The 255,075-nt window shown below is 42.4% G+C and overlaps 3 protein-coding genes, 2 non-coding genes and 1 pseudogene across 8 annotated transcripts; 2 read left to right on the top strand and 4 right to left on the bottom strand.

The window, feature by feature from the left end:
- Positions 1 to 17,959: 17,959 nt before the first annotated feature.
- On the bottom strand, positions 17,960 to 18,066 carry LOC120365620 (U6 spliceosomal RNA). The gene has a single exon (XR_005580513.1). It is a non-coding gene; the product is annotated as a U6 spliceosomal RNA (small nuclear RNA).
- An 18,955-nt stretch (positions 18,067 to 37,021) lies between these two features.
- On the bottom strand, positions 37,022 to 66,874 carry ATOX1 (antioxidant 1 copper chaperone). Of its 2 annotated transcripts, none has more exons than XM_039472170.2 (4): positions 66,746 to 66,874; positions 59,045 to 59,120; positions 53,052 to 53,222; positions 37,022 to 51,161 (listed from the first exon to the last, which is right to left on the bottom strand). In XM_039472170.2, the coding sequence occupies exons 1-3, from the start codon at positions 66,749 to 66,751 to the stop codon at positions 53,098 to 53,100; spliced, it is 207 nt and encodes a 68-aa protein (XP_039328104.1). In that variant the 5' UTR covers positions 66,752 to 66,874; the 3' UTR covers positions 37,022 to 51,161; positions 53,052 to 53,097. The 2 variants fall into 2 exon arrangements, with proteins under 2 accessions (XP_039328104.1, XP_039328112.1); XM_039472178.2 differs by having other exon boundaries at positions 53,056 to 53,222.
- On the bottom strand, positions 41,638 to 41,744 carry LOC120365584 (U6 spliceosomal RNA). Its single transcript, XR_005580475.1, has one exon. It is a non-coding gene; the product is annotated as a U6 spliceosomal RNA (small nuclear RNA).
- Positions 66,875 to 81,896: 15,022 nt separating the features above from the next.
- Positions 81,897 to 114,623, top strand: G3BP1 (G3BP stress granule assembly factor 1). 3 transcript variants are annotated; one of them, XM_039469493.2, is made up of 12 exons: positions 81,897 to 82,003; positions 95,787 to 95,899; positions 99,525 to 99,606; positions 100,077 to 100,250; positions 103,297 to 103,387; positions 104,642 to 104,738; positions 106,380 to 106,581; positions 108,550 to 108,651; positions 109,182 to 109,293; positions 109,512 to 109,640; positions 110,044 to 110,153; positions 113,105 to 114,623. In XM_039469493.2, the coding sequence occupies exons 2-12, from the start codon at positions 95,805 to 95,807 to the stop codon at positions 113,309 to 113,311; spliced, it is 1,401 nt and encodes a 466-aa protein (XP_039325427.1). In that variant the 5' UTR covers positions 81,897 to 82,003; positions 95,787 to 95,804; the 3' UTR covers positions 113,312 to 114,623. The 3 variants fall into 3 exon arrangements, with proteins under 3 accessions (XP_039325427.1, XP_039325425.1, XP_074235015.1); XM_039469491.2 differs by having other exon boundaries at positions 81,898 to 82,003; positions 95,756 to 95,899; XM_074378914.1 differs by lacking the exon at positions 81,897 to 82,003 and adding an exon at positions 82,360 to 82,628.
- A 5,988-nt stretch (positions 114,624 to 120,611) lies between these two features.
- LOC101054197 (glutamine synthetase-like) lies at positions 120,612 to 160,708 on the top strand (annotated as a pseudogene).
- GLRA1 (glycine receptor alpha 1) lies at positions 132,009 to 238,520 on the bottom strand. The gene is made up of 9 exons (XM_003934049.3): positions 238,330 to 238,520; positions 202,926 to 203,053; positions 197,051 to 197,118; positions 169,640 to 169,863; positions 165,664 to 165,746; positions 164,457 to 164,594; positions 160,696 to 160,910; positions 139,098 to 139,244; positions 132,009 to 132,495 (listed from the first exon to the last, which is right to left on the bottom strand). Exons 1-9 carry the CDS (start codon positions 238,383 to 238,385, stop codon positions 132,181 to 132,183), a joined length of 1,374 nt encoding a protein of 457 aa, XP_003934098.2. The 5' UTR covers positions 238,386 to 238,520; the 3' UTR covers positions 132,009 to 132,180.
- Positions 238,521 to 255,075: the final 16,555 nt, after the last annotated feature.

Raw genomic sequence — 255,075 nt, 5'->3', positions numbered from 1 at the left:
CGGGGCTGTGCAGGCCTGGAGGGATCACCCAGAACAGCCTCTTTCTTGTTCAAAGGGCAAATGAGGCCTGGAGTGCAAGGAATTACTCAATGGCCCCCAGGGGCAGAACCAAGCCCAAGTGTCTTGATTTTCTAAACCAGTGAGCTTTGCGGGAGTCCTCCCTAACATTAGGCAATGCTGAGAAGGGCTAAGCAATTCAAGGGGGTAGTATCTGCCACAAAGGCAAGGCCAGGACTTGCCACTGTGCAGACAAGACAAGCGGCTGCTAGTGGTAACATCCTTAATGATTTGGAACGTCTTCTCTAAAAAAAAAAAAAAAAAAAAAAAAAAAATCTCTGGATGCAGTAGTTTATGCCTGTTATCCCAGCACTTTGAGAGGCTGAGGCGGGCGAATCACAAGGTCAGGAGCTCGAGACCAGCCTGGTCAACATGGTGAAACATGGTCTCTACTAAAAATACAAAAAATGAGCTGGGCGTGGTGGCAGGTGCCTGTAATCCCAGCTACTTGGGAGGCTGAGGCAGGAGAATCGCTCGAACCCAGGAGGCAGAGGTTGCAGTGAGCCGAGATGGTGCCACTGCACTCCAGCCCAGGTGACGATGACAGACTCCGTCTCAAAAAAAAAAAAAAAAAATCCCACTCAAACTCCACTTGTACCACTGATAGACACATAAGGGATTAGACATCTAGCTGGTGGAACTGTGCCACCAATATTGAACAGATAAGGTAATTGATGATATTAATGATAATCATTTAATCATAGTAGTAACAACAGCTAAGGTTTACTGAGGACTTAAAAATCTTCATAGCAACCCCTTATCTTAGACATTGTAATTATGACCATTTTATTAATAAGAAAACATAGAGGCTATGTAACTTGCCTATGATCACCTGGTAAAAAGTGGTATGAGCGGGCTGGTTCTACATTTCAACTTGGGTCACTCCTGTTGCATATGAACTGCTCAGTGTAACAAGTCTTGGCTGAATATTTATTTAGTGCCTAACACTCAGAAAGGTGTAAGAATTAATACCTCGTCCTTTTCCTCAAAAAGATTTGTGGTTTCTGGGTGTTCTTTTTTTTTTTTTTTTTTTTTTTTGAGACAGAGTCTCATTCTCTCATTCTGTTGCCCAGGCTGGAGTGCAGTGGCATGATGTCGGCTCACAACCTCTACCTCCCGTTCAAGCTATTCTAGTGCCTCAGCTTCCAGAGTAGCAGGGATTACAGGAGCACACACCACCACACCCAGCTAATTTTTTGTATTTTAATAGAAGCAGGATTTCACCATGTTGCCCAGGCTGGCCTCGAACTCCTGAGCTCAGGCAATCTGCATGCCTCGGCCACCCAAAATGGTAGGATTACAGGCATGAGCCACCTCTCCCAGCTTGGCTTTGTGGTTTCTTAAATTGTTTTTTAATTTTTTATTTTTTTAGATTAGTTTTTTAATATATATAAAGATGGGGTTTCACCATGTTGGCCAGGCTGGTCTCGAACTCCTGACCACAAGTGATCCACCCACCTTGTCCTGCCAAAGTGCTGGGATTACAGGCATGAGCCGCCACGCCCGGTCACACCCCAGGATCTTTGCACCTGCTTTTACCTCTGCTGGAGACACTCTTCTACCTGATTTTCCTGTGCCTATTCTAATGTCACCTCCTCAGAGAGGCCCTCCCTGGTTACTCAGACAGTCTGCTTGCCTCTCTCACAGGCACAGTTCAACACCTTATACTGTTTTATTTCCTTCTCATCACCTGTCATTCTCAAAAACCATTTGTTCCCCCCACTAGACAGAAGCTCAGTGAGAGCAAGGACTTCACGTGTGTTGTTCACTGCTTTGTGCCAAACATGTTGAGCAGTGCTCCACAGAAAGCTGGCTCACAGTGTTTCATTCAATAAATGAGTGAACTTCCACTTGCCCATCTGAAAAAAGAGGGGGTTGTCTTTTACAAGAGTTCCAGCCTGGAATAGTGCCCCACACCCGAGACCCTCAGACTACTGAAATGAAATAAAAAAGTTTGGGTGTTTTGTCCTTTTGAGAACCTTAAGGAAGCCATGAACTTTCTTTGCAGAAAAATCCACAAACACCCAGGAAGGAATCTGCTCCAGGTGACCCCCAAGGGCCAGGCACAGTGGTATGTTCCCGGAGTCCCAGCTACTCCGAGGCTGAGGCAGGAGGATTGCCACCTGAGACTAGCCTGGGTGACAGAGCAAGATACTGTCTCTAATAATAATGAAATAATCATCATCATAATAATGACCCCCAAGGCCTCTTGCCCTGGTTCAAAAGTCAAGAGCTTTTGGCTGCTGAATGCAGAGTGCTGGTGGACTCTCCATATATATGTTTTGCCATCTGGACAGATGTACATTTTTATAGGATTGGTTACTATAGCTCCCAGGCATCATGGCACTAAAATTAGCCAAAGCTTCGTGTTTTTATTCATAAACTATGATGATTATTTTGATGAGGATGATCCAGTGGAACTCTTCCCAGTTTTCGGCTGGGGTTCCCATGTGGCTTTTGGTTCAGGTATTGGAAATCTGGTTGGGGCTGGACTGAAGCTGTGGGACAGAGATCCCTCCTGAGGGCCACTCCCAGGTCTCTGGGGACACCCTGAGCAAGGATCACTCCCAGAAGGAAGACTTGGTCAGTTTTATATCTAGGGATGGGGCATACAGCTGGGCACAGTGGCTCATGCCTGTAATCCCAGCACTTTGGGAGGCCGAGGTGGGTGGATCACCTGAGGTCAGGAGTTTGAGACCAGCCTGACCAACATAGTGAAACTCTGTCTCTACTAAAAATACAAAATTAGCCAGGCACGGGGGCTCATGCCTGTAATCCCAGCTACTTGGGAGGCTGAGGCAGGAGAATTGCTTAAACCCAGGAGGCAAAGGTTGCAGTGAGCCAAGATCACACCATTGCACTCCAGCCTGGGCAACAAGAATGAAACTCTGTCTCAAAAAGAAAAAAAAGAAAGCCGCATACTGGGGTAGCAGGAGCCTCTGAAGCAAGGATGACCCTGACCTAGAAAGGAAGACCACTAGGACTAAGGCTGGTCCTCCTGCTACCAGCCAAGGGCTTTATAGGAAGGGAGAGAATCACAACCCAGCCAAGTGGGATAGACCTGGGTGTGAGTCCCCTCTCTGTTATTGAGTCACTGAGTGACTTTGGGCTCATTCCTGCCCCTCTCTGAGCTACACCTTTTCTTTATTTCTCTTTAATTGTGTTAGTAGAGACAAGGTCTTATTAGGTTGCCCAGGCTGGCCTTGAACTCCTGGTCTCAAGCAATCCTCCTGCCTTGGCCTCCCAATATGCTAAGATTACAAGCATGAGCTACCATGCCTGACGCTACACCTTTTCATTTATAAAATAGTTTGGACAGCAGAATAGTAATAATAAGAGCCAGCATTTATTAAACACCTACTATGTGCCAAGCACCAGCTAAGCTCTTTGCATATATTGTCTGATTTAACCCTTATAAATCTGGAACTATCATTATTCCCATTTTATAAATGTGGAAAATGAAGTTCATAGTAATAATTTGCCCAAGCTTACCCACCAACGATACATAAGCTTATGGTAAACTGGAGATTCAAATCAGGTTTAAGGGACACCAGAGCCCAAGTGCTGGACTACTTCATGCTACTTCCCCCTCAACTCCTCTCCAGCTCTGACACATGTGGACTCCAGACCGTACAGATCTCTCCTGAGTCAAGTATGTTGCTGATCCAACATTAGGCTGAATCAGCTTTTCATCTTGTAAAGCAAAGGGTCAGTATATTGGGGTCCCTGCTGCCTACCCACTGCCCTGTCCAACCTCTCTCCAGCTGTGCTCTCTAGGCACTTCCCACTTTACCCTGATCCTGCCCTCCTGACCTAGCACCCCAGCCACAGCCCTAGAACTCAAGGGACTGCCTGGGTAATGTCCACATATGCCTGCCATCCAGGATCCCTACACCCCAATACATCAGCTGCCTCATTTGATCATTCAATCTTTTTTTTTTTTTTTTTTTTTTTTTTTGAGACGGAATCTGTCCCCAGGCTGGAGTGCAGTGGCACAATCTTGGCTTACTGCAACCTCTGCCTCCTGGGTTCAGGGGATTCTTCCGCCTCAGCCTTCCGAGTAGCTAGGACCACAGGTGTGTGCCACCACGCCCGAGTAATTTTTGCATTTTTAGGAGAAACGGGGTTTCACCATGTTGGCCAGGATGGTCTCGATCTCTTGGTCTCGTGATCCGCCCACCTCGGTCTCCCAAAGTGCTGAGATTACAGGCGTGAGCCACCATGCACAGCCTGATCATTCAATCTTTACTGTACCTTGCATCAGGCAGTAGGGATATAGCAATAAATAGGACAGATAAGTCTCTGCCCTCGTGCACTTTACATTCCAATAGGTGGAGGCTCATTTCAGATTGTGATCAGTTCTGTGGAAGAAATAAGGAGGATTAAATGAGAAAGCAGTGGAGGATGACTTTAGACAGGGGCATTAGCATAGGCCTCTTGGAGGAGGCAAGATGAGAGAGATGTTGAAGGATGAGTCAGTGAGAAGGGCTGGGAGAAGAGTGCTCCAGGAGAGGGGAGCACAAGCACCCAGACCCAGATGTGAGGAGAACTTGGCTTTTTCAAGTAACTCAAAGTGTGGCTAGAATTACCTATGGGGGGAAATTTCCCTTCTCTTCCTGTTCTTCCTCGTCCTTTTCTCCTCCATCTTCCTCTTGTTCCTTCCTACCCTTTTTACACCCTTTTAGCCATTCCAACATACTTTCTTGTTCACTATCTCAGTGAATGACACAGCAGTTCTGTGAAAGAGTTAGGGTAGGGATTAGAACCTATAGTGTAGGTGTAGTGGGGAAACTGAGGCCTCTATCACTCAGGGAAGCTGGGACCCAAAACCAGGTCTCCTGACCCCTGGCTAAAAATCAGTTTCTATTTTTTTTTTTTTTTTTTTTTTTTTGAGACACAGTTTTGCTCTTGTTGCCCAGGCTGGAGTGCAGTGGCGTGATCTCAGCTGACCGCAACCTCTCCCTCTCAGGTTCAAGTGATTCTTTTGCCTCAGCCTCCTGAGTAGCTGGGATTACAAGCATGCGCCACCATACCTGGCTAATTTTTTTTTATTTTTAATAGAGACGGGGTTTCACCATGTTAGTCAGGCTGGATTTGAACTTCTGACTTCGTGATCTGCCTACCTCGGCCTCCCAAAGTGCTGGGATTACAGGCATCAGCCATGGTGCCTGGACTTAAAAACCAGATTTTTTTACCTTTTTTTTTAATTTTTTTTTTTTTTAAAGATGGGGTTTCACCATGATGGCCAGGCTGGTCTTGAACTCCCGACCTCAGCTGATCCACCCACCTTGGCCTCCCAAAGTGCTAGGATTACAGGCATGAGCCACCGTGCCCAGCCATAAAAACCAGATTCTTAACCACACCAAATACCTGCTTGTCTTTCTGTTCAGTGACTCCAGAGACTCTGTCACTAGCTCTGAGACCAGCCTCCGGACAACCTGATGAACTATCTCTGGGAGCTGGACTGGGGCCAGGTAAACTGTTCTTACAGGGACAGGAATACCTGGACAGGGAGCAAGAGGTCTGAACCCTGGAAATAGATCAGAAAGGCTCTGTGGATTTGGCTTCTGGGAAGGAGGAAAGCAACCAAGCATAAAATTAAACAAATAAAAGCAGGGCCAAGAAACATCTCCTAAGGCGATGCATTAAAAACAGCATCAGGATCTCAGCAGTTCAGATCTCCAGGTCGAAACTCCTCAGTGAGCCTTTCAGTTAAAAAAAAACTCAACAAAACTTACATATGAGAACTTGAGGGCCCATGGGGGACCCGGTTTCACTGGAGCAATTGTTACTAAACTGAGAAGAGAGACAACCATATTCAATATAACAAAGCAGGCCTGTTGCAGTGGCTCACACCTATAATCCCAGCACTTTGGGAGGCTGAGGCAGGCAGATCACCTGACATCAGGAGTTCAAGACCAGCCTGACCAACATGGAGAAACCCCATCTTTACTAAAAATACAAAATTAGCCAGGCGTGGTGTAGCATGCCTCTAATCCCAGCTACTCGGGAGGATGAGGCGGGAGAATCACTTGAATCTGGGAGGCAGAGGTTGCAGTGAGCCGAGATCCGGCCACTGCACTCCAGCCTGGGTAACAGAGTGAGACTCTGTCTCAAAAAAAAAAAAAGGATATATATATATATGTATATATACATACATATCTATAATACAGAGCAGACATAGGGCAAAACACTTTATGTTCATTATTTCATTTAACACAACAACACTTAGACAGAATATTTGCTTTCAATCATTACTATAGTAAATTACCACAAACTTGATGACTTAAAAACACATATTATCTTGTAGTTCTGAAGGTCAAAAGTCCTAAAATCAAGGTGTCATTGGGCTGCGTTCCTTTCAGAGGCTTGAGGGAAGAATCTGTTTTCTTACCTGTTTTCAGCTTCTAGAGGGCACCCACATTCCTTGGCTTGTGAACCCTCACTCTGTCTTTTTTTTTTTTTTTGAGGCGGAGTTTTCGCTCTTGTTACCCAGGCTGGAGTGCAATGGCGCGATCTTGGCTCACCGCAACCTCCGCCTCCTGGGTTCAGGCAATTCTCCTGCCTCAGCCTCCTGAGTAGCTGGGATTACAGGCACGTGCCACCATGCCCAGCTAATTTTTTTGTATTTTTAGTAGAGACGGGGTTTCACCATGTTGACCAGGATGGTCTCGATCTCTCGACCTCGTGATCCACCCGCCTCGGCCTCCCAAAGTGCTGGGATTACAGGCTTGAGCCACCGTGCCCGGCTCACTCTGTCTTCTAAGCACATCACTCCAACTCTGCTTCTGCCTTGACATCTTTTCCTGACTTAGACGCTTTGGTCTTCAATTTTTAAGAATGCTTGTGATTACAATGGGCCCACCCAAATAATCTAAGATAATCTTCCCACGTTGAAATCCTTAAAGTAATCTGCAAAGCCCCCTTTGCCATGTAAGATAACCTAGGTTCTGAGGATTAAGGCATGTCCATCTTTGGAGGGGCCACTACTTTGTCTATCATAGGTGGGTACAATTACCATTCCCATTTTAAAGATGAGTAAAGAAAAGTTCAGAGAACTAAATCACTTGGTCAAGATCCCACAGTGGAGAAGTCAGGAATGCACACAAGTAGTTCCACTCCAGACCCCTTTCTCCGTGGCTTCCCCATGCACACCACTGCCTGTTCCACCTTCTGACCAGGGCTGCCTCCCTTCCCCCACTGGCCCCAAATCCAAACCCAATTATTCAAGCTCAGATTGGATCTCTCCTATTCTTTCAAAGCTTAGAGCTGATAGGGCCCTTTGGCCCTATCCATTCCCAGTTTTTCTATGTGTGGCTGCGAAAATTGAGGTTCAAAAAGCCCAAGGTTACAGTGTGGACAGCTAGGCCTGGGGCCTTTGTCTCCCAGGCTGAAGCCAGCTCTGGCCTGTTCCAAATCTCTGGAGGCAGAGACTGGGCAGGCTGACCCCTTTGAGATGAGGATTATGTATCAGAACTCTCAAATGTACCCTTTGTGAGGCTGGCTGAACGTCAAGGCTGCCAAGCTAAGAAGGTTCAAGCACATTGGAGGCTGACTCAGCCTGTTGCCCTGTTACTGTATCTTTCTTCAGGCAGGCTTTCCCATTGTCTGATAATGGGCACAAAGAACCCATTGTCATCTGGCCCTGGGTCCCTGAAGCAGAGCATCCACCAACCAGGCCAAGGCCAAACAGAGGAAGATGAAATTTAACCTCAGCACTTACCACTTGCAGCACACCCACTGAGCAGTTGAAGGTTTCTCCTTTAGCTATTTGCAGCTCACAAAGACTTTTTTTTTTTTCTTTGAGATGGAGTCTCGCTCAGGCTGGTGTACAAGGGCGTGATCTCAGCTCACTGCATCCTCTGCCTCCTGCGTTCAAGCAATTCTCCTGCCTCAGGCTCCTGAGTAGCTAAGGATTATAGGCGTGTGCCACCATGCCCAGCTACTTTTTGTATTTTTTAATAGAGACAGGGTTTCACCATGTTGGCCAGGCTGGTCTTGAACTCCTGACCTAGTAATCTAGGCCTCCCAAAGTGCTAGGGTTACAGGCGTGAGCCACCGTGCCTGACCCACAAAGGACTTTTATCCCCCTAATTTTATTGAGTGGCACATTTAGTCTACAAAGTAGAAAAGTCAGTATTCATTAAGCCCATTTTGGGATTGGGAAGACAGAGAGACTTGCCCAAGGTCACACAGTTGGCCCATGGGGGAGCTGAAATGAAAGCTCTCAAATACTTAACACTCAGTCAAGACTCTTTCCCCTGCACCCACTGCCCACTCCCCACAACCAGGGTCCCGATGAGAGTTTGCCAAGACACTCATTCTCACAGAGGCTCCCTCTCCACTGAGGTGACAAATGTTCACAATGCGTTGGCTGTGATTTCTCATGTTGACACAAACCCACTGGTCTTTGTTTTGTGTTGTTATAACAGAATACTTGGAACTGGGTGATTTATAATAAACATAAATTTATTGGCTCATGATTCTGGAGCTGGCAAGTCCAAGCCTGAGGGGCTAGCATCTGGCAAAGGTCTTCATGCTGTATCATGTCAAGGTGGAAGAGCAAAGAGAGAGTGGGAACGAGAGCAAGAGACAGAACCTGCAGCCTCAAACCCTAACTGATGTTCATCAGCTCATTAGGGCAGGGCCCTCCGGATCTAAACATCTCCCAACAGACCCCACCTCCCGACACTGCTGCATTGAGGATTCAGTTTTCAACACATGCATTTAGGGGTACATGTTCAAACCATAGCATCACCCAAGAAGAAAGAAGCAGTCATTTAAGTTCTGATTTGGGTTCTTCCCTTAGTAGAACCTGTGCCCTGAGGCTCTGCTTATATTCTGACCTTAAGCAGCTCACTTTTCCTTTCCAAACCTGAGTCTTCTTATCTGTTAAATGGACATGATTAAGATACTTCACTCTCCTGGGTACAAAGTCAGTGTAAGATTCAAGTGAACATAGATTTTAGGAAGTCAGTAAATATAAGAGGATGCTTAGTAGTCTTATTTATTTGAGTCAGATCTCTGGGTTGGGGTCCTGGGCCAAAGTTATTTAACTCTAGAAGACTTGAGGCATGTTATTAACCTCCAGCCTCAGCTTCCTCCAGTGTAAAGTTCTCGTGAGGTGTTTGTGAGGATTAAATGAGATCATATCTGTAATGCGTTTGGTTCACTGTTGCATGTCTGAAGCACTTCATCAATGTCAGCTATCTTATAAGTAGATTATCTAATTCAACACTTTCCAAAGTCTGTTTCACAAAATATTAGTCCTGTAACACATTCCAGAAAGATAGGGGGACCGTGGATTCAAGTGCATTTGTGAAATGCAGCACTCACTACCTTCCTTGTGGATATTCCTGAGACGCATTGAAATCTTAAAGGCTCTGAAAATATCAGCAAGAAGACCTGTTGAACTCTATTAAAGCTATCACAGAGTCTTCTTTTTCATGAATTTCTTAATGCATTCCACAGAACTTTGTTTTCTAACAGACTCTTTGGGAAATGTTTTTATTTGCTCCAATACCCTCGTTTGAAGAAGAACTGAGGTTCAGAAAGATAAAGTGAACTGGCCTGGGTCTCCCAGCCAATAAATAGCAGAGCTGGGGCTTGACCCAAGCTAACTAACTCTTTGACTTATTGCTTTTTTTTTTAATTTTCTTTTTTTTATTTTTGAGACGGAGTCTCCCTCTCTCACCTGGGCTGGAGTGCAGTGGTGCCATCTTGGCTCACTGCAACCTCTGCCTCCCAGGTTCAAGCCATTCTCCTGTCTCAGCCTCCCAAGTAGCTGGGACTACAGGTGCATGTCACCACGCCCGGCTAGTTTTTGTGCTTTTAGTAAAGACAGGGTTTCGCCATATTGGTCAGGCTAGTTTCGAACTCCTGATCTCAGGTGATCCACCCACCTCAGCCTCCCAGAGTGTCAGGATTACAGGCCTGAGCCATCATGCCTAGCTGACCTATTGCTCTCTTTATTAAACCACACTGAGAAAACACCTTCTGCTGTTGATGTGGATGAGCACTCTCGAGGTTAAAGATTTGCATTATTGGTTTCATAGCCCTTCAGCCTTTTTCCAGGGCTCTGTATCCATGACTTTGAGGCTGCAGGGCTCCCTGCTGCTCTGGGGAGGGTTAGGAGCTCGGCAGCAGATTGGCTCAGTCTGCCCCAATCCCCAGGTCTGTAATATTGCTGCTGCTGGTCCAGGTCCAGGGAACACTCACATGCAGGCATCAATTTTCTTCTGAAACCCCGCATGCCTGGAAATCTTCTCTGAAGGAGGGGGAAAGCCCAATAACCCAACCCTGACAACGTGGCAGCTCTTACATGTTCCCTGACGTGGCCCACAAACCAAACCTCTCTTTAGTTCAGCTGCTGTGAAGCCAGGAATAACGACAGCCCCGCCAGCCCAGAGACGTGGCAGCCTATGCTGCGTTACTCAGCCAACCCGAGACGCAGCCTGAAGGGTCTGTCCTCTCTGGTCTCTGGGCTGGGGCAGATGGCTGATAAGGAAGGGTGATCTGGACTAAGCAGCTCAGCCCCATCCCTTCCCCCACCCGGTCTCTTCTCCTCCCCTACCTGAGATAAGGCAGGCCTCACTGTCATCTGAGGCTGATCCAGCACAGCCCACTTCATGTCATCTCTCCCCACTCCTGGCTCCCATACCTTTCCTCAGACGGGAGCGTCTTGTCATGATTCTTCGAGATTTCCCATGTCAGTTTCTGACTGCATTCTGTGGAGCTCTGGGAGTTCCATGCAGTAGTCAAGGGACATAGGGAAGGCCAAGGAGGTGGATCTCCAGTCCCCCCGTCCATCGCTGCTTCAACCAGAGCAGAACTGCTTTTGTCTGTTCGAAGTATCGGGCTTTTGTTTAAAATTTTCTTTCTGTTTTATTTGTATTTGTACTTTGTTTTTATTTTTAAATTTTATATGAAATTTTAATTTATGTTTCAGAGAAACTTCTCTAGTTACGAACTGTAGAAATAATCCCTGAAAGTATAGTCTTGTAAGATTTGATTTCCAAAAGTGGTTTCAGTAATTAAAAAAAAAAAAAAAAACTTTGCCAAAAAGAAAAAAAAAAGGTTTGAAAGGCACTGATTTATTTTCGGCCCAGTGGCTCTCCAGGTGAAGAAAAATGAGCCCTGGAGAGAAGGGTTGATCTGTCCAAAGACCCAGAGCATCACAAGCTCTCCAGGCCACTGTGGGAGGGGGAGGGTTCCAAGAACCAAGCAGGAACCACGGAAGACTTAAGCCTGCTTGCTGGAAGCTTGCAGTCTGGTCACTCTGAGCAGGCAGCCAGCTGATAGTCCCTATGTCCACCCAGAAGCAGGAGGAAGGGGCTCCATCTATTAGCCTAGTGTCTTCCTGAAAGGAAAAACCAGGGGTCAGGTGCTGTGGCTCACGCCTGTAATCCCAACACTTTGGGAGGCCAAGGCAGGTAAATCACTTGAGCTCAGGAGTTCAAGACCAGCCTGGGCAAAATAGGGACACCTGGCTCTACAAAAAATAGAAAAATTAGCTTGGTATGGTGGCATGCACCTGAGATCACAGCTACTCAGGAGGATGAGGTGTCAGGATCACCTGAGCCCAAGGAAGTCAAGGCTGCAGTGAGCTGTGATCCTGCCACTGCACTCCAGCCTGGGCAACAAATGAAACCCTATTTGAAAGAAGAAGAAGAAAAAAAGCCAGGTGTGGTAGCTCATGCCTGTAATTCCAGCCAAGGCAGAGGGATCACCTGAGGTCAGGAGTTCAATACCTGCCTGGCCAACATAGTGAAACTCCATCTCTACTGAAAATACAAAATCAGCTAGGTGTCGCGCTGCATGCCTGTAATCCCAGCTACTCGGGAGGCTGAGGCATGAGAATCACTTGAGCCCAGGAGATAGAGGTTGCAGTGAGCTGAGATCATGCCACTGTAGTCCAGTCTGGGTGACAGAGTGAAACCCTTTCTCAAAAATAAATAAATTAATTAAAATAAGCACTGGACAAGGATTCATGAGACCTGGGTTCCCCACCCAATCATTAAATTATGTGGGCAAATCATTTTCCTGCTCTGGACCTTTGCTCATTTTTTATTTGTTTTTGTCTTTTTTTTTTTCTTTTTGAGACGGAGTTTCGCTCTTGTTACCCAGGCTGGAGTGCAATGATGCGATCTCGGCTCACCGCAACCTCCGCCTCCTGGGTTCAGACAATTCTCCTGCCTCAGCCTCCTGAGTAGCTGGGATTACAGGCACGTGCCACCATGCCCAGCTAGTTTTTGTATTTTTAGTAGAGACGGGGTTTCACCATGTTTACCAGGATGGTTTCGATCTCTTGACCTCGTGATCCACCTGCCTCGGCCTCCCAAAGTGCTGGGATTACAGGCTTGAACCACCGCGCCCGGTCTGTTTTTGTCTTTTTGAGATGGTGTCTCATTCTGTTGCCCAGGCTGGAGTGCAATGGTGCGATCTCGGCTCACTCCAACCTCTGCCTCCTGGGTTCAAGCAATTCTCCTGTCTCAGCTTCCCAGGTAGCTGGGATTTCAGGCACCTGCCACCATGCCCAGCTGGCTAATTTTTGTACTTATAGTAGAGACAGAATTTCACCATGTTGGCCAGACTGGTCTCAAACTCCTGACCTCAAGTGATCCACCTGCCCCAGCCTCCCAAAGTGCTGGGATTGCAGGTGTGAGCCACTATGCCCAGCCAGTTTGCTCATTTGTAAAATGAAGCTATTGGGTTAAGTCACAGTTTCCAGACAGCGGGTGATGAGAACCAAGATGATGGGGTCCAGATCCTTCTGAGAAGCCCTCAGAGGCAGCTGTTGTTTTGCTATATTAATTGTAAATAAGGATTCTGCAGCTAATAAAATGCTTGAAAATCACAAGGCCATGTAACTTAAAGGCCTTTTGACCATTAAATTCAGTGTTTTCCTCCTCTATCGCCTGCTTCTCTTCCTCCCGTGAATTCCTTACTCAGATCCCTGAGTTTGCTGGCAGAGACTTTATGATTCTTCAGGGTTGCAACCCTAAGTTTGTCTTGCTAACTCTCTAGAGGCTGGATTCTGCCCTTTCACTTGCAGCATGGGAGAATTGTTTCTTTCCTAAGATCCCAGAACAATGAGGGAGACACAAGGGTCAGAACAGATCATAGCCAGCCACCCTATCTGGCCCAACACTGAGAGCTCCAGCTCCCCCACCTCCCACTGAACGGCTCACTTCCCAGCCCCATCCCAAGTTAGGTTATTCTCCTGAATCAGACATTTTTGTGGTGTGAAATCATCTCCGCCCAGCCAGCCGAAGCTGGGAGCTCACTCCAGCCCACTGCAGCTTGCTGGCCCTCCCTTTCCTTGCCACGTCCCCATACCCTCAGTTCCTCTCCTCCAAGCACTCAGAACTTCCATTTGATTTCCTTTCAATTCTGCAAAGAAACACAGTGTCAAGGGCATGTCGGATTCAGCTCTGTCCTCTCCCTGTAGCTCCTGGTGCAGGTCCTGGCTCATGATCAAGCCCTAAGGGAAGGAGATTAAAATAAGTTTGTTAAACCAAGACAGAGAAAGGAGACAAAGGAAGACAGACATAATCAGACAGTGGAAGGGAGCGACAGGCACTGAGAGTCTGCTGTGATCAAGAGAGAGACAGAGGCCGAGTGCAGTGGCTCCTTCCTGTAATCCTAGCACTTTGGGAGGCCAAGGTGGTGGGGAGGGGGTGGATCACCTGAGGTCAGAAGTTCGAGACCAGCCTGGCCAACATGGTACAACCCCATCTCTACTAAAAATGCCACAATTTTTTTTTTTTTTTGAGGCGGAGTTTCGCTCTTGTTACCCAGGCTGGAGTGCAATGGCGCGATCTCGGCTCACCGCAACCTCCGCCTCCTGGGTTCAGGCAATTCTCCTGCCTCAGCCTCCTGAGTAGCTGGGATTACAGGCACGTGCCACCATGCCCAGCTAATTTTTTGTATTTTTAGTAGAGACGGGGTTTCACCATGTTGACCAGGATGGTCTCGATCTCTCGACCTCGTGATCCACCCGCCTCGGCCTCCCAAAGTGCTGGGATTACAGGCTTGAGCCACCGCGCCCGGCTTTAAAAATACCACAATTAATTGGGCATAGTGGCACATGCCTGTAATCCCAGCTACTTAGGAGGAATCCCAGCTATTCAGTGAGCTAAGATGGCACCACTGTACTCCAGCCTGGGCAAAAGAGCGAGACTCCATCTTAAAAGAGAGAGAGAGAGAGAGAGAGAGAGAGAGAGGCGCAAGAAGACAGAGAGACAAGACAGACACAGAAACATATGTGAAGAAAACTGACCTGAAACTTAGCAACAAAACAAAAGGGTGAAACGGCATGTCCTCTCAGTGTTGGACTGGAACATGGTCTACAGGTCCATCCAGGGATCATCGTCTCTTGGGAATATATCTTTGTTTGGCTTGCTGCTCACTATTGATTAGGGCACTGACTTTGAAGTTACACGTTAACTTGCAAGTTTCTGCCCACTTAAAAAAAAAGAAAAGAAAAAAAAAAAAATCCCAGAGGTGACAGTGCAATTGCCTTGTAGGGCATTAACCAGTTTTGTATATTACCCAGTGGTCTTTTTCCAGCATTAGAAGAATGCTGTAGCTGTATAATCTGTTTTTGAATTCTCTTTGAACCAGCTTTACTATCCCGCGCATTCCCTCATTAATGGGTTAAATAAATCATTAACGTGCTCATTTTTTATTTGTTTTTGTTCATTTTTTATGAGAGTCATGTTTTTAACTTTTAAAAACTGTATTCTGATAAGAGAGGCAGAAACAGAATGAGACAGAGATGAAGAAAGAGAGAGAGTAAGAGGCAGAGGCAGAGATAGAAGGGAAAGAGACATAGTGACATTGAGAGAGTCCAGAGAAAGAGACACACAGAGAAACAGAAGAAACATAAGTAGAGAGACTGAGACCCAATGAACCCATGCACAGAGCCAGAGAGAGAGAGAGAGAAAGAAAGGGCCAGCAGCAGAGAGATCAAGATCAGCCATGCATGCATAAAACACCGTAAGTAATGTTAGCCTCGAGGAAGGGATACAGTGGAGTGAAAAAGATGAAGGGGAGAGACTTTTATATTTATTTCTTCATACTTCTATCTTGAATTTCTTTTTTTCTTTGTTTTAATTAGAGACAGAGTCTCTCTATATTGCCTAGGCTGGTCTTGAACTGCTGGTCTCAAGTGATCCTTCTGCTGCAACCTCCCAAAGTGCTGGGATGATAGGTGTGAGCCACTGTGCCTGGCCTTGAATTTGTACGAAAATATAATCATGTGTTATTTTATACTTTTGTGTTTTTTTTTTATTTTATTTTTAATTTTTTAAATTTTTTTGAGATGGAGTTTTGCTCTTGTTACCCAGGTTGGAGTGCAATGGCACGATCTCGGCTCACCGCAACCTCCGCCTCCTGGGTTCAGGCAATTCTCCTGCCTCAGCCTCCTGAGTAGCTGGGATTACAGGCACGCGCCACCATGCCCAGCTAATGTTTTGTATTTTTAGTAGAGATGGGGTTTCACCATGTTGATCAGGATGGCCTCGATCTCGTGACCTTGTGATCCACCCGCCTCGGCCTCCCAAAGTGCTGGTATTACAGGTGTGAGCCACCGTGCCCGGCTATGCTTTTGCTTTTTATTTTAATTTTCATCTTTTTGCGACAGAGTCTCACTCTGTCACCCTGGGTAGAGAGCAGTGGCGTGATCATGGCTCACTACAGCCTTAACTTCCCAGGCTCAAGTGATCCTCCTGCCTCAGCCTCCAGAGTAGCTGGGACTACAGGTGCATACCATCAGGCCCAGATATTGTTTTTCACTTTTATAGAGATGCGGGGGAGGGGGGTCTTACTATGTTGCTTAGGCTGCTCTTGAACTCATGATCTCAAGCAGTACCTCCCAACCTCTGCCCCCCAAAGTGCTGGGATTATAGGCATGAGCCACCATGCTCAGCCCATTTTACATTTTTTAAATAGGCATAGAGGGAAAGGCAAAGAAAGCCTGTGAGAGAAGCAAAAACCACTAGAGAGAGAAAACATCAAGAAAAGCAAGGACAGCTGTACTGGCTGGCACCTGTAATCCAAGCACTTTGGGAGTAAGTAAATTTCTTGAAAATAACTGTAACATTATTTCTTAAATTTTCTAATCTTTGTAACTATAAAGGCTGATTTTTAAAATTATGGTAAAACAAATATAAAATAATATGGTAAATTTTTGATAATGGAAACATCATCACTGTGAAATAAATACAGGCATTGTGTGAGGCACAAGGGCTACAGTGGTGACAAAGACAGACTAGGTCCCTGCTTTCATGGCACTTACATTCTGGGGAGAAGGCAACAGAGAATAGGCTCATAAATAAACACACAAGGCAATTTCATCTGTGGTAAGTGCTATAAAGACAGTACCCAGGGTGGTAAAATAGATCACAGGAGACTGCGGGGTAGCAATGACTCTTGTGATAGGAATTTGACTTGTTTTTTTTTTTGTTTTTTTGTTTTTTTGAGACGGAGTTTCGCTCTTGTTACCCAGGCTGGAGTGCAATGGCACGATCTCGGTTCACCGCAACCTCCACCTCCTGGGCTCAGGCAATTCTCCTGCCTCAGCCTCCTAAGTAGCTGGGATTACAGGCATGCACCACCACGCCCAGCTAGTTTTTTTGTATTTTTAGTAGAGACGGGGTTTCACCATGTTGACCAGGATGGTCTCGATCTTTCGACCTCGTGATCCACCCGCCTCGGCCTCCCAAAGTGCTGGGATTACAGGCTTGAGCCACCGCGCCCGGCCGACTTGTTTTTTAACTACTGCAAGGTCATGCAGAGCAATCTTTTCTTTTCTTTTCTTTTTTAATTGCACTTTAGGTTCTGGGGTACATGTGCAGATCATGCAGGATTGTTGCAGAGGTACCTACGTGGCCATGTGGTTTGCTGCCTCCATCCCCCCATCACCTACATCTGGCATTTCTTTCCATGTTATCCCACCCCAACCTCCCCACCCTCCCCTAGCCACCCCCAACAGACCTCAATGTGTGATGCTCCCCTCCCTGTGTCCATGTGTTCTCTTTGTTCAATACCCTCCTATGAGTGAGAACATGAGGAGTTTGATTTTCTGTTCTTGTGTCAGTTTGCTGAGAATGATGATTTCCAGATTCATCCATGTCCCTACAAAAGACATGAACTCATCGTTTTTTATGGCTTCATAGCATTCCATGGTTTATATGTGCCACATTTTCTTTGTCCAGTCTATCATCGGTGGGCATTTGAGTGGGTTCCAGGTCTTTGCTATTGTAAACAGTGACACAGTGAACAGACGTGTGCATATGTCTTTATAACAGAACGATTTATTTATTTATTTATTTTAAGACGAGGTTTCTGCATGTTAGTCAGGCTAGTCTCGAACTCCCAACTTCAGGTGATCCACCCGCCTAGGCCTCCCAAAGTGCTGGGATTACAGGCATGAGCCACCGCACCCGGCCAATAGAACGATTTATAATCCTTTGGGTATATAACCAGTAATAGGATTGCTGGGTCAAATGGAATTTCTATTTCTAGGTCCTTGAGGAATCACCACACTCTCTTCCACAATGGTTGAACTAATTTACATTCTCACCAACAAGTGTAAAAGTGTTCCTATTTCTCCACATCCTCTCCAGCATCTGTTGTCTCCAGATTTTTTAATGATCGCCATTCTAACTGGCATGAGATGGTATCTCGATGTGGTTTTGATTTACTTTTCTCTAATGACCACTGATGATGAGCATTTTTTGTATGTTTGCTGGCCTCATACGATACTTTGAAAAGTATCTGTTCATATCCTTTGCCCACTTTTGTATGGGTTTGTTTGTTTGTTTGTTTTTTCTTGTAAATCTGCTTTAGTTCTTTGTAGATTCTGGATATTAGCCCTTTGTCAGATTGTGAAAATTTTAAAAATATGGAACCCTTCATGAATTTGCGTGTCATCCTTGTGCAGGGGCCATGCTAACCTTCTCTGTATCGTTCCAATTTTGGTATCGGTGCTGCTGAAGTGAGCATGCGGAGCAATCTTTTCTAGGGACTATACACATTCAAACATGAATTGTGCCTATGGGTGGCTTATGGCTTTGTCGGTGAGAAAAGGCACATGCATAAAGACACAAAGAATGCCTAAAAGACATTATAGAAAGTAGGCCACCTAAATCTTGAAAACATTATGCTAAGTGAAAGAAAGCAACAACAGAAGACCATATATTGCATTATACCATTTATGTGAAATATCCTAGGCTGGGCATGTTTGCTCATGCTTATGATCCCATCACTTTGGGAGACCCAGGCAGAGGACTGCTTGAGACCAGGAGGTTGGGACCAGCCTGGGCAACATAACGAGACCCTGGTCAGGGGCAGTGACTCACACCTCTAATCCCAGCACTTTGGGAGGCCGAAGTGGGCAAATCATGTGAGGTCAGGAGTTTGAGACTAGCCTGGTCAACATGGTGAAACCCTGTCTCCACTAAAAATACAAAAATTAGCTGAGCATGGTGGCACACACCTGTTTAATTCCAGCTACTCAGGAGGCTGAGGCAGGAGAATCTCTTGAATCCCCGAGGTGGAAGTTGCAGTGAGCAGAGATCATGCCATTGCACTCCAGTCTGGGTGACAGAGTAAGACTCCATCTCAAAAACAGAACAAACAACCAAACAACAAAAAATATACATATATATAGAGAGAGACCCTATCTTATATGGTTTGTCTATGCCTCCACCCAAATCTCATCTTAAATTGTAGTTCCTATAATCCCCATATGTCATGGGAGGGACCTTGTGGGCAGTGATTAGATTATGGAGGCACTTTCCCCATGCTGTTCTCATGATAGTGAGTTCTCTCCAGATCTGATAGTTTTATAAGGAGCTTTCCCTGTTTCACCTTGCATTTCTTCCTGCCACCATGTAAAGAAGGATGTGTTTGCTTCCCCTCTCGCCATGACTGTAAGTTTCCTGAGGCCTTCCCGGTGATGCTGAATTGTAAGTCAATTAAACCTCTTTCCTTTATAAATTACCCAGTCTCGGCCGGGTGTGGTGGCTCAAGCCTGTAATCCCAGCATTTTGGGAGGCTGAGGCTGGCGGATCACCAGGTCGAGAGATCGAGACAATCCTGGCCAACATGGTGAAACTCCGTCTCTACTAAAAATACAAAAATTAGCTGGGCGTGGTGGCGTGCACTTGTAGTCTCAGCTACTCAGGAGGCTGAGGCAGGAGAATTGCTTGAACCCGGGTGGCGGAGGTTGCAGTGAGCCGAGATTGTGCCACTGCACTCCAGCCTGGCGCCTGGTGACAGAGTGAGACTCTGTCTCAAATAAATAAATTACCCAGTCTCTGGTATTTCTTTACGCAGCATGAGAACAGACTAATACATCATCTCTACAAAAAAATTTTAAGAATTAGCTGGGCATAGTGGCACATGCCTGTTATTCTAGCTTAGGTGGGAGGATCGCTTGAGCCCAGGAGTTGGAGGCTGTGGTGAGCTATGATTGCACCACTGCACTCCAGTCTGGGCAACAGAGAAGGAAAGATTCACTCAGAGCCATAGCATGCTAGGTGACTCAGTGGGGAGAACTTGCTACTGCAGCAGTCCAGGGAATGACAGTGAAGATAGAAATGTGGAGACAAATTCAAGAGCTGCCTCTAGTGTAGTATGAATAGTCTCTTAAGCACGAATCTGATGATGTCACTGTCTTGCCTAAACATTTCATTCCCTCCAGGATACCATTCAAGCTTCTTTTCTTTTCTTTTTTTTTTCTTTTTTTTTTTTTTTGAGACGGAGTTTCGCTCTTGTTTCCCAGGCTGGAGTGCAATGGCGCGATCTCGGCTCACCGCAACCTCCGCCTCCTGGGTTCAGGCAATTCTCCTGCCTCAGCCTCCTGAGTAGCTGGGATTACAGGCACGCGCCACCATGCCCAGCTAATTTTTGTATTTTTAGTAGAGATGGGGTTTCACTATGTTGATCAGGACGGTGTCGATCTCTTGACCTCGTGATCCACCCGCCTTGGCCTCCCAAAGTGCTGGGATTACAGGCTTGAGCCACCGCGCCCAGCCCATTCAAGCTTCTTAAGGTGGCTTACAAGTCCCTGCATATCCTGGCCCCTGCAGGCCCCTCCAGCCTCATCTCTCTACAAATCTTGCCCCTTTCACCCTCTCCACCTCCAATGCATTCTGATAAATTGGTCCACTTATAATTGCTGTCAGACGAGGATCTCAGCTGTGGTGGTATATACTTGTTCTCTCTACCCGGTAAAAACTCCCCTGTGGACATCAACTTCTCACTCTTACCATCCTTCAGTTCTCAGCTTACTCATCACTTTGTAAAGTGTCCTGACTCTCAAAGTCTGGGTTAGGTACCATTGCACTCTACAGGCTCCATCATAGCTGTTTTTCCTTTCTTTCTTTTTCTTTTTTTAAGAGACAGGGTCTCGCTATGTTGCCCAGGCTGGATTGCAGTGGCTATTCACAGGCACGATCCCACCACTCATCAGCACAGGAGTTTTGACCTGCTCTGTTTCCCACCTGGGCCGGTTCACCCCTCCTTAGGCAACCTGGTGGTCCCCTACTCCCGGGAGGTCACCATATTGATGCCAAACTTAGTGTGGACACCCGATCAGCATAGCGCACTACAGCCCAGAACTCCTGGGCTCAAGCGATCCTCCCACCTCAGCCTCCCGAGTAGCTGGGACTACAGGCACGCACCACTGCGCCCAGTCATCATAGCTGTTTACTCGTCTGTCTTCTTCACTGTCCTGTGAGTTCCACAAAGACAGAGACTAGTTGTTTTCCACTGTGTCCCTACCATTTTCTCATTGCCCCGCTCAGAGGAGAGGACTCACTTACATGAATGAGATAATACCTAGAGATGGAAGGCAAGGAAGAGGCAGGGGGGATGCCTCCTTTTAGAATCATCTTTTTGCCGAGCACAGTGGCTCACGCCTGTAATCCTAACACTTTGGGAGGCTGAGGCGGGTGGATCACCTGAGGTCAGGAGTTCAAGACCAGCCTGGCCATCATGGTGAAACCCCATCTTAAAAAAAAAAAAATAGAATCATCTTTTTTATCTCTCCCGTCTCCCAATCACATAGCTTTCTGTCTCCCAGCTCCTTGGAGAGAAGTCTCAGTTTCTCTGAGATCACTCTTACCCCCTCAGGCTATGGCTGACTTGAGGGCCAGGTGCATCTTGGATTGAATCCAGGCCTGGGACTTTCTACCCCTTAAGATCCTCTGCAGTTTCCAGCCCAGAGTTTTAGCCCCAAAGACAGGCAGCATCTAGCTTCCCTCAACTGCTCAACTGGCCAAGGAATAAGAAAGCCATCTTGTGCTCGTGGGAGGGCAGCCATGGGAGTGGGTCTGGGTGGGGCTCAGTGCCGTGGGATGCCCAGGGGCATATGGATCCATTTCAGAGCCTCGCCAGCTCCTTCACCCAGGGACTCTTCTGGGCCTCTCTTGTGCTTTACAATTAAAAATATCATTTCCCTAATGTTTCTTAGAGCCTCACAAAGGGCCACAGGAAGGACAGCCAGGGCGGGGGGCAAGAGGGAGAGGAGGACAGTGTCTAAAATACAAGGAGTATTTTATACTTTTAATTTTATAATTGTAATCCAAGTCCAGAGCAGGACTTCTGAGACTTCAGTCATCTGGTACCACTGTCACCTTTGTTGCCATATCCTCAGAACACCTATAGAATTATTTGCTTTTATTTCAACTTTTTTTTTTTTTTTTTTTTTTAAGAGACGGGGTCTCACTTGTTGCCCAGGCTGGAGTGCAGTGGCTATTCACAGGTGCGATCCCACTGCTGATCAGCATGGGAGTTTTGACCTGCTCCGTTTCTGACCTGGGCCGGTTCACCCCTCCTTAGGCAACCTGGTGGTCCCCTACTCCCAGGAGGTCACCATACTGATGCCGAACTTAGTGTGGACACCCGATCAGCATAGCGCACTGCAGCCCAGAACTCCTGGGCTCAAGAGATCCTCCAGCCTCAGCCTCCCGAGTAACTGGGACTACAGGCAGGCACCACCGCGCCTGGCTCGACTTATTTTTTTAAAACCAAAACACATTTAACTTAAAGAAAACCTTTTATCACAACACTAAAATAAGAGTATAATTTGCCAGGTGTGTCCAGTTATCCCCTCAGATCCACTCTCTGCCCCTCCCCATCTGCTCTAGGGCAGAGGGGCTGACCTTGTGGCCCACACCATGAGCTCTTGTGGCCTCTATTTCCATCTGGGATTGGCCTCAGTAGGAGACTGGGAACAAGGAGGAACAAGAGTGAAGTGAGAATCTTTCTTCCCCCAGCTCCTTGCCTAGGGATTCACAGCAGACTAGCTGTTTCCTTCAACCCAAGGTCTGAGCTCCTGTCCCTAGCCCTCTCTCTGGTTCTAATACCTACTCTTCCTTACCCCACAGGCACTTTGCTGCAGCTGTCCCTAGAGGACTGCATTGTCCTTGTGATTTATATGCACAGGGCCCACATCTTTATAAATAGTCCCTTGATGAAATTCTCACATTACCCGTTTTGAAAGTGCCATCTGTTTTCTGCCACGAACCCGGCTGATATACTTATCATAAAGAGAAAGTAATTGACAGTGATAATACAATTATGCTATTAAATTCCGAATAAATGTAAAAAGGGATGAAGAATTTTTATATAACGCTATAGAATGAGCTTCATGGCATATTAGCGAAAAGCGAACAAACCGTAAAAAGCAAAGTGTAGACCAATTTTTAGGCTGCAGGGGAGAGAAAAATAAAAACATGTGCAATATATGCATTTGCTCACATACCCAAAAAGAAGCAATTAAAAGGTAAAACTAGCCAGGTGTTGTGGCTCACACCTGTAATCTCAGCACTTTGGGAAGCCAACGTGAGCAGATCAGCAGAGGTCAGGAGTTCAAGATGAGCCTAACATAGAGAAACCCATCTCTGCTAAAAATACAAAATTAGCCAGGCATGGTGACACATACCTGTAATCCCAGCTACTTGGGAGGCTGAGGCAGGTGAATTGCTTGAACCTAGTGGGGCAGAGGTTGCAGTGAGCCGAGATCACACCATTGCACTCCAGCTTGGGCAACAAGAGCGAAACTCTGTCTCAAAAAAAAATGGTAAAACTAAAAATTGATAGAGATAGTTACCTCAGGGAGAGAGAAAATATTGTTGGTCGCCGGGCGCGGTGGCTCAAGCCTGTAATCCCAGCACTTTGGGAGGCCGAGGCAGGTGGATCACGAGGTCGAGAGATCGAGACCATCCTGGTTAACATGGTAAAACCCCCTCTCTACTAAAAATACAAAAAAAATTAGCTGGGCATGGTGGCTTGTGCCTGTAATCCCAGCTACTCAGGAGGCTGAGGCAGGAGAATTACCTGAACCCAGGAGGCGGAGGTTGCAGTGAGCCGAGATCGCGCCATTGCACTCCAGCCTGGGTAACAAGAGCGAAACTCTGCCTCAAAAAATATATATATATTGTTGATAAAAAGCTAGAGTACTCTGATTACTTTGTTATATAGTTTTAACTTTAGAATTATTAAGTGTTTTGTATAATTAAATTTATATTAAAATAGCATAAGCTATTACTTGGCTATACAATGTTCTTTTGCACCACAAATTCCAGGAACATGAAGATAATGGGTGAAGGTCACATAGTACAACTTGTGGTAATAGTTTAGGTAATTTATCAACTAGTCTGGAAGCTTCCTTGAAGGAAAGAAAGAAAAAAATGCCTTTAAACAATAGTCCCGCTGGGTGCGGTGGCTCAAGCCTGTAATCCCAGCACTTTGGGAGGCCAAGACGGGTGGATCACGAGGTCACGAGATCGAGGCCATCCTGGTCAACATGGTGAAACCCCGTCTCTACTAAAAATACAAAAAATTAGGTGGGCATGGTGGCACGTGCCTGTAATCCCAGCTACTCAGCAGGCTGAGGCAGGAGAATTGCCCGAATCCAGGAGGTGGAGGTTGCGGTGAGCCGAGATCGCGCCATCGCACTCCAGCCTGGGTAACAAGAGCGAAACTCCGTCTCAAAAAAAAAAAAAAAAAAAAAAGATAGCTTTGGCTATCCTGGGTCTTTTGTAGTTCCATATAAATTTTAGAACTTTTTTTTTTCTATTTCTGTGAAGAATGTCATTGGTATTTTGATAGGAATTGCATTAAATCTCTAGATTGCTTTGCATAATATGAACGTCTTAACAATATTGATTCTCCTAATCCACAAACATGGAATATCTTTCAATTTTTTTGGTGTTCTCTTTAATTTCTTGTATCAATGTTTTATGGTTTTCATTGTAGCAATTTTTTGCTTTATTGGTTAATTCCTAGGTATTTCATTTACTTGTAGCTATTGTAAATGGGATTACTTTCTTGATTTCATTTTCAGATTATTCATTGTTAGCATACAGAAATGCTGCTGATTTTTGTATGTTGATTTGTGTCCTGCAACTTTATTGAATTTGTTTATCAGTTTTAATAGTTTTTTTTGTGAAGTCTTTATGTTTTTCCAAATACAAGATCATATCATCTGCCAACAAGGATAATTTGAAGTCTTCCCTTCCAATTTGGATACCCTTTCTTTCTTTTGTCTGATTGCTCTAGCTAGGACTTCCAGCATTATGTTGAATAACAGTGGTGACAGTGGGCATTCTTGTTATGTTCCAAATCTTATAGGAAGGCTTTCAGTTTTTCCCCGTTCAGTATGATACTAGTTGTGGGTATGTCTTATATGGCTTTTGTTATTTTGAGGTGTGTTCCTTCTATACGATTTTTTAAGGATGTTTATCATAAAGAGATGTTGAAATTTGTAAAATGATTATATTGCTTTTGTTCTTTATTTTGTTGATATGATATATCACATTGATTGATTTGCATATGTTGAACCATCCTTGCCTCCCTGGGATAAATCTCTCTTGGTCATAATGAATGATCTTTTTAACGTGTTGTTGAATTTAGTTTTTATAGTATTTTTTTGAGGATTTTTGCATTAATATTCATCAGGAATATTTGGCTGTGCTTTTCTTCTTTGGTATGTCTTTGTCTGGTTTTGCTGTCAAGATCATGCTGGCCTCAGAATGAGTTTGAAAGTATTCCCTCCTCCTCTAATTTTTGGAATAGTTTGATTAGGATTGTTAGTTCTTTAAATGCTTGGTAGAATTTAGCAGTGAAGTCTTCAGGTCTTGGGCTTTTCTTTGTTGGAAGACTTTTTATTATGGTTTTGATCTCATTATTGTTATCGGTCTATTCAGGTTTTGGATTTCTTCATGGTTCAATCTTGGTAAGTTGTCTGTGTCTATAAATTTATCCATTTCTTCTAGATTTTCCAATTTATTCGTGTATAGTTGCTCATAATAACCACTAATGATCCTCTGAATTTCTGCAGTAATAGTTGTAATGTATCCTTTTTCATCTTTGATTTTATTTATTTGGGCCTTTTTTCTTTTTTGTTTATCTTTTCAAAAAGCCAACTTCTGGTTTTGTTGATGATTTGTATTGTTTTCTTAATTTCCATTTTATTTATTTATGTTCTGATCTTTATTATTGCTTTTCTTTTTCTTTTCTTTTTTTTTTCTTTTTTCTTTTTCTTTTCTTTTTTTTTTTTTTTTTTTTGGAGACAGAGTTACACTCTGTCACCCAGACTGGAGTGCAATGGTGTGATCTCTGCTCACTGCAGCCAGGTTCAAGTTATTCTTCTGCCTCAGCCTCTTGAGTAGCTGGGATTACAGGTGTACACTACCATATCTGGCTAATTTTTGTATTTTTCAGTAGAGACGGGGTTTCACCATGTTGGCCAGTCTGCTCTCAAACTCCTAGTCTCAAGTGATCCTCTCACCTTGGCCTCCCAACATGCTGAGATTACATGTGTGAGCCAGTGCACCTAGCCAAAAAATATGATCCAATTAAAGTGCATCAATTTTTGTGTGTGAGCAAAACAAATTTCTATATTGCTGAAGACATTGCTATTTTGTTTTCTGTCACTTACAGCTCAACCTGACTGATAGAAAAGAAAAACTGATGAAGCCTTCAGATACTTTTTTTTTTTTTTTCCAGAGTCTCACTCTCTTGCCCAGGCTGAAGTGCAGTGGTGATCATAGTTCATTGCAGCCTCGAACTCCTGGGCTTAAGCGATCCTCTTGCCTCAGCCTCCAGAGTAGCTAGGACTACAGGCTTGTGCTGCCACACCTACTTTTTTTTCCTTTTTTGTGGAGACAGGCTCTCACTATGTTGACCAGACTGGTCTTGAACTTCTGGCATGAAGTAATCCTCCTGTCTTGGCATCCCAAAGTGCTGGGATTACAGGCATGAGCCATCTAATCTAGCCGAATAAGTTAAAATTTGATAAATAACATTTATAAGTGTGTCTATTGATTCTTATTTAAGATTTCCAAGCAAACCTTGTATCTAAAACAGCCGTTCTCAAACTTTTGGTCTCAGGGCCCCTTTATTTCCTTAAAAATTATTATTAATTCCAATGAACTTTTATTTAGTAGATTTTATTTGTCAATATTTATTGAATTGGCAATTAAATAGAGAATAAGGCCGGGCATGGTGGCTCACATCTGTAACCCCAGCACCCTAGGAGGCTGAGGTGGGAGGATCACGAGATCAGGAGATTGAGAGCATCCTGGTCAACATGGTGAAACTCTGTCTCTACTAAAAATACACAAATTAGCTAGGCATGGTGACGCATGCCCATAATTCTAGCTACTCAGGAGGCTGAGGCAGGAGAATTGCTTGAACCAGGGAGTTGGAGGTTGCAGTGAGCCAAGATCACACCACTGCACTCCAGCCTGGAGACAGAGAAAGACTCCGAAGACTCAGTCTCAAAAAAAAAAAAAAAAAAAAAAAAAAAAAGAGAGAGAGAGAGAGAGAGAGAGAGAGAATAAAAGAGAAGCTTTATTCCAATGGGTACACAAAAATAAGTTAAGCTGATAGCACAAAGGTGACAGACTAGTTGACCTAAGGACTTTTGAGACTGGAGTGCAGTGGCATGCTCTCGTTTCACTGCAGCCTCCACCTCCTGGGTTCAAGTGATTCTCCTGCCTCAGCCTCCCAAGTAGCTGGGATTACAGGAGTGCACCATCATACCCAGCTAATTTTTTGTATTTTTTAGTAGAGATGAGGTTTCACCATGTTGGCCAGGCTGGTCTCAAACTCCTGACCTCAGGTGATCCACCTGCCTTGGCCTCCCAAAGTGCTGGGATAACAGGTGTGAGCCACCATGCCCGGCTGACCTAAGGACTTTTTAAAACCTAAGACTGCAGAAATTCCCATCTCATTAGTCATCAGAACAACTGTATCATTACATGTTAGGTAGCCATGGGTCATGTAACCTCTGGAAAACTCTACTGTGCACATATAAGAGAATGAGAATGATAAAAGTAAATAACACGTTATTTACTTTTAGTAATATTATGAAAATAGTTTAGGCCTACAAGACCCTTAAAGGGACCCCAGACTGCACCTGGGAACTGCTGATCTAAAACATGGATTTTGGCCAGGCACAGTGGCTCACATTGGTAATTCCAGCACTCTGGGAGCCCCAGGCGGGCAGATCACTTGAGGTCTGGAGTTCAAGACCAGCATGTCCAACACAGTGAAGTCTTGTCTCTATTAAAAATGCAAAAATTAGCTGGGTGTGGTGGTGTGCACCTGTGGTCCCAGCTACCTGGGAAGCTGAGGCAGGAGAATCACTGGCATATGGGAGTTGGAGGCTGCAGTGAGCCGAGATTGCACTTCATTCCAGACTGGGCAACAGAGTGAGCCTTCATCTCAAAACAAGGAGTGCGTGGGGTAGGGTGAGGCAGGAGAATCGCTTGAACATGGGAATTGGAGGTTGCAATGAGCCGAGATTGCAGCACTTCACTCTAGCCTAGGCAACAGAGTGAGCCTTCGTCTCAAAACAAGGAGTGGGGTGGGGGTGGGGGGTTGGTTCATGCTTGTAATCACAGCACTTTGGGAGGCGGAGGCAGGCAGATCACCTGAGGTCAGGTGTTCAAAACCATCCTGGCCAACATCGTGATACCCCGTCTCCACTAAAAATACAAAAAAAATTAGGCAGGCATGGTGGTGAGGACCTGTTATCCCACTACTCAGGAGGCTGAGGCAGGAAAATCGCTGGAACTCAGGAGGTGGAGGTTGCAGTGGGCCAAGATCTCACCATTGCACTCCAGCCTGGGCAACAAGAGCAAAACTCCGTCTCAAAAAACAAAAAAATAAAAACAAAACATGATTTTAATCAAATGTTTAAGGAAACTCTGACACACTTTCAGTGATTTAAAAAGTCTCTTAATAGGATGATGTCTAAGATTCTGCAGTAGAAGTTCATTTATGATTTATTGGGTTTGATTAGGGGCCACCAGCATCCATTTCCCTTTCTTGGGAACTATGCCTTGATTTTCCTCTTGGCTGATACCCTCTCCTGCACTGTTAGCCCCACTTAGAAAAAGGGCATGTGGGGGCCGGGCACCGTGGCTCACACCTGTAATCCCAGCACTTTGGGAGGCCGAGGCGGGTGGATCACGAGGTCAAGATATCGAGACCATCCTGGTCAACATGGTGAAACCCCATCTCTACTAAAAATACAAAAAATTAGCTGGGCATGGTGGCACGTGCCTGTAATCCCAGCTACTCAGGAGGCTGAGGCAGGAGAATTGCCTGAACCCAGGAGGCGGAGGTTGCGGTGAGCCGAGATCGCGCCATTGCACTCCAGCCTGGGTAACAAGAGCGAAACTCCATCTAAAAAATAAATAAATAAATAAAATAAAAAAGAAAAAGGGCATGTGACTAGGCTAAGCATGCCATTCCCCAGGGCCATAGTAACCCTTTCAGGGATGGATGTGAGATGGGGTACAGGACTGCAGCAGAGAATCTGGCCTTCTCCTGGGCTTGACTAGGAGTGCAAGTGAGATCCCGAGTGGCAGGAGCCTCCTCAAGGCCACAGAGGGAGGCTGCATAAATGTGAGGCCAACAGGAAAGACAGTAGAGTAGAGTAGAGAGAGAGAGAGAGACAGACACAGAGAGAAACAGAGACAGCAGACAAACACAGAAAGAGAGACACAGAGAAACAGAGCCAGACAGAAAAGGGCAGACAGAGAGAAAGAGACACTAAGAGAGACAGAGAGAAAGAAAGAAAAAGACAGAAACAGAGACACAGAAGAATCTCATCTTGGAACACTGGTCCAAGCCGCTAAACTAGCCTGGGGCAGACACCGTTATCTGTCTGCTCAACGTTCATTCTCCTCTTCTGCCTAATCAACAGACTCTCAATTCTGATAGGGAGCTCTGTGTCCAGCTCAAAATACTAATCTTTCTAGTCTCCTTTGCAGTGCAGAGAGGCCATGGGACATGCTTCTCACCAATGAACTTGTAAGCAGAAATCAGTGCATGGAGCTTCTGGGGAAGCTTGTGAAAGAGGGAGACTTTGCCCTTTGTCCCTCTTCTTCCTTCTTGGACGACATACACAATACAAAGTGGAGTCCCAGGAGAATGGAATCCAGAAGGAAAGGCTGACAGAAGGAACTGCAGCCTGATGACGGAACCCAACACCATCCTCACATGGCCAGATTGCTTGCAAAGTGAGGTAATAGCTGCTGGAATCAGGTGTCAGCAGAGTGTACTCCTATGTGGTATATAGCCCTGCTCCTGGGCTTCTCCTTTCCATGAGCCAATAAATCTCCTTTTTGCTTATACTGGTTTGAGTTGGTTTTCTATCACTGTCGACAGAAGAAATCCATTTCTGACTCGGAGGAGACATCCTGTTTACTCAACAGGTAAATGACATCTTCTCACATCTATGAGACAAGGTGAACAGTAATTGTCCCTTTCAGAGAAAGAAGATGATATTCCTTATGTGTGTGGCTGAGGGGGAATTTCAAAGCAGGAGGTAGAGAGAGGCAAGACATGTGATGGGGTGAAGAGGAGCCTTACAGGGAGCAGAAAGTTTCTTCTGGCTTCAGAAGGGAGCTGAAGCAGTGTCTGGTGCTGCTGTCTGGGTCATAAAAATAATTTTGATGACTCTATAGCCAAGCTATGTAGGGGAAGCTCCTCCAGCTTTCAGCAAACTGTAGTTGGCCCTTACTCTTCTGAAACATGTGAAGAACTACATTCTTCTGGGGGATGGGCCTCTTCAAGACTTTTTCTCTTTCCTGGAGAGGCCAGGGAGGCGAGTGGGGGAGAGATTAAGGATCACTGTGAGCATGAGCAAACTCTGGAGTTAGTAAGATCTAAGTGTTTTTTGAGACAGAGTCTTGCTCTATCACCCAGGCTGGAATGCAAAGGCACGATCATAGCTCACTATAACTTTGAATTCCTGGGCTTAAGTGATCCTCCCTTCTCAGCCTCCTAAGAAGGTGGGACCACAGGCACAAGTCACCATGCTCAGCTAATTTAAAAATTTTTTTATAGGGACAGGGTCTCACTATGCTGCCAGAGCTGGTTTTGAACTCCTGGGCACAAGCTATCCTCCTGCCTTGGCCTCCCAAACTGCTGAGATTACAGGTGTGAACCACAGTGTCTGGTCAAAATGGAGTTTTTGGTTTTGTTTTGTTTTTGAGGCAGAGGTTCTGTTCTGTTGCCCAGGCTGGAGTGCAGTGGCATGAACAGGGTCATTGCAGCCTCAACCTCCTCAGCTCCCCAACCCAAGTAGCTGGGACTATGAGTGTGCACCACCATGCCAGCTATTTTATGATTTTAAAAATAGAACCTGTTGTCTAGGCTGGTCTCTAACTCCTGGGCTCAAATAATCTTCCTGCCTTAGCCTCCCAAAGTGCTAGGATTATAGGCGTGAATCAGCACACCCCGCCTGAAATAGAGTTTTCTATGAATTATTAATTAGATCCCTTTTCATACTCTTAGAGATATAAAAAATGAAGATTGTAGAGCTTTTATTTATTTATTTTTTTTTTTTTCTGAGATGGAGTCTCGCCCCGTCATGCAGGCTGGAGTGCAATGGCGCAATCTCGGCTCACCGCAACCTCCGCCTCGTGGGTTCAAGCAGTTCTCCTGCTTCAACCTGTCAAGTAGCTGGGGTTACAGGCGCGCCACCATGCCCAGCTAATTTTTTTGTATTTTTAATGGAGATGGGGTTTCGCCATGCTGATCAGGCTGGTCTCGAACTCCTGACCTCATGATCCACTGGCCTCTGTCTTCCCAAAGTGCTGGGATTACAGGCATAAGCCACCGTGCCCAGCCAATTGTAGAGATTTTAAATGATTTGCAACTGCAACACTTGTGTTTTTCAGCGTGGCTCTACACAGACTGGGCCATGTGAAGCTTTGGGATTTCCCAGGGTCATGTTCTTTACAGAGGCAGGAGGTCAGCCCTACCGGTTCCCTCACATGATTCCAACTTCCCTGCCCTCTAAACAGACAGCACAGCATCCTCCAGCCCCAACTATCCTCTCAGAAGAGTTGTTGGAATAAGGACAAAAACACCCTTTGTCTCTAGGTCCTTCTGGAACGTCCTCTAAGATACAAAGTCTCCTCTCAGGTCCATTAGCCCATCCCGTCCTCCCTCTACCTCTGACTGGATTAAAAGCCTTCTGTACTGGAGGATAAGGAGAAGCCTGAAAAGCCGACCAGCTGGACCGCTAGAGTTGCTCCAGCGATTCTCCAAAGTGCCTCTCATCCTGAGACTTTCCTGTTGTCCATGAGGCCCCCTTCCTAGGGAAAAGTAAGTGACATTGGGCGGGAAGGCCCTGCTGCTGCAGTGCCACTGTGTGCACAACCTAGAAAGCTGTGGCAAACAGAGACTTGTTGCAGGTTGCTCAGGCATCTCCCAGAGATGGCACTGCTTTTCGGGGAAGTCGTGCCTCAGGTAGTGGCTATCTGGGACTGGTGCTATGCCAGTGAAGAATTTGCCAAGACAGTTGTAGTTAAGCAAAGCAGATTTGCTAGCAGAAGTATGAAAGTACGTTGCAGGGGTGCAACGAGCAAGTCAGCAAGAGAGGAGCTGACTGCAAGGAGACAGAGGCTTGCTGGGGAGTTTTTAGGATGGTGCTTGTGCTGTGTGCCGAAGAGCGCTTTGTACAGTACGGATAACACCAAGGCTGCAGTGAGCTAATGCACATTTTTCTTCCAGCCAAGGTGTCTGGTGATGGTTGAACACAGGAAGATGGTGAGTTATTTGCACAGGAGGGTTATGTGTCCTGGACTATGAAGAAAGGCAGACATACAGCTTATCTGCTTTTTCTTTTTTGTTTCTCCTGCTCCCATAAGCCCGACTCCTTTTCCCTACTTAGGACTCCACAGGTTGTGATCCCCACTACCTAGGGTTATCATATTTGTAGGTTTTGAAGCTGCATCTGATCAGTTTGCTGTGTTCGTGAATTGCTGCACAAAGAAAGACAGATGCTCCTGGAAAATACCAACGTGTCCCACCCCCACTCATCTGAAGGACGAGCTTTTGTACTAGCAGAAAGTTTGTTTTTACACTTAAACGCGTATTATTCCCTATGCCAAGGTGTTGAATTAGACATCAAGAGGTTGGTGAAGGAGCACAGAATTGGAACAAAGGGTGATCTGCAGGGATGTGACATCTAAGTGGTGTGACAAAGTGTCCCTGCTCCCATAGTAAAGTCTATCCTCACACAGTGGGAAGCATTAGTTCTTAGCAAAGAAGCTAAAGTGAAGCCTCTGCAGTGCATTGTCTACACTCAAATTCTGATCCATTTTGAATAACAATGTGGCCCTGTGCAAGCTACCTTTCTAGGTTGCTGTTTCATTTGTAAAATGACAGGAAAGAAAGCATCGGAACAAGTTAGTATTAGGCCCAGTCCTGCTATAAGTTGCTGGTCACATCAAGTAAATCTCTCAGCCTCTTTGGATCCCTGCTTCCTCCTCTGAAAAATGAAAAGGATTGAATCAAGGGTAGACTCTTCTACTATAACAATCTCTGAAACTCTGGAGAGAAAGTCTGAGCCACTCCCCACTAAGAAGCTGTTGCTGCTTGGATGCCTGAGTTTTCAATGCCTCAGTAAACTATATCACCTCTGGGGAACTCCCAGCCCAAGAGGGAAGACTGCTGAATGACAGAGCGCTTTTCATGATATTTGGCTAGGGCTGTGCTAACTTACACAATGAGCACAGTTCTCAGTCCTGAAGGCAGCAAGAACACCCCTGCCAGTCTCCAGAGAGAAAACCCTCTGTAAGCTCATATATGGGGGCACGACTTCCACGGAATTCTGGAATATCAAAGCTAGAAAAGCTCTTAGGGAGTTTCTGGTTCAGGGTTTTTAAAGTCACATTCTGTACTTCTGCAGTTCCACAAACTATTAAAATTCATCTTACTTTGTATATCAGAAACTGCATGTAAAATTGTGGCTGAACAACAACAAAGACACCTAAGTCCTTCATCTGTCAAATGTGAACAATCAGAGACCAAAATTCATTAACACATTGTGGCAGATTCTGCTAGTGGTGCCCTTTTCCCTTGCTGTAGAAACTACACTTGAATGAGGCCATACTTCCCTGATTAAACTTCCCATTAAATCTCCCAGCCTTCCCTGCACATAGGTAAGGCAGTGCAATTAAGCTTTAGTCAATGGGATGTAAGCAAAGGTTGTATGACTTCTAGGAGTTTTCTTCAAGGGAATGAGAATGCTCTTCTCATTCCTCTTCTAGCTAGCTCTAATATGGATATGAAGGCAGAACTCAATCAGTCATCTTGGACTTTGAATTGACAGAAGGAGGCTTGGTCCTGATAATCACTGAGTTATCTTACTGAGTCACTTTCTTATAGTGAGTGCACTGGACTGCTCACCCCCAGATTTCATTTACATAAAAGAGACATACAATTCTGTCGTATTGAGGCCACTTCTGTTGGGGTTTTGTGCCTTTTGCAGCTAAATGTAATTGACATATTTGTGTTCTCAGTGATTGACTGCATAATGCATTACTAATATAATATAAATATAAAAAGAGCTTACCGAATAACCCTAAGGAAAACCACTCAGGTCAAGAAAACCACTCAGGTCAAAAAATAACAGTTTGCAGTCACCCTAGAAGCACTCTGTGTGCTGTGTCCCAATCATAACCACCTCCTTGCTTCTAAAAGCAACCTCTGTCCCAAATTGTACAGTAAACATATCCTGTTATACAGTGATGGCATAACATTTTCTTAAAAAACATTTTGGCCAAAGACTACTTTTATCTGCTTTATTTGAGATGCTGCTTAAGACTTTGCTTGGAGAAGGGGGCAGGGGAAAAATAAATAAATAAAATTTTTTTAAAAAGACTTTGCTTGACAGAAGGCTTCTTCTAATAAAAAAGTTGGCCAATAACTGAAATAGTCTGACCCCCCTCATTTGACAGAGGAAGAACATGAAGTCAGAGAGGGGAAAGAACTTTCTTGTTTTAAAACTGACAAAACTTGTATATATTTATGGTGTACAACATGATGTTTTGATGCACGTATGTATGCAAAAGGACTTTTTAATGTCAACTAGCAAATTAGAGGTGAAGTGGAGTAGAACTCATGTTCTCCCTGACTTTTTTTTTTTTTTTTTTTTTTTTTTTGAGATGGAGTTTCGCTCTTGTTGCCCAGGCTGGAGTGCAATGGCGCGATCTCGGCTCACCGCAACCTCCGCCTCCTGGGTTCAGGCAATTCTCCTGCCTCAGCCTCCTGAGTAGCTGGGATTACAGGCACACGCCACCAGGCCCAGCTAATTTTTAGTACTTTTAGTAGAGACGGGGTTTCACCATGTTGACCAGGATGGTCTCGATCTCTTGACCTCGTGATCCACCCGCCTCGGCCTCCCAAAGTGCTGGGATTACAGGCTTGAGCCACCGCGCCCGGCCTCCCTGACTTTTTAACATTTCATTTTCCAATCTATTTTAGTGGAAGCAATCCTAGATACAAGGTACCAGCCATGTGCAATGACTCAAGGATGGAAAAGACTTGCAAATAAAGTCTCTAGTACAGGACATTCTATCTTCAACAAACACAAAACCTGCCTCTTTCCACCCAAATCTCAAGGGAAAGATGCTACCAAGGACCTTGACAATGGTTCTTCCCAGATGGCTTTGCATTTTAACACCAGCAAAGGTGGGGTCAGACACAGAGTGACACAGTGGGGATGCTGATTGGTGATTGGATGAAGTGATCTTCTTAGGCCGCCTCAGAACCCAGCACCAGGGCATCTCCCCCATAGGTACTGTGTGCACTGAGCCTGACACACAGAGGGCCTTGGAGATCCCTGTGGCTAAGGGTGATGCTGAGTCTCTGGAGATCAGAAGTGTGAAGTGCAGAGATGCAGGCAAGCTTCAGCTTTCTTGGCCATCTTTGCTAGACTGTTCTGACCAGCATGCGGCTGCTCCTAATTCAATTTCTGGAGAATCCTTCATGCTCATGAAAGCCAAATGATTTATTTATTTTTATTTTACTTATTTTTTTTTGAGACAGAGTTTCACTCTTGTTACCCAGGCTGGAGTGCAATGGTGCGATCTCGGCTCACTGCAACCTCTGCCTCCTTGGTTCAGGCAATTCTCCTGCCTCAACCTCCTGAGTAGCTGGGATTACAGCACGCACCACCATGCCCAGCTAATTTTTTGTATTTTTAGTAGGGACGGGGTTTCACCATGTTGACCAGGATGGTCTCGATCTCTTGACCTCGTGATCCACCCGCCTCGGCCTCCCAAAGTGCTGGGATTACAGGCTTGAGCCACCGTGCCTGGACCAAATTATTTATTTTTAAGATGGAGTCTTTCTCTGTCACCCAGGCTGGAGTGCATTGGCGCAATTTCGGCTCACTGCAACCTCCACCTCCTGGGTTTAAGTGATTCTCCTGCCTCATCCTCCTGAGTAGCTGGGATTACAGGCAGGCACCACCGTGAGTGGCCATTTTTTTTGTATTTTTAATAGAGACAGGGTTTGGCCATATTGGCCAGACTGATCTCAAACTCTGACCTTGTGATCCGCCTGCCTCGGCCTCCCAAAGTCCTGGGATTACAGGCATGAGCCACTGCGCTTGGCTAAAAGTCAATTATTTTATTTATGACAGACGCCCGTCATGCTTTTGTGTAGGAGATGGCAGTGTCCAATATAACTCACTGGCCAGATTTCACAGCCTTCTTTATCTCCGATTCTTGGAAGTTTCTGGGTCAGGCCTATTGGTTTCTGCCTTTCCCTATAGGTTAGAATTGTCAGACAACATTAGCAAAGATGTGACTACGTGTTCTGTGGGGGAGAAAAAGGGGTTCCAAGGACTAAAAGTTTGGGAAATGGGTGCATACTTTATCTCCTTTATGAAAAGTCTCAAGTACAGTATGTTGAAGGATCTGAAAATCTCTACAGTAAATAATTTTGCTTGATTTTGATGGGCGTGGCATTTTTCAAACGTGTTTTGGCTTTAGGACCTCATGTTTTACTAACAGCATTCTGCACATAACAGTTTGGCAAATGATACTGCCACCTCTTTGATGGATAAAGTATGTATTAATATACATAGGATAGACGACATGGCTGGAAAATCACCTTTCTGGCCCAGGTAACCATCCCTTTGGAAAAGTACCGAATTATCTCCGACTCTGTAAAAATCCATTTCTAATAGCCCCAAGAAGCCACTGCAGGGCTGATGTAAGCCAGTCTGAGGTGGGTTCCCGGGAGAGAGCTGGCTGGGCCCCACAGCCTGGCACCAGACTTATTGTACCATGATCCCTGGCCAGCCGGCAGCCACCCAGTGTGTGTCTTGACTTGTTTTTCCTTCCTTTCCCTCCTCCTTTTAGAACACAGCTGAATGGCTTCAGTCTCTTAGCCTTGCTCGAAGCCAACACTGGACCTCTCAAAGTCTGGCCAGCTCCTCTTCCAGCGCCTTGATAAACAACCCCCTCCATGCTGGGAAACACAGGAGTGGGCTGTTTTTCTCCCTCATGCACCCCAGGAAGCCTCTCTTCTTTGCCTGGGCTTTCTTCCCAGGGCCCTGGCTGCCAACCCATTTTACACCCATCCGAAGCCCAGTCAGTCACCTGAAGAAAAGGAGACTCACAGAAGGGCCGAGATGAAAGACTCTTTAATCCTGTGGCTTTTTGAGTTTTGTTTTTAGCAGGAAGACCTTATTTTCAAAACAAATTATTACGCAGAATTTGCCAGTTTACAGAACAGATGAATAAAGACATTGATGGCAGACTTGTTTATCGTAGCACAACACCGGAAAGACACAAAAAGTCCATCAGTAAGAAACAGATTTAATAAAGTTATGGTGAAGTCATACAATGGAATACTATTCTGCCATCTAAAAGCATGAGGCACCTCCCAACAATAATAACACTAGTTCTGAGAAAATCTTTATTTCACGTGGGCGGGGTTTGGTTAACAGTTCCATTTTAGGGCAAAGGCCAAGATTACTACCTGTCTTGTTAAAATTTACCATCTCCTATTCAAACTTGTCTAATGTTTATTTGGAACTCAAATATGGTGACCAAATATCCCAGTTTGCTTAGGTTTCCTGGGAAATAGGACTTTTAGGTGCTAAAACAGAAAATTCCAGACAAAGGAATGAGTTGGTCACCCTATACTTAACAGAAATCAACATGTTCTTTTAGAAAGAACAGGTAGATTATTACTAATTTTAGCCGCTGTTAACAAACCAGTATATTCATAAATAATAGTGAACCAGTATTTGCACTTTAAATATGAGGCAAAACCATATGAACTGATACGAAACATGAAACTTTCTCAAGATATGGTAAAAAGGAGGGGCAAAAGACAAGTATAGAAGAGTGAACTGAGTGTGCTCTCATTTTTAAAGTTATTTTCTCTCTCTTTTTTTATCCCCCTAAAGGTCAGAGCAGGGGAGAAGTGGGGGATCTGTCCACGTAATAAAATGAAGTCTGTGACATCTTGTCCATGTCTACTCCATCACAAGAAAATGGCTTGGCTGATTTTTACCAAACTTTGAGAATATGTTTGGGATAGTCTGACTTAATACAAATTGTTTGGCGTGTGAAACTTGATCCTAGTAACCCTGGAGAGGAAACGTGAAGAGATAAGCAGCCATTCCCCAAAGCTGACACTAGTTAAACAGACAAGGCCTATGAGATCACCAATCAGAAAAGACTAACCAGGCCAGTCATGGCAGCTCCTGTCTGTAATCCCAGTGGTTTGGGGAGGCTGAGGTGGGCAGATCATGAGGTCAGGAGTTCCAGACCAGCCTGGCCAGCATGGTGAAACCCTATCTCTACTAAAGATACAAAAAAATTTAGCTGGGCGTGGTGGCACAAATGCCTGTAATCCCTGAGGTCAGGAGTTTGAGACCAGTCTGGCCAATGTGGTGAACCCCCACCTCTATACAAAAGAAAAATACAAAAATTAGCCGAGTGTGGTAGCAGGCACCTGTAATCCCAGCTACTTGGGAGGCTGAGGCATGAGAATTGTTTGAACCGTGGAAGTGCATGTTGCAGTAAACCGAGATCATGCCATTGCACTCCAGCCTAAGTGGCAGAACAAGACTCCATCTCAAAAAAAGAAAAAAAAAGAAAGAAAAAGAAAAAGAAAAGAAAAGATTAACCAGATAGCTTCAGGTTTATTGACAGGGAAAACAAAGACGGGTTTCCAGTGAGTCTCCAAAATCAAAGCCCATATAAGTAGACTCCCCAAATGGAAGGCCTCAGTCTACAGGCTGCCTCCCACAGGGGTGAGTACAGTCAGATGTCCGTGTGTGTAAAGATGGCTCATGGTTTTCTGAATTAATTAGCTAGGCATGGTATGTACCTGTAGTCCCAAATACGCAGGAGGCTGAGGTGAGAGGACTGCTTGAGTCTAGGAGTTTGAGGCTGCAGTGATCTATGATCATATCACTGCACCTAGGCAATGGAGCAAGACCGAGTCTCGCTCTGTCACCTAGGCTGGAATGCAGCAGCACCATCTCAGCTCACTGCAACCTCCGCCTCCCAGGTCAAGCGATTCTCCTCCTGCCTCAGCCTCCTGAGTAGCTGGGATTACAGGAATGTACCACCAATAACTTTCATATTTTTAGTAGAGATGGGGTTTCACCATGTTGGTCAGGCTGGTCTTGAATTAAAAAAATTTTAAAGTAGTTCTGAGTGAAGTAGCTCTTTTGAGTATTAAGTCTTTCATTTGCATAGACAATTTCTGAAAGATGCATATAAATGTGTAATAATAAGTGTATCTGAGGAGGAGGACCATGGGTCTGAAACGAACAGAATGTATTTTTCATTATGCATCCTTTTGAGTTGGCAATATTTTCCATGTTTATAGATCAAGTCCTTTTTTAAAAATTAGAAGATATTTTAAGCATATAAACTGTAGAGATAACAAAGTTAACACCTTCTGGTTTTGACAAATCTTAACATTTTGCAATAAATAGTTCATACCGAACTCTTTCTCTCTCTTAATAAACAAAATACACATACATATATATAACTGAATTATATATATAATGGAAACCCCATCCTATTCCTCATTCTCCCATACAAAAAGAAGTAACCAATACCTTAAATTTGGAGTTTATCATCCTATACATATTTTTGTACTTTTAACACATATGTATGCCTCCCCAAATGATATATTTAGATTTTAAATTCTGACTGCTGTATTCCTTGATGTATAAATACGGTGTGATATAATTACTGCTTTTATCTTTTCAGTCTCCCTTAGATGGATATTTGGTGGGGTTTTTTTTTTCGTTTGTTTGTTTGTTTTGCAATTTACCATGTATAACATATTTTTATTTTATTTTATTTTATTTTTTAAGACAGAGTCTTGCTGTGTCACCCAGGTTGTGGTGCAATGGCACAATCTTGGCTCACTGCAGCCTCTGTCTCCCAGGTTCGACAGATTCTTGTGTCTCAGCCTCTTGAGTTGTTGGGATTACTGGTGTGTGCCACCACACTCGGCTAATTTTTTTTCTTTTTTTTTTTTGAGATGGTCTTGTTCTGTCACCGAGGCTGAAGTGCAGTGGTGCGATCTCAGCTCACTGCAACGTCCACCTCCCAGGTTTGAGCAATTCTCCTGCCTCAGCCTCCCAAGTAGCTGGGACTACAGGTGCCTGCCACCACACCAGGCTAATTTTTGTATTTTTAGTAGAGACACGGTTTCACCATATTGGCTAGGCTGGTCTCAAACTCCTGACCTTGTGATCCGCCCACCTTGAGCTCCCAAAGTGCTGGGATTACAAGCAAGAGCCACCGCACCCGGCCAATTTTTTGTATTTTTAGTAGAGTTCAGGTTTTGCCATGTTAACCAGTCTGGTCTCAAACTCCTGGCCTCAGGTGATCCCCACATCTCAGCCTCCCAAAGTGCTGGGATTACAAGTGTGAGCCACCATACCTGGCCTACATGTATGACTTTTATGATTAAAAAATAATGGAAACAACAATAATCATCAATCCCTGCTAAAACCATGAGTTGAAGAGCTGATGGGAAGTTTATAGGATGGACTAGTCTGATAACACCTGAATCCATCTCTCCATCTTGATTACACACAGAAAGACAAGTAGATGTTACATGCTGCCTGATATTATATAAGAGGATTTCACAGTACCATCTATGAAAGATTGTCAGCAAAAAAATCAAAGCTTAGGCTGGGTGCAGTGGCTCAAGCCTGTAATCCCAGCACTTTCGGAGGCCGAGGCGGGTGGATCATGAGGTCAAGAGATCGAGACCATCCTGGTCAACATGGTGAAACCCCGTCTCTACTAAAAGTACTAAAAATTATCTGGGCTTGGTGGCATGTGCCTGTAATCCCAGCTACTCAGGAGGCTGAGGCAGGAGAATTGCCTAAACCCAGGAGGCAGAGGTTGCGGTTAGCCGAGATCGTGCCATTGCACTCCAGCCTGGCTAACAAGAGTGAAACTCCATCTCAAAAAAAAAAAAAAAATCAAAGCTTGGTTTGATGAAGCATAAACCTAACCACCATTTTACAGGAACTTCAGGGGACTGAGGAGCGCATTGCACCATGGGATGCACTCAGTAAATCTAGAATTACAGAAGACCCTCTTACACAAAAGACCCAACTTCCTCAATAGATAATTTGCAAGGAGAAAAACAAAACAGGGCAGGAGTAAGGTTGCTACGGACCAAAAGACATAAGAAACGTCAACCCAATGCAATGGATGGACTTTGTTTGCATCCTGATTTGAGCAAAGGGCCTAAAGAAAGAATAAATAAATAACAATAGAGGAAATTTGAACACTGGATATTTTATTATATTAAGAAATCTGTATTAACTTTTAGGTGTCATGATGGATAGGTTTTTTTTTCTTAATCCTATCTCTTAGAAGAAATATAATAATACCAAAATTATTCAGGGGGTTGGCCACATCTGTAGTCCCAGCTATTCAGGAGGCTGAGGCAGGAGAATTGCTTGAACCTAGGAGGCAGAGGTTGCAATGAGCTGAGATTGTGCAGCTGCACTCCAGCCTAAGCAACAGAGCAAGACTCCGTTTAAGAAGTGGAAGAAGAGGAAGAAGATGAAGAAGGAGGAGGAGGAGGAGGAAAAGAAATACAATAATAAAATGAAATGATGCTGATATTTGTTTCAGAATAACCCTGTGGGCAAAGCAGGGTGAGGGCAGGCAGTGGGAGATGAAACAAAACTGGCTATGAGTTGGTAATTCTTTTTTTTTTTTTAATTTTTTTAATTAACAAAAAAATGTGGGATGCTTCACAAATTTGCATGTCATCCTTATGCAGGGGCCATGCTAATCTTCTCTGTATCGTTCCAATTTTAGTATGTGTGCTGCCGAAGCGAGCACGAGTTTGTAGTTCTTGAAGCTGGGAGATGAGTGTATGGGTTTCATGATATTATTCACTTTACTTTCAGATATTTTTGGAAACTTCCATAATAAAATGTTTAAATAAAATCCAACTAGTTAATTACAACAAAAAGATGTGTAGTCTTAGTAGGAAGATGGGTTGGAGCCCCACTCTCAGTTCCTCCCTTTTCCCTGAAGTACCTTCACAGAACCTTAGATCTCTGTAGAACAGTTTGAAATCACTGATCTAGACCATGGATAGACAATTTTCTTCTGAAAAGGGCAAGATAGTCTAGGCTATGTGGGCCACATGGTCTTCACTGCACTATCCAACTCAGCTGTTATAGTGTTAAAGCAGCCATAGATAATACATAAACGAATATGACTGTGTTTCAATAAAACTTTATTCACAAAAACAGATGGTGGCTGGATTTGGCCTGCAGGCTGTTGTGTGCCAGTCGTTGATCTAGATCAACCCCTTCCTTTTATTTGTTTTATTATTATTATAATATTATTATTATTATTATTGTTGAGACAGGGTGTCACTCTGTCACCCAGGCCGAAGTGCAGTGGTGTGAGCATAGCTTTCTGCAACCTCAATCTCCTGGATTTGAGCAATCCTCTCACCTCAGCCTCCTGAGTAGCTAGGACTACAGGCAGGTGCCACCACCTGGCTAATTTAAAAAATTTTTTTGTAGAGTTGGGTGGTCTCACTATGTTGCCCAGGCTGGTCTTGAACTCCTGACCTCAAGCAATCCTTCTGTATTGGCCTCCCAAAGTGCTGGGATGACAGGCATTAGCCACCATGTTCAGCCTAACCCCTTCCTTTTAAAGTTGTGGAAAATGAGACCCAGAGGGTTAAAATGGCTCAAGATCACACACACACACACACACACACACACACACACACACACACCACACACACACACACACACACCAGGACCTTGCAAGAGCAACTGCTGCAGATCCCAAGACTTGACTTTAGGCCTGCATATCTTTGGTGTTATGGGCAAATGAAAGCAAGCATATGGTAGGTGGGTGGAAAAAAATCAGGGAAGCACAAGCTTATGTATCAGTTAGTGTCAGGTTCAGCTGTATGTATATACCACTAGGCTGAAAATAACAGTAGCTGTCGCAAAAATGAAGGTTATTTCACTCTCACATAGAAACAAAGTCTGGAAATAGACAGTTTAAGTCTCATGTATAGAATTTATCATCTTCTAGCTGAGCACCATGGTGCAGGCCTGTAGTCTCAACTACTTTGAAGGCTGAGGCAGGAGGATCACTTGAGCCCAGAAGTTTAAGGCTGCAGTGAGCTACGCCCTTAGCACTGCACCTTGGCCTGGGCAACAGAGTGAGACCCTCATCTCTAAAAAATAATAGATTAATAATCATAATAACCTTTGGAGACCTACGTACTATCCTTAGCCCATGGCTTCTTAGCCCATGGCTTCAAGGGCTAAGGAAGGTGACGACATGGCCCGATATGATTGCTAGTCCCACCATTACATCCTTCTTTCAGGCAGAAGGAAGAATATAGAAGGGCGAGGGCTTCCTAACAGCATCAGCTCATTTTAAGAAGTCTTTCTGGAATGTCTTTGTATCTCATTAGCCAGAACTTAATTATTTATGTCACACTTAGGGGTAAAGGAACCTGGGGAATGTCGTCTTTATTTTAGGTCGCAATGTGCCCAGCCATAAATTGGGTTCTATTACCAAGGCAAAGAGGATGAAAGACTTTTGAATAGACAATTAGCAGTCTCTGCCACAAGTTATTTGAGTAACTGTGAGTTGGTCCTTTTCACCTGAAAAACTCCAGGCCTGGAGTGTTTAGTGACTATGACAAAGCAGCATGAATTAATGGAAAGAGCACCCCAAGCTGCTCCCACTTCCCTATATGAACTCAGATAAGTCTTGCTCTGTTGCCTAGGGTGGAATGCAGTTATCCTGTAATAGCATAGTAAATTGGGTATTTGCATTAATAACAACAAAAAATGAGGCAGTAGGACTTTTTATTTCAAAAGGACTGTCCAGTTCTAAAACTCCTCAATTCCCAAAGCCCCTGTCATCTCTGAGGCAGAGGCAGAGGCTTGAGGTGGCAGTAGGAGGGTTTCTCAGCTCTCAGGGTAGTGGTTGGTGGGGTGCAGTGAATTTATAGCTTTTAGTGACTCTGGGCTGTGCTTCCAGCCTTATCCTTCCACCTCCAGCCCTCCTTGCCATCCCAATGGCTTTAGTGGCTTCTCTAACTACTAGGAACACAGGGAGAAGCACAGCTTCTGTTTTCATAAAAAAAAAAAAAAAAAAAAAAAAAAAAAGAAATCACATACCCACAAACCAGTGCTTCCGTGAGGGTTGTTACCAAATTGGACTCTGGAAGGGGCAGAGACTGAGGAAAGTGCAGGGGCCAGGCTTGATGCTGGGAGTAACCTGATCTAGCAGGCTCAGTCCTTTTACAAAGTTGTAAGATCCAGGGACACGTTCTCAAAGGTGTAAAAGAGAGAAGCCAGGCCAGGTGCAGTAGCTGATGCTTTAATCCTAGCACTTTGGGAAGCTGAAGTGGGAGGATTGCTTGAGCCCAGGAGTTTGAGACCAGCCTGGATAAGATAAGTAAGACCCCATCTCTGTAAAAAGTTTTTAAAAAATTAGCCGGGTGTGATGGCAGGCACCTATGGTCCCAGCTATTTGAGAAGTTGAGGTAGGAAGATCACATGAGCCCAGGAGATCGAGGATGTAATGAGTGAGCTGTGATCACCACTGCACTCCAGCCTGGGTGGCAGAGTGGGGTCCTGTCTCAAAACAAAAAACACAACAGAGAAGCCAGGCTTTGCTGAGCCCCTACCACTCCGGGTACTTTAAGCGCGTTACCTCCAATGTAGGTTCCATCCAGAGCCACAACTCCCAGATAAGAACAGAGGGAGAAGCCCGCCTGGGTTCCCACTGTATGATTCCAGGCTGTGCTCCCAGCCTTAACCTTTCACCTCCAGCCCTCCTTCAGTAACTCTCTCTGCTGGCATAGGATCAGTGGAGGCCCAGAATGGTGTGGCTTTTCCATGTTTTCTCAGCTTCCATTCTCAAAAAGTAAGCAACAAAGGGTCTAGTGACCAGATGGTCATCATCATTCAAAACTCTGTTTCCAAGGAATGACTGAGGGAGGGAATTTGGGGTCTGCCTTGGGAGGTAGAGCAGAAAGGGAGTAGCAGGGAGGAGAAAGGGAAAGACTTCTGCCTCTGAGGAACCAACACAGGGAAGGGCTAGGCTGATGCCACATGTATCAGGACAAACCCAGCCCAAGTCCAGAGAACTGACAGGGATGTAAAGGTTCAACATCTGAACTTCCCCTGGCAGAGCCGTTCAGAGCAGAGCTTACAGTGCTCCCTTTCAGGGGCAGGGCTGGCGTGCAGGTGAAGGGAGGCTCACGGACCACCCATCAGAAGGAGGGCATGTGGACATCAAGCTGGGTGGCTAACTAGATCGTCTCTGTTCCCAAGATCCTATAATAATAACAATAGCGAAACTGAGCTCCTTCCATGTGCACATGTCATCTCACTTCACTCTAAGAAGGTATTACTCTCACCTAACAGGTGTGAAAACCGAGGTCCTGGACAGTTCTATTTATTTATTTTTCAGAGATGGCATCTTGCTCTGTCACACAGGCTGGAGTGCAGTGGCATGATCATAGCTCACTGCAGCCGTGACCTCCTGGGCTCAAGTGACCCTCCTGCCTCAGCCTCCCAAGCAACTGAGACTACAGGCACCTGCCACCTTGCCCAGCTAATTTGTCCTGGACAGTTAAGCTACTTGCTCAAGTTCACACATCTGGTAAACAGTCTGTTTATCCGCAGAGCCAGTGTTCTTATTCAAGATACAGCCTACTTCTAGGCATCCAGGGATCTGTGATTCTAAAAGGATTAAGATCCTTGGAACCCATGATAAACAGACCAATGGGAGGTGACATCCTTATTTTTACAGGCTTTGATTTTATTGCAAGGCCCTAGTCAGTAGTCATAGGATTTGCCGAGGGACATGAAGACTTTTCTCCGAAGAAGCAGATTAGAAAACTTGTCCTCTTAAACTAAGTGGCCCCAGCCCTTAAAGACATGGAAATCTAAAAGAAGCTGTGATGGGCACTCCCAAAAAATTACAGACTTGGGCTTTTTAAGACACTGGCACTAATTAAAGGAGAATGTCATGGAGAGGGCGGTGACCTGAACAACCATTCACCTCCCACACAGCACAATCTTGAGGTTCCATTTTGCTTTTCATAATATGCCAGGGGTAGAAAGAATCTAGATCTGAAAATTTTCAGACTTCAGTTTTCAAACTTCTAGTCATGTAATTGTGAAACTTTTTGGTCAAACAAAAAGTTTTATTTGTGGAATACCATTATTAAGAATTAGGCACATGAAGATTTTTAATTCTCACAATAGTCTTAGTACTGTTATGACCCCCGTTTTCCAGATAAGGAAATTGAGTTGCACAAAAGAATCAGTACCTTTCCCAAGGTCACAGTTTTGTTTTGTTTTTTTTTTTAGACGGCTCTGCTGCCAGACTGGAATGCAGTAGCACAATCTCGGCTCACTGCAACCTCTGCCTCCTGGGTTCAAATGATTCTTCTGCCTCAGACTCCTGAGTAGCTGGGACTACAGGGGAGCACCACCACACCCGGTTAATTTTTTGTATTTTAGTAGAGACAGAGTTTCACCATGTTGACCAGGATGGCCTCAATCTCCTGACCTCGTGATCTGCCCTCCTCGGCCTCCCACAGTGCTGAGATTACATGCGTGAGCCATCATGCCTGGCCCAAGTCACACAGTTTTTAAGTGGTGTAGGAATTTAAATCTGGATCTGAAGTCCAGAACATGGCTTTGTATCACTGAGCTGTAGGAGGAAGCCCATTAGATAAAATTGTAAGTTGGGCCAGGCACAGTGGCTCATGTCTGTAATTCTAGCACTTTGGGAGGTCAAGGCAGGATGATCACTTGAACCCAGGAGTTCGAGGGTGCAGTGAGCCGCAATTGCACCACCGCGTACCAGCCTGGCCACAGAGCAAGGCCCCATCTCTAAAAAATAAAAATAAATTAAAAGATAAAAAGTAAAATTATGAGTTGAGCTGGCTTGGCTTGGGTTTGGGTGTGTTGGGTTGGAAGAGTCCAGCTCACTGAGACTTTCCTTTGTGCCCTGCATGGCCCTTGGAAACCTTAATAGCACCAAAGCAGTTTAAAAAAACTGGAAACAAATGTCCTTCGATGGAGGAATGAATCACACCTTCTGGTATATTCATTCAATGGAATACTTAATACTCAGTGACAAAAAGATAAAATTTCAAAATATGCTGAATCAAAAAGCTAGACAAAAATGAGAGCATACTGTGTAACTGCTTTTATTATTATTATTATTATTATTATTATTTTCAAAGGTGGGGTTTCATCATGATGGCTAGGCTGGTCTTGAACTCCTGACCTCAGGTGATCCACCCACCTCGGTCTCCCAAAGTGCTAGGATTACAGGCGTGAGCCACAGCGCCCGGCCATAACTGCTTTTATATAAGACTCTAGAAAGTGCAAACTAATCAATAGTGACAGTATGCAGATTGTTGGTTACTTGGGGGTAAGGAGAGGGTGGGACAGATTACCAAGAAGTGCCAGGAAACTTTTTAGGTGATTAATATGGTCACTATCTTGATTGTGGTGATGGTTTCATGAGTCTCTGTGTGTGTGTGTGTGTGATATATGTATCTTCATTATATACTTTATCCTTTCAGTAGGCGTAGCAAAAAAAAAGTATACACTTCAAATATGTGCAGTTTATTGAATGAAATTATGTCTCAAAATAGCAGTTAAAAAAAACTTCAGCTGGGTGCAGTGGCTCATGCCTATAATCCTAATACTTTGGGAGGCTGAGGCAGACAGATCACTTGAGCCCAGGGGTTCCGGACCAGCCTGGGCAACTTAGTGAAACCTCGTCTCTACAAAAAAAAAATACAAAAATTAGTCGGGCATGGTGGTGTGTGCCTGTGGTCCCAGCTATTTGGGAGGCTAAGGTGGGAGGATTGCTTGAGCCCGGGAGGCAGAGGTTGCAGTGAGCCAAGATTGTGCCACTGAACTCCAGCCTGAGGGAGAGATCCCGTCTCAGAAAAGGAAAAACAACAATAACACATACACACACACCACTTCAAAATTCAAAAGACTTGCTCAAGCTCACTCAGCACACTGGTGGGGAGTCAGGCCAGACCAGAGCCCCCCTGTGGCTCACACCACTGTGAAGAAGGACGTTTCCCCCAGATATAGCCCCCAGGTTTCACCCTGCTCTGAGGGCCAGGGTAGTTTCTCTCCAGTCATGGTAATGCGGATGCTGGACAAGCCAAGGCTCTGGCCACCAGGCGAATGGGTAGGTCAACAAGGCAAAGTTGGTGGGAGCTTCACCCCATCAGGCATAGAAACAAGGGCTGGTTACTGGGAATACCCTAGGGGAGGCTGTACTCATAGCCAGGGGTTTTTGACCTGCTAGAAGCATTAGAAGAGACGATCTGGAAAATTATCTGGGCCCACATCTACCATGTGTGAGGGTCTGTCCTAGTCTAGTATCTTACGGTGACTAGGTAAGGATGGAATGACAGAAATGCAAGGGCATGACACTCTTAAACAGGCATCCCCCAAACGGTAGCCATTACTCATCTATCAATTATTCCCTAAGTGCTGGCTCTGAGAGCAGAGGGAACAGATGCCTGGGCTGATCCTCGAGGCCAGGAAAGATACGTGGACAGAAAGCTTCACCACAGCACTGAAGTTTTCGAGATAAATGCTTTGAGGGCCAAGAGGAGAAATAAATTACTTCCAGCTGTGGAGAGGTTTCATGGAGGCTGTGGTATGTAAGGGAGGGAAAGGAATTTGGACATGGAGACAAGGGAGGCTGGTGGAGATCATTCCACTTACGGGGGCAGCACGAACAAAAGCAAGACCCTGAGGAGTGGGCTGGCTGGCTGCAGTGAGGAGTGGGAAAGCCTGGAAGGGTAGGCTGGGGCCAAGTGCACGGGGAAGCCCCAGAGACATATGTGGCCACATCTGCTCCCCACCCCCACCCCTGAAGAAGCCTGAGCTCCGCTCTGTGATCTCATTCATTCTGTGCACAGCCAGCTGGGCTGCTGGCAGGCGGGGGAGCTTCTCCAATGCTCTGTGGCCTTGGAAGAACAGAGCCAAATGCCTCAGCTGGAAACTTGGATTTCTGCTGAGGGTGGTGGTACAGAGAGGACTCAAAGGAAATGAACCCCTCTGAGAAGCACTCGCCCTAACAGGCACCAGTGTCTCAACTCTTGGGCGTTCCCAATGGGCCAGCCAGTCTGCACCAGGCCTCCCAGGGAAATTGAAAACGGAAAAAATCCTCAAGTTTGTTCTCTTAGAGCCCACAGAAACTTTTTTGAAAGAAATGGTCTTAAACTTCTCTGTGGATGGACAAGTCCACAAGACATTGCCATCTGGTGGCCAAGAAATGCATTTACCTTGCAGGCTGGGAAGGAGGCCCTGTACCCCTGAGGGACCACAAAGTCAGAAACGGCCCCGAGAGTTGTTTAGTACTTTCATAATGGGATGAAAATTATGCTAGCAACTAGTTTAGAGTTAAAATAAAGTGTTATTTCTGGCGACCAAGTTCCCTGAGGTGCAGGCTTTATACATTGTGCAGATGAGGAAACTGCCTGTGAGATGGATGCAGTGGCTGGTCCCATGTCCGGGCTGGTCAAGCGCAGAGCCAGGGCTTATCCCAGACTTCAGCAGCCCTGGGTCCCCAGTAAGCGCCCAATAAATGGTTAAAGTGGTGATTCTCAACATGTGATCCCCAAGAGCCTTTCAGAAGCCACATGAGGTTGAAAACGTCTAAGATGTCTTTCCCCCTTAACAATTGTAAGATGAAGTTTTCCAGAGTCTAAATGAATGCAGTGACTTCATCTAGTCCCAATGGCCAATGGGATGTGTGCTTGGGTATTTTTCTTTAAAAAAAATTCCTGTTGTTTTTTTTTTTTTTTTGAGACGGAGTTTCGCTCTTGTTACCCAGGCTGGAGTGCAATGGCGCAATCTCGGCTCACCGCAACCTCCGCCTCCTGGGTTCAGGCAATTCTCCTGCCTCAGCCTCTTGAGTAGCTGGGATTACAGGCACATGCCACCATGCCCAGCTAATTTTTTGCATTTTTAGTGGAGATGGGGTTTCACCATGTTGACCAGGCTGGTCCTGAACTCTTGACCTTAGGTGATTCACTGCCTTGGTCTCCCAAAGTGCTAAGATTACAGGCGTGAGCCACCGTATCCAGCTGAGATCCTCAATAATTTTTTTTTTTGAGACAGAGTCTCACACTGTTGCCCACGCTGAAGTGCAGTGGCACAATCTCAGCTCACTGCAACCTCTGCCTCTCAGGTTCAAGTGATTCTCCTGCCTCAGCCTCCCCAGTAGCTGGGATTACAGGCACCTGCCACCACGCCCAGCTAATTTTTTATATTTTTAGTTGAGACAGGGTTTCACTATGTCGGCTAGGCTGGTCTCAAACTCTCGACCTCATGATCCACCCACCTTGGCCTCCCAAAGTGCTGGGATGATAGGCGTGAGCCACCACACCTGGCCTGATCCTCAATAACTTTTAAGAGTTTAAGAGATCTACTTGGCTGGTCGCAGTGACTCATGCTTATGATCCCACCTTGGCCTCCCAAAGTGCTGGGATTGTAAGCCTGGCCAGCATAGTGAAACCCTATCTCTTTCATACTGCTCGATTAGTGTTCCCTTCAAATCCGAGTGATTTTTAACTAGCAATCACTGCTCTAATAAATTTACATGTATCACCTCATTGACTCCCTACAAACACCATTTGCAGTAGATGCGATCATCACATTTTATGTCTGTGAACACTGAGAGGTTAAGTGGCCCAGCTGGGAGGTAGTGGAGCTTCAACTCTATCCCAGAAGTTTGTCTCCAGCAGCCTCTTCCCACTATTCCACTGCCTTAACATTTGATAACCTTTTGTGCAATTCACTCGATACACAAAAATTTTTCAAAATACAGAGTCTATGAAACTGGTGAAAAGAAAGGGAATCATTGATCTGGGTCAATGCCTCCACTTTACAGGTGAGGAAAAAATGAGGCCCAGAAAGGGTAAGTGATTTGCTAAAGATCACACAGCAAAGAGTCAGAATCTACAGGGTGTCTGACTCCCAGGCGGGAACTCTCAAAACTCAAACCCAAGTAAACATAACCAACTACACATGAGCAAGCAATACCAAAACCAGGCAAGACAACATCTCCCAACAAAAGCAGCTCGATTTTATTTCGAGGAAGCTAGAAAGGAACAGAACAACTGAGGGTCTCTGTAGGAACACCATTGTTCAGCAAGACTGCCAAGCCCCAGGTCTGTCTGGAAGCCAGGGGAGGATCAGGAGCCTAGGAAAGATGGAAAATTAGCTGGAACGAAGGCGCCATCTGCTGGGCACATAGCAATATTGCAAAGGCAATAAACGCATTAAGATAATGTAATTCCTTTTATATGACATGTCCAGGGTAGGCAAGTCCAGAGTAGCAGAAAGCAAATTAGCGGCTGCAGGGGGATGGAGAGATGGGGAGTAGGGAGTGACTGCATAATGGATAGAGGGTGTGTTTCTGAGATGGTGAAAAAGTTTTGAAACTAGAGAGAGATGGTGGTCGTACAACATTGAGGATGTACCAAATGCCACTAAATGATAGACTTTAACCCATTTATGCCTAGTGTCCCATTACTGGAATGCTAAACTTGTGGGAGTTAATTTATATCCTACTGCTCAAGATCATCACCAAGGGTTGATTTTTCACACACAAAAAAGTGCAACATCCAGCATAAATGGGTTAAAATAGTTATAGTATCTTGTGAACTTCATCTCAATTCACAGGGACAATGCCACCAGTAACAGTTACAAAACTCCAATTCAGGATATCTGACTGTCCTGAACCCTGGAGGCAGAGGTTGCGGTGAGCCAGGATCACATCACCGCACTCTAGCCTGGGCAACAGAGCAAGACTCCGTCTCAAAAAAAAAAAAAAAAAAGAATCCTGGATTCCTCATTATTCATCCTGGGCTCATTCCTGCACATGGGTTCTATCTATGGATGAAAAGTGTGTGACGAAAACAGATGCCTGTGACATCGTGTGACTTGCATGTGATGTCACCACATACACGGAACACCGCTGTGGCTCAGGTTCCAAATGTACACCTTTGGGAAGGAACTGTTAGTCAGCTGTGGCTGGCTCCTATCTGGAGGGTCTCCGGGACCCATTCCCAGGGACAATGCCACCAGTAACAGTTACAAAACTCCAACTCGGGATATCTGACTGTCCTCCTGCCTTTGCCACTCACCTGGGTGGGGCTTTGGCTGAATCACTTCCCCTCTCTTGGCCTCATTTTTCTCAATCACAGTCAGCGCACTAAAGCACATCAGGGATGTGGCGATCATTGTAATTCACGAGTCAAAGACACTACAGGGGCAGTGGCAGCCAGGAGGGCCCTGCTGAGACTGTGGCTGGATCAATGAATAAGGTCTGCCTGGTTTCAGAGTGAAGAGTGCTGGCACAGTGCCCCTTACTGCCTCACTGGATTACATAAAAGTGAAGGGAACATCTAGCTCAGACATGCTATTGTTTTTGTACCAGGCTGGACAGAGGGCATGCTCAGGAAGCTGACAACAGTTTCAAGTAGAGAGAGTGGCACAGTCTGAATTAACTCACTTGGTCAGGGCACAAGAGAACAAGGCCCAAGGCAAAAGTGTCAACTCTGATGAGACAGTCAGTTTATCAAAGCCAGAGCCACGCGTGGTGATATGTGCCTACAGTTCCAGCTACTTAGAAAGCTGAGGCAGGAGGATGACTTGAGCCCAGGAGTTAAGGGCTACAGTGCACTATGATCACACAAATGAAGAGCTACTGCTCTCCAGCCTGGGCCACATAGTGAAACACTGTCTCAAAGAAACAAACAAACAAATCAAGAAGCCAAAGGTGCATTGCTTAGGGTCGTATACTATAAACTTAAACGCTGCTAACCATGAAATGCAACCCCCACGTCCTAAAGAGGACTCTGGGAGACATTACACAGTGCTCTGTCCAATCACAGGGGCTGTAAGGATTCCCTGAACTTGTGATTTGCATTAGACAGATATTTGTAATCACTCCAAAGAAAGTGGACAGTGGATTAAAAAGAACCCGGGGGCTCTCCTGCTCCACTCAAGCTCTCAAAGGCCAAGGTGTTAGCTCTGATGAGAAGTGCGAGCAGAAGGTTTGTTCAGCGAGTGCTGGAGCCTTACCCACCTACCCACTTTGGTCCATCCTGCTGGCTGTGGGGACCACGTCCCTGTTACTCGAGGCCAAGGTAGGAAACAGTCTTTCCTGTTTTCTTCAGGGTTGCAAGCAGAGTGTCCATGCTGTGCTCAGATTCAATGCAGACCTTCTTGTTGGGCAGGTCAATGTCATACTTAACTCCTGCAGGAAGAGGAAATGGGGTGTGGGGAAAGGAAGCCGAGACCCTCCCAGTTACAGCAAGAAAGAGTTCAGGCTCTAAATTACTAACTCACAACTACCCCTTCCCTTTCCTCTAGAGCAGGGATTGGCAAACTTCTTCTGTAACAAACCAGAAAGTAATGTTTTGGGCATTGTGGGCCACATATGCACTCTGTTGCACATTCTGTGTTAGTTATTTATTTTATCTTATTTATTTTTGAGACAGAGTCTCGCTCTGTCGCCCAGGCTGGCGTGCAGTGGCGTGATCTCAGCTCAATGAAACCTCCGTCTCCCAGGTTCAAGAGATTCTCCTGCCTCAGCCTCCCAAGTAGCAGGGATTACAGGCACCCACCACCACAACAGGCTAATTTTTGTATTTTTAGTTGAGACAAGGTTTCACCATGTTGGCCAGGTTGGTCTAACGCCTCAGCCTCACAAAGTGCTGGGATTACGGACGTGAGCCACCACGCCCAGCCATTCTGTCTGTTTTTATAATTCCATTCCTGAATGTATAAAAATAGGCTGTGAGCAGGATTTGGCCCATGGGCTCTACTGTGTTCATCCCTGCTCTATACTAGGGCTTTCTGAGGCATAGACACACTCTGTTGCCCAAGCTGGAGTGCAGTGGCATGATCTCAGCTCATTGCAAACCCCACCTCCTGGGTTTAAGTGATTTTGTGCCTCAGCCTCTGGAGTAGCTAGAATTACAGGTGTATGCTACCACACTTGGCTAATTTTTGTATTTTTAGTAGAGTCAAGGTTTAGTTATGTTGGCCAGGCTGGTCTCGAACTCCTAACCTCAAGTGATCTGCTCGCCTTGGCCTCCCAAAGTGCTGGGATTACAGGCATGAGCCACTGCACCTAGCCAATTTTTTTTTAAATTGCAAATGTAATATAGACACATTTTTTTTTTCAAAAAAGTAAACATTTCTAAATATAAGTAGAAGCAGTAAGGCCCCCTACTGATCCTACCCCTAGAGATCACTGTGAAAAGTATGGCTTCTATCCAGACTGTCTCAGATAAACAAATGAAAAATAACTCCTCCAAATGGTATCACACTGTATCAACAGGTCTTGCAACTATTTTACTTTTCTTTTTCTTCATTAATTTTAACGTTTTTTTTTCTTTTTTTGAAACAGGGTCTCACTGTGTTATTGAGGCTGGAGTACAATGGCACAATCACAAATCACTGCAACCTTGAATGCCCAGGCTCAGGTGATCCTCCCGTCTCAGCCTCCCAAGTTGCTGTAACTACAGGCACATGCCACCATGCCTGGTTAAGTTTTGTATTTTATGTAGAGACAGAGTTTTGCCTATTGTCCAGGCTGGTCTTGAACTTCTGGGCTCAAGCGATCCACCTGCCTCGGCTTCCCAAAGTGCTGGGACTACAAGTGTGAGCCACTGTACCTGGCCCATTCTTTTTTTTTTTTTTTTTTTGAGACAGAGTCTCATTCTGTTGTCCAAGTTGGAGCGCAGTGGGGTGATCTTGGCTCACTGCTACAGCCTCTGCCTTCTGGGTTCAAGTGATTCTCTTGCCTCAGCCTCCCGAGTAGCTGGGATTATAGGCATGAGCCACCATGCCTGGCTAATTTTTGTATTTTTAGTAGAGACAGGGGTCTCGCCATGTTAGCCAGGTTGGTTGCGAACTCCTGACTTCAGGTGATCCACCTGCCTCGGCCTCCCAAAGTCCTGGGATTACAGGCATGAGCCACCACACCCAGCCCCATTCTTTTATCAAAAGCACAATCTTCCACAGTGTGGATGTACCACACATCTACTTAATTAATCCACTGCTAAAGGTCACTGAGGATGCTTCTAAGTTTCACCACTATCACAATAACGTTATAGTAAACATACTTGAACTTGTCTTAAAAAACTTATAAAAGTATTTTTATACCATGAATTCACAGAATGGAAATTGTGGGGTAACAGATGTTTGGCACATTTTTAATGTTTAATAGACATTGCAAAATCACCCTCCTAAATGGCTATGCCAATTTAAAGCTCCCCAGCAGCCCACGGGAGGACTTAAGAGTTTTATTCTGACAAAAGAGTGCAGAGGCCGGGCGTGGTGGCTCAAGCCTGTAATCCCAGCACTTTGGGAGGCCGAGGCGGGTGGATCATGAGGTCAAGAGATCAAGACCATCCTGGTCAACATGGTGAAACCCCGTCTCTACTAAAAATACAAAAAATTAGCTGGGCATGGTGGTGCATGCCTGTAATCCCAGCTACTCAGGAGACTGAGGCAGGAGTATTGCTTGACCCAGGAGGCGGAGGTTGCGGTGAGCCGAGATCGCACCATTGCACTCCAGCCTGGGTAACAAGAGCGAAATTCCATCTCAGAAAACCAAAAAAACAAAAGAGTGCAGAAAGAAAGAAAAATTCTTGATAGGTTCTAGGCCTGGCCCCGCCACTGACTTACTGGATGACCACGGGGTGGGGTGGCAGGTCCTGTTTCTTTTTTTAAAATTTTTTATTTATTTTTATTTTTTTTTAAGATGGGGTTTCACCATGTTGGTCAGGCTGGTCTTGAACTCCCAACCTCAGGTGATCCGCCTGCCTTGGCCTCCAAAGTGCTTGGATTACAGGTGTGAGCCACCATGCCCAGCCAGGTCCTGCTTCCTACAGGCCTCAGCTACCTTATCTGTATATGAAGGAGTCAGGGCTGGCCAGCTCCTGTGGTCTTTCCAGCTCAAGGATGCCACTAGTCTGTGATTCCTCAGCCCTAGCACTGTTGTTTTAGGGTCCTAAGCAACTCAGAAAACCCTCCTGACCCTTCTCAAGAGGTCACACAAGAGGGGACAGTAGGAAAAGATGGGGACAAAAGATGACACTGAAGCTCAAAGACAGATCCTCCAGCAAGGGACCTTGAAAATCATATGGTTGGCTGGGCATGGAAGCTCATGCCTGTAATCACAGCATTTTGGGAGGCTGAGGTGGATGGATTACCTGAGGTTAGGATTTCAAGACCAGCCTGGCTAATGTGGTGAAACTCTGTCTCTACTAAAAATACAAAAATTAGCTCAATGTGGTGGCAAGTGGCTGTAATCCCAGCTACTCGGGAGGGTGAGGCAGGAGAGTCGCTTGAATCTGCAAGGTGAAGGTTGCAGTGAGCCGAGATCATGCCATTGCACTCCAGCCTGGGCAACAAGAGTGAAACTCTGTCTCAAAAAAAAAAAAAAATTAGCCAGGCTTGGTGGTGGGCACCTATAATCCCAGCTACTCAGGAGGCTGAGGCAAGAGAATTGTTTGAACCTGGCATGGGGCAGGGACGCAGGTTGCAGTGAGCCAAGGTCGGGCCACTTCATTCTAGCCTGGGCAACAGGTGGAAACTCCATCTCAAAAAAAAAAAAAAAAAAAGCATCAGCAGCAAAAGCTGATACAGATATACAAGATATAATTCCCATACTACAGCTGGGGAAACCCAGGCCTGAGGAAGAAGAGCCCACAGTCACGTAGCATGTCAGCAGCCAGGTTTTTTCCACTGCCTCAGGTTCTTTCACATTGAGATCCCAGTTCACAGGGCTAGAGGCCAACCACTGACTCACTGTGGGACTCTGGGCAAGTCACTTCCCCTCCTGGGCACTGGCCTCAATATCCCCATTCCAAAGATGGAAAGTACAGCTCAGAGGACTGCTAATGAGATCACGTCCATGTGGAAGCCATTTGAAAACTTAATGTCATTATTATTTACGGTTTAAAAAAAAATCTTTTAGAAGATTGTGTGATAGTTCATGTCGGGGAAAAAGAAAAGGAAAAAATCTTAGAGGGCTGACTGAGCACGGGCACTGCCAAAACTCTGATCACAACTCAGTTATTACCTCATTCAGCCCCAGGGCCAGATCTCAGCCCTCTCTGGGCCTCAGTTTCCCCAGCAGTGAAATGACAAGGCTAGATGAGAATGGCTGTTCAAAAGAGGTGCTTTAAGAATATCTGTAGGGTCAGGCATGGTGGCTCACGCCTATAATCCCAGCATTTTGGGAGGCAAAGGCGGGTGGATCACTGGAGGTCAGCAGCTCAAGACCAGCCTGGCCAACATGGTAAAACCCTGTCTCTATGAAAAATACAAAAATTAGCTGAAAATCACCTGAACCCATGAGGCAGAGGTTACAGTGAGCCGAGATCATGCCACTGGACTCCAGCCTGGGCAACAGAGCGAGACTCCGTCTCAAAAAAAATCTGCATTTGAGTGATTCAAAATTAAAAACATTTTTTTTGAAGTAAAGAAATAGAAAGAACAAAATTTTAAAAATTGTTACCATTTTTTAAATCTCTCTTTTTTCTTGGAGACAGGTCTTGCTAACTGCAGCCTTAAACTCCCAGGCTGAAGTGATCCTCCCACCTCGGCTCCACAAAGTAACTGGGAGGACATCCATGTGCCACCATGCCTGGCTAATTTTTTTGCTATTTTTTGTAGAGATGAGGTTTTACCGTGTTTCCCAGGCTGGTCTCAAGAACTCCTGAGCTCAGGCAATTTGTGCGCCTCAGCCTTCCAAAAAATGCTGGGATCACAGGTGTGAACCACTGTGCCCAGCCCCACTTAAAAAATCTTAACAGAGGCCAGACACAGTGGCTCATGCCTATAATCCGAGCACTTTGGAAGGCTGAGTCGCACAAATTGCCTGAGCTCAGGAGTTCTTGAGACCAGCCTGACCAACATGGAGAAACCCCGTCTCTACTAAAAATACAAAATTAGCTGGGCGTGGTGACGCATGCCTGTAATCCCTACTTGGGAGGCTGAGGCAGGAGAATCACTTGAACCCAGGAGGCGGAGGCTGCGGTGAGCTGAGGTTACAGTGAGCTGAGATCGCACCATTGCATTCCAGGCTAGGCAAGAAGAGTAAAACTCTGTCTCCCAAAACAAACAAACAAAAAAAAACAAAAAAAAAAACCTTGTTTGTTTTGTTTTGTTTTGTTCTGTATTTTTAGTAGAGACAGGGTTTCACCATGTTGGTCAGGCTGGTCTTGAACTCCTGACCTAGTGATCAACTAACCTCAGGCTCTCAAAGTGCTGGGATTACAGGTGTGAGCCACCATGCCCAGTCCCCCAAAAAAAACTTAATAAAAAACGACACTCAGATGTGTCATGCAGTACACACTGCAGATGACCAACATTTTAACTAGTACTGCCATGGCTCCAGAGCTAGTCCTGGCAGTACTAGTTAATTTGGCTAAATCCCAGCTCTGCCATTTACTGGCCATGTGATCCCAGATAAGTTACTTAACCTCTCTGAACTTCAGCTGTCTCCTGTTTAACATGGAGCTAGTCAAAAAAGCTATCCGAAATGGCTGTGATGAGGATTAAACGATGTGATCCACATAAGCCACTCATAAACCAAGAAGAGTGGCTGGGTGCCATGGCTCAGGTATGTAATCTCAGCACTTTGGGAGGCCCAGGTGGGTCACCTGAGGTCAGAAGTTCGAGACCAGCCTGACCAACAAAGTGAAACCCCATCTCTACTAAAAATACAAAAATTAGCTGGGCGTGTTGGCAGGTACCTGTAGTCCCAGCTACTAGAGAGGCTGAGACAGGAGAATTGCTTGAACCCAGGAGGTGGAGGTTCCAGTGAGCTGAGATCGTGCCACTGCACTCCAGCCTGGGCAGTGGAGCAAAACTCTGTCTCCAAAAAAAAAAGAAACTAACAAGAGTACTTGGCACATGCTAAGTACTCAATACATTTTAGTTTTAGTGTTATGATCAGCTTAACCCTAAGCATCTCCTGCTACGTCTGCATGTATCTGAACATGGCACAAGTGGATCTGTCTCCTCTATCCCACCCCCAACTGAGGGCCACCCACTCACCTCCAAGCTTATTGAGGACCCGAGAGACAGCTTCAGCACAGCCTCCACAGGTCATGTCAACGGAGAACTCGTGCTTCTGAAACAAACAAAGAGGGACCATGACCTCAGCCCTGCAGTGACCCATACACAATGCCAGAAAGCAGGCCCACTCAGGCCAAGATAGAAGGGAGAGAGACTGGGCAGAACGTGGTTGGCATCGGATTCATCAGGAGACTATTTCTGAGTCCCAGTCTTTTCAACTATAGAGTAGCTAAGAGTTTCTACCTCACAAGTTGTATTCAATGGAATCATCCCTATAAATCCTTTAGTAGTGTCCAGCACATAGTGAATAGAATCACCTGGAGATCTAGCTTAAAATGCTTTTTTCCTTGTCCTATCTTCAAAACACTCGATTCTTGAGCTATGACTTTGTCTCAGGGTCACCAATAACACTGACAGGGATGAGCCCTCATACTCTGAACAATGCTGATATGGTGGGCCCACTTATGAACCAGAAAATTATTTTCTGCATTAGAGTCACCTGCAGTTTGCAAAAAATACAGGTTCTCATCAGCAGGTCTGGGCTGGGGCATCTGTTATGTCTAGTCATCTTCCCAGGTGATTCTGCTTTCATCCAAGGGCCTCATTCTCAGAGGCAGCAACTGGGTCCAGGGAAGAGAAAGGATTGCCTGGGTTCCTGAGTGGGTTGGAGGCCAGGCAGGAAGGGATTCCAGGCTCCTAATCTTCACATAAGATCTACAGTCTCCAGAATATCTAACAGATCAAGGATTTGAAGGTAAGATCCTAGAAGACAGGGGTTTTGTTCAGTTCACTGCTAGATCCCTAATACTTGGAAAAGTGCCTGGATAGAGTAGGTGCTTAATACATTTTTTGAGTCAATGGATAACTGACATGGCTGGTTTGAAATTCTGGGTCTTTTGCTTTGCTTTCACACAAGGATTACTTATCCCAGTACTTTATTTTAAAATCTCTGAAAATGAGACCATCTGAAATCAGATAAATCTGGCTTCAGATACTAGCTCTTGCACTTACCAGATGCAAGATCATCAATAAGTTACTTCTCTGTGCCTTGGTTTCTACATCTGAAAACTGGGGATAAGAGTCCCGCTCTAGATTTGTGAATGGGATGAACACGGGATTTTAAGTGTGGTAGCCAGCATCCAAGATAGTTTCAATGATCTCTGCTTCTGGTATTTATGCCCCTGAGCAATCCCATTCCAAAAATGTCTCGGGTTGGTCTGTGTGTTTTATAGAATATGGCTTAAAGTGAGGTTATGTGGCTTCTGAAGCTATAACAATGTCATAAATCACACTGTGGCTTCTGTCTTGTTCTCTTTCTGGGATCACTTAACACTAGAGGAAGTCAGCTACCAAATCATAAAGATATTCAAGCAACCATAAGGAGAGGTCCCCAAAGTGAAAGACCAAATGCTCAAACTAACAAGCATGTGAGTGAGCCATCTTGGAAGTAGATTCTCCAGCCCCAGTCAATCCTTCAGTTGAATGCAGCTCCAGCCAACATCTAACTGCAACTTCATGAGAGCCCCTGAGCCAGAGCCACTAGGCCAAACTCTTCCCAAATTCCTGATTCTCAGAAACTGTGTGAGTTACTCTAAATATATTTGTTGTTTTCTACTACAAAGTTTTGGGATAATTACTAAGGAACAATAGATAACTAATAATCAGAGCCTAGTACCAGGTTCCAATGGGTAAAAAGTTAGCTACTGAATTATTATGGTGATTAATTTCTTCCATTTGTCTTTCCTCTTTCCCTTCAAAAAAGAATGGCTACATTTTTCATGGAGCATTTCAAAATATTTCAAGTCTATTACCTCACTGGAATTCTGGGTATAGTGATATATCTTGCTAGACAACCTCAGGCAAAATCTCTGTTCCAGAAGGGCTCCAGTTCCCTAATCTATACCAAAAGAGTATTAGCTAAATCAATTTTTTTCAACTTCAGTGTGCATAGGAAGAAATCTGAGGTCCTTGTGGAAAGTATAGCTCCCAGGCACTCATCTCAGCTGGCTCTGTGGAGGTGGTGTGGGCTCTGCCACTCACCATTTTTAACTTACTGGGGAGAGACAGGGAGGCAAAACTACAAGCCTGAGAATAAAGTGGCTAAGTGGCTTCTCAAACTCTTTCCAAGTCTCTAAACACTTCTGAGTCTGGATTGTCATTGTGCTCCACAGAGGAAACCAAGACCAAGAGTAAAGCAGCTTGATTTTCCACGGCTGGACTGTCTGACCTTTGTGACTAGTAAACCACTACTTTTATTAAGGCCAAATCTGCAAAATCTATCTTCAAGAAAATGGTCAGTCTTTTCTTCTAGTTAAACGTCTCTAATTTTTTTCATCTTGTTTCATGACTATTCAAAGACAACAACAATAACAAATTCTGGAAAAAAGGATTTGTAGTAGGTATTACAAAATCTTGTCTTTAAAATGTGGTCCTCAGCCCAACAATATGAGCATCACCTGAGAGCTTCTCAGAAATGCAGAATCTCAGGTCCCTCCCCCAAAATCTGTAATCAGAATCTTTAACAAGACACCAAAGTCATTCCTGCCACAGTCTGAGATGATGCTCTCCACTATTAAAATTTTTTTTAGGCTGACACTGTGGCTCACGCCTGTAATTCCAACACTTTGGAAGGCTGAGGCAGGTGGATCACCTCAAGACCAGCCTGGCCAACATGGTGAAACCCCCATCTCTACTAAAAATACAAAAATTACCTGGGCATGGTGGCATGCATCTGTAATCCTAGCTACTCGAGAAGCTAAGGCAGGAGAATCACTTGAACCTGGGAGGCGGAGGTTGCAGTGAGCCGAGATCCTGCCACTGTACTCCAGCCTGGGAGACAGAGTGAGGCTCTGTCTCAAAAAAAAAAGAAAATAAAAAAAAATAGCCATAGCCAAACTCATTTGTTTACTTTTGCACTAGAATGGCAATGAGTAGTTGTAACGAGACCCGATGGTTTGTGAAGCCTAAAATGTTTACTATATGGGCCTTATAAAAAAAGTTTGCTGAGTCTTGCTCTAGGACAGGGGTCCCGAAACTTTTTACACAGGGGGCCAGTTCACTGTCCCTCAGACCATTGGAGGGCCGGACTATGCAAGGTGTGACACCCTTCACAGCCAGCGCTGCTGCCTCCACTATCCCAGACAGCGGTATACAGTGTCACAGGCCCAGCACCGCCTCCAGTGCTGTATACAGGGATGGCGGTGATCAGCCTGTGACACTGTGTATACAGCGTCCTGGACATCTGCAGCAGCGGTGGGCTTCTTCTGTGGGAAGCCCACTGCTGCATGTTTCCCCTATTATAAGACACCTCCCAAAAATAAGACAGCTGCCGTCTTTTGGGGGTAAAATTAATGTAAGACAGGATCTTATAATAGGGGGAACATGGTGTGTAGTAATGTCGGGGGAGACTTTTGGGCAAAGGGAGGTTATAGGGGCCATTATGTTGTTGTACATTTGGGGGAGTGTGGGGGCCATTGTACTGGTAGTAATGGTTATAGTGCTTTGCCTTTCCTCCTACTTCTGCTGTTATTTCACACTGCTTCTGGTGATGTGGGGCACTGCAGCCACAGACCGGATGTGCATCATATGATGCACTTCCGGAGCCGTGACACGTGTGTCCCGCATCACCGGAAGTAGTACTGTACGTGAGCGACACCATGCTTTGCAGCGCCGCCACATACAGTACTCCAGGAGCACAGGATGCGGATGCATCACTGACCACCAATGAAAGAGGTGCCCCTTCCTGAAGTGCGGCGGGGGCTGGATAAACAGCCTCAGGGGGCCGCATGCGGCCCGCGGGCCATAGTTTGGGGTCCCCTCCTCTAGGATAACGAGCAGAAAATCAAGATTCATCAGTGGTTTGCACTTACATACTGAGCCAAAGCTTTGAAGGGTTTGCAAGATCAACATAAGAGCTAAATGTATTGATTGTCTATTATATGTCAAATTCTCTTTATATAGTATCTAAGTTAGTCGTCACTGATCCTGGAAAGAGAGCTGTTTATCTTACTTCACTCAGGAGGAAAGTGAAGTTCCCAAGAGTTCACGAGGTGGCCTACAGTCATGTGGCAAATAACTACTGAGTATGGAATATGAAGCTAGGCTTTCTTCGCTCCAGGGAAATCTTGCTGGTTATGGAACAGCAAAGTGCACCGCCAGCCCTCATAACCCTGATTCTCAGCAGAAGCTCTCAAACTAGAAACACATTTTTAGGGAGCACAGGTTTTTGCTGCCCAAGGACCTAACGGCAACAGATAGCTGAAGCTTTCTGCTGCTGATTACAGGGAGTAGTAGGTCTCACCCCCCACAGTACAAAGGTCAGAAGCAAGAAACCAGCTTCTGGATATAAACATTACAGTTCAGTGCTCTCCTCCTCCACCTCCGAGGGGCAAAAATAAATTTGAGAGTGATGGAAAATCTATTTCATGGACAGAATAATCATTTCTTTATAGGAGAATCTCAAGATTGACTCTACCACCAGATGCATAACTGGGTAGTCCTGCTTCTTCAGGGCCTCTGGGGTCTTTTATAAAGACTTGTAAAATTTATAGATTTTAAAAGCCAGTAGGTTTTAAAAGTCAGTAGGTGGAACAATTGTTTTTTGTTTTGTTTGTTTTTTTGAGACAGAATCTTGCATTGTCACTCAGGCTGGAGTATAGTCGCGCAATCTCAGCTCACTGCAACCTCCACCTACTGGGTTCAAGCAATTCACCTGCCTCAACCTCCCAGGTAGCTGGGACTACAAGGGCTTACCAGAATGCCCGGCTAATTTTTTTTGTATTTTTAGTAGAGACGGGGTTTCACTGTGTTGGCCAGGGTGGTCTCCTGACCTCATGATCCACCCACCTCAGCTTCCCAAAGTGCAGGGATTACAGGCATGAGTCACTGCACCTGGAACAACTCTTTTTTTTTTTTTCTTTGAGCCGGAGTCTCGCTCTGTCACCAGGCTGGAGTGCAGTGGCACAACCTCGGCTCACTGCAACCTCCGCCTCCCGGGTTCAAGTGATTCACCTGCCTCAGCCTCCGGAGTAGCTGGAATTACAGGTGCACGCCACCACGTCCAGCTAATTTTTGTAATTTTAGTAGAGACGGGCTTTCACCATGTTGGAATGGCTGGTCTCAAACTCCTGACCTCATGATCCTTCTGCCTTGGCCTCCCAAGGAACAATTCTTTAATAGAATCTCAGAACTGGGAGGGTGGGGAGAAGGGGGTCATTTTGTCCAGACTGTCTCCCCCAGAAGAGAAATTCTTTTTCAAATATTCAGGACATTCAGTCCTTGAACACTCTAATGTTTACTAATACTAGTATGTGAATGTCTACTATGTGTCAGGCATTGTTCTAAACACTCTACATGCATTATCTTAATTGTCACAACAATCCCATGAGGTAGGTACTAGTATTATCCCTTCTTGACAGATGAGAAAACAGGTTTAGTAGTTAGTTCACTATTCGCAGCAATTCAGCTAGTGAGTAGGGACTGAATTGGACATAGTCAGTCTCTAAAACCTCAATGCTTAACCAGTGAGATCTTGTTAAAATGGGATTGAACACTGCCTGCCTGTAGTTCTTTCTTTCTTTCTTTGAGGCAGGGTTTCTCTTTCACTTTGTCACCCAGGATGGAATATAGTGGCATGATCATGGCTCACTGCAGTCTCGACCTCCCTAGCTCCAGCAATCCTCCCACCTTAGCCTCCCAAGTAGCTGCGACTATAGGCACAGGCCACCACATTTGGCTCATTTTTTGTATTTTTTGTAGAGACAGGGTTTTGTCATGGTTGGTCTCAAACTCCTTGCATTAAAGCGATCTCCCACCTGAGCCTCCCAAAGTGCTGGAATTACAGGTGTGGGCCACCATGCCCGGCCTTATCTGCCTATAGTTCTGGCCTACTTGTCCTACGTCTACACAGGAGCTACCGTTTCTTGGGGACTAGATATGTCAGTGGCTGGGTGACATGTTTTACTGACATTTTTCCAATTAATACTAACAACAGTCCTGTGAACTCAAAGTTTTTGTCCCTAACTTACGGATGAGGAAATCAAGGCAGTGAAGTAAAGCAACTTGCCTGAGGTCACCCAGTTGGCAAGCTGGTGCACAGATTTTCAGAGGTTTCTGGGATTCCAAACCCTGTGCCCTCAGGTATTTGAGAAAATTCTCAGGTAACAAACTCTTCCCTTTCCAATTATACACACACACACACATACATACACATATGTACACACATATATACACATATGTACACACACATATATATACATACACATACATATACACACATATGCACACACATATATACATATTTTCTTCCCTTTCCAGTTTTGAGAGAGTCCCTTGACTAACACCCTCCTTCCTTCAGCTGTTCATCTTGTGGTACATGGTGCCAAGTGCCCTCCTCGTTCCCATCATCCGCTCGAGGGTCTTTGTCGAAATCCCCAGAAAAAGACACAGAATACAGTGATCATCAAGCTGGCCTTCTCCTCATTGCCACCCCCCACAAAAAAACCTGGTGGCCTCACTCTCCCAGCACCAGGGCAACTAATACTGTCTTCTACCATTGCCTCAGGCTGACTTGCTCAACTGGTAGGGCTGATTCTACCAGATTCCTTGTCCATACTTTGTTGTTGGAGGATTTGTCTCAAGACACCTGGCAAGGCTCAAGGGAAATGACACCTGAGATGTTTGTGGCTCTGCCCAGGGGACCTCAGGCTCACCTGCCAGCTCCCAAAAGACAGGCTGCTAAGACACATGGCATCTGTGGGATACTTCTGGGTATCCACCTGACCCAGAGCCATGAGTTAGGGACCCTTAAGAAAATGCAAACCACCACATGACGCTAAGCAAGATGTAACTGAGATCAGAGCTTTTTCCCAAGCCGGTGTGACTGCTTTTGCCAGGCACCTCCCATGTGACCAGACTGGAGAGATGGGAAGCCTAAGGATAAGTTGGCACCTGGAATAAATTACTGGGCTTTTTATATTTTTATCTGCCAAAGGCCTCAATTCTTTTTATAAAAAATGAGGCCATGAGCAGCAAGGTATATGTGATAAGACTGAGTGGTCTGCAAAGGCAGGCTAAGACGGACTTCCCAGACTCTGCCACTGAGCAACTGGTGACTTGGCAGGGGTCGGGGGTGGGGGTTCCTGAACCTCTTTGGGGCCTATGGGTTCAGGCTGAGAAAGTGTCTCCATTCAGTGTCCCCCAGAGCTGACCTGAAAAGTAGGCCAGAGTGGGCAGGGAAATGAAGACAAGCATGAACCTCTGAAAACCTGCCAGGTCCGTGAAGCAATAACCGGGTGCACGTGCCCAGAGCCTCCCCACCGCCCTCCTTCAGGCCAGCTCCGCGGGCAGGGCAGCCAGGAGCAAGGCTCGGGGACTAGGCGTCTCACTTCCTGCCCCCTCTCCGGGTCTGTTTCTCCGTGTACGCAGGGAAGGCGGAGGCTTGTCGCCTCTGGAGTCCTTCTGGCTCGACGTTTTGAAGCCTGGCTCCTAGATAACTCCCTCCGCATCCCATTTTCTGGAGGGCTGCAAAAGCTGGGGGCTGGGTGGGGTAAGCAGGGGGCCAACGGCAGCTCCGGTCGCGGCCGGAGCCCTTCAAGAGCAGCATCCGGTCAGACGGCTCCGCAGCCGAGGATCGAGCCGGGGACTGCAAGTCTGCGCGGCGGGGACGGCGCGGCCACTCACCGGCATGACCGAGGCGGCGGCGGGGCGGCGGGGCGGCGGGGCGGCGAGGCGGCGGCGGCGGCGTGGCGGCGGCGGCGGCAGCGCCTCCCTGGGCTCGGAGGGCGGGTTCCGCGGTGCGTCCGAGAGTGCGCGCTGGAAGCCCCGCCCCGCAGGCCCCGCAGGCCCCGCCCCCCCGGGCCGGCTCGCCGGTAGACGCACCGCCTCCTTCCCCTCGCCCGGAAAGAGGAGGTGACAGGGGGGCGCTGCGCTGGCTTCCATCGACTGTCGGCCTTGTTCAACACGACGACTTCGGGTCAAGCTTGTGTTAGGGAATACCAGAGAAGGTCACCGCCTTGACCAGGACGGATCCGTCCATCCCTGAAAGGACAGTGTCTCTCATTTATTTCACCCAGTCAGTATTTTTTGAGCGCCAGCCATCTAGGACGCAGCAGTGGGAAAGTCGTAGCAGGAGGCCGCGAAGGATGCAGGCGGTGGCAGTGCAGGGTTAGAGGAACTGTCGTGGCAGCGGAGGAAGGCCCCTGACTGGAGTGGGGTGGGGGCGGTTGTGGAAGAGAGGCGGCTTGGGGAGGAGGCAATAATCTGGACCTCGGTTAGCCTTTATCGCCTTCTTACAGGCTCTCTGTCTAAATGCAGTCGCACTGGGGGTTAAGGTATCAACATAGGAATTTTGGGGGACACAATTCCTGTCCATGGCAGAGTACAGTCATAGCAGAGCCATACTGACTAGAGTTTTAATCTCAGCCCTATCATTTACCAGCTGTGTGACCTTGGGCAGATGAATTTACCTCTCTAAACTTCAATATCCTCACATATAAAATGGGAACAGTTAAGGTGACTATACAATTTTTTATCTAAACCTTTTGCTAGAGAAAGGAGATGCTATTAACAATTTTACCAGGACAACAGGTAAACACCATGACTGTTCCAGGCAAACAAGGACACATGGTTCCCTCTAAGAAACCTACTTTGCAGTATTGTTGGAATAAATGTAATGCATGCAAACCGCTTAGCACATTGCTTGGCACATGGTAGGTACCAAACATATGTAAGTATTCTTCAATTGCTAGGCCCTCTGTTGGCCTCCCTGGCTCTGAGTCTTCCCCTGCTCACAAAATACCCCTTAACCCTTCATCCCCTACCCAACCTGCCAGGAATTTCCTAATGATGGAAGGGAGGGTGGCAGGGAGGAGAGGGAAAGAGGGTGCGGGCACATTAGGTCCTGTACAGGCAAGGCTTAACATCTTGCTAGTCCTGGGTGCAACTGTGCACTGGGGCTAGGGATGGCCAGATTGCCATGAGGGAGGGTGGAGAGCGGACAGGAGGGAAGAAAATCCTTCCCAAAGGCAACAATGCACAGGGCAAGCCACCCACAGCAGAAGTGAATGTTTTAGAGAATCAGGGGTAGGGGTTGGGGGGATGGTTAAGCACAAAGAGCAATTTTTTTTTTTTTTTTTTTTGAGACGGAGTTTCGCTCTTGTTGCCCAGGCTGGAGTGCAATGGCGCGATCTCGGCTCACCGAAACCTCTGCCTCCTGGGTCCAGGCAATTCTCCTGCCTCAGCCTCCTGAGTAGTTGGGATTACAGGCACGCGCCACCATGCCCAGCTAATTTTTTGTATTTTTAGTACAGACGGGGTTTCACCATGTTGATCAGGATGGTCTCGATCTCTTGACCTCGTGATCCACCCGCCTCGGCCTCCCAAAGTGCTGGGATTACAGGCTTGAGCCACCGCGCCCGGCCACAAAGAGCAATTTAAAGAGAAGACAGCTTTATAAAGATGTCTTAATGATTGCAAATAAAGACTAGAGGAAAATATGCCAGATTGTAGTTCCTACATAAATATATACATACATTCCATGTATTTACATAAAAGTAAGCCTGAAATGAACCACAGCTAATGTTATTAGAAGTTATCTTGGGCCGGGTGCGGTGGCTCAAGCCTGTAATCCCAGCACTTTGGGAGGTCGAGGCGGGTGGATCACGAGGTCAAGAGATCGAGACCATCCTGGTCAACATGGTGAAACCCCGTCTCTACTAAAAATTAGCTGGGCATGGTGGCGTGTGCCTGTAATCCCAGCTACTCAGGAGGCTGAGGCAGGAGAATTGCCTGAACCCAGAAGGCGGAGGTTGCAGTGAGCCGAGATTGCGCCATTGCACTCCAGCCTGGGTAACAAGAGCGAAACTCCGTCTCAAAAAAAAAAAAAAAAAAAAAAAAAAAGAAGTTATCTTGGATAAATGTAGGATTTGCAGGTGGAATCCCAATTTGCCTACTGTTTAATTTTCAAATAGTGAAAAGTAGGTCTCCCTCCTACCCTGACTTCTCCTTCTTAAACAAAAGGCATACTATATACAGTTTTCCACCCTGCTTTTCTCACTTTATAAAATATCTTAGAGATTATTCCTGGACCGAGTATAGTGGCTCATGCCTGTAACCCCATTGCTTTGAGAGGCCCAGGTGGGAGGATCACTTGAGCCCAGGAGTTTGAGACCACAATGAGTAACATGGTGAAACCCCAGCTCTACAAAAAATACAAAAATTAGCTGGGTGTGGTGGCATATGCCTATGGTCCCAGCTACTCAGGAGACTGAGGTGGGAGCATCCTTTGAGCTCAGGAGGTCAAGGCTGCAGTGAGCCATAATTACACCACTGCACTCCAGCATAGGTGATGGAGTGTGACCCTGTATGAAAAAAAAAATTATTCCTTAATAGTACATATCATTCTCCAGCATGATGGTTCTGCAGAGAGGTTAAAAAAAAATAGTACATATCAATCCTTTTCATTTTTTTTCCCCCAAGATGAAATCTTGCTCTGTCACCCAGGTTGGAGTGCAGTGATGAGATTTCAGCTCACTGCAACTGCCTCCCGGGTTCAAGCAATTCTGCCTCAGCCTCCGAAGTAGCTGGGATTATAGGCGTACACCACCATGTCCAGCTAATTTTTGTATTTTTAGTAGAGATGGTTATTTATCATGTTGGCAGGCTGGTCTTGAACTCCTGACCTTGTAATCCACCCACCTTGGCCTCCCAAAGTGCTGAGATTACAGGCATGAGCGACCTGCCCAACCCCTTCATTCTTTTTTTTTTTTTTTTTTTTTTTTTTAAATTAATGTTTCCTTCATTGTTTTTAGTGCTACATAGTGTCCTATTACTAATTTGTAACATAATTTATTTCATCAGTCCTATGGCACAAATCATTAATTGGCTAATCCAACACCCATTCCCAGACTTTTATTTTTTGAGACGGAGTTTCGCTCTTGTTACCCAGGCTGGAGTGCAGTGGCGCGATCTCGGCTCACCGCAACCTCCACCTCCTGGGTTCAAGCAATTCTCCTGCCTCAGCCTCCTGAGTTGCTGGGATTACAGGCATGGGCCACCATGCCCAGCTAATTTTTTTTTTTTTGTATCTTTAGTAGAGACGAGGTTTCACCATGTTGACCAGGATGGTCTCGATCTATTGACCTCGTGATCCACCCGCCTCAGCCTCCCAAAGTGCTGGGATTACAGGCTTGAGCCACCGCGCCTGGCTATTCCCAGACTTTTTACTCTTGTTCCTGTAGAGGCTGGAATCCCTAAATACTTGTTTTCCCATCCTCCTTTGTGGCCAGGTGTGCCCATCAGACAAAGCAGCAGTCGGCTAGGAGGTCTTTGAGAACGCTCTTGCTTTCCTTAGCACTCCTTTCCCTTTCCCGCCTAGCACACTGATGTGTTATCTAGAGCGTAAAACAATAAAAACAAAATAAAGAAAAAAAAAAAATAGAGTGCAAGTGCACCTTCTTGCAACCAGAAAGGCAACATCGAGAGAGTCACAGAAATGCTGGTTTTGACACTGTGTAGTCATTGAAACAATGCCAGCCACAGCTGGCCTCGACTGGTTATGTGAGAAATGTAAGCCCATCTTTACTTCACCTACTACTAGTCCGCTTCCTGAGACTTGTCCCTGACACCTTCCTTACTGATATAGTCCCTCACTGATGGACATATAGGTTGCTTCCACATCTTTTAATGCTATTAATAATGTAATGATGGTCCATACACATACATCCATGCTTAAAATTTAATGTAGAAGCCGGGCGCGGTGGCTCAAGCCTGTAATCCCAGCACTTTGGGAGGCTGAGGCGGGTGGATCACGAGGTCGAGAGATCGAGACCATCCTGGTCAATGTGGTGAAACCCCATCTCTACTAAAAATACAAAAAAAAAATTAGCTGGGCATGGTGGCGCGTGCCTGTAGTCCCAGCTACTCAGGAGGCTGAGGCAGGAGAATTGCTTGAACCCAGGAGGTGGAGGTTGCGGTGAGCCGAGATCGCGCCATTGCACTCCAGCCTGGGTAACAAGAGCGACACTCTGTCTCAAAAAAAAAAAAAAAAAAAATTTAATGTAGAAAAAATTCCTAGATGTGGAATTGCTCGTCATATACCTGACTGCCTCCCAAAAAGGTTTTATCAACTACATTCTCATATCCCCAGATCAATGTGTATTTATCCTCACTTATTCCAATATTGTAGGTGATTTTTTACTTCCTTTTTATACTTTTGTCATAGTTTCTATAATAAATATGCATTAAGAAAATAATCACAGGGAAGATATTTTTAAAAAGCAGAGTTTAGGAATTCTGGGTTCCCAGCTGCCTAGCAGTCTCATTACTATCCCTGTAAATGGGGTAAGTCAGTTCATCACTAAGCCAGTGAGCCTGGGAAATGGGCATATCAAGTCCCTGCCCTTTCTGGCTGACAAGTGTTGTTGCGAAGATAGGAGTATACACACTGTAGTCATGTGTTCATGGTGGGTTCTTCCTGGTATAATCTATTTCTAGATCCAGCCTCCTGGGATGACCTTTTCTTTGACAGATGCTGAGGAGTTTAATTCTTTGCAAAGAAAGATTTTGTAGTTGCTGCCTGCTCTCTGCCATCCCCACCGCAGAAAACCAAGTGTCTGTTTTTGTATCATAACACAGGTATACACTATTTGCCTCACTGCTTTATCCACCAAGACCCTTCGTCTAGGACAAAGATTCTGAGCTGAAAGGGCTCTCAGAGCAGCCAAGGCATGCATGAAAAGAGAAGGGCTATGAAGTGGAACCTGAGAGCTGAGGGAGTGGGGACTGCACGCTTGAGAGCGGCAGCATGGTGTCATGCAGAGTCACATGCTGGCAGAACTGGGTCTACAGACACATTTTATTCAGTTCCTAAAGTATTCAAAATACTTTTGGATTAGTTGACAACAGTTAAGAATCCTGAGTATGCTTGTACAACACTGTGAATATACTTAATGCCACTGAATTATACACTTAAAAATGCTTAGAAAGAAGAATTTCATTTTCTGTGTTTTACCACAATTAAAAACAGGGCATGGTGGCTCACACCTGTAATCTTAACACTTTGAGAGTCCCAGGCAAGAGAATCGCTTGAGCCTAGGGCTCAAGACCAGCCAGGGCAACATAGACTCCGCCCGCCTCTACAGAAAATTTAAAAATTAGCTGGACATGGTGTTGTGTGGCTGTAGTCTCAGCTACTTAGGAGGCTGAGGTGGGAGGATCACTGGAACCCAGGAGGTCAAGGCTGCATTGAGCCGTGATAGTGCCACTACATTCCAGTCTGGGTGACAGAGCAAGACCCTGTCTCAAAATAAAAAAAAAAATACATTTATTTATGTATGTCTAGACTGACATGTAAGATTAGTTGCGTCCTTAATGCAAGTCTAGGAAAAGCATTATTAAAAAATAAAAATTCTAAATAGTTTTTCATTTTTTTTTTTTTTTTTTTAGATGGAGTTTCGCTCTTGTTACCCAGGCTGGAGTGCAATGGCACGATCTCGGCTCACCGCAACCTCCGCCTCCTGGGTCCAGGCAATTCTCCTGCCTCAGCCTCCTGAGTAGCTGGGATTACAGGCACATGCCACCATGCCCAGCTAATTTTTTGTATTTTTAGTAGAGATGGGGTTTCACCATGTTGACCAGGATGGTCTCGATCTCTCGACCTCGTGATCCACCCACCTCGGCCTCCCAAAGTGCTGGGATTACAGGCTTGAGCCACCGCGCCCGGCTTCATTTTTATTTTTTGAGACAGGGTCTTGCTATGTCACCCAGGCTGGAGTATGGTAGTGTGAACATGGCACACTGCAGCTGTGACCTCCTGGGCTCAAGCGATCTCCCCACCTCAGCCTCCTGACTAGCTGGGACCACAGGTGCATACCACCACCCCAAACTATTTTTAAAGTATTTTTGCACAGATGGGGTCTTGACATGCTGACCAGGTTGGTCTCATAAGCAGTACTCCTGCCTCGGCCTCCCAAAGTGCTAGGATTACAGGCCCGAGCCACTGAACCTGGACTAAAGTAGTTTTTAAAAAGGGTAATGGCTGGGTGTGGTGGTTCATGCCTGTAATCCCAGCACTTTGGGAGGCAGAGGCCAGCGGATAACTTGAGGTCAGGTCAGGAGTTCAAGACCAGCCTGGCCAACACAGCAAAACCCTGTCTCTACTAAAAGTACAAAAATTAGCTGGGCATTGTAGTGGGTGCCTGTAATACTAGCTATTCAGGAGACTGAAGCAGGAGAATCACTGGAACCTGGGAGGCAGAGTTTGCAGTGAGCAGAGATCACACCACTGCACTCTAGCCTGGGTTACAGAGTGAGACTCCATCTCAAAATAATAATAATAATAATAATAATAATAATAATAATAATGGTGAAACCTATTCAACTAAAGTCCTCAGAATATTTCCACTGTATTTTCTTTTTAATTTTTTTATTTTTATCATTTTCCACTGTATTTTCAAGTGAGACAAAAAGTTTTGTGTATTATTAGTAAATAAAACGCTAAAAAAAAAAAAAGAACACTAAGTCACACAACCTAGATTTTTAATATCTCCTGAAAAACTGAAAAATCTGGAATCATGTCTGTAACTGGCAGGCCAGGCAATATCGTAGTAACAAACAATCCCAAAACCTCAATGGCTTAAAAAAACAAAGATTTATTTCTCATGTGATATGCCCTTAACAGGCTGTGTAGGTTGAAGTTGGAGTAGCTCTGTGCAAATTGGTTTTGCTCAATTTGAAAATGTCCTGCCAAAATTCATATGTTGAACCTAATTGCCAATGTGATAGTATTAAGAACTGGGGCCTTTGCAAAGTGATTAAGTAATGATGGAAGAAAACTCGTGGATAGGATTAGAGAATTTATAAAAGATGTTAAAGGGAGCACCCTAGACCTTTTTTGCCCTTTTGCCATGTGAGGGGACAGTGATCATCTTAGAAGCCATCACAGTCCCCAGCACTCTTCAGTTGACACCCAACATAGCAGCCAATGGTCAGGGAACATTTGCCAAGCTGTCCTCTTCCTCCTTTGTTCTCTGTACCCCTGGGGCTTTGGTTTTCTGAAGCTGTGTTTAATGAGACAACCCAGACAAACTTGAGTTCAGTTTCTCAGTTTCAGGCATTTAATCTCTCTGACCCTGTCTCTTTTTTTGTTAAATAAGGATAATAATTAGACGTAGCTCATCATGCTGCGTTGAGCAGTAAGACAACATTCAAAATATTCAGCTTAGTGACTAGAACACATTAAGCACCCAGAAACTATTCTTTTTTTTTTTTTTTTTTTTTTTCTGAGACGGAGTTTCGCTCTTGTTACCCAGGCTGGAGTGCAATGGCGCGATCTCTGCTCACCGCAACCTCCGCCTCCTGGGTTCAGGCAATTCTCCTGCCTCAGCCTCCTGAGTAGCTCGGATTACAGGCATGTGCCACCATGCCCAGCTAATTTTTTGTATTTTTAGTAGAGACGGGGTTTCACCATATTGACCAGGATGGTCTCGATCTCTTGACCTCGTGATCCACCCGCCTCGGCCTCCCAAAGTGCTGGGATTACAGGCTTGAGCCACCGCGCCCGGCCCAGAAACTATTCTTAGAGTTATGACAATTTAGTTTTTAAAATAACATATGAAAAAAATTTTTTTTTTCTGAGATGGAGTCTTGCTCTGTCACCCAAGCTGGAGTGCAGTGGTATGATCTTGGCTCACTGCAACTTCTGCCTCCTGGTTCAAACACTTCTCCTGCTCAGCCTCCTGAATAACTGGTATTACAGGTGTGCACCACCATGGCTGGCTAGTTTTTTGTATTTTTAGTAGAGATAGGGCTTCACCATGTTGGCCAGGCTGGTCTCGAACTGTTGACTTTGTGATCTGCCCACCTCAGCCTCCCAAAGTTGTTGGTATTTTTAAAGTATATATGATATACTATATATAATTTGCAAGACAGTTTTTAAAATTATCAATCTGCTTTGGAAATTTGTTTTTTACATATAATATTACAAACATTTAAAAAATATTTGAATATAAACACACACATATATGCATATATAAAACTAGCTCAATATTTTAAATTGCTACAAAATTTTTTCTAGTATGGATATATTATAGTAAATTTACCTATTCCCTAAAAGACATTTAGATTATTTTGCCATATTATAAACAATGGTATAACATTTTTGCTCTCTGTATACATGTGGGAGTATTTCTTTAAAGTAGATAACAAAAAGTAGAATTTCTGCATCACAGGGTGTGTGGATTTTAAATTTTACTAGATGCTAGCAAATTACCCTCAGAAAGGCTATGCTAATTTATATTTTATACTAGCAGTATATGAGAGTAATTATTTATATCAATGTGCGAAATGGAATAAAATTGCAAAAGAAAAGAAAAAAAAGAAAGAAAAATGAGAGAGTAATTATTTCTAACATGCTTGCCAACATTTGGTATTAGCAAAGTATCATTTTTCACAATATTATGATTGAACAATTATTTAACCTCTGTTTTAGTTTCCCTATCGGTTGAAATGAGCTGTTTGAAGATTAGATGAGCTCTTTTTTTTTTTTTTTTTTTTTTTGGGACAGAGTCTCACTTACTCTGTCACCCAGGCTGGAAGGCAGTGGCACAATCTCAGCTCACTGCAACCTTGGTCTCCTGGGTTCAAGCAATTCTCCTGCCTCAGCCTCCCAAGTAGCTGGGATTTCAGGCATGTATCACCATGCCTGGTTATTTTTTGTATTTTTAGTAGAGACGGGGTTTCACCACATTGGCTGGGCTGTCTCAAGTGAGAACTCCTGGCCTCAAGTGATCCGCCCAACTTGGCCTCCCAAAGTACTGGGGTTACAGGCATGAGACACTGGGCCCTGTCTTAGATGAGGTCTTATGTATATTTTATTCTTCTTTCTTTTTCCCTTATTGGGCTTTCAGTTTCAAGTGCTATAAACCTGAGTCTGATTCTGAGCCCTGGCACTTTCCAGCTATTAGCCAGTCAGTTAGCCTTTCTGAGCCATAGTTTCTACATCTGTAAGAGTTAATACTTCATAGGGTTTTTCTAAGGATGACTTGAAAAACTGCAATTACCACTTCAAAAACTACAATTGCCACTGTGCTTGTCACACAATAGGTGCTTGATATATATGCTATGTTATTTATCCTTCTTCTAAGCCACAGGAAGTGAGGACTTACATATAGCATGTGTACCAGTGTGCAGCAAAGAACTTTTTGCAGAGAGCTTTGGCTGCAGATTATCAGGATTTGCCATGGACTCCAGAACTCTCAAATCACTTGGAAATTTGTCTATGCAGCATTATCTGGTGTCATGCCTGAGACCATGGAGTTTTTTGAAAAGCCCCAGTTTTTCAGGGGTTTTTGAGAAGACTATGCCATTTTCTGTATTCATAACTATATCTTCCTTCCCTAGACAGTATTGACAGTGAGTAAAAGAACATGGACCTGAAGTCAGAGTCCTAGCTTCTAGCCTTAGCTATGTGACCAAAGGCAAGTTGTTTACCTCTTTGAGTCTGTTTTTGTACTTTAGAAATAGCAAATAGGGATGTTGTGAATATTAAAAAAGATTGTTCTTGGAAAGAATATTAGCCAGGTGCCTGACTCATGGTCAGTGCCCCACAGAGTCTGAGGAGGTTATGTATTTGCCAAAGGAGTGAGGAATCCAATCGGTATATCTTTCTAAGCCAGTAAAGGGATTCTTTGGATCTTTGCATGATTTTTTTTTTTTTTTTTTTTTTTTGAGACGGAGTTTCGCTCTTGTTACCCAGGCTGGAGTGTAACGGCGCGATCTCGGCTCACCGCAACCTCCGCCTCCTGGGTTCAGGCAATTCTCCTGCCTCAGCCTCCTGAGTAGCTGGGATTACAGGCATGTGCCACCATGCCCAGCTAATTTTTTGTATTTTTAGTACAGATGGGGTTTCACCATGTTGACCAGGATGGTCTCGATCTCTCGACCTCGTGATCCACCTGCCTCGGCCTCCCAAAGTGCTGGGATTATAGGCTTGAGCCACCATGCCCGGCCATTTTTTTTTTTTTTTTTTTTTTTTTTGAGACAGAGTCTTGCTCTGTTGCCCATGCTGGAATGCAGTGGCATGATCTCAGCTCACTGCAACCTCTGCCTCCTGGGTTGCAGTGATTCTCCTGCCTCAGCCTCCTGAGTAGCTGTGACTACAGGCGCCTATTTTTTGTATTTGTACTAGAAGTAGGGTTTTACCATGTTGGCCAGGCTAGTCTTGAACTCCTGGCTTCAGGTGATCCATTCGCCTTGGCTTCCCAAAGTGCTGGGATTACAGGCATGAACCACTGTACCCAGCCTGAATCTTTATATGATCTTTGCATGGTAAGGAGCAAAAGAAAAAGAGGTTAGTACTTTTCAGGGGAGGTGAATTAAAACTTGGATGCCTCATTTTTAAAACCTCTTGTAAGGCTGGGTGAAGTGGCTCATACCTGTAGTCCCAGCACTTTGGGAGGTTGAGGTGGGAGGATGGCTTGATCCCTGGGTTCCGGACCAGTCTGGGCAATACAGTGATACCTTATCTCTACAAAATTTTAAAAAATTAGCCAGGCTTGGTGATACATACCTGTGGTCCCAGCTACTTGAGAAGCTGAGGTAGGAGGATCACTTGAGCCCAGAAGGTTAAGACTGAGGTAAGCTGTGACCTTGCCTGAGACCCTGTCTCAAAAACAAGAAAACCCCCCACAAAACACCCCTCTCATATACCCACCTGCAAGGGCTAATATATTACATCACTTTTGTTTTAAAGATCAAAATTTCTTTATTATAGTTCCTCATATCACGATTAAAATTTACTTAACACTAATTAAAATAATACAGGCATGTTTAAAAAAATCACACAGCCAGGCATGGTGGTTCACACCTGTAATTCCAACACTTTGAGGCTGAGGCAGGAGCACTGCTTGAGGAGTTTGACATCAACCTGGGAAAAAAGTGAGACAAAAAAGATTAGCTATGTATGATGATGGATGCATGCCTATAGCTACTGCGGAGGCTGAGGCTAGAGAAATGCTTGAGCCCAACAGTTCTGGATTGCAGTGAACTATGATTGTGCCACTGAACTCCTACTGGTTGACAGAGAAAAAGACTCTATATCAAAAAAAAAAAAAAAAAAAAAAAAAAAAAAGAAAAGAAAAAAAGAAAAAATCACAGAGTACTATAGAGTATAGAATGAAAACTAATACTTTCTGCTGCCCTAGTCAAAGTTTGTCCCCATTAATGGCTATAAATATTCACTAACATTTTCTGGTGACTCCTTCCAGACATAACCTTGCACGTATAACAGCAAAAACATATGAGAACAAATGTGTAGTGTAGATTACTAAAGCAATACATATGTCTTAACAGACATAATCATCCCCTGCTATCCCTCATCATTATACAAATCCAGGCATACTTTTCTCATTCTTCTGCACTTCGCTTCCTTCATTTACTGATTATCTCCTGGAGACTGCTCGATAACTACACAAGTAGATCTACCTCATCTTCTGTATGACAGTCTACTGTAAGAATACTGTCTTGTAGTACTATATCTAACCAGCATCATACAGTCAGATATTTCGGTTGTTTTCTGCCTTTCTACTACAAACAATGCTGCAATGACTATTAGTAATATAGTATTAGTAATTAGTAATATAGTATTAGTAATATGCTTTGCCGCGTTTTTTCTTTTTTTTTTTTGAGACAGAGTTTCGCTCTTGTTACCCAGGCTGGAGTGCAATGGCGCGATCTCGGCTCACCGCAACCTCCGCCTCCTGGGTTCAGGCAATTCTCCTGCCTCAGCCTCCTGAGTAGCTGGGATTACAGGCACGCGCCACCATGCCCAGCTAGTTTTTTGTATTTTTAGTAGAGACGGGGTTTCACCACGTTGACCAGGATGGTCTCGATCTCTCGACCTCGTGATCCACCCGCCCCGGCCTCCCAAAGTGCTGGGATTATAGGCTTGAGCCACCGCGCCCGGCCTGCGTTTTTTCTTTTTAAAGAAGAATTTTCTATTTTTTGAGAGTCCCACTTTGGTGCCCAAGCTGGAGTACAGATCTCCGACTCGCTGCAACCTCTGCCTTCTGAGCTCATATGATCTTCCCACCTCAGCCTCTCAAAGTGCTATTACAGGCGTGTAACAACATGCCTGGCTAATTTTTGAAAATTCTTTTTTTTGTAGATGGGGTTTCGCATGTTGCTCAGGCTGATCGCTCAAACTCCTGACCTCAAGTGATCCATCCACCCACCTCCGCCTCCCAAAATGCTGGGATTACAGGCGTGAGCCACTGCACGCGGCCTGCTGCTTAATATTCTATATTACGTGTATATCTCTATCAAACAGCTTGCCAATTGATGGACATTAAGTGTTCTGTTTTTACGTAGTTTTTTTTTTTTTTTTTTTTTTTTTTGAGACGGAGTTTCGCTCGTTACCCAGGCTGGAGTGCAATGGCGCGATCTCGGCTCACCGCAACCTCCGCCTCCTGGGTTCAAGTAATTCTCCTGCCTCAGCCTTCTGAGTAGCTGGGATTACAGGCACGTGCCACCATGCCCAGCTAATTTTTTTGTATCTTTAATAGAGACGGGGTTTCACCATGTTGACCAGGATGGTCTTGATCTCTTGACCTCGTGATCCACCCGCCTCAGCCTCCCAAAGTGCTGGGATTACAGGCTTGAGCCACCGCGTCCGGCTGTTTTTACGTATTTTAACAACACGGACAAAGCTGCAGTGAAAATCTTGACACGTCTTTGTAAACAAATGTGGCTATCAACCAAGAAGTGACATTATTGTTTTGGGGGATAGACATAATTTTACTAGATATTTAAATTGCTGCCGGGTGCAGTGGCTCACACCTGTTAATCCTAACACTTTGGGAGGTTGAGGCAGGCAGATTACCTGAGGTCAGGAGTTCGAGATCAGCCTGACCAACATGGTGAAACCTGGTCTCTACTAAAAATACAAAAATTAGCCAGGCATGGTGGCATGCATCTGTAATCCCAGCTACTTGGGAGGCTGAGGCAGGAGAATCACTTGAACCTGGGAAGCGGACGTTGCAGTGAACCGAGATGGCACCACTGCACACCAGTCTGGGTGACAGAGCGAGACTCCCAGCTCAAAAAAAAAAAAAAAAAAAAAAAAACTGCTCGGCAAAAAGCTCATCACTTAAAACTCCCTCTGAAAGTGAAGAGTAGCCATGTCCTTCGTCGCGAGTCTCCTGGGTTAAATTACTAATCTGTAAATTTTAAATTTTGCCAATCCTATTAGTTTTTCCATCTGGAGAGTCATGCTGTGAAATGCCAATCTCTTAGTCTACCTTTTAAAAAACCTTGCAGGGCTTCTTCACGGTCCTCAGAGTAAAGGCCAGATTCCTCTGCAGGGCTAACAGTATCTTGGAGATTCCCTACTCCAGGAAACTTCCAATGGTTTTGTCTTCCTGGGGCCTGTTCCCTGGTTTTGGGAGCGCCCGGGCAACCGCGAGCCGGGAAGCTCATTTCAGACTCAGGCCTGGGGCTCCACCGACGGAGCCCGGCTGCTGCGGGACTGGTACCCTGAGGGACCAGAAGGCATTTTCACTTCGCCTCGGGGGCCTCCCGAGTTTCAGGCTGGGGCTAGTCCCGCGCAAAGAGGCGAGGGTGCCCGGCTCCCCCGAGGCTGCGGCCGGCGCCCGTGCTCCTTCGGCTCGGGTCCCCCCCCCACTCCCCGCCCGCCGGGGCTCCACGTGCTTCGTTTCCAAAATTCTCCGCAAAACTCCGCTGGAGACCCTCCCGCCTGGTCACATGCCTGGAACGAGAACACACCGGGAGGTGCCTGTGCCCGACCGGCTGAGACCCAACGCTGTTTCCATAGAATGTGCCCACCGCGTCCCAGCGGGCCTGGCCAGCCTGGAGACTCAGCCCCGCCGATGCCCGAGACGCCGGACAGGGCGGACGGGTTGCCCTTCAAAGGCGTAGCGACGACAAGAAACCCCCGCCCGCGGCGATCTGAGGCTGTCACTATCGGCACGGCTCGGGACCTGGCGCGAGGGCCCAAACCCCACCGGAGAACGCGGGGTCTGCCGTGCCGTAGCGCCCGCCCTGAAGCGCCCGGCGGAACGGCGCGGGAGCGACTTTCCTCCCTCTGCCCCGCAGCAGTGCTGAGTAATGGTGAGAGCCAGCAAGGCTCTCGGCCGCCGCACGGAAGAAAAAAGTTGTCGTGAAAAAGAAGAAAGCAACCCGGGACACTCTGCCGTTTGGCTCCCCTGGTACCAAAGTGTGCTGAAAAGGCGGGGTAGACCCGACAAGTGAGGGAAAGAAAGAACGGAGCGCAGAAGCAGCAGCCTACACAGCCTCACAACCGCCCAGAGGGCACGGCGGCCCTAAGGCTCGGTCTCTTCCGAGCCGCGCAACCTCCCTGTCAATCAGCTCCTTCCGGCGTTGCGATTGGCCACAGGCTTTCTTGGCCTCTCGGGCGCCCGCCTACTAGTTGCTTGGGGTTTACTCCCCCAAAGTACACGGGCCCCACCTTGTGGAGCAACCGCTCCTGCATGGAAAACGGATCTCCGCCCAGGGGAAGACGTGTTAACGAATAAGAGCAGTCTCGCCCATTTATTGGCTACTTTGGGTATCAGTCAAAGGCTGCTCACCCGCCTTTCCACTGTACTTTTCGGTTATTGGTCTCTCTTAGCGCCAATCTGTTACTAGGGAAACGGGATCCTCACAGTCTCATAGGCGTGAGTCAAAGCCAATCAAGAGCCACGCCTTCATCCTGAGTCAGTGCCCAATTGTTGTTCGAAGAGCGCGGAGGACGCGATCGGGATTGGTCATCCCCTCGCCCAACCTGGCCGCAACAAGTTAGGGTGAGCGGCGGTTATATACACCGGCGGCGGAGCACGCGTGTGTGCGGACGCAGTTGCGTGAGCGCTATCTGCCATCCTCAGTGCTGTGGAGCAGAGCTAGTTCCTCTCCAGCTAAGCCGCGCAGGTACGCCAGTGTGTGGGCGGGGCAGGGAAGCCGGAGGACGCAGCCAAGCGGCAGCAGTTGTGAGAGGGAGAAGTCTGAGCGGTGTTCGCGGCGGCCGCGCCAGGCGCGTCCCCCACCCCCACCCCCACCCCAATGGCTGCAGGCGCGCGCGGCGAACGGACGGGCGCGCGGCGGCTCCCCCTCCCCTCCCGGCTAGGGCGCGTGGCCGTGTCCGCCGCGTGCGCGTGCTGCGTCCAACGGCCACGCGGGGCGGGAGTGAGCCGCGGCCGCCGCCCGGGCCCCAGGGCGGTCTCGGGGGCCGGGGGCCCCGCGCCCAGCGTTTCCCGCCCGCCACCCCGTCCGCCACGCGCCCGCGGAGTCTTTTTCCTCCCCTGGCGGAGGGGTCCAGTCGGTCCGGAGCAGAAGGAGGCTTTCGTTTAGGGGTGGGAGCGGCGCTAAAGTCTGATGGGAGTCTGGCGGCCCCCGCGGCAGAAGTGCCCTTGGTTTTGCAGGGAGGAAAGAGGGAGCCGCGAGTGCACGGAGTGGTAGTAGCAACGCATGTTTTTTCCACGCCCTCGCTATGTGCCAGGCACTGTGCGGAGGCACTTTTCTGCCTTTCATTTGATGCTCGCAGGGAGCCGGCGAGGTAGGTACGGCCGTCCTTCCCCAGCGGCGCGAGGCACGGGGCTGGAGCGCGGATCGCAGGCTCGCGAGGGAAGGGCGGGGATGCCGGGCCCTCTGACTCACAGGCCCCCCACCCCCCTTCTAAGCCTGTTTGATTCTTTGTCCCCAGAGCCCTTGTCTCTGGGGACAGCATCAGCTCAAAAGGCCACCTGCCGAGAAGGCTGCAGCGGCATTTGTACTTGGCGAGTTCGGGGCTTCCCAGGGAGACCAGAGTTGGAAGTGGGAATGTGACAAAGGAGGAGGGTTTGGGCTTTCTTTCTACGTGTATTCGTGCAGGCCGTGGGTGGATGTGCCGCCCCAGTAGCTTCTGGAAAAAAGCAGGGAAAAAGGCTTAAGTGCAAATGAGCGTGGACTGTGTTCCTCATCGGATTTGAAACTCAGATTGGTGATGGGAAATTCCCGCCAGCCCGGAGTTAGGCTCCGGTTTTAGACGTTGAATCTTTTTTTTTTTTCTCGGCCTTTTTTTTTTTTTAATTTGGAGGAGGCTTTTGGAGAAAGACCTTGAGAAGGTTATAGTTGAAGGAATTGAGGTACAAAGCGACGAGTTTCAGATCTCACCAGCATCCGTGGGTTAAAATACGGAACTGGAATGAAAAGGCTAGTGCCCAGTATTCTTTTGATCTATGGGGCGCGTGTCAAGCTTGATGAATTACTGGTGTTGGAGATGTGTTGGAAAAAACACGTGTGTCGACATCTTCTGTGGGTGAAAGTTTGTCTGCACTCCGTTTATTTCTTCAGGGACTTGAGTTTATATTTTTCTAGTAGAGTTAACATATTTTAGATTATTTGAAAGCCAGTATACTCCTTGGCTTAGTGAAATAAATGTTTCTATGTTATAGAAACACTTACATAAACATAAACATTTCTGTTAACATGTTCTGGAAACCCTTTCTATAAACATGTTTCTCTAACAGCATTAAAATATAACAATGTTCCAAGTAGCGTTTACTCGCTTGCCTGGTGTGGCAATTCCAGTTACCTGCCCTTACATACTGGTTAACTATTGAATTAACATTTTAACTTAGACTTAAAGATGAACAATTTAGGCTGCCAAATGGAAAAGCAGTAGAATGACCTACATTTAAATTGTTTAAGCTTGAGTCCAGCTAATTTTATTACTGCTTGAGGTAAGATAGAATGAAATTATCTTACGTGTTATTGAGGGAAGATTTTGTTAGTTTCTACTTAAAATATTTAAAAAAAAAATAACTTCTTGGCCTCAGGCAAATGGTTATCACTTGGTCAGCAATATGAAAATTACGTTGATTATTTCAGATTGGTGCTCCAACTGCTCACTTGTGCATTCCTTTATCAGAAACAAGTGAACGGAAGCAAATTGTGGTAACGTAAGGCTTGGGCTGCCCCACATCCCTACCAAGTCATACGTTAGTTTTGTTGGAGCTGCTGCTTACCAGTGGAAAGGTCTAAGCTTTTGTACCTCTTACAGGTAGAAAAGTAGGCAATTCTTTGTTCTTTAACTCAGTTTGCTGTTCTCAGCTGACAGTCCACCAGGGGAACATTAGGAGATTTTGGTGATGTTCCTTTGTGACCTACTTAGAGCAGTTTTTTTTTTTTTTTTTTTTTGTAACCTATGTTACGGTTTTTCTTCCCCACCTCCCCCACTCGTTCTAGTATTTGCGTAGAAAGTAAACGACAAAAGGCAGTTTTAAGTTTTTGTAAAAGTGTGTGAATTGCATATGGTCCTTAGGACTGATGGGGCTAGTGTTAAAAGAGAAAATTTAACATAAAACAAACATTTGTGACTATAGCCAATTTTTTCTTTTTTTCTTTTACTTTTGTCAGTCTAATAAAACCTCCCACTTGGTCTTTTAACATTTGCAAATTGATTGGTTATTTTTTTTAAGGTTTCAGAATTCAAATAAGCATTGTATGTTTGTTTAATTATATTGCGCTTTGGCTGCCTTGGACAAAACTATTCCTGACTTTACAGAGAAGAATGGATAATTGTGGGAGTAGGTAGGTCAAAAAAAAAAAAAAAAAAAAAGCCACACCCGTCCCCCAGTAGTTTGTCAACAGCAGGTGGGAAAAACCTGTGGTGGTGCAGTACTGCCCTTCCAAGCCCTGGAGTTAAATTTAGATTCAGCAACTGTTAGCTCACGTGTAGTTGGTGATCACAATGTGGTGACAAACTAGGTTTATAATTTTATATCTCAGAAATCAGCTGTTTACTTTTTTTTTAAGGTATTCTTGGACATCCTATCTGGATTCAGTTGGGAAGGCTAAATTGCAAGGCAGATGATAGGGTTAAGAGTAGGAATGAAGCCGGGCGCGGTGGCTCAAGCCTGTAATCCCAGCACTTTGGGAGGCCGAGGCGGGTGGATCACGAGGTCGAGAGATCGAGACCATCCTGGTCAACATGGTGAAACCCCGTCTCTACTAAAAATACAAAAAACTAGCTGGGCGAGGTGGCGCGTGCCTGTAATCCCAGCTACTTAGGAGGCTGAGGCAGGAGAATTGCCTGAGCCCAGGAGGCGGAGGTTGCGGTGAGCATCGCGCCATTGCACTCCAGCCTGGGTAACAAGAGCGAGACTCCGTCTCAAAAAAAAAAAAAAAAAAAAAAAAGAGTAGGAATGATTCACACATGAATAGTGTCTTAATCTGTCTTACAAGGCGGAAAGCAATTTCAAAAAAAAAAAAATACTCTCACAGCCTGTAGCTTAGTAAATAAGGTCTTGAGGTGACTTTGTGACAGAGTCCCTCTTCTGTCAGATGGCAGTCTTATCATGTAATACTGCTTAGTTTTTGGTATGCGTGTTGTGTCTTAGGTACTTAATAAAGAGTAAAAAAATTAAAGATGATTCAGATATGTGGCTTCCTGGATGGTACACGCAAGTCCTTTCTTTGTAGGGATGTAATCTTTGGTGGCTATTAACTTAATTGGTTTTATAAAGCATCACCATGTATTTGTGTAACCCTTTGCATATTTTGAAAGTGCTTTCGCACATCTTTGGTATTACCATTTTTTTTTTTTTTTAAACTAAGAAGTGAATTTGGGGCCCTGAAACTGAATTGTCCAAACTATTTTGAAAAGCATGTACCTAGTAGCGTACTATAGCCTGCTGTTTACTTAGTTAAAAAATCTTAGATTTTTAATCTGGAAGGTAAGAATGTGACACTTAATCTGCCCTTGCAGCCTTCTTCCATATGCTGTTTATGCAAAGCTGTTGGCTGTGCTTTAAGTACACCCTTGTTCCTAGACTCTGAGGTGGTCCAGAGTTTCCTGGAGTGTATCCACCTGTCTTGATCATTTATTTAAGAATTTTGCAGATGAGCATCAGTATTAACTAACATATCTTTTCACTTGATGAGAAAGATTGATTTTTCTTTAATTATGAACCTCAGTAGGTTTTAACTTTGAAGTGGGGAAGGGATACACTAAGGTAAAAGATAAAAGTTAAGTATTCTGATTCCTGAAGTTTTTTTCTTTCAGAAAAACTTAGTATTTTTGAGATAAAATTTGTGGAAGAGTTGCAATAGAGAGGTCTTATATATTTATTATCCAGTGTTAACATATTACATAAGGTACATTGAACAGAACTGATAAATTAACATCGATAAAATACTGTAAACTCAATGATAGACTTTATTTGGATTTCCTTAGTTTTTCTACTGAAGGCCTTTTTCTGTTCCAGGATCCGTCCAGGATGCCACATTGTATGTAGTCTCCTTAGTCTCCTGATTTGTGTCACTTTCTGTCTTTCCTTTTGTCTTTCATGACCATAACACTTGATCTCATTTGGATTTGATGTTAGGATTAGACTGAAATTACGGATTTTAGGAGAAGAATACCACAGAAATTGCCCTTATCAAGTCATATTGGGGATCCATAATATATAACTGGTTGAATTTAACCTCATGATTTTGTTAAGGTGTTATCTGTCAGGTTAGTATTTTTTCCCCTTTCCTTACTATTTCTTAGATGCTAGTCACTAAGTCCAGCTCACACTCAAGGAGAGCAGGGAATTAGGCTCTACTTCTCTAGGAGGAGGAGAATGTGAATTTGTGGACATACATTAAAGCTACTGTTAATATTTTGGCATGCAAATAAAGTTCCCCTTAATTTTAGCATTTTAATGGATCTTGTCTGTAGGTGTTACTGCAGACAGTTATTAGTGTTCTGATGGTGATTTTTTAAAAAAATTGCCTCATTCTTTCTACAGTATTATAAATTCTCTGTAAGGAAGATTTGTGTATTCTTCAGTTGTTTCTTTTCAGTCATTTATATCACTGTAGACCATGGATATTAATTTTGTTCTTTGGGTTGTAATCCACCATTATCCTTGCTGATATTTACTTATTTTTTAATATTTATTTTATATTTTTATAAAATATTGTTCAGGCTGATCTTGAACTCCTGGGCTCAAGCAATCCTGCCTCGGCCCCCACAAAGTGCTGGGATTACAGGTGTCAGCCACTGTGCCTGCCCACAGATTATTTTGTGCATATTGTTCCAGCTTTTTTTTTGGCTCCTTTGTCCTTTTGACACTTCCCTATCTTTTCTGTTTTTTAAAAGCATTTTCTTTCTTTCGTTAATTCCCAGGTGTTTCAGACTGGTATCTTGTATTTTGCCTGTCTCAGGTCCAGAATCAACCATTTCTCCAAGGAGCTGTCAGGAAGAATGTTGAAGGGAGGTAGCAGGTGGTAAATGTGGAGTTTGGAAAATAGATTGACGGTAGGCCCAGTAATGGTGACACTGCCCTTGCTCTAAGTACAGACATTGGCTTCTGTATTCAAGTTACTCTGGTTCTGGGAAAAGATTTTGTTTCTAAATTCCTGTGATTTAGAGTACCGAATATCAAATGTTTGAATACAAAGCATAACCCTGAAACAAAATTTACAAAAATTTGGTATATGCTTAAGTCGTTCCAGACTGTTTTATTGATGGAGTAATTTTTAAAAATAGCTTTGAGGTATAATTGACAATAAACTGCATGTTTTAAAAATGTACTGCTTGATAATTTCAGACACCACCTGTATTCCCGGCTTCTCAAAACACTGAGGCGGCAGAGACGATTACTTGAGCCCGGGAGTTTGAGGCTGCAGTGACCTATGATCATGCCACTGCACTCTAGCCTGGGCGACACAGCAGACTCTTAGGAAAAAAAGTATGCCCATGAAACTTTCACCACAGTCAAGACTGTGAACCTGTCCATTACCACCAAAAGTTTTCTCATATCCCTTTTCCCTTTCTTGCTTGTTCCTCCCACCCTTCTCCCTGCAGAAAATCCTTCATCTTTCTATAACTGTAGATTACTTTGCATTTTCTAGAATTTTTGTGTAAATAAGTTATGTCCTTTTTTTGTTGCTCAGTGCTAGTCTTGTGTAGGCGTATCACAGTTTATTGATTTACCTGTTGGTGGACATTGAAACATACAAAACCTGTGTGTTTTCAGCCTTTTGACTATTAAAAATAAAGCTTCTGAACTTTGTGTACCAATCTTTGTATGGATATATGTGCCTTTATTTCTCTTGGGTAAATGCTTACTAGGGGAATGTTTAGTTCATGTGATACATGTATGCCTAATTTAGAAAGAAACTCCCTGTTTTCCAAAGTGGTTGTACCATTTTACATTCCCACCAGCAATGTTTGGAGGTTTCCATTTCTACCAGCAGCTGGTTAACAGTGTGTATGGTCAGTCTTTTTAATTTTAGTCGTTGTGACAAGTGTTCAGTGGTACCTCACAGGTTTTACTTTGCATTTCTGTAATTACTAATGTTCAGCATTTTTCATTTGGCATTCACGTAATTTATTTGGTGAAGTTATCTTTAAATCTTTTTGCTCGTGTGTTATGGGATTGGTTACTTAATTTATCTTTTTTTTTTTTTTTTGAGACAGAGTTACGCTCTTGTGTCCCAGGCTGGAGTGTTATGGCAGGATCTCAGCTCACTGCACCCTCAGCTTCCTGAGTTCAAGCTATTTTCCTGTGTCACCCTCCGGAGTAGCTGGGATTACGCCTGGCTAATTTTTGTATTTTTAGTAGAGATGGGGTTTCACCATGTTGGCTAGGTCTGGAATTACTGACCTCAGGTGATCTGCCTGCCTTGGCCTCCAAAGTGCTGGGGTTACAGGTGTGGGCCACCGCACCCGGGTGGTTACTTAATTCTGAGAGTACTTTATATATTCTGGATAGAAGTTTTTAAAAATCAGAGATATGGGTTGGGCGTGGTGGCTCACATCTGTAATCCTAGCACTTTGGGAAGCTGAGGCAGGAGGATCACTTGAGGTCAAGAGTTCGAGACGAGCCTGGGCAACATGGTGAAACCCATCTCTACTAAAAAATCCATCTTTAGCTGGTCATGGTGGTGTGTGCCTGTAATCCCAGCATCTTAAGAGGCTGAGGCATGAGAATTGCTTGAGCCTGGGAGGTGGAGGTTGCAGTGAGTGCCACTGCACTCCTGGCTGGGTGACAGAGCAAGACACTGTCTTAAAAAAGAAAAATCAGATACATGCTTTGCAAATATTTACTCCTAGTCTTTGGCTTGTCTTTTCATTCTTTTGATGGTATCTTGCAGAGCAGATGGTTTTAATTTTGATTCAGTCTATGTGATCAATTTGCTTTCCTCATTTGCTTTTGGTGTGTCTAAAATCTTTCCTTAGTGTTGTGCAGATTTTCCCTGGAAATTTTACACTTTGATTACACTGAATCATTTTGAGTTAAATTTTGTATGTGGTGTGAGGCATGAATTGAGGTTCTGGTTTTTGTTTTTTTGCTTATGATAATCTAATTGTTTCAGTACCAGTTGTTGAAAGGAGTATACTTTTTCCACTGAGTTGTCTTTGCACTTTTGCTGGACATATGTTGTCTCTGGATGTATTACTGAACTCCATTCTGTTTCATGGATCCATTTGTCCCTTTATGTCCAGCCTGTGTAGCTATGTACAGTATCTGGTATTTGTACTAAAAACACTTTCATATATATGTAAGGCTATCATACAGTACATATTTGGCAACTGATTTTTCTTTTTAATGTTTTTGAGGTCTGTGCTCACTTTCTGGCAGACATAAATAGGGTGACATGTGTCTTGGTTTGCCAGGGACAGTCCAGATTCACTTCAGTTAACCTGACACAATTAATAGTAGTTGTTTTCAATCTTAAAAGTGCTCTCATATGGTTGTCTTAGATACAGAGGTTTCCCTAATGTGAATAAACCACAACTTAATAACCATTCCTTATTCGATGGACATGTAGGTTGTTACCGATGTTGTATTTTAGAAATAAGTTGGCAGTTACTTGTTTTTGTTTTGTTTAATTGGTTTTTTTTTTGTGTGTGTATGTACCTAGAAGAGAACTGCTTGATTTTCATCAGAGTGTTTTTGATTTTACTAGGTAACTGCAAAATTGTTTTCCATTTTTAAAGTTCATTTGTCATGTTTTACTCATCTTTAAAGATGAGTAAAGATTTTGAAAACTCTTACTTAAACTTTGTCTTAATTTTGGGTGGTTCATTTAAAACTGGTAAATTCAAGGTCGTGTTTAATAATATGATCTTTCTAGATCTTAATGATATCAGCATGTATCATCCTTAAGAATATTACTTATATTGCAACATCCGTAGGTGTTATGTTGTTATATTAGTAACAGCCAAAGTCTATAGTTCTAGAAATTCTCAAAACCTCTTTAGAAAAGGACTTAGTGTGCTGAGAGTGTTTATAAATGAGGGAGAACCTTGGAAATTTTAGCATACATTGTCTTTATTTTTTTCCCTTCTGATACTAGCATGTGTTTTCATTGATAATGCATTAATTTTTTTTCCTTCTGTCACCCATGCTGGAGTGCAGTAGCAACAGCCTCAGCTCACTGCAGCCTCTGCCTCCTGGGTTCAACTGTCAGCCTCCTAGCTGGCAATTATAGCCACGGGCCACCAAGCCTAGCTAATTTTTTTTATTTTTAGTGGAGACGGGTTTCACCATGTTGGCCAGATTGGTCTCAAACTCATGACCTCAGGTGATCTGCCTGCCTTGGCCTCCTAAAGTGCTGGGATTACAGGTGCGAACCATCGTGCCCAGCCAATCATGCATAGATTAAAAAAAAAAAAAACCATCCCCCCCACCCAGGTAATGCATAGATTTCATAAACTGTCACAGTGGATTAATAACTGGCAAAGCACTGTCTTTTCTGTGACTCATCTGTTTAAATTTGCTTACTTTAATTATTTTTAGACTTGATAGAATTGAGAGTTGATGAACAAGACAGAATTCTTGAGAAGTATTATGTTCACATTTCTCATAGCTTGTGTTTTATGTTTGGGCCAGAAAAGATTTCAGAGAAATGAAGTACAATTTTTTTCCTAACTAGGATTTATTGATGCTCTATATAGATTCAGATTGCCAAAATTTACTACAGAGTCTGGCTCTGTGGCCCAGGTGGAGTGCAGTGGTGCAATCTTGGCTCACTGCAGTGTCTGCCTCCCAGGTTCAAGTGATTCTTGTGCTTCAGCCTCCTGAGTAGTTGGGATTACAGGTGTTTGCACCATGCCTGGCTAATTTTTCATATTTTTTTTTTTTTTAGATGGAGTTTCGCTCTTGTTACCCAGGCTGGAGTGCAACGGCGCAGTCTCGGCTCACCGCGACCTCCGCCTCCTGGGTTCAGGCAATTCTCCTGCCTCAGCCTCCTGACTAGCTGGGATTACAGGCACGCGCCACCATGCCCAGCTAATTTTCTGTATTTTTAGTAGAGACGGGGTTTCACCATGTTGACCAGGATGGTCTCCATCTCTTGACCTCGTGATCCACCCACCTTGGCCTCCCAAAGTGCTAGGATTACAGGTTTGAGCCACCGCGCCCGGCTATTTTTTGTATTTTTGGTAGAGACAGTTTCACCATGTTCTCCAGGCTCATCTTGAGTTCCCGGCCCCAAGGGATCTGTTCGCGTAGGTCTCCCAAAGTGCTGGGATTACGGGTGTGAACCACTAAGCCCAGCCCAGATTTTTTTTTTTTTTTAACTGGGAATAACAATTATTCACAAAACTTTCCGTGTGGGGTCTTCAATCAGCGAAGAACTTACCTAAACATTCTTTTATTTATATTTATTTTTTATACTTGAGTTTTTTGAGATGATGGCGTCTTTCTCTGGCACCCAGGCTGAAGTGCAGTGACATGATCATAGCTCACTGCAGTCTCAAACTTCTGGGCTCTAGCATTCCTTCTGCCCCAGCCACCTGAGTACCTGAGACTTAAAGGAATGTGCTACCACATTTAGCTAATTTCTTTCTTTCTTTCTTTTTTTTTTTTCATTTTTTTTAGAGATAGGGTCTTGCTTTGTTGTTGCCCAGACTGGTCTCAAACAACATTTTTAATAATTAAAGAAACAGTGTCATCTCTGCTATCTTAATCTAAATGGTGGAAAACCAGATAAGTCAGTTTTGATAGTTGGTCAGAAATCAACTCTGCTATTATAAAATTCCAACTTCTTGTTTCTGTGTGAGAAAGTTGAATTTAAAAAAATTGTGTTTTTTAGCCAGGCTCACACCTGTAATCTCAGCACTTTGGGAGGCCAGGCTGAGGTTGGGAGTTTGAGACCAGCCTGGCCAACATGGAGAAATCCTGTCTTGACTAAAAATACCAAACTTAGCCGGGCATGTCTATAATCCCCAGCTACTCAGGAGGCTGAGGCAGGAGAATCGCTTTAACACGGGAGGAGGAGGTTGCAGTGAGCCTAGGTCGCGCCGTTGCCATTCCAGCCCGGGTGACAAGAGTGAGACTTTGTCTCAAAAAAAAAAAAATGTATCTGTTATGTGTCAGACATCAAGTTTTGGGGCTAAAAAGTTGGGTAAGAAATGGTCTCTGCTCTTAAGAAACTTACTATTTGGGAAAAAGTTTGTATTCTTTTTTCAGTATGTTTTATCTGACCATGACTAATAGAGAATTAGTGAAGCCTTTGACTATTTTAGTTTAAGACTTGAGTATTTTTTTAAGCAGTGAAGCAACATAGTTTTGTTTTATTTTGAGATGGAGTCTTGTTTTGTCGCCTGGGCTTGAGTGCAGTGGCGTGATCTTGGCTCATCATAACCTCCGCCTCCCAGGTTCAAAAGATTCTCCTGCCTCAGCCTCCTGAGTAGCAGGGATTACAGACTCGCGCTGCCACGCCCAGTTAATTTTTGTATTTTTAGTAGAGATGAGTTTTCACTATGTTGGCCAGGCTGGTCTTGAACTCCTGACCTCCTGATCTACCCGCTTCAGCCTCCCAAAGTGTTGGGATTACAAGCGTGAGCCACTGTGCCCGGCCTAATTTTTTTACTGAAATGAAATTCATATTTAGTTATGTGGAATTAAAAAAATACTGCTACTGTTTCCCTTGAGCTCTTTGGTGGATATTTTCAATAGATATATTTATTTACATTAAAGGAGTGACTTTAGGAGCCAGCTACCACTTAAATGGAACTGTTCATAGTGTAAGTGGGAGACTGTAAGGGTATTTGAGGCAAATCTTTTTTTTTTTTTTTTTTTTGAGACGGAGTTTCGCTGTTGTTACCCAGGCTGGAGTGCAATGGCACGATCTCGGCTCACCGCAACCTCCGCCTCCCGGGTTCAAGCAATTCTCCTGCCTCAGCCTCCTGAGTAGCTGGGATTACAGGCACGCGCCAACATGCCCAGCTAATTTTTTGTATTTTTAGTAGAGACGGGGTTTCACCATGTTGACCAGGATGGTCTCGATCTCTTGACCTCGTGATCCACCCGCCTCGGCCTCCCAAAGTGCTGGGATTACAGGCTTGAGCCACTGCGCCCGGCTTTTTTTTTTTTTTTTTTTTGAGACGGAGTTTCACTCTTGTTGCCCAGGCTGGAGTGCAATGGCGCGATCTCGGCTCACCGCAACCTCTGCCTCCTGGGTTCAGGCAATTCTCCTGCCTCAGCCTCCTGAGTAGCTGGGATTACAGGCACACGCCACCATGCCCAGCTAATTTTTAGTATTTTTAGTAGAGACGGGGTTTCACCATGTTGACCAGGATGGTCTCGATCTCTTGACCTCGTGATCCACCCGCCTCGGCCTCCCAAAGTGCTGGGATTACAGGCTTGAGCCACCGCGCCCGGCCTTGAGGCAAATCTAATGTTGAAACTTAACTTCAGTTCTAGAGTATTGAAAATTTGGTTTAGCTAATAGCTGTTACATGTTTCTGAAGTTGACAGTCTCAACCGAAAGCATCTGTTTGGAAAATTAAATGCTAATTAAGACCCAAGTTTGCAAAATGATGTAAACTGTTAAAATGTTAAACTAATGATGAAATCATCTGCCTGCTTCAGCCTCCCAATATGCTGAGATTACAGGTGTAAGCCACCGTGCCCAGCCAACTTTTTTTTTTTTCTTTTGGTTCCCATACTGGGAGACGAATTCTTTTTTTCTTTTTGAGACAGTCTTGCTCTGTCGCCCAAGCTGGAGTGCAATGACGCAGTCTTGGCTCACTGCACCCTCCACCTCCTGGGTTCAAGCAGTTCTCCTGCCTCAGCCTCCTGAGTAGCTGGGATTACAGGCATGTGCCACCATACCTGGCTAATTTTTTTTTGTATTTTTAGTAGAGATGGGGTTTCACCATATTGGCCAGGCTGGTTTTGAACTCCTGACCTTTGTGATCCACCTGCTTCAGCCTTCCAAAGTACTGGGATTACAGGCACCAGCCACCGCACCCAGCTCCAGCCAGCTTTTAAAGTACATTAGTGTAAGACTTAGGATCCATATTCTTGTTATTGATATCCTCAGGGCCCGAAGGCAAAATACTCCTAGTATGACTGGTAAGCTGTTTCATATTGATCTTAGTGGCTCTAGTTTTGGGGAAAATAGCAGATGTTGGTGAAATAAAGTACTAAATGGGGTAAATATTCCAGAATAATGCAAAGTTAGGTTGGGGGCGGGAAAAATAATGCAAAGATGAACTAGGTGTATCTTCACAAATTGCTTGTTTAGAAATTTATCAACCAAAATCAATCTATTTTGTCTATCCTGTTTAAAAATAAAACAGCTAAAGTTTCATTTTCCTTTCTATGGTAATTAAATCTGTACGTATTCTCTGTTTGCCTGTATGTTTAAGTTTGTGATAATTTTCTCTCTTCCTCCTTGAATGAAAAGTTGGTCTTATTTCAGGTTTATTAATCAAAAAGCATTTTTTGGTAATAGCTGACAATAATTGAACTTCCTATGGGATGGGTGCCTTTCTTGGCACTCAAAGATGTTGACTTTAAATTTTCATAATTTTGATATAGTGGGAATTATTTTGAGTATAAACATCTTGTTTTGTTAACTTCTCCATTTTATTTTGAATTTTTTTATTCCATTGTAGAATGAACTAGTAAGCATATTTAGTAATTTTAGTTTTGTAGTTTCTTTTTTAAAATGATGTTATACTAAAAGTTTATCTGATTTAGATGGGCTGGAAAAAGTGATAGTTTGTCCCTGGATGTCAAAGCTATGTTGTTTAAGATTATTGCCTTTGAATCTAATATTGCCTTAACTAAAAATGTGCTTGTAACTTTACAACTGGAACACTCTTAATTGGGTTTAATAACTTAAGAAAATTGCTGGGTGCGGTGGCTCATGCCTGTAATCCCAACACTTTGGGAGGCCAAAGTGGGTGGATCACAAGGTCAGGAGTTGAGACCGGCCTGGACAACGTAGTGAAACTCTGTCTCTACTAAAAATACAAAAGTTAGCTGGGTGTGGTGGAGCATGCCTGTAGGCCCAGCTACTCAGGAGGCTGAGGCAGGAGAATCGCTTGAACCTGGGAGGTGGAGGTTGTGATGAGCTGAGATCACGCTACTGTACTCCAGCCTGGGCAACAAAGTGAGACACCATCTGGAAAAAAAAAAAAAATTATGATGGGATGTATGTTGGAAGTACATACCTTTGAGGTTCTTATATCTTTAATATTGGGGATAAACGATGAATTCTTCATAATGATTCCCCCTTTTGTATTTATAAAATTGCAATAAATTTGTATAAAATCTCAACTGGTCCTTATGGGTTCTGTTTGTTTTTATGATAGTCATCCATTTTTTAAACGACTTGCTGAAGTGTTCTTTTCTCTCAGTTGGTTTCAGCTAAATGATTGGATCTTTTCCCCTGTGTTTGATCCTTCAGGTTTGGACATATTTGACTTTTATTCCCCCAGGTTGAATTGACCAAAGCAATGGTGATGGAGAAGCCTAGTCCCCTGCTGGTCGGGCGGGAATTTGTGAGACAGTATTACACACTGCTGAACCAGGCCCCAGATATGCTGCATAGGTAAGATATTTTTCTCCGGCATCATCTAATGCTGTGTTTTAGTATGTGGTACTTAAGAGATTCTCCCACTCATCATCTTGTGCCTTGTAGGGTTGTTGCATAATACTTATTTGCATATAAGTATCCCCCAGTTTTTTTTTTGAGACAGAGTCTCTGTTGCCCAGACTAGAGTGCAGTGGTGCGATCTCAGCTGTCTGCAATCTTCACCTTCCCAGTTCAAGTGATTCTCCTGCCTCAGCCTTCTGCTTAGCCGGGACTGCAGGTGCTCACCACCACACCCAGCTAATTATTATTATTATTATTATTATTATTATTATTTTTAAAGTAGAGATGGGATTTCACCATGTTGGCCAGGCTGGTCTCGAAATCACAACCTCAGGTGATCAACCTGTCTCAACTTCCCAAAGTTCTGGGATTACAGGCGTGAGCCACTGTCCCTAGTCCCAAAAAATAATTTTAAAAGTTACACCATTTTCAAGTAACCTGAAAACTGATTTATTCATTAGAGTTTATTACATTTAAAAAAAACAAAGTTAGATTAAGTTACCTAAACTTGTACATCATTGGAAAATAACAATCAAAATGTGTAGTCATGCATTATTAAGAATGTATTAAAGATTGCTGGAGCTGAGGTGGATGTAAAAAATAATGTATTAAAGACAATTCATGACTGTTCCTGTAATAATGTACTTTTGTGTTGATGTGCTTCAAAAATTGTATTAACATGTTTATATATACAGAAAAATTGTTTCTGTGGTTTTACTAGATACTTCTATAATTTGTTTTTAGTAGAAATGATACATGCTTATCGGAAATTAAAACAGATAAATTATGAAAGTATCTAGTAAAACCACAGAAACAATTTTTCTGTATATGTAGAAACATGTTTTGATACACTGTCTTTTAGCTTTTTAACTTGATAATCTGGAGTTATCTTTCCGGATAATACTTGTATCCTGTTAATTTTAGTGGCCACAAAGTTTTTTATAGAGATATAGTGTACTAACAGTGAATCTAGAGATTGCTTCTATTATTTCTTGTTACAGTGTCGCATTATACAAAACTGTCTATTTATGTGGACTTGTTAGAATAATTTCATAGAAGTTTCAAAATGTGTATTTACTGGACCAGAACTATTTTTTCGCTTAACACCTTGACCAGCTTGCATATTAGATACATGATTATCAGGTATAAAATATAATTTATAAATGTTTTCAATACTGGTTTTGGCATTGCTCTGTAAATGGAATGTATCTCGTGAGAGAGAGAGTGAGTGTGTATGTGGGGTGTGTGTGTGTGTGTGTTTGTGTATGTGTGTGTGAGAGAGGAGAGAGAGTCTCAACTGTCTAGGCTGGAATGCAATGGCAAGGTCATAGCTCATTGCAGTCTTGAACTCTTGGGCTTAGGCTATCCTCCCACCTCTGTCTCCTGAGTAGCTGGGACTGAGGCACAGTCCAACCCACATGGCTAATTTTTTGTAGAGACAGTTTTACCATGTTGCCTAGGCTGATTTCAAACTCCTGGGCTCAAGCAGTCTGCCTGCCTCAGCCTCCCAAAATGCTGGGATTAAGGCTTTAAGATTTCCAGATGCTTTTTCTCATTTCCTCTTGATTGTTACAAAATCCTCTACTAAAATGTAAAGCGTTGATTATAAGAGAGTTAACTTCATTTAGCAGATACACTCAGAGGGGTTAAAAATTTGCTGGTACATATGCACATGACTATTAAGTGGTTGAACAAGTCTCTAAGCCGTTTTTACCCTTTCTTTCTATTTTTTTTGGAGGCAGTCTTGTTCTCTTGCCCAGGCTGGGGTGCAGTGGTGTGATCATAGCTTACTGCAGCCTTGATTTCCTGGGCTCAAGCGATCTTGCTGCCTCAGCTTCCTACATAGCTAGGACTACAGGCGTGCACCACCATGCCCAGCCAGGTTTTTTATACATCACACACACACACACACACACACACACACTCTCTCTCTCTCTCACTCTCTCTCTCACTCACTCTCTCTCTCTCTCTCTCTCTCTCTCTCACTTTTCTTTTTTTCTTTTTCTTTTTTTTTTTTTTTTTTGAGATGGAGTCTCACTCTGTCCCCCAGGCTGGAGTGCACCAGTGAGATCTCAGCTCACTACAGCCTGTGCCTCCTGAATTACATTGATTTTCCTGCCTCAGCCTCCTGAGTAGCTGGGACTACAAGTGAATGCCACCATGCCTGGCTAATTTTTTTTTTTTTTTTGTATTTTTAGTAGATACAGGGTTTTGCCATATTGGCCCAGCTGGTCTTGAACTCCTGACCTCAAGTGATCCTCCCAGCTCAGCCTCCCAAAGTTCTGGGATTATTGGCATGAGCCACCATGCCTGACCTGTCCTTTTTTCTTTTTGTCATATGCCAGTTTTATTCTATAGGGTTGAAAGAAATTAACCAAATGCAATAGTATTTCTTGTCACTATCATTATTCATTGATTTTTTTTTCCACCATTAGAGGGCACGAATCTGTCACATTATTTATTGATTTTAAGACCTCTCTGTCCCCTACATATATATCTGAGGCACATGGAAAGTGGCCCTAGTCAGTAGTGAACTGATTCTTTGGCTGAGATGTATCCTTTCAATAACTTGAAAAGTAGAAAGGCAGACTTAGGGGTTCTTGTGGTCACAGATGTGTTCCCTTTTTTGGGGGTGAGACATACAGAATAACATGCATGGGCTAATTTTTAAAAAAAGGTGCTTCTCTGGAAGACAAGTATCAAATGTTAATAGTAATTATCCATGGATTAGAGCATTTTGATGTGTTGCTTTCCTGATGGAATATTGTTTTAATGAAAACGGATCAAGTGAGGACATTGATGGGTGAAAACTTGAGGAATTGACTTTGATATTCTTAACTGCATCAGCAGAAATTTTAAAAAACTTTAGAAACCACTTGCTGCATGAGCTAGATGTTGAAGGGAAACTGCTCACATGTATTCTCAGATATATTAGTAAAAGGACACTTGAAGTCTATGGAGAATAGAGCTGTTCCAGCCTTATTGCGTGTTTTCTTCCTGAGTTAAAATAGGAACTTGTGTATTGGTGGTCATCCTGACATGAAACTGTAAGATCCTTCCCCACAGGATCATCCTAACCTGAAACCTGGAACCAAATCCATTCCCATTCAGCAAATGGTGATCAAGTGGCACATAGGGGACAGAGAGGTGATTATGTTCAAAAATGAGAAAGAAAACATATTGTTAGGGCCAGGCGTGGTGACTCACCTGTATAATTCCAGCACTTTGGGAGGCCAAGGCAGGTAGGATTGCTTGAGTTCGTGAGTTCGAGACCAGCCTGGGCAACATAGTGTAAGTCTTTTGTCTGCTTAAAATAAATAAAAAGAATCAGCTGGGCATGGTGGCATGTGCCTGTAGTTCTGCTTTGGGAAGCTGAGGCTAGAGGATCACTTGGGCCTGGCACATTGAAGCTGCAGCGAGCTGTGATCGCATCACTGCACTCTAGCCTGGGTGACAGAATGAGACCGCGTCTCAAAAAAGTTTGCCAGTAGGCAGGATAGGTATCAAATGTGGAAAAAAAAAAAAAAAAAAAACTTAAGATACTTGGAGATGACAAGTAAATCATCTTCCAATTTTACAGATTTTATGGAAAGAACTCTTCTTATGTCCATGGGGGATTGGATTCAAATGGAAAGCCAGCAGATGCCGTCTATGGACAGAAAGTAAGCATTTCAAACTTTATTTAGGCTGTTAAGCAGGTAGAAAACTCAAAATTGAAGTGGACACATACAAAATAGATTTGCTGATAAAGATCAAATTTCTTTTTAGTAAAAGTTGATGTGTTTTATTACTATTTGATTAATGTATTTGTTGAAATGCCTATGTGATGTCAGATTTGTCAATCTTGTGTGATAGTCTAAAGCTTTTTTATATTGGAAGATAATTGGCTTTAGCATAGAGATCATCTTTTTAAACTTTAAAATTTAAAGTATTAATTCAGGGCAGTTATTTAAAGAACTCAAGTGTGGTCACTGGGAATAGAGTATACAAAGAAAAATCAAATGTAGTCTGCATATCCTGTAATTTAAATATGCACATTCTCTTTACCTGTATTGCGGTGGTAGTTTTTTAATTGGAGATAATTTTACGGCATTCACAGTTGATTTTTTTTTTTTTTTTTTTTTTTTTTAAGGAAATCCACAGGAAAGTGATGTCTCAAAACTTCACCAACTGCCACACCAAGATTCGCCATGTTGATGCTCATGCCACGCTAAATGATGGTGTGGTAGTCCAGGTGATGGGGCTTCTTTCTAACAACAACCAGGCTTTGAGGAGATTTATGCAGACATTTGTCCTTGCTCCTGAGGTATGTATAGGAATGATTGTTTTGTAGTGATAAAAAACAATGAATGGTTGTGCATATCTTTAAAAACACTTGAAATTTCAGACTTAGAAAACTTGGAAGATTAATACAATAACTCCTATATGCAGCTGCCCTTACCAAGAGCAACTGTCACCACCACTTCCACATGTATATAATTCTTTCTCTATAAGAATAAAGAATTCTTTTCCATTCCATAGTACAGTTACCAAATTCAGGAAATGATGCAATATAATTATCTATAATCTGTATTTAAAATTTGGAAAGTATCTCAATAATGTCTTTTAGTGATTTTTTTTTTTTCCTCCTTGTCCAACATGGAATCTATACTTAATACATTGCATTTATCTGTCATGTCTTTAGTCTTTCTAATAGGCAACTGTTTCTTAATCTTTTGGGGTTTTTTTTTATGGCATTAACATTTTTGAAGCACACAGTCACTTTTTTCGTAGGATGCTTTATGTGTGTCATTCAGTGCTTCCCATTAAAGAGGCACATTATGCCATTTAGTTGTGATACGACTTTTGATTACTTAGGTTTTCTCACTGTAAAGTTAAATATCTTTTCTCTCTCTCTCTTTTTTTTTTTGAGTTGGAGTCTCACTGTATAATCCAGGCTGGAGTGCAGTGGCTCCATCTCTGTTCACTGCACCCTCCACCTCCTGGGTTCAAGGGATTCTCCTGCCTCAGCCTCCCAAGTAGCTGGGACTGGCTGGGCTCTTTTAGTATTTTTAGTAAAGGTGGGGTTTCACCATGTTTTTTCAGGCTGGTCTCTCTAACTCCTGAACTCAAGTGATCCACCTGCCTTGGCTTCCCAAAGTGCTAGGATTACAAGCATGAGCACTTCACCTGGCCTGATGTGTTCTCTTTTCAATTTGTAAATAAAGGATGGGCGATTCTGTGTCTTTTTATTGCTTTTTGAACATTTACGGCACAAGATGTTTCGGGTTCATCTTGGATTGTTCCTGCCCCAACCCCTATTCTTGAATCAGTTGTTCCTTCAAGGAGGCTTGGTTCTTTTTAGTTATGCTTAGGAAAGGACAAGTTTATGTTGAATGATTGCATTTGTGTTTTCTTCTGGATTGGTCCAGACTGAACAAAGTTAGGAAGCCTGTTTGCTTAAGCATATATGTAGAAATGGTACAGTAAGAGCTTGTTGAATAAATCATTGTTTGTTCTAGCATTAATCTTAAATTTTCTTTTTAAGATAGCAAACGTAAAGTGCTTAAAATCTTTTAACCTTTTAACCTTTTTGTCTATTTGTAAAATTATGTGAATCCATTGTAGTCATGATTTTTAGAGGAAGGCTTAGATTAAAATGTAAAGATGTGGTAGACTTCTAAATATGCAAAGAATCACGTGTATGATTGTCAGTTATAGGTTTATTGTAGTTTTTTTCTTTTAAAGGAAGTGTCTAATGTCTTAGTCTAATATGCTATTATATAAACTGTCTCAGTTAATAAACAAAATATTAAGGTATATGTTGATATCCTTTTTTTCTTTTTGAGATAAGGGTCTCCCTGAGTTGCCTAGGCTGGAGTGCTGTGGCAGGATCGTGACTTACTGCAGCCTTGACTGCCTGAGCTCAAATGATAATCCCACCTCAGCCTCCCAAGTAGTTGGGGCCTCAAGTGCAGGCCACCATTCCTGGCTGATTTTTGTTTTTGTAGAGACTGCAGAAAACTCAGTATAAGTTGCCCAGGCTAGTCTCAAACTCCTGTGCTTAAGCAATTCTCCTACCTCAGATTCCCAAGGTGTTGGAATTTCAGAAGCGACCCATGGTGCCTGCTGATACCTCTCTTTTTACAGATGAGTAACAGCCCTAGAAACTGAATAACTCATAAATGACAAAATGGATCTGTACTCAGGTGTGTCTTATACCTAGTGTGAGCAAGATTTTTCAGGCTGCACTACCCTTGAGTGTTTGTATTAGTATTTTCGGATATAGTCTTGGGGAATTTTAAATATCTGCTGAAGTTAAGAATATGATTGCCTCTTTTTTTTGAAACAAGGTCTCTGTTGCCCAGGCTTAAGCGCAGAGGCACAGTCTTAGCTCACTGCAACCTCCACCTCCCGGGTACAAGTGATCCTCCTGCTTCAGCTTGCCCAGTAGCTGAGAGTACAGGCTTATGCCACTATGCTTGGCTCATTTTTGTATTTTTAGTAGAGATGGGGTTTCACCATATTGGCCAGGCTGGTCTCAAACTTCCGACTTTAGGTGATCTGCCCTCCTTGGCCTCCCAAAGTCCTGGGATTACAGGCATGAGCCACTGCGCCTGTCTGGAATATGATTGCCTTTTAATGATTTGAGATGTGGGCTGTGGCATCTTACATACTTACAGCTTTGTCAGTTTTTGGATATTTATCTTGTGGTGAGGTTTTTTGAACTTGTGGTAAAGTATTTTGAACAAACAAAATATATGTGAGTGTGGTCTTTTTACCATCTGTTGTAGACCAGGCATTTTCAGTTTTGGCACTGTTGACATCTTGGATCAAGTAATTCTTTGTTATGGGTAGCCTGTCCTGTGCATTGTAGGATATTTAGTGCATCCCTGACCTTACTAGTTGTCAGTAGCATCCCCTGTAATGAATACTGAAATGTTGGGAGGGCATGCTGACTTATACCCATAATTCAGAATTTTCGGAGTCTGAGGCAGGAGGGCCACTTGAGCCCAGAAATTAAAGACCAACTAGGACAATATAACAAGATCCCGTCTCGACTGAAAAAAAAAAAAAAAAGTAGCCTTGCATAGTGCTGTGTGTGCCGCTACAGTCCTAGCTACTTAGGAGGCGAGAGGATTGCTTGAGCCTGGGATGTCAAGGTTGCAGTGAGCTGTGATGTGCCATTGCATTCCTGCCTGGGTGAAAGCAAGACCCTGTCTCAAAAGCCCCACAGCAGCAGAAACTGAAATGTCTCCAGGCATTGCCAGATGTCTCCTGGAGGTAAACTTGTTCCAATCACCAATGGTGTAGAGTGATTGCAGTTTTTAAAAGTCTGTGGAATAAATGAAAATTTTCTATTGGCATTGCAGGGGTCTGTTGCAAATAAATTCTATGTTCACAACGATATCTTCCGATACCAAGATGAGGTCTTTGGTGGGTTTGTCACTGAGCCTCAGGAGGGTAAGTAGTGAAATACTTTAAGTTACTTGTCTAAATTTTTTAAAATGATATCAGATTGCCCTTAAGAGACCATGGATTTCTTCACTGTTTTCATTACATTGTTTTTCATTAATAACCGGTAATTATCATGGTATATGAAGAGTCTGAGGTTTTACCCTACTTGAAGCTGCTAACAGGTTAGCTTACATCATGTCTAGTAGAAGACATAAGACTCTTAGTTCAGAAGGAGGTAGGTTGACTCACAGTAGCAGCAGTAACATTTTTGCCACATTTACCAACAGGATGTCATGAAGAAGGCTGGATGATACTTCTGCTGCAGCAGGTTGTGTTAAAGGCATGGGACATTGAGTTTAGGGAACACAGAAGTTTTTATAACATGCAGTAAACATACCTAACTCTTTGTTCTGGAAGGAGGCACTCTTTCAAAGCTGTTTGCTGGGCCGGGCGCGGTGGCTCAAGCCTGTAATCCCAGCACTTTGGGAGGCCGAGGCGGGTGGATCACGAGGTCAAGAGATCGAGACCATCCTGGTCAACGTGGTGAAACCCCGTCTCTACTAAAAATACAAAAAATTAGCTGGGCATGGTGGTGCGTGCCTGTAATCCCAGCTACTCAGGAGGCTGGGGCAGGAGACTTGCCTGAACCCAGGAGGCGGAGGTTGCGGTGAGCCGAGATCGTGCCATTGCACTCCAGCCTGGGTAACAAGAGCAAAACTCCGTCTCAAAAAAAAAAAAAAAAAAAAAAAAAAAAACCAAAGCTGTTTGCTATGCAAATATTCTTGAGAGGCAGTCTGGAAGAAAGGATAGGTATGGAAGATGTGTAGACACAGAAACTCATGGAAAATTTTCTACAAAATAGTAGAATTTGAGCGTGTTCTGTGTGCCTGAGAGTATATTTTGTAATACAGTCTTACAAATGTGCAGTCTTACAATGTGCAGTCATTTGCCTAGCAAAGTGGTAGAGCCTGCATTAGATAACTGTCTAATGTAATTTGCCTAATGTCATGTAGCCAGTAAGGTGACAGCCCGCATTTGGCTCCATGCTCTTAAAAACCAAGACACTACAGTAGCCTTAAAAATCTAACCTTAAAAGCCTTAGTTCTGCCCTTAAAGTCAATGCTGTGATTTTACCAAATTGCCCTACTTCATTTACTTATATATATTTTTCTTCATTGTTGTTTTGTGAACAGTGTGAAAGTGAATGTGTATGTGAATTCAGTAAATACAAATTACTTTAAATATCTTTTCCTCACTTAGAGTCTGAAGAAGAAGTAGAGGAACCTGAAGAAAGACAGCAGACACCTGAGGTGGTACCTGATGATTCTGGAACTTTCTATGATCAGGCAGTTGTCAGGTAAAAAAATTTTTTTCACATGTCCAGGGCTGCATAAGAACTTGCGTTATCTAGTCTTTCCATTTGTTGGAGGGCATTTACATATTCTGAGAATTACCTCAAAATAATAATTTCTCAGAAGAATGGTTTTGCTTCTCGTAATTTTGATGAAACAAAAATACCTAACTTGTTTATTAGTAGTAGATTATACTGTGAGGACAATCTGTTACTTAGTTTAAATAGTGTCAGTTGTTTTAAATAGTATCAATTGCTTTTTGGTTTAGTGTTTTCTTGGCGTTAAGTGAAAACTTGAAATTCTTGTTTATCAAGAGGTGAATATATTGAGGTGTTAAATGCTTTGAGGGAATAAAAAGTGGACAGAGATCTATTAGAGATCAGGCATAAATTGATCTAAATACCAATATGTGAGTTAAGTAGCAATAAAGAATTTTATTACCTTAGTAAGTGCCTTATTGTACCTTTGGGTTTATTCTCCCTTATGATTGGAACAGAAATATGTTTGATAGCACTAGAAATCCATATTTACTTGTTACCATGTGATGCACTGAATGTTAATCAGTGCCTGAAGGGTGTTTTCAAGTGTTTCTTAAGGTGTGATGAGCTAATCAGGCTACTCAACTTTGATTGCTGGTTCAAAATGAAGATTCATGGTCTCACTGCAAACCTACTGAAATAGAATTTCAGGAGGAAAAATATTTGCAGTTTTGTTTTTGTTCTTTTGAGACAGACTCTTGCTCTATTATCCAAGCTGTAGTGCAGTGGCACTGACTGCAACTTCTGCCTCCTGGGTTCAAGCAATCCCCCTGCTTCAGCCTCCTGAGTAGCTGCAACTATAGGTGCTTGCCACCATGCCTAGCTAAATTTTGTATTTTTTTCCACCTGATTTTGGTTAAAAAAATTTTTTGTAGAGATGGAGTTTTGCCATGTTGGCCAGTCTGGTCTGGAACTCCTAACCTCAGGTGATCTGCCTACCTTGTCCGTCCAAAGTGCTGGGATTACAGGTGTGTGCCCAGCCACCTCTGCAGTTTTAACAGCATTCCTGGTTGATTTATGTGGAATTTTAAGAATTGTATTCTGAAGCATAACTAATATATTTTCTCCCCCTAATTCCTTATGTGCTTAAGAGTTTTTTTGTGTTTGTGTTAAAAGCCAAATACAAAATTTGCCATCTTAACCTTTTTTTTTTAAACTGTTTTTAAATATAAAGTGCAGTAGTGTGAACTGTTACAGACATGTTGTACAACAGATCCCTAGGACTTTTCACCTTACAGACAGACTAAACCCATTGAACGGCAACTTCCTTTTCCCCTCTCCCCAGCCTGTTTTGAGAGTTTTTGTGATGTTGTATACTAAATGAATTGTAATGGTTGTAGGATTCCAACCATAAAGTGATTTGGTTCAATTTGATCTCTTGATTCATTTGCTTATCAGAATCTATCAAACAAATGGATTCCAGTTAAGTTATTGAGTAGTAGTTTTAAATTACTTTTTAAAAACTCAAACATACAATTTTTAGATTTTTTTTGGACAGAAGGAGCTAATTTTATGTTCTGGTTTCTGGTTCATAAATGATGGGAAGTTTTTTGCAAAATAAATGGTGGCACGTGGCAGAATGATATTTCTCAAATTTTTCTCTTAAAGTAATGACATGGAAGAACATTTAGAGGAGCCTGTTGCTGAACCAGAGCCTGACCCTGAACCAGAACCAGAACAAGAACCTGTATCTGAAATCCAGGAGGAAAAGCCTGAGCCCGTATTAGAAGAAACTGCTACTGAGGATGCTCAGAAGAGTTCTTCTCCAGCACCTGCAGACATAGCTCAGACAGTACAGGAAGACTTGAGAGTATGAAACATGTCTTCATTTTTATTCTATTTCTAGTTATTAAAAAAAAAGCCTGTTCTTCTGTGTTACTGTTTGGTTGACTTTTGTAGATACATTTTCATATTGGTGGTTCATTTCAGGGAAATTTCTTAGATATTGAGCCATGCCTTTGATAAGAGAGAGGTAAGATGTGTATTAACTTTATTTCATCAAAAGAAACTACTCCTTTCCCATAGCTAACTTGAATGCTGTTAGACCAGAAATTATAAGTGCCACTGTATAACCACATCAGTGATCCCTCATCTTTTTAATATTTTAATCTTTTATACCATAAATCAGGCATCCCCAAACTTTTTACATAGGGGGCCAGTTCACTGTCCCTCAGACTGTTGGAGGGCCGCCACATACTGTGCTCCTCTCACTGACCACCAATGAAAGAGGTGCCCTTTCCTGAAGTGCGGCGGTGGGGTGGGGGGGCGCGGATAAATGGCCTCAGGGGGCCGCGGGCTGTAGTTTGGGGACGCCTGCCATAAATTATTACATGCTTGTTAAAACAAGTGCCATAACAATCTTTTTTAGAAAAATAACATGGCAGAATATACTTTTCCTATGAAATTTTATTGAAGATAACTTTATAGTAGAAGTAGAAACAAACTGCTGTAAGTAAAACTTCTTTTCTAGTTGGCATAGCTGATTTCAGAAGTTTTCAGTTTGTCCTCCTGAATCTCATCAGGGTGATATGTTAATAAAACTCAAGAAACCTTTGCATTTGATGCTCTGGGAAGTAATATAATTTTTAGTGCTATATTTATAGGGTCAGGCTTATATCATTTGTTTGTTCAACAATTCACATTTCTGCTGTGTGTTAGGCATTGTTCAAGGTATAGGTATTTTATTTGTCAAACAGATAGGGTTCTTGCTCTCTGGCAGCTAATAAATGAGTAGAAAAAGCAATGTGGAAATGACACTAGTTTACAAGTAGCAAACACTAGTTGGGCATGGTGGTGCCTATGTGTGGTCCCAGCTACTTGAGGGGCTGAGGTAGGAAGATCGCTTAGCCTGGGAAGTCAAGGCTGCAGTGAGCTAAGATTATGCCACTGCACTTTAGCCTGAGTGATAGAGTAAGACCTTGTCACAAAAACAAAACAATAAAAAGTAAGTGGAAAAGTAGGTTGGCTGGACTAGATGACCACTTAGGTGGCTATTACAGTAACTCTAGAGAGAGAGAATGATGGCTTGAATTTGAGTTGTGACAGTGGAAATGGAAAAGAGATAATTAGGTAGAATAACAGGTTCTGAAGATTTTTAATTGTGTTAGAAAGGATTGTGATGGTTCTGCAGGATATAATTGAGTCAGTGTTTGTACCATGGATTGGATTGGATTGAATCGTACTAGGAAGAACTGAGCTGATTTTGGAGGGGAGAGAGTTTTATTTGATTGACAGATTTGAAGGAAAACAGTTTTGGGCCAGACATTGTGGCTCACACATGTAATCCCAGCACTTTGGGAGGCTGAGGCAGGAGGATTGCTTGAGTTCAGGAGTTCAAGACCAGCCTGGTTAATATAGTGAGACTTCATCTCTACTAAAAAGAAGAAATAGCTGGACATGTTGGTACATGTCTGTAGTTTCAGCTGCTTGGGAAACAGGTGAGAGGATCACTTTAGCCCAGGAGATGGAGGCTATGGTGAGTTGTACATGTCACTGCATTCCAGCCTCGGCAACAGAGCAAGATCTGGTCTCAAAAAAAAAGTAAATAGTTTCTTGACCCTAAGCCTCTCAGATTTGCCTGGTACTTAATCATCAGTCCCAAGGAATTTCACTGCTAAATTTTGAATAGTTGAAAGAGGAATCTTAATATCTATATAAACTCCATCCTGCTTATGAGAGTCTGATATCATTTGTTATGTACAGGAAATCAAGAGTTTGTAGCTTTTATATTGTTTTGTTATATGGTATAATTATGTAATGCTGGTAATTGTTCCCTTAGACATTTTCTTGGGCATCTGTGACCAGTAAGAACCTTCCACCCAGTGGAGCTGTTCCAGTTACTGGGATACCACCTCATGTTGTTAAAGTACCAGCTTCACAGGTAAGGTTCTAGTAAAACTTGTCCATTAGGCAAATTTACTTACATTTTTGTAATGTGATCCAGCAGAGGCTTAGAGAATGTGGAAACTGGCCAGATGCAATGTGGCTCATGCCTGTAAACCCAGTACTTTAGGAAGCCGAGGTGGGCTGATCACTTGAGCCTAGGAGTTTGAACCCAGTCTGGGCAACATAGTGAGATTCTGTCTCCAAAAAAAATCATCTGGGCCATGTGGCGTGCATCTGTAGTCCTAGGTATTTGGGAAGCTGAGGTAGGAGGATTGCTTGAAGCCCAAGAGATTGCTTGAGCCACTGCACTGTCTCCTGGGGAGCAGAGTGAGACTTTGGCTCTCACACACACAAAAACATTAATATATAGGGCAGAAGAGAAGGGTATAAGATGGTTTTTAATGATATTTCTTGTGAGAGAATTGTCCATTTTCTAGTTTAAACCTTGTTAACTAAGACACTTAATTAAGAAAAAGAATAAGCCTGTTTTGTTTTAACACAAAAGTTAACTTAAAAATTTTTCAGCCCCGTCCAGAGTCTAAACCTGAATCTCAGATTCCACCACAGAGACCTCAAAGGGATCAAAGAGTGCGAGAACAACGAATAAATATTCCTCCCCAAAGGGGGCCCAGACCAAGTAAGAGCTCAGAACGGCAATTTCTCTAGTTTGGGGTATTTTGAGGTGAGAGCTTATTTTGGGAGGGCAGTTGATGTTTATATACTTCAAAATGAAAAGTTTTAGGGTTGATGGAATTACCTGTTTTTAGGGTAGAGGGAAAACTATTGAATGTGAGCAGTCATTGAAAGGTGTCTTCTTTCTCTTGGCTTTCATTGATGTTTTTGTTTCCTTTTAAGTCCGTGATGCTGGTGAGCAAGGTGACATTGAACCCCGAAGAATGGTGAGACACCCTGACAGTCACCAACTCTTCATTGGCAACCTGCCTCATGAAGTGGACAAATCAGAGCTTAAAGATTTCTTTCAAAGTAGGTTATTTAGGTTTGAGCATTACATTCATCTGGTGTCGCTCTAACACTGTACATTGGAAATAGAAAATGAGCCATATATGTAATTATAAATTTTTTAGTAGTCATGGTTAAAAAAACAAAACAATAAAAAGAAACTGGATAATTTAATACATTTAACTCTTAAGCATTATAATTTCAACATGTAGGAATATTTTGAGAGATATTTTGCACTTTTTAATAAGTCTTTGAAATCCAAATGTACTTCCCATAATTTTATACATATGAGAGGCACATCTCAATTCAGACTAGCTATATTTATATTTCAGGTGCTCAGTAGTATGCATCTAGTGGCGACTGTGTACATGTAATATTTAAAGGGGAATTGTGTAAGTAGTTATCTGAGAATCTGTTTCTCTTGCAGATTATGGGAACGTGGTGGAGTTGCGCATTAACAGTGGTGGGAAATTACCCAATTTTGGTTTTGTTGTGTTTGATGATTCTGAGCCTGTTCAGAAGGTCCTTAGCAACAGGGTAAGCAGCTGTTCATCTTGATTTTTTTGTTGTTGTTTTTGTTTTAAAGGGTTTTGGTTCTTTAGAATATATTTATTTTTATAGCTGGATCTTTATGTAAAGTACAGTTTATTCCAACATGTTCGGTCAATTAATTTCATTATTTTCAGCCATTATTAAAAGACCTGCCTGGGGCTTTAGCAAAACAAAATTTCTGTCTAAATAACTTAATTTTTGATACTGTGAATTATGAGAATGAGAAAACGAATAGTCATCAGTGCACTGAGATTTATATAACTATCTTTCCTTGGTGTTACTGGAGATGTACAAGAGATGAGAAAACCAAGCTAACTAAGATAAGAGCCAGTGTGCCCAAGGCAGTTTTGGTATACTGCTCTTTTTAGAGAGTAACTATTAAGAGTTTCTCCTTTAAGTCAATAAACTGCGTTTGGGAGATAAATTATGTGGTCACCCTACTTGGAACCACCCTTATTAACAGTACTGTTACTGGGTACATTCTAATAATAGAGGAATTTGTGGAATGGGAATCTTACGGTGGGAGCCCCAAAGAAAGCTTCCCTTCCCCTGCAAAGAACTACTTTTTGTAGTAGTAGAAAAGAACAAAGGTATAAATAATACTAATTTATTAAGCTGCACTTTTTTTATTGAGGTGAAATTTACATAACAAAATTGACCATTTAAAAATGTACACTCTGTAATCCCAGCACTTTGGGAGGCCGAGGCGGGTGGATCACGAGGTCGAGAGATCAAGACCATCCTGGTCAACATGGTGAAACCCCGTCTCTACTAAAAATACAAAAAAAAATTAGCTGGGCATGGTGGCACGTGCCTGTAATCCCAGCTACTCAGGAGGCTGAGGCAGGAGAATTGCTTGAACCCAGGAGGCGGAGGTTGCGGTGAGCCGAGATAGCGCCATTGCACTCCAGCCCGGGTAACAAGAGCGAAACTCCGTCTCAAAAAAAAAAAAAAATGTACACTTAATTGCATTTAGAACACATTGCTACATTGCTTTGCAACCATTACCTCTAATTCCAAAAGATTTTTACTAAAAGCCATAAGCTGTCTACTCACTAAGCAGTCATTCCTTGCACTTGTCTCCCCAACCCCTGACAGCCACTAATCTGCTTTCTTCCCTGTGGATTAAAACTGTGTACTTTAAGCCATATAATAGAAACATTGCAGATCAGTGATATTCTCCAGAATGTTAATGGGCAGACTGCCTTTTTTTTTTTTTTTTTAAAAAAAAAGACAGTTGTGCTTTGTCTCCCACACTAGAGTGAGTGCAATGGCATGATCTCAGCACTCTGCAACCTCCACCTCCCAGATTCGAGCAGTTCTCTAGCCTCAGCCTCCTGAGTAGCAGGGATTACAGGCTTCCACCACCACACATGGCTAATTTTTTGTGTTTTTAGTAGAGATGGAATTTTGCCATGTTGGTCGAGCTGGTCTCGAACTCCTGACCTCAGGTGATTTGCTCGCCTTGGCCTCCCAGAGTGCTGGTATTACAGGGATGAGCAACCACACCTGGGCATATTGCAAAGTTTAATGTTATGTTCGTGACATTATGTCAGCCTTAATATGCAAATGTATGTTATCTTTCAAATTATTTGACCACATATCTTTGTGAAGCATTTCCTGCAAAATACGGTTTGAGAAGTGAGAGAACAGTGATTTATCTCACCAAAGCCAGTGGAGAACCCAGAAATGCCCCGTATGCTTTGTAGATAAATCCATCATTCAGCATGTATTAGATCTTGTGGCCACCCTTCATTTCATGGTATTTGTAGAAGTGTACTATGCTCCCTTCAGTAATTTTTTGGGTGAGTGGAAATAGCTTATGTAAGACTGATTGCTCTGGTATATGACATGCTGTAGTGTAGCTTTGTAGTTCAGAGCGTATTTTTCCCAATCTGGAGGCCTTGGTTTACGTTCTTCTTCCATCACTCATTATTGTTGTGACCCATGGGAAAGGTTCTTTAACCTCCCTAGCTCTTAGGTATCAAGCATCAAGGGTTGTTGTAAAGGTTAACCGAGCTAATACATTTGAATAGAACACTTCACTGACATATAGTAAGTACTGATAGATACTCATTTTAAGAAATTAGAAAATTACATTGCTGATAAAGAGCATGAATTGAATTTATTGAAATGTTTGGTAACCTGTTAACTACACTGGCTCTGTTAGGAGGAAAAGAAGACCAAGACTATCCAAAATTCTTAGGTGAGCAGCAAGTTAAAGTTTGTCAAATCAATGAAGGTTTTATTTGAAATGTATATGTACTTTGCATAAATATGTGCAGTGCCATCTTTTCACATTGATGATGTGGTTTTATTCTAGGCCTCCAAATCTGTGGAGAAGGTGGCAATTCTTTATTCAATTTACATAATTCCATGAGAAAATAAGTACTTGGGAGACTGGGGCAGGGAGAAGTGTTTAAACCCGGGAGGTGGAAGTTGCGGTGAGCAGCTTGCTCACTCCAGTCTGGGTGACAGGTGAAACTCCATCTCATTAAAAAAAACAAACAGAAAACTGAACTGTGAGAACTCAGCTGATGTATAATCTGCTGGTTCTTTTTTTTTGGAGACGGAGTCTCGCTCTGTTGCCCAGTCTGGAGTGCAGTGGCGCGATCTCAGCTCACTGCATTATCCGCCTCCTGGGTTCAAGCAGTTCTCTTGTCTTAGCCTCCTGGGTAGCTGGGAGTACAGACATGTGCCACCATGCCTGGCTAATTTTTGTATTTTTTTAGTAGAGACAGGATTTCATCATGTTGGTCAGGCTGGTCTCAATCTCCTGATCTCGTGATCCTCCCATCTTGGCCTCCCCAAATGCTGGGATTTACAGGCGTGAGCCACCTGACCTCTGCTTGTTTTTTTTAAAATAGCTTTTTTAATCCTCTGCTGTCATAGCCAGCTTGTCAGTACTCTAAGTCTGGTTACCTTGATTCTTACAGCCCATCATGTTCAGAGGTGAAGTTCGTCTGAATGTGGAAGAGAAGAAGACTCGAGCTGCCAGGGAAGGGGACCGACGAGATAATCGCCTTCGGGGACCTGGAGGCCCTCGAGGTGGGCTGGGTGGTGGAATGAGAGGCCCTCCCCGTGGAGGCATGGTGCAGAAACCAGGATTTGGAGTGGGAAGGGGGCTTGCTCCACGGCAGTGAATCTTCATGGATCTTCATGCAGCCATACGAACCCTAGTTCCTGCAGAACGGTGAATTTCTTCGACCAGCCTTTGGTATCTTGGAGTATGACCCCAGTCTGTTATAAACTGCTTAAGTTTGTATAATTTTACTTTTTTTGTGTGTTAATGGTGTGTGCTCCCTCTCCCTCTCTTCCTTTTCCTGACCTTTAGCCTTTTACTTCCAATTTTGTGGAATGATATTTTAGGAGTAACAGACTTTTAAAGAAGAAAAAAGAAAAGGACTGAATTTCCTTCCTTACTTTGCATATACAGACTGGACATTTTTTTTTTAACAGCCATTTCCCCAAAGGAATATGTCTTGCGTATTACTGACATTTGGTATGTTTCATTCATTGGAATATTTCTTATTTTCTTTGTGTTAAAGCCTGTGAGACAAACAGGATTTGATAACATTTGAAGGCAGGAAAAACCCAAATTGTTTCTTCTTTGAGAGTCATGACTTCCTTCTGGTGTGGAGAAATTGCCATTGGAAAATTTGACAGTTTTGATTCTCACTGGTATGTTTAAAAGCGGAATAAAAGGAATAGAATTTTTCTTTTGATATAGGATCACAAAACAATTCTAAAATACTGTTTTTACCACTGAAATTTAAATTGTGATATATAGGTTTTAAATGTCTAGACTGCAGCTAATAGGCTTTTCTTGAACTTAGTTTTTTTGAAGTAGAGTTTTTTCATGTTTAATTTGTATTTGTAAAAAAAAAACACAAAAAACAAAAAAATTCCCCAAACCCAGATAACAACCAGAGCAAAACTGTTGTGCCTTCTATTTATCTTTGATTTCAGTCTTGGCAGTTGTTTAAAGAAAAATAATTAAAAAAAAAAAAATCTAGATTTGTTTTATTATTAGGTTCAGAGTATGTGGGGAATTATAGAATCCCTCTTTCATCACCTTACATGTCTTCTGTTAACATATTTGTTATGCCTTATTCTAAAATTGAGTCTCAAACTGGAATGCCTTTGAAGACAGATGCTCTATAGAGGTTCTTTGGCCTAAATAGTTCAGCATTTGTGTTAAGTTTTATTCTGGTATCTAATCAGATTCCTAATCATAGCCCATAAGAAGGAATGTGACTTTAATATTGGACTTTGCTGATGTGCTCGTGTCCGCATTTTTTCTTTAAATCATAGCCATATGTTAAATTTTCTATTTTGTTATGGTTCTCTTTTATTGATGGGCATGCAGTGGGTGTTTCTTGGAAATGGCCAATTTTTATTAAAATATTTCTGGAAGAAAATTTAATCTGGCAATATAGACTAATACTCGTTTCACGTATGTGTTATTTGTTGAGTGCTGTGTGTGAGATGGGTGAAGGTTTTGTTTACAAGTGTGAAGCAAGCCTTCGTGTTATTACTTGTCATTACTAACTGAAGGGCAACCAAGTTGTCAAATTCACTTATTTATTTTCTTAACAGTATTCATCTTGACTGTCATTTGAGGATAGTATAGGAATATTTGCATTACTGAGAAACTCTAGATTTGCTCTGAAGGGGTCAGTTAAGACTGAGAGACTCTAGGTTTGCTGTGAAGGGGTCAGTTAAGGCTACAGTGAAGTTGGTATTACTAGTTTGGTTTCACTTCCTCAAATATTTGAAAATTGGCAGCATCTCCTTTACATAAACGTAACTGAATCACATGGCTTTTTTGGAGGGTTAGTTTAAGTAACTTTGGTAATCACTTTGACCCAGATCAGTGATAATAGGAAGAAATACCACTTGTACTTTTTGTAGCTTATATTAAGCGTGTGGTGGGTGGAAAGAAAAGTTTAGTTTGAGTTACTTTGGAAAAAAAAATTACGTTGTGGTAACTTTAAGGTCATAAATTATAGATAACCTAGAAATTATTCTTACAGGTGAATACTAAATTATACATTTCAAAACAGGGCATTAACTAGATGCAGCGAATCCTCAGCTTGGCGTTATCACATCCTAGAGAACATTTGGAAATGTGCGAGATTTGGAAGGGTTGTTGGAGAGATGCATCTGGTATTTATTGGGTGGGGTCTAAGGATACCAAATGTTGTGTAAAAATGCAGCAACCCCATTGAGAACATGGATAGTCGTTCTTCTATGAGTGGGTGGAGCTGTGGGATTAGGAAAACAGGAATGAAGACTTATCCTTTTGAAATTCAGCCTCAGATAAATAACAAACTAATTAGGAAATAGAAATCTATTTCAAGAATTATAGTAACATCTACTCTAAGTCATTAGTAATTTCTCTTTCCATTATTTGTACCAAGCGTATGTGTGTGTTTGTGTGTGTGTAAATGTGGAGAGGTGGTAGCAATACATGCTGATGCTGCTTGTGACTTGCGGCAGGGAATTACTGCACAGTCTCAGAAAATAAAAGGCTTCCCCAGTGATTTCAGTCATCAGAGTTGGGATGATTGTGAGGTTTTGAAGGATAGTATTGGACCTAAGAAATAGGATTAGCATTATCGTCAGCACTGTGGAGAATTCTTGTACAATTAAGTACATGATTGCCTGTAGAATAAACATGAGACCTTGGAGATGTATACGTTTTCCACTGCTGGAAAGTGAATCTAAGTTAGGGCGACATTCCTATAGGTGGCAGCAGTAGGAGCTCATCACATTCAACACTTTCAAATTTTAAAATGAAATTTTTCATCTGTAGGAATGGCCCAATGAATAGTTATTGAGCTTAAGAGTTACTGAGGTTAGAACTCTTGACCCATGAGTATTTTTATTTTTATAGAGGCAAGGTCTTGCTATTTTGTCAGGCTGCTCTGAAGCTCCTGGCCTCATCAGCCCTCCTGCCTTCCAGATAGCTGGAACTATAGGTGTACAGCATTGCACGTGGTCTCATGAGTATTTTAGCTAGGTAAAATTTGGTTCAGTGAGTCTTAGTTTTTTTAAGACCTGTTGATTTATAATGAGAGATCTTGGACCTTAAAATATTCAGTGGTGAGGTTGGGCTTTACTTTGTGTATTCCAGTGTTCTTAATTTTGTCAGATATTGCTAGGGACCAGTGAGATGGATAATCCAAAAATAATAATTTGACTTTGGGTGAGTATGTCACTACCACAGTGTTAGTTGAATTGCACTTTAGTTTTTAGGTTACAAAAGTTAATTTTCACGTTTGTGCTGTGGATTAGGTGATGTTATCCTTAGCATAATAGATGAGGAACAAACTGAGAGCAATGAAATGACAGGCTTTCAAGTCGTCCATGTAGCAAGGAGCATATTTGACTCCCAAACAAATACTTTTTCTCTAGAACCATAATGACACCCTAGTTAAACTTCAGTAACATAGACCGTAATGAACTTACTACTGTAGGGAGACTTGAGTTAGGAATACATTCAGAATAGGGTTAACATTACAGTTCTTAATTTTCTTTAGGGGAGACAAGATAATTAAACTTGGATTTTGCCAGTCTTTTTTTGATTTGCAGATTCTATGTGGTAACACAATAATGATGGTTTGTTCTTAAGTTTTTTTCTCATCTGGTTTGATAATTTAGTGCAAACTTGAAATCTAGATGTGGATAACAATATTTTTATTATAGCATAATCCAGGTGAGTTTACAGAATTTGTGTTTTGTGCTTATAAACTGTGACCTGATAATTTTCTTCATCCCTCTATTGAAAAACCCTTGTTAGAAGTTAATGATTTAATGGAAAATGTTGCACTTTATAGAAAGCTATTGTAAAACTTACAGGTAACATTTCTATGGAGTTTAGATTTGTAGACCCCTGTTTATGCTGAGTGAGATTTCTTTTAAATGGTTGCATTTGCCAAATCTACTTCTAAAGATGTTTTTTATATTACAGTTTTTTTTTCGTGCTACTTTAGGGAGTCTCTGCAGTACTGCATACAGATGAGATAATTGTTGACCTTTTTAGTTCAGTAGTTTTTAACTTTGCGAAAGAAAGAACACCAACATTTATTTGAATATCAGGTTTTAGCTAACTCCCTAATGTACCAAAAAAAAATTTAGCAATGTCTTATGTGGGATGAGGGGTTGAATTAGAGTTGCTGATCAATTTGTCCATGTGGCACTAGATGATAACTAAATTAAGGATTTCTGGTTCTAAGGTAGTAATGGCTTTTGGGATTTATATTTGTTTAGTGTTGCGGTTCTGGGGACCATAGGTGGGCCTGTCAGCTCTTAACAGATTATAGTAAAGGAGAGATGGTGACACGTGAGATAAAACTTGTTGATATTTACATTCTTATTAGATGTCACCTCAGGACAACACTGAAATTAAACTGCTCTGTTCATGCTTTGATGTGACAGTCTCAAAAAGTCAAGGCCTAAATGAATAAAAAGATGATACGGAGAATACCTAAAACCAGTTTTGGTTTTTGATTGTGCATATGTGTTGGCTTGGAATCAGGTTTTTAGTTTCTTGTTTATGTGACTGGTTTGAAAACAGTGGATTCTTCTCTCCACAGTTTCTGTTTGAACCTAGTAGCTTATTTTAATTCCCTGGAAGTAAGAGGAACATAATACAGGGAATCTGTTCAACTAGTTCTTTAATAAATCATGTGACTTGACTAATTACAGAAATTCATATGTGTTTAGTATTTTGAAATGTGGCCTGTGTCCCAGATTTGTAAGGTAACTGCATACAGTGTGTCTTTGGATTTTTATTTTAAGTAAATTAAAGATTTTTTCTGGATTTCCAGAAATTAACTATTGATTTACTGAACCAAGTATTTATTTTCAGGAGCCCACTTACGGGGAAAGTTGCCTGTATTTTTGGTAGTAATTAAAGGGAAGATTAAATCCTGTTTAACCTGTATAGAAAGAATTTTAACTATTGCTGAAGTTAAAATCACTTTGGGGTTGGTTGTGGTGGCTCATGCCTGTAATCCCAGTGCTTTGGGAGGCTGAGGCCAGAGGATTGCTTGAGACCATTAATTTGAGACCAGCCTGGGCAACATAGCAAGACCCAATCTCTACTGATAATTGAAAAATGAGCCAGACATGGTGGCACATTCCTGTAATGTTGCCTCTCAGGAGGCTGAGGCAGGAGGAATTCCTGACCCCAGGAGTTGGAGGCTGCAGTGAGCTATGATTGCACCACTGCACTCTAACCTGGGTGACAGAATGAGGCCCTGTCTCTAAAAAACAAAAAATTACAAAACCAAACAAAAAAAATTTTGGTTACTCATTGTCCTCATGCTTTGATGTCAGTTGTTCCCCTAAATTTTAAAATTTTGTAAGGAAAATTGGATGTACACTGATTTGACTGTTTATGACATTATACTAAGAAGCTGGTATAAGGAAGTAGGAGAGGAGAAAACTTTTTTTAAAATCATTTGGTGCATGCTAATAAAGCTTGTAGGGCATGTGGTTTAAAACATTTTCTGGATTTTGAAGGATAGGGTCAAACAATTTTTTTCTTCTATTTTGATTATTACCACAAGGAACAGAGAAACTGTCAGAATTCTTTGAATCATAGAATGTTAGTACTAGAAGGGACTAGAAGTGACTTTGTAACCCCTTCATTTTACAAGTGATCAGAGAATTGAGTAGTAGAGTCCCAAATCTGTTTTTAGAAGTAATAGCATCAGTTTAGGTTCACTGTAGGAAGGCCAGCACTGTTAAAAAGTTTGTCTGACGAAAAAGGGAAGGTAACACTTTTTATATATTCACCTGGTTGCTTCTGCAGTTTTCATACCCTTGTTTTCTCTATTTTTTTTTTTTTTAGAATTGTCATTAATGGCCCAGCTCTACCAGGGCTTGTTGTCTAAGGACATTAACTTGTGCTCCCCTCAGGGATGGGTTTACTACTAGCTGTCAGAAAGCTATTGGGTATCCTAATGTGTTAATAGCTGAAACTCAGCTGTAATTTCTCCTAAATACTTCAGCATTTTGCATTCTGTACATTGTGGTGCTTTTTTCCACCTTGTATTGTAACTGTAAGCTCCTAGGGGGCAGCGATTTGGTCTTAGGCCTGTACCCTGTTTAGTGCCTGGCAGTGCCATGTTTATATCAAGGTCTTAATATTACTTTTCAGTTATTTCTCCCACTCTTCATGGAAGTGATGTTCCAGCCTTGCTAAAACAATTAGGGTCCTCCCAATAAGCCAGGCATTGTGATTCCTTGGCTTCAAGTGCCTTCTCTCTTCCCTGAAGGTCCACTGAGATCTACACACACCCCCTTCTTCAGATCTCTTGCCATGTAAGTAATTTTTTAAAAGATCAGTACAAGAGCTATGTTTTTTTCCTAAGAAAAAATTTACAAGAGGAACGGGGAGTTTTTTGGGTCTGATCTGCCCAGAATTTGAATTGAGGAATAAATTCATTCTCATCTGTTTTCCACATTGTCTTGCTTAAGGTCCTGTTTTGACCACTGTTCCTAGAGCATTTTGTGTTTCTCATAGTTCATAACTTGACCCCTTCAATCTAGAATTAGAATTACATTACTGTTTTACTGCTTTACTAAACTGTAAGCTCCTAGAAGACAAGGACTGGGGAAGTTAATCTCTGTATTCTACCAGAAGGTATAGTGACTCATAACTAGAATCTTTACATGATAATTTACTGAGTTGGAAAACTTAGTAATTTGTTTTCATTCCCAAGGGAGGCATGTTTGGAGATAGACCTTGAATTTAATCAATATAAGGCACTATGCAGTGGAGGAAATTGTTGGGAAATTTGGGGGGATGGATATAGAAGGGGGAGGAAGTCACTGGCCATTTTGAGGTGCTTTCATTGTTGGTCTGGGTAACTAGTCATTTCTTCCTGATTGTGCCTAGTATATCCCAGGCAGTTTGTTTCTTTGCAGAAGGATTTTATATGAAATTTTCATTTCTTTGCAAAAACTTGTCCCTTTTTTCAGTTCATGAAATCATCCATGCTAAAGTCTGAGTCATCTGCTTCCACTTTTGTTATTCCCCACATCCAGTCTTCAGCTAAGTCCTGTCGGTTCTACCTCAAGTCTTTCATGTCTTTCTTCCTCACCCATGTAATTTCAGTAGCCTCTCAGCTTCACTTAACCTCTTCTTACTCCAGCCTACTTTATACACAATGTTAGATTCATCTTACTGAAACATAGCTCTGACCATGTATCCCATGTATGTGTTCTCTCTCCACTATTAGACTGTAAGCTCCTTATGGGCAGGATCTGTGTCTGAGTCATCTTTGTATCTTGCCTAGTACCTACCAATAAATACTTCCTGAATGAACAAATGAATTTTCGTTTCTCGACATAAAGCCTTGTCTAAAGTGAGATATTTTCCAGGTTATTCCTAGGTTTCTCTCTGGGGTAATTGGAAGTTCTTGCATATGAAGTTGGTTAAATAGTAATAATTAAGAGTTAACCACAGAAAATTTCAGAAAACTTTAATTTTTTTCCATTGGAATCAGCATGGATATGTGTATATGGATGGTTCAATAAATATACTTTTATATACATGTTTCACAGAAATTTTACATTCCATCTTCTAACTGCAGAAATAGATTTTTTTTACAAGCCAAAAAATAACTGCCATCATTTTTATGACGTCATGCAAAATAAAGGGGGAAGAATAAGGGGCAAAGGGAGTTAGTTGTTCAAGGTTGAGTGTCCAGTAAGAAGTAAAAATGTTACATTAAGGAAGCGATTGCTTAACACGCTGCTTGAGGTGGTAGCCAAACAAATCCTTAACTGCAGCATTAAGGCCATACCAAGTTTATACATATATACAAAGAAATTTCCATATGAAAGGCATACTATCACATTTTCTTCTTCATAAGGATATGGAACTTTGTAATTCTGACCTAGTTTTCCAGGCCAATTAATTAAAACGTCCCAGGCTACTTTTTAGAAATCTCTTCTACTTTGGCTAGGTATCAGAGTCGCTGCTATGTGGGCTTGTGACTTCTGGTCTGACATGAAAGCATGAATCATCTTGAACCTCTTGCATCATAGCACTATGTTGCTTAGCTAATTCACACTGGCCAGCTAAGCAAGTAGAATTGTAACTTGTGGTTGCCTTACATGTAACAGACTCCATAGTCATGTTGGCATTGTGACCTGAAGAATTACACGGTGCCCTTCTTAGATTCTTTGGGGTTAAGGTAACTTCTTAAATAATGTACTAATGAACAAAAGTGTTTCAGGAAACATGCCCTAGCTCTTAGATGTTTGTATCTAACTTTTACCCTTTGTGTGTTGTGATGCATTTAAGTTGGTAGCTACATTTTTAGAATAAAGGAAATGTAAAACCATTTGCAGAATAATAACCTGGGATTTACTCTTCTGTGTAAACATCAAACCAGGGAACTTTTAAGACATAGGGTACATCTTTTGTGCAAATATCTAAGCGGGCAAAATGGGGAAAACATGAAGGGCAAGTCCTTTGGGGATGACTTCCAATTAATGCAGAAGTCATTTGCTTTGGCAAGGTTGGGTGGGACTCGGAGATTTCACACTCTTGTCCTGTTGGCAGAAACTAGCCCATCTTAAGTTAGTGCATCCTGAGTCAAAATGAAAGATTGCTAAATTTAACAGTGTACAAATAAAATAACTCCTTCCCCCAGTGACTGCATTTACTTTGTAATCTTAAACTCATTTTGGAATGTTTTAAATTAAATGCAACTTTGTCATTAATGTTGTCTTAGCAATGAATTGGTATATTCTTTGTTGTTCTGTTCATCGCCAGTTTTCAAATGTGGCTCCAGTGTGTTTACAACTTTGGCTTCAAGGTAATTCAATCTCCTATAGTTTCCCTAGGCCAGTCAAGTTTGAGAATGAGGTCTCCATAAATGGCCCATCCTAGGAGAGAGGACCAAGTGATTTGTGGTTTGGAAGCACTGTGGTATGTTTGAACACTTGCGAAGTTAACAGTCACTGAGTATTCTAATCATGCACCAACCACTCTTCGCCCTAAATGCTCTACAAGTTATTGCAGTAATTTGCATCACCTCTAGATAGGGTGATTTTTAGTCAAGTCTACTGTGATGCTGATCTAAACAATGAGACTGGAATCTCCTATGGCAGACTTGGAATATCAAAAGGGCTTGAAAGTATTAGGGTTTTTGTCTTGGTCACTTTGTGGTTTCAGTTTGTCCATTTCAAGTCCAAAACAGCTGAGGACATGTTTCATCTAGTTCGTCAGACATACTTGGAGGCCACTGAGGTCTCTGCTATGTTTGTTTTGAAAGCAGAACTCAAGCTGTTTAGGTTTTTTTCTTTTTTCTTTTGAGAACATTGCAGTAAGCTTTTGTCTAATATACACAAGAATCACATTGAGTAGGTATTTTATCTATGTCCATTCAATATACTAAGCAGGTGGGACCTCTTTAGGATTTAATTTACCTATATCATTTTAACTGTTAATGTTGAAGATATAATGGCTTAAGTATTGGAAGATTGAACCATTAAAATATGAATAGTATGAATTTAAAACGCTGTAAAGTACCCTATGGGAACTCAATTGTTTAGCCTTTTCTATACCATTCAGGCTAAATTGACATGTTGAGCATGGTATGCTTTTAGATGAGGTAGAAATATATCTAATATGGAAAAAGTTGGGTTTAGCAAACTGCTTACTTGATATGTAAACACCAATTTTAAAAAAGATTTGAGGCAATCTTTAATTTACTATGGTAGGTTATACTAACTTTTCCTTTCCAGTGTGTGTTCAAAAGATTTACTTAAGAAATGTAACCTTTTGTGAAAGAAACTATTCCTTTTTCATACTTGGACTAGCAATGACTTAATACCAGTCAGTTACATTGTTGTTGTTGTTGTTTTTTAAATAAGATGGGGTTTCAACATGTTGGTCAGGCTGGTCTTGAACTTCCAACCTCAGGTGATCCACCTTCCTTGGCCTCCAAAGTGCTTCGATTACAGGTGTGAGCTGCCACGCCCTTTTTTTTAAAAAAAAAGTTTTTTTTTTTTTTTTTTTTTTTTACATGTTTGTCTTTATTTTTTCTACTCATATTTGGCCTCCCCCCCCACACCCCGCCTTTTTTCTTTATGGACCTGATTTTTGTGCTTTGAATAGAGACACTGTTGGGAGAAGTAATTTCAGATGCAGTTGAGGGTGTAAAAAAGGATGTGTTAGACTGTATGTTTACCTCAGGTCTGTTAGTATTTCAGTTAGATCAATAAAAGGAAATATTTTGAGCAAAAGTTCTTTAGAAATACCTTCATTGTACTAAGTATTACCTTGGTAAACAACTCAGTAAAAACTTTTTCAGAATCCGTGTAGAATACTGAGCTCATAGTAGAACCATAACTTTACCACACCTATCTCCTTCCTAATGGCTGGCCACCTAGGACAAACTAAATGCCTAGTACTTACTAGTTCACATTGATACTCTTGAAGATGTGAATTTCTGGTGGGTACTCTACTTCTGAGACAAAAGTTACGTTCTCTCAAAATAAGTACAGGAAAATCTGAGCAGGCTGAAGGTGTTGGCTAATGGAAAGAAGGTATAAAGTTGCTGTTGATGAGGGAGCACCCTTGGTCTGCCTTTGAGAACTGCTGCACTTCATGAGTCCTGACCCTTTATCCTCTATTTTAAGCTTTCGATGGAATCTAAATCTATTTTTGCAAACATGTCTTCCATTCACTACACTTTATCCAAGTGGATAATCACCTTGCATGTGCTGCCTATTTTTTAGCCTCCATATTTTTGCTCATACTGTTCCTTCTGCCTGGAATCTTGTCCCCATCTGTCAAAATCTCATCTATTCATTACTGCTTACATTCCACAATTTAATTTCTACCCTCTATATGGCACCTTCCTCCTGTTACATACTACATCACACTTCAGTAATGATATTGGTGCTTCTATTATCCCCTCCTATGTTGTAGGAAAAGGGGTTGTGTTTTTTTCTGATGCCCTGCTTTCATGGTATACCAATTTGCCATAATAGATTTAACATATAGCGAGTGGAAAGGCAGGTATAGGAAAATTTAGAATCTGAATAGAAAACTGGAGTTAATATAGGTATGCATATGATGCTTTATATAATAAAATATATTCTAGTTCTTCCTGAGCGCATTTTAAACTTTGAAAGAAGACCAAAATGCTTTCTCCAGACTAAGGAAACATTAAGAAATCATCCCAAAACATGTACATAGCAGTTACCTGGAGACCCACTAAACCAGACTTCAGTCATTAAATAGGGACCAGAGTGGCACTTTTCTGAACAACATCCAGAGCTGAGCAGAAGGGATGCTGTGCTGGCCCTTTGAGCAGTAGCTAAGACATTCCTGGCATGACTGCTGTAGCTCATGGTCCTGTCATGCCAAAGACCAACTGAAGAGACATGTGAGGCCAAGTGGGTTCTATGAAGCACAGTCGTGGAGGCCTTGTCCCATAAACTCATCTGGCTAGTTTGCACAGATGGTTAAGTCAGGAATAAAAGGACTTCAAGACAAGCAGGAGCATCTGCTTTTTTGGAGAGGGGACAGCTGTGTTGACACATTTCCTTTGTAATTTCATTTTCCTACTTCATGTCCAGAGCTTGGGTGGGAGTAAGGAACCGTTAGAAACTCTGATAAATCCAACTGCTATGGAAAAGAACCTTTTGTTTAGAATCTGAGCTCAAATGTCCCATCCTCCCAGACCTTGAATTGATTGTCTCTTGGATTCTGCTGAATCAAAGCATATATAATATCCCTGTTGATAAAGACAGTGTTTTCTGAATATAAGAAGTGTTGAAGCCATAGGAGTGTGGAAGCATTTCAGAAACATTTCCAGCGTGAGGTCTTGTTTGAGGGTGAATATGGAGAGAGCTGGCCCAACTCCAGCCACATCTCCTATAAAATTGTTTCTTTTTATTGTAGTCAGTTAGTGGTATGATTTAGATAAACCCTCTGGTGGTGTGGAATGGTCCCATGTTTTCTGCTGTAGCTGTACCTGGAATAACAGGGACACACCAGGGAAAACATTGTTAATTCTTACTGGAAGTTTCTCATTATGACTAAACTGGGAGTGGAGGAGGGGGAAGCAGGGAGGAGTCATTACAGTTATTTCTCTTAAGGATATTTCACAAGTTCTGCTCTGATGCATTTCCGATTCTTGCAGAGGCTTTGGTAGAGTTCAGACAACTGCCATGAGAAATGGGTCACAGCCTTCATAGGATACACATGCGAAAACACCAGTGTGGAATGTCGTCCTGATGTGTGATGGGATTCTCAGGTGAGAAGCTAGTCTTAGAGGCAAGTCCCTTGGTGCTGTGAAATACCTTGACTTTCAAGGAAAACGATTAAGATAATCTCCTCAAGGGCCAAGACTCACCCTCCTCTTTTTAAATGTCTCCCTGCCTACTCACCAGAAGGCCTGGGATAGGGTGCTAAGACTGATACTAAAATGGAGAAACAGTGACCTTTAACAGCATACTATAGAGCTTTTTTTCTTCAACCCATCGAAATACTCAGTTTGGCTTGTAAGAATCTCCTGCAACTCCCTCTTTTTACAGGAGAGTAAATAGGCCAAGAAAGTGAAACAGCTTATCTATATTCCTATGATGAACCTGAGATGATACCAGAAGAAGGACTCACCTCTCTGACCTGTCTACTTCAGGTAGTAGATGTGTTTAAATAGGTTACTGGGTTTCTGGAGTTGCATAAGGAAACAGTTGAGTCTGAAGAAGAGGACAAAAGGCAATGCAGGGAATTGCGGAGCCAGGTGGAAGTGGCAATGGGAGACCTATTATGATTAGAATGTGTATGCTGCCCGCAGTCGTCTTTTTTCCCCAGGTTAGTTAGCTGGTACTGCGTTGTAACTGGTTAATGGCCTTACGTAGGATATAATTTTCATTACTGAGCTCTCTAAAGAGTGTGTTTTTGGTTTGCTTCTCTACGTTTTGACTTCTTGACCCAGCGTTCCAGTGGAAACTTTGCAGAACAATGAAATTTCAAAATGCATGGGCAAGAGAATGAACAGAAATTGCAGCCTTAAAGCAAATAAGACAGGAGCTGCTATGTCCATTCTAGTCTTCCCCTACTTAACTTGGAAATAAATCAGCATTTTCTGACAGTTTGGTTTCACAAAATAAGATGGACAAACTGATGAAACAGGAGATGCTGACAGAAGAGAGGCAATGGGAGGAGTAGGGGGAGAGCAAAGAAAGGTCTGTTAGCTGAAGGAGCCTTAATGATATTAAAATGATTGGGCAGTTTCTACTTTGGAACTCATTTTGTTGTTCTAACGAATGACAAAGCACCTTAATTATTGCTTTAAATAACCACATAGCTCCATCGAAACAGCATGAAATAGTACTCCACGTATCAGCAAACCTATCTATTGCCATTGCTATCGCTACAGCTTGAGAAATCCTTAGGAAACAGCAGGATGATAATTGGGAGAGGCATCCTCTAGTATGGGCCCTTGTGAATCTAAGTTACTTAGGCTTGGGCAAGATGTTTGTAGAATACCCTGGTTTTTGACATGCCTTTTGGGATTCTTAGCTAAGACAATCAGAAAAGTCATTGCTTTCATTCTTATTTCAGGAATTTTTTTTTAAGTTATTTATTTCTACAGGGATTTCGACTTATCCAAGGATGTTCTCCCTCTGCATTGGGATTTCAGGGTACCATGACTCCAAAGCCTTGCCAACATACATGATTTCCCTTACACTGATACAAGTAGTTCTCAAAGCAAGCCAACTCAATTAAGCCATATTTCTTCTGTTCCTTCCTTTGGTCAGGATTAGTACTTGTCTCTGACTTCATAAAACTGCAGGAAAATAGGAAGGTGCAGGGCGTGGTGGCTCGCGCCTGTAATCCCAGCACTTTGGGAGGCCAAGGGGGGGGATCACGAGGTCAAGAGATCGAGACCATCCTGGTCAACATGGTGAAACCCCGTCTCTACTAAAAATACAAAACATTAGCTGGGCATGGTGGTGCGTGCCTGTAATCCCAGCTACTCGGGAGGCTGAGGCAGGAGAATTGCTTGAACCCAGGAGGTGGAGGTTGCGGTGAGCCGAGATCATGCCATTGCACTCCAGCCTGGGTAACAAGAGCAAAACTCCATCTCAAAAAAAAAAAAAAAAAAAGAAGGTTTTGTTTTGAGACAGAATCTTTTGTCACTCCAGCTGGAGTGCAATGGTGTGATCTTGGCTCACGGCAACCTCCACTTGCTGGGTTCAAGCGATTCTCCTGCTTCAGCCGCCTGAGTAGCTGGGATTACAGGCACCCGCCACTATGCCCGACTAATTTTTGTATTTTTAGTAGAGACAAGGTTTTATCATGTTGGCCAGGATAGTCTTGAACTCCTGACCTCAAGTGATCTGCCCACCTCGGCTTCCCAAAGTGTTGGGATTATAGGCGTGAGCCATCTTGCCTGGCCAAGGAAGGTTCTTAATTTAAATTTCTGGAGTTGATTTCTGACAGAAATAGTTCAGTGGTGGAAAAGAATCTAAATTATATTTTCAAAACACCCTCTCTGCTTGCCTGTTTAGAGAATTTTTGGTTTGGTTGGTTCAAGAAGAAATGATGCCAAAAATCAAGGGTAGAGGTCCATTCACTCTTTATCAACATACCCTACCAGCCCCTCAGAGTGCAAGCCACCCAGCCAATCCAGGAAACATAGCCCACAGAGAATATCTTGCCTGCTATTTCAGAGTGGGTATGGAGGGTGGGTAGAATGCACAAAAGTTGCTCACTGAATAAAGAAGACAGCTTTCTAGAGTGGTATTCATGGCTCCTTAACTGGGCTTCCAACCAGACTAGGAAACAGTTACAAATCTTAAATCTTGAGCTCTGTCCTGAAGCTGATACAGGTTGTACCACCATCAAGCCCTGTGCTTGCCAGATTCTACTAGTAAGGAGGCAGTTACTACATACATAATAACTCCTTCCATTTCAGTGTGTTGCAATTAACTAAGGAATCAAATTTTCACAAGACTATTAGTGATGGTACCAGTTTAGCTGGTGCATCAGCCCACTCTGTAATCTAATCTAATGGAGACTCACAAAACATTTTTTTTTTCTTTTTTATGATGCTTATAAAGATGTATGCTTTGAAGGAAAGGAACCATCTCCCATTTATTTTTTCTCCCCAGTATGAATAAAATAGCCTATGAAAAAGGTGAGCTTTTGAGAGGAGATTCATTTCTTTCTTATTGACAGTTTAGAAGGAATAATTTGGCTCAGATGACGAACCCTTTCGTTTTAGACTCAAACTAAAAATACAGTTAAAATCAAGATATCACACACAATATATACACAGATAAATATTTTTCCCCTTTCTGTTCATGCCTGGTCTTATTAATTCCCTATGGTATTAGCTAAGAATGTTTGAAAGGACTAGAGGATGTCAAAGCTGAGCCATTTATTTGGACTGTTCTTGAAATGAATGAGATACATTATAAACTAATCAGCGAGAAACAATTTAGCAAAAATTCTGTCTGCTTAATTGGTACCTACTAGTTTGGCTCCTAGAATTAGCTCTAGTTTTGAAGGGTGAAATCACCAATCCTCTATGCCAGTGTCTAGTTCTCACACCATGTATAAATATTGCTGTGATCTAGATAAGCAAAGAGTTTGAGAACCGGTAAACCATGCATTTTACCCGAATCAGTTTTTTGGCCACTATACCACTTGGCATCTGTAATATCAAAGCACAATATCCCCTGTGCTCAAACTGAAGAGGAAATTAAGAAAGTACTGCTATGTTCATTGGAGCCACTTAAAGTAATTGGCTTAGCTTATCTGGTTTGATTTTTCTATAAAGATGAAATACACATAATTTGCTAAATCCTTGCTACATTATATGTTGATGATAATGTCTTTTCCTTGAATATGCTTCCATTCCTAATTCATGATGACATTCTTGACTTTGTAATGATTGATGTCCCTTCGTCGCCACCATTCACCAAGTGTGGGGCAAAGAAAAAAGAAATCTGCAAATTTTCCAAAGAAAGGCAACAACGTGTGGGTTCATGTGTTCGTGCGTACATATCCACACATCCACCTTGGAGGGTTTAGAAATCAAAGAGACATTAAATTTTTGGTTGTGTGAATTTCCGGTGTAGACTACCTTAAACACAGAGTCATAGAGCCGCCTGACTCTGTTAAGAGGGAGTTTAGATACTGTACTACTCTTCACATTGTGTATTTAGAGAAACTAAAGCCTAGTCATGTGCCCAAGGTCACTCAGCCTATTAGCGGCAGAACTAAAATCCAGGTGGTTCTTTTCGTTGCTGTAATAACTCCTCTCATGTTGATTTTCCATAAGGGGCTCTAGTTTGAAATAGTCTGAGAGAAGATTTCAGTGACATTCTCCCTCTATGTCTCAAAGAGATGATTCAATTGTTTGTTGGCTACTGTCAACCTGGCAGCTCCCACAAGCTGAATATGGTGGCAGAAGTTCAAGGACCCAGCAGAGGTTGGGCAAATGGCCCAGTGATTTCTCACTCTCAGAGGGATTCCAGACACTGCACATAAGGAGGCTGGTTTGGAATCTGCAGATTTATCCATTTGAGTGGAGGCAGAATGTCTTAGAACAATGGCATTGTCTTTAGTTTCTGCTGGAGGTCTAGCACGATTGTTGCCTGATTCACCAAGACTTTAGGCATCCTGAATTTAGTCCAGTAATGAGTAAAATAGGAAGGAGGGCTTCTTTAATTTTTCTAAATTAAAAATGATTTTCCCTCAATAAAGTGAATACAGTGCTAGTGAAAGGGCCTCTCCAAAGACTCGTGCACCACTTCAGAATATAATGCTAATAAAAGGTGCCGACAGCAGCTCAAAGGCTGATGATCTCATCTTGAACTGTAGTCATTCAAGTCCCTCTTTTTAACTTTTCTCCTTTGGACACATGTTTGTGATGAGGGAAAGGATGGTCTTAGATGAGAGACTCCTACACATTTGGCTCCCATCTCCCAAGATTTCTTAGAAAAAAGGATTGCAGGTTCTATCCCATATTGTTCAAAGCTGTAATCCAGTTTAGCTTTTTGGGTCTACACAGGCTAAAAGACGGGAAGGCAATAACTTATTTTCCTTGGCCTGGAATTAAACACCTTTACCCATTCAAGCCTCAAAGCCAAATCCTTTTTTTGGCTGCATAGTGCATTTTCTTTATGTAAATATATCTAGAATCTTTGTCTTGACCTGGTATTTCAGGCCTGTATTAGTTATTGTGCTGTTGGAATGGGAGAAAATCCCCTAGGGGAAGGTGCTTTAGGGAAAAGTTAGGCTTCCAGTGTCCCTTCTCTGCTTACCACTCCTCTCACATCCTGCCTAAAGTTGGAGATTTGTTTTAAAGACACATGCGAAACCCCAGGCCTCAGTACACACTGATTGTCAGCTGTCTCTCAACATTCTACCCACACTTTGATCCAAAGTTCAGACACTAAAGGGCAAAGAAATAAATGGAACCCCAGTACTCTGGCCATGGGCCAAAGCAGGGAAAATGCTGTAGACAGTGGTGCTATTATTTCAGGCATAGTGCTGTTGACAGTGGACAGAGGCCTGCTGCTTCCACCTTGCAGATCTCCCATTTGTGATACCTATTTCTGTCAGCAGGACTGCGCCCACCCCACCCCTCAAACTGAATTCATCTCCTGGTCCTTCTTTTTTTTCTGGAGTGCCCTAGCTGTCCCAGGACAATTCTGGCACTTCAGAATTAAAAGGATAGAGAAATATTTGTCTAACTTTCCTAAATATTAACCAAAGCACCTAAAAGGAAAAAAACAGACTTACAAAAATATAACGGGGTTATCCCCCCAAACTTTGCACATTATGATATATGATATGTCAAAATATAACATTTTCTAAACATTACCATCTCTCCCCACCCTTATACCTAATCTGCAGCAGACTCAACACTGCCCTTTCACCTCTTAAAACTTTGTAGAACCACTAGATAACAAATGTGTTTCATACCACTGACCCCACCTTCCCAAACATGCACTCGCTGGCAATTCCAAAGAGACTCTCCAAAAAAATAGACATTTGAAAAAAGTACCTGTTTACACTCAGTCTATCTGCATATTATTTTTCAAGATTATTACTTTTTTAACCATAAAAAGATTGCATATTGGCAATATAATGAGAAAACCACATTGGCCATTTTGGGATGGTGGTGGAGGGTGAGTGGGCGGTGCTGTAGCACAGAAGCAAGAGGGCTCAGAGAGGGGCAGTTGTGGTCCTCAGCCTTGAGATGTGAGGATTGAGCTGGGGTTACCTGTATTCTCAATCCCTGGCCTCTGAAAAGTTCTTCTATTTAGTCACTCCCTTCCCGTCTCTCCACTTTTCCCCATTTCCACTACCCATGCCCATACCACACAGCCCTCTGGAAGCAGAGGCAAAATGGCTTTTTGGCATGTGTCTGCCTGGGCCAGTTTGAAGACAGGTATGGCCTTTGGAGGGGTATGATATACACCAGAGCAAGCTCATTTGTGACTGTTTCCACTCTGGGAAAAATTGTCCATTACTTCTGTGACTTTAAAAATTTAAGCAGTTACTAGGCTGATAGGTTAAGAAACAAATCTTTTGTTCTTGTGATTTTGCATTAATATTAAGCATGAATATATATCATATATTACATTGCTTTCTTTCTGCTCTGGGGCAGACTGCACTCCTTCCAAACAGGAAAACTGCACAGCCTGTGAACTGAGATTTTTGAAAGCTGTTATTTCCCCATTCCCCAACCCTTCCTCCCAGCCCTCAGTTACTATATTAGAAAAGTCCCTCCTGACCCCCCACCCACAGCCCACCCGAGGTTAAATAGTGCCACATTCTAAAATTCATGCATCACTGCATTTTGCTATTGCACATATTGTAGAGAGAGTTGTGTAAGTTTGCCCCTCCCTTAGTCTTCTCCTATTCCCCTTCTCTTCCTTAGTCTCTCAGATTCCTGTGCTATTACCACGTTCCCCTCTCCCAGCCTCCCCCAACCTTCCAGACCCTTCACTGGTTGTGGACGTCCTCTCTACGGACAATCTTGTAGATGATCCAATAGAACATGTTGAAAATGAGGAAGGCCATGGGGAAGCCAATGCGGGATATTTTGTCAATCTTCTTTGCCCTCTGGATGAAGAGTTTTCGCATCTCCTCTGGGGACTTAGACGGTGCAGGAGGTGGGTTGGTGGTGTTATTGTTGTTGGCGCCCTTGACTGAAATGCCATCCTTGGCCTGCAGACATGCTGGGCCCATCCCATAGGCAGAGAAGTTAAAGCGGCCTTCTCCAGCTTCATCTTCCTGGAATAGATTCAACATGGGGCTCTACTTAAAATAAGACAGGGACTAGGCACCCTCCCTGCAAGGCACTCCCCTGAGGGCCAGGCCATGCCCATCTGGTTCTCCCTGCTTTCCAGACTACACCACTCTAGGTTTCTGGAGGCTTTTTGGCTGGCTGGGGAGTTCTGCCTTATAGAGGGGCGCCACGTGCCTGCTGAAACAGATGCAAACCAGGGGATAGCGACGTGGTTTAGAGTTTGGAGACCTGTGCTCAGTTGCTGGTTGTGTGACCGTAGGCCAGTAATTTCCTTCTGTGAGTCTCAGGAAGTTTTATTTCATTTTTTCCTCTACCTGGGGGATAAGATTCACCCCACTATTGTACTCCGCAAGTTTCTTTTGACCATTAGAGGTTATAGTTGAGAACATATTCAAGGTTGTACTGGATTTTAGTTAGAAATTCAGAGGACAATTTGGAGAGATCCCCTGCTTTGCCTCTGTTGCTTCCTGGCCCTCTTCCCCATCCCATTCCCCAGTTAATAGCTCCCAGGAATGGGTGATAAGGGGGTTGGCTATGGCTCAGGATGGAGCAGGAGCTCTGGGTCTCACTTACATTCCGCAAGCCAGGAAGCCACCGCTTCTTCTTGCCTCCATGTTCCCACATCCCTGGCAGTTGTAACTTCAGACAGACCTCTGGATTTTTACTAACTTTTTGTACAAGGCCCTTCATCATTTGCCTCCAACTTACCTTTCCAGGCTTGCCTTCTCCCCAACCAGATACTTTGCACCCCTCCAGCTTTGTTGTACATTTTGTCTTGTGTGTTCTCACGTCCCTGCCGTATGCTTACTCCCAAAATGCCTGCTGCCCTGATCCTTCTAGTTCATCCCTTTCCCAGGTCATGGTGGTCTTGCCCTGGTCTGAATCATGCAGGCATTATTGTCTGCTCTCCTCGTGTCCGGGTTTGTTATCTTTGCATGTGAGCTGAGAAGTGGAGTTGAGAGTCTACTGTTGATTCAGTGTTGGCATGGAGAAGTTTAATCAGCTTACATTGCCCACCTAGATAATGCTTTTAGGAAAGGAACACTATCTTCTGCTTGTTCCCGTGTAGGACAGGGCCACCAGAGAACAAGAAACTCGGTATAGGATCTGCTGGTGGCTCTCCCTCTCTATTGTAGGATAGGTCACCTTCTCTTTTGTTTTGTTTGTAAAGATGGGGTGTCTCGCTGTGTTGCCCAGTCTGGTCTTGAACTCCTGGCCTCAAGAGAACCTCTTCCCTTGGCTTTCCAAAGTTCTGGGATTACAGGTAAGAGCTACTGTGTCCAGCCCATCATTGCAATAGCCTCCAGTCTGCCCCCACCACCCAAACCATTTGAGTTGTTGTAACACAGTTCTTGGCCATCTTTTGCTTAGAATCTTTTAGTAGGCTGCCATTGACTAATGGTTAATTAAAATCCTTAACGTGATAAACAAGGCCTTAGAACGTGGATGCTGCCTGCTTTTCCAGCCTCATCTTATGCCATTTCTATCTGGTGGTGTATGCTTCAGTCACTGAAATATTTCCTTATATTTGAAAATGTCATGTTCCTTATTTTGAACTCTGGGCCTTTGTGCAAGTTGTTCTCCGTGCCTAGAACACAATCTCAATCCCATCTCTTGCCTTCAACTCCTCTTTCACCTAATTCTTCCTCAGAAGTCTTCTCTGAGCTCCCAAGTGTAGGCTAGCCATGCTGTGTGCTCCATAAACTCTTTATACATATTTCCTCCTCCTTCTTTTTTTTTTTTTTTGAGACAGAGTCTGGCTCTGTTGTCCAGGCTGGAGTGCAGCGGCGTGGTCTTGGCTCACTGCAGCCTCTGTCTCCCAGATTTAAGTGATTCTCCTGTTTCAGCCTCCCGAGTACCTGGGACCACAGGTGCCTGCCACCACACCTGGCTAATTTTTTGTACTTTTTTTTTTTTTTTTAAAGTAGAGACAAGGTTTCACCATGTTAGCCAGGATGGTCTCGATCTCCTGACCTCGTGATCTGCCCGCCTCAGCCTCCCAAAATGTTGGGATTACAGGAATGAGCCACCACGCCCGGTCATCTCCCTCTTTTCTTAAAGTTCTTGTAACATTGTATTGTAATTTCTTGACTAGCATCTGTCTTTTATTAGATTATAAGCTCCCTGAAAGTAGAGGCAAAATCTGTCATGTTCACTGCGCTCTTAACACTGAACATATGAACATAGTCCTTGGTTTATAAGCTCAAAACTTGATACATGTTTGTTGAGTAAATGTTTACTTGTATATTTCACCAGCTTTATCTTCCTTTATTCATTTATTTTTTGGTTTGTTTAGATGGGGTTGTATTTTTAGCACCAGAAGCATTTGAGACATACGCTAAATGCTCAAGAGATCCTTGGAAAATGAATGAATCTTGTCCAACACCTTCATTGCAAAAGTGGGGAGGAAGAGGATGTGCTACATATATGCAATGCCTGGCAAATAGGTGCGTAGTAAGAACTTGTCTATGCATAGGGCAACAGTAGAAGAATCAATGCCAGGGCCAAGGAGAGGAGTTGGAGGGAGTTGGCCAAATAGCTGGACCTAGTACTTCGAAGGGGGTCTGAGTCTGAACTCTATTACATTTCAATGAAAATCTCCCCTTGCTTGGGCTGGGGATGTTGGTTTTTTTTTTTTGTTGTTGTTGTTTTAATTTTAAACTAGGACCTAGTTAGGTAGGGGGAAGCACCAAATTAACTTTTTATGCTGCTTTGGATATCATTCTTTGCTTTTCTCATCTGTTAAACATGGGAATGGGAAGAGTAGAGGTTTGGATTGAAGGCCCTATCTAGCTAGAGGATTATCAATTTCACATTGTGTCTCGGAGAAAGGAAATTCCCTAGGAATGACTGGTAAAAGGCTTGCTATTCTTATTGGAACCAGCAGGTGGCAGGAAACGCATGCCCAACTGTATCTAGAGCTGCTCAGAGCTGGAGGAGGGGAAATCTGGTAGTGTACTCTGGAACCCAGGGAGATTGCTAGCAGTATGCCTGCTGAGTCTGGTGCTCAGAGATATGGTTTCCTAATAATTTGCGTAAGGAGGCCAGCCAGAGAATTCGAAAACCAGATGCTTTCTGCACAACAAATGAGGCAACATGGGAAGATGGTGGGAGTTGGGAAGGCTGGCCAAGATCACAGGCTCTGAGAAATTCAGGCATGTAGCTAGTTCCTCTCCATTCACCATCTGGGATTTAAAATTCCCTCTGCAAACTACCTGTTAAAGAGAGGTTTCTGGAGCAGAAGCTTGGACACCACTAGTGTACAAATCACTTCCAGAGCGGCTTTACTCCACAGGAAACTATTTTTTATGGTGAGCTCAATTCTCCATCACTGTAATTTCTAACATTTGGGCCAACGTAAGAGCCCTTATGAATTATAGATCACATTAATTCAAATGCATACAAGGATGCAGGCAGGAGAAATGTGAGTGGTAAAGTAAGTTGGGGCTGAAAATATCTGGTTAGAAGAGATGGTATTAACTGGAGAATGCATTCCCTATCTAAAGGCAGTTCCCGTGCACCAATACCTTATGGGAAGCACATCCAATATGGCTGAATGCTGTATTTTTTTTCTAATGAAGCCAGAAGTGTGATTTTTAAATGCCGACCCCTTAGTCCAGATTTTAAAAACACTCCTGGCCAAAGTAAAGATATTTGCATATCAAATTTCACCTTTTGGCTACTGGTTTTTGACCCCCACCTTGGTATAAGACTTAGTCTTTATTTAAGATCTATTAAACGCAGGACAATTTTTATCTGCTTCAGGATGGACACACAGATGACCAGATACAAACTCATGGTGGTATGGTTAATGTTTGGAGAAGAACCTCGGGTCTTTGAACACCTCCCTTGCCCTTGCCATCAGTGCCTCGTGATGCCAGTGACTTGGCCTTGCTATTGTGGGTCTCCTTCATCAGGAGTGGATGGGGTGATTGCCGAGGTATCGTCCAGGAGGGAACCAAGTAGGAGAACCTGATCAAATCTAAATAGTGGCCTCATCCACACTTTATCTGGCCAGAGAGAAAGTGTTTGTTTTCTTCTAGTGTGTCAAACTGGTTGGTATTTGGGGAGGGTAGAAGCAGCCTTTGAAAGTACCATAGGCCACCATACTACGTATCTTCAGGAGGCTCCATTCCCATTTTAGTCTATGCAAACAACGTCTAGTGGGGCTGTGCAGTGTCCAGTCAAAAGGCCTGGTGATAGTAAAATATCTTGGACATAGTCTTTTCAAATCAGTGTTTTTAACAAATGTCTCTAGCAAATGAAATTACAAAAAGCAGCTAGTCTATGGGGGAAAAAGGAAAAATAAAAACAAATCCTAGATATAGTTATGTTTGGTCATTTTCAGTTTCTTTCTTTTTCTTTTTTTTTTTTGAGACAAAGTCTCACTATGTTGCCCATATTGGTCTGGAACCCCTGAGCAATCCTCTCACCTCAGCCTTCCTAGTAGTTGGGATTACAGGCAAAAGCCATCGTTCCAGTTTCTTAATTAGACTTTTTTTTTTCTTTTTAAGAATCAGAGGCTAGGTATTCAATGGACAATATAGAGTAGCTAAAACTAGCGGTCATTTAAAAAATTCTCTCCGGCTTGCTGAACCCAAGACAATTTCCTCCTTCAATGCAGATTTAGAAGGATGGTGATATCTTAATTCCCATGGACATCTTCTGTCTTGGCATGTCTGCCTCCTCCCTATGGTAAACTGCCAGAAGTTAATTGAATCAGATTGCTGATGTTTAAGAAACATACTGATAGAAATTTGTATATATGTAATCATTTTAATACTTGGCACTTGCATGGTAGGAACAAAAAGCTGCTTTGGCATCACTGATTTAATTCTCACGTTTCCCTTTATACGCAGTTTGCGCATGAAGAACCTGGACCCAAGAATAGACTATCTTGAAGTCTCATAGTAAAGAGGACTAAAGAGGCAGGGTCTTTTGTCACAGCACATTGCAGCTTGGCAGACAACTATTTTGTTTTGTTTTTGTAATTTACTGATTAATAGATGCTTATTTTAAATAGATCAGTCTAAAGCTTATAGGATCTGGTACATTGCAGGTATATGCTGTGGCTTGCAACACTGTGACAGGTCCTAGTGTGTGGGTCCCTTGTTGCCCTAATCTGTCACTAGAAGAACTTCAGACTCTTGTCTGGACACTGCTTCTTTATTACTTTTAATGGCAAAAACTGCAGTTATTTTTGCACCAACTTAATCATTTGTTTATCCCCTTGTTCATCTGTTTAGCAAATACTTATTGCATGCTCACTATATGTTAGGCCTTGTGTTCGGCACCAGGGATCTAGCACTGAGCAAAAATAAACATGGTCTCTGCCTTTATGGAGCTTGCAATTTGGTAGATGAGATAGACTTTTAAAAAATCACATCGTTGAATTTATGCTTTTAAATCAGGAAACTTTTTTTTTTTTTTTTTTTGAGACAGAGTCTCACTCTGTTGCCGTGGGTGGAGTGCAGTAGTGCATGATCTCAGCTCACTGAAACATCCGCCTGCAGGGTTCAAGCGATTCTCCTGCCTCAGCCTCCCTAGTAGCTGGGATCACAGGTGCCTACAACTGTGCCTTGCTAATTTTTGTATTTTTAGTAGAGATGGGATTTTACTAGGTTAGCCAGGCTGGTCTGAAACTCCTGACTTCGGACAATCCATTCACCTTGGCCTCCCAAAGTGCTTGGATTACAAGCGTGAGCCACCACACCTGGCTGAAATCAGGATACATTTTTAGAAGGTTAGAAATTAAGTTCAATTAGAACATAGCACACACAGTGCACTAGAAGAGCAGGACAGGGAAAGAGAACAAGATATCTAGAGTCCTGTGTGTATATTTGAAGAACTAAGAAAAAAGCCAGGGTGGTTGGTGTTCAGAAAGCAAAAAGGAATTGATGTGAAAATGAGACTGCAGAGGAAAGCAGACTCTCTGATCCCCAGAACACTGGTCTTCTGGGGAACTGGTTAGGGACCCAGGGTATGGAGCAGTTTGCTCCAGCAGGCTACACACTCCCCAATGGTATTGCTTGGTCAGTGCACGACTTCTGAGTAAACAGAAGTTGGTTACTTTTCAGAGGTGCCCTGTCAAATATTCCTTTATTCAATCCCTCATGTGGTGAGAGAACCCACTCTGGTGGAGGATCTTGCTTGTTGCCTCTATCCTGGAGGCAGGAAGCAAAAGTCTGAACCTGGGCATTCTACTTTAAGATCTCACCTTTCATGTGAAGTTGTCTTCTGGAATCAAACCTATTAAAACCATGCAGGCTTGCAGAAAAAAGCCAATGGACATCTCCCAATCTTTTAGGTTTATAGTTAGTTATTTTCTTGACCCCATCAGCATTTAGTCCATTAATTCTGCCTTTAGGTATAACTTGATAATTTCTGTAGTGTTACTGTTGCAATTGGAAGAGTGGCTACCTATAGACCCAACTAGGGCATTATTTATGGGAGGAAAGCTGAGACCTCTACATCTTTAGTTCCTATTTCTAACCTGCCTTTTACATTGAGAAAGATGGACCGTTGAAACAAATAACACAAGACAAGACTGCTTAGAACTCTTTTGTTTACTACCAGCTGTCCCTCCTTAGGCAGTGACCCAAAAGCCTACCTTGTGATGTCTCCGCTTCCTCCTAAATCGGAGCAGCTCTTTATGTTGCCGAGACACAAAGTTAACGGCAGCGTATTCTAGTAGGGCTGAGAACACAAAGAGCAGGCAAACTGCCATCCAAATGTCAATGGCCTTCACATAGGACACCTAGAGTGGGGTGGAGGAGAAACACAGGGAAGTGAGAGCAGAGGAGTAGAAAATATTGAGCATGGTGGGATGTTTTCTGGTCTTCAGTAATTCCCCCAATCACTCACTGCTCTCTGCTCCTCGGCTGGGATATTAGGGTGGAGGTACAGAGGAAAACAGAAGAGAGATGATCAAACAGACTGGAAGGAATATTTGGGGTAAATATAGATTATGTTACCTATGAGAGTACTAAAGAGAGGACAATGGTATATTTAGCATTATCACTTAGAACAGGATACTGTGTTTTGCTTAAGGGTGATAGGAGCAAACTGTTGTACTGAGCATTAAAAGTGAATGTAGGATGTCAGCAAAAATGACACTATAAGGACCTCTGAAAATTCCTCCATAAAAATAATGAGAACACTGGAAAAAAATTGTCAGTGCCAACTTTTAAGAACTCTGCTAATTACCAAAGGCTTATAGCAGTCCTGTGAACATTTATTCGAGAAAATAAGCTGAATCTTAATAAGAACAGCAAGCTTTGTGGCATTGTTTAGAAGTGTTATTGAGATATAATTCACATACCATGCAATTCACACATTTAACATATACAGTTCACACATTTAAAGTGTTTAAATCATTAAACAAGAGTTTAATGATTTTTAGAATATTCACACATGTGCAACCATCATCATCAGTCAATTTTAGAACGTTTTCATTACCTCAAAAAGAAATCTGTTACCTTTTAGCCATCACCTCTCTATTCCCCCATCCATAAACAACCACTAATCTGTATTTTATATGAATGAAGTAATGTAATATGTGGCCTTTTATAATTGGCTTCTTTCACTTAGCATCATATTTTCAAGGTTCATTCATTGTAACGTGTCAGTATTTCATTCCTTTTTATGGCTGAATAGTACTCTGTTTTATGGATATACAACATATTGTTTATCCATGAATCAGTTAATGGACATTTAAGTTTTCACCTTTTAGCTACTGTGAGTAATGCTGCTATAAACATCCATGCACAAGTTTCTGCATGGCCATGTATTTTCATTTCCCTTGGAGCTTTGTGGTGTGTTGCCCTATTCCTATCCTAATCTACTCAGCTCCATGAAAACCAACAGCCTGTATGCACATGAAAACTAGCTGTCTGGCAGCTATTGGGTGGAGCAGAACAGAGCTGGAGCTTCTTCAAAGCCCCATACCCAGAGAGTTATCATCATTTGACGTATCTCATGTTTCACACAAAGATGCTATCTTTATTTGACCTGAATTGGGGCTGGCCCCGTGTGAACAACTTTTTCTTTGAGGGCATTAATCAAAAGCAATCAATAGTGATTACTACCTGAGGCAGTTGGGGCAAAATAATAGGTTAATCAAAAAGCTGAAAAGGAAAAGCTGGGTAATGAGATGTTTGTTTTTTCCAGACTTTGGAAAGCTCTGACATTCTTGGGAAACTGTGTGCAAGCTTAGAGCTGTGTGTATTCCTGGAAAGACCTGAGATGGCTCTAAGCTCTCATCTTTGGCTACCTTGATAGTCTGAGCAAGCAGGAAGTAAAGCCTGAGCCTAAGTCAAAGTTGTAAACTGCCTGGCAGAATGTTAAAGGTAGGTCTTAACATACACACAGAGCCCCTTGGGAAAGGCTAGGAGACTTACAGCTTCCAGGCATTTAAGAAACCTTTGTCTGATGTTTTGCTGACTACCAACATAACTGAGCAGAGATTTCAGTGGTCCCACAAAACAAATAATACAGACTTTACAGAATTAGTTCAGAAAAGTTGCTGAATAGTAACAGCAACAAATCTTGAAGAGGGGGGAGAATTTGATTTTCAAAGTCACCACATTATATAAATGTCCAAACTTGGCTGGCAAGATGGCTGAATAGGAACAGCTCTGGTCTGCAGCTCCCAGCGAGATCAACACAGAAGGCAGGTGATTTCTGCATTTCCGACTGACATACCCAGCTCATCTCATTGGGACTGGTTAGACAGCGGGTGTAGCCCACAGAGGGCGAGCTGAAGAGGGTGGGATGTTGCCTCACGCAGGAAGTACAAGGGGTTGGGGAACTCCCTGTCCTAGCCAAGGGAAGCCCTGGAGGACTGCGTGAGGGGTGGTGCACTCTGGCCCAGATACTACGCTTTTTTCACAGTCTTCACAACCCGCAGACCAGGAGATTCCCACAGGTGCCCAGGTCATGAGAGCCCTGGGTTTCCAGCACAAAACTGGGAGGCCGTTTGGGCAGACACCCAGCTAGCTGCAGGAGTCTTTTTTTCATACCCCCAGTAGCGCCTGGAACACCAGCGGGACAGAACTGTCCACTCCCTTGGAAAGGGGGCTGAAGCTAGGGATCCCAGCAGTCTAGCTCCACAGATCCCACCCCACAGAGCCCAGCAAGCTAGGTTCCAGTGGGTTGGAATTCTCATTGCCAGCACAGCAATCCGAAGTTGACGTGGACTGCTCAAGCTTGGTAGGGGGAGGGGTGTCTACCATCACTGAGGCTTGAGTAGGCGGGTTTCTCCTTATAGTGTAAACAAAGCCAATGGGAAGTTTAAACTGGGTGGAGTCCATTGCAGCTCTGTAAAGCCACTGTAGCCAGATGGCCTTTCTAGATTCCTTTTCTTTCAGGGCATCTCTGAAAGAAAGGCCGCAGCCCCAGTCAGGACCTTATAGATAAAACTCCCATCTCTCTGGGACAGAGCACCTGGGGAAAGGGGTGGCTGTGGGCACAGCTTCAGCAGACAAATGCTCCTGCCTGCCAGCTCTGAAGAGAGCAGTGGATTTCCCAACATAGCACTTGAGCTCTGCTAAGGGACCAACTGTCTCCTCAAGTGGGTCCATGACCCCTGTACCTCTTGACTGGGAGACACCTCCCAGCAGGGGTTGGAAGACACCTCATAGAGGAGAGCTCTGGCTGGCATCTGGTGAGTGCTCCTCTGGGACGAAGCTGTCAGAGGAAGAAACAGGCAGCGATCTTTGCTGTTCTGCAGCCTCTGCTGGTGACAACCAGGCAAACAGGGTCTGGAGTGGACCAGCAAACTCCAGCAGACCTGTAGCAGAGGGGCCTGTTAGAAGGAAAACTAACAAACAGAAAGGAATAGCATTAACATCAACAAAAAGGACATCCACACAGAAACCCCATCTGAAGGTCACCAGCATCCAAGACTAAAGGTAGATAAATCCACAAAGATGAAGAAAAACCAGCACAAAAAGGCTGAAAATTCCAAAAACCAGAATGCTGCTTCTCCTTCAAAGGATCACAGCTTCTTGCCAGCAAGGGAACAAAACTGGACAGAGAATTGAGTTTGAGAGATTGACAGAAATAGGCCAGAAGGTGGGTAATAACAAACTCCTTCAAGTGAAAGGAGCATGTTCTAATCCAAGGCAAGGAACCTAAGAACCTTGAAAAAAGGTTAGAGGAATTGCTAACTAGAATATCCAGTTTAGAGAAGAACATAAATGACCTGATGGAACTGAGGACAGCACAAGAACTTTGTGAAGCACACACAAGTATCAATAGCTGAATCTATCTAGTGGAAGAAAGGATATCAGAGATTGAAGATCAAGTTAATAAAGCATAAAGACAAGATTAGAGAAAAAAGAATGAACAAAGCCTCCGAGAAATATGGGACTATGTGAATATAGGACTACATTTGATTGGTGTACCTGAAAGTGATGGGGATAATGGAACCAAATTGGAAAACACTCTTCAGAATATTATCGAGGAGAACTTCCCCAACCTGGCAAGACAGGCCAACATTCAAATTCAGGAAGTACAGAGAACACCACAAAGATACTCCTCGAGAAGAGCAGTCCTAAGATGCATAGTCGTCAGATTCACCAAAGTTGAAATGAAGGAAAAAAAATGTTAAGGGCAGCCAGAGAGAAAAGTCAGGTTACCCCCAAAGGGAAGCCCATCAGACTCACAGTGGATTTCACTGCAGAAACCCTACAAGCCAGAAGAGAGTGGGGCCAGTATTCAACATTCTTAAAGAAAAGAATTTTCAACCCAGAATTTCATATCCAGCCAAACTAAGCTTCATAAGCAAAGGAGAAATCAAATCCTTTACAGACAAGCAAGTGCTGAGTGATTTTGTCACCACCAAGTCTGCCTTACAAGAGTTCCTGAAGGAAGCACTAAACATGGAAAGGAAAAACCAGTACCAGCCACTGCAGAAACATACCAAATTGTAAAGACCATTAGCAATATGAAGAAACTGCATCAACTAACAGGAAAAATAACCAGATAGTATAAAGACAGGATCAGATTCACCCATAACAAAATTAATCTTAAATGTAAACAGGCTAAATGCCCCAATTAAAAGACACAGACTGGCAAATTGGATGAGTCAAGACCCATTGGTGTGCTATATTCTGGAGACCCATGTAACGTGCAAAGGCATACATTGAATCAAAATAAAGGGATGAAGGAATATTTACCAAGCAAACGAAAAGCAAAGAAAAGCAGGGTTGCAATCTTAATCTCTGATAAAAGAGACTTTAAACCAACAAAGATCACAAAAGACAAAGAAGGGCATTACATAATGGTAAATGGATCAAGGCAACAAGAAGAGCTTACTGTCCTAAATATATATGCACCCAATACAGGAGCACCCGGATTCACAGACCAAGTTCTTAGAGACCTACAAAGAAACACTCCACAAAGTTAATAGTGGGAGACTTTAACACCCTACTGTCAGTATTAGACAGATCAATGAGACAGAAGATTAATAAGATATTAAGGACTTCAACTTAGCTCTGGACCATGCAGACCTAATAGACATCTACAGAACTTTCCATCCTAAATCAGCAGAATATACATTCTCAGCACCACACTGACCACATAATTGGATGTAAAACACTCCTCAGCAAATGCAAAAGAATGGAAATCATAACAGTCTCTCAGCTCACAGTGCAATCAAATTGGAACTCAGAATTAAGAAACTCACTCAAAACCACACAACTACATGGAAACTGAACAACCTGCTCTGGAATGACTACTGGGTAAATGACGAAATTAAGGCAGAAATAAATAAGTTATTTGAAACAAATAAGAACAATGACACAATGCATCAGAATCTCTGGGACACAGTGAAAGCAGTGTTTAGAGGGAAATTTATAGCACTAAATGACCACAGGAGAAAACAGGAAAGAGATAAAGTCAACACTCTAACATCACAATTAAAAGAACTAGAGAAGCAAGAGCAAACAAATCTAAAAGCTAGCAGAAGACAAGAAATAACTAAGATCAGAGCAGAACTGAAGGAGATAGAAACACAAAAACCCTTCAAAAAAATCAGTGAATCCAGGAGCTGATTTTTTTGAAAAGATTAGGGCTGGGCATGGTGGCTCATGCCTGTAATCCCAGCACTTTGAGAGGCTAAGGCAGGTGGATCACCTGAGATCAGGGGTTTGAGACTAGTCTGGCCAACATAGTGAAACCCTGTCTCTACTAAAAATACTAGAAATTAGCTGGTCGCAGGCACCTGTAATCTTGGCTACTCAGGAGGTTGAGACAGGAGAATCACTTGAACCTAGGAGGCAGAGGTTGCAGTAAGCCAACAGCATCCATTGCACTCCAACCTGGACAACAAGAGCAAAACTCAGTCACAAAGAAAAAAAAAAAAAAAAGAAAAGAAAAGAAAAAGAAAGAACAAAACAGACTTCTAGCCATTCTAGCCAGGCTAATCAACAAGAAAAGAGAAAAATGAAATAGACACAATAAAAAATCATAAAGGGGACATCACCACTGATCCCAGAGAAATACAAACTACCATCAGAGAATACTATAAACACCTCTATGCAAATAAACTAGAAAATCTGGAAGAAATAGATAAATTCCTGGACATATACACCCTCCCAAGACTAAAACAGGATGAAGTCGAATCCGTGAATAGACCAATAACAAGTTCTGGAATTGAGGCACTAATTAATAGCCTACCAACCAAAAATATCCCAGGACCAGATAGATTCACCACTGAATTCTACCAGAGCTACAAAGAAGAGCTGGTACCATTCCTTCTGAAACTATTCCAAACAATAGAAAAAGAGGGACTCTGCCCTAACTCATTTTATGAGGCCAGCATCATCCTGATACCAAATCCTGGCAGAGACACAACAAAAGAGAATTTCAGGTCAATATCCCTGATGAACATTGATGTGAGAATCCTCAATAAAATTCTGGCAAAGAAATCCAACAGCACATCAAAAAGCTTATCCACCATGATCAAGTTGGTTTCCTCCCTGGGATGCAAGGCTGGTTCAATATATATAAATCAGTAAACGTAATCTATCACATAAACAGAACCAATGACAAAAACCACATGATTATCTCAATAGATGCAGAAAAGGTCTTCAATAAAATTAAACACCCCATTCATGCTTGGTATTGATGGGATGTATCGTGAAATAATAAGAGGTATTTATGACAAACCCACAGCCAATATCATAGTGAATGGACAAAAGCTGGAACCATTCCCTTTAAAAACCAGCAAAAGACAAGGATGCCCTCTCTCACCATTCCTATTCAATGTAGTATTGGAAGTTTTAGCCAGGGGAATCAGGCGAGAGAAATAAATAAAGCGTATTATTTATTTCCAAGAGAGGAAGTCAACTTGTCTCTGTTTGCAGATGACATGATTGTATATTTAGAAAACCCCATCGTCTATACCCAAAACATCCTTAAGATGATAAGCAACTTCAGCAAAGTCTCAGGATACAAAATCCATGTGCAAAAATCACAAGCATTCTTATATGCCAATAATAGACAAATAGCCAAATCATGAGTGAACTACCATTCACAATCACTATAAAGAGAATAAAATACCTAGGAATACAACTTACAAGGGATGTGAAGGATCTCTTCAAGGAGAACTACAAACTGCTGCTTAAGGAAATAAGAGAGGACACAAACAAATGGAAAATAATTCCATGCTCATGGATAAGAAGAATCGATATTGTAAAAATGGCCATACTGCCCAAAGGAATTTATAGATTCAGTGCTATACATCAGCTACCATTGACTTTCTTCATAGAATTAGAAAAAAACTACTTTAAATTTCATATGAAACCAAAAAGGAGCCTGCATAGCCAAGACAATTTTAAGCAAAAAGAACAAAGCTGGAAGCATCACACTACCTGACTTCAAACTGTACTACATGGCTACAGTAACCTAAATAGCATGGTATTGGTACCAAAACAGATATGTAGACCAATGGAGCAGAACAGAGGCTTCAGAAATGACACCACACATCTACAGCCATCTTTGACAAACCTGACAAAAACAAGCAATGGGGAAAGAATCCTCTATTTAATAAATGGTGTTGGGAAAACTGGCTAGCCATATGCAGAAAACTGAAACTGGACCCCTTCCTTACAGCTGATAAAAAAATTAACTCAAGGTGGATTAAAGACTTAAATGTGGCCAGTCAAGCCTGTAATCCCAGCACTTTGGGAGGCCAAGGTGGGCGGATCACAAGGTCAAGAGATCGAGACCATCCTGGCCAACATGGTGAAACCCCATCTCTACTAAAAATATAAAAACTAGCTGGGCATGGTGGCATGTGCCTATAGTCCCAGCTACTTGGGACGCTGAGGCAGGAGAATTGCTTGAACCTGGGAGACAGAGGTTGCAGTGAGCCGAGATCGCACCACTGCACTCCAGCCTGGTGCCTGGTGACAGAGCAAGACTGTCTCCGGGAAAAAAAAAAAAAAAAAAAAAAAAAAGACATAGGCATGGGCAAAGACTTCATGACAAAAACACCAAAAGCAATGGCAACAAAAGCCAAAATTGACAAATGGGATCTAATTAAACTAAAGAGCTTCTGCACAGCAAAATAAATTACCATCAGTGAACAGGTAACCTACAGAATAGGAGAAATTTTTTGCAGTTTATCCATCTAACAAAGGGCTAATATCCAGAATCTACAAAGAACTTAAAGAAATTTACAAAACTCCCACAACACCATCAAAAGCTTGGTGAAGGATATGTACAGACACTTCTCAAAAGAAGACATTTATGTGGCCAACAAATATATGAAAGAAAGCTCATCATTACTGGTCATTAGAGAAATGCAAATCCAAACCACAATGAGATACCATCTCATGCCAGTTAGAATGGTGATCATTAAAAAGTCAGGAAACAACAGATGCTGGAGAGAATGTGGAGAAATAGAAATGCTTTTACACTGTTGGTGGTAGTATAAATTAGTTTAACCATTGTGGAAGACAATGTGGTGATTCCTCAAGGATCTGGAAGCAGATATTCCTTTGACCCAGCAATCCCATTACTGAGTATATACCCAAAGGAGTATAAATCATTCTGCTGTAAAGACAGATGCACACATATATTTACTGCAGAAGTGTTAGTAATAGCAAAGACTTGGAACCAACCCAAATGCCCATCAATGATAGATTGGATAAAGAAAATATGGCACATATACACCATGGAATACTATGAAGCTATCAAAAAGGATGATTTTATGTCCTTTGCAGGGACATGGATGAAGCTGGAAACCATCATTATTGGCAAACTAACACAAGAACAGAAAAACCAAACACTGCCTGTTCTCACTCATAAGTGGGAGTTGAACAATGAGAACCCATAGATACAGGGAGGTGAACATCAGACACTGGGGCCTGTTGGGAGGTGGGTAACTAGGGGAGGGATAGCATTAAGAGAAATACCTAATATAGATGTCGGGTTGATGGGTGCAACAAACCCCCATGGCACATGTATACCTATGTAACAAAACTGCACATTCTGCACATGTATACCTATGTAACAAAACTGCACATTCTGCACATGTATACCTATGTAACAAAACTGCACATTCTGCACATGTATACCTATGTAACAAAACTGCACATTCTGCACATGTATCCCAGAACTCAAAATGTCTAATTTTAACATAAAAATCTAAGACATGCAAAGAAAGAGAAAAGAATGGCTCATACATACATAGGGAGAAAAGCAGTCAAAAGCAGCTTCCCCTGAGGAAGCCCAGATGCTGAAATTAATAAAGACTTTAATCAGTAATTTTAGGTATGTTCAAAAAACTAAAGGAAATTATGTCTAAACAAGTAAAGGAAAATATGAGAGCAGTGTCTCATCAAATACAGCATATTGATAGAAAGAAATAATAGCCTGTAATCCTTGCATTTTGGGAGACTGAGGTGGGTGAATCATCTGAGGCCAGGAGTTTGAGACCAACCTGGCCAATATGGTGAAATCCCGTCTGTACTAAAAGTATAAAAATTAGCTGGATGTGTTGATGCATGCCTGTAATCCCAGCTACTCAGAAGGCTGAGATTGAAGAATCACCTGAAGACAGGAGGCAGAGATTGCAGTGAGCTGAGATGTAATGCTGTACTCCAGCCTGGGCAACGGAGCAAGGCTCCATCTCAAAGAAAGAAATAGCAAATAAAAACCAAATAGAAATTCTGGAGTTGAAATGTAAAATAGCTGAAATGAAAACTTTGCTAGATGCAATCAACAGTATTTAAGAAGACAGAAGAATCAGGAAACTTGAAGAAAAATCAGTGAATTATCATATTATCAGATCATATTATCAGAGATTATATGATCTGAGGAACAGAATGAAGGAAAAAAACAGCCTCAGAAACCTGTGGGGAACCATGAAATGCACCAACCTAATGTTTAATAGGAATCTCCAGTGGAGACAAAGAAAGAATATTTGAAAAGATAATGCCTGTAATCTTATCAAATTTGATGAAAAACAGCAATCTATACATCTAAGAAACTCTAGATGAAAGCTCTTGATGAAAAACAGCAATCTATACATCTAAGGGAACTCCAAGTCAGATAAACTTAAACGGATCCACACCTAGACACATTCTAATCAAACTGTCAGGAGACAAAGGCAGAATCTCTTTTTTTTTTTTTTTTTTTTTTTAAATTTGGAGTCTCACTCTGTCACCCAGGCTAGAGTGCAATGGCTAGATCTTTGCTCACTGCAACTTCTACCTCCTGGTTTAAGCAATTCTCCTGCAAATGCAGAATCTTAAAATAGCAAAAGAGAAGCAACTCCTCTTGTACAAGGGATTCTTGATAAGATTAACAGTTGTATTCTCATTCACACCATGGCGTACAGAAGACAGTGGGATGACATTTTCAAAGTGCTGAAAGGAAAATTTTTGTCAAGAATTCTGTATCCCTCAAAAATGAAAAATAATATTTAGGTAAACAAAAGCCGAGAGACTTTTCCAGTAGCAGATCTGTCCTACAAGAAATACTAATGGAAGTCCTTCAGGCTGAAATAAAAGGATGCTAGTCAATATCTCAAATTCATATGAAGAAATAAGTAATATTAGTAAAGATTACTGCATAGGTAAATATACAAGACAATATAATAAGTGTAGTTTTGTTTATAACTTTTTTCTCCTATCCAATTTAAAAGACAGTTGAGTAAAGCAATGATTATAAACCTGTGTTAATGAATACATAATGAAGATGTAATTTGTATGATAATAGCAGTGCAAGGGAAGGGGAAAGTAACTGGCTATATATGAGCAACGATTTTATGTTTATGTGACCCTAAAATTCATATGTTGAAGTTCTAACCCCCAATATGACTGTATTTAGAGATAGGGCCTATGAGGAAGTGACAAAGGTTAAATGAGATCTTAGAGGTGGGGCCTTAATTAAATAGGAATTAGGGAGGAAGAGATACCAAAACTCTTTCTCCACCATGTTTGGACAAAGCAAGAAAGTAGTCATCTGGAAGCCAGAAAGAGAACCCTCACTAGCAACTGAATTAGCTGCCACCTTGATCTTGGACTTCCCAGGTTTCAGAACTATGAAAAATAAATTTTTATTGTTTAAACCACCAAATTTGTAGCATTTGTTTTAGCAATCCAAGTAAACTAAGACACTGTTGTAATTAAGTTAGTGTTAATAATCTGAATTAGATGTTTCTAAAATAAAATGGAATTGTAATCCCCAGGGTGTTCATGAAAAAAAACAAAACAAAACAAAACAAAAAAAAAAACTAAAATAAATAGTAAAAGAAATTAGAAATACTTTTTTTTTTTTTTTTTGAGAAGGGTCTCACTTTGTCACCCAGGCTGGAGTGCAGTGTTGCAAGCATGGCTTAGTGCAGCCTCAATCTCCAAGGTTCAAGCTATCCTCCCACTTCAGCCTCCCAAGTAGCTACGACTACAGCTGTGTGCCATCCCACACAGCTGATTTTTAAAAATTATTGTTTGTAAAGATGGGTTTTCACCATGTTGCCCAAGCTGGTATTGAACTCCTGAGCTCAAGCAACCTAACTGCCTCAGCCTCTCAAAGTGCTGGGGTTATAGGCATGAACAATTGCACTGACAAAAACACATATTTAATGCAAAAAAGGCAGTAATGGAGGAACAAAGACACAAAAAATAAGACATATATATATATATATATAACAACACAATGGCAGATATAAATTATACCAATTGTAATTTTTATCACAAGTAAATTAAGTGGAAATAGACTAAATAAACCAATTGGAAGTTAGAGATTTTCAGACTGGATTAAAAAATAACATGCAACTACATACTGTCTATGAAAGACACACTTTTGATTCAAAGGCACAACTAGGATAAAAGTAGAAGAATGGAAAAAGACATACCATGTAAACAGTAACCAAAAGAGACTTGTAGGTGATTATGTCAAACACACACACACACCACACCCACAAACACATACACACAAACCCAGTATTTAAGAAAAATGTTATTAAAAGATGAAGAGCATTTCATAATAAAAGAGTCAATCCATCAGAAATATAACAACTATAAACATCTACACACCTAACAACAGGGCCACAAATACATGAAGCAAAACTGCCTGAATTGAAGTGATAGATAATGCAACAATAATACTTGGAGTCTTCAAAACCCTGCTTTCAATAATGAATAGAACAATTAGAAGATTGCCAAGGAAATGAAAACTTTGAATGACACTGTAAACCAACTATACCTAAAAAATATCTATAGAACACTCTACTCAATAATAGAAGAATATACATTCTTCTGAAGTGCACATGGCGTATTCTTACGCAGAAAACAAGTCTCAAGAAACTTAAAATAGTTGAAATCATAAAAAATATGTTTTCTGATTTCAATGGAATATTAAAAATCAATAACCAAAAGAAAGTTAGAAAACTCACAAAAATAATGCATCAAAGAATAAATAAAAGATTAAGGAATACTCTGAGTTGAATTACAAAAACACAATATACTAAAACTAATGAGATGAGCTAAAATAATTTTTAGAGGGAAGTGTATAGCTGTAAGCACCTGTATTAAAAAGAAGAAAGCTCCCAAATTAATAACCTAACTTTTCATTTTAAGAAACTAGGAGGGCAAACTAAAGTCAAAGTAAGCAGATGGAAGAAAATAATAAACATTAGAATAGTAGTAAGTAAAATAGTGGAAAAATAATAGAGAAAACCAATGAAACCAAAAGGTAATTCTTTGAAAAGATCAGCAAAATTGAATAACTGCTAACTATACTGTTCAAGAAAAAATGAGGGAAGAATCAGATTACTAAAATAGAGTGAAAGAGGGGGCATTTCCATTGATTTTACAGAAATAAAATGGGTTATTAGGGAATAGTTTGAACAACTGTATGCCAATAAATTAGATAACCTAAATGAAGTGGACAAATTCCTAAGAAGATACTAACTCAAAAAGAAATGGAGGCTGTGCATGGTGGCTTACACCTGTAATCCTTTGGGAGGCAGAGGTGGGTGGATCACTTGAGGTCAGCAGTTCAAGACCAGCCTGGCCAACATGGTGAAACCCTGTCTCTACTAAAAATACAAAAATTAGCTGGGTATGATGGTGTGCACCTGTAATCCTAGGTACTTGGGCAGCTGAGGCAGGAGAATCACTTGAACCCAGGAGGCAGAGGTTACAGTGAGCTGAGATCGTGCCACTGCACTCCAGTTGAGTGAAACTCCACCTCAAAAACAAAACAAAACAAAACAAAACAAAGCACTAAATCAAAATCTTGAATGCACACATAACATGTAAGGAGATTGAATTAGTAATCCAAAACTAAATAAAAAGGTCCAGATGGCTTCCTTCATGAACTCTACCAAACATTTAAAGAATTAAGACAAATCCTTCTTATACTCTCAGAGAAGTGGAAGTGGATAGAACATTTCCCAACTCATTCTAAGAAGCCAGTATTACCCTAATAAAAAAACCAAAGACATCACAATAAAGAAAACTACATATCAATATCTCTTCTGAATACAGAGAAAAAAATTCTCAAGAAAACACTAGCAAACCAAATCTAGTGATATATAGAAAAGAATTATACATCATGAGTAAGTGGGATGTATCTCAGGAATGCAATGTTAGTTGAGTACACACAAATCAATCGGTCACCATATGAATAAAATAAAGGAAAAATATCACACAATCCTCGAAATAGATGCAGAAACAGGATTTGACACAGTTCAACACCTTTCATGGTAAAAATACTTAGCAAATTAAGAATTGAAAACTTCCTCAAACTGTAAAGGGCATCTATGTAAAATCCATGGCTAACTTCATGTTTAATAGTGAAAAACTGAAAGCTTTCTCTGTAAGATCAGGAATGAGACAGGAATATCTGTTCTTATTCTTCATTGTATTGGAAGATCTAGCCAGTGAAATTAGTGAGAAAAAGAAATAAATGGCATCTTGGGGGGAAAGGAAAAAGTAAAGCCATCTCTATTTGTAGATCACATGGTCTTGTACAAAGAAAATCCTAAGGCTATATAAAAGACTTAGGGTTAATAAATGAATTCAGCAAAGTTATTGGATACAAGATGAACGTACAAAAATCAATTGTATTTCTATAGGCTAGAATGAATAATTTAAAAATTAAACTTAAAAAAATTCAATTTATATAGCATAAAAGAATATAATACCTGTACAATACCTGTTGTAAGTACAAGACTTGTACACAAAAACTAGAAATCTTTGTTGAAAAAAATTAAAGATGACCTAAATAAATGGGAAGAAATCCCATGTTGATGATGGGAATAAATAATATTGTTAAGATGGCAGTACTACCCTAATTCATCTATGGATTCAATGCATTCTTTATTAAAACCCAGCTATTATTTTTGTTTCAAAAACTGACAAGCTGATTCTAAAATTTATATTTGTGTTCATATGCAAATGCAAAAGACAGAGAGTAGCCAAAACAATCTTGAGTTGGAGGACTCACACTTCCAGATTTTAAAACTTACTCCAAAGCTACAGTAACCAAAACAGTGTGGTACTGACAAAAGGATCAGCATATAGATTCAATGGAGTAGAATCGAGAGTCCAGAAGTAAGCCAATCTATTTATGAGTCAACTGATTTTTTTGACATGGGTGTCAATTCAACAGGGGAAATAATACTCTTCTCAACAAATGGTGCTGGGATATTCACACGTGAAAGAATGAAGTTGGGCTGGGTGCAGTGGCTCACACCTGTAACTCTTGCACTTTGGGAGGCTGAGGCAGGTGGATCACATGGGGTCAGGAGTTCGAGACCAGCCTGGCAAACATGGTGAAACCCCATCTCTACTAAAAATACAAAAATTAGCCTGCTGTGGTGGTGCATGCCTGTATTCCCAGCTACTCAGGAGGCTGAGGCAGGAGAATCACTTGAACCCAGGAGGTGGAGGTTGTAGTGAGCTGAGAGTGTGCCACTGTACTCTAGCCTGAGCAACAGAGTGAGACTGTCTCAAAAAAAAAAAAAAAAAAAAAAAAAAAAGAAACGAAAAAAGATGAAGTTTGACATCTTCCCTCACATCACATATAGAAATAAATCTAAATGTGCCAAAGTTTCAAAGTTTAGTTCTAAACATAAGAACTAAACTATGAAATTCTTAGAAGAAAATATAGGTGTAAATCTTCATGACCTTGGATTAGGCAATATTTTCTAAAAAATGACGTCAAGACCAGGCACAGTGGCTCACGCCTATAATCCCACCACTTTGGGAGGCCAAGACAGATCGCTAGAGTTCAGGAGTTGGAGACCGAGCTGGCCAACATGGTGAAACCCCTTCTCTACTAAAAATGCAAAAATTAGCCAGGCCTGGTGGTATACACCTATAATCCCAGCTACTCAGGAGGCTGAGGCTGGAGAATTGCTTGTAATCAGGAAGGAGAGGTTGCAGTAAGCCAAGTTCATGCCACTGCACCAGCCTGGGCAACAGAACAATACTTCATCTCAAAAAAAAAAAAAAAAAAAGCATAATCAACAACAACAAAACAATAGATAGATTTTATCAAAATTAAAAGCTTTTGTAGATAAATGATACTATCAATCAAGAGAGAAGAAAACCCATAGCATCTTAATCCATTTTGTGTTATTTCAAAAGAATATCTAAGATGGGGTAACTTATAAGGAAAAAATGGCTTATTTGGCTCACAATTCTGATGTCTGGAGAAGTTCAAGATTGGGCATCTGGTGAGGGCCTCAGGCTGCTTCCACTCATGGTAGAAAGTGAAGGGGAGCCAGCATGTACAGAGATCACATGGTGAGAGAGGAAATGGTGGGAGATGCCAGGCTGTTTTTGTAAAATTATTTTTTAAAATTTTATTTATTCTTAAATAAATTTTGGGATACATGTGCAGGACATGCAGGATTGTTACATAAGTGTATTAGCTGTGGCCAGGCTCTTTTTAACAATGAATAGAGTGAGAACTCACCCCTGAGAGAGGGCATTAATCTATTCATGACGAATCCTATGATCCAAATACCTCTATTAGGACTCACCTCCAATGTTAGGGATTAAATTTTAATACAAGGTTTGTAAGGGACAAGAATCCAAATCACAGCACATAGAATGAGAGAAAATATTGCAAATCATGTATCTGATAAAGTTCTAAAATCCAGAATAAATAAAGAACTATTACAACTCAATAACAGTAAGATCAAAAGTGAGTAAAATATTTTAATAGACATTTCACCAAAGAAGATATAGAAATGATCAATGAGCACGTGAAAAATGCTAAGCATTATTATTCATTAGCAAAATGCAAATCAAAACCACAATGTGATACTATTTTACACCAACTAAGATGGCTAAAATTAAAAAAAAAAAACATAATTATATTAGTGAAGGTGTGGAGACATTGGAACTCTGGTGGGATCATAAAATGGTGTAGCTGCTTTGGAAAACAGTTTGGGAATTCCTCAAAAAGTTAAGCATGTAGTTAACATGTAACACAACAATTTCACTTCTAGGTATATACCTTAGAGAACTGAAAACATGTCCACATGAAAACTTGTACATAGATGTTCACAGCAGCATTATTTATAGTAAAGTGAAAATAAACCAAATGCCTAATTGCTGAATAGATAAACAAAATGTGACATATCTCTACCATGGAATATTAATTCAGCCAAAAAAGGAATGAAGTACTGATGCATTCTACAGCATGGATAAACCTTAAAAAGATTATACTAAGTGAAAGAAGCCAATCATAAAAGTCGACATATTGTATGATTCCATTTATATGAGATGTCCAGAATAGGCAAATTTATACAGGTATTAAGTATTTATGGCTATCAAGGGCTCCTGAGAGTGGGGAATGAGGAGTGACTGCTGGAGAGTACGGATTTTCTTTTTGGGTGATGAAAATGTTCTGGAATTAGATACTGTCTGTAGGTAGTTGTATAGACAGGATTGTACAACTTTGCAAATATATTAAAAGACACTAAATCTAATGCTTATAAAAAGGCAGATGAATAAAAAATATGAATGAAGGGGAACGTGAAGTTGAATATTAATAACACATGGAACCAAATATTGAGTCTAGTGTTAACCATGAGTGCGGCAGAATGTTGCATCTAGGGTAAACCATAAGCAGAGGAGAATGTGGCATCAACTATTAATAGTGAGTGGAGCAGCATGTTGAATCTAGCATAAGGAAAAGAAAGCAGAACATTATGTCTGCTGTTACAATTACACACAGCAGAATGTGTTGTCAGGTGTTAATAGTTATCAGAGAATGTGGATTCAAGCATTTGTAGTGAATGTAGCACAATATGAAGTCTAGTGTGAATGGTGCAGAGAGCATATTGTCAAGTTTTGTTGTAAGGGTGAATAAAGGAGAGTGTGGTGTCTTCTGCTGATGGCAAGTGAAACAGAATGTTGTGTCTCACATTAAAAGTTAATGGAACAGTCACTGTCATGAAAAACAAAAAACAGCTGGGAGACTGTTCTAGGTTAAAAGAGACAAAATGGAGCAACCATGTGCAATATAAACTGGAGTCTTGATTGGATCCCTCATCATATTTTCTGATGACTTTTTGAAAAGTGGGAGAATTTAAGTAAAGGTTCTATATTAGATGATATTATTTTATTATTTCAAATCAAATTATTTCTAAGTCAATAATTATTGAATTAATGTTAAGTTTTAAAGATGTGATAATGTCATTGCGATTCTCCTTCCTTATTTTGAGGTGAATTGTTACGTCTGTGTTGATTCAGCAAAAATTGCATCTACCTACCTACCTATCTACCTACCTACGTATCTGCCTACCTGTTCATCTATCTATGTATTCATCCATCCGTCTACCTATATAGAGAAAGTATATATGGCAAATTGATGACTGGTGAATCTGGGTAAAGGGTATGAGTATGATTCTGGGTAAAGAGTGTTTATCGTATATTCTATCTACTTTTATATATCAAAACAGAATGTTAAGCAGCATTAATTGGAAATGGTGCAAAACATTGTTTTTAGCAGAGGGCTAAAGGAAGCAGAATACGGTGTCTGGCTTTAATAGTAGAACAGAACATTGTGTCTGTTGTTGAGTGAATACAGCAGAATGTGACTCAAACAATAATAGTGGATGTGGTAGAATGCAGCATGTAGCATTAAAAGCGTGAAGTAGAATGAAGCATCAATGATTAATAGTGAAGGGAACAGAATGTTGAACCTCAGCTAGAGGTAAATGGAGGAGTATATGATGTCTAGCATTAATAGTAAGTGAAATGAAACATTATGTTTAGTGTTAAAAGTGAATTAAGTAATCCCAGCACTTGGGAGGCTGAGGCGGGCGGATCACGAGGTCAGGAGTTCAAGACCAGCCTGGCCAACATAGTGCAACCCCGTCTCTACTAAAATTACAAAAATGAGCTGGGCATGGTGGTACATGCCCGTAATCCCAGCTACTCAGGAGGCTGAGGCAGGAGAATCACTTGAACCCAGGAGGTGGAGGTTGCAGTGAGCCGAGATCACACCACTGCCCTCCAGCTTGGGCAACAGAGTAAGACTTCATCTCAAAAAAATAAAAAGTGAATTAAGCAGAATGCAAGGTCTAGTGTCGACAGTGAAGGGAACAGAAAGTTGTACTGATTTTAAGGGTGACTGGAAGAAAAATAGTGCCTGGTGTTAGCAATGAATGAAGTGGGATGCTATGTCTGGTGTTAGAGGTGAATGGAACAGAATGTTGTGTCTAGCAAAAGGCTGAATGGAGCAGAATGTGTATCTGACATTAATAGCAGAATACCGTGTCTAGTGTTGATAGTGAATGAAGCAGAACATGGTTTAGGAGTTAACAGCAAATGTGGTGTTTAACACTAGAAATGTAAGAATCAAATTGAAGTGTGTCCAGAAAAGGGTTAATGAAACAGGCCCGAGGCTGCTATCTTAGAAAGGGCCTCTTGCAACTTTGCCTCTTGGATGGCATCTGCGAAGTTAGATTTTGGGTATATTCCTACTTTCCCTAACTGATAAGGCTGGCTCACTGTGCCTAGGTTGTACAAACAATCTGGTTCGTGCTGAACAATCTGCTTTCCTTTTGGGCATCTGGACTTTTGGCACATGCTAGGCAGAGGGTGCTGATGTGACCAGCTCCCAGTTAAAACATGGCACACTGAGCCTCAAATGAATCATAGAACAGTCTCTGTTTTTCTTTGTCTTTCCTTGTGTTTTTTAGGCAGAGTCTCACTTTGTTGCCCAACCTGGAGGGCAGTGGCATGATCTCAGCTCACTGCAAGCTCCACCTCTCTGGTTCTAGTGATTCTCCTGCTTCAGCCTCCTGAGTAGCTGGGATTACAGGCGCACACCATGATGCCTGGCTAGCAGTTTCTGTTTTTCTGTCTTTTTGGGCAGAAACATAACACACACGTCTGCATGTTGTTGCTGGAGTAAGAGTGCATTCTTTGTGACCCCTCATGGGAGAGTGAGAGTAAGGAAGCCTGTACATGGATTCCTCTAGTCTCTGTCTATGTTCTTTCCCCCTGATGAGCCAGCTGTATCTTCTGAATATGTTGCTGTAATAAATCTTAGCTGTGAAGAGCCGAGAATGGGAGAAGAGCGGAGTATGTGAGCAGCACAGCGGCCTCTTCTCTCCTCACCTTGCTCTCTCAGCTTACCTTTACCCGCCCACCTGCTTGGCCTCCAGAACACCTTCCACCATGACCACCTCAGCAAGTTCCCACTTAAAGAAAGGCGCTTAAGCAGGTGTACATGTCACTGAGTCAGGGTGAGAAAGTCTAGGCCATGTATATCTGAATCCATATACATGGTACTGGAAAAGGGCTGCACTGTAAGACCCAACCCTGAACAGTGAGCCCAAGTGTGTGGAAGAGTGCCTGAGTGGAATTTCTTTCTTTCTTTTTCTTTCTTTTTTTTTTTTTTTTTTTTTTGAGACGGGAGTTTTTACTCTTGTTGCCCAGGCTGGAGTGCAATGACATGGTTTTGGCTCACTGCAATCTCTGCCTCCCGGGTCCAAGTGATTCTCCTGCCTCAGCCTCCTGAGTAGCTGGGATTACAGGTATGTGCCACCACAGCCAGCTTATATTTTGTATTTTTAGTAGACGACGTTTCATTATGTTGGCCAGGCTGGTTTTGAACTACTGACCTCAGGTGATCCACCCGCCTTGGCCTCTCAAGGTGCTGGGATTACAAGTGTGAGCCACTGCGCCTGGCCTGGAATTTTGATGGCTCTAGTATTTTACAGTCTGAAGGCTCCAACAGTGACATGTATCTCATGCCTGCTTCCATGTTTTGGGACTCTTTCAGTAAGGACCCTACAAGCTGGTGTTCTGTAAAGTTTTGAAGTACAACTGAAAGCCTGCAGAGACCAATTTGAGGCACACCTGTAAACAGATAATGGACATGGTGAGCACCCCTGGCTTAGCATGGAGCAGGAATATAGCCTCATGGGGACAGATGGGTACCCCTTTGGTTGGCCTTCCAATGGCTTCCAGGGACCCCAGCATCCCTATTATTGTAGCGTGGGAGCAGACAAAGCCTATGGCAGGGACATCATGGAGGCCTATTACAGGCCTGCGTGTATGCTGGAGTCAAGATTGCGGGGACTAATGCTGAGGTCATGCCTGCCCAGTGGGAATTTCAAATCAGACTCTCTGAAGGAATCAGCATGGGAGATCATCTCTGGGTGGCCTGTTTTGTTTTGCATCATGTATGTGAAGACTTTGGAGTGACAGCAACCTTCGATCCTAAGCCCATTCCTGGGACCTGGAATGGTGCAGGCTGCCATACTAACTTTAGCACCAAGGCCGTGTGGGAGGAGAATGGTCTGGAGTACATTGAGGAGGCCATTGAGAAACTAAGCAAGTGGCACCAGTGCCACATCCATGCCTATGATCCCAAGGGAGGCCTGGACAATGCCCGATGCCTAACTGGATTCCATGAAACTTCCAACATCAACAACTTTTCTGCTGGTGTAACCAATTGTAGCCCCAACATATGCATTCCCTGGACCATTGGCCAGGAGAAGAAGCGTTACGTTGAAGACCGTTGCCCTGCCCCCCACCAACTGTGACCCTTTTATGGTCACAGAAGCCCTCATCCATATGTGTCTTCTCAATGAAACCAGTGATGAGTCCTTACAGTACAAAAACTAAGTGGACTAGGCATCCAGCCATCGAACCCCTCCTACTTCTTTATCCCACTCCAACTCTTCCCCCTCTCCTAGTTGTTCCAATTGTAACTTGAAGGGTGGAATATCAAGGTCTTTTTAAATTCAAAAAATAAAAATATCTTAGCTGCGAATACAACTTTATGCCGAGTCCTATGAATCTTTCTATCCAATCTCTGGATATGGGGTTAGTGTTGGAGATCCCCAACATAAGAGTATTTACTATTAATGGTGAAAAGAGCAGAATGTTGTACTTAGCTCTAAAAGTGAATGGAGGAGAATGTGAAGTTGAGTGTTAAAAGTAAATGAAGCAGAATGTGTGCCTAGTGTTGGTAGACAGTGGAGCAGAATGCGGTGTCTGGCAACTTGTATTGAACCATAATGTTGAGTCTGGTGGAAGGTTTGATGGATCAGAAAAGTGTAGAACCTGCAAAGATCTGCAGGATCCTGCAAAGTATAGTACATAAATAAGTAGTGAATAATTCCTTTGCTTTCCATGTTTTAGGCAGGGCAAGGAAGTGGATACTGTCCTTATTTGCCCAGGTGTTCTATGCTCTTGGGCAATGGGACCTACCTTGGGTAGAGATGCTCGAGAACCAGAGCTCTGGGTGGTCATGGTGAGCACAGTGGTGATACCTAGGCCCACACGAGCAGGTGCAGCATCCATGTTGATCCAGAAGGAGATCCATGACAGGATGACGATGAGCAGGCTGGGAATATACATCTGAATCAGGTAGTAACCCATCTGCCGCTCCAGGTGGAACCGGGCCTCAATGCAGGTGAATTTACCTGCAAGAAATTGCAGTGAGAAGGCAGTGTAGCTGGGTGAATAGGACCAAAAGCTTTAGGGTTAGAACAACCTTGGCTGGAGTTCTGGTCCAATCTCATACTCCCTGTGTCCTTATTTGAGTTCTGGTCCAGTCTCATACTCCCTGTGTCCAAGTATTTGAATTGTTCTGTATATGTTTGTCATGTATAGTAAACTGGGGATAATAATAATAATAATAATAATAATACCTCCTTCATATAGTTACTTATATGGTTAATGTGAGGATAAAATTAGATGATGTTTATGAAAAGCTTAGCACAGTACTCCTATATTATAAATGTTCTGGATTGTCAATTGCCGTAATTACCACTGTCAGCAGCAGCAGCAGCAGCATCAATATTTTGTTGCTGAGAATGGGCCTAAATGGCACTTTCTCTACCTTTCTTCCAGTTATCTTCCCAAAATGTGACTTGATTCTGATATTTCCTCTTCTAAACCCTTTGGTCCCAACCTTCTTTCCTCATACAAGGCTGTTCTCATTACCTCCAGGAAAAAGTTCAAACTCTTTAGCCTGCTCTTTATAGTCAAGCTCTAACCAGTCTTTCTGTCCCCTTCCCCATCCCTCTTCACCCTAATCATGACTCCCTACATGCCATCCCTTGCCTTGAGCATGCTCTGAACTTTCATACTTCTGAGCTTCTGATCTTGCTCATCCCTTTGCCCAGAATGCCCTTGTTCCTTCCCAAAACCAGCCAAAGAAATCTTCCTTCTCCTCCATGGCAGTGTAAATGTGAGCAGCATTCCTTCTCCCCCAGGCAGATTGCTGCTTTTTTTCTGTGTTCTTTGAACCCTGTTCACATGATCCTCAGAGCATTTAAGACATAATACAGTGAGTGAGTGGGCAAGTCAGTCTCTCTCTCTCTGTCTTCTGCGCTAGACTAGGCAGCTTGTCTCCTCCCTGTCTGTGTATCCCTGGAACTGGGATGGAGCTAGTCCTAGGATGGGGTCTTAGTTCCTGTCTACTGAAGCATAATAACTAGGGAATTTCCTGAAGCTCCCTGGACTCTAAGCTCCATATAGGCAGGGTCTTGTCAGCCTTTTCTCCTTGCATCCATAGGGTCTAGCACAGAGCTCAGCCCTTACTAAAATGAACATGGTGACGAGTCAATGAAATGAATGAGAATATGCTATGTACATTTAGACTGATTCCATATCTTGGCTCTTGCAAATATTACTACAGTGAACATGGGAGTGCAGATGTGTCTTTGAGATACTGATTTCATTTTCTTTGGATATGTATCTAGAAGTGGGATTGCTCAACCATAAGATGTTTCTCAGTGGATGAATGGATAAAGAAAATGAAACATTATTCAGCCTTAAAAAAGAAGGAAATTCTGCCATTTGTGACACTGTGGATGAAGCTGGAGGATATTTTTATATTAAGTGAAATAAGCCAGACACAGAAAGACATATATTGCATGATCTCACTTATTTGTGGAATCTAAAATAGTCATAGAAGCAGAAAATAGAATGGTGGTTGCTAGAGGCTGAGGGATGGGGGAAATTGGGAGATGTTGGTCAAAGGGTACAGAGTTTCAGTTATGCAAGATGAATAAGTTCTGGAGATCTAATATACAGCTATGTGACTAGAATTAACAGTGCTGTCCTGTATACTTGAAATTTGCTAAGAGGGTAGATCACCTTTTCAGTTTTTTTTTTGGGGGGGGATAGAGTCTTAAAAAAAAGCCCAGGCTGGAGTGCACTGGCACCATCTCGGCTCACTGAAGTCTCCATCTTCCAGGTTCAAGTGATCTCCTGTGTTAGCCTCCATAGTAGCTGGGATTATAGGGTTGTGCCACCATGCCCAGCTATTTATTTTTATTGTTATTTTTATTTTTAGTAGAGACAGGGTTTCACCATATCGGTCAGACTGGTTTCAAACTCCTGGCCTCAAGTGATACAACTGCCTTGGCCTCCCAAGATGGCAGGATTCAGGCTTGAGCCACCACGCCTGGCCTTCCCCCGCCCCCCGCCACATTTTAAGAGTTTTAAAATATATTCTGAATATTCAACCCCTATCAGATTTATGATTTACAAATATTTTCTCCCATTCTGTGGGTTCTTTATCTTCACAATGTGTCCTTTGATGCACACAAGCTTTTAATATTTATGAATTCAAATCTGTTGTTTCTTCATTGTTGCTTGTGTTTTTGATGTCATATCTATGAATCTATTGCCAAATCTAAAATTAGTAAGATTTGCCCTCATGTCTTCTTCTACAAGTTTTATTATTTTAGCTTAATCTTAAATTTAGGTTTTTAAGAAGGTAGATCTTAAGTGTTATCAGGCATACGAGACACACATACACAGACACACACACACAGACACACATACACACACACTGAGAAGTTTGAAAGGTGATGCATATGCTACTTAGCTTGAGTGTGGTAATTATTTCACAATGCATATATATATATCAGAACATCATGTTGCATACCTTCAATATATACAATTGTTACTGGTCAGTTATACCTTAAGAAAGCTAAAAAGAAAGAATAAAAGAAAATATAAAGAGTAAAAGACTTGGTATGTGAAGGTCAGTTGTGGTGATTTGACTTGGGAGTAATTACTTTCACCGCTGCTGTGGGAATACCATTATTGCTCAAGGAATGAAGATAGTATCTTTGGAGGTTCTGCAACAACTCTGAGGTGTCTCAAAAAGAGGCAGCTGCCCAAGACAGATGATAGCCTAGGGTGCCTGCACTTTCACTGGGCTTTCTACTTGTACCAGAGCCGACGATCGTTTCTCTCAATCCCTGCCTTTCACCTTCTCCTCTTGCTGGCCTTCTATGCCTCTCTGCTCTATGCAGCTGGGTTCAAATCCCAGCTTCCTACCCATCCTTCCAGCTGCTGTACCAACTGACTGACTTTCTCCCTCCATGCTTTTATGAGCTTTTTCTCAGCCTGAGACAGGGCATGCAAAGCCAGTCTTGATCCAGCCCCAGTCATCCACGTATTCAATCTTCCAAAAAGGCATGGGAGATAGAGAGCTGAGCTACACCATTGTGGCTTCTCTGCCTTCTCACAGCTCGCAGGCTAGCGAACCCTTTCTAGCTATTTACTAACCTTCAGTGCCACTTCTAAGCTTCCCTCTTGCTCAGGTCTATAGTGAGTATTCTCTCTACTTTTGCTCTACTGGAAATGCCAGTTCCTCTGTGACAGAGACTACTAGGTGTCTTCCCAATATCAGTTCTTCACTTCTGCCTTAGAAATAGGATCCATTCCACTACCTGGAACAATGACTGTATTTACCAGCTTCCCTGGTAATTAGGTACAACCCAAGCTTAAGCTACTCACTTCAGGACTCACAGGAAGAAAATATCAGAGCCATTTTGTTTGTCTGTTTGTTTCAAAACCTATTCTCTTAACCACTAGGTAATAAATGCAGAGCTGTTCCCATCATGGGTACTTCATAAGATCTGTTGAATCAATGACTGAATGTGTTTGAAACAACCTCTGGTCCTGGTTGTGGGGTGGGATCTGAGGAGGAGGGCCCTTGTACCTACCTGTGTTGTAATGCTTGGTGCAGTATCTCAAGTCCTTCTCTTCTTTCAAGATAAACTGGGGCAGAGTTAGTCCATCAGCCACCTGCACGGCTCCCTGTTCCTGCCACTCAAAGATGAGGTCATTCATGGTGTATCCAACTGGGATGGGATCAGAAGAAGGTTGGTTAGGGTTAGAGACTGAGAGATATCAGACACTTGATGGTACTTGTGAGACCATGTTGCTTTTCTTTTCCTCTGAAGGGAGGTAAAAACTGGTTAATTTTTATATCTGCATCATAGCCCTTCCACCTCTCTTCCCAACTTTCTGCATTAGCTTGTACTGTTGTTTTCCCCTCTCACTCCCATGGTGAAATGCAGTTGATATCTGCTGTTTTCACCTGCACACTATCCTTGCCAACCTCCTCTTTTGCTCACAGCAGATATTCCTCTGCGGAACAACTCTTTCATGCTGTCTTGGTGAGACTAGCCACTGGCTGCGGTAGGAGGGGAAGGGTGTGAAATGGTGACTTCAACTAGGCCAGACCATGCCCCAGCACCTTAGCGACTCTTGAGTGAAGTAACAAAACTTTCAGAATTGATTTGTGCTGATTCCCCTCATGGGTAGTACTCCAAGGAAATGGTCCACTAGTTCCTGTTGCCTAAGTGCTCTGCCTTGGTTTCTGTATTTTTAAGTTAGTCAGATTGTGTTTCTCTGTTTTCAATCAAAGGAGTCAGCTATCCAATCTGTTAAAATCCTGGTCCTCATAAAGTCTACTCTAGTACCCTCTCTCCTTCTCCATCAGAAGGAAGCATTCTTTCTGCCACAAAACCACAGCGCTTTGTACTTCTAACACACCACTCACTTGCTGCCCTTTGTTAGAGTTGTTTGTGCAGTCAGTTGTTCACCTCCCCTGCTGGAGTGAACATCTTGTGGGTTCAAGGACCATGGCTTGTTCAAGCCCTTTCTTTTCCATTCACATTCACTATAGATGTGGAACAATGATCCATTGGAGAATACACTGGCTCCAAAACACGGACCTCAGTCAGGCCATGTGAGGAAAGTTGTATTTCTAATTTTCTAAAAGCAAAGTCCTTCATCAAATATTTTGGGTTATTACAGTCATCTCCTGGAGTCTAGCAGTTAGGAGCAGCTATGTGGGAATTTCTGCCTGTCCCATGGGTAAAAGGGAGCCTGGTTCTTCCTAGTGGACTCATGGAAGACACTCACAGCTTTCCAGTTGCATGATACATGTCTGGACATCCATAGGGAAATTCTTCAAGTCCATGGGGCAGGCCAGTGTCAGAGTGATTCTGGGAAGAGAAGGGAATTGAATGATGCAAGATCCACATATCAGGGAGGCTGTGCCTCTATTCTAGTTATAATAGAAAATCAGTTGTCCAGGGTAGGGAAAGAAGGTCAGGGAACTTGTGTTTATTTATTTACTTATTTTTGAGAGATAAGATCTCTCTCTGTGGCCTAGGCTGGAGTGCAATGGCACAGTAATGGCTCGCTGCAGCCTTGATTTCCCAGGCTCAAGCAATTATCTTGCCTCAGCCTCTAGAGTAGCTGCAACCATAAGCACATGCCACCATGTCTGCTAATTTTTAAAAAAAATTTTGGGCCAGGCACAGTGGCTCACACCTATAATTCTAGCACTTTGGGATGCCAAGGTGGGCGGATCACAAGGTTAGGAGATTGAGACCAGCCTGGCTAACATGGTGAAACCCTGCCTCTACTAAAAATACAAAAAAAAAAAAAAAAAAAAAAAAAAAAATTAGCTGGGCATGGTGGTACGTGCCTGTACTCCCAGCTACTCTGGAGACTAAGGCAGGAGAATCACTTGAATCTGGGAGGCGGAGGTTGCAGTGAGCTGAGATCATGCCACTGTACTTCAGCCTGGGTGACAGAGCAAGGCTCCATCCCCCCACTCACCCAATGTTTTTTTTTTTTTTTTTTGTAGAGACAGTAGGAGTCCAGGCTGATCTCAAACTCCCAGGCTCAAGCATTTCTCCCACATCAGCCTCCCAGGTGTGAGCCGCAGTGCCTGGCTGCGACATGATTTTTATATATAGAAAGCCTTGACAATTACACACACATGTACTAACTGTTAAAGCAAATAAAGGAATTTAGCAAAACTGAAGGATAAAAAATCCACAAGGAGTTGCAGCAGAGCAGTGGGAAACAGAATGCGGCCAGCTACTTTGGGGACCTGCAGACCCTCTGGCCTTGGGCATGCAGATGAGCTGGGGGCCCAGGCCTGGCCGCAGCCTTTGTCCTGAAGGCTCCCAGAGCCCTTGCGGTGGCTCCCACTGGCTGGGCCTAGGCCTGAAGCAGCAACAAACCTCTTTTCCCACCCCACCTTGGTGACCTGGTGGCCATCTGGTCTCCCAGCCAACTTTGTCCAGCCTAGACAAAGCTTCAGATAGCTGCCGGGACACAGCACCTTTGGGTGGTGGTGGGTGTGGACAACTTATGTTTATTAAATAAATATATGTGTATTTCCAAGTTCCTGATTGAAAAATGGAGGCATAGAGAGGTAAAGGTAGGTTGCGTAAAGTGACACAGAATCAGTGAACTTCATGGTTTCTTTGGAGTCTATCTGGCCTCTGGACACCTGTCTTTAGCAAGTTGCCTGGAGACCAGGGGCTGCCCTGCTTCCTTACTCTTCTGCATCGCCCTCAGATAGGGACAGAGCTCAGATTTTAAGTTGAGCAGTGCCCATGTGCACATGCAGCAGGTGTGGCAAGTGGTTCTTGGCCGCCTTCTTCACGCATAGGGCTCATCAAAAGTTATTTCAAAGAGACCTCCTGCCTTTTGGGTGTCCAAACACAGCTGACTCACATCAGTGGGCTCATGCTGAGATCAGCTGAAAGGGGTGGGCTCCCCAGGATTCTAGGCTAGCTGTTTATTTTGGTTGTTCAACCCTTACAGAGGCCACAGACTCAGAACCAGAGGGAGTCCCCTCAACAGAATTCAAGGCCTGCAGCTCAAGCTGGGATACAAGACTCCAGCTTGAAAGGCTTTTCCAACATCTGAGTGCCTGCTGCAGGGGACGGAGAAGAAAGGCTTTCAGAGCCCAAACAGCCTTAGATCATCAAGCAAACTACCTCATGTGACAGGTGAGAACCCAGGGGGCAGAGAGGGAGAGGTTGAGAGTCACCTAAGGTCACACAGCAAGCTGATATATCAGCCAGGATTCAAAACCGTGGGTCCTGGCCTTTGGATTCTGAGTCCCAGGGTGGGTTTGCTCATGTGTTTGCTGGCAGCACTGCTATCCTGAAAAGCCAACCCTACTATCCTAAGACATCTAATTGGTGGTGTTCTAGTGGAACTGAGCTGACACTTTGGCTGCCTGTGGTGAGGTACAGAGTTCTTTGTGAACTTCCTTCCTCCAGCTTACACCCACTGCTCTGGATGTGGGCCCCTTTAAGCACAAGGTTGAAGCAAGGTGGGGAAAATGAAAGGGAGATGGGGAGGGAGAAGAGGGAAAAGAAGGAAGAGGAAGGAGGGAGAAAGTGAAGAGAAAGTGAATACAGTTGAATTTCTACAGATAAAAGCTCCAAAGTGGGGCAGCTGTCACACTGGGTTAATTTCCTCAAGTGGAATGACCTTGGAAACATCACTTTCTGCTGATCTGTCCTTCTATCATGCTGCACCAGGACTTAGCTTCCTAGAGATAGGAAGCTAGCCTGGCAGCAGCAAAATCCAAGCAGGCTGACCTTACCATTCCCCCAGCCAGCTGGGCTGAGCGGTCATTTCCTAAGCCTGTCACTCTTCCAGTTTGGATGTTTACTTGGCGGGGATAGGAGGGTAGGCCCCTGAGTAAGGAAGGCCACGTGAGCCTCAGGTTCCTCCAAGCCTGCCCTTGATGATGAGGTATGTTTCTCTGAAGGACTGGAGCAGGAAGGGAAGACATTTAGGACGAGTGTCCTTTTAAGCTCTTTGAAATAAAAACATATTCATCTATTGATCATATATTTGAGTGCCTATTGAATGCCATGCACTGCTACAGGACTTTGAGAGGGCATCAGATTCACACTAATACAGATTAGAATCTAGGCTCTGCTACTAACAAACTGGAAACTTCAGCAAGTTACTTAAAGTTTCTGATCCCCACTTGTCTAATCTGCAAAATGGGCATAGTAAAACCTGGTTCATAGAGTTATTAGGAGGGCTAGATATAACACATGAAAAGTACCCAGCATAGTTAGTGAATTCTCAATGAATGGTAGCTGTTATTATTACATGAGTAAGGTAGTAATAACGCCTCTTTGTGTTATTCACCTCTTGGACATTGGTCATTTTCCTTATGCCTTAGGAGAGAAGATCAGGGACTTGGTGTGGAGGGGTGGCAACAGACTCTGAAGGCTTTGCCCTTAGCCAATATCTAAAGGATACTCCACATCTGGGGAAGAAGATCTAAACTCCTAGGCCCAATGCAAAGTTTGGGGGATAGGAAGATTTTATAGAAGGGATGGAGTAGCCCTGACCTTGACCACAAGCAACCCCATCTACCTGGCAGGCTCATTTGCTTTGAAGTTGCTGTGATTTCCTAGGTTTTATGCTTTATCTTCTGCTATTGGTGATCATGCTTGAATACTCTTTCCTATCTTGTTTGATTGAAATGTTGGGTAACTTGAACCCCAGCTTCTCTAGGATGCTTTCCTTGGTCTCCTTGGTTGTAATAAACCAATGGCTCCTAGAATAAAATACCCCAAAGCTGAAGTCTGAGCATTCAAACTATTCTGCCTAAAGAGAACAGTTAATTCTCCAGCAGAGAAGGAAGGATGGGTGGAAGAATTCTGTAGTGTTTCTGCTGGTCCTAGGGCTCATCCTACTCTGTTGTAATACCAGCCTTCTATAACTTACTGTGACATACGTTGATTTGTTTGGAAAGGTTTAATAGATGTCGTGGAGTCACGTTTCACTAGCTTCTAAACTCAGTGCATATTTAATGTTTCTCTGACGGGACTGCCATGTAGTTATTCCACTGAAGGAAAATTCATGAGTCAAATACCCCATGGTATTTTATTCTTACTTGCTGAGTATAAGTTACAGAGCTGGGTCTGCCTGTTCTGCAAAGGTGTTGGTTTGCCAGGGCCTGTTCACCTCTGTTTGGCCCCTTTTTTAGGGTCTGCATCCAGAAGGTAGCGGGGCAAGGCAAGTTCTGAGGATGGAGTGGGAGAACCTGATGAGAACTCACCTGATGCTGTAGAGAACATTCCCATTCCGGGAGATCCTTAGCAATTTGTTGTCCGTGGTGATCTCATGGAAGTGGGCCCCCTTCTCGTTGGCAAAGAACAGGTCAGGTTTCCAGATGGAGTCCAGCATGGATGGGTCCAGGTCCAGAGAGTCGTCAGGGTATTCATTATAGGCCAGGCGGGGGTCATTCCACTGCTGCCGCAGGAAGATGTTGACCCTATAGTCCTGTAGCCAGGAAACAAAGTGAAGGCAGTGTTAGGGCCAAGGATATCAACTTTTGGAGGACCTGAGTGCTTTTGGCCAGTAAAGCCTTTTCTGTAGAATGTTATTAAGTGTGGTTGCATCTTATATGGGGGTGAGACATAAAAGATGTGTATCAGACAAAAACCATGGGAGTCACAATTTTCCCCGAAAATCCTCTAAATGCCCGTATATTCAACCCTGAACTGAGATGACATAAATGTTATTCTTTCTTTCGAAAAAATAAATAATCTAAAGAAGGTTCAAAGATGTACGTAATAAACACTTGTTTTCATCATCCCATTAATATTTTGTCATGTTTACTTCGTTTCTTCAAATAAGAGAAAAAATTGCAGATAAATTGAAGTCCCCCTTTTACCCTCATCCCCAATAGTACAGGATTTCTTAGGCACACTATGATTTGAGAATCACTGGTCTAGACAGATTGAAGGAATGAAAGGAAAGAAAGCTGAAGTCTGAGCATTCAAACTATTCTGCCTAAAGAGAATAGTTAATTCTCAAGCAGTGAAGGAAAGATGGGTGGAAGAATTCCGTAGTATTCCTGCTGGTCCTAGGGTTCATCCCACTCCTGTAATGCCAGTCTTCTAAAACTTACTGTGACATATGTGATTTGTTTGGAAAGGTTTAATAGATGTCACGGAGTCACATCTTACTGGCTTCTAAACTCAGTGCTTAATGTTTCTCTGATGGGACTGCAAAGTAGTTATTTCACTGAAAGAAAATTCATGAGTCAAATCAATTAGGAAAATGTTAGACCAGATGAAATACAACAGGTTTCTTTATTGCAGGACTTCTCAGAGACCTTAATATGCTGATGAGTTGTGTACTTCTCAAGAAGGGAGTAGAATATGATTTATTTTGGCCATGGAACTCTTATTTTGTGCATGATGATTATCTTCTATAGAATATAGGTTAGGAATAGCTGTCCTAGTCAAAACTCCATCCCCACATCCCACCTTTTTCTCCCCCCCCCACCCCGATGAAGAAATTGAAGTCCAGGGAGAATTCAGACTGGCACATTGTCACTCTGAAAATGTAGGGCCAGAGCTGATTCTAGAACCCACGTGTTCTGACTCCTAGCTGAGAGTCTCCTCAATTGTCTCCTAGAGGAATGGAAAGAATCCATTCAGTTTCTATTCACAGCATGAGGAGCTATTATGGTATGGGTAGTTCTCAATAGCAGAAAGCTGGGTCATGCAGTTAAGAAATATTTCTATTAAGAAAGTTTTGGCCAGGCGCGGTGGCTCAAGCCTGTAATCCCAGCACTTTGGGAGGCCGAGGCGGGTGGATCACGAGGTCGAGAGATTGAGACCATCCTGGTCAACGTGGTGAAACCCCGTCTCTACTTAAAAAAGACAAAAAACTAGCTGGGCGTGGTGGCGCGTGCCTGTAATCCCAGCTACTTAGGAGGCTGAGGCAAGAGAATTGCCTGAGCCCAGGAGGCGGAGGTTGCGGTGAGCCGAGACCGCGCCATTGCACTCCAGCCTGGGTAACAAGAGCGAAACTCCGTCTCAAAAAAAAAAAAAAAAAGAAAGTTTTTGGTCAGGGGCGATGGCTCATGCCTATAATCTAAGCACTTTCAGAGGCGAAGGTGGGAGGATTGCTTGAGCCAAGGAGTTTGAGACCAGCCTGACCAACATGATGAAATCTCGTTTCTACCAGTAAATACAAAAGGTGGCCAGGTGTAGTGGCACGTGCGATGGCCTGTACAGTAGCCTGCAGTCATAGCTACTCAGGAGGCTGGGGTAGAAGGATCACCTGAATCCAGGGAGGTTCAGGCTACAGTGAGCCATGGTCATGCCACTGTACTGTAGCCTGGGTGACAAAATGAGACCCTGTCTCAAACAAACAAAACAACAAAAAAAGAAAGTTTAAAATTTTATTACAGACACATTGTAAACCTGGAGTTCATGAATATCATGACACTACAAGTAGAGTTTAGGAAATATTTGTGTTTCCCAAGGAGGAAGGGCATAGCTCTCTGTGTTGGATCTCCCAAAGGGTCTGTAGTTCCCCAGGTGATTAATATCCTCCGTTCAAGTGCAACCTTAAATGCTCTCCTCCAAGGAATAATCTCCATGCATGAGGACCTGCTATTGCCTTTTTCCTTGAGGGTGCTGGATAAATGAGGTAATGCAATATTTTCTTTTGCAATACTGTTTGTAAATCCTCATCAGTCTTGATCTGTCATCAGCAGGGATGAATGAAAACAAACAACCTTCCTCCCCACTCACCCTCACCCCTTCTCAATTCCTCTTACAGTGCATGCCTCATTCTGTTTTCCTATAGAAATATCGGTAACTTCATATAATGTTCCAAGGTATTTTATAGCATTGTTCTGTAATTTAATTGCAGTTTCTCCCTCCAGCCCCATAGAAAGTGACATCTGACTTCATAATCTCATATCTTACAAGTTCCATGGTGGTGGGAGAACTTCAGGCCTGGCCTGAGTGTTAGCTCTTTGTCCTGATGATGGTAATGGACAGCTCCCAATCTGGCCCCATCTGATCAGGGGATTGGACATAGTCTCACCTTCTCCTTCTCCCTTGGATATTTCATGAAGAGAGAGAGAGAGAGAGAGAGAGAGAGAGAGAGAGAGAGAGAGTTTGTGTGTGTGTGTGTGTGTGTGTGTGTGTGTGTGTGTGTGTGTGTGTGTATGATGAGGCATTGGGCAAGTCACATCAGAGTGAACAGATTATGAATGGTTGGTCAGAAAAAGCCTTCAGTCCCCAAACCCCAGCTGTACTTTTGATGTTCTTGCCAGTGACATGTCAAGTCCATTTATGTGGCTAGCAGGAAGAAAAGAAAGTGGCATTTCTTAAAATGGTCTGTTAGGCAGCAGGCGCCATTCTAGATACTGTCACATACATTTAATCCTCACAAAACCCCTGCAAACTAGACATTCAGATTCCCATAGTGAGGGTAAGAAAATAGGTTTGGAAAGGTTGAGAAATGTGTCCAAGGCACAGGGCCAGTGAGTGGCAGAGCTGGGACTGGAATCAGCATCAGCCTGAGCTTATAGTGAGCACTCGTGATTTACGTCACATGGTGTGGACAGGCAATCCTGTGTCAGGGACACTCTTCGTCAGCCTCATTGCTCAGGCAAATTCTGCCTTCTCAGCTTAAGGCTTATCTCCTATAGAAGCCTTGATGCCCCAGGCTTCCCTGACTTCTTCCTTTTTGATCTCCTAGCAAGACCGAATCACCTGGAACATTTAATTGAGCACTTCTTCACTGTGTATGTCTTATCTTCTCAGCTTGATTGGCACCAATTTGGGCAGATGAACCAGACCTTATATTTTCACTGCACCATCTCACCTAGTCACCCCGTCAGTCCACCTATGAGCTACCTGGTACCTATGAGAAGGAAGAGGAGGCAAAGTCAGAAAAAGTTGGAACAGAATGGGCTTTTCTAATTTTATATCTGGAAAGACCGAAACCCAGAGGGGAAAGGTATTTCCTAAGGTCACACAGCAATTCAGTCAAGAATCTGGAATTGGAACTTAGCTCTGCTTTTCTGAGCCTCACTGTTAAAAGAAGTTAGGCTAGATGGTCTCTAAGAACTTTTCCTAATGTAAAAGCTAATTGCTAGTCTTATTTTTTCCAACAACATTTAACTGAGCTCTCTTAAGTGCCAGATACTATTCTAGGCATTGAAGAATCCACTGAGAACAAGAAAGATATATTTATTTAGCTCCAGAGCCTCCAGTGTAACGTTTACACCACACTCCTCTAAACTCAGTATTTTGGTGAAATAGGAAGCATGAGTGTTTTAGTAGAATAGAGGTAAGAGCTTGTACAAGAATGTTGGTGGGAAGGGGATGTGGAGAGCAAGAGGTGGGCCCATTGCAGTCAGAACCAAGAGACATTGCATCAAGAGATAAGGGCTCTCATAGGGGTTAAGTGCAGGGTGCTAGGGAATATAGAAGACAGGTTCCCACCTGGACTTGTGGGCGGTGACTAGGGAAGTTTCCAGGTAGAAGCGATATTTAAGGTGAGAACAAATATGGTTGAGCCAAACAGGAAAGGCATTTTGGGCAGTTGGAAGTGCATATGTGAAAGCCTAGAGGTAAAGCAAGAGTGTGGCACTTTGGAAAGAGTAGCAAGTGAATGAATAGAGGAGAGGGAGAATGCATGCAGGGTCTTGCAAGCTGTACTGAGAAATCCGAACTTTTTCCTATTCATAATGTGGAGGATTTGAAGAATTTTAGGTAGAGATGGAGATTATTACATTTGCATTTTATTACTAATATTTAAAAATATTTTAGATGATGCACATTTATATTTTTTACTGTCAATTTGCATTGCTTATTTCAGAAGCAATATTTTCTTCTTTTCATCTAGAAGAAGAAAAACATAAAACCCATCTCTTCATGTTTCATGATGAGCCTCTCATTATGAAATGACTAATGAAAAGTCAGAGTGAGAGACGGAGAATGTATCTTGGTGTCCTCAGGCAGCTTGACTCCTACTGGCAGTGCCTGCCCTAGCAGCTGCCACCCAAACAAGCTGCTGTCATTGATTTCCTCCCTTAAGTTGGCAAACAGCAGTGAGAAATGCAGTTCAGAAGAGATCAGTGTAATGGGTGTAGTAGGTTGAAAGCTAAAGGCTCTGTTGCTTATCTGGCCATAGCTATACGTATGCTGGTTGATGTTCAACATGCTGGGAGCCATGTTCAAGTTCAGGGACTAGAGGAGAGACAATAGAATTCTCCACCCTAGAACTTAAGTTCCACCTCTGGGAGCTGGTTTCTAGGTCTCAAACCCTCAAGGGTAGCCCACAAACCAGAAACAAGAGGGATTGGAGCTCTGGTTCAACAGTGTTCAGCATTGACTCACCCATCCTGCCTCTGCGATTCCCTGATGATCTAATTTTCGGTAACTGGGCAACTAGCTGCCCTGTTTATGAAACTGAGGTAGAGCATTAACTCATTCATTTATTCATTTATTCATTCCACAGCCATTTATTGAGGGCTTCCTATGTATCACCTGAAGTTGGATCTGTCCGCCACCTGTATCCCCACTGTGCCTTATTTCAGATTCTAACCTCTCCTAATAAACTCCTCTAAACTCAGTATTTTGGTGAAATAGGAAGCATGAAGTGTTTTAGTAGAATAGAGATAAGAGCTTGTACAAGAATGTTGGTGGGAAGGGGATGTGGAGAGCAGGAGGTGGGCCCATTGCAGTCAGAACCAAGAGACATTGCATCACGAGGTAAACAAAAGAACCAGATTCTTATACCTTTTAAAGTCTCATTATTCCAGTTCCCAAGGAGATGTCTCATCTCTAAACTCAATCCAACTCTATTAACATGTATTAGGCTGATTGGGAGTGCAGTGAGGGCGGAGGCCCAGGGTCTTTGTTTCTATACTCATATAACTCAATTTATCTAGAAAGCAAGATAAGGCATGGACACGAATATCTACCACACAAATTTGAAAGTGAGACAGGTCATAAGAAGTTCTGACAGGCTCATTCCTGTAATCCCAGCACTTTGGGAGGCCGAGGCAGACAGATTGGTTGAGCCCAGGAATTTGAGACAAGCCTGGGCAATGTAGAAAACTCTGTCTCTACAAAAAAAAAAAAAAAAAAAAAAAAAAAAAATTAGCTGGGCATGGTGGTGCATGACTATAGTCCCAGCTACTTGGGAGGCTGAAGTGGGAGGATCAATTGAGCCCATGAAGTTGAGGCTGTAGTGAGCTGTGATTGTGCCACTGCACTCTGGCCTGGGTGACAGAGCAAGACCCTTCTCAAAAAAAAAAAAAAAAAAAAAAGTTTTAACAAATTGCTATTAGAGATGACTTCCAGCCAAGCTGTACAAGCTTTTGAAGAGAAGGTAGCATTTGGGGTGGCCCCCTTCTGATTGTTCCATCCTCCAGAAGTTAGCATCTCTAGATCTGGTATTGTTCTGAGATATGAACAGTATCTGGTTTCACCTGGAATAAGGCCAGTGACATGTTCTAAGCCTATACTTCTCACATCTGTGAGATAAGGATAAGACATGAGGACTAGGGCTTCAGCCTCAGAGTATTTAGAATTAGAACACGTATAATTGGGGGTAAAAGGAACCTCGTGTAGAAGGAATAGCACAAGCAGAGGTGTGTAGGTAGGTGCTTTCAAACAATTCAGTTTAGATCAACCATTAGCAGCATAAATAATAACAATTGTCCCTTATTGAGACCCTATCATATACCAGGCATTATGTCTTAAGCATGCTATACATGTCAGCTTCTTTTATCTTTAGGACAATCCTATGAAATAGGCATTTTCAGCCTAATTTTAAGATGAAGAAGATGCAGGGAGATTAAGTGCTTTGTCCAGATTTACACAGTTAGGAAATAATGGGGCTGGAGTTCAAACCTGGTTTGTCTGATTACATAAAGTTCAGGCTGTCATCCACTCTGCTGTGATAAGGCTGAAAATGAATTGATTTGAGACTGTGGCTATCCTTAATTGCCAAACCAAGGTGTTTGGATTTTACTTGTAGCCAATTTAGCACCACGGAAGACTTAAGCAGTGGAGAAATGTCACTGATTTCAGGAAGATCAGTATGCCAGGAACCACTGTGGAAAACTGGAAGCAAGAGAAAACTGAAAGACCTCTTTTAAGGCTGCTGTGACAGTCCAATTGAGAGGAAATAAAGGTTCTAAACTAAGATAGAAGGCATGGAGATTGGAACTAGATGAGAGAATCATCATTCTTGATTATCATCATTCTTGATTATCATCGTCGTTTTCACCATCAAATATTACAGCTGGAAAGAACCTTGAGACTTATGTCTCAACTCTTTTATTTTACAGAAAGGGAGTCTCCCTCAGGGCACATAGCAATTCAATGACTAAGGTGGGACTTACATGCAGGAATCCTATTGGACAGATGTGAAAACTAAAGCCCTAAAAGCTCAAGTTCCTGTCACTAGCTACTGGTAAATGCAGAATTGAGAATAACAATGCAAATAATACTAATACGTTGAGACTTGCCACATGCAAGAAACTGTGTTAAGACCTTTATGTGTGTTATTTTATCTTCACAATAACCCTGTGAAGTGGGATTTCAACCCAGATTGTTAATGCCAGAGCCCAAGCATTTAACCAGGAGACTACAGTACCCATGATATCTCAGAATTGCACTGAGTGACAGTTTGAATTGCACTGAGTGACAGTACCTCAATGTCATCAGGTACTTCCTCTGGCTGCTGTTATGTACCTGTGGGTTTTTAGATGCCCACAACTCACAGGAAGTATTGAAAAGGGCAAAGGACAGAAAGCTTCTGCCCTAGATTTAGCAGTCCACTAGTGGCTTATTTCTGCCTCAAGCCATGGATTTGATCTACTGTCTGCTTTACACTCAAGTCCCGTGCTTGTGGGCTGCCCAGATCCCTGTCTGTTTCCTGGTTGGCCCCAGATGTTTTGTGCCTTGAACCTCTCAGAAGTCACCATGCTGCCTGGTGCATTCTCATTTTGATATCACATAATCAGAGCTACATTTGTTGTAAAGGACTGTAGGTGGTTTGGACCAGTAGAGCTTAGCATCTTTGTCTTTAGGGGATCACTAAAGATCAATGTGAATTTAATAATTACATAAAAATGTGAATAGCAGTTATGTTTATTGGGTATATTGGGGGTCTAACATTTGCTAAAACTTTTTTTTTTTTTTTTTTTTGAGATGGAGTCTTGCTCTGTGGGCCAGGCTGGAGTGCAGTGGCACGATCTCTGTTCACTGCAACTTCTGTCTCCCAGATTCAGGTGATTCTTCTGCCTCAGCCTTCCTTATAGCTGGGATTACAGGCACCTGCCACCACACCCAGCTAATTTTTATATTTTTAGTAGAGACAGCGTTTCACCATGTTGGCCAAGCTGGTTTCGAACTCCTGATCTCAAGTGATCTACCCACCTCGGGCTCTCAAAGTGCTGGGATTACAGACTGCATAGAATTTTATATATATCATATTGTTTAACTTTTCAGCCAGGTGTGCTGGTTCACGCCTATAATCCCAGCACTTTGGGAGGCTGAAGCAGGCAGATCACCTGAGGTCAGGAGTTTGAGACTGGCTTGGCCAACATGGCAAAACCCCATCTCTATTAAAAATATAAAAATTAGCTGGGTGTGGTGGCAGGTGCCTGTAATCCCAGCTCCTTGGGAGGCTGAGGTGGGAGAATCTCTTGGACCTGGAAGGTGGAGGTTGCAGTGAGCAGAGATCACACCACTGCACTTCAGCCTGGGTGTCAGAGTGAGACTCCACCTCAAAACAAAAACAAAAACAAAAATAAAAACAAAAAAACCCCCTTTCATCAGCATAACATTTTACAGGATATCATTTTACTCATTTCATAGGAGAGAAAACTGAAATTTAGAGAGATTAAATGGAGATTAAGTTTCTTGCCCAAGATCACATAGCTAGTAAGTGCTAAGAACAGAGATACGAATCCAGGACTTCTGGTTCCCAATTTCACACTCTTTTGACAATTATAAGGTGTATCTTCCCCTTTAAAGGTTTTTTTTAAACCAAGTTCAATCTATTTTATTTTAAACCATCTATTTAAAATATTTTAAAATTAAATGTTTATTAAAATTATTAAATATTTTGAACATATATTTAAACTTTTTATTAAATAAATACAATATTTTAGACTATCTATGGGGTGCATCAAAGAAATATAGTAGACTTAGTATACTGAGGCCCCACTGAGTCCATGTGACAGGTTGGTGCATAAATAACCTTATAATCAGTATCAGGTGGAGAATTTTTGATTGGAACATGAAACAGTGAAGTAGATTTATAACTAATTGCCAAAGGGTGCAAATGGAAGGAAGGGTAGATGTTAACCTGGAAAGAAGAAAGCAGGTAGAGTTGGCAGTGTAGGGCGCAATGGTGAGACATGCCACTAACAAACCTGGAAATATGAAAATTAAAGTCACCCTCTGAGATTTAAAAAAAAACAGTGGAATGTGGAGAAATAGGAACACTTTTACACTGTTGGTGGGAGTGTAAACTAGTTCAACCATTGTGGAAGACAGTGTGGCACTTCCTTAAGGACCTAGAAATAGAAATTCCATTTGACCCAACAATCCCATTACTGGGTATATATCCAAAGGATGATAAATCATTCAATTATAAAGACACATGCACACGTATGTTCATTGCGGCACTGTTTACAATAGCAAAGACCTGGAGCCAACTCAAATGCCCATTGACGATAGACTGGACAAGGAAAATGTGGCACATATACACCATGGAATGCTATACAGCCATAAAAAATGATGAGTTCGTGTCCTTTGTAGGGACGTGGATGAATCTGGAAACCATAATTCTCAGCAAACTGACACGAAAACAGAAAAATCAAACATTGCATGTTCTCACTCATAGGTGGATGTTGAACAATGAGAACACATGGACACAAGGAGGGGAGCATCACACATTGGGGTCTGTTGGTGGGGGCCAAGGGAGGGACAGCAGGGGATGGGGAGGTTGGGGAGGGATAACATGGGGAGAAATGCCAGATGTAGGTGATGGGGGGATGGAGGCAGCAAACCACATTGCCTTGTGTGTACCTATGCAACAATCCTGCATGATCTGCACATGTACCCCAGAACCTAAAGTACAATAATAATTATAAAAAAAAATGTAAATATGGCACATATACACTGTGGGATACTATGCAGCAATAAAAAAGGATGAGTTCATGTCCTTTGTATGGACATGGATGAAGCTGGAAACCATTATTCTTAGCAAACTGACACAAGAACAGAAAACCAAACACTGCACGTTCTCACTCATAAGTGGGTGTTGAACAATGAGAACACTTGGACTCAGGGAGGGGAACATCACACACTGGGGCCTGTTGAGGGATGGGGGGCTAGGGGAGGGATAGCAGTGGGTGGGGGGATTGGGGAGGGATAACATTAGGAGAAATGCCTAATGTAGGGGACAGGGGGATGGATGCAGCAAATCATCATGGCATTTGTATACCTATGTAGCAATCCTGCACGATCTGCACATATACCCCAGAACTTAAAGTATAATAAAAAAAAAAAATGGAGATGAATGTGCAATGGAGGGATTTGCATGTTCAAATCTGAGGCCCAGCATCAATCTCAATGACCTATGTGTAATCTCAATGATTTAGGATGGTTCTAATGTAATGAGAAATATCCTAATTTATTGTATTTATTGCATCTTGTTTCAGGGACTGTTTTGTAAACATATATGGGACATTTATTCTGTATCATAAGAAAGGGCAGTTCAAGCAGCAGGAATTTGACAGCTGGTAATCTAGCATCCTCCAGGGAATACTGTCACTATGTTTGTGGGAACAGCAACTTTCTTGACCCTAGAAGGAGGGTTTCTGTGTGGTGATGCAAGGATGGTTTCTTAGAACTCTCTCTGGCCTGGATGAAATTTCCCTCAAGACTGTCTAAGTCTCTTTCCTCCAAGTCCAGTTATGCTAAAAGCAACTTTTGCTTGGCTTTTCTGGTTTTAGGATAGTGATAAGGGAGCACATTCCTGGTGGATATGGCATTCCTATTATTACAATGGAAAGTCTTATTGTAAATTAATACAATTTGGCAGTTAGATTTTCTCACTTCAGTCTTTCGTGGGTTTGATGGTCATGAGTCAGCCTTCTGGAATTTGATCTGATGAAGAGCCATACTCTGGGTAGTCGTAAATTCACTGCTGTGATGCCTCCCTGGTGGACTGGGAGAGAATCATCCAGCAGATGGTGCCAGGACTGCTCATCACCTCAAGCTCTGCTCGTGATAGACTCTACTGGCATTTCTGAGGGCTTTCTCCTTGGCCCTCTCTTAGTCTTTTGTTTACCAAAGCTTTGTTGAGTATGGCAGCATATCTAATTGGATAACAGTTAATAGACTTTCTCTTGGACCCCCTAGACCCAAGAAGATAAGAAGGGACCGAGCATAAGCTATGTAGAGAGATAACAATGTAATGGAAAAAGCAACAACAACAAAAGAGCTCATCTGTAATAGCAACCAACCCCACAAAGTACGAATAAACCTAACACGAAATATGTGAGGTGTACATATTAAAAAAAGAACCTCCAAAACTTGACTGAAAGGCATAAAATAATACCTATATAATTGGAGAGATGTACTATGCTTATAAAATATTGTAAAGATGCATTTTATTCCCAAATTAATCTTTAAACTCAATGCAATCCTAATCAAAGCCTGAGGGGATTTTTATAGGCCTCAATACAATAATCTGATTCTAAAGTTCACATGGAAGAAAGAAAGGGTTGAAAGAGTTAACAATTAAGAAACCTTGTAAATGAAGAACAGCAGAGGACTTTCTATACCAGACTTAGAGATATAATAAGTCATAGTAATTAAAGCAGTGTGATATTGGTACTGATATTGGTACAGGAGCAGATAAACAGAGGAATGGAGCTCTGAGACTAGAGACTAGAACTGTATACATGGGGTTTTAATTTATGAAAAAGCATTTAAAATCAGCAGGAAAATGATGACTATTAAAAAAAAGGTGTTGGAATAATAGAAACTCAGTCAGAGAAAAATAGAGTCAAGCCACCACCAAATTCTTCATATAAACGTAAACTCCAAATGGATTTAGGAAATGCATATGAAATAAGAAAGCTGTAATATTATTCAAGATGCCCAGTCAACATGTTAAAAGATGCTCAAATTCACTAGGAGTCTGAAGTGCAAATTGAAAATGACAGTGAGGTACTATTTTGAAAATCCCATTTGGTAAAAATAAAGAAGTTTGATAATATCTTGGGTTGGCAAGGATGATGAGAAATGAACACATCATTTAGGGAATGTAAATTATTGAAGGTTTTTGAAAGGAATTGGGTAAAATATTTTTTAAAAAGTGAATATTCTTTCACTAAAGCAATTCTACTTCTGGAATATATCCTAAAGAAATGCACGCATAGAGTTATGCACAAGAATGCTCATTGTAGCATTGTTTGTAATACGGTAAAGCTGAATAAACCTAAAGGCATGTCAAGAGAAGAGTGGATAAATACTGTGAAATGACGCTGTGTGCATACCATGGAATTTTTCAGGGAGGCTGTGAAGCCTGGAAACACGGATAGGATAATTTTGTCATACATTTAGTTTAATATTAATAAACAATATATCTATTCTCCCATGTTTCCACATTTAGGGGTGTGTAGAGAGTTAAAAAGAATGAGGTAGATCTATAGGTAGCCATGCAGAGAGAGGTGCCAAGCCATAGTGGAGCGGAAAAAGCAAATTGTATGGCACAATCGTACTTATACAAAGACATGTACATGTACCTAAATGTATGTACAGTCAAGGAAAGGGGACCAGTGTGGTGTACACTAAATTTCATTTGTAACTCAGGATAGGACAAAGGGAATTGGAGGGGAGGGCAAAGCAGGGGCATTCTTATTTCTCATTCTCGGTTTTCTTTTTGATTGAACTAATTACAAAAGCTTGTTTTCATGTATTACTCACACACTTTTAAAAAAGTTCCAGGGTGTTGCTGTCCGTAGGCAAACTGTGAGCGAACATTGTGACATGGCTACCGAAATGGAAAAATGGGTAGAAATGGATTTTAGGGCCTTGAGAGAGAGGTCAAGGGAATGAGATTCTTGGTTCCCTCTTCACTTCAACCAGAACGAACCATTTAAAAAATCTGTTTATTTTTTTTTTTTTTTTTTTTTTTTTAGGTTTTGACCACTTTCCTTCTTTTTTTTTTTTTTTTTTTTTTTTTTCTTTTTTTTATTGCATTTTAGGTTTTGGGGTACATGTGATGAACATATTAAAGTGCTACATAAGATTTACCTTAGAGCTAGGCATAGTGGCTCATGCCTGTCATCCCAGCAGTTTGGGATGCTGATGGGTGTGGAGAGCTTGAGGTCAGAAATTTTTTTTTTTTTTGAGACGGAGTTTCGCTCTTGTTACCCAGGCTGGAGTGCAATGGCGCGATCTCAGCTCACCGCAACCTCCGCCTCCTGGGCTCAGGCAATTCTCCTGCCTCAGCCTCCTGAGTAGCTGGGATTACAGGCACACGCCACCATGCCCAGCTAATTTTTTGTATTTTTAGTAGAGACGGGGTTTCACCATGTTGACCAGGATGGTCTCGATCTCTTGACCTCGTGATCCACCCGCCTCGGCCTCCCAAAGTGCTGGGATTACAGGCTTGAGCCACTGCGCCCGGCGAGGTCAGAAATTTAAGACCAGCATGGCCAATAAGACGAAAGCCCATCTTTACTAAAAATACAAAAATTAGCCTGGTGTGGTGGTGCACACCTGTAATCCTAGCTACTGGGGAGGCTGAGGCACAAGAATCGCTTGAACCCGGGAGGTTGAAATGAGTGGAGATCGAGCCACTGCACTCCAGCCTGGGTGACAGAGTGAGACTATGTTTTGAAAAAAAAGAGAGAGATTCACCTTAGAAATGAACTAAGGTGGGACTGCCATTAAAAACAGTGCTTTGAAATTCACTAACCCAGAATAAGGTTGGTGATGGCTCCATTTTGCTCTGCTCTGAACACTCCTTGCAAGGGGCTGAGTCTATTTCTTTTTTTAAAAAAAATTATTATTTTGGATTCTAGGGTACATGTGCAGACTTGTTCCATGGGTCGATTGAGTAATGCTGGAGCTTGGGCTTCTGTTGAACCCATCACCCAAATAATGAACATAGTACCCTATAGGTAGTTTATTTCTTGACCTTTCATCTCAAGATGGAAATAAAGCACTGGATGCACTTTGAGGAGCGTACCTCCATGGCGAAGGGACTGAAAACTAGAGAGAGTGGTTGAGGAAGCCAGGCTTGGGGAGGGACAGGGAGAGCTGGTCTCAGTTATGTGAAGGGTTGTCAGGTGAGTTGGTTGGTTCTGTGTGGCACTAGGGTCAGGACTAAAGCCGTGGGTAAATGGAGATTTCAGAGCTGCCCAAAGATGGAATGGGCAGTCCCTTTACCATCAGGGTGCTCTCCTCAGTGCATTGACTTCCATCTTGAGATGAAAGGCCAAGAAATATTTATTGGTTATTATCTTCACTCTGGGTGATGGGTTCAATAGAAACCCAAATACCAACATTATGCAATATATCCTAGTAACAAACCTGCACATGACCCCCTGAATCTAAAATTGGGAGGCAGTCGGTTCCCCATCACTGGAGATGTGCAAGCAAAAAGTACTTGGACATGATATTTGTGCCAGGAATTCTGACAACAGATGGGGGTGTGCTTAGAGAACCTTTTCATAAATACTGACTAGCTCTTGTGATTTAAGCAATTTGGTGGTCACTGGAAATACAGAGGTGATTGAGGGAAACAAGGTCCCCACTCTGGATGAAAAAGCCAAGAAGGCAACAGACAAACAAGTGAACTTTTAATTTTAGATGTTGCTCTGAGGATATCAAAGCAAGGTTGTGGTTCAAAGAAAAAAGAAGAAAATAAAATAAAATAGATATTGCTCTGAGGATAATAGAACATGGTGATGTGATAGAGAGTAACTGGGAGAGGGGGATATTTTTAGGTAGGGAGGTGGAGAAGGCCCCCCCTGAAGCAGTGTCTGAGCTGAGACCTGAAGGGTGAGGAGGCATGCATGCAAAGATCTTTCTGGGCAGAGAGCACAGAATGTGCTAAGAACCATAGAAAATTGTTGCAGGAGTGGAAGTAGGAGACTTCTGTGATCTGATTTTTGGTTTAAAATGATGCTCCTAGCAACAGTGGGAAGTGGTTGGGAGCATGGGGAGGGGAGGGAAGGAGACCAGTTAGGAAGCCGTTTTGTCAAGTAGGAGAGAGATTATGCCAATTTTAACTAGGAGCCGAGAGCAGCAAAGTGGGGAAAAAGCAGCTAAGTAGATGGATTTAAGTGGTTCAAAATGTCTGCTTCATTCAATCCACTGAGCCTAGGATAGGTTGACATTGACTGGCTAAATGACTGCTTCCTAGTCAATGTGTTAATATTTGTGTTTGGGTACAAAGGACTTAAAAAAAAAAAAGATGAGTTCTTGCTCTGTTGCCCAGGTTGGAGTACAATGGCATAATTGTAGCTCACTGTATCCTTGAATTCCTGGGCTCAAGTGATCTCCTCTCTCCTCAGGCTCCTGAGTAGCTGGGAATACAAGTGCCTGCCACCATGCCTGGCTGATATTTTAATTTTTTGTAGAGATGGGGTCTCACTTTGTTGCCTAGGCTGGTCCTGAACTCTTAGCTTCAAGTGATCCCCTTACTTCAGCCTCCCAAAGTGCTAGAATTCCAGCCATGAACCACCACACCTGGCTATAAAGGGCTTTTGATCTCCTTGTGTGGTAGCTGTTTTCTTGTATCTTGAAGTCTTATTTGCAAATACCCAAAATGATGGTTGACCACGGCCTTTCTTGTGACACAAGCTCTTATAGGACTGGACAAATCCTCCTATCCAAGTACTAACCAGGCCTGACCCTGCTTAGCTTCTGAGATTATTAGATGAGTCTGAGTGTGTTCAGGGTGGTATGGCCATAGACAAGGACTGCACCAATCCTACTGAGCTGCTTATTGACCAAACCATGCTGCAGAAGACCGGGATGAGGTCATGCCCTCACATGGCCCTGGTGCCCTTTGCTCTGCCACTTCCCACTTCCCTCTTCCTTTATGTTCAGCAAATGGAGTAGGCCAAGAACAGAGCCTCAGGAGTCAGGCAGCCTGGGGATGATAACTAGCTGTGCCATTTATTGGCTGAGAAAATTTGGGTGAATCAAGTTTCTCTAAGCCTCGGTTTCCTTATCTATAAAATGTGATTGTTGTATGTGAAATAATTTCCATAATTCACTAACTGCACTTACCTGGCTTTCAGAAAAGTGCTCAGTAAATGACAAACACTAATACTAACACCTCACATTCTTTCCACAGTAAAGCTTTTTGAAAGACTTATCTTCATGCCTTCTTTGTTTCAATTTGTCTTGCTTTCTTCATGCCCCTGAAATTGCATTCCTTAATTCCATATATGTGCCTTCCCTTCCCCTATCCCCCATTGCTGAAACTGCTGGACAATACTTTCTTTTCTAACTTGACTTTTCTCTCCTCTTTTGGCACTACTGAACACATACCAGTTTTTTGAAACCCTTTCATCCTTTGGTTCATCCCTTGAAACTGTTCCCTCCTGGAAGGTTTGAACACGGGGAGTATCTTGACCAGATTGCTGCTTTAGAAAAATCATTCAATTTGGTGCTGATCAGTTTAGAAGAAAAGAAAAAAGAATTCCTCAAAAGCACACAACAGTGCCTGGCACATACATATTCAGATAATTATTATTAATAACATACAGAGAATTATTATTAACCTTTGTGTTCCATAGCATCCATGCATAGCTCTGTAATCTCACTCATTCTACTGTGGTATTATCTTGTTTTCCTTGAAATAAATTCCTTGAAAGCAGAGACCTCCTACTCACTGATGTCTGGTTTCTGTTTACTTCTGGAACCACAGGAGGATGATACTTCTCTTTGAGCAGTGCCATGTGACTTCCCTTGGATAGTGAAATGCAAGCAGGAGTCACTCCTAGGTGGTACACATTTACCTGCCAGTTGTTACGGACTGAATGTGTCCCTCCAAAATTTATATGTTGAAGCCCTTACCCTCAAAGTGACTGTATTTAAACATGGAGTCTTTAAGGAGGTGATAAAGGTTAAATGAGGTCATAAGGGTGGGGCCCTAATTCAGCAGGATTTGTGTCCTAATAAGGAGAGAAGCTGGGCACAGTGGCTCATGCCTGCAATCCCAGCACTTTGGGAGGTCGAGGTGGGTGGATTACCTGAGGTCAGGAATTCCAGACCAACGTGGCCAACATGGCAAAACCCCATCTCTACCAAAAATACAAAATTTAGATGGGCGTGGTGGTGTGAATCTGTAATCCCAGCTACTCGGGAGGCTGAGGCAGGAGAATCATTTGAACCTGGGAGGCGGAGGTTGCAAGTGAGCCAAGATCATGCCATTGCACTCCAGCCTGGGCCACAGAGTGAGACTCCATCTCAGACAAAAAAAAAAAAAAAAAAAAAAAAAAAAAAGAAAAAGAAAAAGAGAGAAAAAGGTGCCAAATCTTTCTCTTTCTCTGCACGGAGAAGACCATGTGGGAACACAGTGAGAGAAAGGCTGTCTACAAGCCAGGAAATGGTCCCTCACCAGAGACCAACTCTGGTGCCACCTTGATCTTGGACTTCTAGCCTCCAGAACTGTGATAAAATAATTTTCTGTTGTTGAAGCCATCTGATCTGTGGTATTTTGTTATGGTAGCACAAACTAATACACCAATATTCAACCCTTCAGTGTATTGTTCTCTTTCATGGCAAATGTAAAATTATGTGTTGATATGGAAATACAATGCTGAGCTACTACCTGGGGGACAGAAGCCCTGGAGATCCCCTAGATCTGCAGCAGACTTTAGATGAGGGATAAATGAATCATTGTTGTCTGAAGATGCTGAGATTTTGGGGATTTGTTACTGCAGGAAAGCCTAGCTTATAGGATTAAAACAGAAGTCTATCTCTAGAGCCTAATGCCAAATTTAGCACATGTGAGACCTTAATTAATAAATGGAGTGGAAAGAACAAATGAATGAAGAGAGACCAGTGAAAACAGAAACAAGCAGAAAAAGAAAAACAAAAAACCCCAGAAACCCAGAAGGGCATTTCCTTATGTTTGTGTTGAAGTGTTGGAGTCTGATACGGTTTTGCTATATTCCCACCCAAATCTTATCTTGAATTCCCACATGTTGTGGGAGGGATCTGGTGGGACGTAATTGAATCATAGGGGCGGGCCTTTCCCATGTTGTTCTCCTGATAGTGAATAAGTCTCGCAAGATCTGATAGTTTTAAAAAGAGGAGTTTCCCTGCACAAATTCTCTCGTCTGCTGCCATGTAAGGTGGGCCTTTCACCTTCCACCATGATTGTGAGGCCTCCCCAGTCACATGGAACTGTAAGTCCAATAAAACTCTTTCTTTTGTAAATACCTAGTCTCAGGTATGTCTTTATCAGCAGCATGAAAGTGAACTAACACAGTAAATTGGTACCAGTATCGTAGGACAATGCTAAAAAGATAGCTGAAAATGTGGAAGTGACTCTAGGGACTGTGGAAAAGATACTAAAAAATGTGAAACTGGGCAACAGGCAGAGGTTGGAACAGTTTGGAGGGCTCAGAAGAAGACAGGAAAATGTGGGAAAGTTTGGAACTTCCTAGAAACTTGTTGAATGGCTTTGCCCAAAATGCTGATCGCAGCATGGACAATAAAGTCTAGGCTGAGGTGGTCTCAGATGGAGGTGAGGAACTTGTTGGGAACTGGAGCAAAGGTGGAGCTTGCTATGTTTTAGCAAAGAGACTGGCAGCATTTTGTCCCTGCCCTAGAGATTTGTGGAACTTGGAACTTGAGAGAGATGATTTAGGGTATCTGGCGGAAGAAATTTCTAAGCAGCAAAGCCTTCAAGATATTACCTGGGTGCTGTTAAAGGCACTCAGTTTTATAAGGGAAGCAGAGCATAAAAGTTTGGAAAATTTGCAGCCTGACATTGTAAATAAAAACCCATTTTCTGAGAATAAATGGAAGCCAGCTGAAGAAATTTGCATAAGTAATGAGGAGCCGAATATTAATCCCCAAGACCACCGGGAAACTGTCTCCAAAGCATGTCAGAGGTCTTCACAGCAGCCCCTCCCCTCACAGGCCCAAAAGCCTAGGAGAAAATGCTTTTGTGGGCCAGGCCCAGGGTCCCTGTGCTGTGTGCAGTCTAGGGACTTGGTGTTCTGAGTTCCAGCCACTCCAGCCATGACTAAAAGGTGCCATGGTATAGCTCAGGTTGTTGCTTCAGAGAGTAGAAGCACCCAACCTTGGTGGTTTCCACGTGGCTTTGAGCCTGTGGGTGCACAGAAGTCAAGAATTGAGATTTGGAATCTCCACCTAGATTTCAGAAGATGTATGGAAACGCTTGGATGCCCAGGCAAAAGGCTGCTGCATGGATGGGGCCCTCATGGAGAATCCCTACTAGGGCAGTGCAGAAGGGAAATGTGGGGTTGAAGCCCCCACACAGAGTCCGTACTTGGGTACCACCACCTAGTGGAGCTGTGAAAAGAGGGCTACCATACTCCAGACCCCAGAATGGTAGATCCACTGACGACTTGCACTGTGAGCCTGGAAAAGCTGCAGACACTCAATGTCAGTCTTTGAAAGCAGCCAGGAGGGAGGCTGTACCCTGCAGAGCCACAGGGGAGGAGCTGTCCAAGACCATTAACCCATTCAAGGGATGGGTTCCCTTGAATCAGCGTGACATGGATATGAGATGTGGAGTCAAAGGAGAACATTTTGGAGCTTTAAGATTTTTTTTTTTTTTTTTTTTTTGAGACGGAGTTTCGCTCTTGTTCCCCAGGCTGGAGTGCAATGGCGCAATCTCGGCTCACCGCAACCTCCGCCTCCTGGGTTCAGGCAATTCTCCTGCCTCAGCCTCCTGAGTAGCTGGGATTACAGGCACGTGCCACCATGCCCAGCTGATTTTTTTGTATTTTTAATAGAGATGGGGTTTCACCATGTTGACCAGGATGGTCTCGATCTCTCGACCTCGTGATCCACCCGCCTCGGCCTCCCAAAGTGCTGGGATTACAGGCTTGAGCCACCGCGCCTGGCTGGAGCTTTAAGATTTGACTGCCCTACTGGATTTCAGACTTGCATGGAGCCTGTAGCCCTTTTGTTTTGGCCAATGTCTCTCATTTAGAATGGCTGTATTTATTCAATGCCTATACCCACATTGTATCCAGGAAGTAACTAACTTGCTTTTTTTTTCTTTTTTTCCACAGATTTTATTTATTTATTTATTTATTTATTTTAGAAAGAGTCTCACTCTGTCACCCAGGCTGGAGTGCTGTGGTGCTGTCTCTGCTGACTGCAACTTCTGCCTCCTGGGTTTAAGCAATTCTCCTGCCTCAGCCTCCTAGTAGCTGGCACTACAGGCTTGCACCACCATGCCTGGCCAATTTTTGTATTTTTAGTAGAGATGGAGTTTCATCACATTGGCCAGGCTGGTCTTGAACTCCTGACCTCAAGTGATCTATCCAACTTAGCCTCCCAAAATGCTGGGATTACAGGCATGAGCCACTGTGCCTACCCAACTAACTTGCTTTTGATTTTATAGGCTCATAGGTGGAAGGGACTTGCCTTGTCTCTAATGAGACTCTGGACTGTGGACTTTTGAGTTAATGCTGAAATGAGTTAAGACTTTGGGGGACTGTTGGGAAGGCATGATTGGTTTTGAAATGTGAGGACATGAGATTTGGGAGGGGCCAGAAGTGGAATGATATGGTTTGGTTGTGTCCCCACCGAAATCTCATCTTGAATTTCCATGTGTTGTGGGAGGGACCTGGTGGTGGGTAATTGAATCGTTAGGGCAGGGCTTTCCCAAGCTGTTCTTGTGATCATGTGTGTAAGTCTCAAGAGATCTGCGATGGTTATTATAAGGGAGAGTTTTCCTGCACAAGCTTTCTCTTTGCCTGCTGCCATGCACGTAAGATGTGACTTGCTCTTCCTTGCCTTCCACTATGATTGTAAGGCTTCCCCAGCCATGTGGAACTGCAGTTAAACCTTTTCCTTTTGTAAATTGCCCAGTCTTGGGTATGTCTTTATTAGCACTGTGAAAATGGATTAATGCAAAGTCTTTACTTTGGCTGACTAGTTTAGTAGTAAATAATCTTTTATATTTCTATAGCATTTACCAAAGACTTGCATAACTATTACTCTGTGTGATCCTACGCACCATTCTTAGAGCTATGTACCTAGGGGATCTGAGTCTCAAAAGTGTTACGTGGTGGCAGAGTGAGAACTCAAACCCTGGTCTCTTGACTCCTGGTTTAGGGCTCTGTTCATTGTCCCTTAATGTCAAATAAGGCCAAACTTGTGGATTGTAGTTGCATAGGCTGTCATCAATCAGCAGGGGTCCTGGCCACAGTGCACCTGTCTCCATGCCAAGCTAGCTTGCCCCTTGGCAAGAGAGGCTAGAACACATGTTCTAATAATGGAAATACTGGGATTCATGCCCAAAGGATGTCAACACACACACACACACACACACACACACTCTCTCTCTCTCTCTCTCTCTTTTCTCTCGCTCATATATTTATATATAGTTCTACATAAATTCTAGCAATATACAAGTTCCTTAATGTGCACACATGTATAGACATACTCCTATACTGATACACATTTAAATACTCTTTTACTTATTCACATGTATTAATATGCACACACATTCACATGCACATGCATGTACACACATGTAAATGTGCTAACTCAAATGCTGATACATACTTAAATATCTCTTTATATATTCACAAATATCCACATACAAATACCCAAAGAAAATAATACACTTCATGCACATTAGTTCTTAAGTACTTTCACATCTCCTGCATATATGAAAACTCACAGATAATTGCATATTCATACATACAGATTTCCACATGTACATATATAAACACAGAAACACACATACTTATGTTCATACCTATATCTGATCATACACATTCTCTTTGAGGTTACATGTCTACGTATGTTCAAATTAGCATCACATATACACATGCCTATGTATACAACTGCACAGTCCCACAATATACACCTACACATACATACTACACTGATCCATAGATGCTGCAGTGCACACACTTATGCACATGTGTCCAGATGAGCTAGCTTTTTTCATCTGAGTTTTAGCTCTTTGTGGACTACAAGAGGGGCTGCTCTAGATCAGGACTCTCTTTCCGCTTTTCCTTTGTATATTTTTTTCTTTTACTTTTTCTTTCCTTTTTTTTTTTTTTTTTGGCAGGGCCTCACTCTGTTGCCCAGGCTGGAGTGCAGTGGCACAATCATAGCTCATTGCACCCTTGACCTCCTAAGGCTCAGGTGATCCTCCTGCCTTAGCCCCTGCTCCCTGAGTAGCTGGGACTACAGGCATGTGCCACCACGCCGGCTAATTTTTTTTTTCTTTTTAGTTGAGACAGGGTTTCACCATTTGCCCAGGCTGATCTTGAACTCCTGAGCTCAAGCAATATGCCCACTTCAGCCTCCCAAAGTGCTGGGATTATAGGTATAAGCCACTGTGCGTGGCCTCTCTTGTACATTTCTGTTTCAACTTCTACCTTCCTCTTGCTGCACAGACTCAAAGAGAGTCCTGGAAAAGGTTAGATAAAGGACAGGCAGTCTCAGCCTTCCCCTTGTCAGAACTGGATAGAGACCCCTGTTGCTTTGCTGGCTGCCTCTCTGTTCTCAGGTCTGTTAGTTTCAGTGAATAAAGCCAGGTCCTGGGAGGCAGGCAGTTAGGCCTGGGACTCCAGCTGTTTATAGAGCTGCTATGCACTCCTGCTGTTTCTGGAGAACAAATACAGCCTGGAAAGTTTCTGACACCAGGACTATGTCCATATTACCTTGGACCCATGGTGCACAACCAGCTCTTTGTGGGGTTGGAGAGGCAGATTCTGGGCTGGAAGTCAGGGAGCTTGGGCTGACTGTGCCACTAATTAGCTGTGTGTATGTGTCCATGGGCAAGTGCAATCCTCTCTCTGGCCTCCAGTTCCTTTTATTTTTATTTTTTCTTTCCACCTAGATTTCAGAGGAGGCCTCCAGTTTCTATGTCTGTTCAAGCTGAAGTTCTCTTTTGCTCTAATTTTCTGTGATGAAAGGGGACAAGCAAGGGGTGGGTAGTCCCAAACATCCAGGAATTAAATATTTACATTTTGCTTAGGAGACCATGCACCATGAATTGAAGTTCTGCCGTTGCTACTTATTAGTTGTGTGTCCTTAGGAAAATAACCTAACTTTTCTGATCCTCAGCTTTCTCATCTGTGAACTGGAGATAACCCTTCCCACTGTATGGGGTTGTTATCAAGCTTAAATTAGGTGACAGATACCAGACTGGTCTGTTCTCTGCCTGATATGTAGTAGCATGTAATAAGTTCTTCAAGAACAAGCTGTTTTTTCTTGTTATTACACTAATACCAGTTTCCTAAAGACACTCTGAGTGATAAGGAAAGAGGCTCGAATGGGAAAGTGGCCCGAAAGTTTTGGTTGTTGGAATCTAGAGGGGAAGGAAGCTGAAGGGAGGGGAATCTTTGACCACTGCAGAGAGCATCAGACCTGTGTTTCTTTCACATCTATTTTATGCTGTGTGACTTTGCTCAAGTGACCTTACCATTCTAACTACCAGATCTCTCTCCAAAAAACAGGGAGCTGAACTAGGCAATTTCTCAATTTTTTTTTTAGATCTGAGACTTTTCCCCCTATAGCATCTGCAAAGTAAGTTAAACACACAAATAATTAAGAAACTAGTAGAAAAATAAAAATCACAGTTCATAAGCCTTCATTTAACATCATCGATAGCTTATTGGGAACAGAGTTTAAGTGAAATGACATTTAGCAGTTTATTGAATAATGTTTTGTTATAACGTTGAGAGAAATAAAATTGTATTGTCATTTTGTTGAAAGCTGCAGATTCTAAGAACCTATGGGTGATGTTAAATGAGATCTTACTATATTATGAAATGTGCAAGTTTGGAAATAGCACCCCCTGCCCTACTTGGGATTAACTTTAATAAATAGGAAGAAAACTATCATTTGTGGTCTACCCTCAAGGTAGCACATCATAGCTGATCCTTCATTTCCTGTCTGAAGATGATTTAGTTTTTCTCCAGGAGGCCACCTCCTCCGGGGTTGTCTTGTTGATTATCTCCATTATTGTTAGTTACTATTTTCTTTTGAGGGGAGCTGAGCATGGCATGCTATTGGGTTGGATTTCCACTTTTGATAGCACTTAGACTGTTGCTTATGTGTACTTTGTAGGTACTGGTCCTCCAAGTTTTTTAGTCTGTGCTCTTTGGAGTTACAGCAGTGTGGCACAGAACAAACACTTGTCTATGGGATATGAGAACTGGATCTTAATCCTTGCACAGTCACTAACAAGCTTTGTGATATGATCTGTACAAATCTCCATTTTCTCAGCTGTGCAGTGGGGAACATAGTATGCCTACTTTACAGAGCCATTGTAAGACTGAACATTTGGTGAAGGAATCACGTGAGAGAGGGAATGTGAAAATGTGCTGAAAATTGTAAACGGCATGTAACAATAGCTGGCATCACTGCATGTGCCCTTTGCATCAGGCACTGCACTTTGCACTTTTCATGCTTTATCCCTTAATACTCACAGAAGGCCACATGGTGAATGCTATGGGCATCCCTATTTTCAACAGACGAGAAAGCTAACTTCAATACCTTGGCCAAGATTGCAGAGCTGAGCCTCAAATTTTGTCTGGGCATTGAAGACTGTATCTAATTACTCTGCTACACTGTTTCTGTAGAAAGCAAAATGCAGCAGAAGTGAAGTCTGAAAAGGCAGTCAGAAGTTGTGGGGTGGGAAGCAGGAGATGAGGGTTGTGGGGGTGGGGTGGAGAGGAGAGTAGGAAGAAACCAAGCCTCAGAGAAGTCTAAGGATTGCTCAAGATTGCACAGCAAATCATCAATGATCATGTTGGGGCGTCAGTGTCCAGAGTCTCTATCATCATTACCATCATAAAAAATGTTTAGTGAACATTTACAAAGCAGGTACATTGAAAAACATTTTTCTAGGCTGGTGGCTCATGCCTGTAATCCCAGCACTTCGGGAGGATGAGGTGGGTGGATCACATGAGGCCAGGAGTTTGAGACCAGCCTGGATGACATGGCAAAAACCCGTCTCTACTAAAAATACAAAAATTAGCTGGGCCTGGTGGTGCATGTATGTAATCCCAGCTACTTGGGAAACTGAGGCATAAGAATCGCTTGAATCCGGGAGGCGGAGGTTGCAGTGAGTGGAGATCACGCCACTGCACTCTAGGCTGGGCTACAGAGTGAAACTCTGTCTTAAAACAAAACAAAAAAACCCATTTTTCTCTACATACTACACATAATAACTTAATGATATCAGTATGTTAATTACCATTGGGATTTTACAGATGAAGAAACTGAGGCTTAAAGACATGAAGCAAATAAGCTCCTCACAGACAGTGAGCTCAGTGTATGTGACTCCAGAGCTGAGCTTTTAACCACTACGTGAAGCAGGGCTATCACTTTCTTTTTTAGGAATCTGTATGAAGAAATTAGGTCTCTGTTGGTCACTATAGGGAAACAAGTGCAGATATGTGCGCCTGTCCTCAAATAGCCAGGTCCTTTACAGAACCAAGTAGTCCACTCTCTGACTTGGCTTGATAACAATTTACCATTGAGGAGAGAGTGGCCGTGTCAAACACTCACTGTACAGATTATGATGAATACAAATGTCAACATGCTTCTGATCTTGGAGGAGGAGAAGAAAAGCACAGGGTCTCATTAAGAGTGCTTGTAAGACATCCATTCAAGGGTGAAAAGAACTTGGCTACTTATTTCACCTGGGTACCCAGTGAAAAGCACCTGTGTTTGCTCCTAGCTAACAGGTGGGGCCATCTCCATTTGGAGATCACAGGCCTGTTACTTTAGGGAGTTTCACCATTTGTCCTCTGAATGTGGGCACAGTCTTCTTGACCAGATCAAGACAAGTCTGTTTGCAAAGGACAGCTTTTAGACCATTTGCAACTTCACCTACAGAACTCAGTGATTTTTGCCAGCCTGGGACTGAAAGGTTGGATGTAATCTCCATAAATGCTTAGGACCAAATCCTGGTTTTAACTGATATACAATATAATTGATTTGGTTTATTTATTTAAAAAGCCGTTGACTATCTGTTATTGAATCACTAGCTGCTCAGTTTCCCACAGGAAATGAGACAAGATACCAGCACGCAAAGAACTTACAGTACAGTGACAGGAGAGACACATAAGCAGGCTGGTACAGTGATAATTGTAAGTGGCAAGTGCCATCGTGGAAATTGTAAAATGTGTCATGAGAATGGACAGAAGGAACTCATCCCAGCCTCGGGTGAAGTGCACACGTGAACTCACACACACGTACACACATGTTAGAGTGGGGAGGCTTTCTATGAGAATAATTCTAAGCTGAGTCTTAAAGGACAATAGGAATTGGCAAGGGAAAGAAGGCTGGAGTGGGTGCTCTGGGCAGCGGCCTCCAGCAATCCCCGGAAACCTGTAAAGCAGGGAGGGAGAGACAACCTGGATGGAGAGCTGTAAGCAATCAGCACAGCTAGAGTATGCAGGGGGAGAGGGAAGAGATGAAGCAGGGTGAATCACAGGGAGCCTCCTCATCTTTGCAAAAGAATTTGGGTTTAACGTTGAGGGTGATGGGGAGCCATAGGGAGGTTTTAAATCGGGGCAGTGCTGTGGTTAGATTTGTGTTTTGGAAAGGCCAGTGTGGGAAAAAGCAGACTGGAAGGGGGCCAGCTGGAAGCCAACTAGAAGCCTTTACAGTCATGTAAGCAAGCCACGATGGAAGCCCGAACTAGATTAGGGGCAGGTGGATGTCCAGAAATGGATAGGTTACAGTTAACTGTAGGCTGCCCTGATTATTTTTTCACAAGCTAGATCACTTTCTTAACATAAGTATAATTTGTTTTTCTGTTGAAAAACAAAAAAAAGCTGAGAAATGTTTTAAAGTATCATTATATTTATAATTATTAATGTAATATTCATCCCTTGCAGAAATTTGAAAAATATATAATTACCATGGGAAGAAAATAAAAATTATTCATAAGTTTATAATTCAGAGATAATCACAGTTCTAATTTTGGTATCTTTTTTTAGCCATTTCTTCTAGTGTAATTGATTTATTTTAAACTTTTTTACTGTGAAAAGTTTTAAATGTATTCAACAGTAGAGGAAATATACAAGTAACCCAATATACCCATTTCAGCTTCTGTAACCAGCAGTCTTCTGCCATTCTGCGGTTGAATGTTAAACTGAAAAAACAGATCTTCACATTTTCTTTTGCTCTAAAAATTTGACTTGTTGGATAATTTTGTTTCTGTAATCCTGGGTGTTTGGCAGGTGCTTGCCCTGCTAGCTCTTTAACCATTTTCAGATGTTATATCTTTACCGAAAACATTTAGTGTGACAGTAAAGACATCGAGCCTCATGGTATACCACTGGAGACTTGAAAAAAGCCCAGCTGATTCCCCACCTCCTTGGTGGAGACCAATGCAGAGGATGAATATTTCATGGAGAGATATCCCCAGCAGAAACTAACAGCTTGTGTTTTGACTTACTCACCATGGTTGTCTCAGCAATGGAACCAAAGCTGTTGATGAAAATGTTGCAGCTCACATTCACTGGGGGACCTGCCAATCAAGAGAGATTCCTGCTTAGTCCCATGGCCATGGAAGAACCCACAGGATAGGACCCATTCCTGGAACACTGACTTTTGGAATAGATTGCCCTTGGTGGAGGAGATCCTTGCTTGCTCTCTACCCCACCCCCACTTGGAATTCCCAGCCACCATTTAACATCTCTATGCCAGATTTCCTGGTCCCCAAGTGAGCACCAGGTACAGAACACCAGAGGCTGAGCTGAGATGTACTTTCATTAACACAGGATGATTCATCGTCCTGCCATATGGTTGAAATTCCTTTCCCAAGTCCCATCGGCTGCCTTCTAATTTGTGGCTGAAATATATTTATGGCTACAACATTTGGAGGCCATCTTGGGAATCACAAGGAACAGCAAGTTGCTTGCCTTGAACTTATGAACCAAGAATGATTGTCTGAAAGGCACCAGCTGAGGAATCCAGAAGGAACCTCAGGGGAAGTCTACAGACTTCGTTAAATACTTTCTGAGCAAGTTTTTTGAATTTTACTACAAAGCATAGGACAGAAATGGAGAATTATTCACTGCTTTGCTATCTCATTGCTAGAGGAAATGTTGTCTCATTGAAGCCCAATCTCTTCACTTTATACTATTAATTATAGCAGTTGCCATTTACTAAGCATTATAGGGGTTACTGCTATGCTGAGAGTATTATTAACATCATTTCATCCTCTCAAAAACTCCAGGAGAAGGTAGGGTTATTACCTTCATTTTACAGGTGAGAAAACAGAGGCTGAGAGAGTTTATTTGCTCATGGTTACATAACTAGCAAATGGGTGAGCCAGAGTTTGGGTTCAGATTTGTCTAACTCCAAGGATGCTCATCTGAATGGCTATTCTGTAGGAAACAGGTTCAGAGGAAGGAAGGGGCATGCTCATAGTCACAGAGACAGTGGCAGAGTCCAGAATTTTCAGTACTGGGTTTCCAAATAAGCTGACAAAAAGGGCTGATGTAAAATAACCAAAGGGAAATGCAAGACCATGGGTAAGAGTGGTAAAAGCATCAGGAGTCCAAGTGAGAGAGGTTCTGGAGAATGAAGCAGGAAAGACCTCAGAAAGGTGATGACCTGGAGGTGACTTTGAAGATGAATAGGACATGGATAAAAGGTCGCAACCTTTCACATGAAGATTGTAATTTGCAGTTTGTGATTTTCTTTTCAGATTCACTTTCTTGATTCCCATGAGGTACTGAGGTAGGCAGGGAAAAATGCTTGTTCCTACTTGACAGAGGTAGCACCAAGAGTTTTGGTAACTCACTCAGTCTCATTCAACTAACAAGTGGTAGAACAAGGACTTGAACCAAAGTTTTCTGATTGTGGAAAGAAGAAAGTAGCTATGTCCTCAGGCCCTCTAGCACCCATTGCATTCTGTCCCTCTTGAAAGAGTAGCCTAGGCATTTTGCTCAAACTAAGCTAAGATCAGAAGTCTTGGCATATAGGTGAGAATCTACGTTTTTCCTTCAAGGGATTATCAGGACCTCTGGGTTTTAGACATAACTCCAGCACTCACTGGTTGGTTGACTTTGGCAATGCCCTTTCTCTGTCCTGGGTCTCAATTTCCTCATCAATCTGGAGAGAGAGTAGCTCTTGTTCTAGGTAGTCATTCTCAGCTTCAGTGGTTTGGAATTCCTTTATAGAAGCTATCCATTTGCCTATCAGGGTTATAAGATTTCAGGCTGGAAGGTTTCTTAAAGCTCACCTCATCAATTTCTTCCCAAACTATAGTGCAGACAGGGTTATCTGCAGGAGAATCATCTGGGAATGTGTTAAATTACAGATTTTTTTTTTTTTTTTTTTTTTTTTTTTGAGACAGTTTCCCTCTTGTTACCCAGGCTGGAGTGCAATGACGCAACCTCGCCTCACTGCAACCTCCGCCTCCTGGGTTCAGGCAATTCTCCTGCCTCAGCCTCCTGAGTAGCTGGGATTACAGGCACGCACCACCATGCCCAGCTAATTTTTTGTATTTTTAGTAGAGACGGGGTTTCACCATGTTGACCAGGATGGTCTCAATCTCTTGACCTCGTGATCCACCCGCCTCGGCCTCCCAAAGTGCTGGGATTACAGGCTTGAGCCACCGCGCCCGGCTTAAATTACAGATTCTTTGGCCCAACCCCACACTCAGTGAAACCAAATCTCTGGAGGTTAGCCCAGGAGTCTAGTGTTCAGAGAGCTACCTGGGTGAGTCTCATGCACAGCCAGGTTTAGGGACCACTGCTGTAGACCGACTACCCATTCAAGGTTGAGTGCCTGAATACTTCCAGCAGTGGGAAACTCATTTTGTCTTGAGCAACCCTTTCCGTAGTTGGAGAGCTCTGTCTGCTAAATATATTTTTCCATGTGCTGAGCGGAAGTCTGCCTCCTTGTCACTTCTACCTAAACAAAGGTCAGGCGAAAAAAACCTGAATGGTCAGAATTTTTCTCCTTCATTTAGACTCAGACCTGTTTTTTTTTTTTTTTTTTTTTTTTTTTTTTTTTTTTTTTTTTTTTTTGCCTCACGCCATTAAGATACCCCAAGGAGTTACTGCCTATGCCTTGGAATGACGTGCACAGAGTTCTCACCCAGTCCCTGCAAGTGTCTGGCAGTGTGACTTCCATATAAATTAGATTCTGATTTATGTGTGTGAGGGGGTGCAGGCCAAAAGGATCCTATGGGGAGGTGCGGTTCATTGAAATAAATCTGAAATTAAATCATTCTTGAGAAAATTACAATCCAGCTGCCTTTGGCAGCAGGATAATGTATATATTTCATTAAATATTAAAGTTTAATTTTGCTATTGTGTATGTATTTGCATTGGGCTGTGCCCCTGATCCTAGGAGCCATTATAATACACAAAATCATACGGAAGACACTAGCAGAGCTGGAATGGCCTAGTTCTGCTGGGTCATTTTACAGGTACAGAAACAGAGGCCGAGATACAGTCAGTGATGCAAGTGGGGTCATGCCTGCTAGGTAAGTAGAGGGAGACCTGGAATGCTGTCTTAGTGCCCTTTATTTCCACGTCACAGTTTCTTTGCCATTGCACTCTGCAGACTGTGGTTGCTGTTCCTTGCTACCTGTGTTTTCATGAGGGGCAGGAGCAGGGAAAATTTCTAGCACTTAAGGCAGCTGCTGAGTGATGGATCCCTTTATAGAGTTTTTAAACAATGCAGCCCTCTTCTATCAGGTTGGAGTCACAAGGGGCCTGCTCCTCAATGGCCTTTTGAGGAGCTCTATGGTTTGAATGGGGTTTTGGGGAATCTGATTTGTGTCTGGGTGGAAGCATGAAAGGCATCAAAGGGCTCAGGGCATAAAATCCTCTTGGAAATTTTTCAGGCCTCAGCACAAAAGAGGGCAGAGAAAACTTCTCAGCTCCTGCAGTGAGGCTCCAGGAAGCTGCACCTCATTCCCAGTCAGGTGCAGCTTAATTCCCAGAGGGGTTAAGGCTAGTGCAGGGTTAGGAGAGGCCTAAAAGATGATCTAGTTCTGTGGATATTGGGCCCAAGGTTCTCAGAATGGGAAGGTTGGAAGAGCCCTGATTCAGTGGTCAGGGCAAAATTTTATTTCTTAAAAATGTCCATTGCTAAGTAAGTAAATAAGTAAGGTACATGAATAAATATGCAAACAAATAAATAAATCATTATTATTAGGCAAATAAGTTAGAATAACTGGGTTAAAGTCTCTGGTCTTGACAGCATGACTTGAAAAAGTCACTTAACTGTTCTAAGCCCTAGCATATTTGTGGGCTTATTTATTCATTCACTCATTCATTTATGAAAGCTTTTCTATGTGTCAAGTACAATGGCATGCACAAAGAATAACTGACATATAAACCCTCCTCTTTTTTCGGGAAAGCAAGACCATGCCGCCTCTACTCGGGATGGAGTTCTGAGAGAGCCCACCAGGGGGCGCGGTGGACCGGGATGCCTAAAAACAGCGAGGGACAGGATGTCATCTGACTGCCAAGGGCCCTAACCGGTTCTCGAAAGTGTTGGATTTGGCCAACAGTGTTTTTAAAAGAGGCGATTTAGTTGTCAGTTTGCAAGATTCCAGATAAAACCTTAGACTTAAGTCTTTTCTTGGAAGGCCTGGCTGTACAGGGTCTGCATCCCTGCCTGACAGCCATCAACAAGAGCTGAGAAGTAGCTGCCCTTAGATGAGCCCCGTGTTTTCGGGTTTTATTTTCTTCTCCCCATCCTGCTTCATTAATATACGATAGTTGTCTTGCCCTTCTAGGTATTTGAGATTGTGACCCTGGTGAAGGCCTGAGCTGAGTGTGCTGGGGCAGCAACCTTGTTCTTGACTTACCTATCCTTGGGGTAACCAAGGTTATGCTCACAATGCTGGAAGCTATGGCCTCGGGAGCAAGGTCCAATGGGGAGTGAAGGAGCCTCAAGGTAAACGGGTGGAGAGTGGGCCCAGAGACCTGGGTGCATCTCCCAGAACGTTTTCTATTTGCAGAGCTGTGCAGAGCAAGCACTCTGAGAAGGGGACTTGAGAGCAGGGGACAAAGTGAGCAAATATTAGGAAGCTGTTACCAGCTGTCACATACCTTGTTTGGTCTTGGACTTGAGCCAAAAGGAACAGTGAGGAAGGGCACCTGAAATCAAGGCTTGTCTAGGAGGCTGACTGCAGGTCCTTGGAATAAGATTTTTGCAAGGGTGCCGGGAGGAAGGTCAGAGTTTATAGGCTCCCAAGGAAGTCCTTAAGATTGCACCTGCTCGATTCTGCTCGGCAGTTTGAGATAGCTGCAACCTTCTAAGTCATCAGTAAACAAAGGGAACTAGTCTCTTGGTTATAGACATTGATTAAGTTCCCAAAGGATTATGAGAGGTAGGATTATGAGAGGTAAAAAAAAAGTTTCTGGTCACCTGGAGTAGAGTTTGTAAATTGGCCACCCACAGGGCATATGTGGGTCACAAACACATTTTGTTTTAATTTACATGTTTTAGGAATTAGGAGGTCTCACATAGATCTCGATATCTAGCTTTTCTTGGAATACTTGATACTCTGGCAACATGCGGCTAACATTTCTGCAGGGCAACTGCAGGCTGGGGCTAAGGAGAGGCTGCCCCTGTAGAGGAGCAGGTACCTCTATCTCTTCATAGTCTCTACCACTCCCTATTGTCTTAGTCTTGGTTTGCCTCACTCATTTATCTACCCAACCCTGGGAGGGATTTGAAATGATGACTGATTTAGAATAAACATTTTCAACATTATTTGTTAGCCCATGGGAAACTTTCCCTGATGCATTTTTGTTGGGAGCCCTTTATCGAAAGTAAAAGGGGAGCTGCTTGGGGAGAAGCAGGGTGGGCTTGCTCATCATGCCCTCTGCTTCTCCTTTGGAGGCACCTGCTGGAAGTCTGAAAGCTCTGTGAAGCATATGCCTAAAGGCTGTTGAAGTGTCCAAGCTCATCACTGCACAGATGAAGAAACTGAGGCTCAAAGAAAGGGAGAGGCTCATCATCTAAGCTCAGAGAGTAAGTTTGTGCCTGAGCCCAAACTTGAACCCATTTCTCCACATTCCATGTTTATCCTTCTTCCTATTATACAGGAGGTAGCAGATAGTTTTTAATTCATTTTTGGACTCCTGGAAACCAGAGGTGCTGTTAAGTTGAATCCTCTGCGGCTTTTTCTGGGCTTGGTGGGAGAGAAGACTGACCTGATTAAGAATGTCTGCCTAGGGTAGAGGAAAGAGTCATGGGATTTATATCGTGTATTTACCGTCTGTGTGTAATACCATTCTGCTTGCTGCTGTAATCTGCGAAAGCATTTCCCTGTGGGTCTGGAAGGAAGGTTTTCTCTACCTTTAAAATTGGGCCTGATCCTGGCATCATATCCAGAGGTTCTTCCCATTAGCTTATCCAGGAAATCTGAGGGTGACATAGGCTTGGGTGCAGAGCGGGCGGCTTCAGCCTCATTAGAAGCAGCAAGGCTAAGGAGGAAGAGAGGAAAGAAAAAGGTTACTGACGGCTCTTTCTCTTGCTGTGAACAGATCCCAGCCTCGTCCAACCCCTATAGAAACACAAGAGTGCCCTTAGTGGGAGAAACAGGTAATATGGGTCTTTAGTGAGGTAAGGCCCAGGTTAAATTGTTTACCCAGCCCAAATATCAGCCGGCATGGGATCCTGGCAGGCAGCCAAGTGTCTGATTGATGCTGAGAAGCCACTGACATTTTTAAGGCTTCATCTCTGGGATTTTGAGTAATCACACTTGGCAGCTGGGTTTCCCTGCGAGAGGAGGTTGGAGGGTTAGTCTTTTGGTGGACCTGACCCTGTGTTGGGCACCTGTGCTCATAGGTACATGGAGCAACACAGACAGAAGGGATGTTATAGATCAAATAATTTACCATTTCCTCAAGGTTTATCTTCGGAATCTAAGTCACCAATTTTTTAAAAAGTTGCTGAAGTCTGATGCATTCTGGAACACAAATTTTATCAGGCATTTTTAACCTCAAGTCTCCTCAGAAACTTTGACAAGCTTATATGCTTATACTTATGGGATCACCGTCTCAAGAAGCACACACTTCAGAAAATCTCACTTGGGAAATTGAGGCCCATTTAGCGGAAGGGACTACTGACATAGTATCCAGAGTAAATCAGTAGTAGCCTACTTCATTGTATCGAGGGTTAGGTGATTTAGAATCAAACTGTGGGGATGCTTCACACTGTTTTTGTCACCTCTCCCCCACCCCACACCCATTCAAGTAAGTGGCTTTAGGGATTCTTTCACACCACAGTATGAATTTCTAATGCATTAAGAACATGAGCCTCCCTCCGTTGAACTATTTATTTACTTACTTATTTTTAAGTTCGGGGATACATGTACAGAATACGCAGGATTGTTTTACACAGGTATACATGTGCCACGGTGGTTTGCTGCATCTATCCACCCATCATCTAGGTATTAAGCCCCATTTGCATTAGGTATTTGTCCTAATGTTCTATCTCCTCTTGCTCCCCAACTCCCAACAGGCCCTGGTGTGTGATGTTTCTCTCCCTGTGTCCATGTGTTCTCATTGTTCAACTCCCACTTATGAGTGAGAACACATGGTGTTTGGTTTTCTGTTCCTGTGTTAGTTTGCTGAGAATGATGGCTTCCAGCTTCAACCATGTCCCTGCAAAGAACATGAACAAATACTCATCGTTTTTTATGGCTGGATAAATATTCCATAGTGCATATGTACCACATTTTCTTTATCTAGTCTATCATTAATGGGCATTTGGGTTGGTTCCAAGTCTTTGCTATCGTGAACAGGGCTGCAATAAATATATGTGTGCATGTGTCTTTATAGTAGAATGATTTATAATCCTTTGGGCATATACTCAGTAATGAGATTGCTGGGCCAAATGGTATTTCTGGTTCTAGATCCTTGAGGAATTGCCACACCAAGCTCTTTTTTTTTTTTTTTTTGAGATGGAGTTTCGCTCTTGTTACCCAGGCTGGAGTGCAATGGCGCGATCTCGGCTCACCGCAACCTCCGCCTCCTGGGTTCAGGCAATTCTCCTGCCTCAGCCTCCTGAGTAGCTGGGATTACAGGCACGCGCCGCCATGCCCAGCTAATTTTTTTGTATTTTTAGTAGAGACGGGGTTTCACCATGTTGACCAGGATGGTCTCGATCTCTCGACCTTGTGATCCACCCGCCTCAGCCTCCCAAAGTGCTGGGATTACAGGCTTGAGCCACTGCGCCCGGCCCCACGCCAAGCTCTTAAAGCATATAGATTTCAATAAGAGTCAGTGTTGGAGGCTCAAGGATTGAAGAACACTAATTTGGGTTGCTTTGGGCAATTGAGGTTTCCTGGTACTGAAATTATATCCAGGAGATAGCTAGCTAGGAGCCATGAACAGCACTGACAGGTACTTGTGGGGCTGGAATGTCAGAGGAAATGCATAGAGATTGTGTGTGTGTGTGTGTGTGTGTGTGTAAGGTCGAAGATTCTGTCACCTAGTCAAGCAACACATAATATTCCCCAAGGATTTGTACCCAACCTGTCTTGCTCTTCTTCTCAGCTTCTTTTCTGGTCTCTTCAGTTGTAACTGTTTAAGCAATCGGTTAATAATGGATGAGTCTCAAATCTGTCACCACACTGGCCTCTTCCTTAAAACCCCCTTCCTCATTTGCAAACACCTGAGGGATACATTTATCTCAATGTTCTGCTAGTGCCTCAACTATATCCCCCAAACGGAACATTATAGCTTCCTTCCCAGACTTGCTCATCCAGATCTGTTTCTCCAGGTGACCTCAATATACTTCCACTCTCTAGGATTAGAAGCCTCAGAGTCATCTTGTCATCTTGTCTCCTTGCTCCCCCACGCCCTCATCCCCCACAAGCTTACTCATCAGGTGCTGATGTAGTTATCTGAGTTTGTGTTTTAAGAGCAGGAATCATGGTGGTTTTATTTATTATTTGTTTGTTTGTTTTTTCATTCCCCACTGTGTCTACCATGGTGTTTCATACTTAATTGGTGCTCAGTAATTGCACAGTGAACGAATGAATGAATGAGTAATGTGCTACTTTAATTAATCAAATATTCTGGCTAGTAAAAAGTGTTCATAAATATTTATACATGGATTAACAGTTTTAAAATAATTAGACTATTATACACAGTAATGGAAAATACTGAAAGCAATCTGGTATTGCTTTGAAGATTCAGAAGGTAGTCTAGGAGTATTTAGACACTCTTGCTTAATAATCTGAAGATCCTTACTCATATCCTGGGGAGCTAATTTTGATGGACAGGATGAGGAACAAATGCATTTTAGTTTCTTCGTGTGTGTCTATGGATGTAGGTGAGTTTGTGTGATGTGGGTGGGTTTCTAGGTATGATTGTATATATATGTTATGTATACAGATGGGTGGTTGTGTATGGATGTATGTGGGGATTAGAGTGTGCATGGGAGTGTTTGCAAATGCATAGAGAATTGGGTCATATAGGTTTGTATGTGCAAAATGTGAATTTCTGTGTTCATGTGTATGTATGTCAAGAATGGCATTTAGTATGGGCATTTTTGTGTGTATATGTGAGGTGTATGTATACATGGGATATAGGGCGTGAACATGTAAAATGCTTCTATAGATTTATGTCTGTGATGTGCATATTGCATGTGTTTGTTTTTGAAATGTACTGTGAAATATAATACAGAATAGTGTAAAAGAGTGAAAAGAACAGATGATTTGGGATTTACCCTCTCTTAGTCATTTATTAGCTGTGTCACCTTGGAAGTTACTTAACCTGTCTGAGCTTTAGTTTTCTTACCTGTCAAGGAATTTTTTTGCACAAGGAATAACTGAGGTAGCACAGTTAAAAATACCTAGGACTGTTCTTAGAACACAGTAAGCACTCAATACATTGTTTTTGTCTTTGGTGTGGTGTGTGTATGTGGGGCGTGTGTGTGTGTGTGTGTGTGTTTGAAGCAGTTCAGAGCAGGTCTGAGGCTGCTCCTTGTCTCACACGGCTTTCTGCTGCACCGTGGACCCCACATGGCTGGAGAGCCCTCTCAGCTGCTTCGCATGGCTCACAGTTTTCTCCATTCAGCACCAGACTCATGGCTGCTATGTGGCTCTGGTGTGGCCAGAGGGGATCACTGGAATGCAACTAGTGATTTATGACTTATCTGCTGTTATAATTCACTTCTAGAACCTCTCTAGGAGTGGCAGTTATGACACTTTCATAAGCTCCCGTACTCCCTCCAGCCCCTCCTCTCTGATAATAAGATTTGAGAACGCAGTACTTCCTCCCAGCAGTTCCTGGAGCACAAGCAATCTCTTGCCCTTAGGCCTCTCTCATAAGCCTGAATCCTATTAGGCAGTATAGTGGGAGAATGAATTCGCCCCAAATTATCCCATACCATTTGCTATTAGCATAACATGCCATTTAATACCAGAATCCTCCCCAAAGCTGAAGAGTCTTCTGGTTATTCTAACCTGTATGTCTGCAGTAAGGTATTTGCAGTCTGGTCACCCAGCTGCTGGCTCACTTAAAACCTTGGCACTGAGCTGAAGTGGAAGAAATGAAGACTCTGGAGGGTTAAGTAACTGGCCTCGGGTCACACAGCACTTTGAAGAGAGAAGGGATTAGAACTTAAATATTCTAGTGTTGACTCATCCAAATGCTACAATGTATGGGAAAGTCCTCTGCAAATTGCAAGAAGTATAAAATCATGAGAGTTATGCTATTATTACAATTTGTTTCTGAAGCTTGTTCTACCTTGTTATATCCAAGCAAATCAAAACATGTGTCTGAATTCTAGCAATCTATATATACACTGCTCTGAATTTACCACACTTAAAAATGGAGAAGAAATGGTTGTGAAGTACCCAATGATCCTCTGTTTTGTCAAGTGATTCTCAGTAGCATATGTTGAGAATCTCCAGTCCAGCCCCTCCCGTATATTATTTACCAGCTGTTTCCTGGTATCACTTTCATAATATTCGCCCTGTTTGTTCACCACCTCTTCTATTATTCACTTAATTATTTTCATTAAATTGCCTCACTTCTTTTAAATTTAGACTTATTTAAAAGGAAACTATGTTTCACTACTCAGAAATAGAAAACTAGTATTACTAGCCATAATGGAAGAGAACCGTAACAGCAAATACAATGGCAACAAGACACAAAGAGAAGACTTTACAATTCTAGTGATCTGCTGCTTGCAAATGATCTGAGCCCAAGGCCTGCACTAAGTTACAAAGAAGTCCAGCAAGTGTTGGATAGCGTTAGAGGCATATTAGCATCTAACAAGACTTCTGGAGATAATAAAGACTCGAAAAGAATTGGCTCACGAATAATTTATTGTTATTGTGTCAGTCACTTAAAATCATCCTCCTCCTTCACTGTGACCCAGGCCAAAAGTTCCCAACTCTTTTCCAAATACAAAGGCTCCATATTAATGCCAAAGTAGTTATGCCTCCCTCCACTTGATAATCCTTGTACATTTCTGTCTATATTTAGACAGCACAATTTGCACAGGATTATTCAAAACTCCCCCTCTCCACCCTGGTGAATCTGATGTGCTGTGCATCTGTGTAGAGTAAATATGCATCTGGGAGCTCTTTTAGTACCACAATTCCCAGTTAACTTAAGCATTTGCTTATAGACCATGAACTGCTGGACAGAGGAGCTGGGAATGAGTCTGAGAAATGAAAACACTCAATTGTTAAAATTTTATGACCTTATAAAAGTATTTGGAAATGATGCAGTTGTTTTTCAGGGATTACTAAAATATAATGGGTGAATCAGACTCAGTTTAGACAAATTTGATTAATGGTAATTTTCAGAGAGAGAGTGAGGTCTTCTGAGACCAAGTTTTCTTTTCCTTACTGAGAAGGCTTATTACAATAGATGCACTGACTATACAAAGCATTGGACTATTATACACAGAAATGAAAAATACTGAAAGCAATCTGGTATTGCTTTGAAGATTCAGAAGGTACTCTAGGACTATTTAGACACTCTTGTTTAATAATCTGAAGGTCCTTACTCACATCCTGAAGAGCTAGTTTTGGTGGACAGGATGAGGAACAAATGCATTTTAGTTTCTTTGTGTGTGTCTATGGATGTAGGTGAGTTTGTGTGATGTGAGTAGGTTTCTAGGTATGATGTATTATGTATGTTATGTATACAAATAGATGGATGTTTATGGATGTATGTGGGGATTGGAGCATGCACTAGATTTTCCACCACTTTCTGGTCAGGGGATTTGACACACTAAGAGACTTTGGTACTTGAAGGACCTCAGATGTTACTCCTAATGACAGAGGCCATGGAAAGCTCCAGGAGTAGAGTTCAATAGGGGGGTTGGAGGCAAAGTTGATGTAATGAAGTGAGGGCTGTATGACCTTCAATGAATCACTTTCCTTGTTGGCTTTTAGTTTTCCCGGTTATACAAGGAGATTAAGATAATCTCTAAGGGCCCTTCTAGCCCTCAGCCATCATTTTATGAGTCTATAATGTCTATAATACTCCCTCTTCTTTTTATTTTTTCATATATCTGGTCTGAGGATCTGGATTTGTCTGGACTTCTTTTGGGGAAATGGGCTTTTGTGTCTTTGTTCTTTCTCACCTAGTCTCAAGATTTTTTTCTCCAACAGGCCTACCTCTTGGAGAATCTCAAGTTTTACTTGGAAGAAAAGCCAGATCAATGTTCAGATTCTCATTCTCCAGTTGCAACATCAATTGAAAACAAGGAATCAATATAAAGCTGTCAATCTGAGTTACAAATGAGCTAGAGTTGGCAGTAGGACTGGCGGAAAACGATTTCAACTACATTTTGCATAGCTCCACACCCCCAAGAACCACTCTGGGTTAGCAGAAGGGATCTCCCCAATAGATTCCATCTCTCCAGTTCACCATGGTTAGAGAAGTCTAGGAGGTCAGGATGGAAAAGGGGAAGAAAGAAAAGGAGAGGGCAGAAGATGGACTAGAAGGTTGAAAGTAACCAGGGGAAGGACCCATATGGCTGAAGGAGGAACTTAGATTGAGGACAGGGAGGTGGGAGGTGGGAAGCTGAAGAGGAAGAGAACACTAAAAACGGAGGAGTTTGAGGCCATTGTCAGCACAGTAATTGAGGGATGCAGTGATACATCAGCACAGTAATTGAGGGATGCAGTTGGATACAGTGGGCAGGTATCCAACTACATTTGATTGGAGGATGAGAAATCTCCAAGAAGCTTTGTGGAGAAAATGATTTTTTAAGTAAAACTTGAAGGTTAAGTACGGAGGTGGTCTGGAAAAATATGGAAGGAAGAGTGTTCTGGGCAGGAGGAACAGCATGTGTAGTTTAAAAGTGAGACACAACTTGGAGAATTGAAAGAAGCGTTTAGTGTGTGTATGAAGGAGGGAGGGAGAGAAAGAGAATGGGAAATGATGAGAAATGAGGATGAAATACTTGTGGGTAGGGTCTGTCTTGTTCAGTGCCTGGCATGTAGTAGTAATTAAAAATTTGATTTGACTAGCCTTTGCTGTCTAATTGTTTCCTGGCCAGTAGATAGAATAGTTTAGGTACTTAAGCAATTATAAGAGGCTGCCACCCTGCTTAGGTGGCATAATTGGACTGCTACAGTGGAAGGCAGTATTTGGGGGGAAGATGGGAATTAGTCAGAGAAATTGTCTGAGTTTTATTAATTGTAGCCTCTGTGTGCTTTTAGAAAGACCCAACATTTGCCATTTTCAAGTTGTGTATTTGGGGGAAAAAGCTTTCTCCTGCCCCATTGCCGGTGGGCTGTCTTTTTCTAAATGAAAAAGAAATGGTGGATGGTGAGGAGAGGTGGGTGTCCTGGGCTTCTGGGAAGAGGTGGGGCTGAGCTGGGCTGGCACTCTTGGCTTTCTGGACTGAGCCAGTTTCCCATCCCTGGCTCTGACCCCAGGGAACTTGGGGCTTGCGCAGCCTGGGCCTGCTGGTCACCCTCAGCTTTGCCTGGGTCGCATCATCAGGTCAGCATCTGGCTTCCTCCAGCCAGCTGTGCAATTCTGATTTTATTTGATTGCAGTAAGGGGCTTAGACTGACCAGGGAGTGCTTGACATTTTATTACTGTCACTTCATGATCTGCTAAGCACCCCTGGGAACAGAATGTCACAGTTGGCATGCCCTGAGCCCAATTCACCCCAGAGTCTTATGGAACGAGACACCCCTCACCCTTCCTGTCCTGCCTACCACAGTTATTACTGCTTCCTATAAGGAACCCTTATCTGAGTAAGAAGCACATATATTTGAACATGATTTTCTTCTTGTAGCAAGGTAAAATCCTGGATTCTTAGAGCTGGACTAAACCTTAAAATCCCGTCTGGTTCTGCCTCTGCCCCTAAGGATATCTGGTCCTCTAGGGATCCCACATACACTGTAGCATCAATTCCCATGTTTTCCTCTGGAGAGCCTTCCATTCACTAACTCTCCTGCCTTATTGTATGTATCCCCATAAAGCAGGGCCACCTAGAGAGAGGTGAATGAGGTACCTAGCAAAATAGAAGGAGGCACTCAATCCCAGGGTTGCATAAATGCCAACCCTGTACTTACAGGGACCAGAGAGTGGGCACTTCCTTAAATTTTGTGTCTCACCTGCTTCACCGTAGAACTAGCCCTGCTACCACATCTTAAATCCCCAAGCCTGGTCTACAGGGTAGGATTTCCTGTAGATTATCAAATGTATTCTCCCAATGAGGGGGTCTCTACCTCTCACAGCATCCCGCTTTTTTTCAAAAAGCTTCTTGTTTTTCTTGTTTGGTGGCAAGAAACAACATTAATTGAGCACCTGCTATTCCTAATGGGCACTGTGAATTGCACATTACGTATTTTATCTCATTTTATCCCCCAAACAGCCAGAGAGGTAGGGATGCCTGTCCCTGTTTTACAGGTGAGAAAATTGAGGCTTAATCAGTTTTGTGACTTGTGACTTGATATGTCCAACTCTGGCATTCCACACTGTATTTACTTATATTATGTGATGTTTTCTTTTTTCTCATCTTTCTTCTCCTTACTCCATGTGCATCTGTGAAGGCTGGAGGCATGGCAGCCCTGGTGTTTTCTGGTTCAAGCCCAACTTTCAGCTCTATAACCTTCCTTTTTCTCAGAATTTGGGCAATCAAGGTGTTATATAGACAAGACCCTGAAAGCATGATTTTCACAAACGTCTTTTCAGGTTCTTAATAAACATGGTTTTCATGAAGTACAGAGCCTGGCACATAGTCAGAGCTCAATAAATATTTGTTAAATGGATGATCTATATCTGGAATTCCAGAGGAAGCTTAATTTAGCTGTGCAGCGTTACTTGGCATCAGTGATATGATTTGACTGGAGTCCAAAGAGTCCTAAACTCTGGCCCTGATACACTCAGCCCCTGGGGAAAATATTTAATGTTCTCAGGGAAAATACAAGGCAGAAAAATAAGAGAAAAAAAATCATTTCCTTAGCAGTATTCACACGAAATGTCTTGGGCCACTGGCCTAGGTCAAACCTAGGTTTATTTGTGCATAAACCCCACATTCCTGCTTCCTTATGTCACTATTTATAATTCTACCACAATCAACTCACTTTGCCCCAGTTGTGCCTATATGTCTCACTTGGGAATATTTTCCCGTGCCTCTGACCTTCAGCGTTATTCTGCAGTCTGGTCCTATGGTGAAAGAATGCTTGGCTTAAGCCTGGGGGCATCAAGTGGCCCTCAGATGAGGTACAGTATGAAGAATCCGAGGAATTCTTCAGAGGCTTGAGTGTTGAAGAAGAGGCCTATAGGGTTTACTGTTCCTGAGTGAAAGCTCTTAGCAGGCTCTATGTAATCAGCATGCATCCCACGAGTTGGACGGAAGAGCAAATGGCTCTCATTACCTTCAATGCAGTTTTCTTTTTAATCAGATAAATCTCACTGGAGAAATGTGTCTTTGCAGAGAATGGAGCCCAGGCTTTTGAACAGAAAGTTTTGGGAAAAAAAGATTGCATTAATCAGCAGGAATTGGTCATTGGAGGTTGCAAAGGCCTGGGGATATAGATATTGAGGAGACATAGCAATCAGATAAAAAACGATGAAGACATGATATTAGCTAATGACAGTAATGGCTACTATTCACTGATACTTTCTATATTTCGCTGTATTTAGTCTCTTCTCAATACCATGAAGATGACATCATTATCCCCATTTTACAGATGAGGAAGCTGACACTTTCAATTTTCAGAAAATTCAGCTGAGGTTATGCAGTTTGTAAGTGGTAACCCCATGAGCCGACTGGTCTCTGAAGCCCATGGTATTAATTACTATAATTTACTGACTCTTCCAAGTGATAGTGATTTGCAGAGTCCTCCTGAGGAGCCTCTCTGGTTCATGATATAAATGTTTCTGTCACTCTTGAATTACAACTGAGAATTCTGGAGCTCTGGGAATTGGAAAGTGTAGGTTGGGAACAATGTAATTGATAACCACTTGACACATGTACCACTTTCAGTTTTTATGGCATTTCTAAATCCATCACTACATTGGATCCTCATACCAGCCCCAGGACAGCATCTCCAAGTCCAGGTGATAACATTCAGGGTCAACTGAAAGGTAGGAGGCCTGCTCAGTCTCAGATGGTAGAGCCACAACCTAACTGGAGGGCTCCCGGACTGGTCTGTGTTATCTTTTGCTTGACTCTTTGGCCATTCCCCAGAACAATTATGGTATGGACAAAACCTTCTTGACTGTTTATTTCATCAATTCTATCACACTTTCTCTGTAGTCAGCTTACCTCTTCTTGTACCCTTTTCTCAGATCGCTCATCTTTAAAACACTATCTGCCTTTACCAACTGCAGGTGTTTGAACAGGAAAAGGTCACAGTACTTTTACAGGTGCTGAAGAAATAAACTTTCATTTCTCAGGTCAACTTTTTTTATTCATTAGGTAATTTTAGATACTGATAATCTAATTTTAGATAACATTAGTTTATTATTTCATTTGTTTACTTAAAATAATTACGAAGTGTGTATTATACGTTGGAGATTGTACTAGGTGTTAGAGGAGGCTACAAATAAAATAATAACAGCCAGCCCTTATTGAGGGGTTATAAAGTACTGTAGCAGGCATTACACCAAAAGTTTTATTTGCAATATTTAATCCCCAAAATAACCATTTCACTTGGGTTATAAGTACCTCTGTTTTTCTGATGAGAAAAGTGGGGTTCATAGAGATTAATTTATCCAGGTTCACCTGACCTTACAGACTACTCTCTTAACTATATTGATGATGAACGTGCAATAACCATTGCTTTCCAGGGGCTCTCAAACTAGCAGAGGGAAACTTACGTTAGAACACATAAGTGCTTTAATATCCATGTCCATTAGAAAAAAATGTATCACTTTTCCTTTCCAAATCTATACTAGTTCAAACTCATAGTGAAAAAAAGCCAAGGTGCAATGAAACCATAGGAAATGCATCAGCAAAACTGTTATCCCAGAGAAAACAGAGGTTTCATAGGAGTGGAGCTTGGATGTGTGTGGTCTTCAAGCATCCAAAGACTATGATTCAAAGGAGAATGCTCAGAAAACAAACAATCCTCACTAGGCCCTGAGGAAGAAATGATCTTAAATTGTAGAAAGGGCAATTTGGATTAAAACCTGAAGCTGCCTTTAATAAACTGAGTGACTGGTCTTCAGAAAGTGAGCACTTAACTGTGAGTTGATAGGGTTTAGCTGAAGTGGGTATTTGCATGTAAATGCAGAGTTTTAAGGACGCTTTAGGGCTCTAATAATGCTCTCTAAATAGCCTTTGTTGATTCCCCAGAATCCTGTAAGACAGAGTCAGAGCTGCAGCTATGCTCAGCGGGGTGGAACTTCTTTGTTTCACTCAGCAGGTTCCGAAGACTTGGGCAAGAAGTGAATAGCAGACTCAGAATTGTGAGATTTGGTCATCCTGTGCATAAAAAAATTCATTGATTACCTGCCGTAAATTAATACATGTATATTATACCCCTGCAAGACAATCATCTCCACTTTATAGATAAGAAAACTGACTCAGAGATTAACTGAGAATAGCAAAGGCTACTACCAATGACCAAATACTTTCTAGTTGCCATTCACAGTTAAGAACTGTTTCATACAGGCTTTCTCATCTTCCCAATGACTTTATGAAACATCAAGCATTTTCTTTTCTACTTTTCAGATGAGAAAACTGAGACTTGGCGAGATTGACTGACTTGATCAAGGTGACTTAGCAGCAGAACTGATACATAAATCTAACTGAGGCAAAATTTTGGCATAAGTTTTAGAGCAGCTGTTCAAATCTGCTACAACAGCTCACTCAATTCAAATATTCATGGTTTTAAGTTTCTACTCTGCTGTGGTTTAGTATAAGCTTCTAGAAGGAATATTTACTTAGGAGAATTCAGGAAGAGTATCAGTGACACCCTGTGGGACTTAATGAGATGGAAGGAAGAGTGATGGATTATGAAGAAACGACAAGGCTCTGTGATCAATGCCCTTTACCCTTTCAGGATAAAGGATCTCTAGGGTCCTTGCTGAGGTTTTCTTCTGTTCTTGGGATTTCTGTCCTTTTTACCCTATGCCTTCAAGATCCTCCAGCAGGTCACAACTTTCTAACGCACAGGGCGACCAAAGGGGACCTGAGTTCCACTGCTTTCTGAGGCTTGTTACATGTCTCAGAGGCAAAGAGAAGTTGTGGATGTGGAATCAGAGATTCTGGGTTTGATTTCTACCCGTTGCAATTCTTCCTTGTATGAGCTTGGGCAAGTCCTTTACTACATGTAAGCATCAGCTTCCTCATCCATAGAGTATAGATAGCTCCTGCTCTAACTTTAAATTACTATTTAAAATCATGAGAAGGAAAGCACAAGAACTTGTTTTTTTCGCTGAAACAGGGTATGCTCCAGGGTTAAGCACATGAACTCTGGCATCAAATCCAGGCTCTGCCTTTTAATAGCTGTGCGGTCTTGGACAAGTTACTTATTCTGTCTAAATATTTGTTTCTGCATCTGTAAAATGAGGATGATAATAGTTGTTGGTCATAATGTTGTTCTAAGGAATAAGTATTCTTTTACAACGAATGCTTACTTTGGTGCATGGCACAGTATAAATGTTCAGTACAATTTTTATTTATTCAAAAAGAGTTGGCAGATCTAGGCTTTGTGATGGGGGATGAATATATGAACTTCCAGAGGCCACCTACTCTGACCCTAGAAGGGTACCACAGCAATTTCAGGTAGTTCTTCTACTATGCTTTTAGCACTTTATCTTTTAAGTAGTAAATTAATAGCATTACTTTGGCGTTTCAATCAATAGGATTAAGATGATCTGATGGTAACGGAGTAGTATTTGCTGCTGCACAGATGGAAAATGTCCAGTGGCAAAAACTATTTTTCACAAGCTGGCTGGTTGCCTTCAGACCAGATTCTTTCAACCCTTAAAAAAAATAACATTTTACTCTGATGATTAAAGCAAAAAAAATGCACATTGGAAAAATACAATGAGGTTCAAGGAAAAAAATTAAAACCCACCTGGAAGTCCCATTATCTAGATATCTACCTGTTAACATATTGCTACATTTCTTCTAGGTATTTTTTTCCTCTACAGATTATAATCAGTGATGTTTCCTCTTTTTTTTTTTTTTTTCTTGACTGAAGATTCTAAATGAGCATTTTCTATTGCTATTAAACCTTTGGAAACACAATTTTAAATGACCGCATATGGCAGTGTGTGGCTGGCATATGCAGCCATTTAAAATTAGTATTCATTTTGCTATCCCACAATTGATGGGCATTTATATTATTTTCAATTTTTAGCTATTATAAATTATGCTCAAAAAACCCCCTTGGTCACAAACCTCTGTTTATGTCCTAGAAGCAAAATTGCTGAGTCAAAGCTAGAAATATTTCTAAGGTAGAAAGGCCATACCAGAGTAAAGGAGCCCCTCCCAACCCCCAGGACCAGCAACTTGGCTCTCGTAGAAAATTAATTCTTCATAAGGCAGCGTGCTAGGGGCAAGGGCTGAAGGCAACGGTGAGTATGTAAAAGCTGAAAAGGAGAGAGGTGACTGCTTCCACCTTTTCTCTTTTTCTCCACTGACTCACGTTGCCCATGAAATTGTAGATACTGGAACATGCTGGAGGGGAGAAGGAGAGCTCTTAGTGACAGATTGTTCAGAAGCCCAACATCGCTTCGTGCTTTGCATTTTCTTCTCTGTTAAATTGCCCTGCATATGTCTTCTGCTTGTGTCATATTCATTTTTTTAAATCTCTGAAAGTACTTACATTTTGGAAGCCTTCCCTAAATACTCAAAATGAGGGGTAGGATAACCTGGTAGACTCAAATATGATTATGCCGTTTGTTAGCCGGTTCTGATTTATTAGCTGTGTGATCTTAGGCGAGTCACTTAGTACCTTCAAATCTGTTTCCTTATCAGTAAAATAAGGGTAATAATAGAATGCTTTCTAGAATTGTTGGGCAAAGTAAGAAAATACATGTCAAGTGAGAACTGCAGTGTCAGACACAGAGAAGCCACCTACTATGTTAGCAATTATTACAAATAAAAATAAGGTTCAAATAATATGCAGTAAAATCCTATGCCAGCCTAAGTTTAACCTAATAATTCTTAAGAACTTCAGAAAAATACAAAGACTGAAAGAGTCAGGAATGCAGGTAATACCGGATGTGCGCTGTACTTCAGATCTTGGCTAATGTATTACATTTAGTTGTAGGTCCTGCATTTTAAGAGGGACATTAACAGGCTGGAGCAGGTCCAAAAGGGAACAATTGGGTTGGTAAACAAACTTGAAATTGACCTGTAAGGAATAATTGAAGACTCTGTGGGTGTTTGGCTCAGAGAAGCCTTAGGCAGAAGGGATCGGTCCGTTGGGCTGTTGGGAAAAGAGGGACCCAACTTAATTAAATAATGTTCTTGAGTATTTTTATTTTCCAGACACTGAGCTTTGCAAATATTATTTATTTCTCCAAAACACTGTATGAGGTATGTATTTTTGTTCCTATTGTACAGATGATGCCACAAGCACAGAGGCAGAAGTGACTTGGTTGAAAGTTACGTGGTTAATAAGTGGAAGGGCAGCAATGGAGCCAGGTCTAATTCCACAGTTTGAGTACCTTCTATAGCCCACTGACCAGGGAAGGCCTGGAGGACTTTTAAAGAGTAAGGTGGCTGCCTGGTAGATGTGAGGACAGAATATTTAGACCATTAGAGCCACCCAACAAGGGAATAAGCTGCCTAAGTAGATAATGAGTTTCTTGTCACTGGAAGTATTCAAGGAGAGGCTGAACGACTGCTCAGTACCATGCTGTAAGAATGACAGCCGAGGAGTTGGCTGGAACTGTGACTTTATTCCTTATTTGGATGTTCTTAAAAGTTAGTTAACTTCTCTGCGCCTGTTTCTTCGTCTGTAAACTGAGAATATGGTCTAATTTTGGAAGACATACAAAAGAAATACAGATAAATTGTTTAGCCAAGAAGCTGCTTTACAGAAGTTGCTCTTTATATGTTAAGTGAAGAATTATCTACGATCTTTCTATTTGCATCTGTGGCTCTCATTTATTTGGTGACGCTGTCTACTCACTTCTTCATTGGGGAAAATTTTAGTCTTCGAGAGGTCACCTCCTGGGTGAGTACTTTACTTCACTTCTGCAGCAGCAGGTACATGCTAATTTCTGTCCCCTCAGGCAAATGACAGATTGGACTTTAAAACAGGGGCAATGGAATGAACAAAAGGAAGAATGTTTAGACTGAAATGTTAAGCAATAGAAGAGACATTATTGGGAGAAAGGTTAGAACCATGTCACCCTATGGATCAAATATCAGATGGGTTTAAGGAGCCCACTATATGCCCAGCACTGTGCCATGTACATTAAAGAGTTCAACCAATTGGAGGCACTGTCTTTGTCTACAAAGGTCTCGAGGCCTGGGAAGGGTCAGATATTTCTGAAAAGATTGGCTGATAGGACTGAGTGTCATTCTGTGCTAAATCTTTTGGTTCGGATTTCAGCCCGTGGGCAATCAGGAAAGGGATGCTCAGAGACAGGGGATGGAGAAGATGACCTTGGAAGGTCTCTTTCTTGCCTGGGATTTTCTCCTTTTGATGATTCCCAGGATACTTTCCAGCAAGCACAATGCTGTAATGTTGCAGATGTGGCTCCCTTGGGCAAATTCTCTAGTCATTTCCCTAGGACTTTCCCCAGAGCTTGGGAATATGCTAATAATTTTTATCCATTATCTGGCCTGGAGGAGGAAGAGGTGGATGATGGTTATGTCTCTGAGGGCTCTCTCAGCAGCCTTCCTTCCTGGGCTATGAGAACAAGGCAGCATCCTGCCTCCTCCCAGGGATCCATTCAGGCCTCTGTTCTGTAGACATCAGCCTAGGCTCCTACCAGCATCAGTCATGGGTCCCACCAGCAGGAACATGGAGTTAACTGCATGAAGAGAAAGCATATATTGTTGGAATTCTTGGTGTGATGACCCTTCCTCTTCTTTCAACAGGGTAAGCAGATTCCAACTGCTTTGGAAAATGTCTTCCTTTCTCTCTCCTCTTGTTTTCTCCTCCTGTTATCTTTACTCCTTAACCTTTGCTTCTTCCCTCCTACATTCTTTTCCCCTTCTGGTTTCTCTACCTTTTTCTTTTTCCTTCATTTGTTTCTGAATCCTAGAATGATGGTTGAGAGAGATCTTAGAAGTCCTCTAGTACAGTGTACTCATTCATTTTATAGATGAGAAGAATGCATTTCTGAGAGGGAAAGCGATTCACAGAGTGAGTCCTTGGTGGAACCCAGAGTAGACCCAAGTTGAGTGCTCTTCCCTATTTATTATTCTTCTTATCTCCATATTTCTCTCCACTTTGTTGTTGCTTTTGTTAATTGTTCATTTTATTTCTTGCTCAATACTCTTTCTTCTCTTTGGTTTCTTCTTAATCCCTTAATGCAGGCATCCCCAAACTTTTTACACAGGGGGCCAGTTCACTGTCCCTCAGACCGTTGGAGGGCCGCCACATACTGTGCTCTTCTCACTGACCACCAATGAAAGAGGTCCCCCTTCCTGAAGTGCGGCAGGGGGCCAGATAAATGGCCTCAGGGGGCCGCATGTGGCCAGCAGGCCATAGTTTGGGGATGCCTGCCTTAATGATACATGGAAAGGAAATCAGGGCTCTGGGTAGAAGAGTTGAAGAGGAAGTGTGTTGTCAAGCTCTTCCCATTGTGGCTGTGATTTGGGGGTGAACCCCTCAATTTTCCTCCTCAGAATCTCTGTCTACTTTCTCCATCCTTCTCCACTACATCTTTGGAGGGGTTTGTCCATTGTCTTTCTCCATATGAAGACTTTGAACTTGAATTGCCAAGGTGCCCTAAAGGGGTCCTAGGTAGGTAAGACCACGGCCTTAGTCCCTTTGTTTACAAACTGGAAACGATCATAGTACTTTCTTCATAGGGTTGCTATGAAATAGCTAACATATATCAAGTTTTAAGGAAAGTTTCTGGCATATAGTAGGTTCTAAATATATGTTATTCATATTTGCTAGTATTATTAATTGTAAATATTATTTGGAGGAATTTCTGTCCATAAGGAGAAGAGTTGAGAGTCACAGATGTCATTCTAACAAAAGGACGGAAAAGAAAACCATGAATATAGCTCAAATAGATACTCGGCAAATTACACAAAAGTTGACTTGATCTCAATTGTGCTCTACCTGCTGAATATGTCCCAAATGCACCATCTTTTCTCCAACTATTTGAATTCAAATTGCAGACCATGTTCATGACTCACCCTGAGAAGAAGCTGTTTGGAACTTAAAAGTAAAGTTAGGCCTTCCTCAGAACTGATCCAGTTTAAGAAGTCCTTCTGATATTTTCCATTTTCTCCAAGATAGTGTCTAAATGACGATAGAGTACTGTATTCTCCAAACCAAAATCACTTGCATATAATCTCATGAGTTATGCCCAATTTATGTACTGTTATTTACTTTTAGTTTGATTTTTAGTCTTAAAATTTATCAATATCATAATGGAATTGATAAATTCTGGTCCCTAGTAAAATAAAATAAGAGACAATTATTCTGTACCATGATAGTGTATCTTGTACACTACTGGTGGAACTCTGATTTGATTTTAGGGAAAGTTACCATGGTGATAAGAGACTTGGAATTCTCAGTTCTTGTCTGGGCTGGACATTAATTTACTATCAACTTTGGACAAATCTCTTTCCCTCTGGCCACAGTTCCTCCCTGGGAACTGAAGGAATTGGGACATTTAATTCTTTCCATCTAACTTATTTTTTGTCATGTGTAGGAGTATTTTATGAAATTGCACAGTGAACTGGGTAGGGCTCCAGTCACCATGATGAGGGTATGTACCATCCATCATGTTGTTCTGAGCACCCAATTCTGTAATATAACTCTAGCCTTTCATTTTCCAGTAGCATTTGCTTCCAGCACAAGGACTTCTGTGGAAAAACCAACTTCCATTTGTTCAGAAAATTCTTCTAAATACACCAAATAGTTTCAGCCTCTAGGCTGGTTTTTTTTTCACTTAGAGAAAACACAGTAGCACGGCACTGGTTTGGTTGTCTCCAAATGTCTTTCTTTCCTACCTGGTACAGGTTGTCTTCTGTTAAGGTGGGCTCTAAGTTTGATTGAATGCCCATGTTCTCTGGCATCCTCTTTATTAAAAAATTTTTTTCCAGCTTTTCAAAAGTAGCATATATGATTGTAAAACATTCAAGTGTTACAGGAATATTTAATGCAGGAAATAAAAGTTCCCCATGGTCTCGTTCTCAAGAGATAATAACAACTATAAACAGTTTTCAGTCCATTTCTGTAGAATTTTTTCCCCATATGAAAACATTAATACATATAAAAGATAAAAATGGGATCCCACTCTACAGACTGTTTTACTATTTGCCTTCCCTTCTCTCTCCATTCCTTATAGTCATTCATCCTGGCCATTTTTGACTTTTCTGCATGGAATGAGGCTGCCTGCCCATGGTACTAACTGGCCATGGGACTTTGAATGAATCATTTTTTCCTCTCAAGATTTCAGTTTCAACTATGAGAAGAAACAGTCCGCTCCAAGCTGCCCATCTTATATCATATAAGGCTTAAGTGAGATAATGGACATGTATGAAAGTGTAGGCTTCCTGACAGTGGACTTGATGGGAGAGTGTTCTCTGGCACACTCTCCTGCTTTATTGGGTTTATAGCACTTATTAGGTCTTGCAATTCTGTAGTTTCCCAATTTGTTTATTTGTTTGTATCCCCCCATTAGAAGTTAAGGTGTGTTAGAGCAGGGACCATGACTCTTCTGTTCATCAATATATCTATCCACAGAACTTAGAACAACCGCTGCTTATCATAGGAATTAATAAATATTTTTTGGATGCTGAACATATTATCCCCTCTCAAATGGGCTTCTAAGTGATAGAAAGCCCACTGGGAGAGAATAGGACAGCGCAGAACTGGGCTGTGTCAACCTAACAGGGTGGATCCCTAGCCTACCCAGTGGCCTTGAACTCAACGTCATTCAGCTTAACTGTTCCGTAAGCCTTTCTCCTGTGTTTGCCTCACTCTCCTGATACTCTTTGCCTACCTGATAAGTTAGTCATTCTTTATGGCCCAGTTTAATTGTCCTTAGTCCTGTGAAATGTCTTCAATTTATACGATCTCCCACCTCCAGACAGAGTTAATCAGGCTCTTTTGTATGTTTGTATAATACTTTGCACCTATCCAACTTTTTGCACCTATTCTTACTCTCAATTTTAGTAAGAGTGGTTTTCCTGTTTTGTACAATTGCTGTGTGCCATATACAATGCCAATGATCTATATGCCCTTTCCCTTTTAATACTATGGTAATCTGTCAGGAAGGGATAATTATCATTCCCATTTAACAGATGAGGAAAATGGAGGCTTAGCAATTTTAGAAACAATCTTGCTTCAAGGCATACACAGAACAAGTGGTATAACTAGGATTTCAGGATGTGTATGACTGATTCCCAAGCCAGAGTTTTTTAACTGCTGGGTCTTCAATAAGCCAACTTAATTTAAGAATTAGGCAATGACAGCTGGAATGACCCATAGTCTACATAGTTCTATCTCATTTTGGGCACCAAAAGCTGAGACTAGTTACAAAGTTAGAGCAGTATTTACAGGGAGAAAAAAATCTTGCTCTAATATCTAGGCTGTCAGATTTTGAGGCAGCATGGAGCATTACATCTTTTGCTGGGCCGTATCACCTTTTTTCAGTAGGTATAGCTTTTTACATTCCAAGGCGTATTCAATAAACTTATTCAAGCAACCTCTCTCTGGGCATGATGCAATCTTTTACTTGGATTCTGTGAAGACTTTTTTTTTTTTTCTCTGCTATATGTTTTAGGTCACATTGAGGAAACTACCTTTAACTGAGGAAAGTCCAAAATCTCTTCACATTTAAAATTATTTTAGAGAGTTTGCCTTGTCTTATGGAAGGGGCTTCTCTGCAGGACTTGGTGATGGTAAAGAGCAACCTTGTCTGCAATGGCTCAGACATTTCGAGAGGCAGAAGTTTCTGAGAGGCATGCTCAGAGTTTGGGCATGCCCTGTAAGACAGCAAGGGTAAAGCAAGCAACTCACTGCAACAGCTACAGAGCCAGGGCTGCACTGCCATATCTAGCTCACACTCTCACTGTGACTCATTTCTTGGAGCAGAAAGGGGTCATGGTGTGATACAGCAGTGCTTTAGGGTTGGTTGGTTGGAATCTTTCAGGTCCTGGGCTTCTGCAGAACCAATAGCAGGAGGATGGGAGCAGGCATGTTGGGACAAAGCAATTTGATTTAACAAACACTGAGTGTCTGATATACATGAACCCCTGGGATGACATTATCTATGAGGGGGTAGTGGAGTAAGCTGAGAACTCTGGAAAGCACCAGGAGATGTTTCCCTTTTCTTCCTGTTTGCTTTTCACATGCATCAAGAAATTCATTAAGCTCTAATCTTTGAGGGGCTTACAATGCAACAGGAAAGCTAGAAGGGCACCCAAATGTATGTAAGGTCACTTTAAACAAACTGAATGCTAAGGATAATGCCTCTATTTACAAGAGGATTTACGAAGGAGAGTCAGTGCCCAGCTGAGGCTAGGCATAGAGGCAAGCCAGCAACAATTCACGGAGGAAGTGATGCTAGAGATGGGTCTTAAGGCATGGACAGCATCGCAGAGAGGAGAGAAAAATCATCATTTGTTAAGGGATTGTGCTCTGCTAGGAAAATGTGTTTGGAGTGGGAATTCATGAATCTATCAGTGAAGCTGTTATCTTCAGTCTTTTAAGATGAGGACCTTGAGGCTCAGAAAGATTGAACAAACTGACAAGACCATACAGGAAGGAAGTAACATAGGCAAGATTCAAAATGAGACGAGTGTGAACCTAGAGCTGTTTGATGAGTCTTTTAAGGCAGAGTGAGGGGGGAGCTTTTCCAGATTCATGGAGAGTATAGAGGGCAGCGTGAGCTAAAATACAAAGGTGAGACTTATGGACGTACTACTTATGGGTCCTGGGAAATCCATTTTGGGTTGAAATTCAGTTTGTGTGAGGTAAAGGAGTTGGAAATAGCAGTGAGGGCTGTGCGTGGCAAGCTAAGAGTTTTGTATTATATTAAAACCTGGCATTTTCAAGAGAAGGGCAGCACAACTGCAGAAATAAGTGAGGTGGATCCGTACGCACACTGACGAGGTATTGCTGAGTGACTAAAGGGAAGTTGCAGAACATGGTGTTTAGAATAATCCCATTTTTGTAAAACAGAAGCAACTTACTACAGTAGCACAGTAGCTAAAGGCTCTTTGAAGCCACGGTTCCTGGACTCCAATCCCTCACCGACACTTCCAAGCTGGGTGATCCTAGGAAAACAATTTAACCTCATCTGTACAATGAAATGAATAATAGTATATGATTTATAGGATTGTTCTCAAGGTTACATGGGTTAAGATCTATCCAGCTTTTAGAAAGGTGTCAGGCTCATAGGAGGCACTCAAGTTTTTGTTATTATTATGTTATTAAAATCATTTAGGAGGACGAATATCAAACTGTTAAGTGATTTATCCTAGTAAGATTTATATGTATTTCAGTTTTAAGCATATGTCCCTATGCTGTTTAATATTTTACAACAAATGCATATTTATAACGTTAAAAACAAAAGAAAAAAATGACAAACCAGCAGGTCTATTTTAAGAGTTGATATTGGATTGATGCAGAGAAGGCTTTTGACAAAATTCAACAACCCCTTATGCTAAAAACCCTCAATAAACTAGGTATTGATGGAACGTATCTCAAAACAATAAAAGCTGTTTACGACAAACCAACAGCCAATATCATACTGAATGGGCAAAAACTGGAAGCATTCCCTTTGAAATCTGGCACTAGACAAGGATGCCCTCTCTCACCACTCCTATTCAATATAGTACTGGAAGTTCTAGCCAGAGCAATCAGGCAAGAAAAAGAAATAAAGGGTATCCAAATTGGAAAGGAGGAAATCAAATTGTCTCTATTTGCAGATGACATGATTGTATATCTGGAAGACCCCATCATCTCAGCCCAAAATCTCCTGAAACTGATAAACAACTTCAGCAAAGTCTCAGGATACAAAATCAACGTGCAAAAATCACAAGCATTCCTATACACCAGTAATCGACTTCAAGAGAGCCAAATCAAGAACGAATTGCCATTCACAATTGCTACAAAGAGAATAAAGTACCTAGGAATACAACTAACAAGGAACGTAAGGACCTCTTCAAGGAGAACTACAAGCCATTGCTCAACGAAATACGAGAGGATACAAACAGATGGAGAAACATTCCATGTTCATGGTTATGAAGAATCAACATCGTGAAAATGGCCATACTGCCCAAAGTAATTTACAGATTCAACGCTATTCCCATCAAGCTACCAATGACCTTCTTCACAGAACTGGAGAAAAACACCTTAAACTTCATATGGAACCAAAAGAGAGCCCGCATAGCCAAGTCAATTCTAAGCAAAAAGAACAAAGCAGGAGGCATCACACTACCGGACTTCAAATTATACTACAAGGCTACAGTAATCAAAACAGCATGGTACTGGTACCAAAACAGAGATATAGACCAATGGAACAGAACAGAGGCCTCACAGGAAATACAACATACCCACAACCATCTGATCTTCGACAAACCTGACAAAAACAAGCAATGGGGAAAGGATTCCCTGTTTAATAAATGGTGTTGGGAAAACTGGCTAGCCATGTGCAGAAAGCAGAAACAGGACCCCTTCCTGACACCTTACACCAAAATTAACTCCAGATGGATTAAAGACTTAAACATCAGACCTAATACCATAAAAACCTTAGAAGAAAATCTAGGCAAAACCATTCAGGACATAGGTGTAGGCAAGGACTTCATGACCAAAACGCCAAAAGCAATGGCAACAAAAGCCAAAATAGACAAATGGGACCTAATCAAACTTCACAGCTTCTGCACGGCAAAAGAAACAGTCAGTAGAGTGAATTGGCAACCAACAGAATGGGAAAAAATTTTTGCAATCTACCCATCTGACAAGGGGCTGATATCCAGAATTTACAAAGAACTAAAGCAGATCTACAAGAAAAAAACAAGCCCATTCAAAAATGGGCAAAGGATATCAACAGATACTTTACAAAAGAAGACATACGGGAGGCCAACAAACATATGAAAAAATGCTCATCATCACTGGTCATCAGAGAAATGCAAATCAAAACCACATTGAGATACCATCTCACACCAGTTAGAATGGCGATCATTAAAAAATCGGGAAACAACAGATGCTGGAGAGGATGTGGAGAAATAGGAACACTTTTACACTGTTGGTGGGAATGTAAATTAATTCAACCATTGTGGAAGACAGTGTGGCGATTCCTCAAGGACCTAAAAATAGAAATCCCATTTGACCCAGCAATCCCATTACTGGGTATATATCCAAAGGATTATAAATCATTCTACTACAAGGACACGTGCACACGAATGTTCATTGCAGCACTGTTTACAATAGCAAAGACCTGGAACCAACTCAAATGCCCAACGATGATAGACTGGATAGGGAAAATGTGGTACATATACACCATGGAATATTATGCAGCCATCAAAAACGATGAGTTCACGTCCTTTGTAGGGACATGGATGAACCTGGAAACCATTATTCTCAGCAAACTGACACAAGAGCAGAAAATCAAACACCGTATATTCTCTCTCATAGGCGGGTGTTGAACAATGAGAACACATGGACACAGGGAGGGGAGCACTACACACTGGGATCCGTTGGGGGGAAATGGGGGAGGGGCGGGGGGGTGGGGAGGTGGGAAGAGATAGCATGGGGAGAAATGACAGATACAGGTGAGGGGACGGAAGGAAGCAAAGCACACTGCCATGTGTGTACCTATGCAACAATCTTGCATGTTTATCACATGTACCCCCAAACCTAAAATGCAATAAAAAAAAAAAAAAAAAAAAAAAAAAAAAAAAAAAAAAGAGTTGATATTGGCCAGGCGCAGTGGCTCACACCTATAATCCCAGCACTTTGGGAGGCCGAGGCGGGTGGATCGCAAGGTCAAGAGATCGAGACCATCTGGTCAACATGGTGAAACCCCATCTCTACTAAAAATACAAAAATTAGCTTGGGCATGGTGGCGCATGCCTGTAGTCCCAGCTACTCGAGAGGCTAAGGCAGGAGAATTGCTTGAACCCAGGAGTCGGAGGTTGCGGTGAGCCAAGATCGCACCATTGCACTCCAGCCTGGGTGACAAGAGCGAAACTCTGTCTCAAAAAAAAAAAAAAGAAAAGGAAAAAAAAAAAAGAAAAAAAAAGTTGATAGTAAGAGATTTTATTTCTACTGTATTCTTTTCCCCTAGTAGCAATAGGGCTGGTAGGGACACATTGGAAAATGTCTCTGTTGTCACTCAGAGAGCTATTGGAAACAGGTGTCTGAGACCCCATTGTCTGGATTTCCCACAGCCGTGTCAGGTGTGATGCTGATGGCTATTAAGGAGGGCTGGCCCTTTCTGCTCTCCCTGACTCATCTGGGCTGGATGTGGTTTTCTGGCCTAGAGATGTTATGAGAAACCTACTTTGAAGGCTTTCTTTGGGAGTGGCAAATCTGGGGCATGAGGTGAGACCTTTAGTGCTTGAGGTTGAGCACATACAGAAGATAAGGGAGACGGGATTTTCCTGTGTTTCTGGGGGTTAGAGAATGCAATTAAAAATGTCTTTGGTTTGAGTATAAGGACCAAGATTTTAAAAAATTCTGTTCCTGGGCCAGCAATTATGCTGCCCTTCTTTCTGACCTCATGACTCAGTCAGAAATTCTCTCCCACAATCCCAGATGGCTTTCTCAATGAAATGATCTTGGTTACAAGGCAGGTGGGTCAAAGAAGAAAGAACCCCCAGTAGCTGACTGTCTCTACCCCTTGACAGAGCTCTAACCACACACTTTATGATGGAGGTGAGTGCAATTTCTCTTTTATGTCAAGGATAGAGATTGAGAGCTCTTATCTACTTATAGATGTATGTTAATAACTTTTCAACTATCCAGAACCACCTGCAAGAGATTAGCTCTTGATTTTCTAGAGAGGTGAATTCATATCTTTCATCTCTCTTATGAGAGATGAGGAGTTGAGTCTCCTCCTTCCTCCTTCCTAGTTCATTCTTAGCGTAATAGTGGCAGGGTAATGGTGAAAGCAGGGTTTTCTACAGTCACACCCAATCTTGAATCCTAGCTCTGCCTTTTACTAGTTGTCTTACCTTGGGCAAGTTACATAGCCTCTTTACATATCAGTTTTGTCACCTGTAAAGTGGAGATAAGAATAGTACTTTTATAATAGAACATAATAGTATTTTTATTTTAGAATTATGAGATGGGGTATGTGATGTTGTTAACATAGTGTCTAGCATTCAATAAACACTCAGTAAATACTAATGATTATTTTTAATAAGTTGTTGAAGTTGGGGCTGAGATGGGGCATCATGAGGGAAGGCAGAAGAGAAGGCTCAGGAAGAAAGGAATATCTGTTTGCAGTATCTCTTAACATATAAGATGGATTTGCTCTGTGCCCCAGCAATTCCATTTCTTGTTCTTATTATCTACCTGGAGAAATACCACATGTGTTCATAAAGATGTAGGTACACTGTAATTATTGCAGCACTCACTGCAGTGGGAAAATTAGAAAAAGTATAAGTGTTCACCAATAGAGGATGGCTAGAAAACAATGAGACATCCATAACATAAAATGCTCTGCAGTGGTTAAAAGAATGAAGTAGAACTGTATGCTTCAACAAGTAAGGCTTCTTGAGACATGTTAATATGTCAACAAAACAAATTTCAAATTATATAGAAAATACGATTCCATGGAATAATTGTATATTTCAACAGTTATATACATGTGTGTATGAAATGTATATGAGATATATATATATATATATATATATATATATATATATATATGAATTAAAAAATTATCAAGAAGGATAACAGTTGAAAGGGACCTAGAGGTCTTTATCAAAGGGGATCTCAGGCTTAGGTATAGTATTAGAATTTCTGAAAAAGATAATGTATGCATACATTGTAAAATTAAACGTAATCAAGAGCAGAGAAATAAATGCCTATCTGGCCAAGAGTAGGAAGAATAAGGCTGTGTCAAACCAAAGTCCTGATGAAAAATTCTCAGCTCTTTTTTTCTAGGTTTCTTTTCATCCCTGTTATCTATGGGTGGAGGGGGAGGGTTATTAGACTGATAGCTGTACCAGCTCAAAGGGGCTTCATGAATATATTTCTATCTGTCTATCTCTAAATATCAGTATGGTGAGCGAGGGGCAAGGAGATCTGTATGTGGATCCTAGTTTTCCTCTGAGAATAACAGCATGGTCACCTGCTGTTACCAAAAGGCAAACCACCTTTTTTCTTTAAGTCTCAGTTTTCTCAGCTTTAAAATGGGGATACAAACCATTGTCCTGTATTTAATTTTTAAGGTGATTGGGCAGCTCATATGGGATCATGGATATAAAACATGTTATAAGCTGTAACATGCTTTTTATAGGACAGTACTGCAAATCTCTCTTGGCAGCCAGTGTTGCAGCAGCCTTGCCGCATTCCTCTGGAGCTGGAGTATGTTGCAGAACTGAGCACACAACAATAAACACGCAGCTCTCAAAAGGCTGAAGATCATAGCAGTTGCACTATTTGGTGTATAAAGTACTAACGTAATTTGTGAAAAGGCTGACAGGTTAAAGGGATAGAGAAAAAGGAAGAACATGGTCCTGAGGTCACACAGGTGGTAGAATGTGGCAGTAGTCTCTGAACATCTGAGAGTCCTAAGCAAGCCTCCAGCTATGCAAGGTTGAGAGTACAATGTACACCGGACGGCTGGTAAGTGACATCATTTTTGGAGAAAGAAACCACATACCCTCTCCTTCTGACCATCTTGATTCACCTCCTTTATCAATCCTGACACTCTCATTGCTGTGTCCCAGGGCCAGGATTTAAAACCCATTGCCTGGGTACCCGCTCTCTTTATCTAGCATCACATAGAATTCACAGCTGTGTGAATGAGAGCTTTTGGTGCACCAGGACTTTAGAGATCAGGACGCCATTTGGGGATAGGGATAGCTCCCTGAGGAACCCTCTTGAAGGGTGAGTGTGTTTATGAGAAAGGACAGAGTGTGAGAGGATTGAAGGAAAGAAAGTGTGGTGGCAAAGTTAGGGTATATGTATCATCTTTATAGATGACATGTAGGGGAGTAAGTTTGGGGACTATGTATAGCTTTGGGAGCTCTGTCACCCACTCTATAAACTTGAGGAAGTTATCCCCTCCACATCTGCAAAATAAAAGGGTTGATCTATGTCAGGGGGTCTCAGTCAGAATAATCTAGAGCCTTGCTGTGCAAACCTTTGGGTCAAGGAAGCAGCAGCATCAGTCTTCTGGGAGCTTTAGAAATGCAGACACTTGGCCGGGCGCGGTGGCTCAAGCCTGTAATCCCAGCACTTTGGGAGGCCGAGGCGGGTGGATCACGAGGTCGAGAGATCGAGACCATCTTGGTCAACGTGGTGAAACCCCATCTCTACTAAAAGTGCAAAAAATTAGCTGGGCATGGTGGCACGTGCCTGTAATCCCAGCTACTCAGGAGGCTGAGGCAGGAGAATTGCCTGAGCCCAGGAGGCGGAGGTTGCGGTGAGCCGAGATCGCGCCATTGCACTCCAGCCTGGGTAACAAGAGCGAAACTCCGTCTCAAAAAAAAAAAAAAAAAAAAAAAAAAAGAAATGCAGACACTTAGACCTAACCCAGACCTCCTGAGTCAGAATCTGCATCTTAGGAAATCCTCAGGTAATTCTACACACTGAAGTTTGAAGCATGGAATTAGAGTCTTGTTTACATTATGGGTTTCTGAGTCCTCATTCTAAGAGATTCTGTTTCAGTAGTTTGACATGATCTTGAGAATCTGTATTTTATTTCATTTAATTTGTAAAACCACTTTATTGAGGTGTGATTCACATACAAAAAGCTGTACATATTTAGGAGTCGATGAGTTTAGAGACAAGTATATACACATGAAACTGTCACCACAATCTATGCCATAAGCCTATCCATCACCCCAAAATGTTTCCTCTTGCTCTTTTGTTTATTATTATTATTGTTGTTATTTACAGTAAGAATACTTAATATAAGATCTATCCTCTTAACAGATTTTTGGGAATCTGTCTTTTTGGCAAGTCCCTTACAGCTGACTGACTTTAACAGCCATTGAATTCTAGAGATAAGAATCCTTCCTACCCCAAGATTCCATGTTTCTGTTGATACTCAAGACACTCTGAAAGAAAGTGTGATTCTCTGGGGGTGAACAGGTGGAAGAGCTGAGAATGTACTTGTGAGAAAGGGAGCAGGGTCTTGTTCTCCTTGTACCTCTGAGTTGCCCCGAATAGGAGGCAAGAGATCATGCTGCCCAGAGCTGCTGCCCATTTCACGGCTGGGATTAATGATTGTCGGCAGCTCCCTGTTAAGACGGTAAACTAATTTAGCAACAGACACTGAAAAACAGCCCAATTCAAAGGCAGAGAGTGGTAATCTAATTGCACTGAATTAGCCTCAGGAGACTCGGACAATATCAACTTCAGAAAACCACAAAGGGATCCTTTGTCAGGAGTTTCAAAAGCTTTGGGGGCCTCAGCACCTCTCATAAGAGCTTGCATTACAAACCATAGGCACTGTGTGGATTAGCCCCCTCCCCAGCATCTCTGGGCATTGTTTCCTTCTAATGTGCTTTCCAAAAAATTTTCTGTCTGGCTGTATGGTGTTTTCATTTTGTGTGTTAGGCTTTACAGGGAGTTGGTTCAGGGAGACAGCTGGAGTTCAAGGCTGAGAGGCCGTCAGTCCTGTGAACACCATTGGTGCCTGTGGCCTTGTCCGTGGACAAATGCATTTTCTGATAGTTTTTTCTGTCTTATTCTGAGGCTCTTCTCATTTCTTAAAATCAGGCTTTTATATAACCAAGGTGATTTCCTTTTAATAATTCTTTGTTGCATAGTGTTTGTATGTTCATTGTCCAATTTATTGATTATCCAATACATTCTTAAGAAAAAGATCCCAGTTAGTGGTTTTCATGTCATGATTCAAAGAGCTTACAAAGATTAGATGGCAATTTGGGAATCAGGGAAGGAGGGAATGTAGAATTGCAAATTACAAATCTCAATTTGTAAAAGAAGCTTGAATTTCTTCTATGTCTTTCCTGGGAGGTGGACATCCAGTCTCTGCTTGCACACTTCCACTAACAGTCACCATCGCTACCATTAAGGCAACCCACAGTACCATTGGAAAGAGCTACCAGAAAATTCTGACTTTCATTGAGTCAGAATTTGTATGCGTGCATTAAAAAAATCTATGAATTTACTCCGATTCTTCTCTTGGAGCTATATAGAATAAATCAAATCTAATGTTTCCCAATATGGGGTCCCTGGGTACATAGGAGATTCATGAAATAGTAATGAGGACTCAGAGTGCATTTTAAACATTTCAAAGGCTCTAACAAATTGCGTATTTACTTCTGGCAAGGCTCTCTGGATTAACTAAAAAGAATCACATATCTTTACTTTTGTGTTTTCTTAGGTCAGTTCAGTGTGGCGACATTACTCATCCCATGGTATTTAGTATTTCTGGCAGTTACATATACCTTTGATTACTAAAGATGGGAAAAACATGTTAACGATGAATGGTATCTGGTAAACAATTTTTTTTTTAAATCATAGGCTTTATGAGGCAAAAAAAGAACCAAACGGAATCATTGATAAAAAGTATAGAAATGTTTGGTCTCTTTCTCATGCTGTTCCTCAGATCTGTGATTATGGTGATCAGGCCTCATGTTTTCTCATCATAATAAACATTTCCTGAAGAAACTGACATACTTATAGGATCTGTCAATAATTGTGTTCAGGTCAGGATAACTCTTCAAAAAGTGAATTGCTTAGTAAGGCCTTCAATTCTTTCAGACCTTTGAGCCTGACTATACCTCCATGTGACTATACCTCGATGTGGCTATACTGCAATAGTTGTAACCAAAGCTGTGCTATCATGGAAGAGATCAGGAGAATATATCCTAAACTGGCACAGCTCAAAGGGATTTCAGAACATGATTGGCCAAATCTCTTCATTTTACAGCTGAGGAAACTGAGGGCTAGAAAGATCATAGAACCCTCTCAAGGTCATGCCACTAGCTAAATTCCAGATCCCAGGTCTCCTGCCCTTTAGGCCAAAGCCTCTTTGTTTTTTTTTTTTGTTTTGTTTTGTTTTTTGTTTGTTTGTTTGTTTTTTTTTTGAGACGGAGTTTCGCTCTTGTTGCCCAGGCTGGAGTGCAATGGCGCGATCTCGGCTCACCGCAACCTCCGCCTCCTGGGCTCAGGCAATTCTCCTGCCTCAGCCTCCTAAGTAGCTGGGATTACAGGCACGCGCCACCATGCCCAGCTAGTTTTTTGTATTTTTAGTAGAGACGGGGTTTCACCATGTTGACCAGAATGGTCTCGATCTCTCGACCTCGTGATCCACCCGCCTTGGCCTCCCAAAGTGCTGGGATTACAGGCTTGAGCCACCGCGCCCGGCCCAAAGCCTCTTTGTTTAAAGCAACCTGCAGAATAGTGTTAAGATGGCCAGGCAGGGAGATAGTGCCATTCATCTTAAAAATCATGCTGGCTTCTGCCAGCTGATGAAGGAAATAAAGTTAATGATGCCCACATAAATGTGATGTTGTTTCAGGATGCGCACATAGGTTGCCTGGAAGGGAGCTCTGTAGGTCCTCTGAAGAAGGAAAAAAAATATTTTAATGTACCTTTAAAGGGAGAAGTGTCCACCCTTTGTGCAAGGACGGGGACTGTGGCATCTGTCCCTGCAGAGTGCTTAGTTTTGGACTGGACACATAAGCACATGATAAACAAGTTCCTGGTGTAGAAATGAAGGCAGTGTCACCACTGAAGCCAATTCATCCTGGACCTTTGTGGGTATGGGCTCCTGCCTTTGACAAAGATCTCATCAGGGGCTGGAGACAGTGTAGAAGTGTCCGATACAGTCATTTGAGTTGACTGGTAAGAAAATTGAGTCCCCAGTAGAGGAGGAGAGTTGTTATGGCCATGCTATGGGATAGAAGCAGAGTGGACTCTAGAGGCAGGAGTTCTCAAATCATAACCCAGCTTCTCTTTCCACTGCACCACATGGCCATAACCTCTTTCTTAAGGCAATCTAAAGAAAACAATTTCCTAAATATCCTCTGCTTAGGTCATTATCAATTTGGCAAATATGCAGAAGTCATGTGCTGATTCATAAGCCCATTTACCAGCTTAGGTTCCCTGTCCAACCTGTCCTTCAGGAGCAAAAACATGACATTTTCTTTTCTCTTTCTTAAGTTTCTAAGACCAAAATGGTAGTAGACTGATTGACAATTTGATGCTAATACAAACTTGCCCAAGGGGCTTCATTCCTTGGGGAAAAGTCCTTGACTCATTTCAGAAACTCCTAGACACGTTCTGCGTGCCAAAATGCAGCAGGTAAGATTCAAGGTAGAGTACAACTCTCCTTCCAGAAGGAAAAGATCAAGACAGTCATCTGCCCTTCTTGACAAGCTTGGAGATGGAGAAGCCACAGGAGCCACTTCAAGCAAAAGCCCATTTACCTCAACTGCGTAGGTGTTTTTTTTTTTTTTTTTCCAACTGAGATATGGAACAATGTATTTGCCATTTTCCTTTTGACCCTAATGTGGATAGAAACATCTTCCCTTCAAGGTTTTGGTGACCTTTGTTATCAGTTGAGTGGCATATTCAGTACAAAACCCAGTGCAAGGAAGCATCTACTGGGATGGAAGATGGAGGTAGCACATTAAAGAAAAGCTGATCATCTTTTGGGAAAACCACCCAGGGATTAGATCTGGTTTATCTCCCTGCTTTTATTCCCTTCTCAAGCACATGTTATGTCCCCTTTTACTTCATCAGGCTTCTTTGTGTATTTCATGAGGGGCATTTTCTCAAGGAAGCTAGACTTTCCTCTTCATTATAATTAGCACGTTGGAACAGCTGACTAAAAATTTGGTCACTCTGTACTGTGCTTTGAAACCTTGGACAATTTTGTCTCCCCTCTGCCAAGGATGTATATTTGGCAATGTCTGGAGACATTTTTTGATGGTCATGACTCAGGGAGGAGTGCTAATAGCACCAGGGATGCTGCTAAACATCCCGCAATGCCCAGAACAACTTCCATAACAAAGAATTACACAGTTCAAAGTGTCAATAGTGCAGAACTTGAGAAACATGGGTCTGTTTGAGTTGCCCAGAAGGCAAAAGAATTTTGGGGTTACATTGGGCCAGTCTCAGACATAAGCCTCTGTTGGGGCTCTGGGGATCAAAGCCACGTTGCCTTTGGCTTGAAAGGACATTTGAAAGAAACATGCTTCTACCGTTAAAAACAAAATTGCCTACCATTTTTGACCAGTCTGGATATAAGACCCCATTCTCAACTGAAAATAAAGGAAAACAGTTAGGTTATTGACTCCCAGAATGCCACTTACAGAATTTTAGAAGCCTAGGTTTTTGAAATATTGGATCAGGAACTTCAGCTAAATCACCCGATCTTAGAAGACACAGTTGATGAGCACGCAATACTTTTTTTCTTCCAGGACCCCGTGTCTCCCTTTCTGAGGCCTCAGTTCCTCCTCTGCATTGGTACCATATGGGATTTCTGCCTCATTCACTCGATTGTTGTTTTTGTTTGTTTGTTTTGATGTTGTTATTGCCATTTCACTGGTTACGTGCTGATGCAGCACACGTCTGTTATTGATAGCTGTTCCTAGTCCCCCATTTCCCCAACAAGGTGAGCAGCTGCCATCATTTATTCTAAGGAGTATCTGGGTGCCTGAGATAATTGGATTGGCCATTCCAACATAGTGCCCTTCCCTTGGGGAAGAAGGGGTTATTCACATGGAACCTGCTAGAGAGCTGCCAGCCTCCATTTACCCCCACATACATTCTAATAAGCCCTCACATTCTAATGCTTCTGTATTTTCACCTAGAATTTAAAAAATGAGTGAGTTAGAAATGAAAATACCAATTGAACAAATATAATCTACTTACTTTACTTCCTTGTTATCTTTTTTACTTACTGAAAAATTGCTGAATTTCCTGAGTTCAATCATTATTTGCATTATGTTTTAAAAATGAACATTTACTCTCCTAACGAAGTAGCCATTCCTATATTTTGAAAGTGCAGTGGTACCACCACCTTTCCAGCTCTCCATAGTTATAACTCTTCTTTCCTTATAAACACATGGAATTATATCCCATATCCATTGTAGCTCATGTGTGTGTTCACACCATAAGGGAAAGAGATATAGAATAATGTTTCCTGATAGGCCACCACCAGCTTAGTTGAAGAATTAACACAGTGGATTCATAACCTTATCAAAATGACTACAATGCAGACCTTTTAGATTGAGTCTCCCTTTTGTGAAAGACAGTGTCTGGGAGAGGCAAATCAAGCATTGCATACTGTTCATCAAGAAAAAGAGAGTGTGTGGGGGGAGAAAGATGTGCTTGGTCCTATTAATTTGCTCTTTAATCTCTCTGGTTCAGTTCTGTCTCCTGTAAACCAAACAGAGAATCAATTTGCATACAAATGTTACAAAGTGCCCAACCTCCATACATTTTGTAGTTCTATTAAATATTCAGGGTAGAAAGGATCTGATATTATTAATACAATGCTTCCTGACCTTTCCCCCGTAACGTAGCCATGTTTTGATACATTTCACAAGGCCCTGGGTTGTTGTGCTTTTTCCTTCTGTCTGACTCTCTGACTATTTGCATTCTGATCTGTGGTCAGGACTCTGTGGCCTACGAAATAATTATGTGAACTGGAGATTAGAAGCTTTAGCATTGGGCATCTCAAAGAAGGGGGCATGCCTTTTCTTCATCTCAAGAGAAAGGCATGAAAATAGGCTGAACTATAGAAACTTACAATTTGAAGGGAGGTGTCATTCATTTAATAAACCAAACAACAGATTAGTCAAACCAGCAATTCCTGTGAAATGTAATAAAACAAAAATTATTTGCTGTTTTATGTTGGGAGAGGATAATATTTGGTGATCACTTATTTTAAAAAACAATTTGGAGTGGGGTTTTCAAATGACTGTTAACTCAATGCCACAGTAAACTATGAGAGACAGGCATCTAAAATGAGGAAGATTAATGATCCCTGCATGTCATGGAAGAATAATAATTTTTTTCAATTCATATAAGTGGAATTTATCATAACCATCTCTGAAGATGGTATGATTCACCCACTTACAAAAGGACTATCTATTTCAATGCTTCTTGAAGAGGTGATTTTTCACTTTTCACTTCTACTAACATAAGAATGCCAAGCTTTCAGGCAGAAAATTTTAACCTGAGAGAAGTGGATGGGAAAACTCAGCTGCTGAGTCAGGTAAAAGCATAGATTTAAAAACAAAACAAACAAGAATTGCTCATCAGTTCAGGATCTGCAGCTAACGGAGTTTGGAAAGGTGAGTGGGGGAAAGGAGGCAGTCAAAGTTTCAGAAGGGAAATGTTTCCCAGTATGTTCCTAAAGAGATCCACTCTGTACCCAAGTTCAAGCCTTTACAAACTGAGGTTATAACACTATTGTTTCCAAGTTACTAAGCCTTAGTAATTCCCCCACCCTCCTAGCAGAAAAAGAAAACAACAGCAAAAAAGGAGAGAAAATGAAATGCTCTGTGTCCAGCGAGTTTGAATGCAACCTTCCCCGTCACCGCTAGTTGTCACTTGGCTCCCAGACGGGAAAGCTGAGGTTTTCGGCACTGCGGTTAGGGAGAATGCAGTCCTAATTAAACTGAGTAACTCCTAAAGCTTCCCCTTAAAGTCCTCAGCCAAGTGAAAGCCAACATGCAGTGGGGCTGGGGACCAGTGGTGGGGGGTGTAGCAGGCAGAAGGACAAACAAACCGCAAGAAACAGGCAAACAGCTGCCAGAACAGCGACTGTCTCAGACCTTCACGCACAAGCCAGACACCCTGCGGGGTGGGGGGTGGGGGGTGGCGGGGGGCGGGAGGTGGGGAGAAAGGAGATGGGGGGGATGGAAGGACCCGATTGCAGGGAATACGGCACCCTTTTCCCCAAAATGTTGGGACCACGGACAGAGGCAGTCTCCGTACTCCTTCCCCCCATTTCCATCAGAGCGATGTGGTCAGTAGAAAATTGCATACCTGAAGAATACAATGGTCTCCCAAAGGTAGAGTCGAAGAGTATTGAAGCTGTACATTTTTCAGGTCCTTGTGCTTTGTAGTCCACGAGTTATGGGGGCAAAAATGTTTCAAATTGGCACTTACAAAACCAGAAAGCTCTATTGAAAAAAATAATCCAGATGTTAAGGGGAGGCGGGGAACAGGGGCGCGGAGGGAGAGCCCCAGGGGAAATTGGAGCGAGGGGCTGGAGATACCACGGACAGCGGCTGCTGCGAAGCGTTTCAGCACCACGGAGAGCGTCCAGCTCTGCTTTTCAGGAGCGCGAAGAGTATTGCTGTTTGTTAAACTCCAGCGTGTCTGTTGGCTCCCTGCGGCGCTGGGGAGGCACGTTTGGGGGTGGGTATATTTCCTTTTTTTTTTTTTTTACCCCTGTTTTTCTGTTTAAACGGCCAGCTCCATGCAAGGAAAAAAATCTTCTGTGGAGATCAGAGCGCTGGTCTCGGACCGTTGGATTGGGCGAGCATCTTGGGTAAAGAGAACAGAGCTTATGGCTCTGGGCCGGCCTGAGGCTGTCAGGGGCGAGGGGAAAGCTGTTGACGGTGCTGCCTTCAGTTAAATCTCGGAGAGTGTGCCAGGCTGGCGCATCGCAATCCAGTCTCGGAATCTCGTTCCCGTGCCTCGGTGCTGGTCTGCCGTCGCTTTGAGATTCCTGTTTCCTTGTCCCCGCCGAATAAGTTATGATCACTGCAGAAAAGGTGTCCCATTGCTCGGGGCCGCAGGCGTCAGAGAGCCCAGGGCAAGTTTCAGGGGCTACCGGGGTCCATGGCTACCCCGCCGGGCTCAGGAGCCCAACGCCTCAGATGCATCTCGGTTTTCTGAGCTCGCCCATCTTCCCTTGGTGAAGACTCCTTCAGATCTTCAGACTTTCTTACTGCATTAATTTAACAAACTGGAGGTGTGGGGGATGGGAGGGGTGATAGCCGATGGGAGGGGGCTGAGAGGAAAAAAAAGGGGGGAAAAACTCCTTAGTATCTTCAAACCCTCCCACTCGAGGTGTTCATTGGCCCGCGGCTGCGAAAACCAGATCTTCTCCAGGTATTAGGCCAATAGCCTTTTAGACGCTGGGTTGAATTTAACGCTTAGAGTGCTGGATGAGATCTGCGCAATCCCCTTCCCACCCCTAGGCTTCTTTCCGTGTAAGCGGTGGGGTGAGAAGGGTTATGGAATTAATCTCTCGAAGTCTCTCAAAGGGTTGCCTTGATTTTTAAAGAATGCAGTTGTATATGAGTAAAACAGTTAGTTCCTAGTTCAGACATGCTCTGGGCTCAATTGACCATTTTAAAAGAAAAGAGTTGAACCAGATGCCTGATTTTTTTTAAGCTCTGTAGTTATAATATTTGGCCCCAAAAAGAAAGGAGAAATAGCCACAAAGAAGTCTGATGGATAAAGACCCCCTCCAAGGTCACCACAGCTGGGAAATACGGGAGAAATTCTTTGAGCAGTTTCCAGGGTTGAGTGGGAAGTGCTGTGGCTGGCATCCTTTTGAGAAAGAAGAAAAACACCTTCTTCCAGCTGGACAGGAGACAGTTTTATTCGCCTTTTATGTGCTGGGGAAACTGAGCCTCACAAAGCGGTGGCTTGCTCCAAATTGATGGCAGAGCCAAGTTGTACACGCAGGGATTGTGCTATGACTCATATTCCATGTTTTTCCTTCCTCTGTTTTCCCACCTTATTTGAATCTTAGAAACCAGGTATACATTTCACTCTAAAGCCCATCTGGGGAGGTGGAGTTAATCAGATTTTCTCCAAGCTATGGGACTACAGGATAAATACTCTAAAGGATTTTCTGGTTGATTTGAACTCACTGAGACTTTGGGGACTCTGCCTCCCAAGGCTACTGAGAGAGGACAACCCCTCCTTCTTAACAATAATGTTAGAAACTCCTTTGGAGTGTTTGGAGGCTGGTTCTCTCAAGAATACTCATCAGCTCAGCTCCCTCCAAGTTTAGGTCTTCTCCCAAGCAAAGAAATCTGGGAAGTCTTGTTTACCAGCCTCCTGCCAGCAGGATTTCCCCTCCCCTCCCCCTGCACTACAATAGCACACTCCACACTACTGGTTCTTTTATTGTCTCCCACAGTCTAGAATTTCCATGATATTCTGCATAGTGACTGAAAAGGAAATTTTGTTTTGAAGGTGCATATTAATATGAGTTGGATACAAGTTTAAATATAATATATAATATATGTATTTTTTATATATGTAATCAGGAAGTAACCTTTATTAGCATGGTTTCTATGTGTCAGGCACTATTGTGAATTCACATAATCTTATTTACTTTTCACAGTCAAACCTTGAGGTAGATATTACCTTTGTATATGTGTTTGTGTACATTTGTGAGTATGGTTGGACAAAACCATCATGTAAGTTACTGTGTATATAAATTTATTGATGATTTGTATTCTGCCTAGTTCTGAAGTGATTTTGATGTGCATATGTGTATTTGTACATTTGATCTTGTAAATGGCTCTTTCTCCACATACACATGGATGTGTATGTATCTATGTGTGTCACTGTGTCACTGTGGTGCTCCTAGAAGTACTGAAACAAGCTGTAAGCTGGCAATTTTGTCCTGGTCCCTCATCTGACTAGGAAATACCTGCATAGCCAGGTGTGATGCAGTATGTGGAAATTTGTTTTTCTTTTCCTTCAAGGGTGCTGTGTGTATGTTGCTGTTTGTGAGTGTGAGTGAGTGACCTGTGCAGGAGGGGAGAGTAATTATTACCTGGGGTGGTGGAGGGGCACCCGTTTGTTAACAGACTTCTGTTTAAGGCTGATGTTTCATTTAATCAGCACACATGAAATGAGCATGTGCCAAGTATTGGGGATATGACTGTCTATAAGATAAACAGCATAGTATATACTGATAGCATATAAAATAAACAGTATATAAGATAAACTTCTGGAACATGCAGTTTCTTCAGAAGTTTGGTGGGAAGAGTCCCTGTTAGTGAACCTACACTTTTTACCCTATGCATGATATATTTATGCCTGTACAGATCTTTCTGTTCTTGTGTAGGTCACTATTGAAAATAACTGTGGGCTTGGTGGTCAGGGATTTATGTCCTTATATTATCTCTGCCTCTAAAAGACTGGATATGTTGGATAAATGACTAAACTTCTCTAGGTCTAAGTGAAACGAGGGTAGTAATTCCACTTTTCTCACTGCAAATAACTGCATAGAATAAATATTTAAGTTTAATCTTATTTTAACTCACCCTGCTATGAAACAAAAATCTTCAAGGAATGGAATGGATTGGCTTCAGTGAATGGTTCCTTTCTTTTGATAACTTTTCTGTGTAGTCTGACTCCAGTGTAGTTCTAATACTTGACCGGTCTCTTATAGGTCCTAGTAGCCACATCTGAATCCTACTAAAGTATGAGTAAATTCTGACACACAGTGAGACTTATTTTATCATTAGAAAAGATTCATTCTTTTATTATTCAAAAAACATTTATTGAGCATTTACTGTGTATCTGGTACTATTCTTGGCACTGGGGATATAGCAGGGAACAAAACAAACCAAGAGCCCTATTCTAATGGTATGCATCTTCTATTGGAAGGAGACAGAAGATAAACAAGGAAATATATCACGAGTTAGGCAGTGATAAGAATTAAAAAGAAAAAGGCAGGGCAGAGAGTGGTGTGGAGGTGCTGTTTTATGTAAGGTGATCAGATCAGAGAATGGCTCCTGAAAAGACATTTATTTAATTGAAGGAATTGAGGGAATGAGTCATGTGAACCTTGGGGAGGGAAGGAAAGCTTTCTAGACAGTGGGAAGAGCAAAGGCGAAAGCCCCGAGAAGGGAGTATGTTTGGAGTGTACAAGAAACAGCATGGAGACCAGTATGAGTGCAGGGAATAGTGATAGAAGAAGAGATTTGAGAGGTAACTGGGGACTAGACCATGTACTGCCTCCAAGACATTGTAAGAATTTTGGGTTTTGAGTGAGACAGGAAGCCATTGGAAGGTCTTTAGGAAAAGAATAATAAGAGCTGACTTAACAACGATGATAGACTGGATAGGGAAAATGTGGTACATATACACCATGGAATATTACACAGCCATCAAAAACGATGAGTTCACGTCCTTTGTAGGGACATGGATGAACCTTGAAACCATCATTCTCAGCAAACTGACACAAGAGCAGAAAATCAAACACCGTATATTCTCACTCATAGGCAGGTGTTGAACAATGAGAACACATGGACACAGGGAGGGGAGCACTACACACTGGGGTCCGTTGGGGGGAAATGGGGGAGGGGCGGGGGGGTGGGGAGGTGGGAAGAGATAGCATGGGGAGAAATGACAGATACAGGTGAGGGGACGGAAGGCAGCAAAGCACACTGCCATGTGTGTACCTATGCAACAATCTTGCATGTTCATCACACGTACCCCAAAACCTAAAATGCAATAAAAAAAAAATCGTAGAAAAAAAAAAAACATTTTAGCAAGATTAGTTTGGCTACTATGTTTAGAATAAAATTTCAGGGACAGCATAAGCAAAATGAAAGCAGGAAGACTAGTTAGGAACTACTGAAAAAGTCCGTGTGAGAAATTCTTTAAGATAGTCTTGCTCAACACTTTCATGTACAGAAGAGGAAAATTATATACAGAAAGGTTAATAAACTTACCCCTAAGACTCTTAGCACAGCTGGGACAAGAACACAAGTACCCTAATTATAGCTAAAGGATGTCTCAACTATTTTTTATTTTGTTCCAACTAAGATAAAGGGCATGCAGAAAGAAGGTCAGAAAAATCTATGAGGGAAGAGACTTTACTGTTTTTGTTACTGATAAATATCACATATTAGTATCAGATACTAAGTAATATAGTGTCTGGCACATAGGAGAGGCTCAGTAAATATTTATTGCAAGGATAAATGAGTAAAAAAAGGACAAAAAGATTTAGGCAGAGGACGGGAATACAGAAGAAAGAATGTAAGGAATATTGTTAATCAGGTGAGATTATGTTGTCCTGAGCCAGCTAATGTAATTAATGTAATGCCAAGCCTCTGTCCATAATGGCATTCACAGAGGACAGTGCTGTATGTTTCAACACTGCTTTGACAGGCTTGAATAATACTTTGCAAAGAGAGATAGATATTTGGAACAACTGAGCAGCTTGCCTAATTGTGTTGTAGTATGATGAATAACGGCCTGAAAATGGGTCTGTGGAAGAGTCTTTTCTCCAAAGAATTAGAGGCTTTCTGCCAGCTGTTTCTAATCCTAATCCAGAATGCTCTTGTTTCTTTCTTTTTTTTTTTTTTTTTTTTTTTTTGCAAAGCTATTATCTGTTCCTTTTCCTTTAAAAAACAGATCCCAGAACTACTTGGGAAATCTCAGTGATACCAGAATAATTTTTAGTTGTAAAGAATAGATGCATAAAATAATAAGAGACCTTTCGTCCCATCTTACTGGCGACTCAGTGTCCAGGAAAGCGGAATGACTGGATTAAGGTATCTCAACAAAACCGAATCCAGATTGGATGACTCCTATCTTTCAGGTCATGGTTTCCTACCCTTTTTCTGTGAGACCTAAAATAAAAGAAGAGGAAGTAAGATCTGTGATGAAGAAATGCTTCACATCAAAGCTGACCTGCCCAGAGACCAGAGACTCCTCTGTTTTCTTTTGTAGCCAAGTCTGTACTTCTAATTAGTGCCCTAACAGCTTGCTGTTCATAAGAGAATTTTTGTCATCTGCCTGTGCTTCATTTCCATCTTTCTCTCAAACTACCTCTGCCTCTTTTTTCTCATCTGCCCTGACCTGTTATTTCATATTTATTCAGGCAGTTTTCTTTCCTTCCTTCCTTCCTTCCTTCCTTCCTTCTTTCCTTCCTTCCTTCCTTCCTTTCTTCCCTCCCTCCCTCTCTCTTTCTTTCCTCTTCCCTTCCCTTCCCTTCCCTTCCCTTCCCTTCCCTCCCCTCCCCTTCCCTTCCCTTCCCTCCCCTCCCCTCCCCTACCTTCCCCTCCCCTCCCCTCCCCTCCCCTCCCCTCCCCTCTTTTCTCTTCTCTTTCTCTGCCCTCCTCTCCTGTCCCCTCCCTTCCCTTCCCCTCCCCTCCCCTCCCTTCCCTTCCCTTCTCTTTCTTTCACGGAGTTTCACTTTTGTTGCTCAGGAGAGATGGGATTTCACCATGTTGGCCAGGCTGGTCTTGACTTCCTGACCTCAGGGGATCCAGCTGCCTCGGCTTCCCAAAGTGCTGGGATTACAGGCATGAGCCATTGTGTCCGTTTTTCTAATTGTGTCTCTCATCTACTACTGTGTCCACAGAGACTTTTGCGATTAAGAAGGCTTGACATAGGATACACTGTTAATGAGTTTGCTCATTCATGCAAAGCTTTGTTCATCTATTTTAGAAAACACATATATCTTGAACACTGGTTGTGTGTCTGACACTGTGAGGTTTTACATGTCTAAATAAAGATTTTTTTTTTTTTTTTTTTTTTTTTTTTTTTTTTTGAGACGGAGTTTCGCTCTTGTTACCCAGGCTGGAGTGCAATGGCGCGATCTCGGCTCACCGCAACCTCTGCCTCCTGGGTTCAGGCAATTCTCCTGCCTCAGCCTCCTGAGTAGCTGGGATTACAGGCACGCGACACCACGCCCAGCTAATTTTTTGTATTTTTAGTAGAGACGGGGTTTCACCATGTTGACCAGGATGGTCTCGATCTCTCGACCTCGTGATCCACCCGCCTCGGACTCCCAAAGTGCTGGGATTACAGGCTTGAGACACCGCGCCCCGCCCATTCAGTTTTTAATACATATTTATTAAGTACTTTCTCTGTGCTAGGAACTGTGGAAAATGGTAGCACAAGAAAAGCATAATCAATGTCACTGGAAGGGAGGAGGTGATGTAAGAGATTCTTGTGCTATATATTTAAAACCCCTTTAACATTGAAGTACACATAAATATATAAATTTTGATAAATTATTTACAAAATGAACACTCACATAGACCATTAACAGCACTCTAGAAGCCTGCTTTTTGTCTTCTCCCAGTCATTATCTGCCAATGATATCTAGTAATATTGTTCTGATTTTGATTACTTTCATTTTGCTTGCTTATGATTAAATAAAATAAATCATCTTTGTTCTTGAGAGGGATCAACCTATAAGTTTCCTTTTTTAAAATGCCTTTTTCAGGTTTTGGTATAAAGATTATGGTGGCATCCTCAAGTTGTGAATGTTTTTTCTTTTCTATTCTTTACAAACATCCATGCAAAGTTGTGTTATTTCTTCTTTTATTGTTTGGGAGTGTTCATTGGTGAAGCCGTTTGAAAGTTGTTTAGTGGAAGGTTTATATTTTAAGGTTTAATTTATTTAATAGATATAGAACTATTCTGATTATATTTTTTTCTTGTATTGGTTTAATAAGTTGTAGTTTTGTAGGCATTTGTCCATTTTATTAAAAATTTACATTTGTTTGTATAAAATTCTCACAATCCTTCTATCTTGTTAGTCTATAGGATTTGCAGTGATGTAGTCTTTTTTGTTTTATTGGTAATGGTACTTTTCTTTTTTAAATTAATTATCTTTTTCTAGGTCATTATCCATTGCATTGGTCACTTCGTGTAACCAACTTAGAAATTATTTTCTAGGTTATAAATTTGTTTTCTATTCAATTTAATTTTCAATCAATATATGCATTTTTGGGGGTTTAATTTGGTTATCTTTTTCTGGCTTCTTGAGATGAATGTTTAGATAATTTTCAACCTTTCTAATTTTCATACATTTTTTTCCTTAGCTTTGTTTCAGCTGCATTTCACAAGTTGTGATAAGATTTATTTTAAATATTATTCAGTTCAAAATATTTGCTAGTATCACTCTACTTTATTCTTTCATTTGGGAGATATTTAGAAGTATACGTTGAATAATGTAATTCCATTGTTTTCTGGATGACACTGTATCTTTGAAAAGTCAGCAGTAGGTCTTATTTTTGATCCTTGTAAGGTAATTATTCTTTTGTTTTCCCTTGGTGGTTTTAAGAATTTTTATGTCTTTGGTTTCTGCCAGTTTTATGTGCTGTACCTAGGTTTGATTTTCATTACAAATATCTAGCTCAGGGCTTATAGAGCTTTTTGAATTTGTGCCTTGATCTATTTCATCAGTAGCCAGCATTTCATTATTGCTTTTTCTTTGTTTTCTCCTCTCCACCTGGACCCCCAACTGCACATATGTTAGGCTTTTTTCTTATGTCTCATATACTGTCAGTGCCCTTTTCTGCATTTTCTATTCTCTTTTCTCCTCTCTGCACCACCCTGGATTTTTTCTTTTCACTCATCTTCTCTTCTGCTGTGTTTAATCTGATTTTATACTTGTTACATTAATTTTAATTATTAAATTAGTTAAATATTAATTGTTTTAATTTCCAATGCTATTATTACCACTTACTTCTTCTTTTCTTTTCTTTTTAAAATAGATTCTTGTTCTCTGGTGACATTCCTCATCTTTTTACCAATTTTCTGGAATGCATTAATCCTGATTAAATTTCCTGTCTGATAATTCTAAAATATGGGTCATCTATTGGTATGTTTTTGTTATTTGATTTTTTTTTTTTTTTTTTTTTTTAAGATGGAGTCTGACTCTGTCACCCAGGTTGGAGTACAGTGGTACAATCTTGGCTCACTGCAACCTCTGCCTCCTGGGTTCAAGCAATTCCCCTGCCTCAGCCTTTTGAGTAGCTGAGATTACAGGTGTATGCCTCAGCCTTCCAAGTAGCTGAGACTACAGGTGTTTGTCACCACATCCGGCTAAGTTTTGTATTTTTAATAGAGACGGGGTTTCATCATGTTGGCCAGGCTGGTCTTGAACTCCTGACCTCAGGTGATCCACTCGCCTCAGCCTTCCAAAGTACTGGGATTACAGACATGACCCATGTTGCCTGGCCTTACTTGATTTTTTTAATCATAGATTTTGTTCATTTGTGTCTGTTTACTGACATACTTGGTATTTTTTGAGTGAATGCCTTATATTGTATGTAAAAAAATATAGTGGCACTGGATCGTGTTATCTTTGGAAAGGATTAAATTTCTTTTGGGTTGGCAGATAGAGAATGAACAGATCACCTTGATTTAATTATGGATTAAGGTGATTTTAAGCTGTTTCAGGCTTTGTGAGGATGTCTCTTTCTGATTTACCTTATTCCTTTGGCATACCCTATTAGGGTTTTAACTGAAAGCCAATTCTCTGCCTTTCTCTTTGGTGGGCCCTGAACTCCAATTTCTGTTCCCTCAACTCTATGAGACTGCCAAAATCACTGCCAAGCTTTTCAACCCTTAGAAGCTGCTTTTTCAAAATATGTTTATTTTGTCTTGTAATGAAGCCTTCTCTGACCTTCCTCCCTGAAGTATCCCTCCCATCACTGTCATTCATTTTGTTTTATTTTTAGATGTACAGAAAAGTTCCCATATATCCTTCACCCAATTTCTCCTAATGTTAACATCTTACATAATATGGTACATTTGCCAAAATTAAAAATCAATATTGGTACAGTTTTTTTTTCTTCTTGTTTTTCTTACTGTCTTGAGAGCAAAAGCAGGGTACTACATTGCATTTAGTCATTGTTTCTCTTTAGTTTACTACAGTGGTGTCAGATTCTCAATCTTTTCTTGTTTTTCATAGCCTTAATAGTTTGAAGACTGCTGGTCAGGTATTTCATAGAATGCCCCTCAATTTTGAATTTGGTTTTGTCTGATGATTTTCTTTTGACCAGACTGAGATTATGAGTTTTTGGAAGACTATCACAGAGATGAAATGATATCTTGGGGACACATGGCATCAACATAACTTATCACTGTTGATGATAATCTTGATGATTTGGTTTAGGTAGTATCTCTGCCAGGTTTCTCTACCATAAAGTTACATTTTTTTCTCTTCCCGTATTTTGTTCTTTTGGAGGTTGAGCCATTAAGTCCAGTTCAAACTTAAGGAGAGGGAAATAGCTCCACCTCCTAGAGGAGGTTATTAGGTATGTTTGCATGGCTTCTCAGCCTCTGATTACGTGTATGTGCAGCTGAGAATTTGGCAAATGCACTATGAGAAATCACATGCAGAGCTCACTTTTTTGTGGTTCTTTTTTTTTTTTTTTTGGAGTGGGGAGAGGATATTAGCTCCTCAATTTGTGGCTGCACTTAATTAATTTTTTTGTCCTTATATCCCAGTGAACCTGCCATGAGATCTAGGCCACTGCTTTCTGTTTTGCCCTTTTGCTGTGTACTGAGATCAGAAAATGTTCTAATTGAAGAAAGCACCAATTTAGGATCCACTTTGATGTATTTTCTTTCTCTCTGGCTCTTCAAGTTATGGTTGCTCCCCATTGCCTTCAAACATCTGATTTTGTTTTTGATATGGTTGCTATAGTTGTTCTCAATGTTTGTCAGATCCAAACTACTCCTTCATATCCAAGAGGCAATGAGGAAACACTGGAGGATCCCCATTACTCTGCACTATACCCATGGCTTCCCTCTGCTGGCTCACTTTTGGTCTCTTTGCCTGTCTCATCTTATGCTTTCTTCAGGGATCAGCGATTACTTTTCTATTCTTTCTCTTTCATCAAGCATTTTTTTTCTCTAGGTGTCACTTCTAGTTTTATATCCAACCCATAGTTAATTTTTCACATAGTTAATATTTGCATTGAATTCTCTTTGTACTTAGAATGAAATACAATTACTCATAGGACTTACATGTTCAGCCCTGACCTCCCCACTCTGACTATACTTCCTGCCATTCTTCCCATCTCTCACCAAGCTACAGACTTTTGTTCACTCTTGTTTCCAAGCTATAGACACAGATATTCACATAGTTGGTTCTTCTTGTCATTCAGACCTCAGTTAAAATGGTACCTCAATAAAACTTCTTATTTTCTTTCCTGGAGTACTTTCCCCATCACTATTATTTATTCCGTTTAATTTTTCTTTACAGCAATTATCCTTATGTGATTTTTGTTAATTTATGTATTTACTTTTTCATTTTAGAATATAAGCAGCACAGTAATAGAGACTTTCTTCTTCCCCGATCTATTGCTAGTGTCTGTAGTAGTTCTTGGTACATAGTAATCATTAGACAAATGAATGAAATTTTACAAGATTTATTTACACAGTGACTTGTACTGTATTTCATGCGTCTGATACACTCTCTCATTAAATTATCACAATAACTCTATGGAGTAGAGTCTATTAACGTCCCCGGTTCATAGAGGAATAATGCTTAAGGCACAGAGAAGATGGTCTTGTTCAGTTACAGCAGGTAACTGGTGGTATTAAGACTTAACCTCAAGCCTGGACTTTTAATCCCTAACATCATTGTTTTTAGACTTATGATCTGTATTGTACATTTTAGGTCATTAGTTATAATTAATTAGGTTTTCTATTAATTTCATGTGGGGCAAACACTTTCAATTAAAGAATAATTTTCGATAACAAAATATGATCGTATTCTGGATTTCCTTTTTGGGTTTCCATCACAAGAATTTTGAGAATTGACATCTGGATTTTTTTTTTTTTCACCTAGCATCCACTTATCATTCTTCTGATAATAGTATCTGGAGTTTATGTGAAGAATACCCCTCCCTCGTCCTCTGTTGGTAGGATTTGCCAAAGATCCAGGCATGGAAGAGCCTGACACAGGATTGGTCAATGGATATACTCCACTCCCTAAACGGAGACTTGCTCAGGAATAAACATATGACCTGAATCTATCCAATTGCAGTTAATTCTGAGTCTTGCTGGAAAAAGGCTCACTTTATTTATTTTTCTTTTAAGGCTTAACCCTTTGAGGATGTAAATAGAAGAGCCCACTACTCATAAACCACACCCCCACCCATTGTAAACAAAATAAAAAGGATAAAGCCCATACTGAGGCATTCAGAATTGGGAGTTGGAGAGAAGTATTAATAGATGCTAGATAATATTGTTTGATTGTTTGAGCACCTGCGGCCAGTCAGCCTCAAACCACAATCTCTTCTGGCCTTTTTGGTTTAACGCCCCAATTAATTTATTTTGTGCTTAAGCCAGTTGTAGTTGAATTTTTTGCTTCCTTACACCCAAGAGAGCTATGATACATACAGTGCTTCATAAATGCCTGTTGATGGTTGCCTATGTGGTCATGTGACTTGTATAAGCCCAAGAGTGTATCTGTGTAGCATGATGAGAGGCAAAAGGGTGTCTTGCATGACCTTAAAAAAAACCTCACCATACACCTCCCCCAGCTCTCTGCTTTGGGCCCTCGACTCTGCATGAGGTCAATCTCTTCTTTCTCAGGTGGTGGTAATAATGAGCCAGATGGAATAGTTGCTGATGCTTGGATATCAATTAGTGAAGCTCTAACTGTTGGAAAACCTCTCAGACATGTCCTAAGTGTCTTAATTTCTCAGTGGGCCTTCTCCTGTAAAGGCTTAGGTAGCTGGTAATATGTTTGAGCTGTTGATCCTTTCTTTGATCACGTCTTATAGGATTATTCTGAATGAAATGGTGCCGAGAAACTGGGGCTGTTATTTGGTTGTCTTGGCTCACGCTTAGGCCATGTTGCTTGTCTCTGGGATTTGCTTTTCTTCTTCCTCTGCTTGTGCTGGATCAGAAGGCTCTCACAAAAGCCCGTGTCTTCTGATTCCCCAGCTCTCACCAAGTTGTGCAAGTGTCAGGGTAATCTTCAAGTCTGGTAAAACAGGGTTTAGCAATTCCCTACACACCTGGTAGCAATTCCCTTTCATTGTCATCTTGCACTTCATCTTTATGGCAACTCAGGGATAGTCAGGGCAGATGTTATAAGTTTTATTTTACCAATGAGAAAAATGAGGCTCAGTGAGATACAGCAACAGAGTAGCAGATCCGCTCCAAGGTCAGTGCTCTCATATTACTACAGCATCTCATAAGCCTGTGATCATCCGGTTATTTCCAACAACAGATGATCAGTAATATTTCCATTTTTAAAATTTTACTTTAGGTGCATATTATATCTGGCATTTCTCCCCATGTTATTCCTCCCCACCCCATGCTATCTTCCCCTACCCTCGCCAACTGCCCCCAGTATGTGATGCTGCTGAGTCCACATGTTCTCATTGTTCAACACCCACCTATGGGTAAGAACATGCAGTGTTTGGCTTTCTGTTCTTGTGTCAGTTTGCTGAGAATGATGGTTTCCAGGTTCATCCATGTCCCTGCAAAGGACATGAACTCATCGTTTTTTATGGCTGCATAGTATTCCATGGTGTATATGTACCACATTTTCTTTGTCCAGTCTATCATTGATGGGCATTTGGGGTGGTTCCAGGTCTTTGCTATTGTACACAGGTCTGCAATGAAAATGATCAGTAATATTTCTAGTGCTTGGTCAGGCATGGTGACTCATGCCTGTAATCCCAGCACTTTCAGAGTCTGAGGTGAGAGGATTGAGGATTGCTTGAGGCCAGGAGTTCGAGACCAGCCTAGGGAATATAGCCATACTCAATCACTAAAATATTTATATCTCATACTTTAAGAGCCAGCTCAGGCAGCACCTCTTCTATATCATCTCCATATATCACTAGCTAAAAGAACCACTCTCTTCTGAACTTGCATAGCACTCTTTCAGGTATCCTATGGTTTTATAATTTTCTATCTTGTAATATAATCATTTGTGTGTATTTTTATTTTGTCTCCTAGAATAACTAGGTAGATAATCAGATATGCTTACCACGAGCACTTCATAATTGTTTATTCAGAGTATGAACATATAAATAAATGCCTTAATTTTTTTGGGGGGGGGATGGTGGTAGGAGAAGGTAGAAGTAGTATATTTCAAGGGACTAGAATGATTGTTTCCAGAGTACATAGAGGGCTGTTATGTGGAAGAAGGGTTAAATTTGTTATGTGGCATCCAAAGGGCAGATATAAGACCAGTGGGTAGTCATTTCAGCTCAATATAGGAATTCCTATAGCCAAATCTGTTGAAAGGCAAAGAAGAAATCTTCTAAGATAGTTAAGGTGTGTGTCACTAAAGGTATGAAAGCAAGTATTGCGTGATCACTTGACAAGAAGAGTTCAGAGGAGATTCAAGTATTTTAGGATGGATCGAGCTTCCAGGTCCCTTTCTACTTATACAGTAGTATTTAAGAGATCCTCAGTATAATTGGCTTTGGCTTGCTCATGGAAGCAAAGCTTGTATTCAAGAGGTAAATCCTCATTCACTTGATAAACACATAAGCAGTGGTGTATAGTGACTAAGAATGTGGGCTCTGCAATTCAAGTTCTGGATTTCTTACTAATGAATGACCTTGACAAAGTTACTTAACATCTCCAAACTTTCATTTCCTTATCTGTAAAGTGATGGTAGTAGTGCCACTACTGGGATGTTGTGAAGTCATGTACAAGGAACACTTACGATGGTGCCTGGCACAGAGGAAATACTCAATTGTTATTACTAATTGGTATTATATTACTATTCAGTTGTTGTTAACTACTGAGATTCTACCTCTGCTCCTCTTCTCCTACAAGGATCCCTAGCCTCTGTCTGTGTCCTGCAGTTCCTTGGGGCTGCCTCAATCCTTCCTTCTTGGTAGCGTCTTAGACTTCAGGCAGAAAAGGTCAGGCAGGTTTCACAGAGACCTTAGAACTTGCACCTCTGAGCATAAAGTTGACAGCTGACTGTGAGACGGGAGAGCTGAGCCTTTGAGGCCTCTGACCATGTTCCAAAGCCAACAATGCAAGATAAAAACACAATATCATTTGTCCAATTTCTTCTGGGATCCTCGTTGCCAGTGCTCATTAAAGGCAGTTTTCTTTTAGATTTCAGAAGCTGGTTTAAAAGCTTGAGTCTAACACTGGGTTCCCCAAAGGCTCACAGTAGTTGCTTCTGTTTTCCCCCAAATCCCTGACCTGAATTTCCAGTGGCTGGGTTATTAGTGCATCAGCAGAACATGTTTCCTGGGAATAGAAAATCCATTCTTGTCTTTCGGTCATTTAGAGAATGGCAAGGAAAGATCTCAAGTCCCCAGCACAATCCTTGATGGGGAGCCAAGTTGTTTCCAGAGTAATTCTCTGTCCTACAAGGTTTGAGGTTTAATGTCAATAGAACAAAATTTACTCAAAAACTCTTATATAAATTCTTTCTTTATATAAGTTCCTTAATAAGTCAATACTTAATAAAGATATGTTTTGTCTACTTAATATAATCTCTATTAAAAAAAGAGAAATGAGGTAGTGTTAATTATTTCTGTTTTAAAGATGAAGAAACACAGAGGGGCAGTAACTTGCCTGCACACAACTGTAAATATTAGAGTTGAGATCCCAAGGGATTTGTGTCTGATTGTAAAGCTTGGACCATTTACAGTAAATCATGCTGTCTTCTGTTAGGAGAGCTACAGGGAAGGACTTAGTATGTGTATAAGAAACTTCAAAAATTCACAAAACGCAGTTATAGACAATCTCAGATAAGGCAACATACATATAGAATGAGCTAATGTATCCATCTTCATATTTAGCACTCAGGCCAACCTAGAAGGGTGGTGTACTTTTTTACCATGTCAGAGTTGTAGCTCTATAAGAAATACATTTAAAATATCATCCTCAAAATTTGCTCTTTTAACTTTTTTTTTTTTTGAGACGGAGTTTCACTCATTACCCAGGCTGGAGTGCAATGGCGCGATCTTGGCTCACCGCAGCCTCCACCTCCTGGGTTCAGGCAGTTCTCCTGCCTCAGCCTCCTGAGTAGCTGGGATTACAGGCACGTGCCACCATGCCCAGCTAATGTTTTGTATTTTTAGTAGAGACGGGGTTTCACCATGTTGACCAGGATGGTCTCGATCTCTTGACCTCGTGATCCTCTCTTGACCTCGTGATCCACCCGCCTCGGCCTCCCAAAGTGCTGGGATTACAGGCTTGAGCCACTGCGCCCGGCCCCTCTTTTAACTTTTTAAAAAGCTCTTTCAGTACTCTTGGAGTCTCTTGGTGTTCTAACAAACTTGGACGGGCAAGCTGTTTTAGCAATGAGAGACCCGGGGCTAGGGTTTGCCTATTGTCCAACAGTGAGACAAATGAGCAAAGTGGATTAGAACCAGCTTTTCCCACATGAAGCTCAACTTTGATCCTCTTCCATTTCGTTGTTTCTCCTGCCTCAGCTTCCCAGTTCCTTCAGTCATTAAGTTTCTTTTGACGACTCAGGATCTACGATTTGGTACTTTATTGAGTACTTCTTTCCAGGCATCCATTTGGTCAACACACTATAAGCCAGGTACCATGGCAGTTTCAGATAAAAGAGTTTATCTGAAAACCAGTCATCCTGCTTTACTGTTCACCTCTACACACCTAACCTCTCCCCGCATAGGTATCCATTCTACCTCATCACTCACAAACCAATGGTGTTTTATAGATGCTTATGTAATATAAAGTTGTACCCCTGGTGGAAGAAGGTAAATGACAGGTTCTTAGAGACAAGAGGAGTTCTTGGTATTGAGATTAAAGGATCTACGGAGGTGGATAGCCTGTGTTAAAGTGTCTGTTTGGCCCCTTGTGAACTGTATGACTTTAGCCAAATTGGTTAACTCTTTGGCCTCAGTTTCCTAATCTGTTAAATGTGCCTAATTTATAGGATTATTGTGAAGATGACAGGATATCATTAATATAAACTGTTAACAAAATGAATGTATTCTTCTATCATTAACTGGGGAAATAAGATTTACATAAACACAATAATTAAAATACAAAGCAAACCCTGTATTTTAATGACTGCAGAATCCCCAG

Source organism: Saimiri boliviensis, chromosome 1 (assembly GCF_048565385.1).
Source record: "Saimiri boliviensis isolate mSaiBol1 chromosome 1, mSaiBol1.pri, whole genome shotgun sequence".
Classification (NCBI taxonomy): domain Eukaryota; kingdom Metazoa; phylum Chordata; class Mammalia; order Primates; family Cebidae; genus Saimiri; species Saimiri boliviensis.
Note: the sequence above shows the minus strand (reverse complement) of the source record. Positions and strands in the feature narration are given on the sequence as shown.

Excerpts from the sequence above, each read along its gene's own strand:
- ATOX1 (XM_039472170.2), bottom strand. Across the intron at positions 53,223-59,044 it reads GGTCCTCAATAAGCTTGGAG|GAGTTAAGTATGACATTGAC; the intron begins GTGAGTGGGTGG and ends CTCTTCCTGCAG.
- G3BP1 (XM_039469493.2), top strand. The coding sequence starts at position 95,805 with ATGGTGATGGAGAAGCCTAGTCCCCTGCTGGTCGGGCGGGAATTTGTG. Across the intron at positions 103,388-104,641 it reads TGTCACTGAGCCTCAGGAGG|AGTCTGAAGAAGAAGTAGAG; the intron begins GTAAGTAGTGAA and ends TTCCTCACTTAG. Across the intron at positions 104,739-106,379 it reads TATGATCAGGCAGTTGTCAG|TAATGACATGGAAGAACATT; the intron begins GTAAAAAAATTT and ends TTTCTCTTAAAG.
- GLRA1 (XM_003934049.3), bottom strand. The coding sequence starts at position 238,385 with ATGTACAGCTTCAATACTCTTCGACTCTACCTTTGGGAGACCATTGTA. Across the intron at positions 203,054-238,329 it reads GAGACCATTGTATTCTTCAG|CCTTGCTGCTTCTAATGAGG; the intron begins GTATGCAATTTT and ends CTTCCTCCTTAG. Across the intron at positions 169,864-197,050 it reads CCATTGCTGAGACAACCATG|GACTATAGGGTCAACATCTT; the intron begins GTGAGTAAGTCA and ends TCCTGGCTACAG.